General features: G+C 32.5%; 2 protein-coding genes across 2 annotated transcripts; one reads left to right on the top strand and one right to left on the bottom strand.

Moving 5' to 3' along the window:
• The first annotated feature begins 23,286 nt into the window (after nt 1–23,286).
• Nucleotides 23,287–33,170, top strand: LOC129231066 (uncharacterized). The gene is made up of 3 exons (XM_054865313.1): nt 23,287–23,343; nt 24,773–24,788; nt 31,951–33,170. The coding sequence occupies exons 1-3, from the start codon at nt 23,287–23,289 to the stop codon at nt 33,168–33,170; spliced, it is 1,293 nt and encodes a 430-aa protein (XP_054721288.1).
• A 17,162-nt stretch (nt 33,171–50,332) lies between these two features.
• On the bottom strand, nt 50,333–185,786 carry LOC129231828 (uncharacterized protein CG43867-like). The gene is made up of 30 exons (XM_054866208.1): nt 185,693–185,786; nt 117,291–117,353; nt 95,784–95,939; nt 94,382–94,465; nt 93,513–93,656; nt 91,215–91,769; nt 87,951–88,361; nt 78,697–78,769; nt 78,173–78,273; nt 76,481–76,760; nt 75,425–75,585; nt 75,222–75,332; nt 74,927–75,013; nt 73,535–73,604; nt 70,690–70,778; nt 69,172–69,252; nt 68,459–68,629; nt 67,459–67,564; nt 67,104–67,216; nt 66,443–66,616; nt 63,854–64,095; nt 62,709–62,886; nt 60,448–60,603; nt 58,560–58,657; nt 57,995–58,136; nt 57,529–57,653; nt 55,845–55,974; nt 55,158–55,235; nt 54,445–54,594; nt 50,333–51,312 (listed from the first exon to the last, which is right to left on the bottom strand). Exons 2-30 carry the CDS (start codon nt 117,351–117,353, stop codon nt 51,058–51,060), a joined length of 4,584 nt encoding a protein of 1,527 aa, XP_054722183.1. The 5' UTR covers nt 185,693–185,786; the 3' UTR covers nt 50,333–51,057.
• Between the last annotated feature and the right edge of the window lie 102,572 nt (nt 185,787–288,358).

The raw sequence follows: 288,358 nt of genomic DNA, 5'->3' as shown, positions 1-288,358 counted from the left end.
AATCGGTCCATCCGTTTAGGCGCTAGAGTGTCACAGACAGACACACAGATACACAGACACGTGAAATTTATAACCTCCTTCCTTTGTGTGTGGGGGGTTAAAAATTAAGAGGTGATGAGTTCAAATAATTACTCTGATTGGATAATGTTAACACTGGTACTCTCTCATAGTTCACACATTTGCTACAAAAATGGATCATATTTATTGCATTTTTTACAGAATATTATAATTTTTAGTAGGATTAGATAACTTCAGATCTTTGGGTATTTTATGACGTAAAATCTAAGTTTCATTGCAAGGCCGTGGGCTGTCGCCAGCTTCGCCCACGCCTAGCTGTGATATTTGTTGCAAATCAGAAATGATTTTCGGTATGATAAAAGGATAAAGTTCATGTTATTATCATGTATTAAAGTTCATTTCCGAAAAAATGTTTTGACCAATTCAGATGAACGAAATTCCTGTGAGTTGGTTCACCACAGAAGAAAATCTATAATGAGGAACATTAATACAAATGAAATAAAGGTTGTAATTAATGAGGCAAAAAATGAATTCGTAAAAAATTTCAAGCAGTTACAAAGCAGACAACCAGGAACAGAAGATAAATAAATACCTTTGTGCCGAACAGTAAAGTAAGACAAAACAACGTTAGAAGAAGCACAAATTTGTAAATTACAGCAGACGTCCATAAGCAAAAAATAATGAGCTTATGGATGAAGAGACATCCGACAAAAGCCATCCATAAGCTCATTATTTTTTTGCATTGAAAAAGGCGTTCCCTATAACGCCGAAACACGTGTCTGCTGTAATTTACAAATTTGTGCTTCTTCTAACGTTGTTTTGTCTTACTTTAACCAGGAACATGTTAAAAACAAAACATTTGAACAAATGAATTAAAATATTTCAGCAGTCACAAGAAACAATCACTCGGTTAAAAAATTAGTAATTTGCGGAATAGGAGGTTTTTTTTACCTGCTTGTAAAAGCTGCGGTTAAAACCGGGGATAAAACAACCAACTGACAAAAACTTGGAAACCCTGTTCTTTCATTCTTTGCATATAAGTATAATGCATTTAATGTACATGTTTATGCCCTCGAAATGCTTATTTTTATGAATGATATCCTCATATAAATAATAGCCGATGATAAAGTAACCCGCGTGTTTTCAACAAATGAACTTTTCATAATATGTTTTGGTAATGTTTAGGAAATGCTTTATCGTGACAAGGCTGAACACGATCCGGTGACTTAACTGTTTTTTTTTGGTAAGACTGCCAGTTTATGAGAATAAAGAAACGTAAAAAATGGTCAACAATGACCGCTATCTATATTGGAGTCAATGTTTAATACACTGGAGTAAGGATTAAACTGCCAAATTTAATTTACACTACCAAAATATCACCAAACAGGCAATCGCTGGGTTCAAATGTACATAGAAGCAAATTTTCACCCGTCATACCATGATGGATGACTTTCTAGTTTACAATAATTGGGAAAATATAATTTAATTTTATCAAAATTACCATTGATGATAGTGGATAGATATTGGCTATTATATTCATGGTCTCTGTGAATCTGATTATGTAACATAAGTGCTGCGCAAAAAAACACTGAAAAACACCACTTCTAATACATAAACTAGGAGGCTCCTCCCAATGCTCGCTTCGCGCAAACTTAATATTTTTTTGATCCTGGATTTCCTGCCTCTTAAGGGTTCAGACTGTCTAGAAAACTGAAACGCGAGCAAGAAATTCCAGCGTATTATTTTCCCTTACCGTTTTTTTTCCAATTATTTTTTTGTGTCAATTTATATGCGGTTTATTAAAGTAAAACGCATTCTGATTACTGCTTTTTAATATATTGAGCTAATTATATAGACACGTTATTGCGGTACTTTTTTTTTTGAATTTACCTCTTTTTTTTTCTAGTTCTTCTATAGGTTTAATAAAGAAATGATATTTTTACTGTGCTGATTTTTTTTTTCTTTTATCGCATGATATCGACCCCACGTCCAAAAAAATTTCTACGTTGCAAAAATTAAAAAAAAAAAAAAAAAAACTTCACGTATTCTTTACTAATAATAAAGCAGAAAGTCTCTCTGTCCGGAGGATGTCTAGATGTCTGGATGTCTGTAGGATGTCTGTAGGATATCTGTAGGATGTCTGTGACGCGCATAGCGCCTAAACCGTTCGGCCCGATTTTCATGAAATTTGGCACAAAGTTAGTATGTAGCATGGGGGTGTGCAATTCGAAGCGATTTTTCGAAAATTCGATGTGGTTCTTTTTTTATTCCAATTTTAAGAAAAAAAACTATCATAAATTACGAAATTATCATAACGTGGAACCGTAACATGGGCACAAGCCAATTGGCGAGATACGAAATTATCATAACGTGGAACTGTAACGTCGGTACAAGCCAATTGGCGAGAAAATTCACCATACATTATTTGTAAATATACAGGCGAACCAAAAGACCTTTAATTTTTCTATTACGGGCGAAGCCGTGCGGGTGCCACTAGTATGTAATATTTTTCAAATCCTCCCCCTATTCAAACATAAGATTTCATTTATTTGTTCAAAATAATAAAATGTTTCATAAGGATGAGTTCCACTAAAACTCCCAGTTAGACGTTTAATCAAAGATTTCTTTTTTACACATCACTTATATTATTTTACTGCTTTCAACTACATATTAACAATATCCTCATATAAATAATAGCCGATGATCAAGTAACGCGCGTGTTTCAACAATCAAACTCGCTCAACGGAATGATAATTTGATAATTGGTTTTGGTAATGGTTAACATGCATAGAAAGGCTTTATTGTGAGAAGGCTGAACTCGATCCGGTAACTTAACTGTTTTACTGAAGACTGTAAACAATCTGCGAACAAATAAGACTTTTAAAATAATGATCGACTAGTTTCTTAATTCATTTGAAAGATAATTAACTGTCGCTGACGACGTCGTTCGCGTTATTCAAGTACTGTTACACGCGGCGTATTTAAATACACCGCGCGCAACATAAACAAACATCTCAATACTATTCTTTAAATACGTCTGCAAATCTTACATCACTGGAATCGTTACTAAATTAAGGTTTTAAAATTATTTTTAAAAACCTTTTTGTGTACAGAAATATTTACGAAAAAGTTGGAACCTAGACTGAATGTGTTTTTTAAATTTTTTTCTTTTTTGTTTCTGATGACTAATTAAAAATAAAACTTGCCATACACAGTGCGATTCTTTTTCTTGTAAATTATTCATTCTATTCCCTGCCAAACCACTTGATTTCCAATACAAAATACAGGGACTTGGGAAATATCAAGTAAGAATGTGCCCCCCCCCCCCCCAATCAAAAAAGAAAACTAAGGAAATGTGGAGATTTTTCTAAACCCTCCCTCCTCCTCGGGACCCTTACACAACTAATGAGCTTACCTTTTTTCTGGTTATACCCCTGCCCCCAACTATGAAATGTTACCATGAAACAATCTCCTGTAGAATAACGACTCAAATGCATTAAAATTTAAAAATACAAACCCCCCCCCCCCAAGTTGTAATATATACACGTCTCCCGCTACACAACCTTAACTATGAAATGTTACCACGAACTATCTTCCGTGGAATGAAGACTCAAATGCCCCATTAAAATTTAAAAATACAACCCCCCCCCCCCAGTTGTAATATATACACGTCTCCCGCTACACAACCTTAACTATAAAATGTCACCACGGAACAATCTTCCGTGGAATGATGACTCAAATGCATTAAAATTAAAAAATACAATCCTCACCGCCCAAAATTTCAATTTCTACACGTCTTCCCCCCCCCCCCCCAACCTCAATTATGCAATGTTCCGCGAAACAATCTTCCGTGATATATAATGACTGAAAGGCCCCATTAAAATTTAAAGATACAACCCCCGCCCAAAGTTTTAACATGTACACGCCCCCCACCCCCACACAATCTATCCCTTTCTAACGTTTAAGGTAGAAGATAATAAGGTTTAAAGGGGGGGGAGTACCCCCCTTTCTTTGAAACACCCTACCCTCAATTATGAAATATTACCACGAAACAATCCCCCAAAAATACATCAAATATATTTTTAAAAAACAAAACAAAGAAACCCATAACATGACTTTAAACGCGTTAATCCCCCCCCCCTGTGGCCGTGGCAGAAAAACAGTTAAAATGTTGCAACGATACAATCTTCCAACAATGCATTAAATATAATTGAAGAAAAGCACAAAATTACACACATCCATCTCCCCCCCCCCTCCGTAACCCCCCAGTGGTGGAGGCAGAAAAACAGTTTGGGGATATACGCTTCCGTGGATACACCACTGCCTCTATTTTAAAGGCTTTAAATTAATTTAAAAAATTTACTTTTTAATTTAAATGCATAGACGGCCCTCAGAAAAAAGCGTCCGAATGGGGGGAGGGGAGGGGACTAGGAGCAACTGAGCAACAACGCGAACCCCCTAACATCACTCTCGATCGGTATCTATACCTTAACCGATCACATCATATACACGAACCCCAATAACATTAAACTTAAATGAACAACGCTGCATTTAATTTGGATACCGACCCTGATTACGTATCCTATTCTAAGACTTGCGCGATTACCACAATTGGCTGCATGCCAATCTTTGGCATCGTTAAACAATTCATGAAACTGAAGAGAGTTCTGAATCGCCAAGCGGGACCCGATTCCATCGCCAACGGGAATTGCGGGACCAGAGCGGGACCTGTATGGAACCGTATCCAATAATTTGGTTGTTAAATATTTTATGCGATATGTACACAAAATGGGTCGTAATAATATAGTGTTTAAGTAATTGTGTGAGCAATCTTGATTAAATTAAGATTATAATTCACATTAAATAACTTAGAAAATAAATAATTGGTAACAAATATGTTCAATTATATAGTTACTGATTTTTCTACACATTAAAATGTTTGTGCATCACTTTTATTGTTTGTAATTTGCTTTTAGTGTTTTAAATTTTATATATATAAATGTAAATAAGATAACTCATTTATTTATTTCTATTGTTTCAACATTGGAAGCTCCCTTCAAGAATACTGTCTCAATTAGTGGACACCTCTAATTTGCAGACATTTCTTCAAGTCCCAGACCCTGAATATAGGTCATTCCATGTTTTTCCCCTTGAATATCAGACACTCCAAATAACAGCCAGTTATTTAAGTTTTAAAAAATCTAAGGCAAAATTTTCCTCAAGCTAGCCTTACACAGTGTGTTTCCATACTTCAGTTGCTGGCTAAATGTAGCCAGGTGTACGGTTTTCTAAAAATATATTGAGTTAGTTTCATGAGATGGTATGCATTTAAATGGCATCTAAAAGGATTGATATTAGAACGGCAGATTTTTCGGGAAGTTAATAGAAAGAAAAGCTTTGTATAAGCTGTTTGCCCAAGGCTTGGTAAATTCTTATAATTTTTTAGGTACAAATGATAAGACTGTACTTTACAGTTGAATGTTTCAAGTTTTATTTCCCAAAGCACAACCAAACAATTTACTCTCGGCAGAGAAGTTCTTGTGAATAGAAATAATATATGAGAAAAGTAAGAAACATTCATAACTACAAGCAATGAAGAGCTAAGAAAGGTTTTTACAAACATTTCAGGAGAAATGCAGCAGCAAACAAATTAAGTACTTGTATTCAGAGACAGATTTACAAAACCTAACTCAAATTATTTTAAATGAGTACTTTATTTAACGAATTAGATTCCTACTTAATACGTAGCTACTTTATAATTATTTAATGCATGACAAAATAATATAGTAACTCATTTAAAATGTAATACAGTAAATGTAGTTGAAGTCTAATTATATTTATTCTCACAGAGCACGATAATATATTAACTTCAATCAGTATTGTAGTTTTATTTAATGAATTTTTATTAACCCAAAGAGAAAAATTACTAAACATAATTCTCCCTTTTAGGAAACAAAACTTTCGATTCCATGACTGTCCGTTTTCGAAAGAACACCTGTATATGTTATAAGGTTTTTATTAGAAAATAGTTATGGAAACCGTAGTTATTATTTTTATTTTGTGAACTGTATTTGTTTAAATTATATTTCGTTCTTTCACAGTACAGTGAAAATTATTGGTACATTAGTCGTAATTTATGTTCCACTTTTGTTGCCCAGTGAAAAATCCTAAAAGAATGATCTGCGGTAATCACACAAAATAAACCCATACTTTTGGTTGTGCTTATGAAGCACGCACGGCAACCTATCATGCAGTTAGGTCTATTTTAGTAGCGCTAATTTCAGAATAATTCTTATTATGAATGCAGCAACATATTTAATGGAACTTGAACTATCCCAGCCTTGTCTCCATTCATACAACTGAGTTTTCTACTGTTTAAATAGTTAAAGATAGAACGAGGACTGCTTGTGGACTGGGCTAGGATTACTTTATTATGTGCTACATTGCTTAAAATGCTGTACAGAGACTGCTACGTTATTTACCTAAATGCCACAACTATTACAGTTACAACAAAATCACACTTGTATGAATATATATTTCTCCCCTATATATATATTAAGTATTTATTTAGTTTAATAATTTATCACTCAAAATTAAGCTTGGTATTTTGTCTTTAGTAGGTGCTATTTTAATTTAGTTTGGAAGCTGTGAATGACAAGTTCTAGTATGTCTGCAGTTTTAAGAACTACAAACAAACAGAATCCTTCCTCGAAGTTTCAATTTGAAGCCGTTAATAATGAAAACAGTCAGCAAAAAGCAGGTAAAAACATCTTTTCTTTTAGTAATGAGAAAAAACATTTAAGTGACTTTTAAAATTATATAATATCACAAAAAAATATTGCATCTGCTTTTGATTCAAGAGAACATTGAAATGTATCTTTTTTTAATAACATAAAATGAATTTTTATAAAATATTAATATTTATTAAAAACAATGTATAATTGAGTGTGTTGCAAAATATTTTTATATGTATAAATCAAAATTCAAAGGAATGTATATCAAGTTTTACTTTTGTTAACTCAATCTTTAACATAAAAGATATTCCCTTACAAATACAAGTACAAATGTGATGATGCCGATGATGTGATGGGCCAGCAACAGGCACTGGGCCTAGCTAGGCTGGTCCTGGTCAATTTATTAGTCTCCAATGAAGATCAATGACCCTCTTACCCCCTTGCTCATTACAGTCTCTTTCCATAAACTGTTCCAAGTGCCCACAACCCTACAAAAGGAGTAATTTTTCCTAATTTTCAGGTTAGCTTGAGATTTAAAAAGTTTAACTCAATGATCCCCTATCCTGCTCTTCGTGCAAAAATTTAACCCCTCACCATCTTTTCTTTTGATAAATTCAAGCAACTGAGTCATGTCCCTTCTAATTTTCTTTTGCTCCAGGCTATACATATTCAGGGCCATTCATCAATTACGTGAGGGTTCGGAGGGGGAGCAGGAGGGGGTTGGAAAAATCTCTACATCCCTTACTTTAGGGGGGGGGGACGGATCAAATCCATGCTTACGTAATATTTTCCAAGTTGATATTTTGTAATAGAAATCGCACGGCCAAGTGGTTTGGCAGGGATCATATTTCATTTGCATTTGGAAGGTAAAAAACGTATTAGGATGATCTATTTTTTACTTGTTTTACAAAGAATGAATAGTGTTAAATATAAGAAAGAAATTGCACTAAGTATGGCATGTTTTATTTTTAATTAGTATTGCATCATATACAAAAAAATGTTGAAAAAACATACGTTCAGTCCAGATTACAACTTTTTAGTAAATACTTTTTTCCACAAAAAGGTTTTTAAAAGTAATTTAATAATAGGTAATTTAGTATCCATTCCAGTTAACATTGATATACATTAGACAAAAAACTGTATTGAGATGTTTGTTTATGCTACATGCAATGAAATAACAGTTATTTATAATAGTTGGCAGCACTAAAATAATATAACTTATCTGTTGAAAAATAAAAACTTTGAAACTTGTTTTAGTGTAACTGATCCTATCCTAACAACATTTTATTATTTTGAAAAACGAAATGGAATCTTTCGCAAGAATAGGGGGGGAGGGGTTTGAAAAATTCTTACGTACCTTTACATGCAGTACCCATGGAGGGGCTAAGGAGCTTAAGCTCCTACCAGAGATCAGATGAAATTCAGAAATGGCCATAACCTCCTTGACCAGTCCAAAAAGACGGCCTAAAATTGTGTCGTTTGGCCTTTAGTTTTGGGAATTTTTCAAAATATTTGAAAATTACTCTTCTCAAAATACGGCTGCTGTAAAACTCTTTTCCTAACAATTGACTTTTCTCTCCACAGAGGAGTCAGCCTCTTTCTTTAAAAAGAAAATATTTGTTGCAGCTTTCTTTATTCACAGCTTTTTTCTTAATTTGAGCATAATTTAGTTGGTTTGTGTCTTTTATGATTTACAAATTAAAACTGATTTTGTGGCTCGATAGATAGAGAGAATGCACTGAGAACCAGTAGCATTCAATTGTATTCTTCCCTGAAATTTTATAAAGTTGGTACATGATTTAATAAAAACTGTAATAAAATTTCATTGCTGTGAAATTAAAAAAAAAAATCTATATAAATCTGGGAATGGTTGAGAAAACACTGATTTTGCCTCTCTATTCACATATCAGAGTTCCTTAAAAAATTTCGAGCTCCTCCCAGGAAAAAATCCTGAGTTCACCATTACTTACATGGGGGTAGGGGGGGTCAAAAATTGCTAAAATCATCCTTACGTAATTAATGAATGACCCCGTAAGACTATTAAATCAGGTATTATAATCTGAATCTGAAAGTCCACTTACTAGCCTAGTAGCCCTTCTTTGAACTCCTTCCAATAAAGAAATATCTTTCTTGAGATGAGACCAAAACTGAACAGCATAACCCAAATAAGGTCCTACTAAACTTCTATACAGGGTGTTCCGTTTTAACCTGCAAAACCTCTATTTTCACAACCATTAGTTTTAGATGCATACTTCCAATTAAAAAAATGTTCAAAATCAGATGCAGAGTTAAGATATTGAAAGTTTGAAGTAAAAATAAAAATGAGTCAAAAAATACAAAATTTAACTTTTTATACGGGCCCTAGGTCCTCTAAATTTTATTTAGGGAAGTAACCTCCATTGAAAGATATTACTAACACAAAAAAATTGACTTCTGTGCGACTAAAACTCAAGGAGATATTAGAGTTCAAAAATTTAAGGGACCATTTTGAAGATGAGATTGGAACTTATTGCCCTTTCAGAAGAATGACAGGTTGCCAAAGTAAAAAAAAACAAACAAAATATTCATATTTTTCATTGCAATTGAAAAATAATTGCCAATGTTTTGCTATTATTCTCAAAAACTACACTCTATGTACACATATAATTTCAATACTTGTTAACTGCTATATTTCCCCCCAAAAGGTGTTATTGACGGTGAGTGTAAAGTGGTGTAAGTCATAAAACGCTTCGTTTCATATCATGGTGAAGATTGGACGTACTAATGTCAAACTTTTTGTGTTGAATTATTTTTCAGTGGAGGTTATTTCCCTGAATATAAGTTACAGAACCTAGGGCTTGTGTATAGAAAGTTATATTTTGTATTTTTTGACTCATTTTTATTTTTGCTTCAAACTTTCAATATCTTAACCCTTCATCTGATTTTGAACATTTTTGCAATTGGAAGTATGCATCTAGGACTAACGGTTGCGAAAATAGAGGTTTTTGCAGTTTGAAACGGAGCACCCTGTATAAAGGGAAAAGAACTTCTTACATTTTTTTTGAAATTAGTAATTGATAATTGACTTATTTCCGCAACCTAAATACTTGACATTTCCCAACACTAACTGCCATACCCCACTCATCTTCCCAGCTAGTAATATGATGTAAAACCTTTTGCAGCTGTTTTACTTGTTCTTCATTTTCTATAATCTCCATAACTTTGACATCATGTCATCATCAGGAAAACAATTTATGTTTAAAAAATATTTTCATGAATATTATTCATAAAAGTAATAAACAAAAGCAGCCTTAAAAACTGATCCTCAAGACTGACCCTTCTGAATTCTCAATATACTCCATTTAGAATGACTTCCTCTTTACAATTACTGTTTCTTTCTTTCCAGTCAGCCAATTTCTTATCTATATTAAAATTTTCCCTCCTATTTCTTTATCAGCTATTTGCTGAGTAGAGCAACATGTGTGGTACCTTATCAAAAGCTTTTTGAAAATCAATATAACACTTTTTGTTATTTAAAGCCATGGTAATCTTCTTCTAGAAATACAATAAATTAGTAGCACTCAAAACTATATTTTAAATAAAAAAATTCTATAAAGATTTTATTTATTTTTTTCTTTATTTCAAAATGTATTTTCTACTTACTAACGTAATACTTATTTCTTCACCTTACTTCTTGACCACATTTGTTAGCTAATAGGTAATAATACTGGTAGTATGAATCCTCTCTGATTCCAGAAAGAGTGTATACATATGCATGATTCTGTATTTAAAACTTGTGTGCTCTATGTCCTGCAGTATTTCTTCAATTGTCATCAATAAACCGATGAAACATGTTTGGAAAACTTTGTAGCTGATTTATTATTAAATTAGTAGTACTTAAATAGCTTGAAATATATATTTCTCGGTAAAAAATGTATATTGATTTTACATATTGTTATTTTATTGTCCCCTCTATTGTTTGTCTGTGTATATATGAGGCAGTGAGAAGCAAAGGGATGTAAGTGGACATTTTCTCAAGTTTTGAGTAAAATGCATATAAAGATAATGTCCTAGGTGGGCATTCATTGAAATTTTTTTTCTAAATCTTACTATACAGCAGCACCTACCAGGGCTACTAGTACTATCTGTTGCTCCAAGACAGAGGAGAGGTTCACCTACCATTCGTGCAAATTATCTCCTAATTTTTAATTTTGCCACTTACATCCCTTTGCTTCTCACTGCCTCATATATATTTAAACTTTAGCTTGTTTACTTCTTTCTTCTACAGAATAATGGTTTACTCAAGCAGAAATAATGAAATGGGAAAGATTTCTTCTTTTTCCTGGGTTTGTTTTATTTATTTATATTTTGTTTTTGATTAAGTTTTGAATTGAATAAAGATCTTTTTTTTAATCATCTTTGTTTTAGTTTCTTGAATTTATGACACATTTGAATTATGTTTTTATTATTTTATTTTAATTTTAAAATTTGTTTTGTCTTTAAATTTTGTTTGACCATTACTTTTAGCTCATTCACTTTTGTTTGAAAATTTTCAGTTTACAAGTTTGACACATAACAATTCACAGAATATTTCCCTCAATTCTTCATGCCTTAATTTCAACTTATTTGTCACAATTATGACTAGAATATGTTACTAATATTACTTATTGTTGAAACGTGCTGTAGGGTTTTCCAAAAGAGGGCTTTCTTCAATTTAAAATATTTACTGAGGAAACAGATCAGTATCATACTTCAAATTGAAATATGGAATAGTATTTATGCTTCAGATGCTAAAATATGGAGCTACTCCGAAACTCTTACCAATGCCAGAGCAAATGTGTCCCACATAGCCCAGTGATTAGTGCCACTGTCTTTCACTTGGACAACCTGGACTTGATCCTCAGCATGGGTCATGAGAATAAACATGGAAAAAACAAAATTAGCATCCAACCTTTTTCTATATGAGGGCTACATCTCATATTAACATGTTTCTTATTGGTCAGACAACAGATGAAATTTTAAAATGTTACTTTTTTTCTAGATAAGAGGAAAAAAATTGAAACAAATAGAAAATAACAAAACAAGAATTTTTGTTGTCAATACTTGATGCTTATTTTAATAATGTGAAAATACATAAGTTTTACAGAAACCATTTACTGAATGTTTAGCTCCTGATTTCTAACATTGTTACTTATCATGGTTTTATGTTTGTAACATTAAAGAAAACGAGCCACACTAGTTAGCGTCACACATCTGTACCACAGGCCGTAGGTTGAACATCACTGCTACACAGCAATCCTAAGGCTTCATAATAAAAGTTAGAGAGTTATATGCAATATACCAACAACCTGATTATGGCATCCAGAGACTGCAGTTTCATCCTTGTTATGGACTCATCAATCTGGAATAGTCAATAAAAGAGCTGAAGGCAGATGTCATCTCATTGAGTGCCATCAACCTGATAGCTAAAATAAATTTAGCACACCAGCAATTCTGCTGCAATGGAGTGGGTCAACTCGTCAATTGAAAGCAAAGGTTGAATATTAAGAAGCAAGTTACTGTCCTTAAGCCAGGGCTAAGGCAGAACTGCTTGCTATGTACTGACAGCCAGATTATGATATCAGAGACTGCAGTTTCATCCTTGTTACGGACTCATCGGTCTGGAATAGTTGATAAACGAGCAGACAGCAGGTGTCATCTTATTGATGAGAGTGCCAACAAACTAAAAGCTAAAATAAGTTTAGCTTTGCCTTCAATTGACAAGTTGAACCATATCATTGCTTCATACTCTTACTGGTGTGTTAAATTAATTTTGTTTGCACACACATTAATTTCAATCCTGAAAGGATTTGTTTTATGATATCAATTTGGCTATGTGAGCGTGAACGAAATCAAAATGAATAGATTATATGCCTTGAAGCAGGATATTTAATTTGGATAGAGAAGCTAATACAGTAAAACCTGTAAAGTTGACCACCTTTGTAAGTTGACCACCTGTCTATGTTGACCGCTTTTGTCTGTAACGGAATTAGTCCTATCTTATATAATGAAGGAAAACCTCTGTAACTTGACCACCTCTCTATCTTGACCACCTGTCTATCTTGACCACTAATGAACACCAAATTTGGTTTGGAGTATTGTAAAAAACCCTTTGTAAGTTGACCACTTGGTTTATTTTTTAAAATTTTATTTAGCAAATTTTTTTTTACTATTTTTTTTATAGCTTTCCAAGAATATTTTTGATGTCAGACCAGCATTTTACCAACTAAATGAAACAGCAGCATAACTAAACCTCCTTTTGAGTTTGAGTAGATCATCATGGGGTTATAAATGTATATGAGAAAAAAATAAAGCGAAAAATTTGTAATTTTTGATTAGCTATGAATTTTTAGGAACTATTAATATCAAAGGAGTAACTTTTCATAAACAATAAGACTTTTTTTTTTTTGATCAATTTACTGAAATTTTAAATTTGCATGACACATTATATGTCATTCTGGGAAAATAATCTCTAAAAATATTTAAATAACATTTTAAATTATTGTTTCAAAGTAATGCTAAACAATGAAAGTGAGTTGAACAGAAAGAATAAGTGTCAATTAGTCAAAAAATGAATACATGGTGCAAGAAATGGCAAAAAAAAAAAAAAAATCATTACCCCCTTTATAAGTTGACCACCTGTCTAAGTTGACCACCAAAGTACTGCACCGCAAGTGGTCAACTTACACAGGTTTCACTGTACTAGGAAATATTTTTAATTATTTTAATTTTACATTTAAATTCATTTACATACATACACTATATGACCAAAAGTATTGGGACAGTTTCAAAAATTAACATTTTTATGGATTACTAGAAATAAAAGACCATTTGCTCTTTTTTTTCGCATAAAAAGTATACTCTAGCTGTCATTTTCCAATAACAAATAAGTCTTCTATTCATTTAGGGGACCAGCAACAAGTTGAGGAAACAAAAAATGGTTTTTGATCATTTTTCATTGTAAATAGCTGGGAATAAGATATAAATTTCAGAAATAAGTTAAAAACCTATCTAGAATTTGTTTATATTTTTGTTAAAGTATCTCTTATACCCACGGAGATATAAGCATTTCTTCCAAAAATGCCTTTTTTTTTGAAGGTTTTCGGCTCATATCACGCAGAATTTTCCGTCAAGCGTTACTAAACTTTCAGAATATTTGACAACATATTAGAGAAACATAATAGTAAAACTTAAAGTTAAAATATTGAAAATTTAATGAAATATGAACGTTTAAAGCAATTAATTTTTCACTGCGAATGAAAGATAGCAATTTATAACTTTTATAATCGGAAGCCCAGATATATCCTACATTTTATAAAAAAATTCCACCTTGATATCTTTAAAATCTAAAAAGTTATCAGCGATCTAATGAGCCCGAATTTTAATAATTCTTGGTTAGACGACAAATCGCGAGGGATCGTTTGCAAATAATCAGTTCTTATGATGAATCACTCGGCAACGATAGCAGGAAAGTGTTGCCAGTTTGCGAACGACCTCTTACCATTCGTCGCCTATCCAAGAATTATAGAAATTCGGCTCATTAGATCGCTGATAAGTTTTTAGATTTTAAAGATATCAAGGTGGAATTTTTTTTAATAAGATATAGGACATATCTGGGCTTTCGATTATGAAGGTTATAAATTGCTATCTTTCGCGCATGCGTAGTGAAAAATTAAGTGCTTTAAACGTTCATATTTCATTAAATTTTCAATACTTTAACTTTAAATTTTATTATTATGTTTCTCTAATATAGTGTCAAATATTCTGAAAGTTTAGTAACGTTTGACGGAAAACTCTACGTGATATAAGATGAAAACCTTAAAACAAAATTAGCATTTTTGAAAGAAATGCCTATATCTCCGTGGGTACAAGAGATACTTTCACGAAAATATAAAATAAATTCTAGATAGGTTTTTAACTTATTTCTGAAATTTATAGCTAATTCCCAGCTATTTACAATGAAAAAGGATCAAAAACCTTTTTTCGTTTCCTCAATTTGTTGCTGGTCCCCTAAATGAATAGAAGACTTTAATTGTTATTGGAAAATGACAGCTAGATTATACTTTTTATGCGAAAAAAAATACAGAGCAATTAGTCTTATTTCTCGAGAAATTCGTAAAAATGTGAATTTTTGAAAGTGTCCCAATACTTTTGGTCATATAAGTGTATTTTTTTTACCCTGGAAACTCACCTTAACATTCATAAAATTGTAAATTGCAAATGTTAATCTTAATATATATATATTTCTTCCGTGCGGACGTTTGTAACCATATGGCTTTTAAACGGCTGTACCGATTGTGATCAAATTTTTTGTGTGTAATTAAGTTGTGGCGAGAATGGTTTATAGAGTCGCGATGAATCGAATCAGAAACGTTTTTGTTAATTAATTTATTTAAACATTGGATGGTTATAACACCTAGATGATTAATATTTATTTTAAACTATTGTTGAGCGAGAATTAAAATAAATATTTAACCCGTTGCCAAAGGACAATAAGAAAGCCAACTCTGCTTTTTGTAATGAATTTTCCTACTGTGATATGTCAATTGAAAATAGATAAAACGTAGAGAGATTGAGAGTGAAGCCTTTTTTTTTTTTTTCATTTCTTGAAAGCAACCCGTCCCGTGATATATTTTAAAGTAAAGTACTGGCAGAAATCGGGTTTCTTTCACTTGGTTCACGCAGAACGTGTCTTCTGTCGTCGTAGTTGAACCATATGACGGAATCAGTGCCTCAGGTTTCCTTAACCAAATGATCAGAAAATATCGTACCAACATTTGTTCCTCGGCTCAAACCCATCTGAGTTTTGGCACAAATGGCAAGAATACTTTAATGACTATCAAACTAATCAGTACATTATTAAAGGAAAAGATGGTGGAATTTAAAGACGAAACAAATTTTATTTTTGTCCGGATAAATTACAACAGGGTAGTTCTGTACACAAAAGATCAGTGCAGTGGAAGATTTTTATCTTTGGTGGAAAGAACAAATTTGGAAATATATGAAGATCATTCAAGTACGTAAGGAAAGATAGTAAGTGAGACAAATGCTCAGCGAGAGAGCGGGATTTAAAAGTTTTCGTTCAAAAGATGGACAGCTAATCGGTCGGAGTTCGCTTTGCTCACTGATCGGCTGGATTACTGTAACGTGGTGGATTGGCGACTTTGGCCATAAGCAGTAGAGTTTCGGGATTATTGTTTTACATTTTAAAGGAACTGATAATGTAATTTATTGTATTTTTTTGTTTATTTGGCGAAATATTTTAAATTGCAAAGAATTGTTTTTGCTTTTTAAATAGTTTAGTCATTTTAGTTTAAGAATGTTTATTTTACATAGGGAGGCTGGGGGGGGGGGAGTGATTTTCGCATGTTCCGGGAACTGTTTTTGTCTTTATCACTTTTTTAAACGATATCCTTCCGATTGTTTTATTTATTTATTTTTTTTCATATGGGGGACGTTGCAGCGGGATTACCCGTTTGTACTAGATAGGTAGTTAGCTTTTTACACTTAATATCTGAGGACGATTTTTATCCTTTGAGTATGGCTGAAGTAACACATCATACAATCTATGAAGTTCTTTCAAGTACGCGATAAAAAGAATAGTTAATAAAACAACTGCTCAGTGGGCTTCAGATAAATCAAGTTGTAATAAATATACGCATTCTGACACCAAGCAGCTTAAAACATTTTCTTTTTACTTATGTTTTTCAACAAAACGGTTCAAACACTTGATAGTTTATTGATTTTTTTCAATTTATAAAGCTTGAACAGAAGAACGTCTGTCGGGTCCTCTAGTTAAACTATAAATTCATTCATTAAACAGCATCAATCTAACTTTTGAAGCCGGCACAAAAAATTTACAAAACTATGTGTAACCACAAATTAATTTGCAAGTACAAATCTCAAAAAATGAGCCAGACTTTGTATTTTGTTAAAAGTGCATTGCAGGGTCAGCAACAGAAGACAAGTTAAAAGAGCTTCTTGTAAGATAAATTGTCTTAGAAACTAGTTGGAGAAAATCAATAAGTTCCTCTGCAGTATCGGAATTATCATTCCAGGGAGGCCACAGACGTAAAAAACAGGGAAAACCTGCAAAAATCGGGGATTTAGAAGATTCTAGAAAAATTAGAGAATTTGGGAAAGAATTAGGAAAAATAAAACCTAAGCCGTTTTCAAACATTGGTGGGCAACTGTTACTGTTCTTTATTGACCTGTTCCTGTTAAATATGACACAGAACTTGATGAATCAGTAAACTGTAAAATATTTCAATTAAAGACTTTGTGGAACGAGGGAGGTGGTCGGAGGAGGAAGGAAGCGAGATAAGTTTTGTTTCATTTTGCGTAAAAAGACTGCTCTCAGATAGAGCGTGAATACGCGATTTGCCGATACTGAGGTGTTAAAAACGATTTTTTCTTTGGTAATCTAAAGGTAGATATCCAGGGGGAGAGGGGCACTTTCTCGAAAAAATTTCGAATGCGATGAGAATCTTTCTCAAACGAAGTTGGAAAAACGCAATTGAGGGCAAATTTGGAAAATTAAGGGGGAGGCTTCAGAATTTCTCTGATAGATTGTTTTTAAAAGAAGCTGAAGTCTCAAAAAAGTTTAGTCCGTCTTTAATGACGTAAAAGTAGGAGGGAGGGGGGTCTTTTTTCAAAAAAAAAAAAAAAATTGCGAAGCTGTAGTCTTGAAAACGCAAATTTAGGCAGTATTAGGTGAGCTGAAGATAAGTTCTTCTACTGTTCTAACCAGGGGCTGACTGGCCCGCCGGACCATCGGTCTGCTGGCAGATGGGCCCTCCCGCCTGTGCGCCTTCAAACCTTTGCACTTTTGTTTACACACACACACACACACACACACACACATATATATATATATATATATATATATATATATATATATATATATATATATATATATATATATATATATATATATATATATATTTATTTTTTGCGCCTCTTAAACCTGTGTGCCTTTTTATTTTTTGTTTCTTACATTTTCGAACCTGTGCACCTTTTTTTTTTTTTTTTGCTCCCTCCTGTCTCGAAGTTTTTTTCTTCACTTTATTTTAATTGCGCCCTTAAACGTGCGTGCTTTCGTTTTTTTTGAGCAATCACGATTGCTTATTGTTCTCACCTGACAGTTTTGAATTCCTATGATTTTATTTTCCCGCCCCCTCCCTCTGCAGCACCACCTTCGACCGGCCTCACGATGCTGCTCCTCTAGCGAAAACCGTCTCCAGGTTGCGTTCATATTCTACACACACACGCATGCACCTACACACACGCATACATACACACACACACATGCACCTACACACACATACACGCACGCATACATACAGACACCTACACATACACAAACACATTCACACAACTACCCACGTATACACATACCCCCCCACACACACACAAACACACATGCCTACATACACATACCTCCAACACACACAAACATACCCTCCACACACAAACATACTCCCCCACACGCACACAAACACACACGCTTACATACACACACTCGTGATTGCGAAAAACATAATTTGAATTCAAGATGCCAAAGTTCAAATTATTTTTTTTTTTTTTGCACCCTCGAACCTGTTGAACCTCGGACTCTTTCTCGAAGAATTTTCGAAACTGAATTATTAAGAACTCTGCTTTAAGCTATCTTTGTGTGATTCTCGGGAGGGGAAATTTAAATGCTCTCGCCAGAAAAAATTTTGAAATTGAAGTCTTAAAAGTTTTAGGTTGTCTTTGGCGATGTCAAAATAGGAGAAGGGGGGGATTAGAACTTCATAAGATTCAGAAAATCTTCTTAAACTGGAGTCTTAAAAGCGCAAATTTACTATATTTTTAGGGAAAGTAGGGGAAGGTGTTCTGAGATTCTCCCCCTCTAGAAACGTTTCGAAATTGATGATTTAAAAACTCCATTTTAAGCTGTTATCTCTTGTAAAGTTTTAATTTGTGCTTTCGTCGCCTGAAAATAATAATTTCAATATAAAAAAATATGACAAAAAAAAATTATTTACAACAAAATATTACAACATGAGTATCAATTTGTAATAATTGCTTGTATTAATATGCTTTGATCTAACTTTTTTCCTGGCTGGAATAGACTACTTGAACTTCAAACTTGATAACTTTAGTCATTGGTGAAAACAATTTTAGCCATAGACTAAAGTAATTTTAGCCACTTAGGGGCCTCTAAATATCGGGGACTCTAGGCCACGGCCTAGTTGGCCTATTTAGTAATCAGGCCCTGGCTGAGCGTAATATAAGTTACACGCCCGAAAAGGAAAAGAAATATAAAAAAAATTGCAGAGTGCCAAAAATAATGTATCTCGTGAAACACACTATTGACTGATTTTGTTACTTCAAACCAGCATCTGAAACCAGGAAATCATACGTTTTGAAAAAATAATTCAATGAATTTATAATTATTAAAAGATCGTAGCGTAACATGTTTTTTTTTTTTTTTTTGACTCATTCAATAACTCATTTCAAAACTCATTTGTCCTCATTTACCCGGCACGCCACGAAAGATCTCATGACTCAAGAAACCAAAAAATAATTAAAAATACCTGCACTTGAATTGTAAAAGTTGAAAATATTTTAGTAAAAATTAAAAAATAAATAAACATAAAACACATGTTACTAAAGATCATCAGCAAAACTTAACTAAGACAGAACAGGTAGTCTGAAATTTGAAAGGTTTGAACATGTGCTTTAAAGGTTGTCTGATTTTTTTTTTTTTTTTTATTTGCTCCTTGATTTTCATCTTTTACTCTCTCATCTCCACAGTCTGTGTTGAGTGCTGAAAAAAGCTCAATGCACCATCCGAAAGAGCTCATTAAACTCATTTTTGTTTTTATTTTCGAACATAATTTTGGGCGGTTTTAAAGTTCGAATTAACTTTTTAATTCGTTAATAATAACTTTTAAAGTTCGAATAAAAATTATGATATGTTACGTTTCTGACAATTTTTAACAAATCCTATTACCTTCATCACCCCCCCAAAAAAAAAAAAGGAAGGGAAAAAAACTGTAAAGAATCTCTGAATTGTGATTTACCTTTTTTGTTTAGGCAAGTGCAAAGATTATATAGTCGAATCAACTCCCCCCCATAAATTAGAACAACAATCTAAAAATACTTTATTATTTTAAGAAATGAAATAAAAATAATTAGAGACAATACTAAATTACTAAAAAAATTCAAGCAGTTAAAAAACAGGCAACAATCAAGAAAATGTAAAAAAAAAAAAAAACCACAAGCAGGAAAAATATGTGCCAAGTTGTAAGAAATGTGGAATGAAAGCTGAATCATTAGCCGAAACAAAATTCAGCCGATTCCACAGAATTTAGAAACCTTTTCAAAACCCAGATCTACAAACAGTCTTGGATTATTATAATTATTTTTATTTTGTAACTTGGTTTGAAATTAAAAGTTTAATTAAAAATTTTTAAAAAATGTAAAGTTATGGGAAACTTATTTAGTTGCTCATATAACGATTAAATGAAATAAGTTTCCAAAAACCAGTATTAAAAAAACAACATAACAACCCAGAAGGGCGTAGAAAAGTAAGTTTAAAACCTCCAAGTAATAAAATAAATAAATTCCAGGTGTACAAATATGAAATGTGGATTTCAGACAACAGATGCTGTGCCAATGCAGTTTGTGCTATAAGCTTGACTAGGAAGAAATGGCGGATGAACTGGAAGAGGAGACGGACCGCTTCATTTTGTAACAGGATAAGGGAAATCTTGCTTGCATATAACTTGCAAGCAGTAAAGGTTTTTCTGCTTGCGCGATCTCGCACATCTTACCTATTACAAAATGAAGTGATCCGTTTCAACCTCCAGTTCATCCGCCACTTCTTCGTGGTCAAGTTATATAAAGATTTCACACTGCGCCATTCATTTGTGTGATCAACAAGTATTAGATGCTCTCGAATAATAAATTGGAAGAGTGTGTGAAAAGTTTTGTATTGTTGCTTTCAATGTGTCGAAGTTTATACCGAAGTAAGAGCATTCGCGGACAGCAATAATTTATTTGCATTCACTTAAAGAAACTACTGCCGAATCATACCGGTTACTTCAAAAAGTTTATGATGAAATGAACATGCTCCGTTGCAAAATACGTGTGAACGTTGGTTCCGGCGTCTCAATAGGGAAGTTGCAACCTATTAAATGTTCATATTTTGGCTATTGGATATTGTTAATTGACCCTCAAAATTAAAAAATTCACCATCGCCGAATTTTAAAACACCGTGATTGATTTTTAATGAATTTTTAAAAATCCATGCGCAAAAGTGCGCTCTTCTGAAACGTCACGAGCTTACGTCTCAGGACACTAATGGGCAGCCCTCCGCCGTAGATCCCTTGTTTTCGCTAGGGACATTTTGAGCGCGCTGATATTTTTGTTTTTTAGAAATTCAATAATCCTTTTGAACACACTATGGAAGCCGGATTCGTTAAAGCACAATCTAAATAATCTTCCTCAAGTAATATCAATGATGATATTCGAATATTTCCGAGAAGATGAGAGGTTTAATATTCCAGAAACGCGAGGAGTTAAATGCGAGGAGATAAGCCTTTTACGTTTCTTCTTCGAAGTCGAATGCACGTCCTTCGGTTTCTCCCATAGACATGGGAACCGGTTCGCTAGCGTTTCTCCCCTATCGGAAGAGCGCATGACGTCACTTCCTATGCCATTTGACGTCACAAGCGCTTGAACTTTAAAAATTAATTTAAAAAAAAACTACTTATCGTATCGCAAAAATTTTTTCACCTATGATGTTCATACATGTTACTCTATCATATAAAAGTAAAATTGAAAAATCGAAAACTTCCAGGACGACGCTCAGTGTTTGGTGGGACCAGAAGGGCGTAGTTTGTTATGAGCTGTTAAAAATGGGAGAATCGGTTAATATTAAAAACGTTACCAACGACAATAGATCAATTTGAAGCACTGCATGAAAAAAGGGCCAGAATACCGAAAGAGGCTGCACAAAGGCATTATTCTCCGTGCTCAATAGTCCATCACATGCGACGAAACGTGGCAGCGCACGTTGGCAGCGCTCAGCTTAGAAGTTCTACCCCATGCGGCTTATTCACCAGACTTAGCATTTTCCGATTACCACTTGTTTACATCAATGGGTCAACGCACTTGATGGACGAGGCTTCGATTCGTACGAAGATGTGGAAACACAGCTTAATGAACGGTTCGTTGCAAAAGAGGAAGATTTTTACTAGCGCAGCATTCACAAATTTGCCCGAAAGATGAAGGAAATCTGTAACAAGCCATACAGCAGAAATTTTGAATAAAGCATTTTTTTTCCTTCTTCTGACTTTAACATGTTTTTATAGAGAAAATATTCCCCATTTTATGCTTCTACACCTTGTAAATAATAACATTAAAGCAAATGAATTCATAATTTGTGTAGAAATATTGCAGCAGTTAAAAAAAATAATAATAATAATAAACTCATTTAAAATTGGGGGAGCTCGGAGGGGGGGATCCTTTGGGTGGTTAGGGGCCCTGTTGATTTTTTGCTGGTGCAGGGGGGGGGGGCAAAATGTACAGATCCGGGTCTGAGCTCAGTTCAAAATGAAATTTTATTTACGTACATGAAAATGAATTAACCGTAACAAATGTCAAGTTGAATAATTTAATGTAGTTGAATTTCGCTGCAAAACTAGTTTCACGGGATTTTTAGCCACACCGGTATAATGTATTTTCTCGATAAGGAATCGGTAAATATAAGACAAAATAGGAGAAAAGTAGCCTTTGATGTCTAAATCTTGAGATTTTTCCTACTTAGAATTACAAACTAATAATAATAATTTCATAACAACAGGATCTTTTTTTTTTTTTTTTTTTTGCTGTGTTTGTATCCATTATAATGAACCTCTTGTGTAAGATTTTTTTTATTTAAAAAATAAATTAACTGTAACATCTTATATATCATTGGAAATCGCACGAACAAGAAAAATGTATCCGTTTTTTAAGAATGGTGTTTTCGTTAACCCAATAAAGTTAACAAATCGTTACAATTAATTCAAAATACAGCAAAAAAAAAAAAAAAACTCAGTGATTTAACCTTCAATTAACTAATATAATTTTAAATTTGGGTGTTTGGTCACATAGAACTCGCTTACAATACCACAGTCAACTTACTGATATTAAAATTAAAAAAACTGAGTTAAATCCAGTTGTTACTTTTGATAATCAAATCTTACTTTTAGACAAATACGTTTCTTTCCTTCACATTGTAAATTGTGATCTTTCTAAATTAGGTACTATTGTCAAACAATTTGAAACATATGTTAATGTCATGTTCTGATATTGTATCGCTTCTCTCTATAACAGGTGATGGGGCTTATGAATGAGAGTTATTAAACCGTGACGCTCCACTTACCCTTACTGCCTAGTCACCTTGTTTATCTTTTTTTTATTTATTTAAACGTGCCGTTGCTGGTATACATTAGCTCTTCCTGCTTGTAAACCGTTCATCGATATGGCTCTCCACTCCACAAAATCGGGCATTGATCTGATATGTAAACGTCGGTCTTCCGTAGTGTGTGATTCAGGAATGGTCCAGTAGGTCTTTAGTGTTGACCGCTAAAACTCGTGTTTCAGTTGACATTCAAGCATATCATCTAGATTTTGGAAGGTCAGCCCTAGAATTCAGTCTCATGTTTATATTGATGGTATCGTAGAGGTGCTCTTTATGTTCAAGTTGTGTAATTAATGTTCTCAAAATTAAATTATCTCTATCCCATGTCGTTTTTCAGAGGTAAGTTACTTTTATCAGTTTGCTCGTTCAGCTGTCAAAGTTCGGTATTGATCTTATACAATTTAGATTGAGGATTAATATCAATAATAGACAAGGCTAATAATATAGACAAGACTAAGAAAATAAGGTCTACGAGATGGGGGGAGGGGAGGAGGGAGTTCCGCCTTTGTTAAAATGTTAGTCTGCTGGTCTCTCGATTTATGTTGGCCCAAAAAACACGGTATGCGAGATTGGAAGGCTTTAAAGATTTAAAGAAAAACTAATTTAAAGGATAAAGATTTTTTTTTAAATCGACCCAAAGTCCGTTCTGTAATCATTTTAAAATCTAATTAATTTTACAACTCATTTATTTATTCGTACTGCTATTGTAAAGAATTAAAACATTCAAATCTAAATGATAAATTGCACATCACATAACTGAATTGCGACCTAAAGTTTTGCTGTGGAACTTAGTTGTCTGAAAATCATGTGCAAATTATTTTTCCATTTCTCTTAAATAGCAAAGACAAAACCAGTCCTCTGTTCATTTTGTGACGCCCATTGGAGTTAAGAAATGATAGTAATTTCCACTGACAAATGCTCCACTTTAAGGAACTCAACTCGAAATGGACTGAAAAGAAACTTCAATATTAGATTCGTCGATTACAGACTAAATGTGATTTATTTCATTTTTCTTGGCCGATAGTGGTGAAAAAATTCTTTAAAAATGAAACCCAGATTGTGAAATTTGAAGTATTTAGACATTTTTTGGCGCGCGCACACACACACAAAAGGAAAACCTTCAATAAAAATGAATATGAAACTGCTATTTGCCATGCTAAAATTAATGGTATTTTTTCTGGTTTTAATGCAATAACATAACTGTGGTTCTGAATCCTGCAATACGTTGGGGTCAGTGCTGAATTTATAGAATATGAATGAATATGAAAGTAGCAGAAAGATTTTACAAAATGATATTTTCATCACCAGATGGTGTGATGAATCGTACTTTCGTGTGTTTAGGTGAACCACGTTTTTATTCTCTCCATTTCCTTGACATGCCCTCTTGTGAAAATTAATTTGAAGAGTAATTACGAATGTGTTTGTGCAAGGAACAATTTATTCCAACCATCAACTTCAGCAATTCTTTATGACATTTCATGAAAAATATTTGTCTCAACTGTAGTGAGTTTTGAAAAAAAGTTTTTCTTGTTGGTGCAATGAAAAGTATTTTGTTGTCGCCGGCATTGTATTGCTGTTCTGCTCGCTATTCAACTTTATACCCTGAAAGATAATATTTGTAATGTCTTGAACATTTGCAAAGATGTAAAGCATAATCAGTTGGAACATATTTTTAGATGTTAACATAATTGTAAAATAATTTCGAAAAGAAAACGAAAAAAAAAAAGAACTAACAAGATCACATCATCGCAAATTTCAAAATCGGTATCACCGGCCTGCGTTATTATTTTTAGCTACTGGAAATGTTTTCACTAAAATGAGTTTCTGGCTTAGTGACAATTATGTTTCTTACTATTATTGATTTTTTATTATGTTATCTGTTCCTCAATTTTATACTTGTTCGCAATAAGTAAATAATGCACTTTTTACACAAAATAATAAAGTATGGCAACGAAACATTGTTTTTGTATGTTTTTTAGGGGTATTAATACCGGTATTCCGGTATCTCGTTAAAAGAATACCGAATACCAGTGTTGCATTTTTGGTCCGATATTGCAATCCCTACTTGTAGTGTTTAAGTTTAGCGTCTTATTTTTACGTATTTATCGGTGATGATTTGAATTTTATGATTAATGTAATGTCGGTTCATGTAGCAGACTAATTTTTTTTTTTTAAACCTACATCGCAGACTGCGCAAAGAAATTCTGCTGTTAGGATCACATGTAAAACTATTTTGTTCTATATTTTTCCATGAAAGCATCATTTTTAAGTATTCCGAGGGCTGATCAAAAAGTCTTTGCGCCTATTTTTTATTTGCCAAAAAAAAAGATACATACAGGTATTTACAAATATACGTAGTAAACTATTATGTCACTTACAGCATTTCTCCACATAGTCACACACCGATTCAGACATTTCTCCCATCGCAGCACTAAATTAGAGATCCCCCTGAATCAGAATTCTTCCGGCTGCCTGTGGAACCACCGTCGGACCGAACGCACATTGTTATGCAACTCTTCACGACCTTTGCCATGCAACTCTTCACGACCTTTTTGAAACTCACGACACCACCATTCAATGCTTCTCAAAGTGAGACACTTTTCTCCGTACGTGGGGTGCATTTCCCTGTGAATTGCTATGGGCGTTTGTCCCTTGCTCCATAGAAAACGAATAACACTTCGCTGTTCATAAGCAATGGACGTTTGAAGAACAACCGCGATCTTAAATGACTTATAGTAGCTCTGCTCATTGGAAAAAAAGGCAGATACGGCTGGTACGGTTCAAGGAACTGTCACTGCTGGGAATGTATATGTTTGCTTTGTATTCACAGTCATATTTTGGCTAAAAAAAAATAGGCGCAAAGACTTTTTGATTTGCCCTCGTACAACAATATGAACAGTTCTTTAATTTGAAAATTAAAATTTCGCTTCCATTTACATCGTTCAAACAGTGAAATATCGAAGAGTTATTCTGAAAATTTTGTCTGCAATATCAGAAAAAAATAAAACATAGATCGTGGGTATTGCCTTCTCTCAACGGCGGGGGGGGGGGGGCTAACTATGGCGATGAGGCAAGCGATGACCCTCGACTGTGACCTCCTCATTTGTTACATAATTCTCGATGTCGGTTTAGAACACTTCAAAATTATCGACGTAAAATGGTAAATAATTTTCTGCCTACAGTGAAACCCCGATTTTACGTTTCTCTAAGGACTGGATTAAAAAACGTAAAATACGGGAGAACGTAAGATACGGGAAACACATAGGAAGCAAAAACTAAGTAGAAAAAAACTTAAGGTTGTGAAGATGACTCTTTCAAAAGATATAATATCTATAATTTACGAAAACAACGTAATGATAGATATCACTTTAGATCATTTTAACCCATCTAGTTGCGAATCCGGGCGTTTAAGTTGAAAACATTTTATAATAGTGGATTGCTCTTTAGTCATTGAGTTCAAAGCAGGACCGGATTTGGAAATGTGGAGGCCCCGGGGCAATGAAGAGGTGGAGGCCCCTAATCAGGGTTCGAAAAGATCACTATATTTTCGAAAATATCCGATACTTTGATATATATCCGAATATTTTGATATATATGTATATATCCGATATTTTCGACCCGTGAAAGTTAGGATATTTTGTAAAAATTTTACTGTGGGGGCCCCTTTGTTGTGCAGGCCCCGGGGCAGTAGCCCCGCCTGCCCTTCCTTAAATCCGGCCCTGGTTCAAAGTAAATGCAGCATCTTCCAGGATTGAAATACTTTGCAAAAAAATTTTCCTAGTCTTTACGAGAAAGAAAAGTATCACACTATTTGTGAGTTCTTCAATGCAATATTTAAAGAGAGGGACGGGTTGTGGTTCCGGATCTTTTTCCGGGTCTTCATTGGCGGACGGAAAGTCCTGTAGCAGTTATTTTCATAGATTAACTTTCAACTACGTAATTATCTTTAAAACACACAAAGGAAACATATTGCTTATTTTAGAATATTTTTTTCTTTCTTTTTTTTTAACTTCCCAAGGAAAACGTAAAATACGGGAAATTCCTAAATAACATAACGGGTTAAATTAACATTATTAGTACACGGAAAAAGTGAGGCCTGATGAAAAAAACGTTAAATGCGGGAAAAAATTAGATTCGTGGGGATGTAAAATCGGGGTATTCTTTCTTTTTTGAATGTGACGAGCTATTATTTCGCTCTTGAGAAATTCCAAGGGTAAAAATCATTTTTTGCATACACTTCACTTGCAGGTCAGTTTGAAACAGCTCTTTATACGAGTCATAACTATTCATTAATTTATTCTATTTATCTTAAAATCTATGTTTTAACAACGCGCTGAACGAAGTGCTCCCTCAAGTTTTATACTAACTACATGCAATTTACAGATATGTTAGGATTTGAACTTTATAATAAATTGGTTAAAACGAAAAGCTTTTCATTTTATCATTACAAAAAATTAAAGTGGAATTTTCTTGAAGCAATATTCCTGGGGTTAGGCTTTGAAAACTTTAATAGATTATGCCTTACGCCATCCCCCCGCCCTTTTTTTTAAACCATGATTCAGATCCTGATGTTTACCAAAACACAGATATGCAAATCGTGTCCCAGCGAAAAATAAATGTAAACGTCCATCACGAAGAACATTCTATACAAAAATGGCTATGTGCGGGTGTGTTTATGTTCCTAATACAAAACCAGTTTACGTCGTATCTTTGTCAAATTTAACATAGAGTTTCTTCGATGCTCTGGAATTCACTTAGGAGGTTTTTCGCCAAAAAATTCGTGGAATGGAATTTTTACACCCATTAATGACAGTGATTGAATTTTTGGAATTTTAAAAGGATCCGAAGAGGTCAAAACATAAATTTTGAGACTTAAAATTGCTCTTTTCTGCACGTTGAAGGGGGGTATTTACACTATTGGTTTTCTTTTACTTAAACCTGCTTGTAGAACAAACGTCACTTGGCAGAAACTTTAAATTTCGAGGAAAACCGTATAACAGCGGACAATGCAGCTAGTGTGAGATAAAAATAACATAAGGGTCATTCCATAGATATGTCAACCTGAACCTCAGAATTTTTTTTCCCACAAAGCCTTAATTGTGACCTATCATTTCGTTCAGCATACTTTCTAGTACATAAATCCAGTAACAGTTTGCAAAAATTGCATTCGGTGTTTTGCTTCTGGCTCTAAATGTGCGAGGTTGTAGAAAAGGTTTAGCTTGTGCAAAAAACATGCGTTTACGTTTTATTGTGTAATGTAAACAATTTTGCAAATTTTTAAAAGAACTTTGTTTATTCTAAATGATTAGATGTTGGCCCAATAAAATTGACTGTTCTTTTTGCATACATTATAAGATAAGTATTTTAATGAGTTTGATTATTTCACTGAAAATATTTACGTTACGTTAGTCACGAAAATGTACTATTTTCTGCTTAAAAACTAAACCAGATGATTGAACCAAACAACACTTTTTATTTTCTTACATCTGTGTCATATCTACTTAAAAAGTGCAAAATATTTATTTTAGTATCAGTAGATATAAAATAATTAGTGTGACTAACGTAACATTTGAGCTGTGACTAACGTAACAGTTTGCATGTGACTAACGCAACATTTTGAAAATGACTGCTAATATTTGAAACTTATTTCATTTAATGTAAATTTTCTTGAACAATTTTGAATATGTAGGCATTCTATATTGATTAAAAATATAAAGAGTGAAAAATACCAGTAATATTACATTGTAGACCTTCTGTTTACTTAGAAAAATACTTTTTTTAAAGGTCTTTATAAAGATACTTCCAATTTAAAGAATTATTAAAAAAGAAAAAAGGTGAGTAAATCAAAATGAGTACTCTGCTGAATATGCATTCAAAACACGAATCCAAGCTTAAGAATTAAGATAATAGAAATACAGTCTTAACAAAGAAGAACGTCATTTTATTTTTTTTAGAAAATACTCTCTGTATTATTAAAATGAAGTAATGGCTGCTCGTTGAAAAACATTTGAAGATGTTACATGATATAGTGACAATAAGCGCTGCTGCCTTAAATTTCAGAAAATGCAAGAATGGTCATTTAGAAATTCAAACATCTGGAAATAAAATGCATTCTGCAAAAACATTCGAATATATTTTTTTTTCTTCAATATTACATTTTAATTCAAAAGGATGCAGAACACTATTCGTTGGATGAATCAGTAAATCTTAAAATATAATATGCCATTGAAAAGTACTACGGAGTTTCTTATGACGATACCTAATATATCGGCAGAATACTAGAATTCGGTGAAACTATCAACTTGCACAAAGTTACTTTATTAAAAGAGAGATATTTAGGATTTAAATAACCCAAGAATGATGTTATTCAGTTTGTAAAAGCAGTTTTTTCATTTGTTCATTTTTTTTTTCGCACGTTCATATTGAGATTATTGAACTGAATCCTTCCATTCAATTTCTTACACTAATATAGAAAAAAAGTAAAGAAAGAACCATAATGCAACACAAAGAAGGTTCCTAAAAAGTGTAAAAGTAATATAAGAGCAAGAAATTAATTATAAAAAGTTTTTTATATGCATTCGTTGCTTGTTATTCGATGGTTACGTTAGTCACGTTACGTTAGTCACACACAGTTTTTAGTAAAAGTACCATTAAGGGCCAAAAAAGATTCATCTGTAACAAATCTGTAGTACATTTTTAAAAATAGATTGTTTACCTCTTACAAATATATTGGCCAATTTTAAATGCCTGCGTAAGTTTCAGAAAAATTTGTCTCGTAACATAAGCATTGTTTCTCAGGGTTGCAAAAATGTTACGTTAGTCACGATGCCTTTTTTGGTGAAAAAACACCTGCCAGCGCTTATTTTGCTTCAAATTCTTGGTAGAAATGAAAAATAGTCACCTTGTACATTTTAAATCTGCATATTAAACCAAAGCACATTTATTTTTACTCCCGGTGTAAGTAAAAAGAGTTTAGAAATCAGCTGCGAATGTTACGTTAGTCACTATGGAATGACCCATAAAACGAAAAAAACTTCGGATAGTGAAATAGTAATCCATGCTCGCTCTTAAAAATATTTAACATTTTAAAAAGAAACAATGAAGTGATGTTGTCAGATGTGTAACGTCTCCTTAAACCCAGTCATTTCGAAAATTTCTAGGGGGGGGGGGGCAATGGGTATACATTCAGTGCATTTTATTGTAAAAAAAACATCAAAATACATGCAAATGCATAATTATATTGTTTCCAATATCCAGGGGGGGGGGTCAATCGACCCCCCCCCCTTGATTGCCCAAATGACGGACCTACTTAAGCCGTTTTTGCGTTGAACGTTATGGTTGATGCCTATTATTAAATAAAAAAATGTGATGCCTTGTCCGCTATTACCACTCAAGCAATAGATTATTATTGGATCTCACCCCCCCCTGGATGTGTTTCTTAGCAACTATTGCACTAAACTGCATATAGGAATCTTTAAAGTCTCTAAGAGAAAGAATGCACTCTTAATTTAGTAACTTATGTTTTTTTTTTTTTTTTGAAAAAAAGTGCAGTTTTTCAGCTGTAAGATTGCGTTAAGTATCCGAGCATTGGACTTTAAAGTAGATTGAGTAGACTCTTAAGAAAACTTCAACTTGTATAACATAATTTACGTTCAAAATATGTATTATGCATTACCTGACTAGTGATGTGGGGAGGAAAATTTTACGAAATGTAACTGTAGCAATTTCTAGAAGCATTTCCACGTCATAATAAGACCAAAGTTTAGAAAAAAAATTGTGTGACGTAGGAAAATTTTCATGTTTTAAACTTTAATCACTTGTTTTGAAATTTAAATTTTGTACATTATTTTCTGCTTTTCAGTAAATAACAATTTGGAGGGGGGAAGCTTAAGCGCCTTGTTCTCGGGTTCGAACCCCGGCTAGGGTTTGGATGTCATTGATCGCTACAGCGTTTATATCTTAGTGGCTCGGTGTCTATTTTAGTCCATTAGCGTGAAGCGTCAGTTTTTTTTCCTTTCTAATGGGGCTGCGGTAGAGGCATTGCCTTTTGCAGACTTTGTGCGGTCCTCCGGCATAGCATCTACTCTTTCACGAAGCAACACTAGCGGTGGGATGCTATTGCTACAAGAGTTTTGACGCCCAGCTTCCCCAATAGATGGAGGCAACAGGGCTCTGTTCGATGCGAAACTACACTAGGAATTTAATTTTGCCAAGAGATACTCCATGCCAAAAGAGTATTTGAGGGATCTTTTACATGCCGCATAATCACACTACACGGGCGCTGTCGATTTTATTCATCTTGAAAATCCACCGTCGGGAGCCAGGTTTGATCCTGCGCCTTTAGGTGTGAGAGGCTAGCGTTTGTAGGCCAATTCTACTTCACACCGAAATAAATTACTTTGCAATGTATACATTACAGCTCTCCCCGAGGACAAATGTCATCAAAATCACTTTTGACTCATTTATTACTCGTGATTTACCTACGAAACAAGAACGCTTTTAAAGAATTTTACTGAATTGTACGATTCAAATTCAGTTGAGTGTTAAAATTTAGAAGGAGTGCTGACTATGATTTGGATGTATTATATGGATGTATTATATAATTACATAACGAGAACAAACCGTAATATTTGTAATTGAGCATGAATTTAGATTAAAATACTTTGATATGTTATAAAATATGATTAATATATTTGAAATTTTAAGTGTTTGCGTTTCTTTTAGCTAACAGACGAAGTGCTGTTGAACGCCTTGAAGAAACAAAAGCTAATTATGTTAAAACGGAAAGAGTTTTGGACTGTAAGCAAAATTTTGAACATAGTTCAAATCTGCATGTTAGTACTGGACCTCAGATCGATACACTGTTTAAAGGAAACTTGAAAGGTATATACAATTGCCAAAACATTATGAAATATGTTCATGGTATTAATCTTACTGATAACAAAAATAGCGTACAACCAATCGTAAGTGAATTCGAACCGATTTCATGCAGCACTGCGATTACCAAATGCTCAGAACAGGAAAATTGTTTTATGCAAAAAAAGCAGTTATTTCAACGAGATTCTTATGATGAATCAGAGCGGCCACAAACAAATCCACAAAAGGCTCAAATGCATGTAAAATCAAACGGTGGAAGACATGTTCTGTCCCATGTCATGAAATTTGAATCTCCAGGCATTAATGAAAATGTTCAAGCAGCACGAATGTCGTTTTCAACAATCAATCCAGTTGATCGTTTTCCACAATCAAGCCAAATGGTCCCAGAAACTGATAAAAACTTTCCACATTTTGATTCAGCTGAAGACAAAACTGAGCATTCAGATTACGAGCAAATTTCAATTGGCGCTTCTGATGATTCATCATCTGTGGATGAAGGTCTAATAGAATTTGAAGATAAAAAACAAAGTTCTAAAACTTCCGACTATGTCAGTAGAAGTTCATCTTTCAAATGTTCTTTGTCATCAGATCGAGTCAAAAATCTAGTGAGAAGCTTTGAATCTCGTATAAACAAAAGCAGTCCATCGCCAACTGCAAATTTAACTGTAGCTGAATGTAAAAAGAAATCAACCAGTCGTTCAAAGTCTGACTGTACATCGCGTTTTGCAAAGCATTTGTCTTCAGCTCCTGAGCCAACAGTCTCAACTGATGCTGAGTTAGAAAGGTTCTTCAACAGTATGGGACTCGAAAATTACACGTCTCAAAATGCAACAGGGCTAACTGAAAGCCCTGTTCATTTCTTTGAAAGTATCAGCTCCCAGAACAGTGAAGATCATCTATCTAGTGCAGCTAGTGAAGAATCGGCTTTTGAAGCGCCAAAGGAAGGCTTGACGAATAGTGATCTAAAGAAACATGCTCCAACAGAGACTTCCATAGTAGAGAAGAATGCAAGAATTGTAAAATGGTTGTATAACTGTCGCAATGCAGTGAAAAAGAATCCGCCTTAAAAAATTGGTAAGTGTATTTTCAGATGCGTTCTTTCTCACTTTGGTGTAATAGTTTTACGTACAAACCATGGGGTCATATTTAGGAGTTGATTATTTTTAATGTTAAATGGATGTCATAAGAGAAGTTTTGAGGAAGTTACACATCATTTTGAAGTTTCAATATTCTTGATGTGTAGGAAGTTATAGTTCTGCTGATAAAAGCATGGCTGTGCAAAAATAGTTTGTTCTAAAAACAGTAAAAGCAGAAGAAAAAAAAAATCGTTCGTGCTAGAACAAGAAAAATATTTTACTTTTCAATCAAAAAGACAGAACTTGATCTAAAATGTTCTTTATGTAAACATTGTACATTGCAAGTGAATATTTTACGTGCTGTTTATACATTTAGAGAATATACGAAGTATTATAAGAGCTTTCACAACAGTATTTCATGGCATATTTATATGTATCTTATAAAGTATTATGTGATTTGTTTGGATTCAGTGTAATAATGCATTTCTTGCTTAACATGTTTCGTGATTGTGCCAAAATGTTTATCTTTTAAACTACTGTCGAAGAGTTTTATTGAACCGTATCGCATGAAAGTGTTTTTAACTGAGTAATTGACTAAAAGTTCATATTTAAGCTACTTGTAAAAGAATGAATTTGTCATATTGCTGTATTCCTTTGAACAAAATGAAGAGAGATGACGAACTTCGTTAAAAGGATAAAGAAAAGCTGTTTTAGTTTGTAAGAAAATAAATTATTGAGGTTAGTGTACAGTGGTGGCGTTAGATAATGGAAATAAAAGAGCCGTGTGTTGTTTCTGTTCAGGTGAGACGGTCACACCTTTTTTTCCTCTGTCAAAAAATACATTTAACTGTAATTGAGATATTTTATCAGTTTTTATTACAATACGATTTGATTATTTTTATGAAGAATAACTTATAAAAACGTTATAAAAAAAAACAAAGTTAAATTTTATAAGCACATTTAAAGAACTTATAAAGTTTGTTCATCAGTCTAGCAAATATGCGATTAATTTACTGTCAAATGATGAAGAATCATACATTTTGTTAATGTTTTTAAAGTAAGTGTTGAAAAATTTATTTTACTAGTCAAACGACTGGCTATATATTACAAGAAATTATAATAGAACTTTTATCGAACTTTAAAAATACAACAGTTAAAATATGCAATTAATTTATTACAAAAAAAATTAATTTTGCAAAATAACTAAGCTTTTTTGGTAACAAAGTTCAGGAGCTTCCTTCTCACACCTTGGTTGAGCCCTACGGAATTATTTCATGATTTACTTCCAAGTTTATGAATTTTCATTTATTTTTTTAGTTCAGTATTTCGTTTTAAATACCAACCAGTTCATTTTGGGGGAAAATAAAGCAAAAAAGAAACTTTTATTCGTATTTTTTTAGTCGAGAGGGATCGGATAAAAATAATCTATATTATGTGCATTTTACTTCAAATTAAAATTTTGCGCTTATGTTTTCAACAATATCGATGTTTACTAGTGCCAACTTATGTTTTTCTCGAGAAAGAAAGAGAAGGGGGGTGAGGGGGGGAAAGGTGTCAGTCAACCTATAGAGGGGGTGATGGGCCCAAAAAGGACGGGAACCACTGATGCAAACCTAATGCCACCACTGATATTCACATATGGCTTTGGTCATTGCTAAATTTTTGCTAGCTTCTTTCTTTTAGAGACAGAAACTAGTATTATACTGTTTTTGTTTTCGAAAGCTTATTTTGAAATTTTAAGTTCCAATTGAGAGCGGAATTTCTAACCTTGATCATTAAAATGCTCTGTATCAATTGCCATAAATGACTGGTCTCTTTGAAATTCAAACTTTTTTCGACTATCTAGAAAACTACTTGTAGGTTTATGCTGAAACTAGGGATTTAAAGGACATTTAAATGTATTTCATCTGTGGTTTCATTCGGGAAATGAATCGGAAACCAGCAACAAATTGAAAAAAAAAGAGTATTGTTTGAGATTACCCTGAAAAAAGTTTTGCCTGAAATGCATTTTAACTGTAGCATATGCTTACGATACTTCTTTTAGTTTTCTATGTTCATTTGTATAAAAATTACATGAATATTCACTGAGCCATAAAGGTTTTGCTAAAAAATTAAAAATATTTTACCATTTTTTTGTTTATAATATGCAGGGCAACTCAGTGCAATGCAATTTGCAAGAAACTCGACAAACTGCAATAAAGACAAAGCATAAATATATTGAAAGTAATACGATCATTTTTACTAATTAATGTTCGTGCATGCGCGCGAACGTTAACAACATTTTTCTTAATCAAATGTACAGAGCTAAATATACGGAATGATGAATATTTGATGCAATAGTTGTACTAAATGTTTAACTGCGCATACGCAAGTGCTAGCAGAACTTCTTTTGCATACTGTTTCAACCAAATGGAGCTACTTCTAGCTATGTAAATGTAGAGAATATTCAGAAAAATATTGTCATCAGAACGAGTTGAATTTTAGTTGCTTTCAAAGAGACACCACACAATGAGAGATTTTCTTGATAATGTTGCTGTTTTCTAATAACTTGTAATATACATCACCTTTCACCAGCGGCGTACTTTTTCAGAAACGCTTATATGCATTTTGGGTATACCCCCCCCCCCGAGTAGCGATGGAACCCTGTTCGATAGATTTAATGTAATTAAAAATCTTGGGGATATTTTTCAGTACTGAAGTATCTATATTTTTCATTAACTGTTAAATCCACTTTAGTATCAGCCCCTTTTAAGAGGGTTTCTTCCAGCGTCCCCCCATTCCCCGGGCGTGGTGATGCAACTGCATTTGATTAAGCATATATAATTTCAAACATTGTGGGAAATTTTCTGAAGGGAAGTATTTATATTTTTCAAAACCTTGCAATTCCACTTTGGGTGTCAGCTCTAAACGGAGGACACCCGGGGAGTACTACGCCCCCCCCCCTCCCCCGCAGCGCCGCCACTGCTTTCACAACAAGCAACAATATCGAGAAAATCTTTCATTGTGTAGTATCTTTTTGAAAGCATCTGATATTCAACTCATTTTACTGACGATAATTTTCTGAGTATTCTAATATTTACATTGGTGGAAGTAACTCAGTAGCTCCATAAATTTGGTTAAAACAGTATACAAAAGAAGTATTGTTTTCTCAGCGTTTGAGCGGTTACATATTTATCAAAACTGCTCATGCTGCTTCAAATATTTAATGTTTTTATATCTTCATACATAATGTTTTTACTGTATTTTGTCAGTTTTCTGAAAATATTATTGCATTGGCTTTAAAACTCAGCATATAATAAATAAAAATCTTATGAAACGTTTAAATTTTTTTTAAAGATTACTTTGTGTCCATTAATATACCTGTGCTATTCTCATAAAAATGAATGCCGACAGCTGAGAGAAGTTCATTGCTTGATGTTACAGTTAACGCATTTAATCATGACACTTTTTCCAATTTCCTTGTTTCAAACATTCATTTCTTAATATAGTTAATAGTGATCCCAATTTTTTTTCAACAATTTGTTGCTGGTCCCTATTCGCTTTACAGAAAGAACCTTAGTAGGAGGAGGGGGGCTTAGTTAAGGGATGTTCTCAATACCGCTCAAGTTTCAGGGTAAACCGTAAGTGAAGGTCAATATAAGGATTAAAAGCATCATTAAAATAAGATTTGTGAACATTTGCTTATACTTGTTTTAGACTTACAAAAAAAAAAACTTTTTCAATGTAGAAGAAGGAAACTTATAAGCAGTAAGTTGTAGCCGCTAAGCTAGGTCAGAACTACATGCAATGTACCACACAGATCGGATATGACATCCTGAGGCTGCAGTTTCGTTCTTATTAAAACTCCTTCAGTCAGGAACTGAGTTCTAATAAGAACGAACCTGCAGTCTCAAGATGTGATAACCGGGCTGTCTGGTACATTGCAAGAAGGGAACTTATGCTTTCTTTTTATATTCGAAAAAAGCTTCTAAAATCTGTATCAACTGATCATTTGTGACAATAATTACAACTTATAAAATAAAAACTTAAACAACTAAAAAATGAGCTTAAGAATGAAGGCTTGTTTTCCATCCAAAAATTTCCATCTTCTACATTGAAAAAGGTTTTTTGTAACCCTAAAACACGTGTCAACAGATATTTGCAAATCATGTTTAATTATCTTCTTTTTATCACTTATAGTGGCCTTCTTTTAGTGAGCAACCCGTCAGATTATTTTTTTTTTCTGAAATCATTTCGTAACATCAAATTCGATCTTCTAATTTATTTATTTATTTAATATTTTACTATCGAATTTTTGCACAAATCCATTCTTACTTCTTAAACCTAGTTACAAAAATACATTAATAGTGTTCCAGTATTGGTTTTACGAAATTGAGAAAAAAAAAAGAGCTGTAGTACTGTATTCCTAGAGTGAAAAAACAGTGCATTGTATTCAATCTCCATTTATGATATTTGAGAAAGAAATATTCATCTGATTCTTACAATAATGCCTTTTTCCTCTTATTTATAAAAATTTAGTTTCTTCCTCATTTCGAAAGAAATCGCGCATAATTATGTGCTCATAAAATAACATATTTTCTTTTATAATTTGATGTTAGTTTATCTTTTTACATAACTGATGCTAAAGCTGAAATCTGAATATCAATGTTTTTGTATGCTTATCCTAAGCACTAAAAGATTCGGTTGCATCGATATTGTAAATATATATTGCCTGTCGAACGACTCAGCTGCTCGATCGTTTGTTCATATAGGAATTAATTTCTCGCTTTTACCAAGTGTAAGTCCATTCTTCAATAAGGTTTCTCCTTCTTTACCTAGGCTTGCCAGACGTCCCGGTTTCAGACAAAATCAACTATTTATTATTTGTATTAGTTTTTTTAAGTAAAAAGTCGGGTGTCAGAACAAATGTCACATAAGAATGCTGCTGAAGTTCAAACACTGAATTATTTGGAACTCAAACTTAGACGCAAAAATGCTAAAGATATCGGTGAAATTTTTGTGTTTAAATGATTTACAATACGAGGGAGAAGATTTTTGATGGTGTTCCGTGATCCAAGCTCCCCGTTCAACTGTCGGTGTTCCTCATACTTTTAAGCTGGTCCTGAGTCCTGACTACAGCGAAAAGTAGCTCTTATTAATCCAGTATCCAGTTTATATTATACACTGTAGGTACAATTAGTAATTGATCTTCAAAATGCTGATAATTTTTTTTCGCATTTTGTTCGCTAAAGTTGAACTAAACCTGTTGACACATCCTTTCCGGCATTGTTTTTGCTCTTGCGTAATAGCGTTTCCTAGTTGGAATAAAAAATGCTGGTCGAGTTCCGAAGCAAAGAGCTTTCGAAATCCTACTATTTCCAATTCTTTTGAAATAATAATCTAACGTATAAGAGGGAAATGTGATAACAAATGCAGAGCTTTATCCAATCCGTTAAATCTACTTATTGCAGTGTGGTCATTGCCCTTCATATCGGATTAAATTCCAACCATGCATTTTGAAACAGAGTTGTTCCTGTTGACATTTCTGCTAGTACTTTTAAGGTATTCGGTAACCAAAAACCCCCAAAACGTTCCTCAAAGGTGATCTGTCCTGACTGTTAAAAGCTACCATTTTCAGGTGCATTACTGTATAGTACGTTCTCAGTAGCATTCCAAAATATGCAATACAAGACTAAATAGTCTTGTATTGCATATTTTAGTCGTAGGAAAATGGATTTGATTATAGCAAAAGGAAGCTATAGGTTCAATATTTTAAATCACTTAAACAATTTTTAAAAGCATCGAATATATTCTCTACTACAATTAGAGCAGCAAAAAAAAAAAAAACCAGAGCTTTGACGTAAATTTATCGACTACTGGAAAGGGCCGTATAAATTCTGTTTACTAGCCGCGACGCAACGGCCTCAATGTCCGTAATTTGCTTTAGCAAAAAAAAAAAACACACACACACACACACACAAGCACGATCTTGAATTGCAAAATTGAGGTTATGTTTTATGGTCGACATTTGGAATTAAAAGCAAATAGCAATCAAAGCAATAGAAATTATACATTATTTCTCAAAGGTGGTGTATTTTTCTATTTTTTTCTTCTTTTTTTTTTTTTTTTGGTGGGAACGCCATAACTTCCTTGATATTTTATCAAACTTCAAAGCTGAGGCATCGTTTTAGATGTTTTTAGCCCTTCTCGGTGAAAAATAAACAGACAATTCATATTTTGGCTGTTTAATTGAATGAACAGATTATTTCACTTTTTATGACGCATTGCTTCAATTTATAGCATCCTGAAATAGAGGCACACTGGTGCAGTTGGTTTGATCGTCGTGCTGAGAATGCGAAGGTCGTTTGTGTTTCCCTATGAACCAAAAAAATGTCGTTTTAATGATTTATTTTTTCCGCTGAATTCTGGTTCAAATTCCCATAAAATACATTACCCATTGTGGGATTTGGTTATAAGGACAACCAGTGTTTTGCCCTGAAAAACCATAGTAATCAATAATATCCCCACTTTTTTCAATCACCTTTATCATCCTCGATGACATGGAAGTTCAAGAACGTTCTTGGAAACTTCTATCTTGACTTTTTCGATGGAGAAAATGAGTTCTTGCTTTTTTTCGATATTGAATACCACATTTTCATACTTCGGGTGCCAGAATGCCTCACTAAGTTTCCATTAGACTTAGATCGAACTTTTCGTCCGGCCAGTACAGTAATTTCACGAAGCAAACATCAAGCAATGATTTTGAGGTTTCAGAAACATCTAATTAGGCATTAGTGCGCTTTAACAAATAGTTTAAACTTGTAATCAACGGTGATTTTTGTTTAAAAAAATGTTTCTCAGTACATCATCATTACTCTCAGAGTTCATTCTACCCTGCACAAAAAATATTGGTATGTTTCTGTCCGTTGCGAAACTTTCTCAGACCATTACTGAGCCGCGTCCAAATGTACACTTTGAGATTATTTTTCCTTCACAGAGATCGTACCAGAAGTAGTAAAAACCATCGAGTCCATCCTAATTAAACTTTTTCTCATCGAAAACATTACATTGTCCCACTTTTTACCCATATCAACGCATTTTTAGCACGCCCAACCCTTGGTTTTCCTTTATGAACTGTTTTAAGAGTTCGTCATGAGCAGAGATGTAAAATTTCCAGAAATTTTGAAGTGATGGAAAAAAACCGTTTTTTTTCGGGGAAAATTGGAAAAAATGGAAAAATTGATTTTTTTATGAATAAAAATAGAATTTCTTAATAGCTCTGTGTTTCTTGGAACATATAAAGGGTTAAGCATTAAAAAATTATATGCAATCCATTCATCTTCTTTTTCTGCTTCACAGAAATCAAGTCGTTGTTCAACCAATTACATTTTCTATTTTAGATTACCTTTAAAACTTGAAAAAATAATTACAATTTTTTATTTTCTAACATGATTGATATTGTTTGAAAGAAAATTAAGTATGATTTCCCTTCCTTACAATATAACTTTAATCTCTGAAAATGAAAGCTATTGAGTTTTAATTTTTTCTAATACAGAAGTCTAACTCCAAATCAAAACTAAATTTCTTTTTCTTTTCAACAAAAACCTTAAACTAAAACTGCGTAATGGTTTCTAAAGCTGAACCAAAACTTAAACTTGAGTTTCAGTTTATTCATACGGATACGGCTGTGCTAAGCACGGTAGTAAAAGTACTCATACCGGCACTTTTGAACAGAACTGAGTTATTATAATCAAGTTCGCTCTGTTTCGTATTTTACTTAATAAATAAAATGTTTTAGGGTCTTTTGATCAGAAACTATTTTTTTTTTAATTGTAAAAGAAAAAAAAAAACATTTGAATCAAATATATGAAAGAGCCAACTTTTAAAACACAATATCTCAGCTTGAGCTCAACTGCAGCTTCCACTTTTGTGCTTAACACGGCAGTATAAAGGGTGCGGCAAAAAAAAAAAAAAGACAAAGATTGCATCATCAAATGGAAGTAAAGTAATTTCATTTTAAATGAGTGTCTTATTTATTTTTATTTCTCACTTTATTAGAAAATATTTTAGACTATATTTCCTCGTTTATGTGTTGTTTCTTACAATTTCAAGCAAAAGACCTGCTATTTTAAAGTTGTTGAACCCAGTAGAATGACAGTTCGTTTGCTTGTTGTGCCTCGGCAAACAGTATTTGATGCGGTATGCCGCTTCAAGTGGCTTGGAAATGATAAGTCGATGTCCGGAAAGTGTACAAAAACGAACGGTGAACATTTCAGTTAATCGTCAGGTCTTCCAAAAGTGAGTTTAATGAAATCCTTGGGTTTCCACGAAAGAAGTAAGATAGGAATTTGTGACCGATAAGTGCGACTAGTGGCAAAAACAGCTCCAACAGAGAAGTTTTATGAGTTCGAAAGAGTTCAGGCATTCGTATCACTCCAAAGATGCCAGAAACGTTTGAGACGGGCCGCAAGTCCACGCTGGAGGAGATACCCTTCACTGATGCAGTGGCGGATTCTAGAGGGGGGGGGGTCTAAGGGGGTTATAGCCCCCCGCGCTTGAGGTCCGAGCTTACACTAGATAAAATCGAAATGTCAGAGACTTTTAATACTGCAATACATTTGCGAATTTAAATATGCATTACTTTTATATATAACTACTGAATAGTGGCATATTTAGAGAAATAGGGGGGGGGGGGCTAGGAGACTGTAGCCCCTCCCATTCTCCCATTTGTCAAAACTTAAAACAGATCAAAATGTGATCTGCAAAGAAATGGAAATGCTTGGAGGAAATAGTTTCGTTCTGCAATCGTTTTTAATATAAATCTGAAAGTTATAACTTTCAAACTAAACCAGCCATATATATTTAACTTCGTCCCCAGGTTAACGGGGCTATAGCCCCCTCCCCCTCCATAAAGTCAGAAATAACTCTAAATAAAACCGAAATTTCAAAAATTTCAAATACCTCAGTACTTTTCCGAATTTAAATATGCATTATATTTAAATAAATATATACACTGTAGCGTATTAATGGTGAGTTTTTTTTGGAAGAGGGGGGGGGGGTAAAGGAACTGTAGCTCCTTCTCTCCTTCGGTCAAAACGCACAATAGATTACAATGTGATTTGCAATAGCATGGGAAGGCTTGGAGGAAATAGCTTCGTCCTGATGCTATCAAGGTTTTTTAATTTGAAGTTATCAGTTTCAAATTCGCAGTTATATATTTTACTTCGTTGTCAGGCTAACGGGGCTATACCCCTCCCCCCCCTTACTCCCAATTAGGTCAGAACTTGCACTGGATAAAACCGAATTTTCGGAGATTTTAAATACTGCAGTACTTTTACAAAGAGAGCCTAAAACTGCTTTTAGGCCTCTAATTTCGGAAAATTTTGCTGGGTGTGCCCCCCGCTTTCCCCTAATGTCGTCAAAGATTATTTAAAATTGCATTTTTAATACACTATTTTCAAATATTTCTGGAAAAAATTTTCTAGGTTTTTTTTTTTTTTCAATTTACATATTATTCACTCTTTTTTTTTGTACAAACATAGAATGAAATTTATTTTGGTGTCTCAATTTCAAATTACTTCAGGTGTGAAACTGATTTTATGCATATTTATCGTCACTTAAGTGAGCTTTAAAATATGTTTTTAGGACGGAGAATGCTCGCGAATCTCCTTCCCCTAACAATACCATAAAAAAAGTTTAATATTGTTTTTCTACCTTTAATGTAGAAATTTTGTAAGGACAGCCCTCAAACACTGTGACTAAAAAAGATTTCATTTTTAGGCCTTCAATCTTGAAACATTTCCTCTGGAGACAACCCATTCCATCGAAATGTAAATTAAAATTGTGTTTTCAGAACTTCAATATCAATCAGAAGACAGCCCCCGAACCCCCAACGCGTCTTCTAGTATCGCCCAAGAGAGCCTGAAATGCATTTTAAAGACTTCGATTTCCAAAAAGTTCTGGAAATCTCCGAACACTCTTTTCCTAAGATTACTATAAAATATAGAATAAATTGTGTGTTTGAAACTTCAATTTCTAAATTTAGCGGAAGAAGATAACTAAATTCTTCTCTACACGCAACGTCTTTAAACAGAGCCAAAAATTGCTCTTCTGACTTCAACTTTTATAAACTACCGGAGGGTCCCCTCGAGCCCCTCCTCCCTAGTATCAGTACAGATAGCTTAAAATTTCGTTTAAGAAAATTCCTCGGGAGAATCCTCGAACCATTTTTTCCTCACAAGAAACCTAAAAATGACTTTTTGAAAGAGATTTCGGGTGGGAAGGAGGCCGATAGTCAAGAGGAGGGTTTTTCCTCTATCTTTCCCAAACCTAAAACTTAAGTCACATCTTTAGGACCTCAATTTTGAAAAAAATTCGGAATAAAGACATCGGAAACATCACTCTTGTGACATAGGAGATCCCTCTAACGTTGACGGAGAAGGCGAACAGTTGAGTTTTTTTCGACCTTCGGGGTCAAAAAACTTCCTGAGACAGCCCGTGAACTTTTTCCATTTCCTAAACGAAACGCCACCAAGGACAGCCTTTTGAAGACTTAGTTGTTAAAATATTTTCATAGAGAGCCTCCAAAAATTCCCATTTTCTAAATTTAACCAATCATCGACTAAAATTGTGTCTTTCAGACTTCACTGACGAAACTTTTCCAGAGAGGGTCTCCGAACCCTCTTCATTTTCTAAACGTCACCAGTTATAGCTTAAATTGGAGTGTTCAACGTCAAAAGACTTCCAGAGGAGAGCTGCCTAGCAACGTAAATTCACCAGAAGTTGTGTAAAACTCCTTCTTAAAGATTCCAATTTTGAAAATTTTTCAAAGTAAATCAACAAAGAATTCCTCTCCTATCGTTCTCGAAGATAGTCTATAATCTTGATTTCTCGAGTTCTACAGGGGAAAACTTTATGAGAGACCCCCTGGACCAGGCCCGGGTCTACAAATTTTGGGCCCCCCTGCAAAAAAATCTCTAGGGTCCCTCCCCAGGCCAGCAGTGAATATTTGTAATGTTAATAAGTCTTAATGCTAGTTTTTTTTTTTTTTTTTCAATTTTTTTCATTCAATTTCTTAGGCCGTTGGGCCCCTTAAGGACGTGCCCCCACCATTCCGCATCACGGGATCTGCGGTTACGTAGATCCGGGCCTGCCCTGGACCATCGCAGATAGTATAAATTTGCGTTTTTAACCTTTCATTTGTGCTAATTTCTGGAAAGAGCATTCGATTCTCTATATCGCTAAAGCAAGCTTGAAATTGACTGTAGTAAGGGAAAATACTCGGGAAGGAACCTCAACCCCATCTCACCTAACTTTACGCCAAAACGTTCCGAAAATTGCGTTTTCGAAATCATAAAGCTAGAACGCAGCTGCAATCTCTTGATGTTGTAATTGACATTTTCGGTGTTTGCTTGCAATTCCATCTTAGCTTTGGCCATGGGGTGGTAACTTGTAGCTTTATATCCAACTGAGGTGCATATAGTGTTTTCAGACCTTTAAAATGTTCACGAAAACTTTTATATTATTCAGTATACTATATAAGTTTATTTCAAGTAAAAAACCGTATTTAAAGTCCGAAATATTTCGGGAGAGGGACCACTTGTAGAGAAAATTTCATATTATTTAAACAAGGGTGTATGTCCCTCTAAAAGTGATGCCCCCCCACCGAGATTGAGAGTATCCGCAAAAACGACGAAATAGACCCTCTAAAACGGTGACTCCTCACTTGGATCGAAGTTAGCCCGGACCGCCGCGAATCTTAGAGAGAAGGAGAATCTCTCTAAGATTCGCGGCGGTCCCGAGTTAGCCCCCCTCCCCTTGCTCGAGTTCTAGATCCGCCACTGCACTGATGTACCTTTCAACCAGCTCATAACCCCTAGAACAATAGGATTTGTTCTATACACACTCCAAGCACCTTAGAAAATGTTAAACATGGCCAAAATCCGAAGGGCTTTCTCTGTCATGGAATCAGAACAAGCGACAAAAAATCTCTGGTTTTCTTGTGGATGAGAGCCATAAACTGAATCAAAAAGTACTAAAAGGACATTTTAGAAGCTGCTGTACTTCTGTGAACCTAAAAGCACTTCAGCACAGCAATGTCGACTGGACATTTCAATTTGACTCCACAGCAGTTCATACAGCCAAAAAGACAAGAGTGGTGCATGTACTCGTTATGGCCTGTTTTAGAGTCAAAGGTCTACCCGAAACTACGCATAAGTTAGTGCTCTCTAAACCTATTTCTTTATAGGGAATAGGATTGATTAAAGGACTTGCGGCCCTTGAATGAAAATTTAAATGAGCAGTTGCACCTCTGTATTACTTCAAAAGGCTTTTAGTTTGGAACTAATTAATTTATTGATTGCTAAAGGTATTCTCATATTATTATTTTTTGTGTTCTGTTAATTTATTTATTTTTACTAAAGTTGAATGGAAACTTGCTTGCCCCGTTTTTTTTTTTTTTTTTCTTTTCTTTTTTTGCCACACCCTGTACATTTGGTTCGCACAGTCAGCAGAAACACAGTTCTGTGATTAAAGTTATGCTTGTTTGTTTTATGAAGAAGGAAAATATATAAATTCTTCACTAAGGATATTTGTTTATTTTTTTTTCAAAAAGTATTAAATGTTTTTTGATCTATATGCAAATTATATATAATCATACACCTTGCATTATCAAAGTTAAACAGCATTTTAACATACAAGGTGGGAGTGGGGGGAGAAAATTGCATCAGAATTTAAGTATGAGAAATTTCTAACCACTTTTTGCTGAAAATTTCAATTAAAGCTTCCTGAAAAGTTGAAAAATTTAATTTTTTCAATTTTTCCAAAGTGGAAATAAACCCCTTCGGAAAAAAACGTTTTTTTTTTTGTAAAATTTCCGGTTTTTTTCATCTCTAGTCATGACATAAGTTTTACATCATGAAACGTTTTCTTTTTTTTTTTGTAAAAGATGTTGAACAGTTCTAGCATTGTATCGTAACTTTAACTCCCATCGAAAATCTCTTGATGTTTGTTTTCTGGAGCAGGCTCATTTATCATCATTAGTTTCACACACATGGACACATGTGATTTCCTTCCTTTTCATCTTTCTCCACCTTATTTGACAGAATTTATAAGAAAGCTCTAAATGACCAATCTATCTATTCAAATTTGTTGCGATTTGACGTACAGTACGTCGTGAAAATTTTCAAGCAACCACATTCCTTTTCTCAAATTCTTCAAGTTTTGTACCTAGCGGGACGACGGTGAAAATAGAATGTGACTTCCCCAATCGCGTACTGAGCATTTACATCGTTATGTAGTGCAGTTCACATAACGAGAAACAAGCAAATTTTGCTTTTTAGAACCCATAAATCTAATTGCCCTTATAATTTTGTACATATCACACGGATGTCTAAACTCAAACTTCGTTCTACGAATAAGAAATTCCTTTGTATTTCCAATAAAAGTTATACAAAAAAGTTTCATTTACTATTAGTTACTAGTCATAAAATTTGCATAACTTTCCAACCAAATGCAGCGAAGATTTGGTGGTTTTTCCTTTTGTCCTTATAATTTTGACCACCACTTAAAATCAAATTATCATACTAACAAACATAAGAATGGCTAAAAATTCAGCTTGGCCATCAGACCAAATTAAAATCGTCAGAGTCGCTCATTATCACATAACTTTTTCTTAACAAGTCACAAGAACAGTAAGTAAAAATTAAGCAATGGTTAACTATTTGCATTTATGATATTTAACACAATTAAAATGTATTATGATACCTTTACGAATGCTAAGAACGATATTTAAGCAGTGAGAATGGATTTTTGAGGTAATTTTGAAATACTTAATAGTACAGTTAGCTATTTATTAGTTTTCATTATTGTAGCTTCAAACATGCATACAAAAAATTGATATGTTTTCACTTTCTGTTTATAAAACGTTCAAATTTTTTCTAAAATTATTCATTTCAATTTATGGTGTTGGTGGTCAAGTTATGGTTAAAAAATTTCTCAAAGTAAATAAAAATTTCGGTGCTTATAAGCTTCTACAGTTAAAGTGAATGTACTTTTTTGTGTATGAATTACATAGCTTATTGTAAGCTGATTAAGCATTAAGCTGATATTTCTGCAGTATTAATGAATGATTAGAATGTGATATTTTAATGCAAATGTGTAGCTTGTTAATTTGTGTCATACATATATTCTGAAACGAACTTCAGAATTAAAAATAAATGGTTCTAGTTTCAGTTTACATTCCTTTCTTGTGTACTCACATCCCCTTTTTTTTACGGTTTTAGTTTTCAGTCCAATTTTTAAAAATGATCTGCCATGTTTTCAAATCTTTCACTTTTCCAAAATATCAATGAAACGTTTTTACACTGAGCTTCACTGGTAAGTAGAACACAAACTTAGATTATATTCTCTTTTAATCTCTAACACAATATAATAAAAAATCTCATAGCCTGATGTTTCATTGAAGTATGGACCCCAATCGTCCTTTCTATGTAAATGAAAGAAGCAATGTTGCAAACATCTCATTTCTGAAAGCATGTTTAAAAAAAATTAAAAGCAATTTTGTAATTTAGATCAAGTAATTTTGATAGAAACGTCTTCATAAAGATAACTCACAGAGTATCACAAAACAACAAGTTACATAAACAATGTTTTATTAAAAGTGATTTATGTAAAATAACTACACACACAAAAATACGCTGTTTTTTGGACAAGGTTCTTGAGCACTTGGACACACATTCATTAATGTCTTTAACATTCATTAGTTGCTCTTAAAATTATGGATTTTAAATATATTTATAGTTTTCTTCTAGAGAATTTATACATTTTGTACGAAAATTACAATTGTATACATATTTTTCAGTATCAACAGTGCAAAAATAAAGATGCCTCAAGTACCTTCTAGTTCAAGGGAAAAAAAATTCTACTGTAATAGAACAAATTATTATAAAATAGGAATAGATTTTTGGTTCTTACAATAACTAGTGTACAGCAAGTTGCAAGAAGCAGCATTATAATGCTGCTGAACATACACTATATGACCGAAAGTATTGGGACACTTTTCAAAAATTGACATTTTCATGGATTTCTTGAGAAATAAAAGACCAATTACTCTGTAATTTTTTTCACATAAAAGGTATACTTCAGTTGTCATTTTCCAATGAAAAAAGTCTACTATTCATTTAGGGAACCAGCAACAAATTGAGGATACAAAAAAAAAAGGTTTTTGATCATTTCTCATTGAAAATAGCTGGGAATAAGCTATAAATTTCAGAAATAAGTTAAAAAACTATCAAGAATTTATTTTTCTATTTTTGTTAAAGTATTTCTTATACTCACGAAGATATTAGCATTTCTTTGAAAAATGCAAATTTTATTTTGAAGGCTTTCAGCTCAGATCACGCAGAGTTTTCCCGTGAAACGTTACTAAACTTTCAGAATGTTTGACAGCGTATTAGAGAAACCTAATAATAAAATAAGAAGTTAAAATATTGAAATTTTAGTGAAATATGAATGTTTAAAGCAATTAATTGTTCACTGCGCATGGGCGAAAGATAGCAATTTATAACTTTCATAATTCAAAGCTCGGATATACCCTACAACTCATTTAAAAAAAAATGCCACCTCAATATCTTTAAAATTTAAAAAGTTATCAGCGATCTAATGAGCCGAATTTCTATAATTCTTGGATACGCGACGAATGGTAAGGGATCGTTCGCAAACCGGCAACACTTTCCTGTTATCGTTGCAGAGTGATTCTTGATAAGAACGGATTATTTGCGAACGATCCCTCTCAATTCGTCGTCTAGCCAAGAACTATTAAAATTCGGCTCATTAAATCGCTGATAACTTTTTACATTTTAAAAATATCAAGGTGGAATTTTTGTATGAGTTGTAGGATATATCTGGGCTTCCGGTTATGAAAGTTAAAAATTGCTACCTTTCACTCATGCGCAGTAAAAAAATTACTTTAAACGTTCATATTTCACTAAATTTTCAATATTTTAACCTCAAATTTTATTATTAGGTTTCTCAAATATGCTGTCAAATATTCTGAAAGTTTAGTAACGTTTGATGGGAAACTCTGCGTGAATGAGCCAAAAACTTTCAAAAAAAATTTTGCATTTTTTAAGAAATGCTTATATTTCCATGAGTAAAAGAGATCCTTTCACTAAAATAAAAATCTATCAAGAATTTATTTTTATAACTTATTTCCGAAATTTATAGCTTATTCCCAGCTATTTACAATGAAAAATGATCAAAAACCTTTTGTTTCCTCAATTTGTTGCTCGTTCCCTAAATGAATAGTAGACTTAATTTTTGTTGGAAAATGGCAGCTGGAGTTATTATACCTTTTATGTGAAAAAAAATTACAGAGCAATTGTTTTTTTCCCTTGAGAAATCTGTAAAAATGTGAATTTTTGAAAGTGTCCCAATACTTTTGGTCATATAGTGCAGGACATTTGTAAGTAGCATGCGCTTAGTTTTATTTAAGATAAAAAGAGAGCCACAAACGAAATTCAGACAACATTTGAAATTAAAATAATAAGTTACAATATTTTTGCTATTGAATTCAAACTTTTTTCTTAAAAGAGGAAAACAGCTACTCCAGAAAATTAGACAGATAGATACTGTATTGAATTAGTAATTCCAATAAACTGCAAAAATGAGCAATTTAAGCATGATATATAGATATCTTTTTTATATTAAAATAGTAGAACTCTTTCTTCTGTACAAAATGAATTTTCTCTTGTCCTGAATACAGTTTTGAACAATTTCAACAGAGATGAACCATCACGAATCATTATGCAGCTAAAATACTTTTACCACATGAAATTTATAACCCTATCTACTAATACATTTTTAACTCAACTGAAAAGCAAAGGACTAGACTATAAATTCAATTTTGCAAATTTTCAGTTGTAAATTTAAAATCTTGTTTCAAGATCATAAAATGGAATTTTATTCATTAATATAAAGAATACTAAAATTTAAAAAAGGTAAGTAATCTGAGCTATTTCATTTTGCTCCACATTTCCTTTCTTCAAAACCATGAAAGAACATTTTTATGCTAGCAGATTTTTTTTTAATAAAAATTCACTTCATTATATAACTGCTTTCAGTGCCTTTAACATGGAGCTGCAATGTAAGATTTAAAAAAAGTATTTTGTTTTCAATGCATTGGCAAAGCTTGTGTTCAGGGAGGAAAGGGACAACTTTTTAAAACTTTTAAAGCTAAACTAAAAAAGGAATGAAAACATATTCGGTGTATAAAGTCAGCATAAATATATTGGACACATGGTCATTTATGAAAAAGGATTTTTCTTTGTTCAACGTAATAGTATGAGCATGTTGTAATAAAATCTTATTTTGATTGTGAAGTGTCAAAATGGTGCTTGGTACATCCATCCAATATAGCAGTTTGAAAACAAAAGGATACAAAAAATAATTTACAATATTTACAGAGTTGATTTTTTACATTGTACAAATCTCTTCATGAAGTCTCATGTCAAGCCGCCTCATTGTATACGTAATATGGCAGATACACATGCACTCAACATTTTAAATATGGATTTGGATCATTAATGTGCCATAAATTAACAAACGATTTAAAAACACATAACAAAAATAGCAGTTTTTAAGTTGTATAGTGTACATTTTGTGAAATACTTTTCACAAAAGAAATACAACATAACTACATAAAGCAGCACCATGGGTTTTATTTAAATATGGTTTAGTTCCTAATATCTAAAAAAAAGAAAAAAATAAATATGAGTGCTATAGGTTCAACTTAAAAATACTCCTTTTGTTGGCCCCTATATAAAAGTATATGCAAATTTATACTGCTCTATTTTAAGGATTCTCACGTTGGACATGATTAAATTCTTAGCGGTAATAATGACTAGGACAAGGTCAACTTTGTAGGATCTTGAGAAGATGATGACTCAAGTTGTATGCTTCCAAAAGTTGTATTACTGCTTTGAGATACAGAATTGTTGGCACGGATTTTAGACTTTATTTTTTCTAGATGTCCCGTCGTAGAGGTGGATCCCCTTGAAGTCAGTGGCATGGTACTATTTGTACTTCGTTTAGAATGCCCATCATTTTGTGAGATAGCATTCATATAATCTGCAATTAGTAGAGTTAATTCTAATATCTGAAATGAAAAGAAGTTGTAAACGTTATTAAATGAAAAAAAAGTCTATGAAAACAAAAGGCAGTTATTAAAAGAATACATGGGATTAAGACTAGTAAAATTTAAAATCTTTGTGTACTTTCCAGTTGAATTGAATGCTTCAAATATTGCTTATGGGAAAGAATGTCTTTCAGCATTGATTAATTTCTGAGTAACAGACATGACTAATTTTTTTTATTTTACACCAAACTATTTAATGGAATTATGGCATGCTTCTCAACTGTCCTCACTATTTATGCCCAGATTATATGGTTTAACTCATGCCTTACTGTTTCCCATAAGAAAAAAAAATAATGTAAGGACTGGGAAGTGTGCAGTAAGTTTAACTCTTCACCAGTGTTTTATTGACTGGCAGGTGTATTCAGAATGATGTCGTTGTAATGGAATTTCGCACTGTATGTGTGTGTACACAGGGTGTTTCAGAAAGAACTCCCATACTTTGTAATGACAGAACAGCAAAACCCTGTGAGATAGAAAGATGAAACAAGTGGTATGTTGCACCAGCCGGTTTGGAATTTTTTTATACACCAGTTTTCAAAAATAGTTCGAAAATTAGACTTCAATTCGAGAGGGCTGTAGTCAAATGTTTTTTTATTGGGGCATGAAAGTGTTTATTGAACAGTGGTCAAATCTCATTTCTCAAATCGAACCCATTGGTTCGATATGGCTGTCTTTAACATCTGTAACATTGTGCAATCAAGTGGTCATATTACTGCTGTGAAAGGTGGCAATGAGATTATATCTCTGTTCAATAAGAACTTTTAAACTACAGGGCTGTCTGAATTTTTGAACTATTTTTGAAAACCCTTGTAAAAATAATTCCAGAGCACTGGTGCATTTAAAGCCTCTTAGTCGAAAACGAGAAAAATACGATTATCATATCAGATGAAAAGAGATCACAGTTTTCAAATTGAAGACATCAAGAGTAAAAATGCAAATAAAATAATTTATTTAAGAAAAAAGAATTATTTTTTAACAGGGCTACACGATGAATATTATTAAAGAATTATCAATATAATCGCCGAAAATTTGGAGTAAGGAAAAAAACCCAGATGTGGGGAGATAAAAGCATAAAAAAAATAATGGATTGCTTTTCTTTATGCGTTTTTTCAAAGATGAAACTACCTAAAATCCCGTAAAATACCGGAACACAATCACCCTTACATATTTTAACCCTTTGAGCAAAAGTGGCTTCATTTGAGTCCACCTGATCTTGCCTCAACAAATTTTATGTTCTGTTCCTCACCACATCTCTGAGAGAAAAGGGTGGTTTTCTTTCATTAGTAAGTTATACTACTTGAATGGCAGGGACTTGAAATGATCAAGCATTTCACCAAGTACTTTTCTCTAGTAAGAGTAGCTTTAAAACAGCAAGGTTGAAAAAAATCTATGGCAGTTTCAAATTGCATATACTTTTTTCAGTGTTGTCTGTATAAGCAACTGTGTGTTGTAAATATGCCGCTGGCTTTAAAAAGCCCATCTTCTACAAAAAGGCTTTGACATCTCTCTGTCACGAGAGAACAACTACAGCCTAAACTCAAAATCACTGTTCAAAAAACAATACCATTTTTTTAAATTGTGTATGTATTCATACATTTTACTTTATTTATATATATATTTTTTGTAATTTAGTGAAATCTAAGCACTTACACTACTCTTAATAGTTCAGATTTGAATGTTTATGCCAGTGTTAAAAATAATTTAGAAAACACAAGGAGGCTTTTTTTGCATTAAAAGCTTTTAAACAATTGCCTTTTTCTTTGAAGAATATTTGATATTAATGAATCATAATAAATGCTCTACTGCAGGGCTGTCCAACTGCAAAGATCCCACAGGCCAGAATTCCTGTCACTGATCATCTGGTGGGCCGCAGTTTGAAAAAGTTGAACAATAACCTCTTATACAATAACAATTAATAGTTGAATTATTAATTATAAAACAATGAAACAGGATTACAAAACAATTTGCTTACATTTTACTGGGAAAACTGAGGCCGATCCACCTTCTTTACAAGGGCAGGATTGTCAACATCGATATCATCAACGGATAAGAGTGGAGAGTTGATGAGAGCAAGCTCTCAATTTCTTTTTCGAAATCAACAAAAGCTGTAGAGTCAGCGACGGGGGGTCTTTATTTTTAACCAATTGCATGCAGGTTTTGCTTATCTGAAATTTTTCTCTCTTCCCTCCCTCTCCCATCGCCAACGCGAGGCAATATTATTTCTATGAATTCCTTTGAACACCAATGTGCAGGGTAGGACTGCTTGACCTTGACCTGTAGATGTTCTGTACGTTTTTCTCCCAATACAATTGAAAGGAGTAAAAGAGTGATCAAGAGGAAATTTTGGGGACCCCGGCTCGACCAAGAATGGTAGTCTCGGATGCTTCTTGATACCATAAAATGTCAGAAAAAGAAATATACTGAATAAGAAGTTGGCGGGCCACGCAAAATAAGCGTTGGCGGACCGCATACTGCCCACGGGCCGAGTTGGACAGCCCTGCTCTATTGTTTAGAATGATTTCGAGTTAAACTTTTGTTTTTCAAAAATCCAGTTTTCTATACACACTCAAATCTGTTTTAGTGTAGTGGATAGGGACTGCATAAAAAAAAGTTTTTTGTTTTAAAAATAACTTCGTCTATTTAAAAAGTAACTCCCCCCCCCCCGTCCATTTTATAAATAATTTCGTCAATTGAGTCCCAATCCAATTGAAATTTTCATATCCCACACAAAAAAAGTTCGCAAAAAAACTGCACAAAAACAGGTTTCAGTGTATATGCTTAGTTAGCTTAAAAATATAGTATTCTAATTATTATGTTTTATTCAATTAAACAAATTGAGAAAGATTTTTTTAAAGATAAAATGAGCCCTGGAGGAAAGCTTGGCTACAATAGCAAAGAACATATATTTTTCTCTTACAGACAGCTTACAGTTACATAAAACAATTTCAAACACTGATAATTGGACTTAAAAAAAGAAAAGAAAAAATTCTAAAATAACATAAGTTTCACTGTATCAATGTTTCCATTTTATAACAAAATGAAGATTGCTACAACAAAATTTTAAGATGACAAATAATGAAAGGGAAAAATTACCTTCGGCTTAGCCATAGAAAAAAGTAGACGCTCAGTTGAATTCCCTTCTCCATCTGACGATGAACTTCGAGAACAGACAACAAGCATGAAATCATCCCGACAACCACCAAATGTCATTACAGAGCAATAAGGATACTTTAATATGCATTCCTAGAAATGTGTTTAAATTATGACACAAGTTTCGCATGAATAAATTATTAAATGTGTTTAAATTATGATACAAGTTTCGCCATAAATAAATTATTAAACAAAAAACTGCTTACATTTTTAGTTGACAATGCATCTTGTTAAAAATGCAAAAAGTTTAAAAGCAGAAGTCTTCTTTTAACGTTCATATCCTAATATGCCAGCTAATAGAAATTATAGCAACCAGAAAATACATTTTTTGAATTATGCTATGCACAATTTGTAAAATAGAATGTAAAAAGCATGGAGTATATGTGTGACACTCCATACGTGGTACAAGGTTACACAGAAGAATCTTCCATCATAAGAATACAAGATAAGAGTATGTGTATGGTTTAAAGAGATTCTTAAATAATTTCAACTTATTTTGTGTACTTAAAGGAAAATTGTTTACATGTCACTTGAAGTTCAGAAAATAGCGAAAATTATATATGTGCTTAAAGTAATGTTAGACTATTACAAGAACTACTCTATTATTATGACAAGAACAAAGTGCAAACAGCACTTAAACTAAAAAAAATAATTACCATTGAAGTAGTATCTAAAACTGCAATACAGTTTTCAGCTACTGTCAACCAGACATTCTGCTGCTCTCCAGATTTAAACTATAGAAACATAAATTAACAATTATGCAAAATTTAATTTTAAAACTGAAAAATTAATAAATCTTAAAAAGAAGGCATTTTTAAATCACTAAGCCATTTTAAAATCCAACTTTACACATTTTGTCTTAATTATAAAAACAAAACAATGTTTCAATCTTTTTCTCAGAAAAATTTCTATATCAATCCAAAAGTCTTGTTTAAAAAATATCTTATCTATTTATGAAAAGAGACATTAAAAATAGCTGAAATTTTTTAATTATAATTTCAGGTCATTTTTGGTTATAATTCTTCTGTTATACAGGAGAAATTGAGCGCTGGAGGAGTTAAATTATATGTCCACTTAATAATTTTGTCTTTTAAAACTTATATAAACACATTGCTAGATTTTTGTTGAAAGCCTACTATCGAGAACATCTTTTTTTCCTTAGGGTCTTAGATGGCAAGTTTATTTTAATTAAATATAGATAGGTCCTCGTTATTTCGACACATTATTCTATCTTTTCAAGTAAAGTATAAAATAGAAAATACCAAAATGTAATTTTAAAACACAATGTAGCAAGTTTGTGCAACAAATTAAGTGGCATAACAGAGTAAATTAAATAACATTACCTTAGCAGGAAAGAGTTTTTCACCACAAAATGACCATTTTCTAGCACAATTCAGATAAATACGAATACAGTCTAAATTGCTGCGTCCTCTCAGGGCCATCCATTTTTCCTTTATTTTTTCGTGTATTTTTCTTTTTCAAAAAAAAAAAAAAAATCAAACATATACAAATACTAATTTTCATTATAGTATATATTCAATTCATTTTAGTTTTAAAAGGGATCACAATTTGAAATATCAAAAAACTTTAACAAGTTATATTGAAATCTTTTGCTAGGAACCACTTTAGAGAATATTATAATTTGTAATTTTGACAAAAAGTATTTACTATCCATCCCTTAAAGTGCAGACAAAAAATACAGTGGCCTCTCACTTATGCACAGTTCAGGGAAGATAAATAAATTTGCACATAATTGAGAGCCGCGCACAACTGAAATTTCTCCTGGACTACTTCATTTTGCTTACTGTATGTACTAGAGGTATTTTAAGATGTAAAAATGGGAGATAAGTTCCACCTTGAAGCAAAATCTCGACTCTTTTTTAATTTTAGAATTTAATCCCACTTTTCAGAATGAAATAAAAATGCATTAGTATACTTCTTTTGATGCTACAAGAAAAAAAAAAAACTAATATGCTTACACTTGAAAGGAAGTTATTTCTCTTGAGAAAAATCACCAATGCTTGCTTGTTTCAACTTGGGACGAATTTCCGCAATGACTTTCTCGAATTCATTGAAATGTGTTACTGCTTTTGAAATTATACCAGAATTCGGAATGTAACATCTTACAGTATCTATAGCTCCTAAAGCTGATGCATAAGATGGGACAGGTCAAGTGCATTCTCATTTTTTGAAGAATCTCCCCTCCTCCCTCATCTTCTTCAGCTATTATATTTTCAAAAACAGTTTCAATGTCCAACTCAGTTGATGCTACACTGTTGTCAACAAAATCTTATAAAGTTTCTGATGCATTGTTTTTCTTATAATTTTCTGAATTGAATAGTACAAAAACAGTTGAAAGAAAAATCAAAGCTATTGTTTTCATCTCCTTTTTCTTTGCCCCCCCCCCCTCTCTGATTTTTTTTTTAAATGCAAATAGATACTTGTAGTTCTAGTTGAAAATTATTGTTGGAGAATATTTTTTATATCTTTTTGTTGAATGTTCCATTTTTTCATTCCTATTTGGCATTTTTTTTACAATTTAGGTTACACATTTTTCATCGTAATAGTGCTTCATAAATATTTGGAGGAATATACATATTTGGAAGTATACATAGGATAATTAAGTGTGGATTTTTACATAATGCATTTTAGATGTGTAAATTGCAGTTCTAAAAACACTCCTTACATTTTTAGATCAGTCAATAAAAATTATTAAGGGAGTGAAATTACTTTTTAAAAATAACTCTTTAGATATACCATGACGCAGTATTATTCAAAGATCGAACCAGTGGAGTAGACCAGGAAAATAATTGCGGGGATGCTTACGCATATGAGCTTAAGTTGACGGAATAAAGTAAGTGGAAGAACACTAGTGAAAATTTTAAAATGATGGGAGAGGCTGGTGTAAAAATTCAGTAGAGAAAAGTCTACCTCTACATCCTCCTCGACTACACCACTGGGCTAATCCATTTTAAACATGAAATACAAACATTTGAAAAATATATTTTAACTAATAATTATACATACTTATCATTGGTGGCATTGAGAAATTTACTAGGAAAAAATTTCTCAACAGCTTGGACTATTTGAAGGTGATTTTTGGAGTTCAGTTCTCCTCGATTTGCTTCACTACAGTAATCACCAAATTCTATCTGGAATTTCAAATAAAATTGAATTTTACTGTAGTAAATCAGGTTTTCAAAGTTTAAATAGAATTACAATTGAAGGTTATACTAAATCTTAGAAAGAACAGTCGTTAAAGAGTTAATAAGAAAATAAGTTGTAACATTTTTAATGGATTTTAAAATGTTAAGCATTTTGAAGAATGCTCATAGAAATACAATAATCAGATGTTCCTCCTGACTTGACAGTTAAAATACATATTGCTTTCTTTATAAAGAATGTTAGAAATTTTGTTGAAAAATTACATGAAATCTCTTTTTTTTTATTAAACTTTGAAACCAAGAAAGAGTATAAATCTAGAAAATCATACTTGGGCTAATAGAGCTGCTAATTCTAATGCCAATTCCTTAGTGAGAGGAAATTCTCCATCCATGATATCTTTATTGATTTGATACACTAAGAGGAGTCGTTCTTTATCAGTTTCTGCTTTCATATTCTGTCTCAAAATAAGCCTGTAAAATTAAAAGTTTAATTAGAAAAAAATGATACGTAGTGTATGGCCACTTAAGGTCCTTTATATCAGCATACAAAAGACAACGGAAGTTAATAGTTTAAAAATACATTTAAGAACCAACTAAAATTTTCAAATAATTGCTATAACTTATTTTTTTAAAAAGATTTTAAAAAAAAACACAATATGCGGATTTTATCAAATAATACACAGAATAATGCCAGAAAAACAAGAATTGTTAGAAACGTAGAAAACACAACTGAATGTATTAGAATTACTACACAATGTTGAAGCATTATATTTAATAACAATAATAAAACATCAAAATAAATATTAACTTTTGAGTTTTTAAAACATTTTGACGCCTGAATGAATAACACATTCAACAGCATAATGTATTTTAAAAAAAGTTTAAAAAGATGACCTGTTTTTGTAGGTTAGCTTCAGAACTTTAGTATTTTCAAATTTTCCTAAATGTTTCTCTCTCAGAGCCGTCTCCCATTGTGAAATGACATCGCAGAGCTAAATGAAATCAAGGTAATATAGTTATTCAGTAAAATTAAACATTAAAAAAAAAAAAATCTTAAAAGTAATGTAATGCAACACTTTTAACAGCTATTTCTAAAACTGATACAATTAGAATACAATACACAGTTTTAAAAAAAAGGATGAAAAGCCATAGTAATGAACAAAACAATAAAACTAAGTTTGCTTAAGAGAGCAATGTTTATAAATACATTTGAGAGTAATATTTATAAATAATACATACAATATTTGTATTGTAAAAATACTAAGAATTATACAGTAGAATACCTTTATAACGCCGACCTGTGTAACGCAATTCTCTATAAACCGCACAACTTTTCAGAAGTAAACAATAGGTTTTTAAGTTTAAAAAATCTCTTTGTTTTGCCTTGCTAACATAAAAATTGTTAGGCAAATTAAATTTTGAAACAGTTTTTCATCTTTCCAGCTTAATTCAAAGCTTTTAAATGAAAATTAGTATTCGCAATAAAATATACCAGGTGGCTCTTGAAAATGCAGCTGTTTTGCAAACTATGAAGCTGGCAGAAGTGCAGGATAATTCAGTTTCTTTTAATTGTGAAGCATATTTATTTGAATGATTAGTTGTATATTAGTGTTTGATTACTCATTATAGTTAAACTCAGTTTGAGGTGCTAATATATAGATATGTTCTGAATATTAGTTCCAAAACTTGTGAAATGACCTATATAATGCCAAAACCTGTATAACGCAAAAGCTCTGGTCCCAAGGTGTGCGTTATAATGGTCTTCTACTGTATGTTTGCTTTTACGAGGTGTGACTGTTAAATAAAGAGACTGATGCTGCTACAGAAGAACCATGCATGCGCCAAATTCAAGCGACCAACAGCTTGCAGCATAAAGCCTTCTCTTCCAATTGCAGCCTTTCCCGTGTTTGTAGAGAAATTAGTCTAGCCGCAACCATCATTTATGTAAGAGGAGTTTCTTTCCTTTTCCTGGAAAACATGATAAGCGTAATAGTAAAACAATGAATTATCATAAAATTTCACATGAAAGTTGATAAAACCAATACTAAAACTTATCGCTTATTAAATAAAGTTTATTGCCATGAATGTTGATCACGTGCGCGAGTTTTTGAGTGGTTCAAGCGTTTCCCAAGATGGCAGAGAAGACGTTGCAGATGATGACCCCCTGGGTCATCCATCCATGTCCAAAATGGACGAAAATATCGAATCCTAATATCGAATTGACCAACCTTACTACCGTGAGGTGTTTGCTCAACTCCATGAAAGAGTAATGAAAAATGAAATGAGTTGTGAATGAACAAGTCGTGGGTTGTTCATCAAGACAACAAGCCAGCACATTCCGTATTGTCTGTCAAGACGTTTCTAGCCAAATACCAAATCTCAGTTAAACACCATGTGCCTTATTCGCCTAACCTCACACCATGTGACTTTTATCTATTCCCCAAGGTCATATCTGCATTTAAAGGAACTAGATTTCAGTCCGTTGGAGCTTTGAAAGAAAAAGCGGCACGCGTTATACAAGAGCTCACAGAACAAGACTTCTAGCTCTGTTTCAAGGAATTGAAAATTCACATGGAGGGCTGTAAGGATACAGGAGGGGTGTATATTGAAGGTGATAAAAACTAAATATGTATGCATTTGAAATAAAACGTTTTACAGCAGTAGTCTTGTTATTTAATAGCCACACCTCGTGTATTACATAAAAAAATAAAACATTATTTCACAAGAAAAATATTTCCTTAATCAAATTAAATTTGAACTGGCAAAGCACTAAAAAGCTTACTTTAGCATCTTTAAACAAGCAATGCTCCAAGTTCTTTTCAATGGGATCATCACTAAATAGAGCAAAACCAGAATATTCACAGTCCCTGATGCCTACTTCACGATTTACAGTCTGAGTAAATTCTACAACTGTTGTTGAACCATCAAATCCAAATACCTAGTTTAAGGCAAAGAAAATTTCTTAAAGAAAATATCTTTAATACATTTTATGAGCTCTTTTATAATAGAATAATTATTAATAGGCTGTGATTTTTAATGAAATTTAGACCCAATTAATTTCTCTTTGCAGTCTTAAAAAGCTAAATGTCAGTTAACTAAATTTACATTCAATGTTTTTGAAATTATTGAGTTTTTAATATACAATCAAGTCATGAGCAAATTTTTTTTGCTTCAATAAATATCTAAAATACAATTAAGTATAAAATAACTGAACTATTTGTATGAGAACAGATATACATGTTTAAAAAATCTAAAATACCTTTTATTTCTTCCAAACACTTATAATTCTCTTATTTATTATGCATATTCTGAAATTGTCTGTTGCAGCTTATAAGTTTTTATTGTTTTGGTACAACAGTTAAATGTTTGATCGAATCATTAAATCCAGTTTTACACGAGAGCCTCTGGCACTTATAAGTAAAAACAAAACTTGAATAAACATTTCTCTGAAACACAAAAGTACTCACCAAGAAACCATACTATAGTATGATAATAAAAAACATTTAATGAGTAGCAATCAGAAGAACATTGTAAAGCATGTTTCTGTATGCATAAATTATTTGCCCCATGTCCCCCTTTATCGAAATATAAAGTCTCAAATTCTGCCGAAATTTTAAGAAAATTCGCCAAATTTTGTGAGTTTCAGTGAGTAATGAAAGACATCTTTCACATGATTTGTATATGGATGCAGACGGTGAAATTGTGTAACCAATTTCTTGCCAAGTCTTTAAATTTGGCGATTTTTAAAAAAAATTCAGCAGACTTAAAGACCTTATATCTCGATAACGGACAGACAAGGACAAATAATTTTTGTGTCAAAAACAAGTTTCAAGATGATCTTTCAATTGCTAACTATTTAAACTCTTTTCGTTATTACACTATTTGTGTGGTTCTGTGTTAAGGACAGCAGGGATAAAGAATGTAACCACTACCCATATTTTTTCATGTCCTTAATAGACACTAATTCATCACTTGGATCAGCATTTTGCTCAATTCCTATGCCTGCAATCTTTAATCGCTGACATAATAGCACACTATATGAAACATGTGGCAGACATTAACCAATCACTCTTTAAAAGAGATTACTCACGTTGTCTAACTAAATTCAAATTCAATGTATCAGAATAACTTATATCAACTACATTGTCCAATGTAGATATATTTTCATTTTCTAAATCTAAAATTCTTCATGAACAGCAGTGATATTCATCCCTTTTTATAACATTTTGAATAATCCACTAGCAAAATTGGGGGAGGGACAAAGAAAGGGAGCATCTTTTTGTTGAGCAAAAGAGAAGCAGTATCATCAATATTTTTTAAGATATACAGTATAACCCCAATTTAGCGATTGTCAAGGGAATGAAAAAAGTCATTGTTAAATCTAGGATTTCGTTACATCGAGCAGCATAGATATTCAATGCAGTCAAATCCGAACCAATGAAATATATCATTAAATTGAGGGAATTGTTAAATCGGGTATCGTTAAAACAAAGTTATACTGTACGTTGTAGTTGGGCGGGGGGGGGGGCATCAATGAATCTTTTATTTAGATAGTTAATTATTTATCGAAAAAACACTCTTAGGAAAATGTTTCAGTCTCTTGAGAAAACGAAATTTATTAGACAGAAATAAGCTGTTTATTTTTAGAAGAACTTTTTGTCATTGTAATGATAATTTAAAGAAGAACATAACAATTGAGGCAGTGAGAAGCAAAGGGATATAAGTGGCAAAATTAAAAATTTGGAGCAAACCAGTATAAATGGTAGGTTTACCTCTCCTGTCTTGGGGCAAGAGATAGTACTAGTAGCTTTAGTAGGTGCTGCTGTACAGCATGATTTAGAAAATATTTTCAATGAAAGCACCTAGGATCTGAACTTTAACTCAATTTACTCGAAAATTTAAATAGTCCACTAACATCCCTTGGCTTCTCACTGCCTCAATAGTTAGTTTTAAATAAAAATTAAAAGTTGTGATCAGATCAAAAAAAAAAAAAAAATGAAAAAGAGAAAATTTTGTTGAAATAAATGGACTATTTAATTTTACCTGATAAGTTCCATTTACAAAATGTACTGGTATGCTATGAGGTAATGAATGGTGATATGGGTTCTTCAGCAAAATACTAAGAACTTCCATTCGAGATGGTTTGCATTCACGACCACCATTAGATAACGCACGCTCTAAAGCTCTTTGGCAAAATATAGCTAATTTTCCAGCTTCCAATCTAAGAAAAAAATAAATATAATTAATTAAAAATGATTCTTTCCAGAAAATGATACAGATTTGTAAAAATAATTCAATGCATAGAAGATAAAAAAGCACATTTATTTTTATTGAAATTATGAAGTTCTTTGTTAGCAAACCTACAAAAATGTACATACACAGAGACTACATAAATATATGTTTGCAAATACAGGAATTTATGAGAACTGGCATTAAAGTCTTCAGAATTTGTCTTTATAAATATTGTTAGTTAAACAAACAACAACAAAAAAAAAAGATACATTCTTTTTGCAGCAAGTAAGTTTTATTGACTCCCAATTTTATGGGAAATTTAGAGATAAATATTTTATTAGTTCAGAAAAAAAATCATTCAAAACACTCAAGCCTTTAGAAATTTTTTACTAAAGAATTGATAACACTTAATAAAATGAAACAAAGGCAAAAAAGGTATTGTATGAACTTCATCAAGATTTAAAGCTTTTCATTTCATTACATAAAAAAATATATTGGTATCAGTAGTTTTTTAGATAAATAAGCAATTAGATTAAATAAGCAAATACTTTTATTTTAGCACATTTGGATGGGAATGAATTACTTATTTCATCTTCCTTAAGAAGTAAAATTTCACTTCGTGCCCATTCATTTACTGCAGTACTTTAAACTAACAAATTATACAAGAGAAGTAAGGTTTTCTTATATATATATATATATATATATATATATATATATATATATATATATATATATATATATATATATATATATATATATATATATAAGCATGGTTACAGCATAAAGGTCCCAAAATAGATACAAAACTGAACATAAAGAAATGTTTATGTAAGAAAAAAGGGGCCCCAGAAATGCATTGCAACATGCCCACGACGAATCAGGACTGAAAATTTATTTCACTCAAACGAGATTTAATTGCATATGTAAGTATTTGTACATAGAAGAGTTAAAATTACTTTGAATTGGCATTCCTTTGTAGATGTTTTCTTAGATACCAAAGTGTTCTATTCTTTGGGATGAATAATGAGACAGCTATAGCCAAAAGTTGCCATGCTTGAATGAAAACAAATGGAGCAGGATTGAGCTTGCTTTCAGTCGGAAGAGGTTTCTCTGCACCTCCCGTGGAAGTAGGTGAGGCCTTCTCTGAAGATGAAGTATCACAAAGGAAAAGAGATTGTGTGGCACATATGAGAAGCTGCTAATTGTAGAAAATTTATTGTAATTATATTTTCTAGCACAATAATATACAATAAATTCATACAGCACACACCATAATTAAAGTTACAAAAGTATACATTTACTATTTTATCATTTGGTTCTGTGAATTCAATGAAAGCATTCTCCAACTTTTCTGAAGACAATTGTTTGAAAACTTTTGATGCTTTCAGAGCGGCCTTTAATAAAACTTAAATGTTTAAAACGAGCAAAAAATACAGGAAAAAATATTTCATCTCCTATGTACTGCCTCATATTTTTTTAAGAAAAAAACCCTTCATGTTAAAAGAGCAAACAAGAAAGAAATAAAAGGCTTAACCTGAAAGGTAGATAAATATGTGAGTCATCTTTTACGTTAAAACAAGTACATACATTGTTATTAAAATATAAAAATTGTTTCTTTTTTAGAAAAAGGAGATATATATGTAAGTTGACATTCTTAGAGTCAATGTTTAGTTCTGTGCTGCATTGTGCATATAAAATACAAGACATCAGGAGCATAAATAAAAACTTATTTTAGGAGGCGACCAAGCCAAATATGAAAGCTTCCTAAGTTTGAAAACATTAAAATCCTTATTCACAATGCAAAGCTTGGAATTTGTATCGGGAGGAACTTTGTCATTTTTGGTTCTGCCCTTAAATATGTCCTTGCGGAACACATATATAGATACACACAAAAGCAAGGCATTTGATTAATCATCTTGATCAGAATTCCAGAAACGGAAAATCAGTTTGAGTCAAAATAAAACTTTTCCACAAAAAATTTTACTTTAAATTTATTGTCATAAAACGCCTTTTATTCACTTCTCAAAACAATTACAGATGCATAGTTGTTATCACTTTCCTTATAAATCACTTCTTTATATAGCTGAGAGTTTCAAACATCAATCAGACAAGTGATAAACTTCTTCATATTTACCTCCGAAAGTTTAACTAATGTAAAAATCCTCAACAATAGTTCATCATTACATACAGCAAGCTAAAAATAAAAGCATAAATATTGACAAAAACAATGCACATACTTGCTTGAATGCGTGCATTGGTGAGCACACGAATACACATGAAAGAAGTCAACCAAATAGTACTTGGGGATTCCACTCCCAAAATCAAAGACATAGGACATAGTTTGCAAATTAATCCAGGGAGATTGAGAGCATAAACTGCTAGATCTCTCAAGAAAATATTTGTAAGCTTAAACATTGATGAAAAAATTTAATTGACCTAAATTAAACTATTAGTCTCTGAAGAAGAGAAGAAAAAACCTACATTATTCATGCCCTAGAAGTTGTCAAAATTGTTGTCAGAAGTTTACTCATGAAGTCCATATAGTAACACTAAGTAATGATTACAAAAATGAAAATGAAACTCATGTTGGAAAAGTGACGGATCAATTCCCAACACAACATAGGTTTAAAAAAGCGTAAGACACTGAAGTCAAACAAAGAGGATAGACATGATCTGTGAATATGGCATTTATGCAATTCCTCCACTGGCTTTGATTCAGAAGTTCTTTTTAAATGTGGGATAAAGATGCTCATCCTGAAACCTTGGGTTTCAAATGTAGTTAGCATTGTACAATGGTTTTATGGAACCTTTTTAGTAGTTCCCCAAAACCTGAGCACTACATAGGAGAAAAAAAAAAAAAAAAAAAAAAAAAAAAAAACAAGGTTTCTTTTTCTCCAAGGTTTCTTTTGTATAAGAAAATGGAGGGATCGAAAAAGTTTTTGAATTGTTACAGCCAGTAAAAATTTCCTCTTTTAATTTGGTTTCTGACAGTTTTAAGAACTTAAAATGGAGGTAAGATCATCAAAGAAATGGAAATTTGGCATCAAGGAACACTACAATGAAGGCTCATAATTATTGAATGTAAAGATACGTTTCATAGGGACATAATAATCCAAAGCAGAGCCATGAGTGATTCAAAGAATCTTCAAAAATTGAACCATTTTTCAGAAGTTTTGGGTGTCACAAGTAGCAAGATTTTATTAGGACATCAAAGAAATGTGAAAGGGATATCAAAGAAAAGTGACTACTGTGATAGTGGCTGAATGTTACTTGATGTTGAATTGAATACAGAATGTGTTGAGGGGGGGGGGGAGGACATAAATTTTTAAGCAGTTTTGACTGAGAAACGGAAAATAATACGTTTGTACAGAACTAACTTATGGTTCAAATACACTGCTTGACAGCAATATAACACATAACATTGCTAACATAGGATGTAGTTTAAAATGTGGGAAAAAATAAGGATTCAAAATTGTGTCAAAATTCAGTTTTGTTAATTTACAAGTAAACCTTTCGAATAAAGTATCAAACAAAATTGTTCTTACTTGAACTCCAATTTTTTGATGACAGTGACGTGATGTCTGCTTAATTAACTGGCAAAACAGCTCATTTTGAAGATCAGGGTTAAGGAGGCACTGATATAAGGCATTTTGGGCTAAAGCTACATGATATTCAATTCCTGATGTGTCAAGTGGTACAGATATAAAGAGTTGAAGAGACTGAAATTTGAGATTCAAAATTATTAAAAAATGATTTTTGCACATAAAAAATCATATACATACAATTCTTCAAATACAGTAGTACAGTAGGAATATAAAACTTTTCATCAGTGCCTTTTTCCCCCATTAAAATGTTTTTAAATAATTTTGAAAAAGAGCGATTATAAAATTATATGACAAAGATCAATGAGAATTAGAGCAAATTAATCCCTAAATTTTCACATAAACGTATGTCTAATGATTTCGATTTTTAAATTTGTTTTATTAATTTGCAGTAAGGTTTTATAAAGTGTAATGTGTTTTCTTATGGTTGAATACCAATATCCTTCTGCAAAACTTCTGAATGTTTAAGGTTTTTTTTTTCCAAAACTATTTGAGCAATTGCAATCCAATTAATATTTTTTTACTAAAAAAGTAAATTTATTATAGTTCTGAAAATAATGATTAACAATCCTAGCAATTCAAGATTATAAAATAGTTTACTCACTTTAAATAGTTTTATTGCTTCTGACTGAAGTTGCTCGGACGGAAGAGTTGTTAGTGGTTGTGCAATAGGATCCTTTGAATACAGCAGCAATGGATGCCTCCATACTACACATGCTAATAAAGAAACAAAAAGCAATATTCTGAGTAAAATAATATTTCTAATGACTGTAAGTTACCATCTGAAGACAGGGCTAACGGAGAACTATAAACAAATACCACTCGACTCGCCTACGAGAATCAGTTCCAGCTCATTTATTGCTATTCTAGACTGAAGATTGCAATTATGAATGAAACTGTGATACTGGATGCTGCAGGCGAGCTGATTGGCACTTCCTTGTATTTAATGTATTCATTACCTTCGTCCGCGTCTACCTCCATTAGTTTGGCAATTAACTGCTCATACTGTGTTCCAACCAAATTATCACCTGAAGAAACAACTGTTAAATGATACAGCCAAGAATCCTATAAGAGAGAGAGGGAAAAAAAAGGAAAAAACTTTGAATTGATTTTGTGTTAAAAATTGCAAAGAAGACACAAAGTAAACTGCTCAAAAAAATCAAATCACAGCACATTCAAGGAGCTTAACAGGGCTTGATTTGCGGGGCCTTCAGCCAAAACTGTTTTGGAGCCCTCTGTAGTCAAACCTAATCAACACAAACATTCATATATTCAAACCTTATCAATGCTAACATTAGGAAAATTTACTGCTTTATGGCGGTTGTGGGCAGTTGGAACAGTTTGTCAGAAAAGGCTGTAATGAGCAAGGGGGTCGATAGCTTTAAAAGGGCCATTGATCTTCATTAGGGAATAATTAATTGACTAGGATCAGGCTAACTGAGACCAGAGCCAGCTGCTGGCTGTCACGTTTGTATTTGTATGTATTTGTATGAGAGTCAAATATGCTACAAAAAATAGAAATTTCTACAATTTCAAGACAAAAATGTAGAAAATTCTATTATAGACCTATCTAAATAGGTACTTTTGCAAACTGAATGAAAAAACACTTTAAAAAGCTCTCAAAGTTTGTCACAACAGTTAATTTTTGGTTACATCATCATCCATATGCACCCTTCCCCCATTAAAAATTTTTAATTGGAAGAATAAATATTACATGCAAAAGTATTGAAAACAGTCCTCAAATGAGCTATGGTTAATACTACTTTCTGATAGTGCAAACAGGACCGACAAGAGGCCATGTAAGCCTAGTCAGAAACTAGGGGCCTGGCCCTTGGGAGGGCCCTGCTTGGAGTAGTATGTAAATTAATAAGTTTCACGGGAAGGGAGTCACCTTGGCTCTTGAAGGCCCCGAGTGCAAAACAAAAAGTAAACTAAAATGAAATAAAAAGGGACAAATACCATTTCCTGCTTATTGTCCAGCAATAAGTAAGTTGGTCCTTGGTGATTAGGAAATATTCCAATAGTATAATCAGATTTTGTTATCTTGTCAAGATCTTCATCGTCACTGTCAGAAACATGGGAAACTTCTTCAACCCTTGCATCACGCATATTTATTTGTCCTAAAAGTGTCTGGATATAGAGTTAAAAGTGATAAATTAATCATTACATCTTTAGTCAAAAAAAAAAGTATATATAAAACAATAAGATAATACCGAATAAAGGCTAAGATTTTAGGAAATTTTATTAATTTTTTGAAATTTGATACATCATATAAATGAAAATTAAGAATTTCAATGTGAAAAAGAAATTTTCAAATTTTTTACATAAAGATCTCCAGAGCCTAAAAAAATTCAAAGATGAAACACATTGAAAATTACATAATTATAATTTTCCTTTTGCATTATTTTATATTCTGATGTTTCATCAGTCATTTAGTTCATTTTAAGGTTTTAAAGTTCATCAAAATAGAACATTATAGTCACAGGAGCATCAGAAGAGGATGATAAGTACAAAAATCACTGGTATTTTTTAGACAGACATTTTCTAGACTCTATTACTAATAGTAATCATTGAATATTTTATGCCTAGTTTAGTCCCTAATTATTATTTTTTTCATATATAAAATTGACAATAAAGTAAATAAGAGTAATTTAGAAAAATTTTCAACTTACTGACTCATTTGGAGTTTTGAAATATAAAAACATCCTTCCTATCAATACACACCAACAACGACGTGAATGGCCATGCTTTACCTGAAAAGAAAATTGATTATTACTGTTAAGAAAATGTATTAATGAACTCGAATGCTAAAATATTAATTCATTAATTCTGATCTGATTGTCTAAATCATCAGCTACACTTTACTAAGTAACATATTAAGAGGAAGACTTAGTGACTCCTCAAAATCGTCACATCATACAACTCCGTAGTCATTGACTTGAGATGAACGTTTTTAAATAACTTTACAGCTGTATCATTTTGATGCTTTTTTTTCCTTTTTGGTACCTATTTTTGCTAAAAGAATACTGAAAATTGCTTCTCTATTAAAATGGAGTAAATTGTTTTAAACTGCAAGATGAATATAGACAAGTTAATTTTGTTAATACAAATAATGACTTGAAAAAACAAAACCCTATTATCTAATAGAGTAATCTGCCATTTGTATCAATCAAGTTTGTTCTAAACACTTTTGATTCAGTAAAACGGCTGATTCAATAAAGAAAAAAATTAGTTAATTCTTTTTCTTTTTATCTAAATGTGGAATTCCATATACAACTTAAGATACAAGATGAAATATCATTAGAAGTATCCCTTCATTCAAAATACTCATTCTTTCATCATTAAAAAATATTGTAAAGCAGCATGAAAAAGTAATTACAAAATTAAAATTTTAACTCATTTGTGCTTTGAAAAAAAAAACTATTTTTGATTGCTTAGAAGGGGCTGTAATTTAATTTAAACATTCTTTCTTCAGTGCTATAAAAAAATCTTACAGCCCTCAGAATTCGGACCTCCGTAACACTTCCCGTGATAAATTTTAGAGCACAGAAGCCCCATAAAAACCCTGCCTCTCTCCATCTCACCTTTTTTTGTTTGAATTTTTACGAACAAACACACTAAAGTGTATGACACCCTGCTGTCCCCTCCTTTCACTGAATTAAAAAAAATTCTCATTTAATGAAAGGATGGTAAAGAAAAGATAAAGACTTCAATGATGCACCAAGTGCTTGTGGGAAAGCTTAATTATGTCCCTGCTGTCCCCTCCTTTCACTGAATTAAAAAAAATTCTCATTTAATGAAAGGATCGCAAAGAAAAGATAAAGACTTCAATGATGCACCAAGTGCTTGTGGGAAAGCTTAATTATGTTCATTTGATTTACTTAGGCAGAGTTTGTATGGTTATCTGAGTTTTGTTCTGTTTTTGAGAATTTGATTCATTAAAACGGCTAATTCAATTAACCACTGATGCAATTACCGAACACTCACTGCATCGTTAAGTACAAATATACAATGTAAATTGCATACACTTATTTTGGAGTGGGAAATTGAGCCATGTTTAATAGATCTCATATGTAGTGGGTGCAAAAGAAATCTTTGACAGTAAAAAATACCATTACCAATGCCATAAGAAATTTTTTAAGTATATCTAGTATCAGTAAAACTAAATTGCAAAGGGAAGAACAACTTACTTTAGTTAACCAACCTTCAGTTGTAGGTTTCTGGTCTTCTTTTGAAAGCAAAAGACGAGTAGCATTACGCCGAAGAACATTTTGTAAAACTAAAGAAGTCAAATGATGGAATAATGCAATTACATATATAGAAAGTCAAATTAAAATGATGCTTTTACATCAGCATATATATACGTAAAATATGAAATAATGTTAGTTTCGAAAGCAAAGTAGTAATTATTGCAACCTTAAAATACAGTACAAACTGTAAGAATAAAAAATTCAATACTTTTTAATTTAAAACATGTATTTTTAGTTTTAAAAAAATATTTTAAAAAAATATAACTTTGATTTAACAATATTCCATTTAACAATTTCCTCAATTTAATGATACATTTTACTGGTCTGAATTTGACTACATTAAACGTATAAGCTTCTTGATTTAAGGATATCCTTGATTTAATGGTAACTTTTTCCAGTCCTTTGACAATCGTTAAATCAGGGTTGTACTATACATATATTGAAAAATTAAAAAAAAAAAAACACACACACACACACGATTTCAGATTTCAGACATTTAAACAAACAATAATTTTCAAAATATAGGGTAAGAGCTCCAGTAATCAGCCATTTAAGACAGCGATTGCTGTTTTTTGTTAACCTATAAATTTCAGCAATCAATACAGTAACAAAAACATTGTAAGGCTTTAGTCTATACCTTTCCGATAATGATTCACTAAATTGTTTCAGAAATAAAACTATTTTTATTTAAAAAACTAACCTATTAACTTTTTCAATTTGCAACCAATTTCGATATGCATCACTTGCAATAAAGTTTTTAGTATTTATCTTCTACATCACTTACTTAAGTAATATCATATACTGCGAAAATAGAAATTAAAGAACGGAAAAGACCCGAATTTATGGGAAGGAATTTTGAAAACATGAGAACGTAGATTCTCCCCCCCCCCCTGGCGCAAAAAGATTTAACTGTATATGCTAAGATAAGGACTGAATAAAAGTTGATAAAATTCCTTATCAAAAAAGAGTGAATTAATGATTAATATGATTGATACTTGACTGGTCCATGTTCCTTAGAACAAAACTTCAACATACGGAACACAAAATTAAAACTGTAGTTTTGGAAATAATTTTATTTCAAAACAAAGCAAGTAAATCCATTCAAAAAGCACTTAAAAGATTGGCAATCGTAGGCACATCTAAAACAAAATGTATCATAAAAAAGGTACTTTTCTTGTGACAGAACTCAGTAAGACAAATTATGTTGGTAGGTCCATATTTTCAAAGTTTTTCTCGGGGAGGGGGGGTTGGTCAAAGGGTATGAATACAGAGCATTTTCCCCCTTCTACCTACTGCTCAGATGACAGGCCTGTATGTGGGTAAATGGAAATTGAGAAATGGGGGATATCATGAAGATAATTTTACAGCTTTCATCAAGAACATTAGTAAATAATGAATAAAGTAAAATGTAATTGGGTAGCAACGTAATCAGGGCCGGATTTAGGGGAGGGCAGGCGGGGCAACTGCCCCGGGGCCTCCACAACAAAGGGGCCCCCACAATAAAATGTTACAAAATATTCTAACTTTCACGGGTCAAAAATATCGGATATATACATATATATATCAAAATATTTGGATATATATCAATGTATCGGATGTTTTCAAAAATATGATGATCTTTTCAAACCCTGCCTCCACTCCTTCGTTGCCCCAGGGCCCCCACACTTCCAAATCCGGCCTTGAACGTAATGCAACTTTGAAACCATGTAATTTTAAAACAAATTCGGCATACTATTAAACAATAAGTAAATTTGGATTTCCTTGTGAAAAAACCCCATTAAGTTAATATTTGGTTAGAAGCAGTAATAAGAAGTGGTAGCAACAGTTGGAATAATTATTCTAGATAGAATATAGGTTTCTTGTACCACTGGTAAAGCAAATGGCTTAGCAAAATGAGCAATAGAAAGAGTAATCACAGGTTTAACGCTCATTGAAACAATTTGAGCTAACGTAACTATTGAAGTATTACCTCTTAATTTCTTACAATGGGAATATTTATTTATTGCTGATTAAATACTAATTGCAGTCTGATTATTTGTTTTATCACTTTCATCAACATATCATGATTTGATAAAAATAAAAAAAAAAATAAAAATAAAAAAAATGATACATTACCATTTGGTAATGACAAGTTGAGCATTAGAACTTATATTCTAAACGCAACAACAGACTGAATTTACAACCTGTTTTTAAGAAGTCTTCACTAAAACCAACATTAGAAGCAGTAAAATGATGAAGCGACTCTATTTGTCAGAAAAAGTTAAGGCACAAAATTTGCACATTTTCTTTTCAAGAAATAACGTTAGGAAAGGAATTTTTACTCAAAACAGCTAAACTGCCACTGCGTTAACACTTTATTTTATGTGCTATTTGATGAACATGAGAAATTCCATATGAAGTATGTAGTTGACTACTGGGTACATCAAATAAACAATATAGAACCAGTGGTTAATCTGCCATGGCTGACTATTGGAAATGCATAAGAATTCAGCACCCATCGTAACCTATGATGATGGGCACACCACTTAAAATAAAATGACTCCTTACTACTTAATAAAAAGTACCCACAATTTCACTGATATTGGATGATAATTGGGGACAACTAAAGGAATGTGGGAATGCATCATATCCGATTTTGAGTTATATATCTTCTATTTATAAGCAGTTTTATGTCCCTGTGGCCGACTACTGGAGACTGGCTGACTACTGGAGCACTTACCCTACATGTGAAGGAAAGATTTTGCAATTGGAAATAAAATTAAATAATAAAACCAAATACTAGTACCTTTGATCCATTCTTCCATAACAATAATAGAATCTGCTGTTAGGTAATATATTCTTTTACCAGTAGATATCTAAAAGATATAAGTAGTGTAAGAAACAGGTTAAATTTTTTTTTCTCAACACTAAGTATAAAGTTTTTGATAAGAAATTTTAAAAGGACACACCTAAATAATGAAATTTGATAAAATAAATTCTATATCATTGCCAAATTGAACTATGAAATTAACAGTGAAAGGTGTGGTCATCAGTCTGAAAAGTAGCTTTTGCAACGATATTCACCCAAAGTCATTATATTCATTAGTCATACAAGGTGTGCACTTTTATCTGTAGGGCAATCTTCATTAGAGTGATTGCAGTGGTTAACGTTATAGTAAATTTTTAAATGTTTCTTTTTCATTCATTTACATAGAAATAACCTTTTACATCCATAAAATTTGGCGAAAAAAATCCACACGTTTAAAAAACTCTTCTATTTTCTAATTACTTTTACGGACATTTTCATCATACCTATAAGTAATAGACTACCCAGCAAAATGTTTCGATATGTACCATATTGTCTCTTTTAAATCACCAGAACTGAATAGAATTCAGGAACTAAAACAAGTTAAAATCTGCATATGAAAGTAGTAATAAGTTACAAAAATAAAGTTTAACAGATAACAAGTCGAGCCTCGGCAGTCATTTTGACTGCTCTGCATTTGTGAAATAAAATAATATTACAACTATCAACATATTGTTGAATTATGCCTTTTTCTTCTGATGACTTTTCATATTTCATGTAAGTTGCTATAGCTTGCAACTAGGCCTAAGGTATGACGTCACCCAGGATGAATGTTTTCTAGCGACCCTCTCCCCCCCACCCATAAAATAGTGGGTATATAATAGAAAAGTACACCACATTTTTACATTAATTATTACATAATTGAAGATGTAATCAGATATCTATATGTATCATAAACACTGGAATTAGATATATTGTGTTAGGATGTTAAAAACTATTTTAAGGAGGAATAATATGTATATAAAAAAAGTGCAATGCAGCAAAAGCTTAGTTTGTTGTGCGGTCTCATATCTTGGTGCCCAGAGCAATCATACTGCTGGCCCTCCTCGCAACAGTAGTTTAAGGCTTATGAATACCCAGAAACAATTCTTGCCTGTGGTTCTTGTCAAAATGAAGAATTGATTGCTTCTTCAATATTATGTTGTAGATTATAAAAAATTTTTAGGAAGATACAAATGCATGATCAATAAAAAATATTACATTATGACATTACTTTTTACTTCTTATAGTCAGTTACGATATACCATGGTTGCAATCAGTCAGGAATGCAGATAAAATATTGTACATACATGCGCTTAAATATTAGTCATAAAAATGCAATTCTTCACTTACTTCAAAAGTTGCTGCACCTTCAACTCTATTAACTCTGCAAACATTATCCAAAACAACCTGCCCTTGAGGTTTTCGATTGATATCAGTCTGAATAAAGAATGTTTGAAATGACTATTGCTTTACAAAATCTAACATACAACAATTTATTTTATAAGTTTGTGCATAAAATACGAGAGAGCGTACATAAAACTTTTAAGCCTATAAAATTTTAAAACCCCATAAATATTTATAATCTTAATTTTGAAAAATATAACTAAAGGTGATTCAAATGACTAAAAAATATGTAAATTCTTACTTGAGATTTGTAATAACTAAGTACTCCATTTCTTAACACAAACCATCTTCGTCTCCATGTCTTAAATTTTCCTCCAAGTTTCGTAAGATATCCACACTTTTCTAAAGTTTCCTACAGCAATAAGGTAATTAAGATTATTTAAAATAAGAAACTAAAATCAAAATTAATAGTCAGAATAGTAAAGGAGATTAGAAACAAAGTACCTTTTTGAGAGAATCATCTGTATTCAAAGCTTTACGATAAAATGTGGGGGTATTTGTAACACTTGTTTGATAATCTGTTGAGTTTGTACTGATGCAATCTAGTGAAACAGCATCTGGAGGGACAGCATAATCATCAGATAATACGGATTCAGTAGACATTTCTAAATATATAAAAATGAAGATATTTTACCATTTATTCCAATAATCTTTATTTACATTAGTATGTAGAATAATTTACTTTGATTTCATATATTTTAAGTGACCCTGTTTCCATTATATATATATATATATATATATATATATATATATATATATATATATATATATATATATATATATATATATATATATATATATATATATACAGGTAGTTATCAAAATAATGGAAACACCTGAGAATAAAAGTGACATTTTTGAATGTGCTTTGTAAGTAATAAAGAATAAAATTAGATATGTTTTTTTTTTTAAATAAATAGCAATGTACATATTTTGGTACTATTTGATGGTTTGATGAAAGTTCTGGAAATCTTGGATCTTTTTCAAGCACGTGTAATGTCAGACCTCTCAAATTTTTAAAGAGGCCAAATTGTTGGAGCGTGTCTAGCTGAAGCAAGTATAACTGAAACATTTCAACTTTCTGGCACATCTAAAAGTACAGTATCTAAAGTCATGACAGGATACACACATTGCGGTAAGACAAGCTCGGTAAAGCAAAATAGTGGGCAGAAAGAGAAGCTCAGTGAAATAAACCAACGAGAATTGAAGTGGATTGTAATGTCTAAAAAGCGAACAACAGCAGCAAAAGTGACCACAGAACTCAATCACCATATAGAGTCACCAGTGTGAGCAATTAAAGTTAGAAGGGCACCTTTATAAACAGAACACTTACGGCAGAGTAACGATTTCCAAAAATTCTTTTTCCAAGTGTTTCCATTATTTTGATAACTACCTGTATATGTATATATATATATAGCAAAGTTAAAAAATGTTTAAATAAAAAATATATGAAAAATTAAAAACAAAGATTGAAATACACACACACACACACATTCATACCTCGATGCGTCGATTTTAAAGGTGATGCTGTGGAACCATGACATCTTGACAACAATGGGGTGGCATGAGGTGGTGGTGTAGGAACTGATGACATTTTATTAGTTACAGACTTTTTCTCAACAGGACTATCCCCAGTACCTCCACTTACTGAAGCTGATGATTCTGTATCCCCACTATTCGTCTGAGATGATGTTGTAGCCATAGTAACCCTAGAGTCTTCATTATCAGATGAATCTGAGGAATCTCCAGTAAAAGGAACTGATCTAATTTGTGATGCACGCTTAGATAGAAAAAATGAAAAAAAGAAAAGCATGACTAACAGTTTATTGACAATTTAAAAGCAATGTACTATTGAAAACCATCTAAACAGAGCAAATAAAAACATTTCATATAAATACATTGGTTTAGTCAATGTAGAACACGAGGAAAAGTTTACAGATGTGAACATAAGTTGTTAAAAATAAAAAAGATATTGAAATAAAAATGCAAGGAGATCCTTGAATCAAAATAAAGTAGTATGGGGATGCTGTTCCCTAATAGAATACACCGCTGAATGGATACTAAATAACAAAAAGACTTACTTGAAGTTAATATTGTTATGCAATCAAACCAGTAGTGTTTGGTATCCCCAACTGAAATTGTGCCAACATTCACAATATCAGAACAAAGAAATTTTGTTACAACAATATGTTTTTGCTGGTCCCCTGGGATTCATTACAATGGAATTTGACTGTATTAGCACATATATAATTCCACACTAAATATCTTACTTCAACAATTCTATTATAATACAGTGATAAAAAATAATAAATTAAAACCAACTAATGTTTCTATGTTATAAAAGCTTAATTTTTTTTCTAAAGGGATGACTTTTCAATGAATCTTTCAACAAATTTATAAAATATTTGCATTTTAAAAATATATTAGTGATATGTCAACTGTGAGTTGCTTAAAAATGAACATATAATGATCAAGTTAATTGATTATCCCTTACATCATTACAAAATTTACAGAAGAAAAAAGCCCTATGCATACACATGCACTTGTTTTTTATAGTTATTTAACCTGATAACACTATTTTCCTCCGTTCTTTTGGAAAATGAATTTTAAAGCACCATTTGCAGTTATTCTCTAAGTATGAAAACAAATATTTCTACAAAACTGGGTTTGAAGTACTGTCATCATCTTAAATGCTTTCATTAAAAAGCAGTCTATTCTTCTTCTTTTTTGTATGTGTGTGTGTTTATAAACTCAACTATACCTTGAACATAATGATTTTGGATTTCAATACAACTAAAGTAAAAGGTTTTGGACGTAAAAACATACTACTCCAACGAAAACCTATTATCATTCTAGCATACATTGAATTTAGAAGCAAGATGTATATTTAATTGGGATTTGAACGATCAAGTAAAAATGCAATTCAGCTTAAAGTTAATTGAACTATTTACATGCACATAGAAGTACCTAACTAAAAACTGACTATGGGTGAATCCTGCATCAAAGAGATTCCAATTCTTACCAAGTGATTAATTTGAATAACATGGTTTGGACAGCTCTGTTGGAGTGGGAGTCCCTAGGCAAAAATCATGCTCGGATTCTGAGCTTGGGTCGCAAATAATATAACAGACACATCTAGCAACTTTGATTGCATACATTCTGAAATATTAGATGATAAAAAATATTAGTTACCCCTTTTACTGTTGCATATACAGGAATATTTAGGTCAGTAAATGCAGTGTGATTGCAGCAAGCTTCCTGTTCTTGTTTGTTTTGATTGTTATAAGAAGACTCTAAACAGAAAAGAAAACTTAATGCATAACAATAAATTAAAGCCAAACAAAACAATATGATTTTTTTATGCAATGCTTCTTTTGATCATTATTTTTGGAGAGAAAAAAATCACATTAACTCAGGAAATGGTAGAATATCATCTTACATTTAGATGTTTTTTGTGTACATAAATGAGTAAATAAAAACAATTAACTTTGTTAAAAAAAAAAGAAAGTCTTTCAGTAAAGTTTCTAAAAATAACTTTATTTTAGTAACTTCAACAAGAACTATAAAACTAAAACAGTCTAACAAAGAGCCAGGTTCAGATTATTATTTTCTAATATTAATTAAATCATAAACAGCAGAAAATTTCTAACCAATGTGTTAAAATATTGAATATGATGACACGAAAAGGTAGAAGGGAAAAAAAAATAGATTCATACCAAAATCTGAGTCTTTTGTACCTTCTGATGAAACATTTATACCATTTATTGCAACTTGATATATTCTTGACTCCTATATTTTTAGGAATAAAAAGTATTTTAGTTTTTTGTAGTCAATAAAGAAATCAAATTGAAAAAGAGATTACACATAATTTAACATTAATGATTAAATTAATAGCAAAATGATATAATTTAACAACTAAATTTTGTCAATGCTTTCATTAAAACCAAGCTATTTTAAGATCCACTGAGGATTCATCTGGCAAGAATAACTCAATTGATTATTTCAGAAAAGGCGTACGCTCTTTCTGGAACAATCGATTTAAATATATTAAGCAACCGAGTGGTTTCTATTCTATTCAGCACACCTAAGGTGATTTCTTTTTCAGCTACCCAAAAGTGGAATTTCTTAGCAGTAACAGAACACAAAACACAAAAAACAGTTAGCAAGGTAAACCAGCATTAGATTTTCCATAAAACTTATAACAAATCAGCACTAAGTAATGCATAAAAAGTCAAACGCTATACTTAAAAATTACACAAAAACTTCAGAACAACAGGTTTCCTCTCACTTATTCTTTGTTTCACTGTGAATTGAATCCCCCCCCCCCCGCCCCAATAAATTTGACTAGGCTGAAACATGGACCAACGCACATTTCGGGCTCTAATAAATCTGTTAATCTATGGATAATCTATGGACTCGATTCACGTGGCGGCCGTATGCATTATTGAAGATCTTGTAGCAGACAGAATTCTGACTCTGGCGCCCATCAACCAAGAATTTTCGCGATTTTTAAACTCTTCTTTCTGTTTACTATAAAAGATGTGTTTTGAAAGTTTTTATCTCAGAATTGTCACAGAAAAATGAATCATTTTTGGATTTTAAGCGTTAACAAACGAGCTGATGTATGCATCACATGACTTCCTTTTACACCAATTTAATGCTATTTCCCTATTATTGCAATTTTAATGGGATTCTCTCTCTAACTCTTTAAATATCACTAGCAATGGCCACATTGAAAGCAGATTTAAAAAAAAAAAAAAAAAAAAATCGCCAAATTTTTCGCCAAGTTGGCGACAAAACTTGGCAACCAAAAGACTGGCGATATATCGCCAAGTGACCGCCAAATTATAACACCACTTGAGTTTGCATCGAAATTAACAATGATTTCCCCCCAAAAAGGTGCAAAAGACCCCTTTAGAAACACCCGAATGCAACCAAAATAGGAGGTGCACAACTAGACCCCACTACGAGTCTATGTACCAAATTTCAACTTTCTAGGACATACCATTTTTGAGTTATGCGAGATACATACGCACATACGCACATACGCACATACATACAGACGTCACGAGAAAAGTCGTTGTAATTACCTCGGTGATGGTCAAAATGGATATTTCGCGTGTCTATACATTCTTAGGCACTTTTCCGCATGTGGTCGAATCGAAAAAAAAACTCAACATTCATTTGGGGGTGAGCAAAATGGAAATTAAGGGCGATTTTTGAGTGAAAATTTTTTCGCGAATACAATACTTCCTTTTTTTGTAAAAGGAAGTAAAAATGAGTAAACTACTCCCATTTTCTTTCCATTTATCACTTTTCTCTGCCCCCTGCACACAATCTAAGTTTATATAAACTCTACACATATTTAGAATGTATATATGGACTCACCCAGAATCAAAACACATGCAGACGAAAAATTAAATCGACTGTTGCCACCTCCGTAACTAATATCCATTAAAAAAAGGTGACATTTTTAAAGTGCGTATTATACTTGCCGCTTGCGCCTTATACGAGTTTTTTTTTTTTTTTTTTTATTAGCGAGTAGAGTTAATTTAAAACACTGATTCTTCAATGACATCGATCGAAGACATCGTTGATGCTTCAAATACTTGTTTTTATGAAGGGAAAAATTATTAATAATGATTCACACTTCTGAATAGAAGACGGAGGGGTAACATTTTATTCACAATGGCGAAAAACGCTACCTTTTCATCCAAACGAGTAAATATTTACTTCAATTGAATAAAACGTTGTTAATTTTAATCCTTTACCATTAAAATGGACTCTATTCACCCTCCTAAACCGTCGGCGCTGTAATACATCCACTTGTGTTCAAACGATTAATGAATAAAATGTGAACGATTACAAGCAAACATTTGAAATAGTACTTCTTTTCATTGTTTGTGAAATAAATTAGTAACGTAATTCTGGTATATTATTCCCAGTGGCGGATCCACAGGAGGGGCAGGGGCGATTGGGGCGATCGCCCTCCCCCAAAAGGGTTTGTAAGTTCGAAAAACTTCCCAGAGAAGACCAACAACCCCCTCTCCCCCCCCAAACACATCACAAAAATCGCCTCTGACGACTATATTTTTACGAATTCAATTCCAAAAATTTTCAAAGGGAGAGTCCCTGAACCCCCCCTCTCTCCAATGTCATTGAAGATCGTCAAAAATTTTGAATTTTCGGAGCTTCAATTTCGAAAAAATCGCCGGGAATGATTCTTTGAACCCCATTCCTTTACCTTATGTTATCAAAGTCACCTCACAGTTACATTTTTAAGACTCCAGTTTCAATAAACTTGCACGGGCAGACTAAAACCTTACCTTTTCCTATCACCAAAAAAAAAAAAAAAAAAAATTATATATATATATATATATATATATATATATATATTTTTGGAACTTTAATATCAACAAATTTTCGGAGGAATGTTTTGAACCTCATGCCATTGCCTAATGTCTTTAAAGAGGCGTTTCAATTGCGTTTTTAGGACTTCAATTTCAAAAAAAAAATCCGGGGTAGAGTCCCCGAGCCCAAACCCTTCCCCTAATATCAATGAAGATCCTCTAATATTGCCTTTTTGAAGCTTCAATATCCAAAAATTAAAGGACAGCTCTTGACCCCATCCTTTCACTTAATGCTACCAAAGAAGGCCAACAATCGCATTTTCAATACTCCAAATTTCGAAAAATTTCCGGTGCAAAGTTCCGAACGCCATTTCTATTCCCAGTAATATAAACGATGGCCTACAACTGCGATTTCAGGACTTCGCCTTCGAAAATTTTCCGGAGAGAAGCCTCCAAGTTCTTCTTCCTTTATCTTTCAAGATCATCTAAAGATCGACTAAAACTGCGTTTTTGGAATTGCTACATCGAAACATTCCTGATAAAAAATTCTTAACTCCATGTCTTCCGCTACGTCATCAAAGGTAGCGAACAATTGCGTTTTTAGGACTTCAATTCCGACCATTTTTCCCGAAGAAAGCCCCTGAACCCTCTCGTTCTTAGCATCATTAAACATCTCTGAAATCACGTTTTTGGAGCTCATCAAAAAACAACTATGGAGAATTCCTGAATCTCATCCTTTTCCTTCAAGCCACCAAAGATGGCAAGCAGTTGTATTTTTGAAAATATACCCTCAAATTTCAAAAATTTTCCGGAGAGGGTCCTTCAAACCACTCTTCCTCCTATTAAGCACCAAAGAGCGTACAAAAATGTTCCTAACAAAAATTTTCAGAGGAGAGCCCGCAAACACTCCTATTTATACGCGAATATTAAACAGCTCAGTCAACAAAGAAATCCATAAGTATCTTTCAAAAAAAAAAAAAAAAAAAAATCATGCTTCAGTTCTGAAATTTCTTTAAATTTTGTTTTCATTAGTCTCCCCCTCCCCAGCCCATATAATGAATTAGACAATCGCCCCTTCCAAAAGGATCGTCTGGATCCGTCACTGTTTTTCCTGGTTGATTTAGTGCTTTTTATTGTCACTCAAGCAGTTTCAGAAATAATTATTCGCACTCAAAACCGTAGATTCGTTCATGGGGAGGAACAGTGGGCGAGGGGCAGGGGGTCAATCCTCAGCAGGAGCCTCCCCCCCCCCAAAATGGTTGTTTGTATCCGCCCCTGTATTCATATGACGTCAATGCGAGTGTTAGATGTCACAGAAGGTGGGTTCTATAGGAGACAAATTTCGATTCTACGGAGTCTATTAACAAATGTATTTTAACGACTTAAAAACTCTTCTTTCTACTTATATTTGTGAAAATTGCAACACCAAGAAGGAATTATGTAAATGAACTGAAATTCACAGGAAACGTATTGCAGCATCTGCAAATGATTACAATTACAGAGACATCGCGCATGCGTGTATCGAGTTATGCCCTCTGAACTGCGGCGTAGACGCTGTATATAAAAAGCTGTAAATTTGTTTTGGAATCATTGTATGATTATCTGCCGATGGTATTTGTTTCTCTAGTACTCAATATGCCTCGTCCAAAACGCAAAGCGTCGTAAGAACGAATAACGGAGTTAGAATGGGGCCACATGATCTGCATGGATTAAGCTGAACTTACGTATAGAGAAATCAGGGCCCGCACGTGGCGTAATGCCTCAACTGTGATGCGTATTTGTAAAAGATGGACAGAGGACGATGAAATTAGCTGAAGGAATCGCACCAGCCCTCGCAACTGAAACCACGCCACTAGATCATCAACACTTTACCTGCTTAGCTGTGGTGGGTCGTATAGCGTCCTCTAGTACGCTAGCACAATGTTGAAGTATGGCTACAGGTGTCACATTTGCTGCGACCACAGTTCGTCGACGTCTGCTGCGCCATCTTCTGCATGCAAGGATTCCCCCATAGAGGAAGACTCCTTTCACCCTCAAACATCGTTGCTTCCGGCTTCAATGGGCCCACCAGCAAGCTCAATGGCGTGTGGACTAGCAACAGATCGTCTTTGCGGATGAGTCCAGAATTAATCTGCACTATAAAGATGGACGTGTACGCGTCAGACGTTACACATGAAAACGTCACCTCCCACAGTGGCGGTTCTGACCGGCGACATTATACCGGCATAACTCCAGGCGTCATGATCTGGAGTGCTATTGAATATCAAGGGCAATCCCATCTACTCCGAATTACGGGTAACCTCATTCTCGAGCGCTAATTCAGGCACGCTGTGGCGCCGGAGGTACTACCTTTTCTTCAGAGCATTCCTGGTGCAGTGTTTCAGCAAGAAAATGTACGTTCACATGCCGCACGTAACGTACAAGTGTTCTTCGGTGCACGAAAGGTTACGCTACTTCCTTGGTCTGCCCGTCCTCCGGATATGACGCCCATTGAGTATGTCTCAGATTGCGTTGGTCGTAGACTCGCCCATTTGTCTCGTCCAGCAGTGGGTACGGATGGATTTTGGCTTCAAATAGAAGCCATATGGGATACTATTCCCAATCGTGACATTCAGCACCTCTATGATTCGATGCCAAAACGTGTGCAGGCTCTCACACCTGCGCGGGGTAGCTACATTCGATATTAATTTACATCTGCTATTTTCATTTGATTGATCTGTAATTTTGATCGTTTATTTGTAGCACTATGAGTAATATGTGTAATAAATTTTATTCTCTTCCTTCATGCTGTTGCAATTTTCACAAACATGAGTGTATTTAAAAAAGGTGTCATTTGAAAGTTTTCAACTCAGAGCTCATGTAAATGAAAGATAAACCACTCATTTGGACGAAATTCTTTCTTTTTAAATGTATTTCCTTGATTTTAAGCTTCTTGAGTCCTCATCAAAAATCTGTGAAAACTAGCGTTTTCTTCTTATTTATCGCTTTTCTCAGCCTTTTTTTTTTAGAATTTAAAGTCTGCATAAACCCAGCACGTTCATTAGGTATACAAAGTCCAGTGATTACTAAATAAAACGAAACTCAATCAGTAACACTGAATACTGAATAAAAATACCCGTTTAAAGGTGTGCACTACCTGGGTAGGTTTTTGACTTTTTTTTTCCCCTCTCACGAGATATGCGGGAAAAAATTTCAGAAATTTTGCCTAACTTTTAACCTTGCTTTTTATACTAAATTGCTTGTACAGGGCGTTCATAAAGTCTTTCACTGACAAATATATTTCGTTTATATATATATATATATATATATATATATATATATATATATATATATATATATATATATATATATATATATATATATATATATACTAGCCGCCTGCGGCGACCAGCTGGTTCGCCTTCTTACGCCATTCACCTTTCTATGCAAGCAGCCACCTGCGGCGGCTGTTTGGCTAACTTGTCATTTACCATTTTAATTCAAGTTTGCCGCCTTTGGCGGCTGTTTAAATAAATTTGGCAGCAGTATTAATCAATCCATCTCTATCTTTTTTTTTTTTTTGCCATTCACATTTTTACGCCAAGATTGACGCCTTCGGCGGCTATCTACTTTACGATCTATCTCTAAAATTTCTTATCCATCTCTATTTATTTTAACCTCCCAGCTAATTTCCTAATAAAAACAAAGATCACTCAAAAAAAACGCTTTTTTATTTAAGTAGAGCAAAAAAAAAAAGTTATCTCCAAAATTCCCCGTAGTGTGCCAAAAGTAACAAAGTAAAGTAAGTGACAAAGAAAAAAAAAATCTCGCTGTTTTTAGTGACTTAAATGCGCACAACTATGAAATGTAACGTAATATAGATACAACAAAACGTCCAGATTGGGGGGGGGGGGGGGGAGAATGAAAAAAGAAATAAATGCAATCCCTAAATGAACCAAAAAAAAAGGAAAAAAAAAAAAAGCAAGTGCTGCCGGAAAAAAACGTGGTCATCACGTCATAAAATTAGAAGTAAGCTATATAGTAAAAAAAAGAAGATTAACATTGTTTGCGATTAAGATTACGTCGTAAATATCGAATCGAAATCCAAGTAGTGACGTCAGAGCCATAGAAGATTGAAGAACGCTTTTTTCGACTGATGCGTGGAAAGACATGATGTGTTCAGCATTAAAAAAATTGTAAAAAAAAATATTGCGTATTTTTAAGAACTTTTTTCTTCTGAAGAGGGCGAAATGTTTTTACTATTACCAACTTGAATTTTAGAAATGAGGCGTTGATACTTCTCGCAAAATGATATTAGAAAAATATAAAACCCAGAAAAAAAATGCAAAATAAAGGTTTTTTTTCAAAAACTTATAAAAAATACAAAAATTGCTCCATTTAAAAAATTTTTTTGTTCATCATATTTAAAACTAAATTTCCGGCCCTATAGTATAAAAAATATTTGTCTGACGCGATTGGTTCGGCGTATGTGAGGTTAAAAGTACTAAAAAGTGCTGAAAATCACATAAAACATTAAATAACTTTTTTCTAATTAAAATATCAAAAATCGAAGCCCGAGGTGCACAACTTCAGCAAAAACTACACCTGTATGCCAAATTTCATTTTTCTAGGCCTTACCGTTTTCCCGGGATGTGCGCCACACACACACACACAAACATCTTATTTTATTATATGTATAGATATATACAGTGGCGCAGCCACGGGAGGGGTTTTGGGGTTAAAACCCCTCCCAGAACACAAGCACATTCGTAAAATAATTTCCTCCATTAAGATCAAGGGAAAAAGCAGAGTACTTGAGCTTTTCCAAGCGGAATAGGTTTCAACAAAATATCTTACTTCTTTAATGATCGAGAAGCAGTCAGAAATTACTTTTCAATTCTTACATATAAAAGTTGTATATCATGATGAGCAACCCACGTCCCCCCTGGTATAAGATAGCTAAAATGGTGTCAATAAAGCTCTACAGAGTATCATGGTCCCTCAGCACTTCCATCACTGCACAATTCCTTTTTAGGGACATCTAGAGCAAGGAAGCCTACCGCACCCGATTTTCTGAGGCTCTTAACCAATTCTCATCGAAAGATCAAAACCGTTATTAGATAGCATTTGACATTCAAAGATACATGAATGTATTTTAGGAGGAGCTTTTAAGTGATCTCGCGAAAAACACACAAAAAATGAATATAAGATTAAAGTAAAACTAATAATAAATATTCTGTGCTTTTCCCACTTTCTTCGTTTCATAGTGACATCAATACGAATTATTAATTGTTTTTAAGAAGTTACTTAGAATGAATAATTAATAATCTGTAGAAATTCTTTGATATTGAATAATTACGCACAAGGGCGCCCATATGCAAAATTTTAAGGGGGGTTCAAAAATTTTCCCCATGGTTTAGCAGAATATTGTCCCCATGGAAACCGATTTCAGTACAGATTAAAGATGTTAAAATTTGACATTTTTTATAACTCATTCATTATTGGCTCATATTATTCATTAATGGCTGGAAAATAAATTTTCATACATTTTTGCAAAGAAAAAAGCACTAAAAGCAAGAAAGTTCTCATTTCTAAGGGGGCTTGAGCCCTCCCCATCGCCCCCCTATATGGGCGCCCTTGATTACGCATTGTAAATGAACGGGAAAGAAAGCAACAATTTTTGATTTTGAAAACCCCTCCCAGAAAAATTTTCTGGCTGCGCCACTGTATATATATATATATATATATTAAAGATTTAGTAATAACTTTGTTTATAATTTTGATCTTTATCTCATCAAGTATTTTTCCCATTTGGTACAACATTAGCTATAAAGGAATGTAGGTAGGCGCTAACACATACTGCCAATTCTAATATGACAGTTTATAAGTTTATATTCATATAAGAACTGTTATGACCAAACTTCATTCTGGATGCGCTATAGTGCCTGATATCAAGTTAAAAATCGTCCAAATCTTTTCAAAACTACAAAAGTGCGCAAGTACAAATGTATTAACGTTGTAGGAAAAATAAGTTTTTTAGATAAAGATTAAAATTAAAAAAAAATGTTTAAATCTGAGGTAGTTTTTTTTAAATGAATTTTCTTTATCAGTGCAAGATGAAAAAATCCTGCATTATTCCTATTTTATTTTTCAATTCATCAATTTGACCGCCCTTTATTTTCACAGGGGTCAGTTTTGCATTTTTTATATTACTACATAATGTCATAAATAATCGTTTTTTAAGTGATCTATTAACTCCAGAGCACTCTAAATAAAATATACTCCAGTCTCACTAATTCCTGCTTTTTGAATGTAATATGAAGCTAAAATTGAATGCTTCAAGTTATTATTGCCATAGCTGGGTCCGAAGCCTAAGTTGGCAGTTGCCTCTTTTGCATTTGCATTTTTAACTAAACTAAAAGGGATAAATGGAAATAATGCAGTCATTTTTACATGCTGAACACAAATTTGTTTTTGTAATTATGAAAAAAGTAACATCAAAATACAGTAACAAAAAAAAAGTCACTTTTAAGCTGGAAATTATTTTAGAGTAACAATCATTGAAACTCTTTCGAAGAAGAAATGAACACTGAGACGGAAGAACATAAAATGCAGATCTATACTGTATAAAGTATAATTACCCAAGAAGGAAACCGATGTAAGGGTGGTGTTGGAGGTTTTCCAGAATTTGTTACAACATCCTCGGAATGAATCAATTCACATCTTTCCATCTCTGGATATAAATCTGGACATTCTTTGTTTGGTGTATAAATTTCAGCATAATCATGAAGTTCATCGTCATAGAAAACATTGTCTTTGTAAGCATTTAAGGTACATGCCAAGTCCTCCAAAGCCAAAAGTGTTTTATCTGGCACATTTTTGTGATTAACACATTCAAAATGTCCCACTTCATCTACACCAGAAGCAAGAGAATTTGGAGCGGTCAAAGGTCGGTTGCCATGCACATTTCCACTTCTAGGCAAAACACCTTGGCTTTGGACATCGCATCCCTCTTCTGTACATAATGCTTGTAAATTTGGACAGATATGACTCTGAAAAAATGAAGTAAGAAGCAGTTGTAAAATTATAATACAACTTTATATTTGCTAATAACTTGAAAAAAGAACTATAAAAAATATAAAGTTTTGCAAACAGTAGAATGCTTGCAAAAATGTTTTAAAAAGGTAATATTTATCACTGAGAAAACCAGCTTTATTATAGAACAATTTTTAAAATTATTACAGTGCCTTGGCTTGGATTACTTACATCCTAAGTTAACTACTTAATGCATTAATCAAAAGGTTCCTCATAACCCTAAAACAGAGTCTGCAACATTTTTGCAATTTGTGCTGCAATAACGTTCGGTTATATTCATCAACGAACTTTTGTTTGATTTCTTGACTCTTTTTTTGTGCCAAGTACAGCAATCAAGTTCTAATGATGTAAACGTTCGATGATCCCACCTCTTTGAAGCGATTCACTCCAAAAATATTCTACACCATATTTCATTCGGATAACAAAACGTTTGTTTGAAGGTATTTTGTTTTTCTTTTCAATGGGGCAGCTGAAGATGCCTTAGTCTTGGGCAGACCTTCATGTGGCATGCAATTATTTTTCATATGCCACCATTAAGGTGCAGATATCAATGGAACAAACAATTCTGACGCAGTTTCCCGCCAGATGTTTGGGTACCTGTCTTTCGCGACGCGAAATTGCACTGGGTGTTTGATTTGGCCGCAAGTGCCTGAGCAAAATAAGCACTCAAGGTATTTTTAACATGCTGTATACCATGCAATATGGAGGCTGTCGATTATCTGCATCTGGAAAATCTACCAACTTCCCACTTAATCCGTCGATCTAGAGCCCGCAATCAAATGTATACGAGGCCAACGCCTACACTGTAAAAAAAAACTGTAAATTTTGAAGAAGTTATCCGTATTTTTTACAGAAAAAAACTGTTCGTAATAAAATACAGGATTTCTCTGTTTTTTTGAATCTGTAACCGGTTATACTTTGTTTTTCTTCGAATCTTCGAAATTTCGCCCGCGTGTTTGGATTTTCGTTCTCGTGCTCGAGTTTTTGATCTTATATTTATTTAAAGCGAGTAAGTCTTAAATCGTTTGCAACTTCCGTTTCATTGCATTCTAATCAATATTTTACTATTATGTTTTTTTGTCATCTGTTACAGAGGCATATTCGGAAATTTACCTTTGTATACATGTATTTCGTAGTAGTATAGTAAATATTGAAATGGATATAGAAAGTATAGTTTCATTTTTTAATCTTCATAAAATAATAAATCAGCTTGAATAAATAATAAAAATACGGAAGATTTCTGTAAAATAAACGGAAGAAAACTGGCGTCCTGGCTGACAGTTTTTTTCTGTAAATTTTACGGATTTTTTTTACAGTGTAACCACTACGCTTCCAGCCGACTGACTGAAGATATTGATGGATAAAGATCGAATTTACACCAGTTCCTATGAGTCTGGTTTGTGAACCAACTTTCGTTTTACTCCTTGCATAACTTCTTGATATAAAACAGACATGTTTTGTGCTAATCTAGCAGAAGTTTTAATGTCTCACCACCTTGAAGGATTGATGCCAAAAACTAATCAGCTGCAGCTCCTATCGGCGGTCATCTGGATATCAACTTATATTTTTAACAATCCAAGGTGTGCTAAATAAATCCGTACAATTTCAAACTTAAAAAAAAAAGAAGAAAAGAAACGGGTCTACAACAAGAGTTTTTACACACATCTGCATAGAAAAGTAAGAACCATTTTGATGATTGACAATTATCGTAAATTTGCGATACCTCAAAAATTCTTGAACAAGATGAGTTTATGTATCTCAGGGTTTGTTTAGGGTTGCTATTTCAGTCATCAGTAAGAAACAGGTTTTTGTCAGACTATCACATGGCATTCCGTCGCGCCGCCGAATTTCAACAGAGCTTTAGAATGCTATTTATGCCCTTTTCTTGGGATAAATGTTTTGTCTAACTCAGGTCGACATATATAACTATGATCGCCTAGGAACTATCGCATCAAGGGTAATCGCGAAACTCTGTCAGACACAAGACGAACAAAAAAAAAAAAAGACTTGTCTTCACGGAACTTTTCTTGCGATTCCGAAAGAGATTTATACTGCCGTGGAGCAGTATCTGCAGGAATGAATTTTTGAGATATTTGAAGAAACGCGCTTTGAATTTCATACAAACAATAGGGAAATATTGGAACTTAGAGCCTTCTTTCGTGCTGTATTTTCAGCGGAAATCAAATAAGCAAGCTGGTACAACAACGCTAAAGTAAAATAGATAAAAAAAAAAAAAGGAAAAAAAAAAGAAAAAGAAAATTTTGCAGATACTGTACTTTACCTTCCCACTGCATTACAGGTTTCTATGAGAATACTTCCTCTGAGGTTACTTCATACTAGTTCGATAATTTTGTTGCGCGAATAATGAATTTTGTCTCAATGAAGAACACGATAAATTGCGCTTTCTGCTCGGGAGGCGCTATTTTCAATAAATCATTGCTTATATGTTCGCGATCTAACTAAATAGAGAATATAGAAAGCCTATTTTGAATTGCTCTACTAATGTTTGTCAAATTTTTGTTTTTAATTTTATTCTTTTTTTTTTTTTTTGGGAAAAAAGTTTAAGTTGTACACAGATCTTTCAGGGAAACCCTATGAATCTTTAGTGATAAAATCTATTTTCAAAATACGCACAGAATTTTCAGAAGTAACGATTCAAAAAGCTTTTAACTACTACGAATTAAACCCTGAATTATAAAAATTTATTTTAAGATCATAGTTTTAATGTAGACTGAAGAAAAAAGGCAAAAATGCAACTATAATTTGAATTCAAACTTATCAGCTAAATTTGAACAAACACATTTAATTACCTCAGCGATTGCATGCGGCAAAGATTGTCTTTGGTTCATTATATCAATTCTGCTTTCCACATCATTAGCAACGTCAATCGAATACCCAGCAACTGGAGAATCAGGACTTTGGAAACTATTTGGAGTGTCAATGTCGGCAGAGCCAGAATCAACTCTTGACGAACCTCTATTCCAAGATGGGCAGTCCACTTCAGAGTATCTGTGTTCGGAGGTTGTGCTGATTGTGGATGGCGTTAAGCATACATCACCAGTATATTTTTTTCTTTCTAGCTTAATCCTTGGTGGCACAGTTCGAGTTTGACAAGTGTGAGGCTGACGTTTCTTGGAGGAATAATCAACAGATGCGTAGAGGGAATTGGGAGATGAAGCACGTTGATCTGTATCTTGAGGAAGCGGGGAGGAACAGTGAAAGCAATGGTCATCATTGCCACACAATGAGTTATCTAGATATTTCTGCCTCATAGCAACTGGTGGTGCTGAGTATTCAAGAACTTCAGGAGGAGGTAAGCTGTCGTCCGATTCTCCATGGTCCTCGAAACTACCACGCGAAGAATCCTGAAAATTGAAAAATTACGGGATAAAGCCCTTAAAAAGCGAGAATAAAAAATCCTTGGAATATTTACATCATTTGAAAAAACAGTACAATAACTTATGTTGCATTATAACGTAAATAACGAGCTGATGTGTGCATCACATGACTTCCTTTTAATCCAATTTGATGTCATTTCCCCGTTACTGGCAATTTTAATGTGATTCAATAGTTTACTCTTTAAATATCATCAACAGTGGCCAATTTAAATTTTAAAAAAATCGCCAAATTTGTCGCCAAGTTGGTGACAAAAACTTGGCGACCAAAATGGCGATATATCGCCAAGTGTCCGACAAATTATATCACCACTTGAGTTTACATCGAAATTAACAACGATTTCCCCCCAAAAAGGGGCAAAAGACCCCCTTAAGAACATTCGAATGCAACCAAAAGAGAAGGTGCACAACTAGACCGCACTAGGAGTCTACGTACCAAATTTCAACTTTCTAGGACATACCGTTTTTGAGTTATGCGAGATATACACACATACATACGTACATACGGACGTCACGAGAAAATTCGCTGTAATTAACTCGGGAATCATCAATATGGATATTTCGCGTGTCTATACGTTCTTAGGCACTTATCCACGTGTGGTCGAGTCGAAAAAAAAAACTCAATATTCATTCGAGGGTGAGTAAAATGGGAATTAAGGTCGATTTTTGAGTGAAATTTTTTTCGCGAATACAATACTTCCTTTTTTGTAAAAGGAAATAAAAATAGTTTTAATCGGGGAAATGTATTGGCGGATTTACCATGTTGCAATTGTTTGGGGCCCCCTTGACACAGGAGCCCTTAAAGGGTATTCAAATCACAACAATAATGTAATGTTTCTTGTTTAAGAAAGACATGTATTATAATCTTCATTCGAGTTGATAGGCTTTTTTTTTTTTTTTTTTTTCTTTGAAATTTTGAGATAAAGCGGGCAGTACCAGACATTAAAGTTGTGTTAATTTTACACATGCACAGTTTTGTTCAAGTTTTTAGAACCATTTTTTTACTTAGTGTCATTTTAACTTAGAATCAGAAAGGAAAGTCATGAAACATGGACTACATTTTCTAACACATACTAGGACCTGAATCACTCTAAAAATGAAAATAAAGAATAGTACATCAGTGAAGCTTTGAAGTAAATAGGAGACACAAATAAATACTGTAAAAGACAGAAATCAATGCGTAACCAAGAGGAGGACATTTTAAAACCAATTTCTTTACATTCTTTACATTTCATTTATGAAGAGAGTATTATGAAAATGAGACAAAAAATAGCAAAGGTTATTTTTGGTTATTATAAACTTATTTTTGGCATAAGTTAATATTTGATCCAAAGAAAAAAATTAAATTATTGCGAACTTTTAAACTGTAGTTCAGTTTTAGTTAAATTAATAAATTACGCATTTATTTAAGATGCATTTATAGTTAAAACTCATACAAGTAGTCAGCGAAATCATAGGAACATTTATTTCTCTAAACGAATTGTTAATATTTAGTAATATTAAATATTGTATACAATGTCGCTAAGGTTTTTGAAACAGAGATTTATTTCTAATTAGAAATAAATCTGATATGAATAAATCAATCAGTTTAGAAGCAAGTACATAAAAATGTAATGAAAAAACAATAACGCGATATTAGTAATGCCCACCAGTAGTGGAAATGTGAAATACAACTATTAAGCAGGAAAAAATGAGTAGTTAAATATATCTTACTTCAGTACTTCCCCTGTCCCTTATTTGCTTTTGACAAGTCTTTGTATTCATTTGAGATAGCTGATTCAAATGACCTTTCAACAATTCTAGCTGTACATTACATTTCTGATTCTGCTCCCGCAAAAGTTGGTTTTGTTCTTCAAGCTAAAATGCATACATGTAATTGTGAAGACAAAATTATAGTGCAAACTACGATATGAGTCATATTTTATAGTTTAAACAGAATTAATCATTATTTCACATTAAGTACATCACGGCAGAAAACATGCACTAATCAAAACGCTGTTAAGTTATCTCCCTCTAGCCGAGGCTAAGGTTATAACATTCAGAGATTGCAGTTTCATCCTTATTATGGAGTAATCATTCAGGAAGAATCAAAAACCGAACTGGCGGCAGGTATCCTCTTATCGAAGCTGAGATTACCTTCAAACTGGTAGCTTAAACAAAAAAAAAAGAATCATTTTAAGAGCTGAGTCGCACCATTAACTGCGGACGCTCGCTGGTGTGTCCTTTCAGGCGTGTCACAAATAATTTTAGCAGCCAGTTTGAAGGCACTCTAAGCATCAGTTAGAGGATATCTACCCCAGCTTGGTTAATGACAATTTCAAACTGAGGAGTCCATAACAAGGACCGAACTGCAGCCTCTGGATTTCGTAACTGTACTGTCAGTTTTTGCTTGTAATTCATAGCTAGTTGAAAAATAAATTATGATAAATTTTAGAAACTTGAAAGAGAAAAAAAAAAAAAAAAAAATATATATATATATATATATATATATATATATATATATATATATATATATATATATATATAAGGTAAAAATTTTAAATCTTTAAAATCTTTTTTTTTAAGAAAATAAAACAACTAACCTCTTTTAACTTGTTTGTTACCCACTCTTTAATTTTGCAAGCTTTATCTTCTACCTGTTTGGCATCAAAAACCCGCAACCTTTTCTAAAAAGACAAAAACAAGAGAAAAAAATTGTAATACTTATAATGAAGTAATTGTTGTAATAATGAAGTAATCGCTAGCTACATTGGCCTTTCAATTAATATTGCGCTACTTCTGTGCTTCAAAACAATTAAAAGCAAAAAACCAACAACAATCTAATTTCACCGCAGAAATGTTTTCCAATTCCTTTTTTTTTTTTTTCATTGTCAGCATAAAAAGTCGTCCTAAATATGAGAATAAACTTAATATTTTTAAAGGTAAGATGCAAGTATGAAAAAGTTTGGAATCAAAATTTTCATTTTAAGTCCCTTAAGTTAAACAAAAATTCACTCTTATTGTATCGCTTTATATATCCTTAAGAAAAAGTTACAAGCGATTGAATTAAGTGCTCATCATACGTTTTACGGATTACATGCATCCAAAAGTTTATCTTATTTGCAAGGTTGCAAGCATGGATGATAGTAATTGAGTTATCATAAAGAAACTTGCATCCATGTGCTAGTACCACTTTTAATGCACAAAATAAAAATGCAACTACGTATAAAGTTACGCTTAAAAGTCATAGCAATCATTTGCTAGGTTTTATCAAGTTTAAAGCAGGGGAAATCGGAAATATATTTCATTTCCTCATCAAAAAACTAAACCTAAATTTCTCCCACTGGGAGAAAACTTTGGAATGTGGATAAAATTGCTTAAATTTTTACTTTTTTTCACACTTCATAAAAAACGAATCAAACTTTTTTCAGAAACATCTGGACAAGTAAAGTTGCGATTCATAAATGTTAACAATCCTCGTCTACGCTAACCTAGCTATACATATTATAATTAAAGGTATGATTTGACTCTAAATTAGGTAATGGGCCATTTCACAGTATTTTGTCCAAATGTAGAGTCCTGAACATGGCACTTTTTTGCCATAGCTATTTAATTTACTGTTTGGTTGGCACATTATTTTGAGTTTGCCCTACACAAATTCAAAATAAAATGACATGCTAATCAAACAGTAAATTAAATAGATACAGGAAAAATGCGTCATGTTGCGGATTCTGCATTTGGATAAAATACTGTGAAATAAACCTTTTACCAAAATATTTTACAACTAGAAGGTCATTTGCGTAATTTTAGTTAACACACGCTTACATGTAGCATTTCCTACACTTTGTTAAAGCATTGTCGTAATTTAATGACGTAAAAATAAAGAATGTATCAGTAAACCTGGTTTCATTTTCAGAATTCTAATAGCAATAAATAATTATATTTTGAAAAAAGTAAATCTTTTAATCATAACAGTTAGAAAATGAAACATGCATAAGGACTTACCTGTTCTTCTACTTGTTGCTCTAAAGTTGATATTAAGCAGTTTTTACGGTTGCACTCTTGACTGTGCTGGATATTGAAAGTCTTGTTACAACAAGGGATTACTGTTCCTGAACCTTCACTTTTGAGTTCGGCAAGCTTCTGCTCCATCACCTGTGCCTAAAGAAGAAACAAAATAACTTAAAACGGTTTAAAGAAAAAGATAAGATGATGTTAGAAAAACCTTACTTAAGAATTACCTTACAAATATACAAGATGTCTGAAAAGTCCTTGACGCATTTCAAAAATACACAGAAAAGCAACAAATTGTCGAAAATGTGGTTTGTGCCATAATACTTCAGAGGTAAGACGTTCAAGAATTTTTAATGAACCCTACTTTGATATAACACTAATTTAATGTACCTTTAAATTCAGAAACCAGTAATTATTTTATGGGGGGGGGGGATTAATTTCAGCAAATTCAGTTTAAAGATATCGATTTGAGGTTATTTTTGAAATTAGACGTTTGATAAAGCTTTAAACACACACAACAGAAAATATAATAAACATCTATGCAATGTTTCAACCAATGATTGAAAAAACTATATTAAAAATTGCAAAAGAATCGCCATTTTTGTTTTTGGATGCAAAATGGCCACTAGGGGGAGGGGATTTTGGAATGTCTCCCCTTCCTAAAATGTTTGTTTATACAATGTCTACTAACGTGCCAAATTTCATAATTTTTTCACAAAATGCAGTTTTTTCCCCCGTAGCCCCTTGACTATTTGTAGCGTCAACCTCCATTGAACGCGGGAAGATTTTTTGAATATCGAAAGTAAACGGGCAAAATTACATTAAAGAAAGACATCCGGAGCTCGGCGGTTGAAATTTGCAGTTGTTTGTTTTGAAAATTTTACAGTAAGCATTTTCTTATCTGACTTTCACTCAGGATTTTCTTTTTTTAATAGTTTTTCCAGATGCTTGCTCGTTTACTGGGTGATTTCGTTTGCCCATGGAACCGGTTTCTCATTGTGCAGCTTGTTAATACTACATCTATGAATAAAAATGATTAATTCAATAAAAAACTTCATAAGGACAGAATGGAATGGACATTGAAGGGAAAGTTGAACACTATTTTGAATTTTTATATTTAGAAATGTTGACAAATAATTTTAAAGGATTAAATAAAATTATATGCGAAATATTTTTTGCAAATTCAACTCCTTCTTTCGACCCCTTTTCCCTGATGCTAAATTTTTATTCAAAGCAAAAAGCGTGAAAATATTTTTGACAAAACTTTTGAGGAGTATTTCCGATTTCCAAGCAGCTTTAGACACGTAAAAAAAAACTCTAGCAACATATATGGGCAATTCCATGAAACTAGATACATCACAGTAAAAAAAAACTTCATTGTATCAGTAATTTTTTTCTTTCATATGAGGAGAAAAAGACTGCATTTTTATAAACCTATGAAAAAAAAAGTTATAAATACATTTTTTTTGTAAGTTTTATAGGCAAATTTGAACAACACTACTCAATGCCCATGTGTCGTTGTATGAACGGCTCTAAACGTTAATCCTTTTTTTCACTTATGAAATTAATTGGTATGTCTACAATCTTATTTTTTATTGAAATTTTGTTTACACACAAAGAGATTAGACTAACAAAAAAACTTTAAACTGTTATAATTGTCTCTTAACATTTCTTTTAAAACTAGACCTCATACTCTAATGTAACATCAGTCACAAAATTGTATAAAAGTTTGCATTGCTTAAACAAAAACAAACCCAAGTTAATAAAAAGTCATATTCTTTCCATTTATGATGATATCCTTTAATATCAATCCCTTAAATATTTGGAAATAGTTGAATTTAATTATTTAAAACTTATTTAAAATATGTAACATCAGTCACAGTAACATCAGTCACATTTCCCTTTTCGGTAATAAACCTCAAACAAATTGCACAAATGCATTGCTGCAGAAAGGCAAAAAAGGAGGCGGGATAATTAAGGAAAAAAATAAAACATGAAAAATACAAAAAGTAAAACAAAGTAGAAGCTAAAAAGAGCGGACGATAAAAAATAAATAAAATAATTTTAAAAAACCTAGCATAATTATCAAAGTTAGTTCAAAATGGAACTAAAAAGAGAAATTAGATGATGAAGTAGAACAAGAGTAGAACAAATTTAAATATCGAAGTCTTAGGTTTAAATTATAAGCTGCATTACCCCTCTTTAAAATAATGAAACCTTGGTAAAATCTGTTAATTATTAACATTGCTCTTTGTTATACCTTCACAAAAGAAAAACTGCAGTCGTAAAAAAATTTTCCAACATGAAATTTGACAAACAGATACAATTTATTCTGAATGTAATACATTTGAAAAAAAAAAGTGCTATATCATCGATACAGAAATATTTGTAAATGTCACAGCTTCATGCAAATTTCAGAGCTATCACCATCCGACTTGCAGCCATGTTATAAAGAGTTACATTTGAGTAATACTTTTTTTTTTTAATTTATAAGCTGCAGCAGGTGTTTAGCAACAATACTTTTTTTGCAGTAAAGGAGGGAATCACTTCCAGCAGAACATGTTCCAAAATTGTTGACTGCAACTGGAGAACGAATTCTTGAAGAATATCACTAATATACTTGTATCACGAGAAGTTAGATGCATTGAAATTAAAAACTAAGGGTATTTAGTGACTGTCAAGATTCAAGCAGAAAGACATTGGAAATAGCACCTAGTTGTTACGTCGCATGACTAGTATAATGATCTTTACCAAATGGATCATTGTTAGCGGCAGAATTTTATTCTGTCATAAGAATAGTCTTTTTGGTTGTTCATATCGACAAATTAAACGAGTACAAGAGTAAGTTTCAGACTGAGTAAGTGTTTGCAATTCTTTATTATTTTAAAGTGATTAAGTTCTTACAACCACGTTAAACCTATTTTCACTTATATTATTTTTTGTTATTAACTCATAAGATTCAAAATATATTTTAAATTACATACACACATATTTTAAGTGCAAGTGTGTCTGATTTTATTCTTTTCAAAATAAGTGTCATTGTGTTTGCTGTTTTTATGTGTCAATCCCTGTTTAGCATTAGTAATTTATTAAAGTATATTTAATTGAACATTTCTGCATCAAAAACTGTGAACTAAATGTTTTAATAGGCAAATTCTCAGATTTGTTAGCTCATCTTTAAAGTTGAGTATGTTCATTCTCTTGTAAACTGTGTAAATAGATTTTTTGTTCAAAAAAAAAAAAAGCGTGTTTTTTCTGTAAAGAACTGTGTTATGACTGCTTAACGAACAATCCCATTTTCGGAAATTAACTTTCCTGCACCCCAAACGAAATTAGGAACATTTACATATTTCGTCATGAGAAACCTAGCGTTTCCGTCTTTTTTAAATGCTGTTATCTCTAAAAATATTGACATTAGCAATAACTTCCCGCGATTTAAATTAGTTAAATTTGTATGAATTTCTGTTATAAATTGATTCATGGAAGCCTTATTAATGCAACTTATTTGAGTTGCAGTGTACCTGTTTTATCCCATGGTTTGATAATCCATAGTACCAAATATTTTTGTTCAATCATTTAATTGAACAAAAATATTTGGTATGTCCCAATCATCAATTAAAAATTTTCTATTCCACGAAACTTGATTGGAAGCTAAGTGAAATTACACCTTTGAATGAAACCTAAGAACATTTAATTTTTTGTAAACTCAAATTTTACTCAATTATCACTTCAAATTTAATGAATTAGAGACAAGCTACGGTCAAATGATTTTAAAGTTGTCTGTAGACATGGTAATGCTAATATGCAAAGTTTCCTTTCTTTTGATTTTTTTTTTGTAACACTTTTTTACGAATTTAATTTCAATAAATTGAAAGTTGGCATTTGTTAATCACGCTGTCATTAGAATTTCAATAGCTACCCGTTGTGAATTATATGAATGCTTATTGAATGAAGCTTAATTGGTAATGATTAATATATTATTTTTAATTGGTTCTTCAAGTATTAAATAATGAAAATGATTTGGCATTCGAAAATCAAAACTGTACAGGATGTTTCCAAGATAACTGCATAAAATAAATTAATATATAATTAAAAAATAAAACAGAGTGATTTCATGATCACATGTTTCACAGCTTTGTTGCTGTTAGATTTGAAAGAAACAATTAAAATTGTCATTGGTTAAGATATTAAAAAAAAAAAAAAAAAAACAGAAAAAGGATTCCGAAATATTCGAAGATGTTTTTGAAAAATACGGAGAGGATTCCGTTTTACTCGGAAACATTTTTGAAAATCTCACGAACCACATCTGCACAATCTGTTCAGAAACGTTTTAGAAAATTGCAGAAAGAATACTCAGAAACGTTTCTGGAAATAATAGAAAGAGGATTCCAAAATACTCAGAAACGTTGCTGGAAATTGCAGAAAGAGAATTCTGAAATACTCAGAAACATTTCTGAAAATGTCATGAACCGCAGCTGCCCGATATACTCAGAAACGTTTCCGGATTTTTTTTTACAGTGTGAAAAAGAGAGGAAACACCAGATTTTCTTGAAAAAAACCTTATGCGTAAGAAAAAGTTCAATCAGTGACTTGAAATATAGTTTTGCTATATGATAGCTTAATTTTAATTTTTAAAACCGCTCTCCGGAAAAATCGCGTTTTTTTAGATATGATGTTCTTGAAAGAAGTAAGCGATATGTTTTCTTCTGACACATTCGATGGCCGCATACACTATATTACTTATACTATATTGCGTGTGGGGTGCGGTCGAAAGCAAGATTGATAATCCAACTCGTAACAATAAAGCTGAATTAAAGGAGATTGTCTGCCCAAGCATTTAAAAATTTATTTTCTGAGATATTCTGGCCTCTATTTTAATGTCGTCTGGAAATAGCGGTAGATGTTTCAGGAGGTTTCTTTTAATATATTTAATATTAAGTAGGGCTTGGTGGGGTAAAGTGGTCATAAAATCCAAGTTTTTCAACTTAGATGGATAATAAATACCAGAATTTCTTTAAAAACTCCTCTTTTTTGTTGTTGTTATTTTACACTAGATTAATCAAGAACACGTTGCACTGAATTTTAGGAATAAAATAACCAATTTAAATTGTTAACAATCAAATGAAAATAGTATGTTCTGAAAAAAAAAAAAAAAAACATGCAAGTGCATCGGGAAGTTTCCCTGCTTTTAATTATATCTAGAAAACCTAATTTTTGTAGTTTACGCATTTTCGAAAAGAAAAATGTCGCTGTTTACAGTTATTTTTGCTTTTGATTTGATAACCCTAGATAAGTAGACTGTAGTCCGATTAGATCATTACAGGCATTCTTAGAACTTAGGTCTCCTTGTTAAGATACCGAAAGATCGGGTGGAGGAGATGACTTTGTACTGCATATGCTGCACATACGTGCACGAATTGTGCGCATGAGTGACTAAAAACGGAAAATAACGACTTATCGGTGCCCCGAATGTCAGGATTGATCTTTCCCCTTTCCAGTTAGCAAATATGGAATTTTCGATAACGTTTTCGAGTTTTTCAAATATGGTGAATATGTTTGACGATAAAGGATTTTTTAATTTATTTTTTGTTTAGATAGTACTTTTAAGCATCTTTTTTCAAAGTTGGACTTATTAGAGACATGTGTTCCTAGTAAGACCAATCAACTTTCTTTGTTAAAACTGCTAATTAATATGATTGAAACTTAAATTTTCACATGGATATTCTTTTCTTATCTTTTATGAGTCATGTGATAAAAGTGAAAAATTTGGAGCTAATTGAATCATTAAAGAGCGAGATACTAGGCCATGAATCTTAGGTTGGCCTTATTTGGCGCACTTACCCTATGCAGCGTCCTTTGTCAAATTATACCGATACTTGAATTTAAGCATAAAAATATGATGATTGGGAAAACGAAATAAACAATATAAATAAATAAAAGACTAAAAATAAGTGATTCAACATACTTTATTTTAAAAACCGATCAGAGGCAAAATAACATTAGAAATATAAAGAAAAATACGAACTAAAATAAATAAATAAATAAATAAATAAATTTAAAAATAATAATAAATAATAGCTCTTCGCGCAAGTTTGCTTCTCAGAAATTATACCATTTGGTTTCACTTAACATTTTTAAATCCAATATTCAAATTCTAATTTCAAAAGGTGAGGAAGAAACGCAAAGATCAGCTAGTTGCAGTCGAGCGCTATTCGGTACTGTAAAACAAATTCCTTTGTGTGACTGCCCGCGTAGAGGGAAAACCAACATTAGAGTGCATTTGATGACTTCGCACTACGGTAGCACCTCATTTATCTGGACTAATGAGGGATGCAGGTCGTCCGAATCAATGACAGTAAAGAAAAAACAAAACATTTTATAAATTGAGCCAATGTACATAAACAAACACACGGTAAAAATTGTATTTTGAATTTAAGAGAATGAAATATAAAACTGTATAAGAGATAAATTAGAAAAAAATACATTACAAAAATACAAAATGCGACTCCCATAAATGAACCTGTTGCGCTAACTCGCATTTTATTTATACAACATGTAAATCTAAATGGCTGACCGGATTATGCAAAGTCCGGTTTAATAGGGTCCGGATGAAAGAGGGTTTACTGCAATAAAAATGAAATCGTAATTTTATTATTTTTCTTTTTCTTTTCTTTTTCATTTCAGTACATTTGAGTGGTTCGAAAAGAAATATTTCTGATAAAAAATCGGACATAAATTTGGAAAAGGACAACTTACAATTTCAGGAAAACTTTTGCTCAAGAATTTTTCAGCTTTTATACGTATATCTGTATCTGGCAGGTAAAAGGCACTAAGTCACAAAAACAAAATCAGCCACATGAGTTTAATTTTTTTCTTTTGTGACGATTTGCACTATTGTACTGTCTTTTACGGGCTCATAAGATAAACTTTTTTTTACCAAAATCTCAGAGCTTTTATTCCTCAGAGTCAATAATAATGGAAGTTTGGAAGTTTATTTGCGTGTGTGTGTTCCTGTTACAATTCCGCAGTTTACGTCGGATTTCTGCCAAATTTGGCACAAAGGTTCTTTGATGCTCAAGAATTCACATAGGATAGTTTTCATCACGCTATGAGGGCATCCCCTCCCCTCATAGGGAGATTTTCCTTATACAAATCCAGACAGTTTATCGGATCTTTACCAAATCTGGCGCAGGTTTTTTGATGCTCAGGAATTGTCATAGGGTTTATTTTCCCACTCGCGGGGGGGGGGGGGGGGGAGAGGCAAAATCACTCCACGGGAGGGGGGTCCTTATACAAACCCACTGTTTATGTCCGATATTTTCCACGTTTAAAAAGGTCCTTTGATGCTCGAGAATTAAAATTTAGATTTAAAAAAAAAAAATCCCATGTATCTGATTTAAGGTCCAGGTATGAATTTTTAGTCATGAAATCGCTCTTTTCTACACCTTAAAGGGGAATTAATTAATTTATTTTTTATTTCAACCTGATTGTTGAACATGCGTCACTTGTCGGAACTTTTGTTTTCGAGGTAGACCGTGCAACGCCGGGCAATGCAGCTAGTAAAGTATAAACAACTGAGTGACATTGTGCTTAAATATCGATTTCGAGGGGGGGGGGAATAATGCCCTGCCCTTTACTTCCCGCGTATAGACATGCTTGGTGTTTGAGGAGTTCTTAAAAAAATAAAAAAATAATTAAAAAAAAAAAACAATGAGTTTTTCGTGCAAGTCCTCTTCCCAGAAAAGAAAGGATCAGCTAGTTATATTTGGGCTCCATTCTTTACAGTGAAACAAACACTTTTGTGCAACTGTCCGTTCTAAGGGGAAAACTAAAAAACATTAAAGTGTACTTCTTAACTTTGCACTCTTACTAATGACAATGGTTTCGATTTAAAAAATGTTATTTTTCTTTCAGTATTTGAATTATTCAACGGAAATATTTATGATTAAAAAAAAATCTGACATAAATCTTGGGGGGAGGGGGACAGCTTACAATTTTGACGAAAATTATCACGGAAGAAAATTTTCCACTTTCATCCATAATTTGAGCATAAAATTTCAGTTTGCGGTTATCTTTAAAAACAATAACTGTTCACCGCGGTAATCATCATCTCAGAAATTACACCACGGGTTTAACTAAAATTTTTCAAATTCAATTTGCAAGAGATCAGCTAGTTGTATTCGAGCATCATTCCGTACTGTATCGCTAATTTATTTCTGGGACAACCGGCTAAGTGGCAATAAGGAAATTTGAGTTAACTTGAGAACTTCACACTAATATTAATAATAATGAACTCAATTTTTAAAACCATTTTCCCATTTCAGTAATAGAATCATTCAAAAGATATGTTTATGATAAAAATTCTTAAAATAAATTTTGAAAAGGGCAAGTCACAATTTCAGGAAAATATTCGCACAAGAAATTTTTCTGCTTATATATATTTGGAGTAAAAAATTTGAGTTTGTGGTAATCTTAAAAAAGGAAAAGTTTTTTACCCAAGTCTGTTTCTCATAAGTTACACCAATTAATTTTACTAACATTTTAAAATCCAAGTTTGAAATTCATATTTCAAAAGAAAAGACCAGCTAGTTGTTGTCAAGCTCCATTCTTTACTTGTAAAACAAGTTCCGTTGTGCGACTGCCTGCCTGGCGGGAAAGCCAAAGTTAGGATACACTTGATAAGTTCGCTATCCAAATGATAGCAATGAATCCGATTTTTTCATTTTCTTTTTATTTCAGTGCTTCGGTAATTGAAAAAAAAAATGTTTCTGATAAAAAATTACAAATAATTTTTAAAAAGGAAGAAGAGGTAACGAAATGATTACGTAAAAGTTAATGAATTTTTATCTTCTAAAAATGCTCTTTTCTTGCTGTCAATAAAGACATTTTAGCTTTTATAATGATAACGTTAATTTTTCTCCCTAGAATAAATACTGGGCATATTGAGAAGGACATAGGTTGCTATCCATAGGATTTCGTTTAAAAACAGTCGCACTAAGTGAGCGGATTAGACGTTCAAAAACACGAGCAATTATGAATGAACCGTTACACAGATGAAGAAATATTAAAATAAAATAAATCAAGGAAAATTAATAATAATAATTAAAAAAAATTAATAATAATAATAATAATGATGATGATAATAATAATGTGGATCAGAAAATGGCCTAAGTTGCAGTGAAACCTGTGTCAGGTGACCACTTGCAGCACAGTACTTTAATGATCAACTTAGATAGGTGGCTATCTAGTGGAGGTTGATATGTATGATAAAGGACTAATTCTGCACCTGATAAAATCGGTCAACTTAGACAGGTGGTCAACTTTACAATACACAACTTAACTGTAACAACCAAAAAATAGCGGGATGTTAGAAAGACAATGCATTTGGAATGAATAAAACTGCCAAGTTCAATATTAAATGGAGACACCTAGTACGAATCTTGTGTTTGCTTTGGGTATCGTTTTTCGCTTAGCAAATGGTAAGATGTACTGCGAACGGATTGAATGAACGAGCGAGCGACTTCGCGTTGCTTTCATTTCATGTTATTACGAGAATTTTAGGTGATGTTAATGCAAAATCAATGGTTTTCATAGAGAAAAAATCAATGTTAACGATTGGGGAAAAGGAAAATAAAAGAAAATAAGATATTTCAATGTTAAAGTAGATAAACATTATTATTTACAGTAAAGAAAAAGATTGAAGTTATAGCTTTATTTGTCCCTAACTACGATATTTTGATTTGGATAATAAGCAAAAATTATAGTTAAAATAGTAAATTATTTAACAGTCAAATTAGTATTGTGAAATAACTTCTGTCCTTGTCATTTAACATTCGCGTGGCTAGTGAAAACAATGAAAAAACAATAAACAGTCGGATCTCGATAACTCGAAGCTTAAAACTCAAATATTACTCTATCTCGTAGTTTTCATTGAGTCCCAAGCTCTTGAGACTGTTGTGGAAACTTCCCATAACTCGAACGTTTTAGCCGGTTCCTTGGGTTTTGAGTTATGGAAAGTTACTGTGTGTGTGTGTATATATATATATATATATATATATATATATATATATATATATATATATATAAATAATCAAATAAATAAATGAATTAATTTATTAAAATAAATAAATAACATATTTTCCAATTCATAACAAGTATATGCATATTTTTTTTCCAAATGAAAATTTTGCATTTGCAAAACTCGTTATCGAAGCCTCTCATTACCACAGTTCTTCTCCGACTACTAGGAACGCTCGGGATTTCACTCGCAATCAATAGTTCTCCTCGTTAACTGCCGAAAGGGCTTTCTCCCACAGATGATGTCATCGAATTACCCCCTGACTGAGCGGTCGATTGCTACCGACGCCAGGTTAGGTTGTTTACATACACGCTTCTATCCAAAAACGTTGTACGCAATCAGAAAAAAAAAAAAAACTAATGAAAGCAATCAAATTTTCTCCTTAGTTATGATTGAGTGTTAAGTATGAGAAATCAATAGAAATAGTGAGGAATGTATTAAATATATTTGCTAGCTTTTAATAAATTTGATTGCAAGTTGTAAACAAAAAATCGGACGTTTCACATTCAACAAGAATCTCTCTCTTTTTTTTTTCTTTTTATTCTTTTCTAATTTTTAAACTTGAGACAATCCGTGTTCAATTTAAATACTTATTAAATGACTGTCATTGGCGATTTGTTTCAAATATTTCATACTTTGGTATTACAAATTGAGATTTTCCGGACAAAATAAAACACCTACTATCTTTTGTTAAAATCTTGGGTTATTACTCAACATAGTAAAAATTAATCAGCCATTCGCACTCCTCGGCTTTCATTCATACGTTAGCTGACAAATTGCAGTTAAGTATTTCATGCATTAAAAAAAAACTGAGTATACCTGGGACCTATTTACCGTATCAGATGTTTAATGTTTATCAGTGTTCATTACTCTTGATGTGAAAAAAGTTCTCAGGGATAATGAATGATATTATGAGAAAAACTACACACTGATCCTTAATAACCATATTATTTTTATAAGAAACCCAAAATGCTGCGCATTTAGGAGAAAAAAGTAAGCCTTATATTTTTATAAAGTCAATAACTTATTGGATCGGGATCCCCTAAAGAAACTTACAATAAACAAATGACAGTGAGTTAGAACAAGGGTGGCTTTCATTGTTTAAATATAATTTACAAAACACAATGATTATCTAATATTTTTTACGTTGCATACATTTTAGAATTAGGGAATGTTTTTAGTTTAGTCCTGGAAAAGTTTTTAGCTCAGCTGCAGGAGGTTTGTACTACTGTATTAGTTGAATCCTGTTGTTAAACATCTAGACAACTTTTTATTTCTAGTAGATATAAAGAGCGTTATTTTTAATGAAATTGCAATGTTATGCATACGCAATGATTTTTATTTAGCTTTTCTTACACATTTACAAACGATTACTAAAATGATCCCAGGAGAAGAATTTCGCTTGCTTTTGTAAAAAAAAAAAAGATACAAAAGCAAGAGGGTTATGTTTTGCGAAAACGGCTACGGCTCACTAATTTTTGTACACATACTGTTATGTACTACGCAATAAAAATAAGCAAAACAAGCATGATGAAAGAAGGAAAGTGACATGATACTTATAAAGAAAGTATAATGGGAGTGATGCATTAATTAACAAGCACATTAATAAGAAGAATTTTACAGATTTTTTTTCTTACAGAAGTTAAAAGCAAACTATTGCGTTGAAACTTAAAACTAGAAACATGCATAGATTCTAGAAGGTTCTTACTAATGTATTAGTTGAATCTCGTAGTTAAATATCTTGACAACTTTTCATTTCTAGTGGATATAAAGAGCGTTATTTTAAATGAAATTGCATTGCCAAAAACACGCACACCGATTTTTATTTAGAACAGAACATATCCATCCTGATTTGATTATTAAAGTTTAGCATTTTATTATTTCTCAGTTGATATGAGTCCTTCTTGCATTAAAAATATATTTATCAATATTACATTCTGTTAAAAATAAGGAGTTGACATTTTTACATAAATCAATAAGTAAATGTTTAGAAAAGCGTTCAAGCAAGAAGTAAGAAAAAAATATTTTTACAAATTAACTGATACAAATGCTTGGTTATTTAGTTTAAAATTTTAAAATATTTATTTATTCTGTTAAAACGTAATAAGTCAACATTGCTACGTTAACCTATAAATACATTCATGTGCAGAAAAATAAAAAGTACGAGGAAAGTTTTCAAGGCGTCTTTAAACGAAGCTTTGAAAATACGTACTCTGAAAAACTGACAATAATTAATAGCAATAACTAAATAAACTTATATGATAACAAAGAAAACATCCACACTAAACTGAAATCGTCAAACATAAAACCCAAAAAGTGGAAAAAATTAACTTAATCACAAAATGAAGTGGTAGATGCTCCACTGTAAACAAAGAAATTTTCTAAACAAAGGAAAAATATTTATTTTTATCCTGATCTGTGCAAAATCAGGAAAGCGGCACTTACCTAAAAAGCATCATATTGTTTCGTTCATAAAAGCTTTCATTTAGTGGAGAGATATTTTTTTTTTTATCCTGGAGCAGAGAATGATTTTAGCAGAAGCAACAGAACACAAAGAGCAACAAAAAGAACGCGACTCATAAATCCTATGGAGTCCTGTAGGGTTTCCCCGCTGCTAATCCAAGCACAACTGCGTCCAACCATCACGGTTCAGACTGGAAGAGGGGAGGGGGGTTGCCAGAACAACAGCAACAGCGCGCCAAACGAGAAAAAGGCTTGGAGTTCTGTAAATGAGCGTACAGAGTATAATACTCTGCCCATTAAAAATATTTTATCATACTGAAATCAAATAATGTAGTTGTTTCATTGGCAATAAATAGATCGGATTTGATAAAAGAAAAATTCTAGAAAATATAAAAAATTCTCTATCGTTTTTTGTAAAATTTCGCCGACGGTAAGGAAATGTAGCACGTATTATTTAAGGTTGGGGGGCGGGGGGGGACCCCAAAACAAAAGATGAAAATACAATCAGTAACCCTTACTTTTACGTAATACACAGTTGTGTCATTCTACAGAAAATGTAACTTTTGAAAGCAAATATTTTTCAATTTCGAAACCTTTTACTTTCTTTTTTATTCATTCTTACATGTAAGTGTTTCCTACTGTAAGTAACCATAAATAATGGCCCAGCTAAGTTCCAATTATTTTACTGATAAATAAAAAATTGAAAAATGCCTTGTTAACGGAATTAAAAAGAAAACAAAAAAGCTTTTAATGTTTAAAAATCGAGCCCAATTCAATACTAAAGTAGAAAATTTGTTAATTGCGCAAACAATGAGCTATTTTAATGAATTAGCAGGAATCTAATTCTAAGCGCTCTTAATTAAAGTACGGCTTAATTAGTAGTTATCCTTTTAGTTCAAATGTGTGTTAAAAATAGTATTTAGTAAATTTGAGAATATACTGGCAATTTATTATTTTGGTAGAATGCCTAAAATTGATATATTTCCCCTCCGTCAGTTATTTTCACCTCCGAAATAATGACACTGATAAAGTATGTCATGGAGGTGAGATTCACGGAGGTGAGGAATTTTCCAATAAATATAGGCCTAATGAATACATTTTTCAAGGAGATATTTTTTTTTATTGCTACAATCTGCACATGTTAAGCATATGAAAACATGTTCACTTTTTTTACATTCATTTACATCCCTGAAATTCAAGTTCACAGAGGTGAGAAGTCACAATAATCACACTTAGTTTTTAAAGCAAAATCTATCTTCGTGTTTTTCGACAAAAATCTCACAACTTCTTTATGGCTGAAAATAAAACAAGGGTGTATTATGGAAAATAAAATTGATTTCATTACTGCCACGAGTTAATGATGAATGGCATTTTGTGTTTAGGTGACGGAGGTGAGAATTTATTGTGTGACATGACTCCTTATCATACTAAAACGAACTAGAAACACAATATTAAAAAAAATAAATATACTTAAACAATTAGTATTTGAGACATCTATGAAAGGAATAATAAATAAATAAATATGTACTATTAATTAAACAAGTTATTAAGCAACATAAACAGTCACACCAGGTGTGTGACATGCCACGAAGGTGAGAACTCACATGTTGTGAACCAAAAATATACTGAAAAAAAAAAAACTATTGTTAAAAAGTTGTTGGCTGGTTTAAATAGATATATTTTTGATAAAATTCAAAAGCATTGTTGAATGAATTGTTCCTTAAAGATTTTACTGTAAAAGGCTTGCGACAGAAAAGTTATACTTTTTGAAGAATGACCCAGAAACGAAATTACTCAGCACAAAAAAAAAAAAAAAAAAAAAAAAAAAGTGGGGGGGGGGGATATTTTGAAGTTAGATTATTTAAAACATGAGACAAGGTTATTTGCGACATTATGGTGGGAGAAATTGTAATTTATAAAAGATTTTTATGATTCTAAAAATACGTACAACTTTTTTCCAACATTTTGTTGTTAAAAGAGGGAAAATATTTGGTATGGCTTTTTTTTCGTTATAAATTAGGTCCGTATACTCCAATATTCATTCAGATAAACGATAAATACTGCAGTTGGCTTTTTATTAAAAAATTTCTCTACCAATAATATAACACAGCTTACTTTATTAAAATATTTTACTTTTATTCGAGCAAAAATGAAACTGCAATAAATGTCTTCACACTTATGCTTTGGTACAGTGATTTTAAAAAAAAAGTAAGTGTTTCCTGTCGTAATTGCAGCAAAACACTTTTGGGTTAGACACTAAACATCATTAATTAAATTGAAACATGAGGTTTAAATCAACTTAAGTTTTAATATAATAGGCTTATTAGACATAAAAACCAGCGAAAAAATTAAACCCATGCAAATTTTATGTTTTGAGGGCAACCTTTTCATCGGCAGTTTTCGATGCACAAGAGTACTTTATAAAATGTAAGTTGATAAAATGATTATACGATGCCCCATTTTTGTTAAATATATCTTACTAACACCAAAAAGTATTACTTTATGGCTGCATCTAGCAAGAAAAAAAAATCCTTCGGAATTGAAAACCATGCAAACATACACACACACAAAAAAAAAAAAGTACTTTAAAGTTTTGCTTTAGGTCACTTATTGTGAGTGATATAAAGTCACTCATAATTGTTTAAATAATCGAGCTACATCTCGGGCAAAAGTTTTTTTTTTCCGAATGTTGGAAAAATTTTCGAGTTTTAAAAAAGCAATAAAAAATTTAAATGTTTGGTCAGTTTTTAATGTAATGTCAACCTTAACTTTCCTTGGTTGTCATTACGGACATTCTGTCGTGAACAAAATTACACGTAATAACAAAAATACAAACTTAATACAGAAAAAAATAACCAAAACAAAGATTTTTTTCAGCGGAAAAGAGAGAGAGATTTATTTTCTCCAACTTTAAAACTACTCGTTTTTCTGTCATATAAAACTTTGTTTTCTTATTACTTAAATATTATTAAAGTATATAGGAGAAAACCTTTTTCTTTTCTTTTCTTTCTTTCTTTTTTTTTTTTGTGCTCCGGAGCACATAAAGACTACCTACATTTTAGTGATAACTTACTTAAATGAAATTCCTTTAACAATGATTTTTAATTTCATCAAAAATATATCTATTTAAACGCGTCAACAATTTTTTTAATAATAATTTTTATTTTAGTATATCTTTGGTTCATAACATGTGAATTCCCACCTCCGTGACATGTCACACACCTTGTGCGACTGTTTATGTTGTTTAATAACTTGTTTAACTTAAACACTTATTTATTTATTATTCCTTTCACAAGTGTCTCAAATACTAATTGTTTCAGTGTATTAAATTTTTTAATATTATGTTTTAGTTCGTTTTCGTTACACAAGGAGTCATGTCACACAATAAATTCTCACCTCCGTTATCTAAACACAAAATGCCATTCTTCATTAACACGTGGCAATAATGACATCAAATTTTATTTTCCACGATACAAGGGAGCCCTCGTTTATTTTCAGCCATAGTTGAAGTTGTGAGATTTTTGTCAAAGAACAATAAGATAGATTTTGCTTTAAAAACTTAGTTGGGTTATTCTGGTTTCTCATCTCTGTGAACTTGAATTTCAGGGCTGTAAATTAATGTAAAAAAAGAAGTGAACATGTTTTCATTCGCTTAACATGTGCAGATTTTAGCAAAGAAGGAAAAAAAATTCCCTGAAAAATGTATCTATTAGGCCTATATTAATGGAAAATTCCTCACCTCCGTGACAGACCTTATCAATGTCATTATTTCTCAGGTGAAAATAAATGATGGAGGGGAAATACATCAATAATAGGCATTCTACCAAAATTATAAATTGCCAGTACATCCTCCAATTTACTAAATACTATTTTTCAACATTACATTTGAAATTACTAACTAAGCCGAACTTTAATTAAAAGAGCTTAATATTATATTCCCAATAATCATTAAAATAGCTGATTGCACAATCAACAAAATTACTACTTTGATATTCAATTGGCCTCGATTTTTAAATATTAAAAGTGTTTTTCTTTTTTTTTTACATTTCCATGAACAAGGGATTTTTTTATATATATTTTTATTAGTAAAATAATTGGAACTTAGCAGTTCCATTGTTTATGGTTACTTCTAGTAGGTAACACTTTCATTTAAGAACGAAAAAAAAAAAAGAAAACAAAAGGTTTCGAAATTGAAAAATATTTGCGTTCAAAAGTTACGTTTTCTGGAGAATGACCCATTTCATGTATTCCCAATATTGTCTTCCGTTGACATGGACGACTTGAAAACCTGAAGGATTCTTGGGAGTCCATATGGACTACTTCGAGAGCTACTTGTGGTAAACTGGTAAATAGAGAAACATTTGAGGACTTTTTTCGCAATAAGGGAACAGTCGCAAATTAGAAGGTCGTTGAAAAGAGCGTGGCTTTGCTGCGGGAACAGTTCCAAGATGTTTAACAATTCACTTTAACCAATCACATATATATATTTTTAAAAATCTAACATTAAACAAAAATATTAGTGAATGTAAAAAGTGGTCTCAGATTGTAATAATAATCAATTTCTCGAGGATTATTGCAATCTCAGGTCCAGGTTCAGTATTGTTTGTTGAATTGAGAACGAAAAAACAAAAAAGTAAACAAGAAACATTAGTTATATCGGAAATGGATGATACGTCGATTCAAACAATATTAATGTTTCATGAATTTCCTAGGCAAGTACGGAAGTAAGCGGCGAAGCCATCTGAAGAGCATATAAAACGGAAATTTCGTCCGGTATTGATTGTGTAAGTAATTTTTCATAATAACATTTTTTCTTGAATTCAAAAGACAGTACCTGGCTAACAGCGGACCTTTAAGAAATGAATAGGTTTATTTAAATCAAAATATCAATAAATGAAATTAGCTTCGTGTGAATAAGAAAAAACACTTTTACAGTGATAGGAATTGTATGAAGTTATTTAAGACCAGACTCTAAAAACAACAATTTCAAAAATGACGAAAAAGTACTCAAATTTGAACATATCGCAGAGTAAAAATGGCTCTGACTATGTGGTATTCAAATTTCAATTATTATAATACTGAAATCAACATGTGCTCATTTTTGAACATGTAATGATTTCAAAATTGAGTATTAACCGAGTTATGTACTCATTTTTGAGTATGAAATAATTCAGCACTTTATTTGAAAACATGAATGTACTCATTTTTGGGAACTTCATTTTTCTCAGCGCATAAGCTATAAAGTAGAATATTCGCGGCGTTTAAAAAGAAACAGTATATTTTTAAACAATAAATTTATTTTGCTGATATTAATATTATGATGCCTAAATAACGTGGGAAAAATGAAAATAAATTATTTGCATTCGATAATTTATAAAGTAGGTGCGCCAAATGAGGCTACGTAGACCAATAAAGCCACCCCCACCCCTGATCTTTTCCTATGTAAGATAGCTAAAATTTACTAGACCGTGATTTTTTCGTCAACAGGAAGTTTAACTAATGATAAAACGTTATCAACAAACAGGTTGTTATCAACAGTCGAAAGTGTATCAATAACTATTGCAAAAAAGACTTGTCAAAATTACCTGATCTTATTTTACACAGTAAATTTTGGTACTTCATGGTTCACTGGTACTTAGCTCCAGAAACTGAGACCCTACGCTTATTTGATGGCAATGTTCCAACCAGGTTGAAAACAAACGTCAAGCAAATTGTGTTCAAAGTAGACAAAGGGAAGAACAGGGAGAAGAAAAATATCAACTAAAGAAGTGCATTCTGTACAAAACTGAATTGTCTTAAACTGTTGTTGAACTTGGCAGCAAGCAACTGCTACAAACACTTATTTTTATAATTTTGTGATTTCAGTAAAAAAAAAAACCTTTTTCACAAAATTTTCCAACACCACGGATTACTGAGCCTCGAAAAATACCCTTCAACACGGAAGGATGATTCTGGTTTCAAAAGTGGAAATTGAAAAACTTGACAGAAAAGAGCAACTTTAACTCATGAATACAATAATTTTTTTAATAAAGTAATGAGGAGTGATTTATTTTACAACTCGTTGCCAAAGACCGTAAAAATTCCCAACTGCTACTAAATTTTGTCTTAGGGAAAAAAATAAAGCTCAGTTTAATTTTGTTCACATTATGGTTTCATTTTGTGGAAATTGCTGCTTCAAATAAAAATGTTCACATGTATTATATTGCAGCATTAAAAAATTATAATAGGCTACATTGATGGTAAATGTTAACTTTTGTCGACAGCTCAATATTCATTGGGATAGAAGATATACTAAATGACCCGGGATTAAAGTAGGAAAAAGAATGATCAAGTAGTGTACAATACTTTCTCTAAAAAGGAAAAGATAAAGATCAGCGATGCCGAAATTAACATTATCCAGATTTCTTTTGCTAAAGACATTTTTCTAAACTTCGGTGGCAACAATGTACGTTGTAACTTGTTATTATACAGATACCCACCGAAAATACTTGTTAAAATGTCTTCAACAGTGATGTAATTAGAAATTCTACTCCTAGAAAACTTTCTAGAAAGAAATTTGTTTTTACATCAATGAGGTTGGCATGATCAATTATTTCATATTAACTCGAGAGTCTGAAAAGAAGATGTCACGGATCATTATCAGTAGGTATGGTAGATAACGAATAAATACCTTTGTGCTTGAAAATTAAATGAATTAATTAAACAACTTTTTGATGCACAAACATTGCAAATTACTGCGGTTTCTTTCCTCGAATGACTTTTCATCCAAAAGCTCACACTTCTTTGCACTGAAAAAAATGTTCCTTGTCACACCGAAACACGTGTCTGCAGTAATTCGCAAGTTTTGTGCATCAAAACGTTGGCTAATTGATTCATTTAAGGTATAGTACAGCTAAATCTCGGTAACCATAGTTAGGTAATAATTTCTCTAGGTAATAATAATACTAAGAAAGTTCCCGAGAAGGATATTTTCTGTATCTCGATAAGAGTGCAAGTACCAAGTAATAAATTCGCATTATCCAGAAAATGGCTGTTGGGGTGCAAACTATGAACGGTATTCTTGGGGGTGGAATAAGCACCTCCGCACAGACATGACAATAAAAAGTAAACAAATAAAAGGAAAAGCTGGTACGTGCTTTTGTCAGGCCGCACTGCACGGGAAAGCTCCACGCGACCCTTCCCAGCGTGCAGCGCACGTGAAAAGAATCAAATATGGCATTGTACACGAAACAGCTGCCAATGACAGTTAAACGTTGGCCCCCTAACGAAAAAACCTTTATCCCTCCCCCCTAACAGAGGAGCCGATTTCCTGACCAAGCAATGACAATGAAGCATAGAGAGAGATTGAATTGAAAAGGTTTATTGGGAAAATAAATTATATTTTAAGAGAGGGTAGGTTAGAATATTCATGTACTATATAGAGCTCGAGTTTTATCATTAAAATAATAAGATCATCCCTTTTTCAGATGCCCACATAGAGCAGATGCTGAAGTGACAACAATAAACTCCAATCAAAGATTTAGTTACACATACAGTCGAAATCGCTTATAACGAGCCCTGATTTAACGAATAAATCAGAAATTTAATGAGAGTTTGTGATTTTTTTAAAATAAAAAACTGGATATTTTTTATTTAAATCAGATTTTTAAATTAAATTATTCTTTTTTAAAATCTTCAAAAGCTTCTAGATATTAATTACTTTACATTTATAAACATAACTTATTTCTTACAATAGATGGAAAAGCAACTTTTTAGCTATTTTCATAACATGGAAGTAGCGAATGTTTTAATAATAGGTATATTAGATCAGTTTTTCACGTAACACGCTTTTAGCGTAAAATAATATGGTAAACAATTACTTTTTTTTATATTAGTCGTGGTGTTCATGAAAAACTGCAAATTTTTATTTTGTTCTGAATTAATTTTGGAGTACATTGCAAGAGTGAAAATCTGTTACACACACAGAAAGAAGAATCTAAGAATCTATGTAGTTTTGCCAGTTGAAGTTAAGATAGTATAATGCAGTGTAGTTAAAGTGATAGCTACACATTCTAAAAATGCAAAATTAATTTATAAAAATAAAATTAACTAATTATAATCAATGATACTGTCAGTAAAAATCACTTTGTTTAAATCAATTGATTTAAATCTTTTTTTTAATTACTTGATTTAAATCAATGAACCCTGCTTTTTTTTAACGAGCAAACTCTGCTTAAAGCGAGCAAAATTTTATGATTCATAAAATTTATATTTCTTCTTCAAGCTCAGCTTATCTTTTCAAGAAAAAAATCTTTGAACAGTCGGAAATCAACTGAAATTTGCTGATGAGTAGTAGATCCTAAACTAAAAATAAGTGATGGCGGCTCTTCAAAAAAAAAAAGTTGTAGGGTGGAGAACCATTTGATGATTATGTTTTAGTTTTAGTGCTATGAGATAAAAACAGACAGTTCAAAAGCAAATCTACCAATTTGTCTGGTACTTTAGTACTGAACAATAATAAGAAAAAGAAAGTGTATATGAATTTTTGTGCTTTTTTTTTCACGAGCCCGCTTTTTACGAACACTCGGTTATAACGAGCAAAAATCGCGGTTCCTTCACGCTCGTTATAAGTATGACTGAGTACATCACAACACATCATTTCGTAGACTTTTAGAAATTTGTTCCAGCAGTCAGATAAATAATATCTCCTTGTTTTTCTCTTTTTTTTTAAACATTTTCGTGCCCCAGTGGTCAATTATTAGAGTGAGATTACCCAACAGAGAAAAATGATGTGCGGGTATTAGGGAATAACGATGCTTAAACTACTTCTAAATCCATCTGAAATAATCTGCAATCAGTTTCGAGCACTTACTTTAAATAAATCAGTCTTCGACTTTTAGGTAATTTGTTGTGGTGAGTTTTCAAACTTACATTAAGTTTTAAATGCAATTGGAAATTGTATATGAGTAAGACCTTACTTTTTTTTCGGCTTCCTCGGCTTTCTTTTCGGCATACCACACCTGCTCCTCCAATTCTTCCATCTGAAAACAGAACGAGAAATACTGATTACAGTTCGGTATGCTACAAAAATATTTTTAATGGTTATCAAGTCCAGCAGAAACAGGAAGATAATATTTGCAAGGAAATACGTCAATGTTTATATCGGGGCAGTTCCACGGTGACAGATGTATCAATTGTTTAACACAACACCTTACACAATCTCAAAATATGTTAGATTCTTGATGCATTTTATGATTTTTATGCAGATCATTGACTTGTCTTCCATATAATGCAATTCAATTTCGAAGATTTCAATAAACAATTTGCACAGTTAGACATATCTCAGAAGATACGTCCGCCCAGGGGCGCCCAGGGTCACGGAAGATCACTGCGACCTCCCAAAAAATTCTTTTTTCGCAAATTTTGTCTGACGATTCGGGAAATTTAGATTTACGTAATTACTTAATTGCAATATTTAAAAAATTATATATAATGATTTTTTTATTATTGTTATTCATACAGAAGCTAAACAGTTTCACATACAATTAGGAATACGTACAAATTGCCTTGCCTCTGGGTACACACGGGAAAGATTTGCAACACACAAGAGAAGGAAATAACACCCCAGGGCACCGGTGGGAATCGAACTCACGACCTCCGGCATAGAAGGTGAAGTTTCTACCACAGAGCCACGGAGAACCCTATAATGATGACTTATACTTTATCATTTGGTAAACTTCGGACTTTCATTCGACAAATTGAAAGTTCCCCCTCCCAAAATATTGGTAAGGGGCGTCCCTAGCTAAGCCAAACAATATTATTTAATTAATGTTTCTGGAAACCTTCAAACTTTAATTGCATTTTATAGAAGTAAAGTCTATGTTCTTCATAAAGTTCATTCAATGAAACAAGAATCGTTTGGACTCTTAGTAAGACGTTTAGTACAACAAATGAAAACTCTATTAAAATGGAATTTCTCCAGCCCCGATCTATAAATTTTGGGCCCCTCTGGGACAAAATCTGAAGGGCTCCTTCCCAGAGGCCAGTAATGTATATTTGCAACGTTAATAGGTCTTAGTGCTAGTTTTCTTTTTCATTGGTCTGCGGGTGCGTAGATCCGGGCCTGAATGGCCCATCTGCAAATGTCAGACACTCTGGATACAAGAACAAATAATTGAAATGACATGCGCTGCTCCTCACGTTAATATTACCAAGTAGATTTTGAAGTTGACATAAAAGTAGCACTATATTTGGGGCAAACCTAACCTGACAGCGTTGTAAAGCGGTGATTAGGATCTGTGTAGCCTTCACAATGCTGTCACGTTAAGCTTGTTCCAACTATATAATTCGTCTCACTATTGTTGACACTCAGCAAGTCAAAAATCAATTATTTTACATAAATGCCTCTCGCAAAATTATAAGCAAACAACGATGCTCTGCGATGAAAACTTGTTCGACAATGCTTGATTTTAACAGCACTGACTTATCTTTCTTTCAATCGGTTTTGAAGTAAACTGGCTCGAAGTAGACGAATGCCAGCAACCGTGAGGTGGACTCTATATCATAAGACATAATTCGAGAAGCTGTAAGCATGGACAAGGCTTGGAGGTCGGTCATTTCATACCGTATCGATAATTTTACTAACAGTCTCTTAAAGTGAGCTTTTTATCTCAATTTGGTTTAAAGTTATTGATAATCAAAAAGTAAATGAGCCATCGGATGAATCATCATATTAAAAACACTTTAGAAAAACACACAAAAGAAACTTTAGTAGGATCAGTTGGGGTACTTAGAAAATGGGGTGAATGGAAAAAAAAAATGCATTATCACACTTGCGATGATTTTGAAAACTGAACTGTTGGTGAGTCATGACTTGGCAAAATAAAGAAGAGACTGAAAAAGATTCGCGTGTCTCTGAACGAAGGCCTCGCTCTGAACAGCTTTGAAGACGTCACCACTGATGAAAAAGTTCTTTAGCAAAGTTTAGTGATCTAAAATTTTCCTCTTTAGCAGATCTACAAATGCAAATTCAATGGCTTCAATGTTTTCTTTTGGTACCAATGCAGGAACACCACTAAAAACATTTAGTGATGAATTTCATCTCACTTGGTATGATTATTTCTTAAGACATTTATAATTTTATTAGAAATGTCTCCAACTATCCCTTACATATTGTATCCTGATGTATCCCGGGGAAATTGGAAGCATTTAAGTTCGTCTGATTTTCTATCTCTTCAGAAGAAAATAAAGATTTGATTTTGATGAGAATTATAATTTTTCGTGCGTCTTTAACGCATACGTAGCTCTTTGAAAGATTTTTTTAAATAAAAGATCTTAGGATATACAATTAGATGACTTTTGGCTCTAACTATTCTAGCTTAAGTGACAGCAAGCATTCCTATTTTATCCAACCTTAAATAATAATAACAATAAAAATTATCATTATTATTATTATTATATTCAATGATGTCCGTGATATTAATAGATGCATAAAGATGCCTTAATTGCTCCAAGTTAAAATTAACTAGACATGTTAATTTCAATAATTAAAATTTTTATTTTTAATTAAATGATAATTATTATTATCACCGAGTAAGGATGCATAGAAATAGAACGTCTCAAATTAATGATATGGTTGCAATACTGTAGAAAACTAGACCAAAAAAAAAAAAACAGCTACCTTAAACTCAGCCTATAATGCAATTGGCCGGAGGGAATGAAACGAAAGACCATAACCAAAAACATCAAAATGAACTATTAGTTTTTGCTGAAACATAGCTTTGCTATTAAATTACTTTAATTTTTATATTCGCTTTACTGTTTAATTAATCTTATTTAGATATTGTAACACTTCACTTTTTATTTTCCTTCACTGCGTGCTTTTAAACTGTTTTTAATGGCGACATTTTCGGAGGAATTCCACAAAAAAAATCCGAAGTTATTCGCCTTTCAATAAGATCATGCATCAAGTTCATTATAACAATTGGCACACTTTTCACATTTAATTTCTTCTCCCCCTCCCCCCACTTATACTACCATTTTATTTAATCCCAGCCACGTGCCAAAACACTTACTTGCAAGGCGAAGAATTATCTCCCCTATCACTGAATCGTCTGGCATGCATGTCAACAAATCATTTTTAAAACTCAATCAAGTTGTCAGCGCGCCTATTTGCCAGTCTGGAGTAGCAATATTATTGGTTCTTGCATTCTGATTAATGCAAGAACCACTAATCGGAGGAAATTATATAAATGGATGTTACCCATGCTTTAAGACCAATTCCGCATTCATTTTTCATGAATCTGACTACTTGAAGAAGCTGTAGAGTCGTTTTTTTTTAAGCTTGTCTAGGAAATCATTTGGCAAGTGTGAAAATGGCTAGTGGTGAAGTCTTTTTGGCAATAATAAGTTTGCGGAAAACAGAATTGGAGTAAATAAACTTCTTGAAAGTGAAGAATAACAGCCAAACTAGAACAGTGTATTAGACTTGTTTTCAGAAACACTACTTTCTTAATCATTTTAAAATTGAACCGTTCAAGATATTTTTAGTTTTTAACTACATCTTGCGAATTGAAATAATGGTAGTGATACGGATAAATCCAGATTAAATTTGAAACACATTCATTTGCGTTTATATATGCCCCAGGCTTGACCACATGTTTCATTCAATAGAGGCACATATGAAAATTTAAAGACATTTAAAAAATATACTATAAACTGGGGATACGCCGATCAAACGATCATAATGGGCCACTTTACCGATTATTCATAATCAGCCAAACTTTGCCGGTTAATCGGAGGAGAAAATATTTTCCAAAATATTTTTTTTTTAAAGTATGCATTCAATAAAAACTATGACGAATGCATTTATTAATAATAAATAAATACATTTCTGCAAAAAAGTCCCTTACATGCAGTTTGAAAGCATAGAGTAAAGACCAAATAAATATGGCAGAAAGTGCGTAAAACTAAATGAACTATTAAAAAAGAATAACTGTCACAGCAGATATTCATATTAGAGAATGCACAAATTAATGGGCAGCACTGATTAATCGGTCACAATCGGGCCACTTGGCTGATTATTTATAATCGGACAAATTTTATTGATTAATCGACGGCGAATAAAAATTCCGATTTTTCTTTTTTTTTAATATACCTTCAACAAGAAATAATGATTAACTATAAACAAATGTAATTTTTTGCAAACATTATTATAAATTGTAGCATGAAAGTGTACGGAGTAAAAACAAAACATACTATAGAAAGAACATACAGTGAAGTCCCGTTACAACGAATACCAATACAACGAAATTTCCGTTTCAACGAAGTAAAATTTCAGTCCCGATTAAGTTTTTATTTCATAGATTTAATTCCATTATAACGAAATTCCCGATACAACGAAGAAAATCTGCGGTCCCTTGAAGTTCGTTGTAACGGGATTTCACTGTAAATCAAAATGAAATGTGAAAAATACCCTCACAGCTGACAGTCACATGACACTATTATGAATAACTAAATTCCAAGACTTTTAAATTACATATTGCGAAAAACGTGACTAAGAAAATCCCCCCTCCCCTATCACATATTTGCAATGAATAAAAATAACTTTCAATCTATTTCCATATCAAGTTATTGTTTATCCAATCCTATGCTACCCCCACCTACTCTTTCAACATCACCTGCCTTGCAGCTACTTTTTATTTTTATGTTCTTTAATGTTATTTCTATTCATCTTTTGAAGAACAGAAAGGTAACAGAAATAAGCAAATGTGCATATGATCCCACTGCAACTTCCCCTTAATTCTCTCCAACGAAAAAAAAAAAAAAAGCTTCGGAATGCTTTGTTCTGTTTCTTCAGCTCTTGCTGAGCAACATTTTTTCTTTCCTCCAGGTATTTTGTTCCTTCTAACTATACATATGATTACACAACATACATTTTACAACTTACTCTTTAAATTATTAATTTTTGTTTCAACAAAATAAATAAATAGATAAATAAATAAAGTATTTGATTAATATATATATATATATATATATATATATATATATATATATATATATATATATATATATATATATATATATATATATATATATATATAGATATATTTAAACTGATGGTTGAAGAATTATTATTTTTATACATATTTTTTCTATTTTGAATAAATATACATATGTATACAATGATGCAACATTTTTTAAACGTCGATACGTTTCTTCTTTAGCGTAATGAACCTTATAATTTTTATGGAGATGAAAGTCTTAAATTAAATGGCAACTAATAGTTAAAAAAGAAATTTAAAGTTTGGCTCAACTAGCTTGCTGACCACGGGCCTTATATTTATAAACTTTCATGTCTAGTTAAAATAATATAATTTTATTAACAATAATATAAAACATTCTCAAAGAAATTGGATGGAATTTTGAAATCATTTGGGGAAGTTAAGAATGTGGAGAAAAATAAATCGTCTCTCAGAAATAAACTATTACAGTTTCTAAAGTCGAAATTATATAAGAAGAAAAAATGATGGAATTGGTAGCATCAAAAATAGTCACTGTGAGCATTGATCGTCTCAGCCGATTATTCGGTAATCTGCCAATTTACTAATCGGCCCATCCCTACTATAAAGTAACGAAATAATTTTTAAGAAAATTTCAAAACATTTCATGACGTTTAGAAAATACCACTCAATCATGGGAATATTTTTACGAGGAGAAATTAATAATATTTTTTGAAAAAAAAAAAAAAAAATGAAATGAAAAAAAAAATGTTCATATGTGCCCCTTTTCCCTATGTATGAAAAACTGTTTTCGTTAATATAATCGATAATCGAATTTCTTAAAATAAAAATAAAAGTAAAATCAGCAAATAAATGTTCTGTTTTTTGAAGTTGAAACTGTCTATGAATTGTTCAATGCAAAGAAAAAGTATAGCTTACAACTATTGACACAAATTGCATACACCGGTTACATGCTTGATTTGAAATGTATTTAATCTAAGTAATTGAAATATTTGATATTAATGAAAAAAATGTTGCAAATGAAATTTTGTGACTTCGAAACATTTTTATCGACACATTTGCAACTCTCATCCTGTATAGGTTTTCCCCACTTGTACGAATGTTCAGAGCTCCAATGTTCATCTTGAGAAACGATTGGAAAGGAAACTTAAAAGCTTTTAGTGCAACACTTCTACACGTACTCATCCTAACTCTAATCATACGATAACGATACATTTTCTCAACCAGAAGAGTAATAAGTAAAAATAGTTTATGATATTTCAATTTAAGAATGTATTGAAATAAATATAATCTACTAAGCGTTTTAAATATGAAAGGAAAAAACTACGCTAATACCGCAAATATTTTACTTTACTTTTTAAAATTTTTTTTAAAGAAAGTTGAAAGAGTGAGGAAAAAATACGTTTACAAAAAGGCGAAAGAAGCTCAACAGATGGCAGCATTTTCATAAATCTAATCAAAAAATGCAGAATACATTTCAAGGCTGCAACAGTAACAACATTTTCTGTTTTTGTTACTATGCCATTAAAATTTTACCTTTTATTATTATGTTTTTAGTTTAGGGTTTTAAGAAAAATTTGTAAATGGGAGCAAAGAGTTATCAATCAATCGGAATGATTATTTCTCTTTTTATTGTAAAGGAATTTTTTTTTTTATCCTACTGGAATGTTAGAGAAAACAAAAATATTTTTTGGTCCCTTACTGTGGTGGACCATACATTTTGGATTTCCAAATCTTGGTTTACATGCTGATTATCACTGAAAAGTTTTAACTTGATTTTAAGACCTTAAAATGCTGGTTTGTTTTACAAATCTCATATTCATCAGCAGATTTCTCGCAAAGTGAATCAAAAACTTAAATTATTTTTTAATCAAAATAGTAAGAAATTTTAAGAAAATACTACTATCAAAAAATAATTTCGAAATTACGAAGCAATATTTAAGTATTACTGTCGCCTTGCTCTTTTGATTTAGTCGCCAAAATTTTCATAAGCGTAATTTTTTAATAATACAAACAGCTTAAGCAGAACTACTAAATGCTAAATAAAACGAAAATAATTAAGTACATCAAAACATCACAGCTTTACTAAGTGAACTTTTGAAACACAACGACCTGAAGATGAATAAGGTAAACTGCTGTACAAACTTGGAAACTGGATACCATCCAGAATTCTAACAATCCAGAACTCTAAAAAAATCTATATTATAAAAATCTCCATGGATAAATGTTGTGATAGCCGTTGTCAAAAACCATAGTCCAACATTTTTGATTGCAAAATCAATATAAATATAAACATAATAGATAAAGTTAGAAGTAAAAAATGACGACTGTGTGTAAAATTATGGACGTCAACTAGTATTTTCATAAAAAGCTGAGCGTCAAAACTGACGACGGGACGCAAAATCACGGCAGTCAAAATGAAATCTTATGGTGCAAAATATACGACAAACGACCACATATTTTGAGCCTAAAAAAGGAAAGAAACATCTAGCGAGAAGGAGGGAAGAGTGGTGAATTTTGAAAAATAACTTTCTTTTTCAAAAAAAAAAAAAAATAATAATAATTGCACATTAAAACGATTTTTTGTTAAGAAATGAGCAATAATATAAATACTGTACAAATAATAAGTGTATAATATAAGTGTGTAAAAATACAAAATTTCAGTAAGAAACTTCGAAAAAAAAAAAACGTTTTTGTTGCCCATGATAAAATAATATTCATCACTAAATTTTTCAATTAAAATTGAGTGAAACAAGACAGATAATTTATTGACTAAAGAAATAAAAGTTTATTACACCCCTCCCCCCACCTACAAAAAAAAATTGAAGGGGGGGGGGAGGTCACAAGTTTCAAAAAGGAAAAAGTACAGTCAAAATGATACAAATGTGAAGTAACAAGGTAAAAAAGTTTCCTTCTTTCAAGGTTCTTCTTTCAAAGTACCGGTAAAAAATTTAATAAAAAAAATAAAATAAACAATATTAGAAAAAGATTTATGCTGTAAATCAGAAAAAAAGCACACCCATACGTAATATCTCACTAATTTAGATTAGTGACATGAAAACGGTTTTAACCCTTTTGATCTAACTTAATCTTACAAGTTGACTTCTTTCATCATTGACAGTAATGTCTTACTGATCTGGATAAATTAGACCAGGAACGATCCTGATTATCAAAAATCTGATTAAAGAAGGGGAAAAAGATGTCTTTAAAAACATTGTCTAGTTTACTTAAAGAGAAATTCTACTAGCAGTTAATATGTACAGGTTGCCTGTTGCCTTATTAAAAATTTTAACATAATATTAATGTAAAAAATAAAAGTACATTAAATGTACTCTTATTAGGGGAGCAATGTCTAACTACTGTTAGTTAAAGAAGCTGATAGTGTCGACAGCTTTTAATTAAACTATGAAACGTGAATTTCTTAATATGCAATTAATGTAATACGCAATAAATATGTTTTCAATTAAAAAAAGAGGGTGCGTACACTCATATGCTCAAGTGCGCTCGTAAAAAGTTACGCTACCATACTTTACAGGGTTTTTTTTTTTTATGAATTTTCAACTTGGATGAATTTTTAATTAAGATTGAAAGAACTTTTAAGCAGGCAACGGAAGGATTGTGTATGATACTATTAATTTAGGAATTTTACATTGAACCCTCGAATAAAATCTTACTTTTACAACTAAATTAATTGATATTGCATTCCTAAGGATTTTAAACAAGAATCGCTAGTGTTAAACAAGTGCTCATGATGTAGTGATTAGAAATGTCGCAGAAAATAGCCCAGATGGAAATTTCAAAGTCTAGCTCTGTTGCTCAAGAGCTATATATCTATATATATAAAAATCTCGTGTCACGATGTTTGTTCGGGGTAAACTCCGAAACTACTTAACCGATTTTTCTCAAATTTCTTATCTATGTGTCATTTGGTCCAACTTAAAAGATAGGATAGTTTTTATAATTTTTTATTGCCAATTTCATATTAATTATGCAATAATAGTGTGAATTAATTGTTTAGTTCTAAAAATTCTTAATAGGTGGCGGTGTAAGTTAATTAATCAATATAACTCGAACATCGTATGACTTACTGCTAAAAACACCATGATAAAAAAACTCAGAAATGTTGCTTAGAATTTCCATATAACGTTTCAGGATATTACAGGTTACTTTTCACTTCCTGAGAAAATCAACTATATTTTTCAAAACGTTTCCTTGAATTGCTACAAATTGCAGATTTCATACCGTTGTGAAAAATATTTTTCTCCACCAGTATCAAGATTAAGTAAACGTATTTAATAGGTGTATCGGTTTCAAAGAGATTACGGTTCGTCCGGATTGACTCAACACCCAATAAGTGCAAAAAGATATCTGGATCACGAATCTTTGCAAGCAGTTGCAGAGGAGTTACGTTCGAGCTGCTTGCTTGAGAGTGTTTCATCGCGTTGGCAATGCGTGCATTAATGCTTTGAGAGCTTTCTTAGAAAAGCAGGAAGGTTTCAGGCTGTTATATTAAACCTGCGTTAGGCTTCTCTGAAGGTGCCAGAATCATAACTGCCTTTAACCAAGAAGACTACTGAATTCTTCAAAAATATTCCATGTTAATTTCAGGAAGTTTAATGAATTTAAGCGGAAAACAATTATTTTCTTTATTTTGTTCCCCAAGAGATTTTTAATATCATTAATTCTTGCAAAGATACGTTCGCAACAGAAAATTGCAGTGACAATTGCATCGTCAGGCATTGCTGCTACTTTTTTCAGATGGTAGACGAACAGCACATTCAACTTTAAAGTTGCCTACTAGATATTCATAACAAACAAAACGCAATGTGAAACATTAAAGAAAAAATAAAAAGCGCAGAATGGCTGTAGTGTTGCAAGAGAGTGAAATTATAATTTTCGATAAGTGTACTAAGGCTCATGAGTAAAAGCATTCATTCGAAGCACATCATAGGATTGTGCAAGATTTGAACGGCAACGATAAATTTTTAGGCGAAATTGTCTGAATACTCCTGGGGATTTCCTGCAGACATTACCACTTATTCCGATGAAATCAACGCATGATTAAAACAATCCTTTTTATAGCTTAATGTCGAGATAATGCGATTGACCATGAACATGCGAGCATAAACGCAAAATAATCTAATCCCACAAGTATTTTCTAAGCAATTACTGGGTACTGGAAATGGTGAAATTGAACTGTATCAAAATATACAGTACAACAAATAGCCAGACAATTTCCACACTGCCGTTGAGACGAAAAGTGAACTAATTGAGAGTCTATTCCCAGATAAATTTATTTTTTTTAAAATCATAATTGCCTCTTTAATCGCGCTGGTTTTGTAGCAGTTTTGCAAGTTCTGGCTAAGCTTTGGCTATGTTTGCATTACTGCTTATAGAAGTTCCTTAATAAATCAGAAAGGTGCTAAGCTTTTTTTTTAAATCCCTTCCTAAGTTTACACTAAAGTTCCAGAAACACGACTAGCTTCAAACAGAAAGATCTTTGAATTTTTCAAGAGGCTTCCGAGATAATTTCAGGAAGGTTATTAACTTTTATCGGAAAACTTTCCGGGTTTTGGCATGACATGTTACTGGCAGAAATTGGCCACATCAGCTGCCCATAATTTTCCAGGAACATTTATGAATCGTTTTTACATTGAATCACGCCCATTATCAATCTCATATGTTTTAAAATCGGCTATACTATTTTAAGCTCTATTAAAAATATTTATTTGATTCTATCAAAATAATGAGTTCAAGTTTATTTTAATCCAACTTCTTTGCCACAGCAACGCGTGGCTGGGTCAGCTAGTATATATATATATATATATATATATATATATATATATATATATATATATATTAGGGTGGTCTTATTTTTGAAGTTGCAGATATTTTACGCGACGCCCCCTCAATTTGTTCCATTGTACAAATAAATGATCCTTGCAAAATTTTAAGTCAATCCATGAATATTAACACGTGCCCCTAGGGCCCCCTTTTTTGAGTTTCGAAGAAAAAATTGCGGATTTTCTCATTTTTATGTAAAAATATTCTAACGTTTTATATTTAAAGTAATTTTGAACCTCAATAGGTGCTGCTACTTCCAGACCGACCATTCTCTCACTTTCATTCTGTAAAATGTAACATGTTACAGAGAATAAAATGTACACCAATGGCCTTGGGTCAAGCGTACCGCTCTTCTGCGCTAGTTCCAACCAAGCGGCAGGGGAACGTTTCTCAACATCAAGATGGACACAAGGGATTCTATAGGCCATTAATGATTGGCCTAGGTCATTAATGAACGATCTTTGACAACAACAAATTGCCTCCTCCAGGCTTTGGGGGTGTTGATTTACAAAATTCCCTGTGTATGTAATAGGTGTGTCAAACCGAGTCGCAAGGTTTCAATGCTATAAATAAAAGTATTTGCAATTATATTTTAATTCGCTGTTCTTTAGTTATAAACATACCTAAATGCTTATGCAATTTTTTAAAATATAAATTTCGAAAAATCCTCGATTACTCCTAACATAAAAATATACTGCATTTTCCATAGTTAAAATATAAATTAAAACAAAATACCCAGATCGGAACAATGTAGAAATATATACTTTAATTTTCTTCTATTTCAGTACATAGTCCTTTATTATCATCAAATTCTTGCGGTTCACAAGATTTAGAAACCGAAATGGTTATCTACCCTAACATGTTGAACTTTTGTTTTCTACAGCTGGTCTACCACAATGCAAAAAATCTTGACAACTATTGATATCTGCTCGCCTTTCATCACTGTTAGACAAATGCCATATTAGGGATAAAGATGTTGTTCATTTATTTACAGCCTATGTAGATGCAGTAAATTGAAATCCAAATGACCTAGTGATCAATCGTACATTCCTTAAGAGAGCAAAAGAAAATCTTCGAGAGGTAAAATTAAATTTCATGAATTTAAATTTAGATTTTGTAGTTATTCACTGGGATACAAAGATACATCCAGATGTAACTGGAAAAAGAACGCCGGCAGGATTACCGTGATAGCTTCAGGTCCTAATATTGAACAGCTACTCGGAATTCCTTAGATATTTCTTCAGTTGTATATGATATCTTAGATGATAGCTCTTTATTGCTAACTGTTCTAGCTGTAGTGTTTGATACAACGACTTGCAATACCAACCGTATAAATTGTGCATGCAATTTGTTAGAGCAAAAACTGAACGGTGATATTTTACATTTGGATTGTCATCATCATGCACTTGAAATCGTACTGCAGAGTGTGTCCTTAAAGAAGTTCTTGCCTTTCTTAGTTCTAGATCAGATATTCAATTATTTTAGCGCTTCAAAATTTTGTAGAAAGATCTCCATCATTCAGAACTTATAACATTTCAATGAAGTACACATACCACTTAAATTCTAAAAGACGAAGTTGATGACATATTATTGCTCGTAAAAAGCGGAATTGAGAAAGATTACAGAGAATTCTCATTAGTAATAATATTTCCAGGGGAATTTCCTCCTACAGGGATTTTTTTCAGCAACTTGGAGCTTTTCCTTGAGCCACATGGGTGGCAAAAGAAATTTTTGTTTGAAAATTTTTATATTTAGGAAACAATTTAAATTGACCTTACATGAAAAGAAAGCCCTTCAATGCTGTTTTACAAAGCTGTTTTACAATTAAATGCTGAATGAAAATACGGTTTTTCGCAGCAGCCCAATCGAGGCTCCTTTGAATAATGGGTCTAAAAAACTAGCAGCGTACAAAATGACGACAATGCAGCAGAAGCAGTGATTGGAAAATTTATAAATCATTTATGGTATTTAGGGGATAAACTAGTAGCTTTGTCCGTATTGGATGAAGGAATTAATTTTGAAGATAGGAAAAGACTAGTCCAAAAAATGCTTGTGATGAGGAAGACGTTTCTGATGACTGTTTAACAAATTTAAGCTAACAGTAGATGATTTGGAATACTTTCTTAGTAAAGATCTTCCTCTTTATAGAATCAGTTACGAGTCAATAAAACTATTTGATAAGTTACAAATACTAAAAGATTTTTTCCTATTTGATCCTGATTCCCGGCAAAATAAAGGAAGTTATTTAAAACGAACAGAGTTAGTTAAAATACTGAAAATAGTGAATGTTACAACTAAAAGAAGAGCACAATTAATCGAAGAATTTCACAACTAATTTACCAAATATGAGTCACAAAGCAATTTATTTTACAGACCGTCCAAGACTATCGGAAAAAATACACACTATCGAGATACATTGAGAAAAGCGTACGATTAAAGAACGTTTCTAAAGCATTATTTCATTCTTATTCAACGTAAAATCTTTAGATGATATAAAGTAATTAAAAAGATTAATTTTAGTGCTACCTCATTGTAAAAATATTTTGTAAACCTAGGAGAAACGATGTACTGGGTCTGAAGCAAAAACTCGGAAGATTTGTGAGAAAATTATGAAAAGTGTTAAAGTTCAATGGCCTAGGGGCACGTGTTATTATTTACCTATCGAGTTCAAATTTTGCACACGTTACTTTTTCTTCTATTGTCACAAAAGTAGGGGGAGTCACTTGTTGAATTCCGAAAAAAATGTTACCCCAAATAAATAAGAACCACCCTAATATATATATATATATATATATATATATATATATATATATATATATATATATATAATTTTATCTTAAATAAACGGATTGTAAGGAATTTCCGATATTCGAGATTCATACTGCATTAGTAGTAATGGAATTAGTGACTGTGTGTGTGTGTGGGCAATACCGGTATACAGGCTCGAAATACCGAAAATCGGTATTTCGAGCAATTTTGCAATTTCTTAATACCGACATTTTCGGCATTAGCTGAAAATAATATATAGTTTCAATTAAAGAATTTTCAATGTAACTTATTAAATATCTACTTATTTTTTAAATGTATATTTCATTTTTCATGATACAGAACCAAAATCAATCCATTGTTGTAAAAATTTGGCTTGAAAAGCCGAATGAAAATACTATCAGCGCTTGATGTCTAACAAAAGAAATACAGGAGCCATACAATCCTCAAATCTTATTTTCGCACTAAAATAGGCCGAATTTCAATAAATACTCTGTTAAAATCAACACAAAATTGAAAAGAATTGCAGGAGCACTGCTCCTGTGAGCTCCCGTGCAAATTACGCCCCGAATAACATTCAAAAAATCAGTAAATGAAGTATCTCGGTTTAAATGAATTCTCTCCCATCGAATATCGAAATTCGCAAATGTGTGGAAATCACACTTCGCTCGCAGTCATTAAAATAAGGATATTTCGGTTGACTTTGCCTTGGACAGCATGAGGGCTAATTTCTGACTAAACAACCGGATTTTCACGGGTAGTAGCGATTTTAATGATCAGCGTTAATATGCTGCTAGTTCTTGAAATTCAACTGTTAATGAATGCGACATCTGCTTCTCCACAGCAGTCTTGACTAACTAAGAATTAGGGTTTAGTTAGTTTTGTAGTTAGTTAACTTGTAGGATTTCCAACTTCAAAATCTAGGTCGTTTCAACGGAGTTTTGCAAGAGTATTTGGTGAGACAAACAATTAGTTAGTTATTCTGGTTAACTTTAATAGCCGTAATTTTTTCATTTCAAACTGCCCCACTCATTATTTAATATAAATTATTAGCCTGGTTCATTTGTTAGTCATTTTGGGTAATTTTGGATAAACCATGGCAGTAATTCTTATTCCTTTAGATGTAATGCACTTTCCCAAAAAGTTAGTTGCTGCTTTTGTTGCAATTGATACCTTGTGTATAAATAATTTAGTTTTCATAACGCTGACAGTTGAACGATTTTTCTGCTGTGGGCAGGTCAACGGTAGTATGTAGTAGAAATGAGTTTTCGAGATATTTAAAGAAATGCGTGTTGGATTCAATACTAATAGGGAAATGTTGTAATTAGACCAAAATTTTTTCAGCGGAAACCAAATAAGCAAGCTTGCATGAAGGGCTTAAAAATATTTCGTTTTGGAATAAGAAAACGAATTTTGGGTGTCCCAGCTTCAAATCAGGAAGAGCTAAAATGTGATTTACATTCGTAATTAAATGCGATGACATAGGAAAAAAAACCAACTTAATTTTTTTTGTCCTAACCTTTATTATGGTTAAGATTATCCGTTCTGTAACAGCCATTTCAAAAACAAAATAAACAGTTACATTCAATCCTGCAATAGTATTTTAAAGGAGGATCATTCCGTATTAAATCAACAAATGGGCCGCGTCGCACCGTTTTCGATTTTGATGAAATTTGGTAAGTAATATGTACCAACATTCTCCACCCCCAAACTGCTATATTTTTCTCTTGGAAAAAATTTTATTCCTGAGATATAGCTATTTTTTTGCTCCGCGGATGAGTAAAATTTGGCATTTTTGATCCTTTTTCAAAAAGCTCTAGTAAATTTACTTAAAGTAGTAAGAAGATCAAACACGTCTTGTTTTAAAGGTGAAAAAATTAACTTTTATTTGTGCATAAAAAGAAAAGATTAAAGTTAAGCCTAATTAGAAATTTCCAGTTGTCAAATTATGGTTGAAAAAGTGTCGTTTTCGTCATTTTTAGCCTAGAAAAGTCGACGAGAGACTTTTAGTAGGAAGCTATTTTTTTTTCCTGTTGCAGTTAGTTATGCAAACTAGAAGGACAAAAAAAAAGTAGGTTGATGCTAGTAGTCCTTCATGACGAAAAAATTGCTAAGAAAAAATGAAAAATGGGCAATTTCACTCTCCAAAAACGGGATATTTGTTAGGTGATAAAAATTTGAAAATGCTAGAGTAAGAAGTTCTTAACATTGCCCTTTAAAACGAAACAAAAACTGTTTTGTTTTTTTAAGGGGTGTAGAAGAGATATAAACCTTTAAATAAAACATTTATTTTTGGTAACAAATTATTTTTTTAAAAAAAAGTTAATAAAAATTGAAAGCTATTTGCTGTTTAAAATTACATTTTGCAAATGTATTTCAATGAAACGTGGTTAGGTGGTATTTTTAAAGGTATTTATCCAGTCTACTTGGCCTCTTTTAAGTAATGTGCAAAAGTTTGTTATTGTATTACTTTAAAGGATTCTCATCTGCGCCTTAGAGACAAGACAGTTTTTGTTTTGTTTTAAAGGTAATTAAATGTAACGCTTATTACTCTAGTATTTTCAATTTTTCATCATCTACCACACAGGTCACTTTTGTGGAGTGAAAAAACCCATTTTTTCAGTTTTTCTTAAGCTTAAGCAATTTTTTCATAATAAAGGACTGACAGTATCAGCTTATTTTTTTTCTGTACTTCTAGTATGCACAATCAACTGAAACAGGAAAAAAAAAATCAGTTTCCTGCAGTAAGTCCATCATCGATTTTCTTAGGCTCGAAATGACAAAACGGCACTTTTTCAACCACGATTTGACAACGGAAAATTTATAATTAGGCCGACAAATTGAGAATTTCTTTCTTCCAAAAATTTAAGTTCGGAGCGCCCCTGGTAATAGGTATAAACCTTGTGTCTTATCTTTAATTAATAAGTCATTATTAAATACAGGTTAATCCCATGCTGTTTAAATAATTAAGGAATTCATTATAAAATAAATTCGGAAAATCACTAATTCATGTGGTAGCTACAATTTATTGTGATTCAATAGCAACAGGAAACTTTTGTAAACGATCAACTTCATCGCTAACTTTTATAGCAATCATGCAAATTATTTCTGAAACTCCTCAAAGTTTCTTTTTCTACATCATAATATATTTATCATAAACAGATAAAACTAACCAGTCATCCGTTTGGGCGTATACACAACAATTCTGGTCACAGTGTGAAACAAAGAAATATATTTCCTGAACAGTGACATGATGAGCTTGTGGTTGACAGTAATAGATTATGAATTCATAACTACATCTTCAATCTCCATTATAATTTGCATCTCAAAATTTGCTCAGGAGGTCATAGCCTTTATTTCCGTCATATTTAACACTGCTGTACTGATAAGTTTTAATTATTGAATTTCAGATCATACATTTACTATTCATAAACTATACGCTTACTTAACATTTTGAAACTCGAAAAAATGTGCTCGTAAAGCTTGCACATTTGAAAATTAAAAAATAACGAAGCTTTGAATGTATTGGTTCATGTATATACAAAGTACTCAGCAATGAAATGGTTTGCGTATACTGCATAAAATAATAAACAGTTTACAAATAACAATTCAAGCGCAATAATAATAATTGTTAATCATCACAACTTTTCCTTTGTAAAAGCACCAACAGTGATAAAATTATAATTCTATCTAAGGGTCATTCCATTAAAAAGCCGCCATTTCCCCCAGCACGTGACAGCTCATATATTTCATCAAAAAATAATAACTTTGAAAGGTAATGAACAAAATTTTATTCATTAACCTTTTACATTAGTATTTTCAGTGAAATATATGAGCTGCAACGTGGGGGACAAAATCTCCCTTTTTTGTGGAAAGGTCCGTAATCATTTTCTCATTTTCAAAACTGATAGCGTCAGTCTGTTGTTACTGAACATTTTCTCCCTTAATAGCTCGATATGTTTGTTCCCATGCATCAAATTATAATTACTCAAAATATTTTTTTCCTTCAACGCAGATAAATAAAGAAAAACGAGCTGATGTGTGCATCATGTGACTTCCGATCCCTCCCCATGCTTAACGAAGAAGCAATATTCCCAACAAAAACAAAATTACACATGCCAAAACTTGACGACTATCCCAATTCCTGATTTATCTCAAAAGCAAAGCAAAGAATGAAAATTATTTTAAAAGCCTTGCTTAAAATAATTAAAAACATGTTTTTGTTATCAAACACAAGATGGCAACAGTTTAAAATTTTAAATCATTGAGATAATCTTTCCGATCATTTCCATGCAATTAAAATCACGAGATAAACGCAGACGACATTCTATTACGAATTATTTTTCTTATTGTTGCAATTATAAAGCTATTTTTATTCACACAAATACCCCCCCTCCCCCCATGGAGCGATTGGCGCCAAAATTGAACCAACGCCTGTTTACATATGGATTCATATTTATTCCAAATTTCATCCAGAACGTAGCATTATTTCTTGAGATATGGCACTCACAATGGAAAAAAAAGAACGTTCGATTGCGCCACCCCCTTTTCAGCTTTTGACGCCAAAATAGAATAATTTCTTATACCCTCTACGGGCTACTTGTCGATAAATTTTTGTTCGATTACGTTCATTATTTCTTGAGCTACAGCATTCACAATTGACGACAAAAAACGTTCTATCACTGTTAAAGATTCAGGAAGATTTTCTGGTAATTGTTACTGTAAAATGGCGGAGTAACGCATAGCTGATTTTTACGGTAATTTATACCGGAGAAATAAGCGATCCCAGCGCCAATTGGTTGCTGTGGCCTACCGAGGATACCGCAAAATTTTACAGTAACATTTGATTTTTACGGTAATAGTTACTGGCAACATGGATGCCAGTAACAATTACCGTAAATTTTCCGGAAAATTTTTAACAGGGTAGCTCAACCCCCGTTTGAGCTATTGACACCAAAATTGAATCAGGACCTGTACCTGTTAGGGGCAATATATGGATCAAATTTTGTTTGATTCCGCCAGTTACTTCCTGGGGAATAGCAGTCACGCAAAACTCAAAAAACGTCCTATTGCTCCACCCCCCTTGGAGGAATTCGCGCCAAAAACCAATGGGCACAAGTTCATGGCACATACGTGTACCAAATTTCGTTCGATTTCATGCGGTAGTTTTTGCTGTAGAGCAGCCACAAAAAACTGGTCACACACAGACGTGACACACACATACACGGACACACACATACACACACACAGACAGACAGACATTTTCCAAAAATGGTCGAAATGGACTCAGCACACCTCAAAACGTTCAAATCCATCAAAATTCGAAATTCAAAAATTTGCACGAATCCAATACTTTTTTCTATATATTAGATATAGAAGAAAGTAAAAACGTTTTATACAGATTAATTTTCCCAATATTGGACATTTTAATGGGATTCAATGGTTAACGCTCTAAATATCGCCAATAGTGGCCAAAATGAAACCAAATTTAAAAAAAAGAAAAAAAATCCGCCAAATTTGTCGCTAACAAGGAGAGGTTACGGTCTCGGAAATTCAGATCGGGATGAGATTTGGCATATTAGTAGTATCCCTTAAGGGTACTCTCAGGGTAAAGTAATAAAGCGCACTAGCCATAAAATTCCGAGAAAACAGCCTTTAAAGATTTACGCGCAACTTATTAACTAGTAGAGATAGTTCGTAAACAAGCGCCCGGTGGTCATGTGGGCAGCGCGCTGGGGTTCCATGCGGTCAATCCGGGTTCAAATCCACTGCGAGTTTTTTCATTTTTGTTCATTTATAAAGTGACTATTACCGCTTTTTGCAGTTTGCAAAACTCTATTTACTATTCTCACAAACAAGTGATTACACATTTTTAGATATTATAAACTTTGACGAAGTAAATGATTTTTGCAATAAAAACATAATCAGTTTCTTTGTGGATGAGTAAGAATGTTGTTTTATTGCATATAAGCAGGTAGTCAAATTTTAAAAAAACCTAACCGTACTTATCGAGCAATGGTTTTGCTCCTTGATTCTGTTATTTGTAAATTTATCGTCTGCTGTATTTTTCATTGAATATTCAACTCTTTATTTTCCATCTATTATTGTTTGCAATGTTCATATTTGTTTTCATCATTAAATTTATTTATCGTCTGTACTGTATATTAGACTGGAACATTCTATACCGTGAAAAAGGATTTCAGTTTTTAAAATATTTTGAATCGAAATGGTCGGTTATTGAAGTAATCCTGAAACAAATAAAATCTGTTGGCAAAATGGATCAAAATTCATTGCACAAGGAATTGTTGAAGCAGAGATTAAAAGATGCGGTCGTTTATTACGATAGCTTGCTTACTGAAAACCATTTGATTGCAGTCATCAAGTTCAATTTCTCATGAAGCAGTGTTAATGGGCGAAGAAATTTATGAACGTACTATGGATATGCTGGTTAAAAAAATATTTGTAACTGATAACGAACTTGCTCATGAAAATGAAAACTGTGAGGAGGAACCTTTTGAGCAAGTCGAAATTCAAAGCTCATCAGCTGAATACGAACCAAAAGAGAAAAAAAGAAGAGAGGTAGAGCATCTTCCTTTGGATTACAAAATTAAAGTTGTGAACATAGCAACGGCTCACCCCTCATGGAATCTACAAACCTTACAAAAAAAAGGTTAAAAAAAATTAATATTTATCGCAATGGGGGAAAGAAATAAAAAAATGGAGGAAATCTATTAGATCAATACGATGTAATCAATTCTTGGACATATGATCGTTTTCTAGAAGCTCGAGAGAATTATCAACAAGTTACTACTCGGAACTTGCAACAGTGGGCTTTAGCAGCAGCACGACAGTTTACAGATTTTGAATTTAAAACATCTGACAGTTGGGTAAAAAAATTTCAAAAGGAAGCATGCCATTCGTCAGCGAAAAGTCACAAAATTTGTTTCAAAAAGAGAAACTGCGACGATCGAAGAAACTTTGGCTTCTGCAGACACTTTTGTAATCCAGACGTTAAAGTTGATACCGAATTTCAAAAACGATTATGTTATCAATGCTGACCAAACTGGTAAGTAATTAAAAACTTATTTTACAATCTTCAGACCAAGGGCGGATCCAGCTTCTGGTTTAGGAGGAGGTCATTTTCGGAAAGGGAGGGGTAAAAGGGTAATTTTTGTGCGAAATGGGAATTTTTTTTTCAAAATATGTCCCAAAAATGCAATTTTATTCTATATTTGTTCATTTAAAAGATGGGTCATGACCCCCCCCCCCCCACACAACCCTCTCTCTGGATCCGCGCCTGATTTTGACAAAATATTTTAATTCCCATTTCCTTTTTCCAGGATGTCAGTATCAGTCGGCGTACAACAGGACTTTGGCTCGAAAGGGAAGTAAAACTATTTTCGTCAAAAGGCACGACATGAATAGAGTAATGCATTCATATACAGCTCAATATTCTTTTACCCTGTCTGGAAAAGTTCTGCCCTTTGTATTTGTTTTTTTACAAAAAGCAACTGGTATTTTTGGCCCCCGAATTCAAAAAACAATTGATAAATACTAACAAAAATATAAAAATGTCATAATAACATCTTCGAAATCAGGAAAGGTAACGACAAGACTATACATCGAATTTTTAAACCGTTTGCTTGAAGTTTTATGTGGGAAAGGAAGAATTTCTATTGATTATCGACTCTTCGGGAGGACAAACAAAACCTGAACTATACGACCAAATTTTCCAGGATGATGAAAAATCTCCAACTTTTCAGTTAAAGGGATTCCATCAAAATGTACTCCACTTGTTCAACCTTGCGACGTCTATTTTTATAGACAGGTAAAGAATTTAGTAAAAAATATACATAATTGCGCGTTTCTCGTTGAAAATAATAGAGAAATAAATGCCCGTGAAGACTGCATAAAAATACAATCAATTGTCCATCAACTGTCATCGCCAATTTTTGATAAAATGATTCGATATACCTGGTATACTTCTAAACATTCTGACAAAAGAGAAATTTTCCTGAATGTAAATGAAGTATGTTTTCCAACGACTCTTTCACAAAAAAGTTGATCCTGTAAGCAATCTTCCTTTATAAATTGTGCGAGATATCAAAACAGTTTTTGTTTTCCATGTTTTTGTGATAAATATCATTCTGGTGTATGTATATAAATAACAACTATATTGTTAAAAATCATCTATAAATTAAGCTCCACAGTAATTTTGTAGCCGTTGTAATTCAAATTTTAACTTGTATCGATTTAATTTATCTCCATTTTCTCTATTCAAGTGCTTTACGTGTTTAAAAATTTCGCATTATCTTCAATTCAAATTGTACAAAGCTGTAACAGTTACTTTATAAATGAACAAAAAAAAAAAAAAAAAAACACTCGCAGTGGATTTGAACCCGGATCGACAGCATGGAAGCCCAGCGCGCTGCCCACATGACCGCCGGGCGCTTGGTTACGGACAATCTCTACTAGTTAATAAGTTGCGCGTAAATCTTTAAAGGCTGTTTTCTCGGAATTTTATGGCTAGTGCGCTTTATTACTTTACCCTGAGAGTACCCTTAAGGGATACTACTAATCTGCCAAATCTCATCCCGATCTGAATTTCCGAGACCGTAACCTCTCCTTGTAAGTTGGGAAAAAAACTTGGCGACCAAAAACTCGTTGTAATTTTTTCGGGGACCGTCAAAATGGATATTTTGGATGTTTATACGTTCTTATGCATATATCCACATGTGGTCGGGTTGAAAAAAAAAATCAATATTCACTCGGAGGCGAGCAAAATGGAAAGTAAGGCCAATTTTTGGGTGAATTTTTTTTTCGAGAATACAATATTTCCTTTACTTCGTAAAAGGAAGCAAAAAACGATGTTATTCTGAGACTTTAAGCACCTTACATTGCATTTATTTATAAAATTTTAGTTGTCATTAATTTTCCAAGTTTGCAGACTTATCGAATACTCGGGAGACTTTCATCCCTAACGCGAGATTTAAAAATTTAGTTTCAACATGTGCTTGAAAATGAACTATTGCTCAATCCATTTCCACTGGTGTGACATTTTTACGCATGTATTTGAACTTCATTCCCGCAAATTTGAACTTGTGTTTTAATTGTGATATATTTAAACATAAGTGTTCCGTGTTTAGTGATACATCACTGGAAAGAAAACACAATTCACTTCAAGAACTTCTTTACAGACAATTGAAATCCATTCCGATAGCCAAGTGTAATTACCCAGGAAAATCATTCTTAGAAGAAAATAAACAGACTCATGGAAAATAGATAATTGCGATTAACTTTCACTTGACAAGACCATGATTATTAACGATGATTGTCTTCGAAGACGAAAATACAAATATAAGAGTTAAATCTTCCTGGGAATAAATTGCAAAGAGCAGCAAGAAAAAGAAATCAATCCTGGAAAATGATGGCATTTTACTTTAAAAATAAATATCCTATTATCTTGAAACAAAAAGGAATTTTATCACAATGAATAATGGGAAATTTGCAAAGAGAGTTTGTCTTGGTAATAAGTTGATTCATTCAATCAGCGTGAACAAAAATCCACAAAACAATTAAATAAATCCTCTCAAGCTGAATCAACCTATTCTTGAGAAGGTTTCGAAGACTTTTTTTTATTTTTAACTATTCTTTATTATCATCTGCATTTCTCCACTTCTAAGGGATTATTTTTTGCTACTCCTCTTTCAAAAATGACTTGAATTCAAATTTAAAAGTTCTAAACACGACCTTTTTGGCTTCTGTGCGAATTTTAATTCGTCGCTGCTGCAAAAGCTCAACGTTCTTGATAGAATATAAGCCAACAAGTCGCCAAGCTGCAACCAGTTGTTAAATGAATTTGTTTTGAGAACGAACAAAGCGGCTAAGAAATACAAGCCGAAATGAGCTTTTCATATAATGATAGAAATTAGGCATGCATTTGGTTATTTTCAATAGCCAATCAAAATTTTTTGTTGGCTATCAAAATGAATAAAACACCTGGACCTAGAGCAGAAAACAATCTGTGATCTATTCCAAAAATTAAATAAAACTATTTTGCTAGAAAATTAAGCTAAGAGAAAAAGAGTAAAAAAAAGTTGAACATGCGAGGTTATACAGGATTCTCACATGCAATAAAGCATGCTTTTCGAATGTATTTCTTAGAATAACCAAGAACTTGATGACATCTGCGTTACACTATGGAGCGATAAAACAGGATTCTACATTAAACCAAATTTTCAAATAAACAAAATAACTTGAGTTAAGAGCAGAGTGCGATCAGAAGGCCACGTAGAAATGTTAAAAATATTTCACTGCGAAAAACGATATTTTTTAATTGGAAATTACAAAGTATAAAGTTAATTTGTTTTCAAGTTCAAAGTAAAGGAACATGGGTCAAAGCAAAACAGTTAAGAAAACTTAAGTTTTACAAAATGAACAAATTGGGAATTTGTTGTGAAAATTACAGTACACGAAGAAAAAACAATGCATTTTATAATAAAACTTGATTTGAAACATAATCTCTCATTTTTGGCAATAAATTTGCACCTCAAAATTTAGTGAAAAATTTTATTTGTTTCATGAGGGCAAAGTAAAAAATAAAAAATTTTTCTAGTGAAATATATTTTTTTTTGATCAAATTGATATGTAAATAACAGAATGAAAGAGTAAATAAATAATGAAACAATAAGCGAATTAATAAATCAATACATGAGAAAAAATAAATGATTGAATTAATAAGAAAATAAGTGAATGGGTGGATAAATAGGTGAATTAATATGAAGGAACGCAAATGATTGAATACATTAGTGATTTAATAAATGGACGAATAGGTAAACGAAATGAACTATTTCGCTTTCTCTCGTTCATTTTGCCCCTCGTATACCAGACTAATAGTATTCAAGATTACAATCCAAAACATGCCTAATGTATTAACTAAAAGAAGAATGCACTGGACATTAGTAGATCTCAATGAATACTTAAAATCTTAATTTAAAAAAACCTTGATCAAAAATTATTTTTGAAAAAAAAAAAACCAAAATATTACAAAATCGGCAAAAAAATTTTGAAAATCACTTTATTATTACATACCTTGATCTTAGAAGATATTTTTTTTACTGGATTCAACTATTTGTTTATGAACACCGATAAGTATTGCTAGTTAGGTAGCGCCGCAAACTTTGAAAAATATTTTAACATTTCACTTTACACCACATTCACCTACCTCTCAATTGAAAGCGTAATAAATATAGTCATATCTGTGACGTATCAAAGAAGAAACGATGTTGGTGTCCGATTTCAATTTTAAACTTAAACTACTCAGGTGATTTGTTTGTGTGTGTGTAATACCCAACATTACATTTCTTGTACACTTCACAAAATTTAGAAAAATTGAAAAAGTAAAATTTCCAGCAATTTTTTACTTTTATAAATAAACCGAAACAGTATCGTAATTTACATTACATTTTAAGCCACATTTTTAAGAATTAAAAAACGTATTAAAATCTCAATTCTTTTGGGGTGTAAGACAACTCACCGCACCAGTTAAGGTTAGAAATACCTATTATTTCTTAAATATATTAGGTGTAGCGTTTAAGGAGATACAAGAAAAACAAGTCTTACTCTTAGTCTTATTACGCCAAACAGAAAGAAATTAAAGGAATAGAAGAAAAGAAAAGAGAATAAAGAAAATTTTTCGAATCATATAATACTAAACAAGCTAATACGGCACATTAACTCTCAGAGAAATAAATCACCAAACATAAAATGCCCAAAAATAAAACTAATAAATTTCTCAAAAAGATTTCACGATTAACACGAAAAAAACCCCACTATACATTTGATTTTCAAAAGAAATGTTGCCAAGTAGTTTTTCTAGGAGGAGCATGGATTACAACGACTCTCTTTGCAACTCAGTGCAGAACAAGGAGTTATTCAGAACATCATGGTCAACTAAGCACAGTTGAGCATAAAACGTGCTTTCACAAAACCCGGACTAACAATTCTTCAAGCAAATTAAAAACAAAACAGGAAAAAAAAAAAAACGAACTTGGTCACTGAACAGATATTAAGAGTAGATTTCATCTGGCTGATGGACTGATTGCCTTGACATCATTAATTCAGACACAGATGAATTATTTTTGCCTTATGCACCAGTTGTTTTTTTAGTAGTAATTGATAGTTTCATTTCTCCAAATGATATTTACCAGATTTAAATGTATCAAGATCATTCATCATAATAATACAAATATCATACTATATCAAGCCTCAAATTCTATTGAAATGGATCAAATATCTATCAATATGCAGGCACCTACAAAAATTGTAAAAACTTAGAATCCAGGAAAAGGTTTCAAACTCCAAACTAATACTCAGAGTTTATAGGGAAATTTAGCGTAAGATGCATTCTGAAAGACTTATTCTGAAAGAATTAATCACCAAGGTATGTCTTTTAGCCACCCGGGCCCGAGATTTGTCGGACCCTGATCATATGAATTTATCGTGAATTTAAGGAATTTTTACATATTCAAGTAAATAGCTATACTATATCATATTGTATATGTATTAATTTTTATAACACTTGACTAATGTATGTTGAGGACGGGGGACAGTAATGACATTTCAACTACATTTTATTTTTAAAAATGGAATTTAAACCCAAAATATAGCTGATACACATTGTTAATATTCTTTGTGAACATTACAAATAAAATATGGCATCGCCTCACAGCAACACTAAGACATCTAATCCCAGGAATAACACTAAGATATCCTACTGTTGCTCTGAGGCGACGATGTCATTAAATAATGAAAATAAATATTTTTTGAAAGATACAGCAATAGGACGCGCACGTTAACGAATTGAAGAAATAACCCATATATATACATATATAATTAGATTGAAATATTTTGCGAGGCTTAAGTTTTCACGAACACGACGAGCTCGCGAAAATAAGTGCTTTAGTGGTTGAAATGTACAAATGTACACATACGTATACATTTATAGCATAGGCTTCGGTAATGAATCTCACAAAAGTTTGCTGCTCAAATCAATGCCACACATTTTACGTCATAATAATGAAATATGCAATTGCAAATGTACATCATGAATTTGTATATAATTCAAGATATTGTTACAAATTCTGTAAATAGTAAATATTGTAGTAACGTAACCTGTAAATAGTTTCCCGTAATGAATATACAGCCCCTATACATTCGGCTGAAGTATACGATTCACTATTTTTCATTGATAAAATTTGCGAAGGAAGAGAAATAAAATAACGGTCTACGATTTTCGAGAAGCATTTGGAATCTTGTGGAATACTAGAGAGCTCTCTTTTCGGTGTGTATAAAAGCCGTTACGCAGGATAAAAAGTTAGTTTCGATTGAGAATTTGTACTGAGAGTGTATTAGCTCTGTTTATTGCGAGGCATTTCGCTGTGTTGTTTTTCGTATTTGGAAGATAAATACGTGTGTAACCGTTGAGTTTACGGTGTTGTGTGATATTTGCTTAATTGCTGATGATTAATTTAGCAGTTGTTGACGATCTTTCATGTACATAATGTAAATAAATTTCCTGTGTTTTTAATCAAGAACTGTGTCGTCCTCTCAAGAAAGTTGGAAGTCGCACCGGATCCGTTACAATATACTCAAAAAGCCACTTTCAAAACAAAATACTGCACAGAATAAACCAACACACGTTTATACGCATATATCAACGGTTTTGCCTCTCTAATTAGAAACAATGGAAAGACGATGCATGAGGAAATCCTTGGGAAAAGTTAATCACTCGGTAAACTGATATTACACAGTTTAAAGAATGGCTAGAGAGGGAAAAAAAAAGAAAACTTCCCGCGAACCATGCTATTAGATGCGCTTCACTTTCAAGAAAATGATAAAGCGCAGCAATTATCAGAGTTTTCGTGCCTCAAAACCGAGATCCCATTCAATTAATATTCATTTAGCAACTAAGTAAAAAAGGGATATCCTTTTCCTTATATTCCTTCCGATAAAGTTTGAAGAAAAAGAAACATTTGCTTTTGCGCCATATTTATGTATGAACGATTTTATTATTTAAGATTCTTAATGTAGTAGCCTTTTTTAATTTTTTTTTTTATTGAACGTGAGAAATGAGTAATTCTTCCTCATTAAATACTATTTTTCACGCGTGAAAAGTTGATTTTTTTAAACATAATTGAAACTAAACAAATATTCATTATTTAGTTTAAATTTACGGTTGTTTGAATCGTTTGACAAATAAATGCAATAAAGGTGTGAAGGAGGATATCCAAATATCGAAAATAAAAGATAAAAATATACAGAACTCCCGATTATCCGTGAGCGGATTATCCGCGGGGCGGGTTATCCGCGAGTCAATCAACAATCAGAAACAGTTATTTTCGCTGCAAAAAGCAAATATCAATGGCTGTTTTTTTCGAAAATTTGTAAATTTAAACTCTGTTGTTGTTTTTTTTATTCATTTATTTATTTTTTGTGCTTTCTTCATCGTATATATATTAGTTCTTTATTGATGTTAAATTCTGTAGTGCAAAAATACAAATATTTTTACTATATTTTATACAGTAAACTACTGAAAAAAAGTATTATGCATCAATACAGCTAAGATTTTAAAGAAGGACAATTTTTACCTTATTTGTACCTCATTTTTAGTCTTATACGATTTATCCACGGATTATTCGCGGCACTTGGGCCACCCAATTCCGCGGATAATCAGGAATTTACTGTATTTCTTTCTCTACAGACTTCAGAAAATTCGCTCTTTTGACATGTTCATTATCGTATTCGGCATGATGTATTAAGGGGAATGGAAAGTAATGTCGTTTTTTTTTCAAATAAATTTTTTGCAATCAACGATATAATTACCTTCAGTATTGACATCCTTATGCCGCGTAGCGCACAAATTTTCAATCCAGAATAGATAGAAATTAATCGTTTTTCGAGCAAAATATCTGGAGATGGCATTTTTGATATATTACATATTACCAAATTTTTTTTGTCCCCTATATATCGAAATAAAGGGAAATCAGATGGTGCAATGTCAGGTGAGTAAATGGTGGGTAATGAAACAGCCCACCGCCAGCTCATTAATTTTTTAAGGGTTCACATAAAGGAGTGTGGTTTTGCATTATCATGTTTCAGGATCATTCCTTTTCTGTTGATAATAGGGAAACTATTTTCGTTACAAATTGCACCTTCTGGTTTCCGTTTCTTCCGAAAGCTAAAACATTTTTTTATGAGCCAAAAATTTGAAAATTTGGCTCAACAAAAATGCAACAATTGTCAGATATTTTCTCCAAAAATCGATTTTTATCAATCCGGGATTGAAAATTTGCATACTAGATGGCAAAAGCCCGTTGATAACGTGAGTAATTACATCGTTGACTAAAAATTATTTTTAAAAATTTATTTCTTTGAAAAAAACATTACTTTGCTGTTCCTTTAATAATAATAAATCTTATGATAAAATTTTAAGTCTCGAAAAATTGTTTTCATTTTATACGCAAGCTTTCAATCTTTTGCTATTTTTTTTTCAGGAAATCAGTTCACTTCATCAAATTTTTATTCTCAAGAATAATTTTTGATACTACAGTAACTTTTAAAACGTTTCTTTAGTTACACTTAAGCAGGGCATTATAACGACGCGCGCCGCTTAAAATTGATCAGCAGCCCTCCAATGGATCGTGACTCTGGGAAGCTTTTATCTAACTGAACTATCATAGGATTTAAATCATTTTTTAGGGTAAAAATTACGAACGTTTTAACACTATTATAAAAGGGAAAAAAAGAGAAATAATTAATACTCACAAAAAAACCCGGCAGATAAATTTTAAAAAATTAAAATGATAACGATTAAAAAAGGCATAATTTTTGAAGCATCTGAGCGTTAAAATAAATGTTAAGTATATTCCAGTTTGTGCTTAGTAAAAAATATAGCAAAAATGTTTTAACCATTATAGACAAAAAAATAAATAAAGAAAGAAAAAATAAACGAGCAGTAAATCCAAGAGGTATAATATCAATTTATTTCTAACACATTTCTAATACTCTCTCCTGAATAAACAGGAATATATACCGAGCACAAACGACATGTCACAGATATATATTCTATTCTGAATTTGTAAGGAATTTTCTTGAATTATAAATAAGATATTTTAAGGTAGTTTTCCATTCTTGAAGTTTAAGAAAATGAAACAAGCTTTGAGGGAAAAAGATAACGTTTGAAGGAACAAAATAAATTTATCAATGAAGAAATGTATTTCTAAATATATATATTTTGGAGCCGCCCCAGGGAAGAAAAACAGAATAATTCATTTCGATTTCAGACATGGAGAAAACATATCCCTTTAGCACAGCATCAAGAATATTTAAGCCACTTTAAAAACATGTTTTTAAAAATCTGAAAACATTTTCCTAAAGATTGAAAATACTTTGAGGATTTATTACTGGTTAGTCGCTAGAAATAATTTATAAAAAGAGCTTAGTGATTCATTCTTTACTGTAATTTATTCAATTGCTGTTTAAGAAAATATGTTTTTCGATTCTAAGTGATTTGCATGGGACAACTAGAGTGTACATTGCAAGGCTTAATTTCTAAGGAAGTAAGTAAGAAAGCCTTATAGTCTTAAGAACTAATTTTATTGCTTAAATTACCTGAAATTGGTCTAATATGTGAAAATTCTCATAAAATTGAAAATAAGTGCAAGAGATGGGTTACCGAGTACAAAGTATTTTTCTATAGTATAGTGCGAAAACATATTAATAATCCATTGAAAATTAACAACTATGAGACTTGCAAGCTATTATTTATTTTTTTCTACTTCACCGGAAGAGTTTACAACCTTTTTTTATGCATTATTTGTATGCGTTTGCTCTCAAAACTAGTTAAATCCATGAATTTTCAAAAGTGTTTTTATTTGATACTTTTAGGTGGGTACTATCACGCTACGAAGTAAGGGTGAGCCCCCCCCCCCCACACCAGGACCAAGAGCGCGCCCCCTCAAATTCAGCGAAGACCTTCAAATAGAGAGTCCATCCCGCTCAAAAAAGAGAAATACCTCTTAAAACATCCCTCCCCTTAAAAATTTCAATGGCACAGTCTGCGCCATCCTAGGTGGGCCTGCTACGAAGAGACATGGTATTAAGATAAATAAATACCTTTGTGCTGAATAGTAAAGTCAGAACAAACAACGTAAGTAGAAGCACAAATTTGTAAATTACCGCAGACACGTGTTTCGGCGTTACAGGGAAAGCCTTTTTCAATGCAAAAAATAATGAGCTTATGGATGAAAAGACATCGGATGTCTTTTCATCCATAAGCTCATTATTTTTTGCATTGAAAAAGGCGTTCCCTGTAACGCCGAAACACGTGTCTGCGGTAATTTACAAATTTGTGCTTCTACTTAAGACATGGTATACATCTAACTGGATTAGATCAAACACTGATGCCCTAAAAAAAAAAATCGCTTTCCTTTGAAAATACAGCTCAATCCGTGAATGTTTTTTGTCTGTCCTGCAAACATTTAAAAATTGAATTGAGCTAATTTTCATACTAAACGATCCAAGTATTCTTTTCAAATGAGTGTATGAGACTTGCATTATCCTAAAAATAATTGTCATATATCAAGCAGAATGTTTCTACCAGGTGAATCAAAATTTTTTCGTTGAAAAGCGAAGTGAAAACATCCATCAAGAAAATGAGAAACCGTTCATTTCGCTTTCAACACAACTAACTGAAGACGCAACGCACACAGCCCTAATTACCACCTACCAGAAACCAGCAAGATCCCATGACACCAGTTTAAACCGAAAAACAACTGTAGTCCTCCTACATATTTCAAGGCTACAACCGCTGTATGTAAATGCAGCCTATTAAGGGAAAACAAAAAGAGAAGGTTAACGACTAAAAAGTGCTGAAGAGCCAAGAGGGCCATTATTGAAATTGCAGCGGAGGAGGATTTCTTTTCGCCAAGAATCAAATAGAGAAGTAGGCACCGAGTCGATTAAGAGCACATGGTGTTCTTGGTTTTCTTCTCAGAAAATTCGCCTGAAGCAAGTTCACTTGACATCATATTGAATGCGATTACTCTCTACCGCCGCTTAAGCAGATCAACTATTCCTAGATTTGTAATGATCCGACATTCGGAATGGGGAAATAAGGAGGAGTTGACGACAAGATCTTAAGTGGGAATCAGATGCCACGAGCAATGGGGTTATTTGGAACGCACAGATCGATCTAAGAGGGTGTTTTACGATAACGGATGAGGACGGAGATCAAACAGGAAATGAAAGGAAAGAGTTAGCGGTGAAATTCGAAATCTTGATCTCAAGCCTATGTGGAGTATTGCTGTGGTTATGTTTTAAGTTCTTTAGATCTTTAGATGTAACGGATATGCAAGTCTTTATAGGATGAAAGATGAGTTACAAAATTATTCAAATAAGATCAACGCAAGATTTTATCTGGCTTTTATACGGAATACACTACTTGAGCTTTCACAACTTCAAGAAAATCTTGCATAGTGATTTAGGAACCACAGAATTTCTAAATAAAGCTGTATAGCAGCCTCTACCAGGGTATATACTGTCGTGGGCAGGTAAACGGCAGTATCTGTAGAAATGAGTTTTCGAGATAGTTGAAGAAACGTGCTTTGGAGTCAACACTAACAATAGGGAAATGTTTGAATCAGACGTTTTTTTCGCTCTTCTTTTTCAGTGGAAACCAAATAAACAAGCTTGTACAATAAAGTTAACGTACAACAGATGCCAAAAATGCAAAAAAAAAAAAAAAAAAAAAAAAAAAAAAAAAAAAAAGAAAACTGTGCAGTTTATCTGCCTTCTGCAGTCTATGTGCCTTTATCTGCCCACGGCAGTATAGGCCAGGGTAATAGTATGTCTGGCCCCAAACCAGAGGAGAGTTTCCCCTACAGTTTGTACTACTTAACTCCATTTTTTATGTTGCCACTTACACTCTTTTGCTTCATATATGTAAAACAAATAAAGAAAGATAGCGAATGTTTTTTAAAAGAAAAATTCTGTCACAGCTATTCTTTCATTATCTTATGAGATGAAAAGTATTTCATTAGTTTCTCATTTGGCCTTAATATCGGTTTAACCTTTTACAAGACCATTGTCATCGATTTAAAAGGCCATGGTAGCCTGATCGGGAAGACGTCGGACTCGTAACTGGAGGGTCCCAGGTCCAATGCCAGCCTGTCGAAGATCCTCCATGTTCACGTGTTTTCACCGTGGGCACGTTGAAATTGTTGTAGTCACAAAGTCTTCCACGGTCGAACTCTAAATTAATACTTCTGGGGGTGCTGGATCAGGGATTGCTCGACTCCTAGTCTGGATCAAAAAAAAAAAAAAAGAGCTGCCTGGCTCCATTCAAAATGCTACACTATGTATAATGGTAGGTACGGAGAACCATGGATTGCAATATATTAACGTCATTGAATAAGTGGAACAATAAAAAAGGAAAAAAAAAAAGAGGATCACACTAGTTTACCAAATAATAAATCTTTTTGACTCGTCTAGTACGTTAAAAATTTTCGCCTCTCCGGGATACTCATTCTGCCTAATTTCTTAATTGGGGTTAGTCCTCTTTAACAATTGACTCTAGAGTTGTGATGGAGTTGGGAAACAGCGAGTATAAATCATAAATTGCTCGAGTTGATGCATGGGAAATGGACGAAAATTTGCAATGTATTTTAAACATATCCGTCTTTGTAGAAAAACAACGTTGCGAGTTATGAGCAAAAAGTGAAAAACTTTCAAGAAACTGAAAATATTTATAAAAAAAAATAATAAGAAAGAAAGAATAAAGAACAAAAAAGAAGAGACTTTTTCAGAACATTTTTCCAAATTACTTTTTATGCAAAGAAGCGTAGAACGTAAAAACTGCTACTCATGATTGTATAGTATTAAGTGCCTGGAACATGGCGGCCAAAAGAAAACAGAGATATTATCAGCATTTATTTCACTAAAGATATTATTCCTAGGAGGCAATTTACTACATTTACACAGGTCTTTAACCCTATTTTAAAAGAATAACGCTTCTTCCCGTAATAAGAGTTTCTATCGGTTCCGCGTAAAATCCTAACGCAAATAATTTCTGTTTCATATTTTCTCTAATGTTACCTTTGGAAAGAGCGCGTGAAATACCACTTATTAAAGTTAAACGGTTTTATTTGAAGAGAAACAGTAGGAACAGAGGTTACTCTGTTAGTCAAAGATAGTTATTTTAGCACTTCGCAAAACTGATTAAATAAAGTTTCTAAAACATTTCATAACGCGAAAGTTAATTTTAAACCGGAAACCAAGCAGGAAATGAAAGAAAACGATCGTCTATTTGCTCTGCGAAGTCTAAGATGCTAAAACAGCGTAGTTTGAGATAAACCTCAGAAGAAAAAAAAAGACGTTTACGGTTAGCATTTGGAGAAATGTATAAGATAATATTTTCGTAGGAAAAATCTCTTTAGTTTGTTTTCTTTAATAACTATTTCCTATTGGCGAATAAAACAGTAAATCAATTAACAAAAAAAAAAAAAAAAAAAAAAACATTTTCAAATTATAATCAAGCCTGGGTATGTAATCTATTTTAGCAAATAGTGAAAAATATACATTTTAACTAGTATCTCTCTCATATTTCATGTGTGAAAAAGAATATAACAATAAAAGTATTCTATGCAACCAAAACTACTGGGACACTTTCAAAAGTTTTTGCGCATATCCCGAGAAGTAAGGGACTAATTGTTCTGTAAGTTTTGTCACACAAAAAGCATGCTTTAGTTGAGATTTTCCAATAAAAACTAATTACGCATGCATTAAGGTATCAGCAACAAATTAAAGAAACAAAAACGTTGATTGATCATCCTTCATCGTTAATAGTTGAGAATAAGATAGAAGTGAAGAGATTTGTTTACTTATTACGTAAAACAATTATTTTACAGAGTTTCGTGAAAATACCACTTATATTCACGAATATATAAGCATTTCTTTCAAAAATACCCATTTCATTCTTAGGCTTTTGTCTCATAACATGCAGAATTTTCCGTCAAACCTTACCAAACGTTCTGAAAACTAGAGAAAAATATTGAACAAATTTTTAAATAAAAATATTGAAAATTAGATCAAATATGAACAATTAAAGCAATTATTTTTTCGTCGCGCATATGCGATATAAAATAATTCACAAATTTCAGAATTTCGCAAAAACGTCAAAAAAAAAAAAAATCCAGTTACATATCTTAACAATTTAGAAAGATATCGGCGATCTAATGAGATGTATTTCAATGTTTCTTGGAAACGCGATGAATCGTAAGGGGTTGTCCACAAATAATCTATTTTTATCCCGAATCACACTGAAGAACTGCAATGAAAATGTTGCAAATTTGCGAACAATCCCTGACGCCAATTCGTCGCCTATCCTATAATCATTGAAACTCGACTCATTACATAGCCTAACATCCTTTTTAGTTAGTGTGACATTCAACATGAGTTTTCGTAAGTTACCATAAGTTACCACATCTAATACTTATGTACGAGATTTTGAAAGTTATAAACTGCTAACTTTTTTTTTTCGCGCACACACGGTGAGAAATTACTTGCTTTAAATGTTCATGTTTCATCAAATTTTTAATACTTTTGTTTTAAATTTCAGAATGATATTTCTCTTGTATGCACATGCTAGAGTAGAGTATACACTCTCTATAGTACACATAAGAGACAAATTTTATAAGCCTCTAGAATACATAGTTTGTAAATAAAAAAGGTTGCTTTTTTATGCTAGTACATTCCACATGAAATATATACGTATATTTTTAATCTAAAATCATTGCAATCCACTGTCCAAATTTTGAAAATTCTGAAGCAATATGCATTAAATAGCATTGATTTAAAAAAAATCTGATGTGTTTCAGCATTTTGAGTTTTTAATTAGTTAGGTTCTTTTCTTTTTGCTAGAAATTGAAGGGGAAAAAAACCAGAACAAAAACCTTTTTTACTCTTACCCCACCATTAATGATAAAAAGAAACTGCTACACAGTCTCCCTTCTGTCAATTAAGTTTGTTTGCATAGGAGGCAAGATGGCGTGATTTCAAGAAAACAATTCCGAAAACCCTTGCCAAGAAACAGTCATTATGTCAAAACAATCAGTTGGATGTAAAAATTTCTCTTAAATTTTCAGACGTAGTTTTTACAAATTATTACTTACTTAAGAGTCTCCGATATGTCTGATTAAGAAAGACATACTAAAACAATCAAGCTATTTGTCAACGTTTATCCTTTTTAAAATAATGTACGGCTACTTTGGGATACAAAAGATGAACTTTAAGTATGCCTAAGTATCAGAAACGATTGCCAAAAAATGCGTAAGTGTTTGTAAATTGTGGTACTTTACATTTTATCTTTGACTCATACCAAGTAAATTCAGGATTGAAAAACCACTGATGCAGTTAATTTGACATCTTCATTATTCAGTATTTTTTCTAAAAATAGCTCTTTACATTCGTTTGCTACATGTGATTAAAAACGTTATCATACTCAGATATATGAATTCTGAAAACTCTGAATTTGAAACAAAATAAATGCTAAATTTTATGGTGACCATATCGAACATCCAGTTTCCATATCGAAAACAGACAATGCTACAATATTTTTCTGGTGAGGGAAATACATTAGGTGATCAAAAAAAAATAAATGAATAAATAAATAAATAAATAATGAGACTAAGGAAGTTACTTTTTTCACTTATACTTTTCAAAAAAATATTATCTAAATCAATTCAACAGAATATTTATTGATATTCCCTAAAATGTATCGTTTGTATTGCAGAAAGTCTGCCTGGCAGACATTATCTCAAAAGTATTGTTCACAATATATTTTTTTCCCAACAGAATTTACAGAAACAAATCGAAAAAAAAAAAACGTATACCTTCCAAGCCTAGAAATTATGCTTTCGCCATCTACAATCTTTTAATCAAACATCATCATATACAGTATAACCCCGATTTAACGATTGTCAAGGGACTGGAAAAAGTTATCGTTAAGTCAAGGCTATCGTTAAATCGAGTAGCATAGACATTCATTGCAGTCAAATCTGGGCTAGTGAAATTTATCATTAACTGAGGAAATCGTTAAATCGGGATCATTAAATCGAAGTTATACTGTACAGTAATACTGTGAAAACTATAAAAGAAAGATTAACGTTAAGCAACTTTTGAGTTTTTTCCCACTTGAGAATGTTATTCTGTATTATGTTAGGTTTATTTTAAAGTACTGAACAAGGAGAGTTTTTTTTTTTTTTTTTTTTTTTTTTTTTAGCAGAAGCGTTATAGTCTTCAGAAATTCTACTCACTAAGAAATTCAGTCTTCATAAAATATCACTAGAAAAAAAAAAAAAGCTGTGCAGTAGTTTAAGCACGGGTTGCATGATATATATTCTTATTTCAAGCTATTTTAACCAGTGGCGTGTCGAGACGGAATGGGCGGAGGAGGCAGTTCGTTCGGAGCCCCAGTTTGACAAATACCTCGACAGTTCCAAATGTTTTATCACCAGATCTCTGATTCGTCATGGTCTGTTGGTTTGAATAAAAAAGCCTATTTACGTCATTAATTTTATCAACGAAGAATAGAATTTTGAAATAAAATAATAAACATATTATTAACAACCATGTTTAAAAGTACACTAGGCAAAGCCGGATTTACTCATAATCATAATAAGCAGTTTCTTAGGTACTCAAGAAAATAATTCAAAGGGCAGAAAATATTTTATGTGTTTTAAGTCATTGTTTTCATCCTCTCATGTGTCTTTCTGCATGTTATACACAAAAAGGATAATTTTTGGTGATACAACCCTGCACGGGGTGTTTTCAAAGTCACCAATTATTACCATTTGAGAACACTGTTTAATACTGCGAAGGCTCATCAGTAGAGTGGTTCAAAAATACATGTAAACAAAAAAGGTTCTCCTAGATAACAGGACACCCCTCAATGTTTTTAGACGTGTGGATAGTAATATACTGGAAGAATTTTAGCTTCCTATTTCAACTCGAAGAGGGTGCTCAACCCTTTCCCCCAAATTTCATAAGTATGGGGAGGGGGATTAAAAAAATACATTGAACTGAAAAAACAATGCTACATATTATAATATATACTAGTAATATGCATATACATTGCTATAAAATAATTACTTACAAAAAAAAAAAACAGCTGGAGAAATTAAATGTTTCTAAATTTGTATCATTTTCTATGCTACGATTAAGGGGTCATTGAGCACCCTCTGAAAATTTGAGTGGGAAGCTAAACTTTTTACAGCATAATACTATTAGTAAGTCTTAAAAAAAATAGGGGTGTCCTGGACTCTAGCTGAAAAAAAGTTTTCTTGAACTACCCTACTCTACAGGGCTGCCAAAGCTTGGTATCTTTTAACGACAAAATAATAATTTATTAATATAAACCAATAATATTTCATTAAAATATATTTTTTGCTTAAGCAATCTAAAATGGAGGTTTCTTTCATGTATATGACGTAAGTATGAAGAGACTACGTTGTGGAGAAAGAAAAATAGAAGAAATTTTCCCCGCTGTAACCCTGGATGTAACTTCTCTCTTTATGTCGTAAGCCTTTCTCGACTGTCTTTTTTGTACGAACAGCATAATTGTATGAACACATGAATCCTTTTTTTTTTTTTTCGCTGCTGACGATTTTTACGCCATTTTGTAAGAAGAAATTCTTCCGTAGAAATAATTATTGAGACATAAATTTTAGTATTCATTATCATATTTTTTAAAAAATATTTAATCGTTTTTAAGACTAATAAATGACTAACTACGACAGTAGCAATTACAAAAAAGTGAATAAATTTTGAAATTTGTGAATTAAGTGATCTTGGGTTTTGAGAAAACTTCCACTGGAAGCCCTGGGCCCCTCCCCATATTGAACAGCGTCCCTGGTTTCCATCACTGGTGGTACATCAATGATTTTAACAGTGCCATTCGTAGTTTTCACCCAAAATAGTATCTTAATAAAAATACAACAGTATGTTTAAAGCCAATCACAGAACAATGTTTGCTTTTTCGCCGCAATTCCACCACAGTAATTGTTAATAATATCAGGCTAACCTTCAGGTATCTTAATTTAAGTAGACACACTATAAGAAACTTAGTTTACTGATAAATATAAATACAGTCACACCCAATAAAAATCACTAACACAGAGAACATGGTGTTAACAATGTTACAAATACATAATGAAAGCATTAATAAAATAAGAAAATCAAGGTAATAAACGCACAAATAGCAATAAAATTGCAGCAAGAAAGCCTTTTATTAACCACTTAACTTTGCCTGAACACCGTTCGGATGTCACGAAAGGGTGTTTCTTTGATTTGCCCGAATGCCACTAGGGCTACATATTTTTCTTCGCTATTCCGTTGATTTGCCCATGGTTATTTATTCTTTTGGTTTATCGTGTTTTCAGTCAATGGCTGCAGTTTTTCAATAAATATAAAGCACTGATCGAAAAACTACTGAAACGAATTTCACGGTTAGATAAGCGAGGTTGAGGTTAGTAACAATGCTGTAATTAAAGGTTAATATAAATTAATAAATACAATGCTTGAAATATTTTCGACTAGATTTGAATTTATGTAATTCGTTTGAACACAAATTAATGTAAAAATACGTAGTTTGAGCACAATACGCCTAGAAAACGAAACAGTCAAGTGATTTACGAATAGATCCTTAACAATTTTCTGATATCTTTCGCTTCCAAGTTCACAGCGTTTTGCATTGATAAAGCGGTTTAAAGCGGTTTCTTGCTAACCTCCAAGCAAATGTCTGCAATTTTATTACTATTTGTGCATTTTTTGCATTGATCGTCTTATTTATTACTTTTGCACAAAAGTAAACGTCTGACTTCTTACTGAAAATGTTACTGGTACAGAAATAAATAAATAAAAAAAATAATAAAATTAAAAAAAAAAAAAGACAATACAAGTGCTACTATGTTCTTCTCTTTCAACCATAACGCCTACAATGAAAACGCCATATATTTTGCACATAGAAACATTGTAAACCGAAAAATTCAAAAAGTTGCCAAGTTCTCGTGAATCAAATTTTTGTGTACGCATACCAAAATAAATCCTCTTCCCGTCCGTCCATAACACATGCATCGTCGCTTTCTACAAAAGAAATCATGAATAATGTACGCAAGAAGTCAGGGATTTTTAAAATCCTCCGCTCTTTTAGTAAGAAATAAAGCCGGGGACTGGAGCTGAGATGCTAGAAGGAGGATCTCCTACACGCAACTATGAAAAGTTACAGCTGCACGTTTTAAAGTGGCGCATAACGTTTTCTTCTCGGTTTTAAGAACAATTTTATACACTTCATTTGCATATTTTCAGAGTTTAAGACTTTTTCTGTAACACAATCACAGTATTGCAGAGCACAAAACATAAGAATATAATTGTGTGATACGCTACTAAGAAAAATACGACTTACGTTGGAAAAGAACTAATTTTTTTTTACACACAAAATTAACTATATGTCACATGTCAAGTTCGTTTTCATTTTTGAGAAATTAATGTTTTTTATGATTAATCTTTTATGTTACGTTAATTTTAGGAATAGCTCTGGTGAATTTATTTGTCCAATTCCTACTTTAAATTGACACTCTCCTTATATATATTTATATAACTTATTCAAATTTTCAATCTTCCATTAATACTTTTTATTCATTTATTCAAGTTCAAATACATTTTTTTTAACTTGTAGTAGTAGTGGATGACACTTGATGTTAATACAATTTTTTTCAAATATGAATTCATTAAATGAAATTTAATTTCTATTTTGCTACTAAATATTATGATTCTGTCGTATGTATATACATATTTATATTTACTTGTAATTATTGAATAAAAAGTAATAAAAATAAAATTTTTCTCACAAATTAGGAACTGACTTTATTTATTTATTTTTATTACTTGTTTTTCATTTTATGTTACTTTAGGAATTAAAATTTACGTAAAAGGAAAAATTACAAAATTACAATGCAATATAAAATACATGTAACACAAAACATTATATCAAAAAAAAAAAATATATTTACTTCTCAAAAAGCAAAAAGAATTGATTCATTATGGCAGAATATAATTTTAAGCAAACATAATACCTTACACCAAAAAAATCTCCATTAAAAAAAGTTCTTATTAAAAAGAAAGTAGTAATGAACTTCAGCAACTAAAATAAAGCTGGAATGCAATTATGTTTCTAGAATGCAGTAGGGATGAAGCTGAATAATTTAAGAAGAGAAGTTGATAAAATTTGGTAGGTCGTTCGCCAACGATGTCACGCTTTGAGGGGGAGGGGGGGGGGAATTTCGTGAAAAGGAGACAGTTAGCTACAAGAGGGAAGAGAGAGTTACAATATAAGTGGGAAATCATACATTTTGGTTGAAATAAAAATCTTCCTTTTTAAAATAGGTTTATGTAAAATAGCATGATACGTAACAAGGGGAGTGGGTAAGGTGAAGTTTGACACTTTTTCACAAAAGGGTCAAATATATTGAAAAAAAGGGGGGGGCATCATTTATGGACATATTCTTGCGAAGAAGAAGTTGAGATAAAAAAAAGTTTTCTGTGCAGGCGCAGACACAAAATTTAGTTACTGAGATAATAGTACCGTAAGGTTACACAACTTTGTGCCAGTGAGAAAAAAAAAAAATGTGCCACGCTAGATTTTCAACGCATTCGCTACCTAGTGGGCTGTATTAGCTTTTATGCTACTTTTAAATAACGTCATGAGACGGCGCTAGTATACAGAGAGCACTCCGCGTGGCACTCTCCCCCCCCCCCCCCCAATTGGTACAAAGTTGTGGAAACTTATGGTAACGTTCTTATATAATTTGGGAAGATTTTTACATACTATAAAGCTCAAATCTTCAGGATGAGAAATTCAAAAAAAAAGTGAAATGTTTAATAACTGTGGCTAAAAATGCAATTTATTTCGAATCTTTCGATATTAATTTGAAGCAACACAGAAAAAAGAAAGGTCTTGTCGTAAATTGACTAAAACGCTATTAAAAAACGAGAAGAAAAATATTGTTCAGTATAAATAACTCCTTTACAACTGAAAAATTTAGTGGATGAAGAATAATGTGACGAAGAAGTGAATTTGAGGAAATCAGTTTAAAGCTTTCAGCTTGTTCTTTTTACCGATTTTCACATAATCAGTGTTTTTTTCTTCTAAGATTTTATTGGATTGAAGAAAGGAAATTGGGTCAAACTTTTGAATCTTTTTCTGCTGTCATTTCGCAATGAAATATTTGTGATGATTTTCAACTTCTTGAACTTTTAGATCGGTTTCATCGACCATTGAATCTTCCTGAATTTCAAAGGATTGTGAACTAGACAATACTTCAATGCCTAAAGAAGATAATAATACAGGGTGTCCGAAAAGTCCTTGACACATTAAAAAAAATCATAGAAAAGCAATAAATTGTCTTATGAATTTGCAGTTTGCCCCATAATACTTTACAAGTTCAAGAGATTTTTTTATGACATCATAAAAAATGTAATAATAAATATTTAGTTATAAATATTTAATAATAAAAACTACTGCCGTTTAGATATTTTTCATATTTCTTTATTTTTGCTCTTCATACATTGCTATATAGCAATGTATGAAGAAAACTTTCAACAACCTCAAAAATAGCTTACAAACAGTAACTTCAGAATTATTAAATGCTTAACTATGCACAACAATGTCAACCTTTTTTGTGTAAAATACAAAGTACGAAACGTATTACGTTACCTTACCGGGAGAGTGCAGCACTAGGTCTTTTATTATTACAATTTTTTTATGGTGTTATAAAAAAAAAAAAAAACTCTTGAACTTGCAAAGTATTATGGGGCAAACTGCATATTCATACGACAATTTATTACTTTTCTATGATTTTTTTAAAATGTGTCAAGGACTTTTCGGACACCCTATATATTAATCCATGTGAAATTTTTGTTTTTCAAAATTGTTACTTAACATGTTCACATATCCGTAATCTTACAGAAATTTACCCGGGTCTTATTGCAATAGTGAAAATATTGGTGTGAAATATTCTATTCATGTAATAGAAAACAAAAATACGTACAGACAAACTATCCTTTTCTCTTTCAAAATTCTCACTTAAACATTTTTTTAAACATCTGTATCCATGAAATTATACAAAATGTTCACTTCAACTTCTATTGAAAATTTACGTATTTGAAAGGTTAGCAAAAAAGAAATATTCTATCTCAGAAATCAACACTGACAATAAGTTCATTAATATTAAAATTTTATTTTCTTCAAAATTGTCCTACATGTTCACCTACGAAGTTCTCTCTCTCTCTCTCTCTCTCTCACCCACATAACAGGAAAATACAACTTAACTTGTACACCCAGGAAGTTCTTAAAGAAGACAAAAAAAAAAAAAAAAAAAAAACACAGCCTATTAGATAAACGTTTTTTTTTATCGGAAGGAAAACTCTTATTTTGGAATGAACAAAATGAGAAAATAAAAGTAAAACCACTAGAAATCTGCATTATATTGAATGAAGTAGATCATGAATTTTTTTTTAATCATCAAATCATTCGAATTCTTGTTTTAAACTCTTATTTTCCTTAAAATTGTGTCGCATCATGTTTCCCCACGAAGTTCTATGAAAACACACAACATCTTCAACATAACTTGTTCACCAAGAAAGTTCTTTAAAAAATAAAAAATTAAAAAATCCAGAGTTAATTAGCTAAGCCTTTTTATCAGAGAAAAAACTTTTGTTTTGGAATGAGCAAAATGAGACAATAAAAATAAAACCACTAAAGTCTTGTACTTAAAGATGAATTCACTCTTTTTCATAAATAATACAGCATATCAGGAAAATTTTCAGTCATCAGGTCATTCGAATTCTCGTTTAAAACTCTTTTATTTTCTTCAAAATTGTCTCATATATCACCCACGAAGCTCTACGAAAACACAACTTCTTCGACATAACTTGTTCACCAAGAAAGCTCTTAAAAAATATAATAATAAAATAATTCATTCGATAAGCCATTTTATCAGAGGAAAAACTCTTATTTTAAATTGAGAAAAATGAGGCAATAAAAATAAAACCACTAAAGTCTTGTAATTGAAGATGAATTACCTTTTTGCATAATATAGAAATATAGCAGATCAAGAACATTTTTCAATCATCAGGTATTCAAATTCCTGTTTTAAACTTTGAAAATATTCGAACCTTCTAACCCCATGAGGATATTCGAAAGTCGCATCGTTATGAAAACTTCGAAGAAAATAGAAAGTGATCCCAATGATTAATGAGGGAAACTAGAAAGATGGGAAAAGAAAAAAGAAAAGGGGAGTTAATTGAGAGAGATGAGCTTCATAGCAAATAAAATTACTTCTAATTATTCATTTAAAACCCGTTTTGGGGCGAAAAAAAAAAGAAACCTTGTGGGTTTTCATTAACGTTTCTAGCGGGGAAAAAACTGCAGAGTCAGAAATTGTTTCGATTAGAGTTTCCAAACTTCGGTACTGAATAGGAAATTAAGTTTTACTTTGCATTAGCATTTCTTAGATGTATCTTATAATAATGACTTCTTAGTCGACTTTTCAAAAGAAAATATATTACGATATTTACACTTTCTGTAACTAAATTTAAGATATATGAATAAGAAACGAATTAATGCATCGGCATAAAGTCGATAACAATTTATCAGTTATGCAGCTACCTGAAAGTTATTTCATGCAGCCAGGGAATCCCACGTGAAGTTTTTAGGGGGTGTTTTGAGGGGTATTTTTCTATTTTTTAGGGCTCTTGTCTTTGGAGGGAGGTCTTCGAGGATTCGAAGGGGGGCGCCCTGGCTCTGGGGGGGTCCGGCACCCCTGCATGTAACCAGTAGCGTACCAAGGGGTGGCAGAAGTGGCTCTCACCAGGGGCGCAGCAGCCAGGGGGAGGCATTTCGGCTGATGTTTTTTTTTTTTTTTTTTTTTTTTTTTTAAGGAAGGTATTTGGTTTTTTTTTATTGATCATATAAGTAGAAAAATACTTTTATAAATAAAAATTTAAAAAAAACTTTGCAAGAAAAAGAGCTAGAGGAAAAAATAAAACAATCCTCACTTCTCAAAAAAAAAAAAAAGAGAAGGGAATATTACTTATGGCGTCTATTCCGATTCATTGAGTTTTAGCTAAAGACTCTGCACACAATTTGTATACCAAGGAGCGGTGATGGAGGACGTTCTATTTCCTTTTTTTTTCCGAGGAGGGGGCGACATTTTGTCGCGTATAGTTTGAAGTGTATATAGTTTTTCTTAGACTGTATATAGTTTTTCTTAGACTAAGTATCTATTCTTATTATAATAAATAATGTAAGCATAAAAAGTTTTATTTGAACAAAATATTGGGAGGCCTTAATTATCGAATATATAGTACTTTTATTTTACCTGTATGTAAATGGTCGCGTTTTTCAGTCAATTTCAGATTAGCAATGCTTTTTGTATTTTTTCGCTTTATTAATTACAATAGAATTTTTTAAATGCTTTGATTTTTATTTAAAAACATTTAAGGTTTGTTTCTTTCTTTAGTAAATGCGTAAATTATGTATATTGTACGTTTTCCTAGTGTTTTGAAACAAATAATATTAAAAGTTAAAGCTGTTTTGAAACAAATAATAAATACATTGCCATAAACGGAACTGAAAAATGTAAAAATGTTTATTTTCATTTGATTCAAGAGCGTATATTATTTATATTTATTAACGAATTGCAAATATTTTTGGTTTTGTTGAATTTACGTAAAATGGTGAGGGGCGAGGGGAGGGGAAGAGAACTAAAATTTTTTGGGAAGGGGAAAATTCTCAATTTACCGAATGAAATCCAAAGTTTACCGAATAATAAAATTCGAAAATTCGAGCATGCACACATAGGCATACATAACATCTACTGCGAAGGTACATTGGGGTCATTGAAACAATTTAAAAAAAAGAAAATCTGAATATTAAAGCTGCAATACTATTTCCTCATTTGTCGAATCAATGAATCAAATGTCCCCCCCCCCCTCCCCAAATGGGAGGCCACAGTGACCTCCGGTGACTTCCCATGGGGCGACCCTGTGGGGGGGGCGCAATTTCCAAACTTCGCCAGGGGTGCCAGACCCCATAGGTACGCTATTGCATGTTACTCAGGTATGAAAAGGAAAACAGTAAACGTGGATTTCGTAGACGCCTTCAGAGAGGTTTTTCCTACAGCCTAAATTAGAACGTGTGAATGCATTTCAAGAATTTTTAAAAAGTACACAACATTGCAAAAAAAAAAAAAAGACAAATTATTCTCTCATTCACCTGTCTTACGAATTACTATGCAGAAAGCAAGCGTCCGCTTATTAAAAAATAATAATAATTGTGTTTGGTGCCGGAAAGCTGAAAGGGTGCCGCTTTTTTGTATTCCAAATGTGTCTCACGCAGCAAATTCCGCGAGGAATCGGATATGAGTATTTCTTGCACAGAAACTGCAGATACGTAGTTAATAAGGAAACAGACTGCCCCTACTCTACTTTCAACTATTCATAGGATAAGATTAAATTTGATAAAACAAAGATTTTAAAAACATCATAAGACATAACAGATTTTTAATAGTGCGGAGAGACTTTTTTCTGAAGAGAAGACTAACTTTTTTCTTTGGAATCATGCATGCCATACGTGTTCTAGATTCTGCAAATAAATAGACGCTGAAATTCTGTTCGCGTCATTATATCGAAAACATAAGTTGTTGTAATCAACGAGAAGTTTGTCCAGAAATGTCTTTTAGTCTTTGTTTTTTCTTGTTAACACGTTAAACGCCACGGATTTGACAGGTCTGAACGGAAAGTCCAGACTAGAGACCGGTATGGCGTTTTAACGTGTTAATTACAATGAACAACAACAACAACAAAAAAACTTTTTAAATGCCTCTGACATATAATATTCTTGCTGATTCTTAAGTAAAATGACGCTTTGGATCCAACTCTGATCATCATTTTCCACTATCACTTACCACTTTTTGGAGATAGCACCCCCATAATTTTTCAGTTTACGACAATTTCATAGCAATTATTTTGATTTGGAGAGAACGGGAGCTTAAAATAAGCCATATTGACAATCAAAGGGGCAATATAACTAAAAAGTTCAAAAACATGGACAAGTATAGTGAGGAGGAATACTTAGTCGATATTTCCTCTCTAAAAGATTTGAAAATTATCAAAATCGTTTACTTTTTCAAAAGTGATTATTTTAAACGTTAAATTTAAAAATAAAATTATAAAGTGTTATAATAATGTAAAATATAACATATTATATGCAGAGGCGCCCCGATGGGAGGTCACGGGAGGACACTGGTGATCAACCAAAAATGTCCCTACTCGGCAAATTTTGTCTGACGATTCGGCAAATTTGAGAGATCGTTGCGAAATTGACATTTTTAAATCCTTTGAAAAAAAAAAAGTTGTTTAATGTCTTTTATTATTAGGGCGTGCATGCTCGTATTTTATCGTTCGGTAAAATTCAGAGTTTCATTCGGCGAATTGAAAATTCCCCCCTCCAAAAAATGTAAATTCGGGAGCTCCTGATTTTAGGCAATTTCGTACTTTTGTCGGATTTTTGCTTTCCTCTCGTCCTCTGAAAATGTTGTCACTGCAGATCAGCGATGCGGCTCATATACGATGTGCAGCGCTACCAAGATTTTTAGTTTATATTTTTTTTACAACGTGAACAAATTTTCGGATGTGGGACCGATACGAGTGAAGCCTAGACTCTGGTTTTAAGCAGAAAAACCACTGAAAAAGTTGCCGGAAAACAGGAAAAAAGATTATTTTTAATTATAAAATTATTTTGATGGGAATACCTCCAAGTCTCCTTTTCGGTTACATATGCTCATGTTTTGAACTTCTGACCTCTCTAGCCCTTTAGAAGAATGTTAGCGGATAATATGATGCTCTCTTCCCCTCCAAATAAAAATAATATTTATGAAACTATCGAAAATTCAAAAAAATAAAGGGGAGCTATTTCCAAAAAGTGGTGGATTATGGGGGGAAACTGTAGTCATATTTGGTTTTTGCAGATCATTTTACATAAGAGACAGCAGAAATAATGTCCGAAGCATTTTCCATGCTGTGTAGTGATGTTAGTGTGAAAGCTTGATTAGCTTTGTTACACTGATTTGAGTAAGAAAACTGATTGCGGAAATTCTCTCCTTCAATCTCTCTCTCTCTCTTTTGAAAAAAAAGGGGGAACTATAGCCGAAATATTCATTTGGTGTAAGAGAAGTATTTTAAAACCATACAATAAAGCGATAGGGGGCAGTTCAGAGGGTTTTTTTTTTTTTTTTTTTGCAAGTGAAAGCAAACAATTTTGCGAATAGGCAGTTTTCGCAATCGCGATTTTTGTGAAGGTTCCCTTTTTGTAAATTTTGTGAAAGTTTCGTTTATCGATTCGTTTTGATTTTTTCCCCCAAGGCATTAAATTGACTCCTGAACACACAAATATGTTTTTTAACATTTTCAAGAAACAAAATTACTTTCTGAATACACAGGAAACACGGAGTTTCTACGACTAAATTCAAACATTACTTTCTTAAAACACAGAACATGCAAGGCTTTTGCAACTAAATCCCAACAAAATTCCAAAAAGATAAAAACTCCAAAGCTTTTGCTGTGAATTTCAAATAATATTTAATTAAAAGACAGCAAATACGAAATTTCCCTGACAAATGCATTCCCATTTTAATATAAATAATAATGAACTTCCAATTAAAATCTCAACAACAGTCATTTTGGTACAAGAAAATTGAAAAACGAGTTTGATTCGCGCTGCAGAAACAAACGAAGTACAAAAATGAGACAATTTGAAAACCGAGTTTCCGTCCGAAAAAACCTCTCTGGTAGAAAAGAGCCTGGGGAGGTCAAGGCCAAATTCCATTGCCTTTTTGGATTTTCTTTTCCCACGCAATCCAAGCTCGGAAATAGCAAATCATAAAGACGGCATTAGATGAAAGGCCTGCGATGAAGGTAAGTCTCGAAAATTATAAGCCACTCTTCAAAGGAAACCGAACCTTTCTTTTGCGGAAAGTCCTCAATGTTTTTCCCTGCAGGTAAGGGGTGGAGATTAGAACCTTGAAGTTCTCTCACAATACATGAAATTTTACTCTTTATTTTTCGAAACTATGTCTTATCTTACATTTCTAATCACATTTCTCTCTCCGTCCCGAAACGGTTACTGCATTTAGGTCGAAAACTTTGTCCCAAATCAGCTTTTACATTTGAATACTTTTGCACTAAATATTGAAACGGATGAGTTAAAAACAATTTTCAGCGACTTCAGGATGCTATCCAATGAATCAGCAACATTTACTAACCCCCTTCCCTCCTTAAATTAGCACTAAATCTGGCAGCTGAAAACAGTTTTAACTATCATCATCCTGTTTTGTTTTGGAATCGGGTGCTTAAATTGAAAAATGTAACACTCATCCAGCACTTTGCACGACTCTAACTAAATGACCAGTTTGAACCATTGGTCCATAGTAAAATTATGATATAAAACCCTCGAAAGTTATTTACACTCGAAGATCTATACAAATCTATCGTCGCATTAACTCCGTCCGTCCCGAATCAGTCACTACATTTTGGTCAAAATTTTGTCCCAAATTAGCACTTACATTTGGACACTTTTGCACTAAATCTTGAAACGGGTGAGTTTATGACAATTTTCAGAGATTTCAGGGTGCTATGCAACAAATCAGAAAACTTTACATCCCCCTTCCCTCCTTAAATCAGCACTAAATTAGTTTCAAAAAGTTCTAGGGTTCTTCTACTTTCAAGCCATCCCGCAATGTGTAGGGACACTTTCACCAGCAATCGCCTGAAACTAGCTAATGAACTGTGATTTTATTTGTAAAAAATGATTTTCATTATTTTTAATGAGGCCACGTGTTGGCATTCCACCGTTTGCAGACCCACTGCAATCCATGAGAGCTGGTATGCATTCTCTCCATGTGGCACCTCTATTGACGGATGCCATTACCACAGAATTTGGACACCCAGTTTCGCCACCAGATGGAGACAATTGGGCTCTCTTCGATGCGAAACTGCACTGAGAATTTTATTTTGCCAAAAATATTCAAAGCGAGATCAGGTTGGCTCTGAGTATAAATAAAATTTAATTATACATTTATTTAATTATAATTCACCCGGGTTAATAAATAAATGAATACATTTTTTCCCACAATTTTATTAATTGTAAGTTAAACACGTATAGAGTAGAAGCCGTTGCTAAGAAAAAAAAAACAGCACTGAGCCGCATTAACAGACGTTCGAACAGAGGCTTGTTAAACATTGTGACCTAGTGAATCTATTTCTTTGTTAGTTATATGCGACGATAGCTTTGTTTAGAGAAAATCATTGCGTGTAAATAACTTTCGAGAGTTTTATACCATAATTTTAGTATTGATCAACGGATAAAAACTGGTGAGAAAATTTTCGTGTGTAAATAACTTTCGAGAGCTTTATATCATAATTTTACTGCGGATCAATGGTTAAAACTGGTGATTTAATTAGAGTCGAGCTAAGTGCTACATTTTTCAACTGAAACATCCGATTTCAAAACAAAACAGGATGATAATATTCAAAACTGTTTGGAGCTACCATCTCAACTGAATAAAATCAAAAGATAAAAAGGCTGAAGTTGGTACATAAACGAAAAAATATCAGAGTGTTTACTTAAAAATGAGTTTTTATTTTACTGTGAAAGTGTGAAAATAATCTAAATGGCTTTGTGTAGTCTGCAACGAAGTTTTAGTGAACAGCACATTAAAACCATCACTACTTCGCAGACACTAGGGGAAAAAGAAAAAAAAAAGAACGACGCAAAAGGATAAATTCAACCAGTTTCTTAAAAGATAATAGGCAAATTAAAAGGGGGGTAATCAGGAGTGCACCGATGGGGAAACACCGGCGCACCGTTCCGGTATACTGCTTTTCTGAGAAAATAAATTTCCCTTTCACATTAAATTTGTTAAAATTTAATTTTTGCCGGATTTCTCCGTTTTAACATTCACTACTCATTTTTTAACCTTCTTTAAAACTATTTGTCCAGCGATACTAAGCAAGAACGGAGCGAGAGCAATACTGCCATGGGCAGGTAAATCACAGTATGTAGTATGTACAAAAATAAGTTTCACAGTTATTTAAAGAATGATTTTAATTCCCACAAAACCAGTAAAAGGAATTTGAAGTTCTTTTCTCGTTTTATTTTCAACATAAACCAAATAAGCATGTTTGTACAATAAAGCTGAAGTAAAAAAGAGGACAAAACTGCAAAAAAGTGAAGAACGAAAAATTTGCAGATACTGCGTTTTACCTGCCTCTGAAGAAATTAACTGCATTCTTGCAGTCTACTGTGACACAAAATCAATCACACTGACTGTTAAATTTACGAGTATCACCTTCTATAAAAAGAGTAGTTCTCTTTTTTCCTGTCAGCTTCAAACAAAGATGGCAAATGACCCTTAAGACAAAACTTCGATTAAGTTACTGAATTGCAAGATTAAGGTCAGTACACACAATGGCAAAAAGTTTTAATTCTGTACCTGAAAGGTAAAAGATACAATGTCTATTTTTAAAAATCGGGATCTAAGTAATACAATTTTTGCTCAACTTTTCAGTCTTTTCGGAGATACAAAGGAGATATATTTCGAAGATATACTAAGTCCAAATCCTATAATACACAAGGTAGAAAATGAAAAACAGCATTTACTAGCATATTTCGTATGCTATTTTTCAAGTTAAAGGACGTTTAGCCTAGAAACTTTTGCTTTTGCGATATAGTGCCCTTACCTCTTGGTACAGAATTGGATCATGCGATACAGATATCGCAAAGTGTATTGCTTCGTGAAAAGTGCGGAGAGAAAATCAACAGGATTCCTTTACAAAACATTGGAAAAAGTAAAATTATGGAATGAATGCGATTATACGCAAAACCGTAAAAACACTTATTTCTGTGAAGCTTTAATTTTCGCTAGCCCGTCGTAATCGCGCAACTTTTATTTAGATACCGTTGGGATTTTGCATCTTTCGGTTCTGATCATGCACAATTCGTGAAATTTGTGGAGTGCACAGACACGATGTCTTCATTTTCGAGAAAATTACGGCTCGCGAGAACAAGTGCTTTTGCACAGGGCCCGATTAAAAAATTGGGAGGCGCAAGGTCAAACGCTTTCTCGGGTTCTCCTTGTAGTCAAAACTTACTATTTTAGTCATTGGCTGAAACAATTTTAGCCATTTTGGGACCCCTAAACAGTGGGGTTTTAGGGCACTGCCTAGTTGACCTATTCCCTATTCAGTAATCAGACTCTGCGTTTTAAAGTAACTCAAATGTCTCCCTATTCCGTGCCCTAAAATTTGCCTAATATTAATTGTGTTCCACCCGAATCACCTATTTAACAAATATTTCTAATCAAGATAAGTTTTAAGCGAGCCAATATTTTGCAGCCAATATTAGTGGTGATCATCCCCCCCCCCCCAAATGAAATCAAAGCCCCTCTCAACTTAAATCTCCTAAAACGTTCATTGGAGCAGCCTGTGCCATGGACCCGCCACTCGTGGGTATCCCTGTATAATAAGATTCGAAGAAGCTATTGTCACCAAATAGCGCCACTAATTTCACCACACTCAGAAAGCTATAATAACACCTGCAGAAATAAGACTTCGAGATATTTGAAGATGTGTGGTGGATTCAATAGGGGATATGTTGGAATTAAACGCTTTTTTTTAATAGCGGAAACCGAGAAAGCAAGCTTGTACAATAAAGTCAAAGTACAACAGGTGAAAAAAATGCAAAAAAAATGAAAAATTAAAAATTTGGAGTTATTGCCCTTTACCAGCCCACGGCTGAATATTGGAGCACTAACAGTTGCATTTGTGCATTACAATGCAATTTTGTACTAAAAATATTTCACGAGAGCATCATTTCCGCTAATCCAATTTTTACCATCGGAAATACAAATAACGAAGCAACGGAAGAGGCGTATCAGGAAGTATAACCATTTATCACAAAACAATATTAACAACCTTTCTTTCCAAGAGCCGTGAACGCAGCACGCGTAACGCTTATTAATAGCCCCGTTTTGTTAATCTCAGAAGTTCTTTAAAAAGACGTCAAGATATAGTTCAAGTGCCGAACCCGATGACTGAAACAAAAAAAAAAAAAGAAAACAAATGGAGAAATGACACGAATTGTGATTCGTTAAACGGTTGCTGGAAAAATCACTATCTTTTGTAACAGGAAGCTGGGACTTAAATATATAAATCTGTTCTTGGAATTGCGAAGGATTCGGTTCTACTTAGATGTAAAGAATTGAATATCGATAAGATTTAAGTAATTTCTGTCTCAGCAAATTAAAACAAAAATCGATAACGGTTTTCGGTATTTTTCCAACTGGTTTTAGCGCAGCGTCAAATTTTATTCCAAAATCAATAATGACAGTCTTGCGAAAAGAACTAACTTATTTTACAACTCTTCTGTGTACTTTTCTCTTCTATTTCCACTCAAATGGAAAAGGATTATTAACAGTTGAACTTCGATACAGTCAATTTATGATGTAAAATTGAAGCATGGTCATTCGATAACTTTTTTTAACTAAATAGTTTAGTTCCGTTAAAAAATCAATTGGTTTATGTTGGGGAATGTGGGGCAAAGTGAAATAGTTAAGATGACTGAGCTTTTTCAAATGAACAAAGCGGAAATTTGTTTTGAAAATTACAGTACATGAAGAAAGAACATAGTATTTTTTAAAAAAACTTGCATTGAAACTTTATTATTATTTATTCATTTATTTATTTATTTATTTATTTATTTTGGCAGTAAAATTATGCCTTTAAAAAAAGTGGAAAATGTTGTCTTTTTTTTCATGGTGTAAAGTGAAAAATATTTTTGAACAAATTAATGAGCAAATAAAAAGGTAACTGAATAAATAAAAAGGTAATGAAACAATAAACTAATAAATGAATAAATTATTAATTAATATATGAGAAAAAATAAATGAGTGAATAAAATAGTGAATTAATAAGAAAATAAGTGAATGAATTAATTAATAAGTGAATTATTAAATGAATTAATGTATATAAGATAGTTAATAAATAAATACGAAATTTATTTAATAAATGATTGAATAAGTAAACGAAAATGAACTAATTCACTTTGCCCTGCATGCACTTGACTAACTGTGAAAAGTGTTAAAAATACAAAAAATAATAAGCTAAAAATTAACTAAACAAATACTGCACCGAATATTAGAAGGTTCCAATTAAAATTTAAAATGTTAATAACAAGAACTTAATCATTTGATAACACAAATAATTTTTGACTTACAACAAAATATTGCAATTTGAGTATCAATTTTTGAAAATTGCTTGTATTATCATGTGCTTTAATTTTCAGAGGTATTTTTTTCTTGACTAGAATAGACTGCATATGTCACTACATTGTTAAAATATTACTAGGTAAGTGGCGCTAAAAAAAGGAGTAAACATTTCACCATTTCACTTTGCCGCGCTATTTTGCTTTGCCCCACATGTTTACGTGAATCCATTGTGTGTGTTTTTTTTTTAATGAATTTTGTTTCTGCTGTCATATGAAAGAATTAATAACATTTTCAATTTCAACATCAAATATATATCACTGATTGATTGATTTATATATACCACTGATTGATTTATTGATGATAATATATACTGCAACTTTATTTATTAGATTTATAATATACCATTGATATTATAATATATCACGTTTGATTTTTAAAATACAATTACGTGCTCATTCTGTTAAAAAGTAACAAGCTGGATTTCAGTTTAAAATCAATTGGTAAATATTCATTTTTTTAGGACAAGATTTTTTTCATAAAATTTAAAATGAAATTAACTATGCTGTGTAAATAAAAAAATTTTAGAGACCATCAGAAATGACGGTCAGTTGCTCAATTTGAGCATAAAAAGTTCAGTACATGAAGTCACCTTGTATGCTGAGTAAATAAGAAGAATTAAGATATATCTTGTACAGGGGCTGATACAGACTACCATTTTATGGGGGGTCATGATAAAAAATGAAAAAGCAAATCTACGGGTTTGAGCGCGAAAAAGTTCTTAAAATACTTGGGTGTCAATAAAAAGCAAGAAATCGGTCGGGAATAGGGCTCTTAATAGGCATAAACGCTTCAATTAATTTCATAAGCAATGAAAGGAGACATTTCAAAAATAATGAATGAATTGGAAAGACAACGAAAATCGCTTATATTTTACTTACATAGTCTCTGAACACAATGTGGACGGATGCTAATTGTCGACGATTTAGGGGGGTCATGACCCCCTTCACCCTTCCCTTGCATCCGCCACTGATTTTGTAAGACTGGAAAGTTTCGTTTAAACAACGTCAATAAATAAAATCAATCACTATAAAGTAAGACTAATAATTTCATGCATTACGTATGTTCGCTTATTATGTTTAAACATATACAGAGACTGATAAATTGCAGAATCTTATACACTAGGAAAATCTTTTAGACAAATTATTTCTCATACTAGACAAATTATTTCTCAGGATTTATAAAAATAATTAGTATAACATCGTTCCTGAAAGATTCCTGTTTTAAAAGAAGTAGTCGCAAGAGAGAATTATTTGTCTCCCGAGATTTGACGGACCATGAACATATACATCACAGTAAATGATTACTATACCTTGATAACGAGTATCCAACGATTTTAACAGCGGGTCGATTGGAAGTAGAATTGGCATTTACAGCAATTTGTCTGCCTGAGGTTTCGGCGAAAAGTGTACCTCCTTTTTCTTTGGAGAAAATTCCAGACAGAACTTTGAGCGAGTGGGCTTAAAATTAGCTATCTTGCCACTGGTTTGTTTTTGATGGATAAGTGCCATTACTTTGCTTATTGTTAAGAGTCTTCTTCGAACTTGTGGGAAAAAACGCTTTAAACGCCTTTAGAACCCTTTCGTGGCAAAGATCACATATATTTACAATAAATTTTGTGTGTTGTCAGCGAACAGGATGTTTTAGAACAAAGGCTTATTTTTGGAATAACATGAGTTTTTGAAAGAGAAAAATATATAAATTAATTGAATATATATATATATATATATATATATATATATATATATATATATATATATATATATATAATACGCACTACATATGACACAAAGAGAAAGTTGGTAATATGACTGTGACTGATAAATAACTATCAACTTTAATATCTTGAATTTCAGGCTATCCGATGGGCAAGTGGAGGATTTATCAATTCTTTGCAGTTGGGGCTTAAAATGTATGGATCCGATCAAGATACAGTACTTGAAGTTTGTCACGACATTAAAGTAAACTGAGATAAGGACTTTTAAAAATGCAGCAACCATGACCAACTATCACGTCATCTGCGTGAAGATGAGTCGGACCGGCTGTTGATTTGCGGGGCTGCACATCCTTTGCCAAATTTAACTTTCCTCTAGGGGCCCCAAAGGAAGCTCCTACGCCTTGTAACGCGACACGACCCTCAACTCACGTGGCGAGAGCTCACTCAATCTTAGAGTTCACCCCATGGCACAGAAACGAATGCGACAACTAAGGAAGCCAAAGTTATTAAACAAGAACCGCGAAGCAATTATTTTCAAACTCCTAGCTTTGCACAGAAATCTGATCTTTGGCTGTCATGACTTTTAAGTAGCAGTTGAGAGATTTTGTTGATTGAGCTCTCCATCCCTTTCGGAGAATGGATAATGTATTTGAATACACTATATCAAGAATGGGCCGCGATCCATTGGTGAGTCGTGAGTCAGTGTCTGGTGGTTCATAATATTTCAAAGATCTATTTAGTTTTACCTGTGCAGAAATATTTCGTTTTCACTTCAATTTCCAAAAATAATTTTCAAAAGTCAAATATGAAATTGAACTAAGTTTCAAATTTCCGTTTTCACTTTCAGGAAATTTCGGTTTGCATGTAAAATGAAGGCAAGGGAAAAAAAATCATGACATTTTAAAATTTATACGGAAATATCTGATGATCAATACGCTTTATCTTTTCAAAAAAAAAAAAAAAAAAAATCTTGCTGACTTGTAAAATTTTCAGGATTACGTGCTGGTAATTGGAATAACGTTTTCAGTATGTGATATCAAAATGAACGTGAAGTCAAAAATAAATAAATGAATAAATAAATTAATAACACAATAAAAAGCCCAATGAGCTTATTTTTTTACTTCTTTTTTTTACTTCCTTTCTTTTTTTTCCCTTGCTTTCTATCATCCCTCCCCTCCCGAACACAAGTAATTGAAAAATAAATAAATAAATGCACCGGAAATGAAGTGATCTGCTAAACTAGTGGGCTTCTAAATAGTAGACGGCAATATTTGAAAAATTGGGAACGCTTGCAAGGGATGTTCGTCTATTGTATTTGAAGCGGAACATTATTTTTCATAGGCAATTAATATAAGCAAAATATTGGAGCATGTGGCCCTCCACTAGTGCGCTTGTAGTGTGAGTGGCCATTCACTGAAAAACGTTGTGCACTCCTATATTAAATTAACTTTAACTTGATCATGTCTTTTAAGTATCCATTGTATTTAAAATTGCTTCGAATTTACTGTAATATCACAAAACATGAAACCTCTAAACTAAAGTATACGAGATAATATAAAATAAATGAAACATAATTTTGAAATAAGAATATGAATCACATATTCTGTTGAGGAAAGAGTTATGTATGGTGTTAAAATCTATCAAAAACAAAGGAGTAAACTATTCAATAATATACTTATAAAAACGTAAATAAATGTACCTTTCAAAGCATTTTAAACGAAACAAATATTTTAAGAGAAAAAAAGAAATTTTCAGTTCAAATCATTACTTATATAGCCAACTTTTAGTATATTTTTCACTTACTCAGAACTGAAATTTTTCTGTAAACAAACATTCTCTTTGCAAAAAAAAAAAAAAAAAATTTGATTAAGGTGTTCTGAATAATTAAAATTAATTAGAAGTTAAAGCGAAATTAGTTTACGTTTTCCCACTATATATATTTCAAGGAAATCGTAGTTCCAAAATATTCACTTTTTTTTCAGTAAATAACAGTCATTTATAAAAAAAAACACTTCTGTGTTTTCTTTATTAAATACAAAAAATCACATGAATTGGAACTTGTTGGTTTCATTCAAAAACAAAGTATATTACATTTTTTCATATCCAAATATCAAAATTTATTTAAAATTAATATGGTTTCTGTCAAAAATTACGTGATTTTCTAAAGAGCCACAAATAATATTTTTCTTTGCGCCTTATTACGTTGTTTCACACCATGTAACATTTTCCTGTTTCGTGCGTGACAATTTTTTACGACTGTAGTAAAGATGGTCTGGGATTATTTCACTTCCGCATGAGAGGGAGTACTTCCTACACAATTCGCACATGAAAGTAAAATACAGACATAGTTTTTACGAACCACTGGAAGTGGAAGCATAATAAGTCACCTTTGCTTTAAAGCATTTTTCCAGAGTAAAATGGAAAAAAAAAAAATGAACGAAAATGAAATGCACACATAGTAGTTTAATTTGCTAGTGGCAAGTTTAAAATAATTACGACCTTTTCAGTTAACGCTCCTAAAGTTGTTAAAGCGATAAATCGTCGAAGAAATATAGCACACATTCTTTAATTGATTTTCCAATTTTTCACGGCACTTAAAAGTCAAAATACCGATTTCTCACGAAAAAATTTAAAATTTTGCTACCTTTAAATCACGTTAAAATTAAAATAATGATAATGTTAATCGACGTTGTTAACTTCAGAAACTTACAAACTAATAAAATCATTTTGATTTTTTGATTTTAGATGATCCAGTAGATAGTAATGATGAGCAGTGCGGTGAAACTTCTCCACCCCCCCCCCCCCCCGCGTATTTAGACGTCCGCAGAGAGTAGCTGTCGATGCGTCATTCCTTCATAAAAATTAATTTAAATTTCAAAGATTATTCTTCAAATGTTGCTTTCAGAATTCATTATAGAAATGAATATTTTAATAACTATATGTGTCATTATAATATCTATGCAGCTTACACCCCAAAGATTACAATTTTACGCATTGATAAAAGGTTCACTGTAACCCCGAAACATGTGTATGCACCATGTTCTGTCCCTTCTTTTTTTTTTTTTTTTTTTGAGTCACAGCGCTGTTTTTCCTATCCTCACAAATGTTATACTTTACGTTTATAGAAATTTTTATTCTATAAAATCAAACTGTTCTCAAATAAAAATGGCATTTCGCTATTGAATATAGTACATTACTCATATAAACCTTACTAACCCGAGTTTTTTGTTAATTTAGAACCCGTGAAAAATTTCAAACAGCCACAATTGTTTTTGCTCCTGCACTTTCAAAGTACGACACAACATTTATTGGCGAGCAAGCCAGGATGTCTGTTTTTCCTATCCTCACAAATGTTACACTTTACGTTTATAGAAATTTTTATTCTATAAAATCGAACTTTGGTCTCAAATAAAAATGGCATTCCGCTATTGAATATGGTACATTACTCCTATAAACCTTATTAACCCGAGTTTTTTTTTTTTTTTTTTTTTTGTTAATTTAGAACCCGTGAAAAAAGTCTAAGCAAACAGCGAAAGCTTTAACAAAAAAAAAAAAGTTATCGATAAGCAACTATCTCTGACTTAATCATGGTCTGAAAAAAAAAAAAAAAAATCCGTTAAGAAAATTAAAGTGACAGAAATTCTTAGCGTAAGAATATAACTGAAGCTGGTTAAAAAAAAAAACGATTAGGAGGAATTCAAACATCGTCATATACTTCACTTAACAAGAATAGAGAATCCCCTAGCTAAAGATAAATTCTTTCTCCACGAATAATTCAATTCCAAGAGACAGACAAAAAATTTAGAGAACACTTCATAAATTAGCCTCAAGCGGCCCACACAAGCAAACACTTTCTCGATTCTTTTCCTTACGGGGTAAAAGTCAGAAACACAAGTCTTTCGACAGCTGTTGTAGCCAAGCAAAAGGTACATAATTCATGGTTGTGTTTGTATCTCAAAGCTTTAGCCTTAAAGAAAAAAGGACAAGTTTTGCAAAATTTTCAGAAACGATAAATAATTTCATAAACATGGGATTTATTCTTGAAAGACACAGGCCTTCCTTTCAGAAGTTATTTTTCTCTTCTTCAGGAGAGGGAACAAGTAAAGGCACAAAAAGAACCTTTAATATTAAATCAGTTTTCCTTTTCTCAAAGTTCAAATTTGTAAATTATTCATTTGTTTTTCTTGAGAAATAGATATTGAAAAAATTATTCAACATGCACCAGGTAACCAATTTTGTTAATTACCAAAAATAACCTTTTGAAATCTCAATTCATTTCGCACCAAGCAAATTGTCTCTCAAAATAAAACGTATCAAGGTTTCATTTCAAGAAACTCCCATTTGTCTGAATTAGAAATTCAAATTGGAAGTACAATATTGTGCCATGCACATTTCAAGTCGCAATCAATTGCAGGAAATTTCAATTTTACAATTTCACGAAATCTTCAATATCTAATTACGTAAGAGAAAACGCACCTCATTTCCCATTGAAGATCGAAAAGGAAATTTGTTCAAATTTCAATATAAATTGCAACTTAAACTCACAAAATAGTTTTCCGACTGTTTCCAATGAAGCACCCTTTTCTAATTAAGGAAAAAATACCTTAAAATTGTGTTTCTTATCCGAATTCCAAGTGTATACAGTTATTTATCTTAAATTGTTGCAACTTCCAATCAAAGATATTTTTAACGCTCTTATAACTGTATTTCATGCATTGAAAATAAAAATTTGGCCCAAGGAAAACGGAGGAAAAGCAACTGCAAATTTAAAATTATTACACTTGAATATTTTTTAATTTTTTTTAAATTCGAAATATCTAACGTTCTTCAGGTTGAAAATAAAATGATGCACATCTTCTTTTCCTCCTAATTTCCACTTCATACTCAGAAAGTTAGTTTTTCCATAGAATTGATCACTATTCAGTCGTGTACAGGTAAAGGGCAGTAACTGCAAATTTTTCATTTTTTTTTATTTACATTTTTGTCATCTATTATACGTTAGCTTTATTGTACAAGCTTGCTCATTTGGTTTCTGCTGGAAAAAAAGCGCGAAAAAAGCGTCTAATTCCAAGATTTCCCTGTGGTTAATATTGATTCCGACACACATTTCTTCATTCCAAAAACTCATTTCTGAAGATACTGCCGCTTACCTGCACACGGCAGTATTGGTCTTCAAACTTTTCGTACATTTCGCTTCTCCAAAACGAACCTCACTCCTCTAAAAATGCTAAAGAGCATTTTCACATCTTGAACCCCCCCCCCCCAAAAAAAAAAAAAAAAACACTAGCTATACATATTGCCTAACTCAACAGAACTATTTCAAACTTCGATATTAAAACAAAATGCAAGGAAAATCAAATAAGAGGCATCCAATGGGTCACGCATAGTATTAAATATGCATTTTTATGCTAAAAATACATTTCTTAATTTCCAAAACTGAAATCGTAATGTAGTTTAAACTTTTACAATTAAATAAACACCAAGAATCAAGATCATAATGATTGCTTGGATATATAGAAATTTCAAACGTAATCTCATCTGGTTCATAGGAACAAGATTGCTTTTATCGATCAAGTCAACACACACACACACACGCACAACAGGAATCAGTCTCCTGTTATATTCAGATAATTTCGACCTAACCTTTTATATACTTTCTATTCCAAAGGTGATTCAATTAACCCTAATAACCGCATCAAATTCCAATAAAAATATTTCGACAAGTAAAATTTTTCCGACCAGCACGTATTGGACTTTGTGGTTTGAACAAGCCAATGTAACAGTAAAGGGGGAAAAGGAAAAAATAATCCCCGCAAATTAAATTTTGTAAAAAGTTGGCAAAAGGTCGTAAAAGTATCTAGCAATGAACAAGAATCGAATATCAAATCTCAGCTAAAAGATATAAATATTTCAAAGCGACTAATATAAAATCAATTCTGGTGATATCGTATTTTTTCCCCCTGGAAAACCAGGAGATACGTTCAGCAATTTATCAACGGTGTCAAACTAAAATAGATATTTCGCTTTTATTCCCTTTCTTTCTTTTTTTTTTTTTTCTTCTGATAATTTTTACGTCTCCAATAATGACAGCGTGAGATTTTAACGACCATTTTTTTTTATCTAGCAATAGTTAGAACTAGGTAGAAAAATCACAAAAGATTTTTTTTTCTCTTGTTATATGAGCATTAAATTTAAGGTGACAAATAAGCTTTGGCAAAGTCTTATATCCTGAAACACAGCTTTTAGTCATTCTTTAATTGCTCTAAACTAGGTAGTAATTATTTCTTCGATTAGATACCAAAATTCTCAAACTGTTCAAAAACAAATGAGCCAGATTACTCTTAACCAGTTCATTCCATCTAAAAAATCTTACAGGTTCTTAATCTTGCTTAGAAAAACAATTTGATAATTTTTAACCTTTATAACCTGACATAATGTTTTTTATTTAGGTTTCATTTTTTTAATATTTTAATATTTAAATTGAAAGTTTAATAAACAAAAATATTCCCCAAAAATAGCTAATACAAATGTAATCTTTTAAATAACGATGTTTTTATTATTTCTGCCATTTTCCCACGGCATTTCATACTTTTTGACTTTCAAAAAGCATATTTCAAAAAAAAAAAAAAAATCACTAGATCAAGAGTATTACATTTTCAAATGAAAATATTAAAATAACATTTTTACGTTAAAAAATTAATATTTTGGATTATTGATAACATTAAAGCTGCCAACAATGTAATTTTTAAAAAAACGGTAATAAAAAAAAGAAAAACAAAACTAAATTGTTAACCACATGAAATACATTTTACAATGAAAATATTGTTACACAATTTTTATGTAAAAAAACTAAATATTTAGATAATTGACAATATCAAAGTTACCAACAACGCAATAAAAAAAAAATCCAAGATCAGGAAAACAAAGCTCTTTAAACGAATTATTAGAGAGAAAAAAAGGAATTCGCCCGAACGCTCGCTCAAAACCTTAGTGGGCTGCCTCTGTTGAAAAATGCAACAAAAAAACATTTGAATGGTTTTAAAGAAAAATATCTGTAAGATTAAAAACCACTAACTCGCGATTCGTAGGATTTTTTTGTATTTTTATCTTTTTCGCATTAAATATAACCTTGAAATCTTGAGAGAGACATTGGTTCCATGTCTCCTTTCATTAATACATGCTCTATTTTTTTTTTTTCTTTTTGATCTTTCTGAGTGACTCATGAAAGTCATTCAACGTTAAAGAAGAGAAGCGGGTTTCCAGATTCAAGTATTTCTCATGTTTCCTTTTTTTTACTTGTACTGTTAAGTTCATGAAATTTGGAAGGAAATTCATTTTGTGTTACATGTGTTTATGTTATGACTGATTTTTTCCTCTAATTTACATCTCTTTAAACACTTTCAACTATTTATAGTTAGGCTTGAAAATAACTCATTACTTCTTTCCAACTCAAACACACACTGGATGTGTGATATTGTGATGTAAAAAAATTTCAAACAGTTCACATTTAATAGCTTTAGCGTTTTTCCTGGAAAATAGCATTTGTAAATGTAATAACAGGAGGAAATCTTCGTCGCTGATGGAGTACGAAATTATTGTTGTTTACCACCGTTCTATTTTTCTCTTGCAGTTAGAAGAAAATAGATGTAACTGGATTTTATGATTAACGCTTTCTAAGTTCAAACCACAGGAAGGTTTTCATTGAAATTGTTTTGTTAAATCCTGCTGTGTAGAAAAACCAGTCACGAGGTATTCAGTAAATAGGTTGGTTCTCGTAAAAAAAGATCTTAACTTTTCGCGTAAAATTTCTAGAATTTAAGTTTTTAGGATCCCTACAGGTCTGGCAATCCAAAATTCCAGAAAAGTTCCAATATTTCCAGTATGACATTTAAAAACTTTTCAGCACCATATCCAAAGAAAAAAAAAGTTTTCGCAACTTCAAGTCAAAATAAAAAGATAAAGTAACACACTAAATTCAATTAGTGATGATTTTTTTTTTTTCACCTTTAAAGGTGTTTTACAATTTCTTAAAGGGTTTAGAAAGCTTATTAAAGCAAACATATTACCAATACAGCAACAACGTTGACTTTACTGAAAAATAACTCTACAAGTTTTGTTTCTAAAATGTTCAATATGCGAACGTTTCGTGAGGCGACAGGTATCAAGTTTGAAGTCTTATATGTTGCTTCACTCTTCGTAAGATGTCAAGATCAATGGTAGCAAATGCGATCATAATTTTGTAAATCACGAAACACAGGTGACACGAACATATGATTTTTGGTGCAAACCCAAAAAAAATCACAAGGAGTTAGGCCCGGAGAGCCCGGTGACTACAAAAGATGGCAGTTGTCGTCCTCAGACCCTCGTCCAATTCAAGGAGCAAGAAGCTCGTTGTTGAGGAAAAGGGTGAATCTCGTTGTCTGTCAAATAATGGGGAGGTGTTCCATCTTGTTAGAAAATGAACAATTATTGATCGTGACATGTTCCAGCGAGTGAAACAAGAATTAGACTTTAAACTTGATAGCTGCCTCCTCAGGAAACAGTCACAGATCAAAATTTGTGAAATAAAACTAGCAAAGTTGTTTTTTTCTCCAGTAAGGTCAACGTTGTTGCTGGATTGGTAATTTGTTTGTTTTAATAGGCTTTCCAAACCCTAGGGAGAATTGTGACACGTATATGTACTTTTAGTTTAACTATTACATTAAATATCATAAAATGAGCTTTATTCGTTTGTTCGGTACCTACATTTTCATTGAAAAACAGAGCAGCCTCCCCCCCCCCCCTCACCTCTCACAACACTCTAATTAGTTTAACGTTTTCTTTTATTTTTGTATGGAAAATAAAGGAAAAAATTTAAAACAGTTACTGCAGATGTTTTCTTTAGTAACACTTAGTATTTCAGAATTTCGATCCAAATAATTCTTAACATGATTTAATTTTGCCAATTTAAGCTACAAGAAGTGGGAAAGCCATTTAAGAAATTCAAATTGAATTAAAACACCAAAATATTTTACATTTGCTAGCATTGATAGATAACATCGGGAGGATACGTAAATAATTAAATACAATATAAGTTTAAAATATCTCCATTTAAAAAGGAAAAAAAAAAGCCATGCTCATCTCATTCTAGGTTAGTATGCACAACAGTTTTTTTTTCTTTTTGCCCCTATGTTCAAATCAATAGTACATATTTTTCAATAAAAATTCGAATATAATTTCAGTATTTCCAGTATGTAAAAAAATCTAGTAAATTTTCATTGTTTCCAGTATCAGTAGACTCGTAGTTTTTCAAACAAACAAATTCAGAATTCTTTTATGGTTAATCACTTAGCAAATAGTTATTTTGAAAATATAATTTTAAGAGACGCAGTGAGTTGGACTTTAAAGAGTACCGTCTCCTCTGTAAATAAATAAATAAATAAAACAACCTAAGCAGGAAGTGTAGCTACCAGTATCGGGTGATACTATTGTGACACAGGCGATACCACAAAGTCAGTTTTGCAATCGCAAGCAAACTTTAAACATTGAAAATCGAATACTTTGCGTTATTTTACTCAGAGCACTAATTAACATTGATAAATTAATTTGAAAGAGGAATAGCTTGCATTGCATGCTCAATAAAAATGATTTTACAGGGAAGATTAGCTAGCACTTCTAAAAATTAGTTATAGAACGTCAAAATGCTTGTCTGTACTGAAAACCAGTTTTTTTTCTTTCTTTAACAATATTGAAACATAATTTTCTCTGCATCTGATTCCTAACTCACTTGTGAGTCATTTGACACGAATCTATCCCCCCCCCCCCCCCCGCTGCCCGCTCGACTATTTTTTGTTTCAATTGCTAATGTCAAAAGAGCTGAACAGATCAACAAATATGTGAAAATTAATGCTTACCGGTTCTTCTTGTAATGTACGTAGATCTACCAAACTAATCGTATTATTTTTTAAGTGAGTAAACAAAAACCGAGTTATTAATGTTTTTTCTCGTCTTACTCTTATTTAACAATTCATCTCATGGCAAAATGTGAATGCATATCGTCGCCTCCGAGCAACACTAAGACATCTAATCCCAGAAATAACACTAAGATATCTTACTGTTGCACTGGGGCGACGATATTTACCTTTTTAACATAATTTTTAAGTTTTATGTTTCAACTACAATTTCAATGACTTTCTTTTATGTAATTTTAAATTTCATAACTCATTAACTTCTTCTTTTATGTCGTTTCACATTGTAGAAACTCATATAATTTCTAAGATTTTTCAAAATGTCCATGAAACTTCATGAGCAGGGGCACAATCATGGAGGCATTGGGGAGGGAAGTAAGAATTATAATGAATCACACTCCTTCCAATTGAAAACCGCGTTAGAACAATGTGAAGAAAACGGAAATCTTACCTTCTTTTTCAGAATATCCCGGACTTCAACCATAGTTTTTCCATTAAGTATATTCATTAAAACTAAAAATCCTTTAAAAATCTACTAAGCAAATCTTATTTTCGTTTAAAGCGAATAGACAAAAACTATATAATTGAAAAACTAATATATAATACTACTCAAATTCAAAATAATAGAATACATCCCACTTTTCGGAAACAAGTTTATTATAACCAAATATAAGTGCAATTAGGTATTTAAATGAACGTGTCACATTTCTTAGACTTTAAAGTGTGCATTTCATTTCAAATATACTCAATTAAAAATAAACTTAGAGGGAATAATCCAAAAGTTTATAGTGATGAAGATTTACATTGAGTCAAAAAATTAATATTCATATTAAAGGGGGAGCAAACACTTTAAAAAGAAACAATATCAATGCTAGAATGCGTCATTTTTTGCTGGATTCAATGCTTTAATCCTTTCTCACACGGATTCTACCACCTGTTTACATTAATCGTTTCTGACACTGTTTCCATAGCCTCTTCAATGCGGCAACGAGCTCAATTTTGTTGGCGGGCACCAGGTCTTGAACCGTTTTCTTTAAATTTGACTGCACCACAAATTCTTGATCGCATCGATATTGGTAGAGTTTCTTGATCAGTTTAATACAAAAATTCCTCTTTCTGTTTAAATCTATGAGTCTATTTAGAGGTGTAACACGGAGTAGAATCTTACTGAAAGATAAAATGTGTCACTAAATGTGTAACTGCAGTGCCTCAGATAAAGTATCATCAGTATTATTGATAAACAGCGGAAGTCAAGCATTGTTTTATTTTAAGATATATATAACTTCCCGATTCCAGCAGCCCTCATGCACCCACAAACCAAGAAGGGTGTGTCAAAGTGGACAGAACGTCTTACACAAGATTTCACATACACTTTTCTTTATAAACGTCCAACTCGAACACCTTTTTTTGTTTACAGATATTTCAAAAGATGATTCATGACTAAATATAATGCTTTTCCAACCTTGTTGCCCCTGTTTCAGCTTCTCTTTGCTTCAGGAGATTCGAGCACGTTTCTGCTTCATGTTTAGCTTTGGTCTTACTTCATAGATCCGCAATTAAAACTGCAGTTTATGCAGCCGTCCAAGTGTAGTTGGTGTGAACAAGATAACTATACATTCTTTCCAACACTTATGGACGTAAGAAGCATTTTTCAACGATTATTTTGGAAAATTTACTTTAATTTGGGTTCATCTCTGCCAGGTGTTACAATTTTTCTACCTTGTTTACTTCGGTTACTTTTTAGTTGGTCAGTCCTTCTATATTCCTTTAAAACCTTACATACCATAGATTGTAAAACGTTCATTTGAATTGAGCTGGACAGATTTTTTCTAACTTTAAGAAATGATACAATATTTAACTTCGTTTTTTTCCTATTTATCACCTTGGCGACCCATTTTGAGCAATAAAAGGCGTTTAAAAGAGCGTCAAACTATCCAGGCGCAAAGCTCCATACTTGTGACAAACTATAGGGTAACAGGTATGCAAATATTATACTTTTTAAAATTCACATTGAATGAAAAGATTATTCTAATATTTTGGCCCATATAAAAAATCTATTTTTCCAATCTGTTAATGATCCATAAATTGTTAAAATAATAGCAGAAAAATTGTTTAAATTGATTTACCCATTCATGAATAACGAGTTTTAGTCTTTTTAATTTGCATGCGTTCATCTTTCCCGACTCAGGGACAAGTTTAGTTTAAACAGTTCTGATATTTTATTATTTTGAATTTGGGTAATATAACTCCCAATTTCTTCTTGTTTTACATTTCACGACCTGGCAAAATTTGAATGTTTCTTCTTTCAACGGCCATTCACAAACTATCATCTTTTAAAAATAATATTTTATTTCATGACTTAATAACTAAAACAACTTTAGCTTTTACAGTGTTCAACATTGCAGAAACTCTTGTGATACAAGAAGTTCCAAAGTATCTATAAAACCTCCGCTATGAACATGAGCACAACCGGGGGAGCATTTGAGGGTAAGAGGTGGAGGGGGGATTAAAATGAACCCAACTCCTTACTGAAGAAAATTATGGCTGCGCTATTATGGTTATGAGCAATTAAAAAAAAAAAAAGATTCTTACCTTCTTTTTCAGGATGTCCCGGATTTTCGTAGCTTGAAGCCGGAATTTATCAAGAGAACTTTCCAGTTCTATATACCGTTCCTTCCAGTTTATGTCCTCCTCTCGGCAATCCGGAAGAGGACCCAGATTCCAGGCCTCCTCACCACCACCTTCTTCACCATCACCGATGAGAGATGGCAGCGAAGCCAAACTCAGACGGTCAGACGGAGCAAAGGGAGATAATTCAGCAGGGTCAGCCATTTCCAGAAGGAAAAAAAAGAGCCTGCTGAAAGATAAGAAGTTTTTGTTGAGAAGAACATAGGATTGAAGCATTTATGTCAAGAACATTTATGTCAATACACGACACAATCCAAAAAATATATGATGTACAGTTAAACGTCTAACATCCGAAAGGCAAGAGAATTCGAGCATCAAAAATCCGAAAGGTCAAAAATCCGAACGATTATCCATGGAGTGTTATTAAACTGCTCCACAATTGTTGAGGAACAGATACATTTCGTTAAATAAATAATTGCATACAGTAATCACTAATTTTCTTAGACTGCGATTTTCTTTCAATGTTCTAAGTTTAATTACCGAACACTTTGTAAGTTCCTTTTAAAGTGCATACAGTACTGTAATTGTTTTTCAGTTTTCCTTTATGTTTAGTTAACAATAAGAGCTAATTTTCGTTAAAATTTGTTAAAATTAGTTATATATTGTAGCGTTATCTACTGTACATACATCTTCTCTAACCATTTTAATTTAATAAATGCCATACTATTTTCCTAAACGGTATTTTCTTGGGTGTTTTCGAAAATCCAAACTACCAATGGTACCAATTAATTCAGATTTTTGACGTTCTACTGTATATAAACTAGTGAACTGTCGTAATTACGAAATGTTAGAGTTGTTACACAAAAATTTGGAGCACAAAATATTAAAGTCACGATCACTGGCGATTCACTGAAAATATTCGGTCTGTCACCGATGTCTTTGGTGAGTGAATGTTGATACTCACTGGCCAATGTCGATATTTACCAGATTTCAGAGTTTCACAGTAACATATACACAGATTAGAATATGAATTGAATTGTTTCGTGTTACCAGTATAGCAGCAAATACAATGAAAATCATTGATAAACTTTCAAAAATAGTTTCAGAAAAAAAAAATGCATTAAACTATCCTGAAAGGGGAAAAAAAGAAAAATACCAATAAAAACATTATTTGTCGAAGTAAAAACAATAAGTTAGTTTCCACAAGAAGCAAACTTACGCACAAGAACTTTCACGTGCATTTCATAAAACACATGTTTAACAATCTTCCTAATATGACTTCCAGAATTAACGATACCTTTCACTTTACGATAGTATTTAATGATCACTTAACATTCATAAAATCGGGGTTAGATTGTGTAACGAAACTAAAACAGGAAATTAACATCAACCAGTTTCATTATAAGACTTTATATTTCCGCTTTGACACAGCTCTTAGTCTACAGTTTATGTCATGTTTAAACAGCCACGACATTCTTGAAAGGTAATTTAAATACTTAACTCCCTCCTGCTTCACAGTTTTAAATAATATTTGCGTCCGTGCGTCAAGGGCCGGAAGAAAATTAACCCATTTGTGTCTCTAGCCTTAAGAGTTTCTTACTTCGACCATTTTTCTCGTCTCTTACACAAAACCGACAGGTCAGAGTCTAAAATTCCCATTAGACAATAAAAGTCCAAATCCCATCCTCCTCCAGACCTTATTTTTGTGTGCGTGTGTTTATATATTTATCACAAAATTTCTAGAGTGCTATGAGGCTGTGCACAAATTGCTCACTCATTTCAAAAACGTCATAACTCAAAAATTAGCAATTTTGAGAGTTATGCTTTTTTTTGAACTGCTATGAATGAGTAGCATATCTCTGTAAGACCTGAATTTCTATAATTTAATATTTCGTCGTTAGAGGGCAAAAGTGTCGTAATTGCATTTTCAAGCATTTTCGGAATGTTCGTTTCAAGAATGAGACATCTTTGATTGTGCTTGATCCATTAGGCATGAAACATCTGTGTCGTTTAGTGAAAGATGGTACTATTTATTACGAAAACAGAATTGCACACACAAAAACAGCATTTTTCCTTCATTTTTTTAATGAAGAACTCACTATTTGCATTTATGTCGGTATTATCAAAAGAACAATAAGTAACAATAATGACATATTTTGAGATTTTTCAAATAGTATCTTTTAAATTTAGAGCAAGAACGTCATAAATAAAACGCAACTTTTTAAAACGGACAGTTTTTACACTTTTCTTCATGAAACAGAGAAGAAACAGTAGATTTTCTTGAAAAAGACCTTATGCTTAAGAAAAAGTTCAATCAGCAGCTTGAAATACAGTTTTACTACATGATATCTTACTTTTTGAAATCACTCTCCTAAAAAATCACGTTTTTTGAGGCCTGGCGTTGTTGAAAGGAGTGAGCGAAATTACGTCCCACTATTTTTTCAGAACATTTGACCCCTTACCCCATCTCCTCGTCACATGTCACGCTGCATTTCACAAGCATATAGTTATAGTAAATTATTTTTATGTAATATAAATGATTATTATTTTATGTATCATTTATAGTGGCAAGTGCAATAGTTTATGAAATATAAATTTTTAAAACCAATGTGTTCTATTATGCTAACCCTGTATATTGAATATATGCTGTTTGTATTCAATATAAAGGGTACAACATGCAGGTATATGTTGTATACATAAAAATTTAAAGCATTAATTTAATATCAAGCCATCAGATTCCAATTAAGCTTTAGTTAAAATCCTTAAAAACAATCTTTTTTGTTCAACTCTGTTTCACTTAAAGAAATCCAAACAATCTTAATTTAACGTGTTCTTTTAACGATACAAACTGTATTGCAAAAATCGAAACAGGAAGGAAAAAGAGATTTATTACAATTCGAAAACTCACCCATGTGACGGAAAAAAGTCCAACAAAATAAACATAATTAGTCGCACATCCTAAATGTACCCAAATATGAGGCCGGTGAATAATAAACTTACACTTCAATCAATAAACATTACTAAAGAAACATTTTTCATATGCTGAAAAGAGTTAAGAACGTTGAATGTGAAAAAATAAGAAAGGACAGACGATAAATATCCGAATAGAGCAACCAATTTTAAACTAATTAAAAATTAAATTCTAGATGGAAACGTTGTTTTAAGATTTGGACAGCAGACAAAAAAATCTCTTTTGACACAATTATTAGAATTTTATTTGCTCACTCATATGCAAAATGGCAACAGGAAAGAAATAAAAATTCCTGAATAGCGTTATGTTAATTAACTTTTTAATTAATATCTCCGCTAATTAAAGTCGTACAATTATGAGATTGGTCCTATTGTTTTCTTTGGAAAATTTCGAATTGATCGGTATCTCGTTTGACTCCCGATTCGCAGTGGTTCTCGAGAAGATCGATCTTCAGACAGACAGACAGACGGACGCGAACAGATTTTAATATTATAGTGGATAGCTGCTTCACTATTTTTTTTTTATAACGTTTCCATCTATGATAACACCTCTCTTCCTGGTTTCTTAAGTTCACAATACAAGAGCAGCTTCCATTTTCATAATTTTTGCATTTCCCATAGATATTACTCCGTGAACTTTTACGGAGTTCCTTTTCTTGACTTTTAATTGCACATATGGAAGATTCACTCAAACCTAATTGTCGTACTACCTTCAACGCATTTTATAGTTCTTCATGCATATAACCTTTAGCTTTTCTTTAATTGTCAGAAACTTTCTTTTTCTTTCATCTTCACAAATTTTAGATGAAACGGCGCTCTTAGATGTCATTATATTTCACCAATATTCACATTTAGAATGAAAAAAATAAATGGAAAAAGCGATGTTCTTACTAGTACGATGTGAGAACTTCCGCTCTCAGTGATGCTAAAGGGATGAAGGTCCTATTTTTAGCAGCCAATAACAAAGCCGATGCTTACAAACCGCAATTCCCTTCCGAAAATTTTCGTGTTGCGGGCGAGGAATCCGCGTTAAATCTAAAATTCTTTATTGGGGGGAAAAATCGCGTTATAGCCATTTCGCGTAAGTCGGATCGCGTTGTAGCGGGAGTCGACTGTATTATTTGAGGAAAGAAAGATCTAACTTTTAAAAACAATGTTGAATTTGACAATAAGTATTCGGTGGAAAGAAATCCTTTTGACTTTAATGGTATTCAATTTTTTAAATGATCATTTGATGCACAAAATACAAAACTAGCAGAGCAAATCCATGTACTTCCTAATTAAAACTATGTTTTTGAAAATTTTCGAAATCGTAACTGTTGCACTTTAACTGATTTGACTTCTTTAAATGCAAAAAAAAGTAAAAAATTTAATGTGATAAATTTTGTACGTATTCAATACTTATGCGAAAAAAATATTAAGACCTTCTTTTTTGGAACTGCAATTTAAACGAAATGCGAGTTTAAAAACTATTTCACACAATTGGCACTTAAGATGTTGAGCAGCTTAGTACATGAACATGCTAGATGACATTCGTTAAAAAAAATAGATTTTTGTGAGGAAAAATATATTCTTTAAACATAGAATTCTCCTCCTTTTCGTAAATTCTTCAAATGATACTCTTTTCAGTGGAGCAACCGATACGACAACAGTTCTCTAAGTTAAAGCTGAATTGAAATGGACTTCACCGACACAGGACCGAAATAAAACAGAAATTTTCAAAGCATACAACTTTTCTCCATCAACTCCCCAACATCATGCATGAAAAAAGTCGATTGCTTGGAGCAGAGCAAATGTGTAAGCTGACGTTTTGAAGCTGTTCTTCAAATTCACTTACATGTCACAAAAATTTTAACCGACTATGACAGATTTCAGACAGCATTTTCGACTAGCAATAAAAGTGTCACCTGAAATTGGGAAAGAGGCAGCTATAGCTTGCTTTGCATCGTTTCAGATACGCAGCGTTGGTTTAACCACTAAGAACCCTTGGTGTTAGGCCATATTGACGATTCTAGTAAGATAATATGTATGAGCCATTAAGAGCAAAAGAAGTGTAAGTCAATAAATATTTTGAGTAATTGAATGGTTAGCACTTTTGCAAAAAATACTGCTGCTGCACTTACGATTACTATCTATAGACAAATCGTATGAAGTAGAGTACAGTTAAAACTAATTTCTGATGACGTAAAAACAAATTATAAAAATATTGACTTACACTACCTTTGCTCAAAGCCGCTCATATATACAGGATGAGCACAAGTTATGGACCGGATTTTAGAAAATGATATTTTCAAAACTACAGCACATATTAGAATAAGTGATAATTCAGTGAGTAATTGAATGGTTAGTACTAATGCACAAAACACTACTGCTGCACTTACGCTTACTCTCTATCGGCAAATCGTATGAAGTAGAGCGCGGTGAAAACAAACATCTGATGGTGTAAATAGAAATTACAAAAAAAAAAAAAAAAAAACTTACACCACTTTTGCTCCAACTACTCATTAAGCAATATTGGTGAACCAGATTTTAAAAAATCAGATTTTCGAACAATTGCACATATTACAAGAAGTAATATATGAATTTAAAGACAAATATACTAAGTTTTGCTTCCAACAGCACAAATGTGCAATGTGTGAGCACATTGTGCAAAATGTACCGCTTTAAATGCTCAATTCCTTTTGTTACACGACAACATCCAATCTGTTCGTTCCACACATTTCAAAGTATTTCCCTGTCAATGTTTCTAAATGCTGCACAAATACATTTTTAAAAATGTTGCAGTGTTCTCGGCATCAGGCGCTTATAAACAGTGTCATTGACGAAACCTATTAAAAAAAATTACAAGTCGTGAGGATCGAAATGTACAACAGATTACACGCTTGTCGTGTAACAGAAAGTTTACACATCAAACATTTGTAACTCAAAAAAAAAAAAACTTAGCATATGTCTCCACATTCATGTATAATGTATTTCGATATGAGCAACAGTTTCAAAAATATGGATTTTTAATATCGTGTCCGTAATTTGTGCTCACTCTGTAGGCTACCGAGAAAGGCCAAAAATTGCAGAAGGTCGAATTTCACCGGTGATTCACCGGAATTGTTCGGTCTTTCATTGATGTCTGTGGTATGTGAATGTTGATGTTCACAGGCTAATGTAGTTATTTACCAGATTTCGGATTTTTACAGTAACATCAGACAGACAGACACACACATACATACAGATATTTCTTCCGCTTTCACAAGCGTACTTCACGCATTGAAAACCAGAAATACGCCTCAAAATTTTAGTCAAGGTATTTTCAAGTTTTGGATTTCAAATAAAATTTTCGTCTCGAGAAAAATGGGAAAAAAAGTAATTGGAATTTTTGAAACATTACATTTAAAATCTTTGCTTAAATGACGGACCTGGTTTCCTTAAATGCAGCATTCATTTTTGAGCTTTACGCAAATAAATACGTAACCTGTTTTTTTTTTTTAAGTCAATTGAGAAGTTATGACTTTTTTTCCCGGTAGCAACTCTATGACTAACATTGTGTGAGCGATAAAGGTTGCTGTATCGATCAGGATTAATTTCGCAGTTTCTTACTATTGATAAAACACATATCTAGCTTCCGTCAATATTTACTTTTTCAGAGTTAAAAACAAGGAAAAGTATATAAATAACATTTACACCTCACATTGCGCAAAATTCCGCTAGTTTCAAAGCTCGTGACATTATCAAAATAATAACGAACACTATTTCAATAATTCGGCGGTGAAAATGATTGAAAAGCAACAATTTATCATTCTTAAACATCATCATCAACACTGGTAAAAGCATTATCCTCCGCAACATGTCATATCTAATGGATTGGAATGATTAATGGACGCAAAATATCCTTCTTCGTTTGCGTTGTACCGCTGAATCTCTGTGGGAAGAGAGATACATGACATTTAGTGACTAACGATACTTGGATATCTTTGCATATTATTTTAATGGTAGTTAATTGAGATTATCATGATACACCTTCCTAATTGTATCAGCGTGATGTAGGCAAATAAAATAGCTTGCTTTTCAAATTAAAGCTGCTTTGAATAATCTCAACTTGGGAAAGAGCGCGCCGAACTTAAATTTTTGGGAGGGCGGAAATTCTCCGTTTCCTGAATGGAAATCCAAATTTCACCGAATGATGATAATTTTGCCGAATACAGTGAAATCCCGTTACGACGAATTTCAAGGGAGTGCAAACTTTCTTCGCTCTAACGAGAATTTCTAGAAATTTCGTTGTGGTATTCGCTGTAAAGAGATTTCACTTTATAGCTCCAAATTTTTCCGAATGATGATAATTCTGCCGAATATAACTCCAAATTTCGCCAAATGATGATAATGTTGCCAAATCGTCAGAGAAAATTTCCCGGGCAAGAAAATTTTGGGAGGTCACAGAGACCTCCAATAACCTCCCATCGGAGTGCCCATGGACTTGGGTGCACAAGAGGTTTTTTTCCTTTTCTCCTACTAAATGTTGATGCTCGAACGCACAATAATAAAAGAAAGGCATGGGAACCGTTTGTTGAAACAATTATTCCCGCTTCTCCTTAATTGTTATAAAATTTTCCAGTTTTAAAATTTTGACTGAATAAAAGGAAATCTGCAGAATTGAGGTCCCTTTTAATCCTATACCCAGCTCAATCCCGACGTCACCTGTGGGAGACGCTAAACAACACTAACAAAGATGCCACCAAAGAAAACAAAATTATTCAATGCTGTACAGTTAATTTTCGTTTTTGTAGATGACAGTACTAAAAAAAGGGTATTTCACTGACAGATTTTTATTTATGGCTTGTTTACAGTCAAATGAAAATCGCATTTGCTGTAAAGAAAGAATATTACATACATACGTATATCGGGAAGTATCCCTGTTTTTAATTGTTTTTCTAGTTTAAAATTACTAAACATGCTGCTGAATTCCTATTGTGCTTTTTCATGCGAGATTATCAATTTCGTACTCAAATTTTCCGTCTTCTCATTTTGAACACTATTATTTAGCATCGCTCCACCAATAAGAAACGTAAGTCTAGAAAGAAGGTGGAAATTTACGTGGCACAATTTCTATGAATTTCCCCAGAAAGTGAGAAAATGATCACTTCCATAGTGCTACTTTGGCAAGACAGAAGACAAGTGTTAATAAGGCGAACCATGGCCCTATTGTACTACAATCTACTTTTCTAGGTTATCAAATCTCGGGAAAAAAAATGACGGCACACAACGACATTTTTCTTTTTGAATTTGTCAACTACATAATTTAGGGTCCAAGATCAGTATGCAATTTTTTTAAATTCTTTTTAAACTTCTGGGAACCATGCAGAAGCAAAATTTACCGTACTTGGTTTTGATATCACTCTTCTGCAACAACTTTTGCTACACTGTTGCCTGGTAGTTAAAAATGGCTTGTTGTTAATGCTTTATCATCCGTTAGGCTTTTTGATGACGATGAAAGAGAATCTAGTGAATTTTGGTTATACTATATCAAAAAATGGTGGATTTCCTTACTGGTCAACCGCGTATTATTTAGCGCATTCACCTTCCATATATATTGATACTACCGACACCTCGCGGCACCCCTCACTTCTTCCTACGGCATCCAGTTTGAAAACTCCTGTACTAAAGCTTTTTTTATTATCAATATAGCATTCAGAAAACAAATCAGCTTTCCTAGCGAACTATATTTTTGCAAAATATGCTGATTCAGGATTGAGAAACATACCAACTATGATAATTAAACAATATTATTTCATATGCATACTAACAATAGTTAAAACGTAAATGAATAAGGAATATTAAACTAATTTCCTTAAAGCAAGCAAAAAAAAAATTTTTTTTACCAAAAAACTAATATAATAGAATTTAATTTCAGACATAAAAGATCAGGAAATGCATAGCATGTTTACAACTGCTGCTTGCATATCTAAATTTGGAATTAAAAACCGTGCACATCATGTTTATTGGATAAGTTCGTCTAACTGAAAATGAGAAGTTCTTCGGCAAAACTTTTCTTCAAATGATTGAAATTTTCACACATCCGACAACTCTACAATGGTTCATTATTATATCTAATCGCTTTTCAAGTACCTTTTCTTCTCGAGAGAAGTACTTGAAGCATTTAAGGTACGGATTTCACTGATAAATTCTCAAATTTACCGTTAGCGATAAGATCACAAACCTGTTCAAATCACGTTCTTTCGTAAGAGTGGGATTTGCATTGATCTATGCCTCTTGGGGGGGGGGGGACTACCGCCTACATAACATCTTGGAACTCAAACGTTGAGAATAGCTATATTTTGTACGAGAAATTATTAAAATAACTTTTAACTAGGCACCAGACATATTTATTTATTTATTTATTTGGATTAAAACACGGTCATGAATTAAATAGCAAAATTAAATTTATGTGGCGCACAGACGCTTAAACACAAACCTATATAAATAACGCTCTACCTCATGACAATCCGAATCGCATGAGCATTTCAAAAAAGATTCGAAACATAGCCCTTAAATGACAGCATCGATAATAGCTACATTTCAAATTGTGATATGTTTAGTTTCACTGGTATAATCATGTCATAATTGCATTAGCATGAGCATTAAATATTGTGAGCATCGCAAAAAATAAATAAATAAATAAATAATAAAAAATAATAATAATAACTATAAAATATTCGTAATATACTAGTAGCCCTACTAGTATACTAGAAGCATTAATATTAGCTATATTTCGAATTAAAAATATTACAAAGCAGGGGTTTCCAAACCTTTTCGATTCACAGCACTTTTCGAAGAATTAGAATATTTTCACGGCACCCTATCCTATCTCTATTATATAAGCAATATTGATAGCATGGACGTTTCGCGGCACCCTAGGGCGCCGCGACACCCAGCTTGAGAACCCCTGCTATTTTGGGTAAATGATTAGTTATGGGCATCTAACCAGTAATGGACAGGTATGTCTTGAACTGTCAACATCTAGTCTGTAATCGATATTCCAGGAACACCATCAGTGGATTCTCGAAAGAACATCTTTCAAGAACACTCTACCACATTTTTTCTAAACAAGTTTTATATATGTTCGGAAAATTGTTCAAAAATAAAAACATGTAACCTAGGGTGCCGCGACACCCAGCTTGAGAACCCCTGCTATTTTGGGTAAATGATTAGTTATGGGCATCTAACCAGTAATGGACAGGTATGTCTTGTACTGTCAACATTTAGTCTGTAATCGATATTCCAGGAACACCATCAGTGGATTCTCGAAATAACATCTTTCAAGAACACTCTACTACATTTTTTCGAAACAAGTTTTATATATGTTCGGAAAATTGTTCAAAAATAAAAACATGTAATTTTCTTTGCATTTAAATTCTTGAAGGGTTTCTGTCTTAAGGGCCTGACATGGCTGTTTCTTAACAGATCGCTGTTTTGTTGGTACGTCCTCGTTCATTACGTTTCTTTCTTTCAGATAGAAAAAATTTTGCCACCAGTTAAGAAACTTAAGATCCTTCCAAGCTGATATGTCCATAACTAGTCAAGTAAATATATGAGTTTCAGTTATGGGCACACACATAACCGTAATTGATTTTTTGACCAATCTTACACAAAATTATTATTTACAACTGATAATAAAACATAAACTAAAATTGGCAGACGATAAATAAAAAATGCAGCAGTAGAAGAGCATTATTTTATTACATTTATGTATTAATTTTTGTCGTTGTTGTTCAGATGAAACTTTCTAAAGCAATTTGTCAGTTACCTATTCTTTAATTTTGAAGTTGTTCGAATTGGAAACGACTATTAGGGATCTTCCAATTCACACAGGGAGGGTTGGTTACAAATACGAAATAAAAGGCACTTCAGTCAATTATTTCAAAAATCAAGCTGAAAGGCGAAGTAATTTGCAGAATCATTAAGATGCAGATTGTATGGGAATACATTTAACGAATTATTTGAAATTGCATAAATTCGACACATGAGCTGAAGACCTTTCAAGGTAAAAATTAAATATCATGAAAATAAAAATATTTCATACACTAATATGCATTTTAATGTTGATTTTCTTAAACATATAATAAAAATTTATTGAAGCAGTACCAAAATCATTAATATGCTTGAGAAGAAAATCATTATTCAAGTGAAAAGCGAGGGAGACTAAAAAATGTTCTCTAAAACTGTCCCTGATAAATGTAATATATTATTTACTAAACTATCATTTAAAAAAAAAAAGTTTTAAAATGACGTAACTTATTTTTCTTAGTCATTTTATAGAAGAAAAAAATCAGAAATAAGATTACTTATACTGCCGTGATAAGTTAAAAAGTCGAACCTGGTGCTGAGCTCAAAATGAGAAATTGCTTTTTAAAGTTTTACGCCTCCACAGATACTTGATACAGAGGAAACCTTTCAGATTTTTTTTCTTTTAATATTTTCCATTCGGGAACGAGCATAGCCTCCAGACCAGATTTTGAATTGTTTCAGTCCATAATGCTATTTTTTTCCCTTACTTTTATTGAAGAAAAGTAACGGCCCCACAACAGAATGAGAATCCCTTGTTGATATATTTATTCCTGTTTCTTTGTTATAAAATTTTTCAGTTTTTAAAATTTGGACTGAACAAAGAGAAATACTGCAGAAATGATGCCGAATTGAGGACCCTTGCAATCATATTAACTATTCATGTCACCCAGTTGAAAAAACACATAAGCCCTCTACCCAAAATCTTTTACCCAACAACTTTTGAAGGACGGTTGTGGCGATTGTTTCTATTTTTCAACATTTCAATTAGTGGCATATATTGTTCAACTTCTCTCTCATGGATTGAAATACTAGACGATTTCAAGAACTGAAGTTCCGTTTATCGCTAATCAGGACACACGTGTTTATAGCAGATATTTTGTTAATTTTTTGTAATTTTTAAAGATAAGAAACATACAGAAAGCTTTCTTTTTTCATGAATGTAAGATAAAATTCTTAGTGTCAAAGTACTTTTCTTGTGAAAAATATAAAAACTAACAGTTTTATAACTGTTACAACAATAAATTTTACTTCAATAGATAATCGAATTAAAGCTGTATTTTTTAAAACTATTTTTACGGGATTAGATTCTAATGTATAACTATTTTTTCAAATTGGATTTGTTGATGTATAAAAGATTAAGGCTGTAATACTAAAATTATACATTTTTCTATAACATTCCAAAAAAAAAAGAGCAATATTTCAAGCGAACTGTATTTTTTGCAAAACATACAGAATCAGGATTTGTTGAGGATTTCCAAAAAGTAATGTTTCCTCACGAAATGAACGTAAACAATATACTAATAACTATTTGCCACAATCTTCACAATAAAAAAAAGAACATAACATACGCAAACCGTTTAAAACTAGGAGCATAAAAAGAAAAACAAACATTTCTCGTAAGTTCATCGATTGCTTTCGGCTGATTACTAATAGATTCGACTTTTTGCCTTCATCCTTAATTATTTTTCAATGCAATATTAAAATATACTGATTCAATTATCCAATTAAAAATACATCAAACCCCCCCCCCCCCAATTCCTCCTTTTTTCTACATTTTTGTTTTAAAAGTACATTTTTTAAAAAAAGCCAAACTGAACAATTACCTGGTTCGATAAAAGTTAAATTAACTGAAAACTAAGTTACGAAGCTAAAGGCTAAATTTTTCCAGGAAACGCCACCTTGTCTTTTTTTTCTAAATTCACATTTTGTTTTAAAATAAAATGCCATTATATTTGATTAGTTATTAACAATTTGAGCAGGGCTCAGGGTCACCAACCTTTTTGTATCACAGAGCACATTCTGGACTACCGGTCGGACGGTGGGCGCTACTTTTTCAAGATGAATTAAAAATTAGACAATATAACGTAACATGTAAAAAATTTTATTCTTGTGTAAAATAAATTACTAAATGCATACAAAATCGAGGATTAATAAAAAAAAAATTACAAAAATTATTATTTATCTCAAAAGTTAATAAGATTTTAATCATTATGTATATATATATATATTTACCATTGATTTGTAATAAGGAGGCATGATGATATCTCTGTTATTAATCAGCCGTCAATGTGAGTATCTGTGAGTCGCGATCTCTATAATTTGGGGCACGCTTAACCTGTCAACATTGTTGAAGGCTACGCAGATTTTAATCACATTATTACTATACTGGCAGGTTAGCCTTGCTTCAACTGTAGTAAACATTTATATTATTCACTGTCGAAAACAGTTATTCACACAAGTATGAGGAACATAAACACGATTTTATTTTATTTGCTGCTCTTTTCAAGAAATGAAATTTATATTCTAGATTAGAACTTCTTTCTCTCTTGCTTGAAAAAAAAAAGAAGAGATTGGACGCATTTCGATTCGTGTTTTTATCCGTGTTCGACGCCATTTTTATGTACAGCTAAACTAATTAACTAGTAATATAAAACAAAAATTAAATAAATTCCTACTTAGGACAACAAAGAAAATTTTATTTTGGTTACTTTTGAAATAAATAACACCTAGACTAGAATTAGTTTGTTATTAGTTAGTAAAAATGGTTAGGTCTCATAAAACTAAAATTAGTTGATTCAATTTAATTAATGCATTAATATTTGAAAAATTGTTTATTATCAAGTGTCATTCACAAGTTTAAAAAAAAAATGTGTTTGAACTTGAGGGGATGGATTTTTTTTTTTTATTAACGATTGAAAATTTGAACAAGATACATAAATATGTATAGCGAGAATGTAAACTAATAGTAGGAATGGAAAAATGAGATCTTATAGATAGCTTTTTTTGTTTTAAACATATACATTGTTTCGTGATCATATAGCGGCGGGTGCGCCTAAAACAATCGGCAGGAGGAATGGTGCCCGCGGGCATACGGTTGGGGACCCCTTCTTTTGAGGCACAGAACACAAAAATACTTTTGTTTTTTGTTGTTGAACTGAGAGCAGATGGATTCAGTTGAAGCTACCCTGACAGTTGGCTCAAAAAATAAATAAATAATCAAATAAGTGGCTAGTGGGCTCAAATGAAGCCAATATGCCTCAAAGGGTTAGGATGACGTGAAGTTTTAAAAGGTAGTAAAATTTATTTTAATCACATCCAAAAAAAATCGGAGTTTTCCACAAATGCAAAACTATTTCCAGGCTTATCTAAAGAGTTATTTAATGATTCAAAAGCAATTTTCAATCTCATTGTACTAAACTCCAACAAAAGAGTGAACATCCAGACATATTTAAAGCAATTGTACAGCGAACGTCTTAATTAAAATTAGATGTTCGTAGACGAGCGTAGGCGAGTAACGCTGTGCTTGTAGAGTTTTGAAATTTGAGCTTTACGAAGGAAATGTCAAAATATTTGTAAAAATCCACCCAACTGTCAAATTAAAGCGATGATATATGGAAAGCTTTTATTGCGTTTCCGTCCGTTGAACCTAAAGGCAATAAAATTCTGTTGAGAAAACAAACAGCTGACGTTGTTTAGAACATAAAAATCCCCCAGGAAAATATTTAAAATTGCTTCCTTCCGAAAAATGTGGGGAAAAACTTGGGTTTCATAAGCTTCAACCTAAATTTAAAACTGCTTCACAACACAAGGAAGGTTTCTTAAAACTTCTTCTTTCTTCTTCGTGCTTCACAATAATCGTTTGCAGATATCTGACTCGATTGTTATGAAGCAGATTATAGTTTTTTCACCAATCAAACGATAGAATAGTGAGATTAATTTCAAAAGAATGATCGAGTATTGAATAATCCAACTGATTTTAAACAAGGTCATTGAACATTTTTTTTCGAATGATTGTATAATCGAAATAAATTCAGGTTTTGTAAACATTAATGTAAATTTAAAACTGTTTCGCAACAAGGAAGATTCTTGAAACTTTTTCTTTCTTTTTTCTGCTGCACAATAACTAACTGTAGATGTCAGATTCGTTTATAGTGAAGCAGATTATGCTAGCAAAAGGTATAATCGAGATTTTTTTTCACAATAGAATGGTGGAATGTATTGATTATTTTAAAGGAATGATTAGCTACCAAATGATTCATTCAACTGGTTTCATACACAAGTCATTGAGTATTTGTTTCGAATGGTTGTACAATCGAAAGATCGCGTTTCAGGTAATTATTATGGCCTATCTAAAAAAAGAGCATTGCATGGAGTAATACAGTGAAACCCCGATTTTACGTTTTTCAAGGGACTAGGTTAACAAAACGTAAAATACGGTAAATACACAGCAACAAAACTAATAATGGGACCCTATGAAAAAACGTTGAATGCGGGGAAAACGTAGATTCGGGAGACGTAAAATCGGGGTTTCACTGTATACTATCGTTAGACAGGTAAATAGTAGCACCCAGAAAAATTAGTTTGAGAGTTATTTCAAGAAATGCATTTTTGATTTCCCACGAACATCAGAAAAATATTAGAATTTCAAGTTATTTTTAGGCTTTATTTTCAGTGGACACCAAACAAACAAGTTTGCACAGTGAAACAGAAGTAGAATAAAAGATAAAAATGCAGAAAAATGAAAAACGAAAAATTTGTAGATGCTGCCGTATACCTGCCCAAGGTAGTATAGTTCAGTGATGGACACGCTGATTGAAAAGAATGAAAATATTAAATCCAAAGATCCACTAAGCTAATAAAAGCTTTGGTACTGAAATTATAGCAGCGAAAGCACCTGGGCTATTTTATCATTTTAACACCATTCACAAAATTGTATGGTAAGCTAAAACTCAAAAAGAACAAATAAAACTGTGCAATCAATATTTCAATGCTAGACAATAAGTGAAATATTTTCTCGCATTTAAAAGCAAAGCTGGTGATAAATATTTCTTTAAAAAAAACCCCACCATTAACTATTTTACGATAATGGAAGTTCCTGCAATATTATTTCTGTAATGAAATAATTACATGCTGTAATATTCATAAATTTCTTACTTCTTAACCCAAGGCCAGGTTTTTCCAAATATCGAAACTCATTATGGAAATGACGCAAATAGCAATATAACAACTCCTTACTTAATTCAAAAAACAGATGCAATTCGAGAGATCAAAAATACATAAATCATAATTTAATACGACATTAAGATACAAAAAAAGATTATTTCCACTTAGAAGAGAAATCAGGGAACGCTAATTAAATACAGATCAAAAGAGCAGCCCTAACATTAAAAGAATTTTGTTTCTAAAGCGTGATCCCATTAAACAATGACTCACGGAATAAAATGAAAATTTAAAAAAGTTCTCTAATATGAACAAAAGAACAGATATTACCTTCAAACACAAAATTTGCTGCCCTTAAAATTATAAATAGAGAGGGAAAATTTTATAATCCGATTGAGTTTTTGATTTCGAAACGGTGAAAAGTTGTACTAAAATTAATTTTTTAGAGCATTAAGTATGGAAGTAGGATATGTATAATATACGTAGGTCAGTCAAAAAGGTTGTTGCACTGGTTTTTTTGGTCAAAGGCTACTTTGATGATACTGTCTAACAACACTCGGCATTTATCTTGGCAGGCATTTATCTTCATCGTGCGGCAGAGCGGCTTTCACGACGCACTTTTAGTTTTTCTGGTAATCAGTCGAAAATATGTCTCGACAATTGAATCGTCAGGTTTAAGAAGGTGTCTCAAAAAAAAAAAAAAAAAAAAAAAATGAAAAATGAACTATAATTTGTATTAGTGGTAGAATTTGCATTCAATGATCATCAAATTTTTACTGGGAAATTAGAAATCCGTTTAGAGCACAGAACACTAATTGAAAACAATTTATGTCTATCGAAAATGAATGTAGAGTTGAATAAAAGAGTTGGATTTATTTTTTCTTAAAACTCAAGAAGTTTCAACAGAGTAAAAATAGTAAATTACTTTCGAATTCAAAATTATATATATTTTCATTTTGATCATAGTCTAAATTAATGAGAAAGGTAAAAATACTTAAGACAAAACTATAAAATTGAATGAATGCAATGAAAATGTAAAGACAATCATACACTGATTGATCTTTAGCATGGTAAGAAGTAGTAGCATATTCATAGTAGAATTAGGAAACCATTCTACTAGTTATGTACCATTAGCTAGTAGAATGGTTTTTTGTTGTCCGGAATGTATTTGATTAGTTTTTTGAGGTCCTCCAACTTTTTGCTATTGATTGGCAGTTTGGCTGGGTTAGCATGGTCTGTGGAGAATGTCAAAAAACCTCTTGGTTTTTAACTTGGTACCTGGTCCTAAAAGTCATTTGTGAAGGGCCCCAAAATTTCTTTACACACCATTGCCTCGATATTTATAAGAACCATAATGTTTGAAAAAAAAAAAAACTTCTGGAAAAACAAGCCCGCACCGTCTCTTTGTGAGTTCCAGCACCAACGTGAGGAAGGTGTGTATACTCTCCCCCTTTCACCCCCCATACACACCTTATATATCCGAGAAACCTCAAACTACAAAAGAAACGGCACCTAATATTAAGGGCGACTTTTTTTCCGGTCTTCGCCACCGAGGGTTTCCGTTTCAAAGTCGTGCCATTCCTTCTCTGACTGGGCCATCGAATCAGAAGGAAATGAAAGGGAAAAAATAAACAAAGAAAAGGGACGGCTTTTTCAAGGTCTCTCTACATTTTTATTCTTTCTTGCTCTCGAAAGGTTGTGCTCGCAAAACCGGCACGCTTAGGGTACGCGAGGAAAGAAATAGCCTACATTTCCAACAGATTTGGCGCTTTGAAGTCGGCGTGTTCCTTTCATATCAAACAGCAGTCAGTATTACAGGGTTGGTTAAACATGGGTCTATGACAAAAGAAGTTTGAGATTCGAATAGATTTCATAACGTATTTTACTACATAAATGGTTTAAATCCAGCCTAGTAAGAGAAAATTCACTTAAAATCGAGAAGGGTCAGTTGGGTTGGGGTGAAAGTAAACATTAGGTGGTAAGTGAAGACTGAGATTTTGAGAGTACCACGTCGGACGTGTTTCCAAACAAATGTGTAGGCGTCATCATTGTTTGAACAGGACACTGAAAAGGGATTTTATTTATTTATTTTTTCAAGATTAGTGATCTCATGCTTTTATCTCAGGTCGGTCTACAGATGCGAAATAATTGGTTTCAATTCGTTTTAGGTTACTAAAAACATTTATTCATGAATTTTACCTTCCCAGCTATTTTTGAGGTGCAACTTGGATGTTTCTATTCTCCCCATAAATACTGTACTCTGGAGTAAATGGAAAAAGCTTCATTTTTCATTCTTCCTATTTTTTTAGAACACTAAATTTTTTTTAGGAAATTACACTTTTGTGTTTATTTTACACAAATTCAGGGTATAATTTAATTATCTGAAGGGCTGTGGAGTCGGAGGGAAAACGACCGACTCCCACACCGGAAATTTTAGAGCCTTCGACTCCGACTCCTTTATCTCAAAATCTGTCCGGCTCCGACTCCGTAAGCACTGGCAGAGTTACGGACTTTGAGTGAAAATGACAGACTCCGACTCTTGATGGAACTTGAAACCTTCGACTCCCGATTCAGATCCCCACTCCTCCCCCCCCCCCAAATCAGTCCGACTCCGACTCTGCAGCCCTGATTTTCTGTATGATTTTTCTCTTTGATTGGGGAAAGAGGAGGCTGAAATGATTTCAGCCTCCTGGCAAAGTTGCAGAATTTCTTAAGCTTCTAAATCGATTGTATGAATGCGCTTATCAGACTACATCAACCTCATGGGAAAAATAAAATGGTATTTCCATTTATCGCCTTTTCTCTGGGATAAAAGGAAAAATTGTTTCATTCGCTAACAGTTATAAATGCAAATGTTTCATACTAATAGTTACTCTCCGAGAGTGTAGTCATTGAAACAATGCACAAAATTTTATCTCTCAATTTATCCAAAAGAAAGGGAAGGATCTAAAGGTAAAACACTGAAATTCTGTTTCCCTTTACCCCAACTGACCTTAAGGAGCTGAGTTCCATTGCAAATTAAGCCAAGAGGTTAAAACAAAACCAGAATAAATAGAGATGTCATGTTTTTCTGTGTGGCAAAATGCCTGAATGAACTATGTATGTGGCAAAACGGCCGAAGTCTGAATAATTCTGCAAAAGATTCTTCCAATATTTTTGAGACTCATAAATGTTACGAATAAAGGAATACTAATTTTAAATATTTGCAGCTGAAAAGCTCGAATTGAATGCAATCTTGTTAAACTTCAAGTACACTTTAGTGGACAGCAACGACACAATCGAACCGACTTCAACGTTTAGAGATATGTGTATGTTTTGCGGCTACATGAAATCCCTTTTTCAGTATGTAGAAATGAGGATATGTGAAAAACAAAATAAGTAAAACAGCAAAAGAGACTGATCTTTTTACATTACTCTAACTCGACTCACGTGATGAAAGGATTAGGAAAAAAGTGTCGCCTATGTAGAGAAGGTTATTGGGCAGGGCTCGTGCGTACTCTCGTTTGACGCGTAAATCGACTTTCTTAGGGGGAAAAAAAAAATTCCTTTTTTGTTTGAAATGAGGAGTCACACTTTCACTCCCAAAATTTTTACAAAAAAAAAAAGTTAGTGCTGTTTCGGCCCCGCTTTTTCCCTCCCATATGCCAATTAACTAATTTATTTTTCGATCTGTAATTAAATAGTATTACAGTCTTCAATGATGCTTTAAATCCCACGATGATCCACACAGCCACATTATACGAGGATAATACATTGTCTTAATATTGTACTTTATACGATGATTGATTCAATCGAGAAAAAAAAATCATTTATATTTTTTTAAAAAAATAGCTTTGTATTTTTGACCAACATGCTCCGTGTTGTGCATTAAAGAAAAAAATAATAAGAAATATCGTAAACCAGAAACAGATGATAAAAGATTGCTGCACAATTATAGCAAAACGCCGATATCCCGCAGGACACATATGAGGCTTTGAGAATCAAAGGGATGTAAGTGGCCAAATTAAAAATTTGGAGATAACCAGTACACATTTTAGTTGAACCTCTCCTCTGTCTTGGGGCAAGAGATGGTACTAGTAGCCCTGGTAGTTGCTGCTATACAGCATGATTTAGAAAAATATTTCAATGAAAGCCTACCTAGGATGTTATCTTTATACGCGTTTTACTCAAAACTTGAAAATGTCCACTTACATCCCTTTGCTTCTCACTGCCTCATATGGAATCGAAAAAACACCTGAAATAGACCCTAGTCAATATACAGGCTTTATTATACGTGGGAGAAATCTGATCGAAATGAAGCAGCATGAAAGTAAGGGATTTTCGCGAGGTCAAAGGGGCCTATGCTAAATCATGTCAACTGCGTAGGCCAGAACTATTCTACCAGAAATATTATCACACAAACTGAATAATAAACTATGATTTTTGAAGAAATAGTTCGTGTCTAGAGTTAAATCAACGAAAAATATGAAAAACAAAAATGCATTTTCGATTCCAAAAGTGGGTTTGCAGAATCTAAAGATTCTGTTACAATAGAAGATTCATTCAACGAAATCATCAGCGAAATGTTGTTGCACGTCAAGAATGTCATATTGTATACTAACGAATATAATTATTTATGTATTATCTTGACTTCTTTTGACTTTTTTCCCTTTAAAGCCGTTTTCAGAAAATTTCGTAAAATACAACAAAAATATAATCTTCAGGCATATTATCCTATAAGTTTTAAGAACTTTCGGAAAAATCGCGTTATGAACTGCGGTTTTTAAAACTTCAACAACACAAAGCCCTTTCATCCAGTTAATTTTCTTCCTCTTTCACGAAAATGTAATTTTTCTAAACTACGAGTCTGGTCTTGACTGTTTTTAAAATGGATTAACTTTCTCTCGACCAAGTTTCTCGTCCAATGTCCTTTGCCAGGAATAAGTTTTGCTTAGATTTATTCCAGGAAAATAGCGCCAGGAGAAAGTTGCATTTCAACATAGTATACGTTTATATCTAACGACACAGACGTTCAATACCGAAATACTTAGGCGGATTGTTGTTGAGTGTTTCAAAAGAATTTCAACGAACTAGGAGGTGATTACGCTTACCAAGATAAACAATATTTAAAACGGAACGTGGGGTCACATTACCCTTAAACGTCGAACGTTTCAATTTGACAAAATTTGAAAAACATAAATTCCTTCGTATAAGAAATCAAGTTATTGTCTAGTTATGAAGCTTTCCATAATTTCTTCAAGGACATAAATGTCGAAATGAGTATTTAATAATGTAGTGCATTGAGGCTTTCCTGGGATGTCATATTTTATAAATATGTTTTAACTAGGAAACCCGTGTGAATGGGCCCCCTGATGTAAAAGTACAATTCAAAAATACCATACATAAAAATTAACATATTCACGAGATGGAAAATTACCGGACTCAATTACTCACAAACTAATTAAAAAACTGACTGAAATGCATGATCTTTCTCAGTTCTGTGACCATAATAGGTATTTGAAGTTTAAAGAAGTTATCTGCAGTTCATAAATATTTCGTTTTCGTTAGTCAACTTCACTTAATCAACTTCACAACTGCTATTACTAGAATTTTGCTTTTCTAATTCTTCTAAAAGTTTTCGTTTTTTGTGAGTTTTTTAAAAGTGGACTAACGTACCTCGCGTTCTTGATCAGAAGAAATGCAGTCATAATAGTGTTCTGTATGACAAAAAAAAATTTTGAAAAAAAAAATAGAACCGACTTCAAAATTGCTCTAAAAAGTGAAAAATAATTTTATTCTTTAAACACCAACGATAATACTTTTAAACATAATTTTTGAAGTTGGCGCAAAAACGATCGATAAAATCATTCACAGCCATAACTCAACTACAAGTATAAATTTTACCAGGTCCAGTTTCTTCACTACTACATGAATTACGCATTGATGACAGCATATTTGAGTAACGATATAAATGTTTCGTTCCTAACTTTGGATGATTTTTTTTTTTTTTTGATAAAAATATGAACGAAGCATGGTTACAATGGATTTTACTTTTTGTTTTTGCGCCAACTTCAAAAATTATGTTTAAAAGTATTATCGTTGGTGTTTAAAGAATAAAATTATTTTTCACTTTTTAGAGCAATTTTGAAGTCGGTTCTATTTTTTTTCAAAATTTTTTTATTTCATTCTTTTTAGTGTAAATGTAGATATTTCAGTTAAAGTAAGAAGTTACCTAGTAAAAAGTTCGGCTCTATATCACTGTATTGCTTTAGAAAAGCCTTTATTCAAAATTATCATTACAATTACTATTAATGTTACTGTTATATGGCACCAAACTTTTATAACAATGAGTTTCATATTGTCGCGTAGATGAAGATAGCGAAGACAATGTGAAAGCCAAATGAAGCGTATACTTGTTAGTCTCAACTCGAGATCTTTATTCAGAACCACGAATGAACGTTACATCTCCTTATATGCAACTTGAGAAAGTGCTGGAACATTCCAGACTTGGAAAGATACAGAAATTAATAGAACATTCGAGAACATACGGGAAACAGTAGAAACGAAATTTTAGTAAAATTCACTTTGTCCTAGTCGGGATTTGAACCCGGGTCGCTCGTGTGGGAGGCGAGAATTCTACCACTGAGCCACCGTTATCCACGGATGAAGAGTGCGAACTTCGCTACAATATCATTTTAATTGCATAAAATTTACCGTTTTTTGCCCTTAACTTTTTTTCTAAAGAACAAATATGGTCAAAGAAAGTAATGGGATCTAAGTTGAGCCATCCCCTATCCATTAAAAAAAGAATCATCAAAATCGGTTCACTGGGTGAGACGCTATGAGTGGACAAACAAACAAAAAAAAAACATACATACGGTATGAACTGATAACCGCCTCCTTTTTGAAGTCGGTTAAAAAATAAAAAGAAACTACAATTAATTATGAACTAAAAGAACTTATTCAGTAAGTTACCGCCCTATAACCAGGGTTAAGGCAGAAATACATGAAATACACCGCCAGCCCAGTGAATTCCAGCCCAGGACTGCAGTTTCGTGATTATTAGCACTCATCAGCTCGGCATAGGAAGTGACTGAACTGGAAGATTGAAGGCAAGGCAATGCCTTGCCTTCAATCTTCGAGTTGAACCGAACCATTGCTTCGGTCACTCGACTGGTCAGAGCTAATTTTATATTAGCTACCAGTTTGTTTAGCACTTTAGTCACTTCCTATGCCGAGCTAATGAGTGCTAATAAGCACGAAACTGCAATCCTCGACTGGAATTGACTGGCCTGGCGGTTGTATTTCATGTAAAAGAATATACTTTAGGAGAATATTTCAATTTATTACCCCATTCTTCATTAAAACGATTTAAAAAACTGAAGTTGCAGACTTACGTAAATTACTCAGCACTGAAATAGCAATAAAAATTGTTTTTGAAATAAAATCTGTTCAATATAATTGTACAACTAAGTGATTTTGTAATAGGATTTGTAAGACTATAAGGGTTATTTGTTGGTCATATATTGAAATAAAAAATATTAATAGTACTAAAATTGTTAGACAAATCCAACGTGCCCCACGTTCCAATGATCTCCATCTCACCCTACAAGTGTTTATTTCAAATGTAATCGCAAATTTCTCTGTTAATCATACGGGAAATTTAAATTTTCCCAATTTTTATTTTAGTAATAATGAACTTTGTAACACGGGTAAAAAAAACATGGACAGACATTTTGGAGTGTGAATTTCAAAAATAAAACAGTTTTGATATACTTAAGCCAAAGTTGACCTCTCTGTTTATATGAATATGTAGTCCTGTTCTGCTAAGAGTTAAATAAATATGAAAGCACTATTTAGTGGAGAGAGAAAGAAAGGCAAAAAAATCTTTCATACCATTGAATGATAACGACAATTACCTCTAAGAACAATTTTAATGGACGAAAAGGAATGAAATTTCTTTTGCATACGCGTAAATTTCCTAATTGTTGTTTTCGCATTTGAAGGTTTTCAATAAACCTTACAAAAAAAGCCGTTTTAATGACATTTACAATTTTTAATTTTTTTTAATGTTGAAAATGAATGTCTTTTTCCACACTTAAACTAACACAGCACGAAAAGGAATGTAGGAATTAGCACTTTTAGCGAAGGATATGAAATTGCCCATTTATCTGAAAATGACCCATACAAAGACAGAATTTCAGTTTCATCTGGAATGAGGGTGATTTGAATATTAAGAAAAAGAACGATTCTATTTTCCACAACTTCCGGTAGCGTTCGAAAGAACATCGTGTCAGTGACCTGCGTACTACCGTGGAAAATCGCTTAGCACTCACACAAGTCCCGACTGTCTTCTGCGAAAAACAAGTTAAAATGTCGATTTTTTCCCTTCTTTGAAAATAACTTCCGCAGAAGCTCATAATCGTGAATTTGACAAGAAAAGTCACACGAGGTAAGAACTGTCAAAATATGGAGATTCAGCTGGAAGCAAATCAGGAGTAGAATTTCAATTTTGATTTTAGAAACTCATCATCAGTGACGCCTCGAACTTAAATGTTAGGTAGAGCGGGAGTTCTCAATTTCGCCGAATGGAATTCCAAATTTTGCCGAATTATGATAATTCTGCCGAATAGTGCTTCAAATTTTTGCCGAATCGTCAGAAAAACATTTCCGAATAAAGAAATATTTGGGAGGTCACCGTGACCTCCCATCGGGGCACCCCTGGTCATCATTAACTCGTGAATGCAGATTAGTAGTTGATGTTTGATAATTCCATTCTGATTGATTTTCGTCTACTTCATAAAGTTTTTTTTTTATTTATTTTTTTGTCCTTCCAAACGTGTAAATCGACTTGACGAGAAAAGTCACTCGATAATAACTTAAAATATGAGAAAAGTTTTAAGAAACTCTGGAGTCAAATTGAAATTTGACACCAAAATAAATTGAGAGGAACGATGCAATATTTAGTAAACAAGTGATTATTAACTTGTGAATGTATACTGAAGTGGATTGAAATTCGATAAATCTATTGCAAATATTTTTCGTCTACTTTATAAAGAAGTTTTTTGTGAACTTTCAGATGTGCCTAAGTATAAATAAACTTCAAACATATGATAACCCTTGAACCTATGTTCCAGTAAATTAGTTCAATATGAAAATAAGTGTGCTAATGTAGTATCAAAATTGCATGTCAGCTGGGAAAAATTGGATAAACTTTTTTATAGGATCATCTTCGTGCAATGATGATGCGTACACACAGGGGCGCTAAGATGGGAGGTTACTTTCCAAAAATGTCCTTATTCTGCAAATTTTGTCTGTCGATTCGGGAGAATAATCATTATTCGACAAAAATTTGGAGTTCCATTCCGCAAAATTATTATCATACGGCGAAATATGGAGTTCCATTTAGCAAATTGGGGAATTTCTGCCCTCCCAAAAATTTAAGTTTCGGTTTCCCCTGCCTACACAATTGTTTGAAAACATGCGAAACTTTCAGATTGTCTTCTTTATATTGCCGTCTTCACTCACCAATAATCATTTAAAAAATCAACATGTGTATGCCAATAGAGTTTGTTTCCATTTACTCCAACGGAAAACTCTACCAGTTTCATTTAACATGTTTTTAGTTTATTTACTCAAGTATTTGTTTCGTAAATTAACTTCCCTGTTGATTTTATTTATTTATTTATTTATTTTTCAATTTTATGACGTTCGTCATATGGATTTTCTCACTACTTCGAGATTGGCAAGGCAATACTTGAACATTAATTCGGGAAATATAGTTAAATTTTAAAAAGTTATTGTTAACTTGACAATGCCTTTGACAAAGGAAAAACAATGCAGAAAAATAGTTGATTAAATTGCTGATGTACTAAAATGCTCCATGCTCTATCCGTAAATTGAAATTATACAGTGTCCATAATTCTCATATTTTCCCATATAAAAATATAAACCAATTTTTATTTTATTTACTTATATTTTTCTGTACTTTAAATAAAAGACATCAACAAAATGCTTGCCACTGTATATAGTAACTTTATAGATATTATAATGTTACATATATTATAGTGCTATAATACTGTTATAGTGTCATAATATTATAGTGTCATTGTCAATACATGACATAAGTGTACCTTGGAAGACCAACAGTTTCATGAAGTCCATAAAGTTTTAAGTATTGGAGATAGAGAATACAATTTTCAGCTTAAAACACAAAAATATTTCAATGAAATAATTTTCAGCCCAAAAGTTTTTCTCGAAAAGTGTGTGAGGTAGCAAAAAGGCAAAAAAAAAGTTGGCGACAGTTGCGCTTGGCTATCAACAGAGAAAGCACCACACTGCATGCTCGATAGACTCTCTACGCTAGTTTTCTACACTCGGACCCGCACGGAGGAGTATGTTTCAAGAAATATTTGATTTTTTATTGAAAAAATAATGCAAATTTAATGTAAATTGGTTAGACGCCAAATCTTAAAAAATGTCTACCTTATAATTAAAGGCTGATTAAGTAGCGAAAACTAACCTTTTTTAGCCAACCAAAAATCAATCAGTCATGGCATCTACAACAACAACAGCAAAAAAAGGCAAGCTTCTCGAAAGATTTCTTCCATCTCAGAATTATACATAAATAAAAAATTTCGGTTATGAAAACGCGTACAATACACAATTCCTTCCTATTTTTAGCTAGGACATATTGATTATGAAAGCTGCTTTCTGGCAACATCAAGAACTTTCATAAAACAGTTTTCATAAAAGTTCATACATAAATCTAGACCCGCAAGGAGCTTTTAAAAACCTAATAAACATTGCGAAAAAATGGTTCACCATAAGAGTCTTCACAATTAGCAGCTGGGAGATGCTTTCTCGAGCAAGAAAAAAACATACACAAACACATATCGCTCTTTCATGAATGAATTTTTACAAACCAAGAAAGGTAGGAACTACTTTAACGCGTCACCCAACAACCGCTACCGTGTTTTTTTAGACAGTTGGCAGTGCAGAAAACTTCTCGAGTGCCAGAACAACTGGCAAACTGCCGAAAAGCAGCACACTTTTAAAATAATTGACTTGCATTTAAGGAACAGCAATGTAGTGTCTAATTATCTAGCTTCTTAAGAAGTAGCAATTGTTAAAATCAGTTAGTGACGCAAAATGTTTGCAAAACTAATCTGGGCAGAATGTTATTAGTGTTAGCATTGTCATTTCTAATAATTCACTTTAAGGAGAGTCAATTTAAATACTTGCTGAGAAGGCTATTTAGAATGGAGCATAAGAGAAAATTAAGCAAGTGCTCTAGAAATTAATATTTAATATTTGAAATATTTTTTTCGAAGAACTATGCAATCCAAAAATTTCGTAAGTCAATTAGAAGATAACTCATTCCGAAAAGATATATATGGGCATCGGTTGGGGGAAGCAAGAACCCTCGTCTTTTAAGAATAAATAAAAGTAATGAAAAAATGGGGAATTTGTGTTTGAAAACAACACAATACATCGAAAAAAATACTACAACTTTATGTTTATGATATGATTTCTTAATTTAATGTTAATCCAATTTAAATTTATAGTTTATTGAAAATATTATTTGAACAATAGCTGCATTCTACTTGATTGTGGTAGAAGCTACCAAATGGTCATTACTAATTTGTGAACTACTGGAACGTATCAGATCGTGCTGTCTAGGGGTGAAGACGTAATGTTTTCAGTACCGGATCCGGAGTGCAAATGAGACTGAATCCTGAGTCGTGAAAAATTTTATGTGAAATGGATATTTGTTTTACCAGAAAAGCAGGGGTAACAAATCACAGACCCTGAAGTGGTTTTTTGAGGGGAAAAAGTAGGAAATAAGGAATCAAAAATTTAAAAAGTAGGAAAAGTAGGAAAAAAATCACTTAAAAAAGTAGGAAAAATAGGAAGAGATAGGACTACACACACGTCAAGACGACTGACAATCATTAGTATGAAAAATAAACAGGTGGAAACAAAGATATTAATTACAAAAACATGAAAATAAAATCCAAACAAAGAAACACCTTTCAATAATACAGAAATAAAAAAATTTAAATGTGAAAGAATAAAATGCAATATAGCGATCGCAAAAAAAAAGAAAGAAAGAAAGAAACTCCTTTTTTGGTGCAATAAAACCATATTTGTTAAAGATTTGTTTTGTCAAAAACGAAAACATTCCTTCGAGAGCATCCATTTATCATTTAAAAATACTAACACTTTCAGCTCCTGTTATCATTAACTATGATACAAAAGCAAAACAAATATTAACTTAGTGAATAAAATATGACAACGTATATAAAGTACAAATTCAAAATGAAAAAAGGTTAAAAAACCAGCAAACAGCAGTTTCGGCAACCCTTTTTTAACCTTTTTTCATTTTGAATTTGTACTTTATATACGTTGTCATATTTTATTCACTATGCAGTACAAAGTTTTCGACTACTTTTTATGTAAATATTAACTTAGTTTTAGTTAAAAATAATCAGCAGCTGACATGCATTCTTGCATAAACAGAGGCAGATGTTTGAATTTGAAAAAAAAGGAAACCAACTGAAAATGCAGAACTAAAATAAATGTGTTCTTAAATGTGGGACATAAAATTTATAATAAAATAATTAAACTAAACAAATAACGAAATAAGTCAACTAAAGGTTATGTATTTTTAGCATTCAACACACATTTTTGTTTCAGACACGTCATTTATGGGGGTCAATTTCTCCCCTCCCTGGTTTTGGAAAATTAATGCTTAGCTACACAAGTTTGTGCGGTTTTTGTTGTTTTCAGATAAAATTTGCATTCAGTATTATACATCCTTCACTAGTCACCTCCGGGGGGGGGGGGGGGCTCCAAGTGACGGGCCAGTTCTAATTTTCATCATGCAATAAAAATGAATATTGTTTTAATGGTTTGATGATTTTTACTCCTTCTTGTTCCAAAATTTTTGCAAAAAAAAAAAAGGAAACATCCATGCATGGCAAACATAACATTTTTATCAAAGACAAAGAGTAGTTACTAATGTTTCTTTATGCATAAAAGGGAAGGCATGTAGTTTCTCTCAATCCTCACCATACAGCAAAAATATTCATTCGGAAATTTTTCACGAAATTGAGAGTGAGGGGGGAGCACATGGCATCAAATACCTGCATATATCTCTTTCTCCTCTCTCCCTTTGATCAGGCGCACTCAGTACAATAACTTACAGTAGATACGCCGCATCGGTATTAATGCCGCACCCCAAAAAGTGTAACAGTCTCAAAAAAATTTTAAATGTTCAGAAATGTCACATTGTCATAAACACAGCATGTAAAAATGATGAGCAACTCATCGATATTGATGATATATCAGATTAGAAAATATCCATTAAAAAGAAAAAAAATTCATATTTGTTTGTGGCTCTGTCCCCCAACTTTAAAAAATGTGAAGAAATAAAAACGAAATATCGCATTTAAATTGATTTCTGATTTTTCTCCAAAAATTGGGAGCGTTTTACCCATCCAGGTTTTGAGGCTTTTTTTTTTTTTTGCAAATACACTCTTAGCAAGGAAAGAAAATGAAATTTTATACATTTTATAACCATGTTTACGATTTGGAATGAACAATAATCATAATTATGTACGAAAAAAAAATAGTTTCTGCGATTATTTTTGAAGTTATTCGTTTTTGCGAATTTCTGTTGTATGTCGCTTTTATGTTGTAGTAGTGGTACCCGCACGGCTTTGCTTGTAGTTGAAAATTAAAAGGTCATTCGGTTCGCCTTGTATATTTACAAATAATGGATGACGAATTTCTCGCCAATTGGCTATGTTCATTCGCTCTCCCACTCCACGTCATGATAATTTCGTGATTTACTTGTCCATCTTATGATAATTTTGTTCCGGAAAGTGTTCTTAAAATTGAAATAGAAAGAGAACAAAATCGAATTTTCGAAAAATCGCTTGGAGGTGCTTCATGCTACAAACTAACTTTGTGCCAAATTTCATAAAAATCGGCCAAAGGGTATAGGCGCTATGCGCGTCACAGACATCCAGACACAGAAACTTTGAGCTTTAGTATTAGTAAAGAATAACACCAATGAAATATGTACAGTGTACAAGTTTTTCATTTTTTGCTTCCTTATGTTCCTTTTAAGGTTTTACATTTCCTTTCTGTTTAAATAGGGCTCCATTTCACTTGTAATCATACAAAAAATTGGGAATAGAAAATTCGGTTTTTCCCGCATTTTTTGAACAATTGCCGTTTACTTTTAATTAAAGCTTCTAATTGACGGGTAAATAATATATAATTGCATCAGAATGCGCCAGTATCTATTTTTTTTTTTTTTTTAGTTTTTAATACAGTAGGACTGAAGTCGGAGCAATAAAAAGAAAAGTCGATCATAAACGCCGCAACGGCAAAAAAAGTCACGAAAATTTAACTTTTATACACGCAAACGCCGCCGCCGCGACGTTCGTTTCAGAAATTAATGTAGTCAGTCAATGAAAAGCTCAGGATCTGCTTGCTTCTTTTGCTTTTCAAAATTGAAACATGAAGAAAATTATCGGTGCGGCATTGTAAAAATAAGAATCAATGCACAATTAGAAGTGCTATACAAAAGAAAGAAAAAGTAGGGGAAAAAAAAGGAAAAGTAGGAAAATAAGGAGAGAGCTCTAAAAAGTAGGAAAAATAGGAACTCTTCGGGGTCTGAAATCACCCCTGATGTACATGCAAGCACTAATATTGCATGTTCATATGAATGCCTCAATTGCCAAATCAATTAACACCACTTTAAAAAAAAATCCTCGTTTCTGCTTTAATTGTGCTTTATCAATGCTTTGTATGTGAATTTATATTAAAGTTTTGGTTCAGTACATTTCTGACTATAAGACAGCAGAAAAAGTCACACGAGGACCTATTTACTCCTATGGATAACACCATCTTCTTCATAACTATTCTCTACTTTTTTTTTTTTTTTTTTGGAGTTAGTCAATTTGGCAAGTGAGGTATCCATATGCGAAATGAGCTGGAGTTTTAAAACATGGTTCAAACTGGCCACCAGTGGTGTGCGCTCCGGTATCTATTCACTCCTGGTACTGTCAAACGCAAAATTACAAAGTATAGTAATCTGAGAAATAAAACCTATAAATTAAGAAGTGTTAACAGAGATGAAAATACATCTCAGTATAATACATTTATATACAGGGTGTTCCGTTTTAACCTGCAAGACCTTTATTTTCGCAACCGTTATTCCTAGATGTATACTTCCAATTGCAAAAATGCTCAAAATAAGATGCAGAGTTAAGATATTGAAAGTTTGGAGCAGAAATAAAAATGAGTCAAAAAATACAAAATTTAACTTTTTATACGAGCCCCAGGTCCTCTAAATACTATTTAGAGAATTAATTTCCATTGAAAAGTAATTCCAACACAAAAAGTTTGAAATTAGTACGACCAATATTCACCGAGATATGAAACGCAGCGTTTTGTGACTTACACCACTTTTCACTCGCTGTCAATAACACCTTTTGGGGGGAAATATAACTGTTAACAAGTGTTTAAAATTATATGTGTGCATAGAGTGTGGTTTTTCAAACTGTTCGAGGTTTTGTAGTGTATTTTTGCGTATCACAGCATAACATTTGCATTTATTTTCGAATAGCAATGAAAAATATAAATAGTACCTTGTTTTTCTTACTTTGAGGACCTGTCATTCTTCTGAAAGGGCGAGAAGTTCCAATCTCGTCTTCTGTATGGTCCCTTAAAACATTGAAATGGAACATCTCCTAGGGTTTTGGTCGCACAAATGTCAAGTTTTTGTGTCAGTAATAGTTTTAATGGAGATTATTTCTCTCAATATAAGTTGAGGGACCTAGGGCCCGTATAAAAAGTTAAATTTTGTATTTTTGACTCATTTTTATTTTTACTTCAAACTTGAGCTATCTTAACTCTGCATCTGATTTTGAACATTTTTGCAATTGAAAGTATACATATAGGACTAACGGTTGCGAAAATAAAGGTCTTGCAGGTTAAAAAGGAACACCCTGTATATAGTTGGAGCGCGACTTTACGAACCTCTATTTTACGAACACTCACATTGGTTCAAACAGCCCACAAGACAAGAAAAAATTTTACTGAAACAATGCTATTAGAGTTCACCAAATCTAGATTTTATGAACCTTTTGCCGTGATTCCTGAGAGTTCGTATAATCGAGCGTCAACTGTACAACAATTATACATTGTACACAGCGGGAGAGCTCGCAGAAAAATTTTAAATTGTGATGTACATGAGGGTGCACCTCGCTGCATACGATTCTGATGCGCCCTTTTACTGTACATATCCGTTACCCAAAATTGTATCTTCAAAACAGTGAATATTAACACGAGGTGTTTTTATTATCAATATTTAAAATACCTTCATAATGCACGTTCACAAGATTTGTACCTCGAAAAAGTGTTAAAACTGAGGAGAAGTTTTAATATGCTTATCTCGAGATTTTACAACAACTAAATAGACATCTACTATAATCTTGATGTTCATGAAATGATCGAAATGGCGAGTGTTCACAGCAGTTTTCAGGTAGAAAACTAAGACGAACAGCCAAATCTTGTCAAAACGAACTCAAAGGAACCTGTAAAATCAATTCGTCTTAACCACATAGTTCGTCGTGTCTGAAAAACAGTAAACAAAAAACAGTATGGGACGGGGATTGCAAATGAAATTCGTCTTAGTAGTAATTCGTTTTAAACGTGTTCGAATTAAGGAGGTTCGACTGTATAGGACTGATAGTCGGAGCATTGTGCTAATATAGCACATTGTACTAACCTCATTAGCGCAATGCATTTTTAATCTAGCAAATGAAATATGCTTAAAAAAAGGGTAGGCAGAAAAGTCGCTTCACAACTTCATGTGTAGTTTTACTAAGAAAGTTTTTTGCTTTGACACAAATAATTGTGTGGATTTTTTTAAAGCAGTTTGTCTTATTTGTACAGAATAGTACATATTACGTAAAGAAAAAACAACGAAAATTTTGAAAATTCAAAAGTCGTGTTATTAAACACGTCCAATGCAAAACTTTGATAAAAACGTAGTAAAGTATTAAATGTAAAATTAATTCAATTTCAGAATTTCTTTCCAAAGGATACTGAACCAATCACCATCAAAAAGCACAAATTTGGAAACGGTGTGCAAACTTCGGAAATAAATTAACAGAACCAAATTCTTCCCCTTATCTCCTGAGTATAAAGACCCAGAGCCATTAAAAATATTTCCGCTTTTTAAATAAAATATCTGGATGTAACGTAGAAAGCTTTCGCGTTTCCTTTTCAACAACGGATGCACAATGTAACCGTTGATTATTCCCACAGCTCTATCTAATTAACTCCTTGAGAGTGCAGCAGAAGGGATAGTGGGAAATATTTGATAACTAAAGCATCCTATAATGCTTCAAAAGTCAGCAGCGAATGGTTCTTAATTAGTGACGTCACACTGCGTTAATCCAACCACAATAGAGATATCCCCGCCAATTAACGGCCTCTCTGACAAGCGAGAACTTAATGAAGAAATTCAAGTCATCGTCACTAACAATGCATGGGGATACGGAGACAATTAAGCTAAAGTCTCTGCCTTTTATTAAGTATTTAAGTTTGCTTGCTTCCTTGCTTGTTGGGAGTCTTCAGTGTTGCAGCATTACTGAAATTACTGGACGCTGTTATTCATTAAGTAAATGCGTTAGTACAATAGAGACTAGATTTTCCTATGCTCAATGGTATCAAACTTCTGAAAATAAGTCAGTTGAGAAGTACAAAATAATATGCATGACTTCTCAGTCCCTGGTCCTTAAATTAAGACCAGGGGCACCTCGATGGGAGGAGTCAAGGAAGGTCCTGGGACCTTCCAAAAACTTCATTATTAGGCAAAATTTTTCTGACGACTCATCAAAATTATCATCATTCGGTGAAATTTGGAGTTCTATTCGGTAAAATTTGGAGTTCTATTCGGCGAGTTAAGAATTTAAGTCTTCTCAAAAATTTAAGTTCGGGGCGCCCCTGATTAAGACATATAGTAGTCAGAAACGAAACAGTGATATTTGAAGATCGGCGATTCATAAAAATACATATAATGAGATATTACGCTTGATATATAAGAATTTTTAAAACAGACAACCCTTTTAACAAAACACCAATATATCAGATACCATTAGCGTCATTCACGTGGGGGGGGGGGAGCCGACCCGAATGAAAGACCGGGGGTGGGATTTGGGTGGGAGGTGACACCCAAAGTGAATTTAAGAGTTTCAAAAAATATAAATACTTTAATTCTGAAAGTTTTCTGCACTACATTTCAAATTAAGTTTAACACATTTGAACGAAAATAGAGCATAATTGTGTCTATGGCAAATCTTACGTAAAACGCATTTGTAATTCGTACTTATCTTTTAATTTTACCTTTCGGAACAGCACAAAAATACTAAAAATCTATATGAACAGTTGTACGAACTTCATGATTACATGATACATTAATTTTTTTTTGGGGGGGGGAGGGGTCTGTCTGACACCACAAATTATTGCCTCGGGGGACACCCGTGTTAGGACGTGACCTTCGAAAGTCACGGTTAGGAACGCCTCTGCAGATACATCATAAAAGTTTTCATGTGGGATACTGAACATAAAAAAAAATTTCAAACAAAAAAAGCATTGGAACGTAAATGCTGTAAATTTCTGCATACATTATTTTGATTTAAAAATATAATATTAACATTTTCCACTTTTCCCGAGTGGAAGTTAACCTCTCCGGAAAAAAACCGTTTTTTTCCCCACATTTTGTTTTTGACCGTTCCCTCCTCTTTTGGAAACCTAACCTTAAGCAACAAGTACCGAAATTGCACAATGAATAATGGGTGTCGAAATATTAAAAAACACCAAGATCCCCTAAAAGATTTTTTATAATTATAAAGAGAAAAGTTTTCTGTGTCTGTTAGCAAACAACAGCAGAACTGTAGAATAAGTAATCAGTATGAACAATACATTCTCAGACATCAAGAAGTGTCTTCACAAATTCCTTTAAATATTTCAAATTTAAATAAACAACTAAATCAATAAGTGAATATTTATGTATAATTTATAAGCAAAATATGGTAGCGATAGTAGAAACAATTTAGCACTAAAATTACCAAATTTCCAAACTGGTAGCAAACACAGAAACAGTTTCAGACCCCATAAACCTTCATACCTTTACTGAAAAAAAGTTTTAGGATAATTGCCAGAAATCGTGCAGCGATGATGTTGAAACCGATGTGAAAACTGCTAAACGAATACTCGCTTGCAAAATACATTCTCAGACATCAGGACCATTCATAAACTATTTGCCTTTTCACACTTTTTAGCTTTTCTTAAAAAACTTTCATTGAAATGTTTTTATTTTAAACAAAAATTCAAAATTAGTGACACTAAACTTCAGATAACAGTTCGTAAAAGTGTTTAAAAAACCGCAGTATTTCTAGAGAGTAAATAAATAGCGGCAATGATACGAAAATTTCGAGGCAATTAAAAGTTCATATATTTTGGACTTGGCAACTTACCCATGGCATATTTCAACCTAGCAAACAAGCCATGAAAAAAAAAAAAGATTTTTAGCACATCTTGAGTAACAGTAAAAACTAAAGTATTTGCCTTTTAATTCTTCAAATTTCTTATGTTTATGCCCGAGAATATGTCTATCGTCGTTGCGCCACCAAAGCCCGTTACACGTAATAAATCCCAGTTTTTTTCTTTTTCACTGATTCAGGAACACAGCGGATTGGTGTTAAAAACTCGCTATGTGCATACAGTCAAATCCCGTTTTAGTTAAGTCCGTTACAGGGAAAATTTTGTTTCAGCGAAGACTTTATCTCTAAATCAATTTAATCAGGAACAATGTCAACATTCGTAATATCGGTATAGAGAAATTTCGTCACAGCGAAATGATTTCTCAGGTCCTTTGGACTTCGTTTAAACCGGATTCGACCGCATGTTGATTATGTGACTAAAAAATTCAATAAAATTCAAAATTCTAAGTGTGCGTCTAAACCACTATGTGAAACTAAATGTGTGAAATGTTAAAAAGATAAATGTGTGACTTAATATTGTAAAAAAAAATGTGTAAAATATTTTGTATTTTAAAAATAAATGTGTGAAATATTTAATATTTTAAAAATGAATGAGTGAAATTTTAATATTCTAAAAACTACTGCGTGAAATATTCTGAGAAATATTTACAAAAATAAATGCGAGAAATACTTTTGCCCCTCGTATAACAAGGTACATTCACAACACAGTTTCGCTATTACACGGTACGGGGGGGGGGGGGGATTTTCGACTAGGTATGTCTGCCTCCGACTCGAAAGTTTGTTTCGCCCGCGTGTAACACTAACTTATAACTTTCAAAAAAATATATTTTTCTCATCAGTGTTTAAAAGCAAGAAGATGAAAGTTATTTTGTTTCCAATACATTGTAAGAAAATAACATTAGGATTGAACATAAGCTATATAATTTGGCAAACGATAAATAAAAGAATGCAGTCGAAACACAATATGAAAAAAAAATAAATAAATAAATAGAATAATTCTACTTCATTTTATATTTCCTTTTGTTATGGTTGCTCAGACGAAATTTATTGCTACAGAAAAGCTCAATTTTTTTTCTATAATATGCGTTTCGTTCTTAGTTTAGAAAGTCCTTGTTTTGCATAATAGTTTAAATTTGAGGTATGTAAAAGATTTAAGTTGCATCATTTGTAGCAAATCTAATTTTGGATCTGTGAGGTCGTTTTACGGTTTAGTTCCCAGATTTCATGTGTATGTTTTGATGAACCGATTCATCAAAACATACAGCGATTATAAATCTTGCACCTAAAGACTTGATTTCGATATAACACGGTACACATTCCTTGATTTGCATTATTTCAATGTCTCATATAGCACGGTTTCGATATAACACGAAACAAGTTTCGATACAACACGATACATATTGACCTGATTTATGTTGTGTACGTGATGGTTTGAAGAAAAAAAAAGAAAAAATGATTTATAAAAAAAAAAGTCTCTTACAACACGGATTCGATACTACACGTTACAAAATAGCCGTGTTATACGCCTGAATTGTGAGGAAAAACTACAAAAATAAATGTCAAAGCTGATTCTAACATTAAACACCATGAAATTGAACCCAAAGTTTCAAATTGAAAAATTACCATGCAGTAATGTTTTTTCTTCGTCCTAAACAATTTATACAAATGCACTTAAGCGGATTTTGGAGGCGTAACGACGATAAGTGCATTATACATGCAGCACTCTTCATTTCTGGTGGAGGGGGGAATCTGACCCTCCCCCCTCCCCCAACCTTGCTCTTTAAAAAATAAATACTCAAACATTAAAATTATTACTTTTGAGGATATCGTAGGGAAATATATAAAAACGCGCAAATTCGTAATTTTCGGTATACATTTTCTTGTTTGTTTTAGTTGAGTTAAGGTAATTTTAATGTTACATTAGTCCTCTCACTTTCACCATTGTCTCTTTCTCTGGTATACCTTAATTGACATTGAAGTTTAAGAATTGTTTTTATTTCCAACTTTTTGCAGATAATGTTCAACCCAATCAATTTCACATAACGGTTTTTTTTTTTTTTTTTGAGCTTCTTGACATTCTCTTTTTAAGAGAGCACCAAGAATAGAAAAATGAATAAATACAAATTTAGACAAAAAAAAAGTTTTTAAACTTCACTTGAAATAACAATAAGCATTTCTCAGTTTAGTTATCCATTGCAAACTGTAAACATATATTTCCTCTTTATTTAATCATTAGTTCTATCCCTGAAGTATACAAAAAAGGAGAATGATTTTCCAACTTTTAAATACACAGAACGAGAAACAAATTGTATTTATGGGTCCAAAAACCAGACATCTCCTTTGGTGAAACTCAGGAGATGACTGAGTTTCGGGCTCACCAATTCTATTAAAAGAAACGGTGAAAATTACGTCATTATATGAATTAAAGAATTCGAAAATTCTTATTTCATTGCACTTCTCTCCAGCTGAAGAAAACAATTGTTCAGTCTAGGCACAATGGTTGCCGGGGAAGATAAACATATTTTTGTGTGGCTAATTTCAACATTGTGCAATGTGAATTAGTCCACCGCTCTTAGTTCTTCTTAGCAACTTTCGGTTGTTCAAGATAATCTAAAATTTCCTTCTCAATGATTGATACTTCTTGCTGAAAAGTGGGCTGTGGTTGTTTATCAGTTTTAATCGAATTATTCCATTTTGAAATCCCTGATAGATTTTCTTTAGCAATTTTGCATGTTCGATGTTTCTTATTCACGTTCAGCTTTTGCTGGATGCTATGATTGAGTATTGATTCCATTTCCATGATATCCTTTGGATTCGAATACTGTTTCAGTAATGTGCAAATTGAGAGCATTTGTACTTCTGTAAAAGTACCTACCTTTGTTTGAATCTCGGATCCAGAAACGATGCCAGCGTGAAGTTTTCTTTGACAGAGGCAGTTTCAAACTAACGTTCTAAATCTTCAAAAAGCATTAGTTTTCACACGTTCTTATTTCATAAAACCTTTAACTTTTTTTTTTTTTTTTTTTGAGCACACTACTTATAGATATTGCCCTTCTGGGACACTTTCTGTTGTTGAAAATAGTCTTCGATTTTCCTTTTCAATAATTGACACTTCTAGTTGAAATGTAGGCTGCAGTTGTCTATCACTGATCACTGATCGAAGTACTCTGTACCTTCAAGTCATAGATGGATTTTGTTTGGCGCTTTTGTATGTGCGTAGTTTCTTCTGCGTGTTCAGTTTCTGCTGGAACAGTTTTACGGAACTTTCCAAAAGCATGTTTTATCGTTCCTTTCCTACTTAACAATTCCAAGAACCTTCTTGGAATTTTCAATGTGGAACACACTTTTTCGTCTGTATGATCAGTTTTAATTTGCTTGACAATTAAAACTATTTATGACCTTTTCTCCGATTCAAAATCAAAGAAATATTTCGTAAAACTAATGAGGGATTCAGTTTTAGTTTTATTGGTTCAAATGTCCGGGGTGAAACTTGGATACTTTGCCGTATTTAAAATTTCCTCAACTTTTGTTATTTATTTTTAGTCTTTTTCTTTTTGGCACACAACAACGAACAAAGCACGTGCACAAGACAGCGTCTAAAAAAACATCAAAGAAATACAAGAACTCTGCTTAAGGAAATAGAAGGGAAAAATCCAGGAAGGGAGCCCTAGGCAATTTTTTTCCGGCTGCTTTTTCTTCATTATGTAAAGGAGTAAGTTTAAGGCAGCGGCATCGCAGAAGGCGAAATCAAGTCTTCGAGGTCCCGCCATGGGGGCCCATAGGCCATGACCAGACCTTGGAAAAGCTTCACCAGGCCGAAACTCTTGCCAATGTTGGCCGTTCCCAGTGTATAGCTGGGATGAGTACAGCTCACGTGCTGGTTACTTCGTATGTGAAACGCAGCTTTTCTCTGTACAATGTGTCCGATTTTACTTAGTCTAGAGGATTCAAAAATTCTAATGCAGGCGAAAATTATTCTTCACCGACAATAGTCAACAGATGTTTTCCAATGGCAATCATTTCAATAATTCTCCTTTTCTGTTACTTCTTTTGAGAATTGTTAGGAAGCCATTTTTGTTTTTTTCTCCATCAAGTCAATAAAATTGCAGGTTGATTAATATTAGCCGCAGGCATATGGCTTGTGTGCTCCTAGTCCTTTAGAAAGTAGCAACTGAAAAAATTCCCTTCTATTTTATACATTCTCTATAAAGCAATGGATGGCTGTGTACTTTTAGATGATTTGAAGTAATGGTTGCTTTATCTTTTCACTGCCTGTGAAATACAAAAGTTTGAATTTTATTATAATAACCATATTTACATGCAGGGGTCACTGGAAAAACGACCAAAGTTTTAATTTCGAACTAAACACGAAAATTTAAGTTTACTTACTAATAAAACAAAAATTTCAAAGAGAAAAAATTTAAAAAAAAACTTTTTTTGATATTATAGGTTAATTACAAATACTAAATAAGTTAAAGTTCACATTTATGTTATGAAATGAAGGAATAAAACGAAAAATGAATGAAGCACATAAAAGTGGACTCGGTCATTTTTTTAGTACACCCTTCATTTATATTTAAAACGCGTATGCTTTCGGAAAAAGAGCTTTTATTTCTTTTTCACTACTGGTATATTTAGCAATTGGCATTGGCTTATTTAACAACAAGAAAATATAGTACCAATTTATATGAAATTCTCAATATGTAAAGCCGACAAATGCGTAATGAGAAATAGAAGTTGATTTCGCTTTTGCCGGATGACAATGATTTATTTGTGTTCTAACCAAAACAATTAAGCTTCTCTCAAGCATTAACTATTTGGCATGTTTGTGAAGGATTATTTGGATGCGAACATTTATCACCATCACAACGCACGGATGAAAGTACATTACGAAAATGAAGCCTTATTCAAATATTATTAGTAGTCAGTAGTCTATAGTATAGTTGATAAACTATTTAAAAATAGTCGATATGATTTTTCAGGGAACAAATGAGTGGATGATTACAGCAATGATTAGTTAATTATACCCATCAAAAGTTTTTAAAAGTAACTTGAGATATGTTAAAGGACGTATATCGTGGATAAGCCATCGATTAGACAATGATAGCAGATGCAATATACCGACAGCCCGGTTATGACATACAGAGATTGCAGTTTCGTCTTTGTTATATACTCAGTCTGGTTCCCGAACAAGGACGAAATTCAGCAGTCTCTGGATGCCATAACCGGGCACTCGGTGTATTGCATGTAGTTCTGCCTTTTACTGCTTAATACTCAAGCTTTGCTATCAGTTGATGAGTTAATGCGCCAATGCTACGGACTCTCGCTGGTGTGCTAAACTTACTTTAGCTACCAGTTTGTTGGCAACCTCAGCTTCAATGAGATGACATCTGACTCCAGCTCGATCATTGACTATTAAAGACTGATGAGGCCATAGCAAGTACGGAACTGCAGTCTTCGGGTGTCATAACTCGGATGTCGGATATTACTTCTGTTTCTGCCTCAGCCCTGGCTTAAGGGCGATAATTTACTGCTTGATGATAGCAGAGTTTAAAAAAAATTTAATTAGAAACCGATGTATTGTTAAATATTGAAAAATAACAAACTTAAAATGGTTGGAGAAGATTCTAAACCAGGGATGCTGCCCTACCTTTTTGTTTTTACCCGAAGGCCGCACCTCATATCAAGATTATTCTTACGACCAGGGATACACAATATAAGTTACATAATGTTTAATTTTTTCTAGATAGCAGGGGAAAGACCGAAAAAGGAAAGAAAGTCACAAACCATGAACTGTTATCATTACCACATGTCTACATGTTCATTTTATTAATACTAAGTTTCCATTTGCTTTTTAGAAATCAATTCCTCATTATGGGGCTTTGAATTTGCAACTACTATCATTATTACAGGATGAAGATGATCGGTCATTTTGGAAGGTACAAGAACAGAGCTTTTGATTCGTAACGTTAAACACAAAAATAGTCCCACATGGATCAGCTTCACGGGCTCAGTTTGGGGCATCATGTTTGGCCCATGTCTGAGCATCAGTGTTGCGAACGATTTAATATTAAAAATCTGTACAGCAAAGACAAACAGCGAGCTGTGATGAAACAGTGAAGGTCCACAACGTGGTCCGCAAAGCTTATGGAAAGTTTTCTGCTGACAAAACTAAAGCGGGAAAAATCAGGAAAACATCAAACAAAAATATCCAAACCACAGAAGTAGTAGATCACAACAACCAATCTTCACCTGAAAATGCACCAAACGCAAGGTGGAAAGGAAAAAAAAAAAAAAAAAACACCGAAGCTGACATTAAAAGCAACTAAAAGGCAAGCTTAACTCTTTGCTGTAGACTAATCAAATCACAAACGATGAGTCATAACTTCCAGGCATCAATGACATTGGGTCTCTAGCTGCTGGCAATGGCAGTATCACCCAAACCTGCTGGTCACATGAAGAAATAGATTCTCCAGACACTTGACGTCACTAGCAAGTATCTTCAAATAAAATGATCGCTACCTAAGGGTGTTTATGACGGGAGGCACGTGTCTCAACGTCATTCATAAAGCGTTCGAAGGCAAAGCCCTTCTTTAAGCAAACTGATCTATAGCAGCCATTTTGGCGTCCAAAATGCTAAACTTAAGAGATTTCATTTTTAATATTACAAAAACAGCCAAACAAATTAAAAACTTTTTTTCTTTTCAAATTGCTGAAAAATATAATAATCAGTTTGTTTGTTTTTAAGCTTAAAATCTTTGAGAGTAAACCAAAGTAACCAAATAATAAGCAAAATGAAGAATTGATAAACTTCTTGATTTTACTACTAGATTTTAAATGGCGATAAAATGAACTAAAAAAAAAATCACCGCAATGCACGAGCGCAAAAAAATGTTTTTTTTTTTTTTTTCCACAGTATGAGATACCAATTTTTTTTTTTAAACCCCTGATTTGTTAAGTTTTGAAATTTTATTAAAATTGCTGACGTGTTCGCCAGTTACTTGTTGAAAACACAGTAGGGGAATGTGGGGCATAGTGTAATAGTTAAGATGACTGACCTTTTCCAAAATGAACAAATCGGAAATATGTTTTGAAAATTACAGTATATAAAAAAGAACATTTTATTTTATTATGAAACTTGCATAGAAATATTTTTTATTGTTGGCAGAAAAATTGTGCTTCCAAAAAAGGTGGGAATTTTTTACTTTTTTCTTTCTTTCATGGGGCAAAGTGAAAAATTAAATATGTTTTGAATGAAATATCTTCTATTCGTTTGTGAAAAATATTTTTGAACAAAATAATAAGCAAATAAAAGGATAATTTGATAAATGAGAAACTAATGAAACAAACTAATAAATATATTTATTAATTAATGCATGAGGAAAAATAAATGAATGAATAAAATAGTGAATAAGTGAATGAATGATTAAATAAGTGAAAGAATGAATTAATAAGTGAATTATTAAATGAAGGAATGTGAATAGATTAGTTGATAAATGAATACGTAAGTGATTTAGTAAATGGTTGAATGAATAAACGAAAAGAACTATTTCACTTTGCCCCGCATGCATTTGACTAATTGTGAAAAATATTAAAAATACAAATAAGCTAAATATTAACTAAATAAATACTGCACCGAATATTAGAAGGTTCCAATTAATATTTAATATGTTAATAACAAGAACTTTATCATTTGATGATATCAAACAAATTTTTGATTTGCAACCAAATATTACAATATGAGTATCAATTTTTGAAAATTACTTGCATTATCCTATGCCTTGATTTTCAGGGGTAATTTTTCCTTGGATAGAATAGGCTACACATGTTACTACATAGTTAAAATATTACTAGGTAAGTGGCACTAAAAGTAGAGTAAATATTTCAACATTTCACTTTGCCCCACATTCCCCCAACTTTCAGTTCAGCTTTTTTTTTTTTTTTTAAGTTTTTTCGAAGCACGTGTTATGCGGAAATAATCGTTTTGCTGTACTGTGCAGCGATTTTTCAATATCCACTTTCGGTTAACGATAATTTTATTTTCTTCTCATAAGTATGCAATACAAAGCCTATTGAACAAAAATACAAAATTATTTTTAATAAAAATATCATTTATTTATTGTACAAATCGGCTGCATTGATTTTGTTGGATAAAAATATGAGTTGTTAATTCACTGGTTAGCAAGGTTGATATTTTGTCCACTTTTTTGTAAAAAGTCCAGGACGCCAGAAGAAATTGGATAAAATGAAAATCCACTGGTTTTCAATATGTTTAATACATAAAATTGTTACAGTGATGCAATAGTGGTTTTCATGATTCAGTTTTATTGCACTATTTATTAATTGTAAAATATATTCTAATTAATCTTACAATGAAAATAAAAAGGTTAGTATATTAATCATAACCTAATAAATGTACCAAGAAAGTTTTAATTTCCCTTCGGTACGACTAATTTTCTGTTGTAGAAGTAATCAAACTCAACAATATGAAGTCGTTGAACTTAGTTGCATTACAATATTATTGCATGTTATATTAGAAAAAGAAAAAAAAAAGGTTTGATTTCACATGTCAAATATTTGAAAATAAATAAACATTAAAAAATATATTAATATTAAAAAGATCTCTCATTAGTTTTTATGACTTATACTACAATCAAATGAGAAAATAATCAGGGGTGCCCGCCTTGGGAGGGTAGGGGGTCATGGCGCAGACGGAGTCATTGAAATTTTGGGGGGTTTGTTTTGAGGGATATTTTTCACTTTTTTAGGGGGGCTCTTGCTTTTGGGGGAAGGGTGCTTCGCGATATTTAGGGGGTGCGCCCTTGCTCTAAGGGGGGTGGGCACCCCTGAAATAATGCCTCTACACTGGTCATCTCCAAAATTTTAATTTTGGCACTTACATCCTTCATCCTTTTGACTGCCTCAATTTAACTCAACTCATAAACAAATATTCATGCTGAGCCAAAAATTACATAAACACCGAAATTACATTGCGAAGTTAGTAAGTATCCGGACAAAAATGGCGGAAATGCCGCATATATTTCCCAAAAACTTTTTTCAGAGGTCGCTTCTGGAGCGTGAAGCTGTGCGAGGCAACCAACCAAAAACCTCTTTGAAAAAGAAGACGCTTTAACCGTCAGCCTTGGCCTGCTACTCAGAGCAAAACGTCGATTTAAAAAAGCTAACTTCGAATTGTAATTCGATAATGCTTCTAAACTGAAGACCATTTTTCATGATATTTGCAGCAATCGAACCACGACTTTTGGCATGGAAAGCGACTTTCGATAATAAAAATGGGATTTTCCTACATTTTTGTTTTCATGCATTTACTGCGAGCGTTTTTCATTAGATATATCGAAGAGTATCTAAAGTGTGGCAAAAATATTCTCAAAAAGGAGGTCTCAAACTTAAAAAAGTGAGTTGGGAGCACAAATAAAATCAGAGAAATAGTTTCCTATTTTTCTTTTTTAAGATCATGTCTGCATTAAGAAATTTGATGGTGCTATTCTTTTACCCTAAAGAAAATATTTCGTTAGTGAACACTGGACACGGAAGCTTTTCTTCTTATTGGTGAGAAAAATTGAATAGTTTATTTCAGAAATATGTAAAGTGTAGTTTTACAAACCGTTTAGTATATATATATATATATATATATATATATATATATATATATATATATATATATATATATATATATATATATATATATATATATATATATATATATATAAGAAGACATTTTTTGACGTACAATATTTTAGTGTAAGTTAAAAGGTTCTAGAAGGGGAAACGACGAGTAACTAATTTATAATAACTACTGCTTAATTTCAAAACTGTAATCATACAAGTTTCTTCAAAAAAAAAAAAAAAAACCTAGTTTCTTTATTGATAAAACTTAGTTTTTAAATATAATTGACTAACTTTAATATTGTACGCTCTTTTAAAAAGAAAAGCGCTATGTACGTGCTATTCGTCTAGACGTGAAAATAAAATGAAGCGCCAAAACATCGTTTTTTACAATTACTCATACAGAATACGAAATTTTACCATTGATTTGCTACAATTAGCTCAGAGTAACCATAAAATCGATGTCCCAAAGAAAACACCGGGATTATGAATACTGCAATGTTTTAACAAAACGTCAAATCATAAAAAGATGTGACCACATCGAAGAGTAAAAGAGAGCCTTTAAAAACAATTTAGCAGAAATCTCAGTTTTTTTATTTGTACAAACCTTTCCATTCTAAAAAATCATCGTCATTATTAAAAAAAAAAAAAGAAAAGAAAAAGAAAAGAAAAGTGCACCGATTAACCACTAAGTACAACAAAAAAAAAAAGGAGGGAAAGGAACAAAAGCGAAGGAATATCGCTAACTCCTTTCAACACCGTCTTACCTTAAATTGTGTTGTTTTTCAGGAAAGCGATTTTAAAAATTAAAAGTAAAATGTCATGTAATAAAAGTATATTTCAAGCCACTCATTGAACTTTTTCTTGCACATGAGATCTTTTGCAAGAAAATCTGGTGTGTTTTCTGTTTTATGAAGTGTAAAAACTAAAAAGTGTAAGTTTTAAACAGTTGTTTTATTTAGGATGTTCTTGCGCTATATTTCAAAGATACTATTTGAAATATCTCAAAATATGCCATTTCTGTTATTAATTGTTTTACTTACAATACCGACATAAATGCAAATAGTTCGTTCTTCGTTCAAAAATAAGAATGAAAAATACACTTTTTTTGGGGGGGGGGGGGCTGCAATACGGTTTTCGACATAAATAATACCATCTTTCACTAAAAGACATTGATATTTTATGCCTAATGGATCAAGCACAACCCAAGATGTGACAACCTTGAAAAGGACATTCCGAAAATACTTGAAAATGCAAATATGACACTTGAGCTTTCTAACGGCGAAGTATTAAGTTATAGCAATGCAGGTCTTGCTGAGATATGCTACTCATTCATGGCAGTTCAAAAAAAAAAAAAAAAAAAAAAAAACCATAACTCAAAACCGCTAATTTTTGAGATATAACGTTTTTGAAAGGAGTAAGCGATATGTATTAATATATGAAGCTCATTAAGTATTCTTTTCGTTCATGAACTTCTATTCTTTGTATTTCTTACCAATTGGATACTCAATTACGGTAATTGATTTCTTTAAAAGCCATGAACTTGTTTTATTGTAAAAACTAAGATAATCTTTTCAGTTGACAGTTACATTGAATTCCTTTGTAAAGCGTAGGAAAAGCTTGTGTCAAAGGAAAGATTAGCATCTAGATAGGAATGATAAATCGTCATTGAAAATGCTGAATACAATAACAAGGAAGAGGAAATGATCACAAGTCTGTTGCAGCGCTGAGACACAATAATATGTCTGAGATGATATGATATCGGTTAAATATTCACAGACTCGGTATTAGTTAAAATTATTATATTACCTAACAAAATGAAGGTTAAGCAATGTTTCATTCTTAAAAAATTTTGCCATTTGATCTGCGATGAGCTGTTTACTCACGTTAAATGAAACATTTAACCCTTAAAATAAGCTGTTTGTGGGCGGTTTTAAGCGCCCCCCCCCCCCCCGTTTTAGAATATTAAATTAATTTCATCAAAAATGAGTTTTGATAGTGATAGTACAAGCATTTATGTCACATCACATTTTTGACTAATTCAGAAGAACGAAACGAAAGGACCCAGCGAGAGGGGGTGGGGGGGTCAACCCCCCCGGAACCCTTGACTTAAAACACACATCGCCAATCTCAATATGGTATTTTATTCACATGTAATAACTGTTATGACCCAGGGTGACAATGATTTAAATCAGTAATTTGAGTCACGAAACAACTTTCCTTCTTTATTTTTAAATTCATCCCTAGCATTTTACTCACTTGAACTCTTATTCATTTAAAATTAAGAATCCTAACGGAACTTGAAACTTCAAGTTTTAGTTAGTAGTTAGTGGCCAGTACTTTCTTTCTTCCTTTTGTTTCGATGAAAATTATCAGACAATCTGAAGGCACCGTGATAAAAGGTGTGTTGGAAGAAAAGCAATGAGATTGCTACGTTACATGCATCTTTTATTGATATCAAACTTCAATTATTATCATACTTCAAAAGTTAATCAATACTTTGAGAAAAATGAAGTATTTACTTTCATTGTTTCAAATTATACTTCATACCTATCTGCCCGAAAAGATTATTGATCTAGAGTCCTGAAGACAACGTGAATAATAGCTGCATTTAAGACACACCAGATAAAAATATTACCCAAATTCTTTACCTTTCTTTTAAGTAACTACTACCTGAAATGTTTAAACATGCCCCGCTCGCTTCTATATAATAACGAGTACGCTGCAGTGGGCAGAAAAAGGGTCATAAAAAAGGGGACAGAAAAAAAGGGGGCTATAAAAATTTCATTATCTTTTTTTTTTAAAAGCTTGCTATTTGCTTTTCGGTAAAAAAAAGCACGAGGAAAAAAAAACATCAAATTCCAATATTTCTTCACTGTTAGCACAAAATCCAAAACGTGTTATTCAAATTTCTAGAAAATTCATTTCTGCAGACACTGCCGTTTACTTGCCCACGGCAGCATGAGCCTCTGCATCCCTACTTTTACATTAAGTACATCTCCTTGAACATGAGTCTAGGCACACTAGATTTTCTCATCTTTCAAGGCAGAGTAGTAGTTTATTGATTGGTATAGGCATTGCTTTTCCGACAATGCATAGTTACTACTGATAATTTTATTGAATATAAAGCAAGTTTCAAAACTGGCGTAACAAAGAGCTTCGAAACACCAGAGATCGCCAGCTGTGTATATGTATTTTGTTGCAATAGATAAAAGGCTTTTCATACAACGCCAAAAACATGCCCACATATTCAAGAATCGGGTTATTCAGCTCTCAATGCAGTTACTATAGTAACAATATCATTACTTTCAGCTTCAAGATCTCATCAAGAAAATGTTGCATAAAGGTACAAAAGAGACTGTAGTACAATATATCAGATTAATCATTAAAGAAATACGAAGCAGAAAAAAAAATATATTGTTTATCAGAAAAAAACGGTAATAAATAGAAGTCACCTGAAGTAAAATAACGAATAAATTTTTTTTAAACAAACGTTTTGTTTGCGCTGGCTTCTTGAATTTTAGCATGAAATTTTCTCAGATTCCGATTTTTTTATAAAAAGAGGTAAAGCTAGAATGCAAATAACAGTAATATTAAAAATAATAATCTAATAAAAAATAACAATTTAATAACAATAATAATAATTTAATAATACTAATTAAAAAACAATTTAATGATAATAAATTAATAATACTAATTAAAAAACAATTTAATGATAATAAATTAATAATACTAATTAAAAAACAATTTAATAATAATAAATTAATAATACTAATTAAAAATAATTTAATAATAATAATGAATTAATAACACTAATTAAAAATAATTTAACAACAAAAATTTAATAATAATAATAAATAATAATAATGAGAATTCAATGATAATAAATAAAAATAAAAAGCATTCGAAACTTCCTTCGTTTTGCTTTATATTCAGAGCATGAACATATGATTCAGTTTTTATCATATTTCAAAGAATTTTGTTTCATACAAGTATGTAACAAATTGAAAATTTTCAATTTTTTTTTAGTAATTGAAAGGTCTTTTAAAAAACGTTAAATAAGCCTTTTTTGTTCAATGACAGAAATCCGTAAACAGAATACATACAACTGCATCATTCTTTTATAGAGTCTTTGAAATATGTGATGCTTTAACTACGAACTTTTATAAGGACTATACAAGAGTAATCACATGTTTTTTGAACATCATAAGTGGTACGTAAAGAAAAATAAAATTATCTTGAGGCTACACACAATATATGACATAAATTTGAGTTCCTTTCAAAAACTTATATTCCTATTAAAAATACCTCTAGAAGTATAATTACCATTTCAGATTTATATTCTGTCATGAACACCATTCACATGTCAAAATTTTCTCATCAATAAGGTAAATCAAAGAAAGTATTTTGCATGGGCAGTCAAAATTCTTGAGCAAAACTTTAAGGGTTGTTAGAGAGGACAATAAGAAGCAAGAATAAAAAAGGAACGTATGCTCACAAACGCAATTCTGAAGCACTACATGCACACAAAGCTGATGGATGCAAAACAAGTCACAAATTTATTACATCAAGACGATTTTACACAACATTTTAGTTTTTAAGAAAGGTTTAGAGCAGTTGTTAAAAGTAACGGCCTGCAATAGCTCTAATGCTCGCGCTTAAGATACTCCCCTTAAGATAAAAAAAAATGCAAAAGTTAAGCAGAACAATAAATATTGATCACTAATTTCTTGCTCTCTAAATTAAACTAGCATAAAATTCTAGGCTCATGTCAAATCTAACAATGAATCATTTTTGTTTTTATGATAGACATTTTAAAACCTTACAGTAAAATTTCCATTTTTTATTTTATTTTTTATGAAATTATTATTATTATTATTTGGTAGTTTATATGCAGTAAAAACACTTATTTTTGCGAGGCCTTGATTTTCCCATTCCCGTCCTAATCGTGAAAAATTAAGCCTTGCAAAATATTGTTCGCGGCGAATTTTTCAACTTTTGGTTGCTTCCTGTTCATATAAAATTCATTTTATTTCCCAGTTCGCAAAATCACCGATACTTTCATTTTCGCGAAAATTACTTATCGTGAAAATAATAGCTTTTAGAGTATTTGGGCATTGATTTTTGCAATCCCCCCCAAAAAAATCCCTGCACTTTCTAGGTTTTTAAGGAAATTTTCAAAATACCAGGATTTTCCATGTTTTTTGGCTGATTTTTGAGTTTCTTGAATTTTTCTTATTTCTTCAAGATTCCCTGTAGCGTGCCAACCCAGAATAAGAAGTGAAGTCACCGGATAAAAAAGGGTGAGGAACCACAGCAAGATTTTTTTCGAAACTGAGTAAATCAGGGTTCATTTACTATTTGTGTTGAAAGAAGGTAAATTATTATGGTATAACACCAATAATCCTTATCACAACGCGAACCAGCATTCCTCACCCCTATTTTAACAAATGAAATCGAACTGCCCCATCAATTTTTAAAACAAATTATCAGAACCTGACAATAGAATTATGAACGAGTAAAATTTAATTTAACGGAATATAATTTTCCACAAAACCTAACGATAAACTTGCCTTCTTTTCAACAGCCTCTTCACTGAGTTCTCTATTAAAGTAACCATATAGTCTTCAAACCAAAAACCTATCAAATAAAAATTGTCATACTTGGTTGTCACTCATACACAATTTCGATGATCACAAAGGTTAGGCCTTATTGTTAGCTTTCCATTTAAACAAAGCTCCTGATTTGTCATCACAGCTTATTGGCATTGTGTAATTCAATGACAGTTATTGAAAACTAAGGTTTTATAAAACCGAAGTGATCTATTTAAAGATGTTTATTGCGTCACCTCTTTTGGAAATAGATTTGCAAGACTTTCACGAAGAGAGTACTTCATAAGGCTTATAGTAATCAACCGAAAACGGTTTGATGCACGAGCTAATTAGATTTGTCAGATAATAAGAAAAGGAAATTGAATAGTCACTAAGATGTTGTACCGGCTGATTGGAAATGGTCTAATCCGCGCGCGTATATATATATATATATATATATATATATATATATATATATATATATAGTGGCTGATATTTCATTCACTTCCGTAACACTTATGTTTTCAATTTTATTTCAACTAGGAGGTGCTAATTACATATACAGTCCTTTTTCTGAAACCGGTTATACTGCAATCGTTCTGTAAGTGGACGTTTTTGCTACTCAAATAATAAATTCTCTCACAGCTAACGCCCAAAAGTCAAACTATTAGTCACGGTAAATGCAGAGGTTGGCTGAAATATTCAAACTTTTTCACCCAAATTGCAAATAATACACCAACTAAATAGCTCCACGTTAGACTGAGAAAGCCAGGACGGTTTTTTATTTCTATAGCGAAGGTAAATTGCCCTTGCTTCCTCTTCTCTGCCAAAACAAGCTTAATTTACATTAACACTAAGTCCTACACTCAATCTCCTGCTTTTTTCACGATTCAAAACAACGTTCCGACTACTCAAATGCTAGCGAATACGTGCCAAAATCAGTTCCTGCTCCTTTAGTAAACATTTTTCTGGCGACAAATTGCTCCCGTCAGAACCTGAACCGTTTTCGTCAACTTTCGAAAGTTATTTAAACAATTTATTCACAGATTCAGAGATTTTAAAACGAAAACAATCCCCTTACTTTAATTAGAGGATACAGCTTCCAGGGGAAAAAAGAAAAAAAGCTTTGTAAATATTAAGTTATTAAGTAGTATTGTTAAGTAATTATTCGACGAACAATAAACATTCAAGGACTTAGAGCTGGAATTGCAGGATGTGATATCAAGCAACAAGTAGTATCACAACAACAAGCAATAATAAGTAGGGGAAAAAACAACATGGTCACAACCAGGGCTGCGGAGTCGTACTGATTTGAGGGTAAAGGATTCGGAGTCAGGGAGTCGCTTAAAATTTCAAGGGTCCAAGTCGGTTATATCAACGAAATATCGCTGGTTATATTCCCTAAAAGTCCGCAAGTCTACCAGTACTGGCGAAGTCAGAGTTGGACTGATTTTGGAGTAAAGGAGTTGGAGCCTTGTCATTTTTCCTCCGACTCCGCAGCCCTAGTCACAACCTTTCTGTTCAATACCATAAAGGCGATGAAGAAAATTATAGCACGAAGCCTAAGGATCAGGGTTGGGGTTTTGGACGGAACAGGTGGTTTTTACCGTCCAAAAGTGTCGAAAACTGTCCAAAAGTAAGCTAAAGGGATCTAATCTAATCAATTCATATTTACTGCAATATTTGTAATGCATATGTAAATATAAATAAGATTTAATTAATTAGTATTTCATAATATTTTCCTCTGAAATACTCATATAAAAATATTTTATGAAAAGTTACATTTATAACTCAAAGGAGTGCTATTAAGTGTGTAATATTTAGGTGAAAAAAAATTTTTCATTGGATCTGCATATAGTATCTTTTACACAATAATTAACTAAAATTCCTTTTTAAATCATAGATTAAAGAAAGAACAATAAATTGATGATTAAATGTAAGTATTTCATGTTTTAAAACTTGTGCAGTTCTTTTTTTATTTATTTCATATTTTTAATATTGTAATACATTATACTACTACATTAAACCAAAACTAAAGTAGCTTGATGGTTTTTAGAAACAAATTATTGGCATTTCCTAAAGTAAATTGGGGGTAATTTAGTTTTAGATCATGAAATGGCACCATAGTCTAGAAAATAAAATCTACACAATGGTGTAAAAGAGTCTCAAACATATATTTAGTTTTTCTTCAGTTGAAAATTGTCCTTTATTGCATTTGAGTCGATTATTGCACTATAGTTTTAACACTTTCATTTGCACACATGCATAAATATAGGAAAATTTGGTTATAATAACCAAAAAAATTAAACTCATGCATACAAATTGAAAATTTAAATCAAGAATTCAACTTCTATGTAACTAGATAAAAATCAGCTGCGAAAATAAGTTGAATGTTCACATTGAATAAATATTCAATATAAAACATTGCTTTGATGCATTTTATTCTGTTTTCGATATTTTCTCACAAAATACAATTTCTCTTAAAATATAGTTTCGGACACTTTCGGACAGTTTTGGGCACAAGGGATCTGGACAGGACTGTAAAAATCCATGTTTTTTACCGTAGTGTCTAAAACCTTGCCAACCCTGCTAAGGAGAGTAAAATTGCTGAGTTGCAGCATGGCGCAAGGTTAGTGGTCAATTCTGCATCTCAGTTCTGCAGATTGATCCCAGAGACTTCAAAAATACTTCTCTCCAACAACTATGAGAAATTACATTATTTGGGGGGGGGGCATATCATTAAAAATATCCAAATTTGAAGGCTATTATTAAAATTTGAGGACGCATGGTGATCTATGGAATCTAACCAGAATCGTGCTCTTAGAGATGTCCCTGTACGCTCGTGCTCCTTTAATTAATTTTATTGCTGTCTCAAAATTTTATAATGTTAGCTTTACTGCAGATCAGACACAATTTGCATACATCTATATATAACTTCCGAAAGAAAACCTCTTGTTTCTTCAAAAAGAAGGAGATTTTTTTAAAAGTTATTTGCATATTTTCGACACCGTAGATATTTTTCTAACAGCATCAAGATTATTACCAAATCCGAATTACAATAGCTTCACTATATTAAAAAGAAACACGCCAAGAAAGTGAGCGAGAAGGGTTTCCAATCTCATCAATTCACATAGAAAATACCGTAACGAACAATCGTGAAGAGATGAGATTAGAGTCACCAAAATTTTTTTAGAATATCCATACATAAGTTAAACTGAAAAAAAAAAATAATATCCGGGATTTATTAAAAATGTTATAAATTCCAAGAGAAATAAACTCTCGCTAAAATCGAGAGACGTGGAAACTCTTGGTTTCGTTTTTGATTTCAAAAATCTATCAGGTTCTTTCTTCTATTCAGTCAATACAATTCGCAACATCATTTAATTATTTATCTTCAAACATTACACAGGTTGTTTTTCACACTTGAAAAATCAGAGTGTTTTGCGTTTTTATACATACAAAACAAAAATCAAGCAAATCTAAGCACCTTTAAGTAAAATTAAGTACCTTTAAGAGCCCTTAAATAAAACAAAGACTAAAATTAAGCACTTTTAAGCATCTTACGAAAATTGTCTGAAGTATGATCGAGACAGAAAATATTACAATCGGAACAGATGTTTAAAAACAAAATCCCAACAAGTTTGTAAAAAATATGAAACATAAATTGAAACTCTTTCTCGTCTTACGATGTACACAAGAACAATTCCAAAAGAAGAAAAAAACCAATTGAACCGCCAAGTTCTTCTACGAGGCAAAAAGAAATGAACAAAAAAGAACTTGCAAAAAAACAAAGCATGCCTTTGTTGTATTTGTGTATGACGCCCGTTCCCACAAAACTTTTCATTCTCTTCTCCTGTACTGAATTCGTCACGTAAACTAAGTGTTGTGAATTCCTCAAAGAAAACAGAATACAAGCATCACAAAGCAAAAAAAGCTGACATCAGCACTTTTAGGGATACGAAGTTTTGCAGGCAAGGAACAGATGTTAAATGCAAGTGAATATTATTTGCGCTTATGATTTACTTGGGGAAAGTAAAGGTGGGAACGGAACGAAGGCCTCGAACGGAACAGTTTCTAGGCGTTTTTACCAAGGGTATTTATAAATGTCAAAGCGTGTTTTCCTACTGCTTATTGCTTTCCGTGAAGTACGAAAGCTTCAAATAATCATACACATTAATAATTAACATTATTCAGGGGTGCCCACCTAGGGGGGGGGGGGGTTACGGCGCAGATGGCGCCATTGAAATTTTTAAGGAGGGAGCTGAGAGGAATGTTGTCATTTTAGGGGGGTCTTATGTTGGGGGGTTTGCCGCAATTTGGGGGGGGTGCACCCTTGCCCGAGGTGAGGAACCTGCCTTATTAAATGTATCCAGAGAACGACAAAATTTGTAAAATCTTAGCACCAGGAAAAAATTTAAACCACGGGACAAATTATTTCCTTGGAGTTTCCTTGGAGTTTATAAGAAAATTCAATGTAACACGGCTTCTGAAAGATTCTTGTTCTGAATAACTAGTCGCCAAGGTAATTTTTAAGTCGCCCGGGTGACTTGACTATTTCACATTATAACTATCAATCAATGTAATTTCCAAAACTATGCCTGTGGTAGGTACTGCAACACAAGTACTTAATTATTTCAAAAAAAAAAAACAAATATTTTTAAATGAAAGGAAAAAAATTTGGGCGCCTGACAAATTATGTATTGTTCAAAGTTTATAGGAAAAATTTCATTAAAACATGACTTCCGGAAAATTCTTGTTCTTAAAGAACTAGTCTTCAAAGGTTTCTTTTTTTTTGGGGGGGGGGGGGGGTCGCCTAGGATTTTTTCAGAGACCGACCAAAATTGTGAGGAAGAAGGAAAGGAAAACGTTTTACGCGTCAGAGAAATTATTTCTTACGAGATTATAGGAAAATTCAGCGTAACATGGTCTCGTAAAGATACTCTTTCTTAAGGAAACAGTCACCAATGTATAATAACCAGAATAGTTAGTCACCAAAGTCGCTGTTTTTGAGTCTCCCGGGTGCCCTGCTGCACCGGATTTATCGGATTCTAATTATTGTTCAATTTGTAATGCTTGTATGATGAGATCAACAAAGTTTCATAAACACAACCTATATTTTTTTAAGGGAGAACGGCGAGGGAAGGGTAACATCCTCCCAAAACCGATACTTTTTCATCTCAGTACAGTACTGAATATTTAAATTAAGAATTGTGTGAATCAATCTCCGAATACTTGGGGAAAAAATTGTATAGCTGTATCACTGGAAGCAGAAACACACCACTTTGTTCTGTAATAGGTAGGATCAGCAAGAACGCGCAAGCAGCCAAGTGTTTACTGCTCGCGATGTTTCGCTGATCCTACCTACTAAAAATTGAAGTGCTCTATTCCCGCTACTAGTTCATCCGCTATCTCTCCGTGACCCCCCACAAAAAAAAATAAAAAAAAATAGTGTCTCCTAAAAAGTTCATTTTTTAATTTAACAAGAACGAGTATTTTACGCATATTTTTGTGCTGCAAATTTTAAATAAATCGGAATGTCTGTTAAAAAAATTCTTCCAGCATTCCCTAAAGATTACAATAAACTTCATCTTTTTTTTAAAAAATAGGTTAATAAATAATTTTTACTGTGACTAATGCTTTCCTTATGGCTTCAAATTTTCCTAACACCCAGTCGTACTTAATATTAATGATTAAACTTCAATATGCATCATTGACAAAAGCTTCAAAAGAAATTAAACAACGAACATAAAACACATTTCTAAAACTAAGAATGAAGAAAGAAAGAATAATCATAATGTTTTGAATTCGAGCGAAACAATTCTAAGATTGCTAGATATTTTTCAACCTACAAAATGAAATAGAATTAATTACTTGGGCAATTAATTACTCGATCATGATATTTGAAGTATGAAATTTTCACTTCCTCGCATGCAATTTGTATTGCTACGTTCTGGATAATTACATTTCTCATTTCGCCTGATCTCTTCAGCACTAAAACCTTCCAGAGACTGGTAATGAGTTTTTAATATTAGTCTGGTTTTATGTGGATGTCTGAAATTACATCGAAACATCGGAGAAAATTTCACCGTGAGGAAGTTATGTTCCTTAATCAGCTTAAGGTTTTAGTTATCAAAACACAGAGCTCGCATAAAGGATTCCTTGGATTTCTAAACACTTTTAATTTAGAAGCATGATGTTGGCTACAGCTAAGAAAATTCGAGCTCTCAGATTCTGCGTCTAAGCTGTGGACACGATGAAATGTCCAAAGCAGTGCGCAACCGCATAAGTTGAGTTACGAAAATTTTGTCGCTACATTGCTTTGGTCAGAAGACTTAATATCTTTAATTTTATGCGAATGTGAATAGCTGTGTCAAGGTCACTGCAGCATCTTTTTGACAATTGGTGCAAAATGTACGTCAATTTTCACTTTATTCATTTTTAGCAGGGTCTACGCTACGCATTCGCCACCGTGGCATACGCGATAAAACCGTAAATTCGTTGAAAGGAACTCCGATTACGCAAACGGAAAATCCTCTTAAATTTTAACAAAAAACTGGAAAAAGGTTTTCCTCTTCATCTTCAAAACTACTATTAAAAATAATACAACGAAAAAAAACACCAAACCGGGAACTCAATATGTTATGCATTGTTAATAAATGCTTACTAACCTTAAGTGTGTGTTGCATATTTAAAATATAAGCACTTGCACTGTATATTTTATAAAATTATTGCTTTGTGTTCTTGTTGTAATTTTCTATTTAAAAAAATTACAATTAAAATTAATTAAATTTTAGTCTTTGGTTGTTTTTTGGAATTTAATTAAGACTTTCAAAATTTGACCAATTTGTTGTCTAGCAATTTGAAATCCCTAGAGCGGGCCCTGTTTTAGCACAAAGTATTTTTGATAATTTTTCACTTAATAATAATAAGTTTTTTATACTGCGTTCACGAAAAAGATAAGACAGATGTAAATAAATACCTCATTTGGCGGAGTCAACCCTGCGTTTTGCGTGAAAAATAACAAATCAATGCAGAGCAGACGGCGAGTATTGGTTACTCTTTTATAGCAGAGAAAACCCCTAAAAATGGCAATCATTCTGGCGATCCATTTGTTTACTTTCGGTCTATTTTTTTGGCAGAAGAGATTAGTTACACCTACGCAGCTATTTCGTTCTACTGTTCATAATGCAAGTGATGAAGTTATCATTTTCACCTAATAGAAAACGAGATAGAAGAAGAGTAACAAGGTAAGCACGATCATTTAGATTTTCGTCTTTCGTCTTATCCGTTTCAAGCTTCATCGAGTAAAGCCAGCAAGGATATCTAAAGATTTCATACACAAACTTGGGCAACCAGACAATGATTCGCCCCCCCCCTATATTTTTTCTCTGGAAATATATATAATAAAAAAATAAATCTACTCATAGAAAAAAAAATCTTTTTTTATTTTATTTTATTATTACTTTTCTCGCTGAGTCAAAAGCTTTGACCTTGCACGTTTTCAAAAAATCCAGGCCTCCTCCCCCTTTCCCCCTCAACTATAAGACATCTTCTAAACTATGAGGAATGTTAGGGGCAAAGTTTAAAATTTCCACCTTTTTAAAAAGGAACACATTTTCTGCTTACAAGATACACTATTCTTTCTTTATCTACTGTATTTTTTAAAACAAATTTAAAATTTGTTCGTGATAAGTTAACGTAACTGTTTCAACTTTTGCTCCACATTCCCCAACTCTATTTTACATGAAGTAGATGCAATTAACATTTCTATATCAGACAGTATTCGTGCATTTCATAGCACAAAATAACGAATGATAGTTAATCGTACAAGATTTTTTCACGATTCACCTGTTCTTTAAATGAATGTTAATCCAGATTAAAAGCTGAAAAACATTCAAAACTTATATTAAAAGTTAATTTTTCATCGTCAATCAAAGTCTTTCAACTGCATACATGTCAGTAGAAAAAAAAATAAAAGAACTTATTAACAGAGTGATTATTCATAATCAGCTTCCAATCTCCTTGATTTTTCTATGCCGACAACTTAAAGTTTCCCGGTACCGAACTGTTAATATGATTTTTTTAAATATCATTAAAAAGAAACAAAATACAAAAACAAATTATACGTAACACACTTCATTGATTTGTACTAATCTTTTTAAATTCGTTCAAATTCATCAAATTATATTTTTACATTTATATTAATGTGTTTCACTTTTTAAATTTCATTTTTTCATGCTTCTATTATTTACAATAGTCAGCAAAAAATAAAAGTGTTGCATAAAAAGTATAGAAATCCCAATGTTAGGAACTAAGCACAATAATAATAATGCAATCATTGAAAGCATATAACTTAATAGAGAGATAAAAGAAAAAAAAAAACTTTCAATTTAAAAATAAATATTTATATCTGCATATATCTTCTTTAAAATAAAATGTACACATAAACACGCACTTATATGTTTTGCATTTAAAAAAAAGCTTCAGTACCCGATTTGGAAAAAGTTTTGGGATATAAAAATGTAAAATTGAAAAAAGCACTTCATATCCTTTACCAAAAACCGGGATGTTAAAAAGTACTCCCGTTTTTTTTAAGTAAAGATAAAGCATTAAATATGTTTAATTTTTAAACAGAAAAAATAATATACTTTACTCAGGAATTCAAATATCCTCAAAAATTAAAAATTTCCTTGCCTTTTCTATCTTATAAATGTATGTAGAAGTCTTGTTGTAAAAAAACTAAGGAAAATATTTAAATTTGAGTCATAATATCAATACACAACAGTGGCGCACACGGGAATTTCTCAAAGGGGAGGGGGGGGGCCCAGGATTGAAGGTCCACCATTCTCATATCATACTCCAACCCGCATCCAAACACATCTTGATTTTTTCGATTGTCGGGAAAAAAAGAAAAAAAAAAAGCATTTAAAAAAATGTTTGAGTAATTACTAAGCATTAGTTAATAAAATAAATTTATGAAAAACAAATTCTTAATTAAAATACCGGAAAGTACAACAATGAATGTATTTACTTTTCTCATAATTAAAAGCAAAAACAATGAAGCAAGACCATCATTATAGTATAGAACAATTTATACTTATATACTGGTCGATTTTGTAGGGGAAGAAAGAGAGAAAATATATGTATATTTTTTAATCTGAAATTGTGGTTACTTTTGATTGGAATTGTTTTATATACTGCATAGGTTCATAGGCTTGTAGTCAATCAATAAAATTCAAGAGGGAAGGGAGGGGTCCGGACCCTCTGGACCCTCCCCTTGTGTGCGCCACTGATGCACAACAGTCCCACTTCAGAAAAGAAAAAGAGAAAGAAATATCACAGGATTTGGAAACCGAAAAAAATTTAAAGCAAAACTTGATCCCAATATGCAATCAGTCATCAATAAGCATCTCCTAGACAAAAACGCGCAGACAGAAGCTTTTCCGAAAAAAGCATTTGCCTTAAAATAAGCCATTTGGAAAACGCATTTCAGTTTTGAGTTCGTTGAAATTCCAGACAGATCCCCATGATTTCCAGAAGACAGCTGAACAAGCAGTTGGATACATGGGACATTCCCTTTCGTTCCTTTTTCGTGCTCAAATTTCACACACACTGGAGGGAAACACAATAAATCATCACCAGGGAGAGTTTGGTAAGAAGAAATCGGTTTTTTGTTTAAAAATAGCTACTGTTATCATGCATATTACTCAACAAAGAATGAAGATCCACAGCATCGAAATCATGATTTATTGCTTTTATAACTCAAGAAGAAATGATAAATGAATGAAGAGGAAGAGTAAAATAAAAGGTTCGAGTTACCTTTTCAGTTAGTTTCAAGGAATCAACTTTTGGGATTTTTTGGTATTCAAAGAGCCGTTCTATCTGCCAAGACCTTAGAAAATTTAAAGCTATAGCAATAACTCTTACAAATGAAATTAACAGCTATTGATTTTCCCACCAGAAACAATCACTTTTTAAGGGGTATACATCGATAAAAAATATATTCCATCTGTCCCAAAGTAGTAGCTATATTGAATACTTTTGAAAGAAATATTGAAACTGATAATTTTATCATTATATTCAAATCTTTTCAGAGATTTCAAGGTGCTATGCAATCAGTCAACAGCATTTACTTACCAGGAATTCCCTCTTTTCCTCCTGAAATCAGTACCAAATTAGTTTCAAAATTCCAGATATCATACTCTTAAGCCACTCTCCATTTTTTTAAGAACACCTCCACTAATAATTGCATAAAGCTAATTCTAGCGTAATTTCGTTAGAAAGGAGCCAGGTAGCAGAAACAGCGTGACACTGCGACTTACTTCGCAGACTCTGGAAAAAGTTTCAAGATTATTTCTTAGTTGAGGCGAAATAAAGACTAAAACTTATTTTTAAAAATAAATCTTAAAATTTCAATGAGCGAACATTTGTACTGTGTTTTCTGATAGAACCCACAGGTAGCATGCACTTGTAGATTTAAGTTTAGCATCCTTTTTTTAAGTAATTTTCGTTGCTGATTTAGATTTAACTACTTATCTTATTACAGACTACTTTTAGGTTTTTTGACTGCTTGACAGACTGCTGAAAAAAAAAATCAGCTACTGGTGAAAGCAGATCGATCTTTCTGATATAGTGGTAGCAGAATCCTTATAAAATACTACGTGGCTTAAAAGTGTGCGAACTCTGGATGCTAAAACTAATTTGGTAAATTTTTAAGAAGGGAGGGAAGGAGTACAAGCTTTGTTAGCAAATACTGGTAACGAAAATCACAGTATCTTGAAATATATGAAAAATGCTGAAACAAAATCACGAAATCACTAGTATCAATAATAATCTGTATAAAAGCATTCAAATGCAGCAACTAATTTGAGATAGAGGAATCTATATTTTTCTTTCAGAGACAGTGAAGTTATACTTTACTGAATATATACTTCTGTACAGTATATTTTGGTTCTTACGCATACTCGGAAAGTTCTTTTGGTAATAATTATTCTGACCCATTAAATTACGTGTGTTTTCCCGCATATCGCACACCTAGTGCAACACTGCCACATCCGCAAAAACAACTTTTCGAGAAAAATAAATTAAACTATAATGCGCCTTAGATTAAATTCTTCTAGTAACACACTGACATACCTCAAAAATAAGGTTTAAAAAAAATTTTAGTTAGTGGCCGTCTTGCATTTTAATAGAGCTAATAAAAATGCACCAGAACATGTATATAACTCAAAATCGACAATTTTTGACTTGTGGCGGTGTTGTATTAGGTGTGAGATACATTCTATTCAATATTAATAATCAACATTGAAACAAATTCGATCATTCCAAAAAACTGAATTTTTCTTCCCGGCTATTATAAACAAAGCAAAAAGTCATTGTTTTCCCAAAAATATAAGCTTTACGAATCAGACGTACTTTAATCAATCAGTGCCTGAGTGCCCTTGCCTACTATACAGGGTCTGTTCAATAAGTAACGGAACTGGTTCCAAAAATCAAACTTTATAGCAGGTATCATTACAATTACGTAATAATCTTCAAAATACATTCCTCCTGCATTGATACATCTAGTTCGGTGCGTCTGCCACTCGTCAAAAGCCCGCTGGAAATCAGTTTCCGGAATGCTGTTTAGAACCTTCGTCGTCACCTGTTGAACCGCCTCGATGGAGTCGAACCGATGTCCTTTGAGCTCCCTTTTCTTTCGCATAAACAAGAATAAGTCTGGTGAAGCCAGGTCTGGGTTGTAGAGCCCAGGTCTGGGCTGTCCGAAATTTCTTGCGAAATTTCCACCGCGAAAGTTTTGTTCCTCGCTCAAGAGAGAGATTTTCGGCTTACTTTCCTCATCGCAAGATCCTTTGTTATAATTGGTGCAGACGGATCCGATTGAAAAGCCGGTCTCTTCACTAACAACTGCGATGGTTAAACGCCTGTCAGAGTCCAAAACTGTTTTCACTTCGGCCATCTTTAGCGGTTTGAGCAGTCGTCGCGGCGATCGTCTTCGACGTGCTCCCAGCCTTCCTTAAACATTTTGTGCCACTTAAAAACTCTTGTGCGGCTTAAGGAATCATGCACATATGCCTGTTTAATGCAGCTCAAAGGTATTGGACGCGGCACTGAATTAAAGTGTGCCTGAGGGGTGGAGGACCCCTCTACCGAAGCCAACTGGTTGGAGCGTCCTCCGCCTCTCCGTTGAGGATACAACGAACCAGTCCCGATCCTTTTTGAACAGACCCTGTATACCTTTTCACTCTATTTGTGACTATTTGTGGTTTAACCAGTTGGACGGGACCATGAAGACAGCTCTGATTTTTTGATCCAGACCAGAAACTGAGCAATCCCTGGTCTAGCACCCCCAGAGGTATCGTTTCACTTGGAGGACTTTGTGACCACGAGAATATTTTAGAATCCCTTGGTCACCATTAATGAAGACGGTTCTTCGACCGGCTAGGATCGAACCCGCAACCCTCCGGTCACAAATCCAATACCTTACCGATCAGGCCACCACGACCCCCGTAGTGTTCACACTTATCATAGTTCTATCATCAATTTTTAAGTCATTAAAGACAGGCACATCTTTCCAATAAAAAATAAAATTACGGACAAAGAATTTAAAAAAAATATATTTAAGTCTGCAGATATACTTCCATAAAAGTAATATAATCTAAAATTTTTACACAGTCAAATAGTTCAATCAATGATTGACATCCTAACATTTTTTTTTTTTTTTTTTTTTTTGTTCACTTTATGAGTAAAATTCACTACATAATATCTGTTCAAAATAAACAGAAGCCAGTAGTTAAAAAGTTGTTATATGCCTGTAAGTTACAGGAAAAATACAAAGTCGTCAATGTTTTAGAAAATAATTAAAAATAGCAGAAATCCAGTTTATCTTTTCATGCAAATGTATTAAAATAAATTCAGCAAGTATGAAATAAATAAGGGCAAAGAAATTGGATCTTGGGAAAAACCTCTCAAATTCTACGACAAAAACAAAAGAAAAAAAATCAAGAAGAATGAAAAAACGATCAGCAAAATCGAATTGCATTCAGAAATGAGGTCGAAAATTTGTTTAGAATTTCAAAAGCTGCTTGAATTCTGACGGTAACATCATCAAGAAAGAAATTTTTTAAGTTTTTTTCCCCTTCTTTTATCTTTATACATAAGTAGTGAAAAAGAGAAACGTGACCTAAATGATAAATCCTGTCATTTAACATGAACATAACTAGGAGAAAACGTATAAAAACTGATATAAATGTGGCAATAGAAACATCACTGAAATCATTTACGTAATAAATACGTGATGTGATAAAGGTAATGCTTCCTCATCTTTTAAACAAATAAATAAATAAAAGAAATGTGTGTTAATGTTAGTTAAACCTGATAAATGTATTTGCTTATGAGCATTTAAATATTGAAAGTATTATGAAAGCAATATTTACATTCATGCAACAAAGAATAACTCAGAATATTTTTCTTGCTTTTAACCATAGTTTCTTGTCGTCTTCCTTTTGTTTTGTCTTTTGCCTTGATGACGGGATAAAATCACATAAGTGTAAGTATTAATGAGTAATTTATTTATCAATCTCTTTAAAACAATGTTACAAACAGTGACTATTATATATAACATCAGGGACGTCCAAAGGGGGGGGGGCGAGCGGGGCAATCGCCCGGGGCGTCACGAAATGAGCGGGTGCCGCAAGGCGCCCCCTCATTTCGTGTATCATAGATGCACAGTCATGACACACAAAATACAGAATCATTGCAATGATAATCTATTTTTTCCTCGTATGCGAAAACATTCCTCTCTCTCAGTCTCCAAAACATTCGTTTCCTTTGTATCACTAAAGCAGAAACAAATTCTGAGATTATTATAACTGTCTAGAATCAAACAAATGGCAATTCTAATTTGTCTAGTTCCCATCAGAGTTCTTGAAATTCTGCCACTGCGTGCAGCGAAGTAAACAGAAAAAAGTTTTTTTTAGGGGGAGGGGGTGTACATTGAAAAAACAAAAAAGAAAAAAAAATCATCTGATAAGAAAGGGAGGTCTGGTTAAAATTGTGCAACTTCTAGTTTTAAAAACGAAATTTTAGACTTTCTTTGCAGATGCTGCGGGATAAAAGGTATAGGGGTCTCAGAGGAAATTTCTAGAAATTGAAGCCTAAAAACGCAATTTTGGCAATGTTTATTGACGTTAGGGTAAGGGACGGAGCTCATGGTCTGTCCCCGATCTATTTTAAAAAATAAAAAAATAGATTGGAACCAATTCCTCCTCCTCCCTGCACATTTTCGAAATTAAAGTTTCAAAAATGCTAAATTTTTGACAAACTTTGAAGATTTTATGGGAATTAGAATCTGGAGCCCTTCTCTGGAAAACAGTTTCACAATTATAGCCCAAAAAACTTAGCTGTGTCTTTTATATAGGGGCTATTCTACCTATTTTTTTTTTTTTTGTAAGTGACGCTTAAAAAACGTTTTTTTTTATCTTGTGGGGTAACATTTTACAAGATTATTATTTGAATTGTTAACATATTCATTTTTCAAAAACTTTTTGGGTTATTAATATATAATAAATATTAGAAACTGATCCATTACTTGTGTTTTAATTTGTATTATACATGGCCCTCTGAATGTTTTATTCATTAATATTTAAAAATGCAAGTATGAAGCGTTTACAAGTATGATGCACTGATGTTATTATAACTAACTTGATTTTTCTGTGTGTATAGGGGGGGGGGTTACACCAGGGAACTTTGGCCCTGGGCGCCGTCAGTTCTTCGGATATATACATTATGTATAACATTGTATTAAAAGAGTGTGTTATATCTAGGTGCCTTTATTTCTCTCTCTTTGATGTTGCTTTAACTCTCGAAATTTTAGGTTTTTTGAATTCCTTTTCATGTAGGTTTTTCCTCTGATTACGACTCCTATGCATATCTTTATTTATTATTTTTATGTTTTACAGATGTGAACCTAATATTGATTTTCCCATCTATATTCGGGAGAATACTGCATTCACAGCTTGAATGATAATTTTCCACAAGATCTGTCAATTATTATAGTGCGCCGTACAAGTAGAGGAGACTAGTGCTGGTTGTGACAGAAATTGGTTGTTATAGTGGCAACACCAAATTCGAAAATAGACAAATGGTCATACCACTGTGTCATGGCAATAGAGTAATCACAAAATTATCGTTTTACATTCACGTAAAGCAACTAAACTCACTTACAAATGTCTAAGTTTTGAAACAACAAAATTCATTCTACGAAAAGATTTTCTAAGGAATATCTGTTCCGTTAAATGTCATTGATAAAATCCGATAGTTTAACAAGACAGCACAGGTAAATGTTGAACTTTGCAAGCCTATACAATAGTAACGGCAGATAAGACATGGAATATAAATATTTCGAAACATACGATTTGACAGTAGATAACTGAACATAAATGATAACACTAAATGGAATGTTTCAACGAACTGAAAGCTGATATTTCGGTATTTATTTTTAAGTCAAATTGGACAAAGGAACTGAAAGGTCATGGTGCTAATATTAATCTAATATTAATTAATGCTAATATTAATTAAATTTAATCATGGCGGTTAGGATTAAATAGCATTAAATAAAGTGCAAGAATTTCATTTTATGTGTTTTGCATTCATTGTATATAATTGGTGAGCTGAAAAGTTTGCATCTGAAGTTATTTACAATTTATCTGGTTAAACGCTGAACGAAAATCGAAAAGAAAATCATGGTTTCAATTTGTGCAAACGCAATAACAAAAAGCAATAACATCATCATGAAGTATAAGTATTCGGAGAATGAGAACTCAGAAAATAAAACTGTTCAAAAAAAAGTGTTCTACAATTAGTACGTTAGGAGGGGAAAAACTAACCATTTTAACTCAAAATTTCAAACTGATTCAGGGCCACATAGTTTAATCGCCAAGCCCCCATCTAACCCCAAAACATACAATAATGCTACTCCAATTCCGAGGCAGGCCCCTAGTTTCCGACTTAGGCTGACATGGTCTCTCGTTGGCCCTGATCTGATTCAGGGTTAATTTGCGGCATCAAACTTAAAAGGCCAGATAGTCCATTTTCAGATCAAATTTTAGGCCCTGTCTGAACTTGAATTAACTAAACCTAATTGTACGAATATTTTTCACGGGATATTTTTTTCCATGAGTTATGTCACCGTCTTTAACGAATGGCTAATATTTTTAATGGCACTTTGCATATTTAATGGAAAGATAATCGGTTTCTTTTTAAGAATGTAGGCAATAATTGGAAATATGCGTTTAATGTTTCTTGCAACAGTGTTTGGAAAAAATATTTTTTAAATCAATATTTATTTAATTTTTAAAAAACACCGATTTCAAAAAAAAAAAAAAAAATTCTCTTCTTTTTTTTACTGTTCATCAGTATCAATGAGTATTACAATTTCTGAAAAGGAGAGCTTCCGCTTTTGAGTCGAACAGGTTTAAGAGGCATTTGAAAAAAAAAAAGGGGGGGGGGGTTCCGGAACTCTATATGTAAAGTTTTTGACTTGAAAATTCAAAATTTTATTTAATAGCAAGTGGCCAGTACACTTCTAATTCAGTTTCTCGCTACGGTTTAATTTTTAGTTCCCGCTTCATCCAGGAATTTTATTTTTTATCAAAACAAGCACGCAGTTTTTAACCGATTTGCCGGTCGAAACGAATCAATACGAAAGCTTTCAGTTTAGTGCCTTCTTGTTTTCAAAAAAAAAAAAAAAAAAATCTTCTATACATATAATAAAATAAGATGTGTGTGTGTGTGTGTGTGTGGCGCGCTTTCCGGGAACACGGTAAGGCCTAGAAAGATGAAATTTGGTATACAGTTGCAGTTTTTGCCGAAGATGTGCACCTCGGGCTTCGATTTTTGAAGTTTTAATTAGAAAAAAGTTATTTAATGTTTTATGTGTTTTTTTTTTTTTTTTTTTTTTTGCACTTTTTAGTACGTTTTACCTCACAGACCCCGAACCAATCGCACTACATAAATATTTTTTGTACTATAGTGTAGGAAATTTAATTTTAAATATGATGAATGAAAAAATTTTGAAGATAGAGCAGTTTTTATATTTTTTATGAATTTTTGAAAAAACCTTTAATTTGCATTTTTTCCTGTGTTTTATTTTTTTCTAATATCATCCTGCGAGAAGTATCAAAGCCTCATTTCTAAAATTTAAGTTGGTAATAGTAAAAACATTTCGCCCTCTTCAGAAGAAAAAAGTTCTTAAAAATACGCAATAGTTTTTTTTTTTTTTTACAATTTTTTTAATGCTGAACACATCATGTCTTTCCACGCATCGGTAGAAAAAAAGCGTTCTTCAATCTCTTATGTCTCTGACGTCACTATTTGGATTTCGATTCGATATTTAGGATGGAATCTTAATCGCAAACAAATGTTAATTTTTTTTTTTTTTACCTATATAGCTTACTTTAGGTTACATTGCATAGTTGTGCGCATTTATTTCAATAAAAACAGCGAGATTTTTTTTCTTTGTCAAACAACTTTTTGCACACAACGGGGAATTTCGGAGATAACTTTTTTTTGCCTTACTTAAATAAAAAAAAGCGGTTTTTTGATTGATCTTTGTTTTTATAAGGAAATGGGCGGGAAGGTTCAAATAAATGGAGATGGATAAGAAAATTTAGAGATAGATCGTAAAGGTAGATAGCCGCCGAAGGCGGCAATCTTTGCGTAAAAATGTGAATGGCACAAAAAAAGATAGAGATGGATTGATTAATACTGCTGCCAAATTTATTTAAACAGCTGCCGAAGGCGGCAAATTTGAAGTAAAAAGGTAAATAACAAGTTAGCCAAACAACCGCCGTAGGTGGCTGCCTGCATAGAATGGCGAATGGCGTTAGAAGGCGAACCAGCTGGTCGCCGCAGGCGGCTATGATGAAATAAGATGTTTGTGTGTGTGTGGCGCGCTTACCGGAAAAACAGTAAGGTCTAGAAATTATTCTATTCAAATTAATAATAGTATAGATATAGATTGATTGATTGATACCGCTACGAAATTTATTTAAGCAGCCGCCGAAGGCGGCAACCTTGGCGTAAAAAGACGGACCGGCTGGTCGCCGCAGGCGGCTAGTAATAAATAAATAAATAAAATAAATAAAGATCCTGTATTTCGTGACAACTAAGATTGAATTATTGGTGACTAAGCTAAAAGTGTTTTTGGCCAAATTTTCAAGTTAATATATTAAATGCATATTTCCAAATGGTGCATATCGTCTTAAAGAGAAAATGATTATCTTTCAAATAAAAGAAAAACCGCAACAAAATATCGTGCTCTTTTTCGGAGATAAAGCAGTTTAAAATTTTTTTCAAAAATTGCAAGTCAGAAATGGCGCCCAGGTTTCCATCTTTTGCGGACCGAGCCCTGAATTGTTTGGGGAAAAAAACAAAAATATGCCTGTAATTTACTTTATTCTGTATTTTAACATATGTTAAATTCAAAAACATCCGAGAACATGAAGGTAACTCCCCTGCCTGAACTGACATAGACTATACCAAAATATTTTTTTAAAATAATGCTAAATCGACTGCAGATTTTATTTTTTTTACTTTTTACTTGCGCAGATTTTATGTTGGAAACAGATTGGAATAGATTTTTCATAGGTTGTGAATAAATATAATTACGTGTTCAAATTTCTGAAAGTTGTTTTGGAGCTGACTGCTATTCACAGCGAATAAATATATGTTCCAATTTGAAGAAATACAAAATACCAGAGTTCGTGATTTTTTTTTTTTATCAAAAAAGTCGGATTTTTTTTATTTAAATTAGATTTTTTTTAATGTTCAAAAATTTGTAAACATGAATTACATACAATAGATGAATCTACTCAGCTTACTTTTAAAATTTATTGAATAGTTAGAAAACTTAAGATTTATAAATACTTTATAATGCTTAGATAAGATGTGATTTTGTTTTATGCTTTGCTAAAAAATAAGGTTTCCATCATCGTGTAGCTTTTTAGTGTAAAATAATATGTTGAAAAATTACTTTTCTTAACTATGTTAGTTATGGTGCATAAGAAAAACTGCAAATTTGTATTTTGTTATAAACTGTAATTTTGGAGTAAAAGCAATATTGCAAGAGTGAAAATCTGTTGTTACACACACAGAAAGATTGATCTATGTAGTTTTGCTTGTTGAAGTTAAGATAGTATAATGCAGTGTAGTTAAATTTAGAGCAATACATTATAAAAATGCAAAATTAATTCATAAAAATAAAATCAACGGATTTTAATTGTAATGATTTGTTTAAAAAAAAATCACCTGATTCAACTCAATTGATTTAAATCAATGATTTTTTTTTTAAATCACTTGATTAAAATCATGATGTAAATCAAGCTGATTTAATCAACGAACCCTGCATAATACTACTGAAAGTATTTCATAAACAAAGGATGCCATGAATAATTCTATCATCCATTCAACACCAGTTCTATGAAACGTGATGGAAAAGATAGACAAGATCTACTATTTGGACTAGAAAAAAAAATAATACGGTTAACTTTTACATTAATTAAATGCTTAATTTTCGACATTTCTCAGTCAATTATTGACACCATGCAACTTTTAATAGAGTTTTATAACAAGCAAGATGCCTTCATTGTTCAGTTAATGATGAAAATAACAAAACATGTTATTTGTTAGTTGCAAAAAGGGTGTAAGTAAATAGAAAAGGTTTTTTTCTTACGCCAAAACTATTCATTAACGTTGCCTAACATTTTATATTGAAATTAAACTTAAATATAGGATTCAAACATTAAAAAAAACCCAATGAAAAAGCTCTAGAGTTTTGTATATGATTTGACAAGTGCACGCGTTTAAAAAAAATTATTTCATTATTGAAACACGGTGGCTTCGTGTGAGGCATCAACGAAGAAATTCAGAATGTTTCACATTTTAAATTTAAAAAAAACTAAAAAATATTCAAAAGCAATGTTTTTTTAGTTCCAATTGCTCCCCCCCCCCCATCTGCAACGATGCTATATTTAATTTAAAATACAAAATATGAAAATACGCTCGACTACATTTTTGATGCGAGTTTTCGATTTTCAACGCGTAAAAATGCTTCTTTAGAGGCGTTAAAAATAACTCTGGTGGTAAAAAAGCTACTATTCGTTAAATCAAAATAAAAAATTTCACATTCCTTAAAAAATGCAAAAAAGAAAAAAACTTATAGCAAACACAGGAAAGATTTAGTAAAAAAAAAATTGCAAATAGTAGCGTGGAAAACATAACCACTCTCAGAACATACCATGAAAAGGATGCAATTAAAGTTAGAAAGCTAGAGAAAAAGGAAAGAAAAAATTAAAATATGAAAATATCAAATGTACGTTAAAGAGTTGATGTTTATTTACAATTCTCTTATTCAAAAAAAATAATAAATAAATAAATAAATACATAATGCTTCTTAAGAAAACATGATTATCAATGGGTGAAAAAAGATGAGAATTTAAAATAAACTGTTCGATAACAGAAGACAGATAACACACACTGAAGGCAGAAAAAAATATGGCTCAACGCGGCTTTCGACACAAAGCTGAAAAGACAAATTGCAAGGTGGTGTAATGAGAGACGTAATGGGATATTCTAGAACTTGGGAACAGATTAAAATGCAGTTTTGTTTTTAAAAAAAATATATTAAAAGGATCAAGAGATACATAAGACAGCTTTTTTTCCCCTTCTTTTTTAGTATTTGCTCGCGATATTCATTTCGCAGTCTGGCAAGTAGTTTTAGCTGCGGGAAAATAGTCAATTTTTTGCTTACAGTAATTCAGATATACATAAGGATTGGTGAACACGTCACAAGAATGTGATGAAACGAATAGGTGGTGACTTCCACTGCCAGCTCAAGTTTTTCTGAATTAGAAAAACTTCCACCGCCAGCGCAAGTTTTTCTGAATTAGAAAAAGGGTTTCTTGTAACCCCGAAACACGTCATACTATTACGCTGTTCGATTAATTAGTTCAAAATTCTATGGGGTCATTCCGCAGAAAAACAAACTTTGTCCCGCACGTGAAAGCTAATATATTTCGTTAAAAATAATAATTAAAAAGAGAAATGAACAATTTTATTTTTGCTTAAGAAATTTAAAACGTATGAGTGATTTCTTAAGTAAAAAATGTTGGTAATTACCTTTTCCAATTATTGTTTTTTAATGAAATATATGAGCTGTCTCGTGCAGGATAAAATGCAGGTTTTTCCATGGAATGGCCCTATTCATAAGCAAATTTTGCTTCAAGCAAAGCGGTCGCCATTTAAAAATGCAGGTTTTCGTGAAAATTGCTTGTTTTGATTTTACGATATATTTTGTGAATATGCTGATATTATTATTTTTGTGTAGCGTACCGAGTCTGCCGACACGATTTTGGGGAGGTAGAAATACTCGGTAGTAAAGTCAGCCTGATGTACTGGGCCCTGGTTTACCTAACGCTAAAAATAAAGTAAAAAATAGACTTGGGCGTATAAAAGTGGAAAAAGAATCAACATGCGTAACTTTTAGGCATAGTGAGTAGAAATTGAAGGTATGAATATGTGTTAGTGAAAAGGCTTCTTTTAACGTGTGAGAACTCGAAAAAATAAATGAAATATTCAAAATTAGCACAAAATGAGCGATTTTCCGAACAACTGAACAATCTAATCAAAATTCGCACATTTTAGGGGAGAAGGGGGCTAGTGTGGACAAATTTTGCATTTTTGGAAAAAAATATACTAAATGCTGTTTGTGATACATCTGATTTTATTTTACAATAATTTGCACTCTTTTGCACTTATTTATTTGATACATTAAAACATTTGGCCGAACAGTTATTTAATAAACAATTTTTCAAAAAAGGTTTTTTTTGTAAACACTAGCCCCATGTCATGGGGCTCATGTGGACAAGCTAGAATACTAATTAAGTAATGTAAACAGTGGATTTAAAAACAAAAAATAAATAAGTTTTAACCTTAATAGCAAATTCTTTAGCCAATGTTAACCTTAACAAAGTATATTTTAACTCATAATAAAAGTTTAAGATACTAATTAGTAAATATGAATTGTCTAAAAATAAAGAAACTATTTAAAAGACAAATTAAAATGCTTGAAAGCTATTCACTTTTATTTATATTTAAAAAAGCTATTTTAACGCAGAAGAGAATTTTTTTTTTCTACTTTACACTACTATTAAAGATATCAACATTAAATTTTAAGTGAGTTGCCGAGTAGATCATGCACTGTAAAAACGATTCAGATACGTTCCTGGAAATCGATGAGCAACTCCCCCATGTGCCCAATTTCTGCCAATAACATCACTTGCAAAGACCAGGAACGTTTCCCACTAAAACTCAGTACCCTTCGTGAAATTATCCTTTTATTCTTTCTGAAGAATACGGAGATCTCTCATTCAGATATATTCGTGAAAATTAAAGCAATTCAGAAAAAGTTTGTTTTTTCAAAGATACTTGATTTTACGGAGAAATAGGTGAAAACCCGTGAAATTCGCAGCGTTCTTCGGAAATAATCAGTAACGTTTCGGATTTTTTTTTTACAGTGTGATACTAACAACATCTGGCAATGGCAGTTTCCCTACAATTTCATTTCACGATATTTGGGACACATCTTTTCCACCGTGAAAAAAGAACAATTTTCTGTGCCTCAAAGAACTATTTTGTTCACCATTTTTCCAGAAGAAATGCGAAATGAAATCAGTTGATTTTCATACGACCTCCACTCGTCCAACGTAGTGCAAAATGTTATTTTTTTTTCATAAACTTGACCAACACAAATGCCTATGTCATTGGTAGTTTGAATGTAAAAAAATAACAATAATAAATGTATGAAAATGACAGAGAATTCCTTGGTAAATTGGATTATCACTTTTCAATAAGCAAACTCATTTAGTAAAAAAAGGCTTAAAAAATTTGCAAAAATCCTTTCCTAAATGTAATCATTTTATCATTTTCAATAAATCATTTTATGAAGCAATTGGTAAAGAATAAAATCCCAAAATTTAATAAATAAAATCATTTGAAAAAGAACTCATCACTTTACTAGAATCAATCTTGTTTTGTAAATGAAACCTCAAATATAAACAAACGGGACATAAAATCCTTTGTAATTGAATGCATATTTGTAAAAATTAATCTACTCAGGCTAATAACATAAAATATATTATACTTAACTCCTTACTTTTTCTCTCTCAAAGCTGCAAGTTATTAGCGTGGGCATGAGTCCACAGAAGCCTCGTTACCATGTGTCCACAGTAGTCCCATCACCGTGTGTCCACTCTAACCCCATGGCGCATTTTTTTTCTTTTAAACCTTTTAATTACTAATTAAACCTATTCATAGCAGAACTGAATATCAAAATATATATTTAGTACATTTATTTATGATATATTATCTCCTTTTACTTGAAATAATAAATTTAAATAGTATAAAAAATCTAATAACTAAGAAAATCAAAAATTTATTTTTCTACTATGAAAACCTTTTGTAATTTGCTACTGGACTATCAAGTGTGTTGTCATGAAAATACACATGGAAGTGCATGTTGGTGTTGTCCTTGTGCATAAATTAACAGAAATTTTGAAAAAACAAAAACAAGAATTATTCCAGCCCCCCTGTCCACATTACCCCCTTCTCCCCAAATGAAGAATTGTGCAACTATGCAGCTCTGCATTAAATTAAACAGATATTCTTACATAAATTTCTTTGTAATCGTAGGAATAAAAATGCTTTAAAAAGGTTTCTGAATTATTTTTATTAATTTCTTATCACAGTGTTTATTCCTTATATGTTTGCAGATTGCGAGAGTGCGAGAAGCCTCACATGCTCATATTCAATGAAATGAGAGCATTCAAGTCTGTACTTTCAATTAATTTCATTTGAATATCTATGAACTGACAAAGGAATTGTCAGATCCGAGTTTGTGACAGAACCTGGCAGCTAGTGACGATCAAAAGGGATATCCAAACGCATCGAATTAATTTGGGAGTTAGTGGTACTTTTGAAATTACACTTAAATTAAAGGGTTACTTTATAACAAAACAAGTGCACCAGTCATTATTTTCATGCGTAAATGGCCTAAATTCCGTTCAATATGTAAAACTGTACATAAACTAGTTTCGTTCATTACTAATTCATATAAATACAACTGGAACAGTACCGTAAGTGCACTTGAATATAAGTATAAAGCCATGTACTATGCAAGTATTACAAAATGTTTGAATCTAAATAAATGTCCTATTCTTCCCCACCTCACCAGTAAATGTCTAAAACGAAATTGTTTTTGGCTACCTTAAAATGATACCTGGACCGAACATCAGTAGCAGATCTAGAACAAGTCGGGGCCCTTGCCCCGGCCGACAACTTCTAAGGGGCGGAAAATGCACCCTATTTCTGTGGGGGGAGGGATTGTTGTAAATTTGATGTAAAAACTTGACGGAAGATAGGTAAAGGCAACAGTTTCAAGTAATGCCACGGCTCGGAAAAATCGACGATCCAGCATCGCCGAAGATATATAGTAACTGACAGCTCTAACTGGAGACGGTCCGCAATAAGCGAAAACATTTTTTTTTTAATTTCAAATTCAAACATTTTAAGACAGCTCATAAACTATATATGATAACAGTCTGCTCACATAAAAATCATTGCGTGAGTTTTTTATTTTTGAAATTGGGCGGCTAACTTATTCCTCTATGACCCCACTTCATTTCACCAAGAGCATTTTTTTTTTGCAGTAAAACAATGGTATAGATTTCTTTTGTTTCTCAAACTCTTGACTTACTTTTTTGAATAAACTTTCTCCTGATTACAACTGATGAAGAGCACCCGTGGTCTATTACACAAATATAAATAATACGATAAAGATCCGACGGTTAGCATCTTTTGTGCTTTTTATTAATAGACAAGAATTGGAAATAAACTATCTTACATCTTTGCTCCTATAATTTCACTAAAATCTGAAATTAATATGCCAGATGCTGTTGAAACTAAAAAGCAGTGAAGGGTTAATAACAGAGTTTAACAAATACCGTGCCTAAATCGTTGAATTCTATAAAGATTTTTTAACTAATTGATTTTCAATCAAATTACCAACAGAATAACATTTCCGACAAGAAAAACATATGCGACTCTACAACAGGGGTCCACCCTTTTTGAGAGCAAGGGCGCTCCTCCCTCCCCCTCAAATCTCACGAAGAAAAAAAAAGGAAATAATACTCCTCAAACCCCCACCCTAAAAATTTCAATGGCGCAATCTGCGCCGTGACCTCCCCCTCCCCCTCCAGGTGGGTACCCCTGCCCACAAAGTACAAAAATTTTGTTAAATAATCAGAAGTCTTTATAATTTGAGAAACTGCATTTCTGAGAGAGTGAAACACTAAAATATGCAATAAATTTCATACCTAAATTATACTTCAACATATGGCTCCATATTTTTCGTATTTATGGCTTATTTTGTTTAAAATAACATAGTAAATCTTAATGATTTACAAGTCTAGAAAATACCATTATGTGCGCGTTTGTGCTGGTTGTTTTCTCACGTCTCGACAGTATTTGACTTTCGTAAAAGAGATTAGATAACATCACGGTCGTGAATTTATCGTGGAAGGACAACATAGCGAAACGATCAGAATTATTTACAAATTCTAGTGAAATACGTTTCAAAACAATGTTAATACCTTGTTACAAAGTCAATCTCATATTTGTCATAGACAGAGACTGATTACTATAAAGGGAAATGGTTTGGCAATAGTGTTAAGCGTAAGCGCTCATATGGGGATCAAGTGGGGACTCAAGCCCCCCCCCCCCCTAGGAATTAGAACTTCCTTTGCTTTTAGTTTTTTTTTTTTTTTTTTTGCAAAAATGTAAAAACATTTCTTCTCCAGCCATGAATAAGTTATTAAAAATGTCAAATTTTAATAAACCTAATCTGTACTAAAATCGGTTTCTATGGGGAAAATATCTGAGCCCCTCGCCCTTAAAATTTTCCATATGGGCACTATTTGTCCATGGTGTTAAAACTCAGGATTCGGGGGGGAGGGTGACCCCCCCCCCTTCATTGTGGCCTTGATCCTTGATCAAAATGAGCGTCCATATGTGTAATTTTAGAGGGGGGATAAGGAAATTGATGTGTCTCAAAGAATAATTCAAAGAAAAAAACTTTTGCTTTATTCTTCTTCTGTTTACGAAGTAATAAAAAAAAAGTTTCGCAAAAATTTCTTATTTTAAAAATTCGACGGACTTTTAACCATTTTTAGAAAATTCATATTTTTGTTTTCTTCAGAAGACAGGTGGAACTTTGTTATCTAAGATACATTGCAATGATTCAAAATGCAAAAGCCAATGCAAATTAAAATTAGAAAAATTATGGAAGTAAGAAAGGTTTTAATGACGGTCATTCATGTCTGGCTTATTTTGAACTTTTTGAAAGATCTTCAAACTTCATTTAAAAAAAAAAAAAAGAAGACAGCTCGAGCCCTTTTTATCCTCCCTCCCTTAGAGGCACCCATGTTGATAAATACTATCGTTATAACTATGATCATGAATAAAATATCATTTATATTAGGAGTCTGGAATCTAAATAATTGGTATACGTAATAGTTTGAGTACTTTGAGGAACCCTGTTAATTGGCGATTAAAAGGATCCCCCCGAATGCCCTGATTATAATCAAACTCCTGTAAGCAAGAGCAGTTAATATTAAATGAATTCGAGTAAAAAACAGGCATAGGCATCGGCTTTTTGGACTTGAGAGAGCTCAAGATCAAGGTTGGTGAATTGAGTCAAAACCAGGATGGATCCACCAAGAAAAACTCGCTGAATTTTGTGAAAAGTGGGTTTTTGTATAAAACTTCAATGTGAATAGATTTAAATGGCTGTATCCGATAAATTATCCTCCAAAATTATAAAATAAAATAATGTTATGTAAGCACTCAACATATCGCATGGTGAAACCTACAAGTAGGTAACTACAATTCAGAATTTTTCCCCCTACTGCTTTGAGGAAAACCATAATCCAATGTTTTTTCCCCGATTCTGTGGGAATGTGAAGACTTGATTTAAATGTTATTTAACGACCATTTCCAATTTTTATATAATTAGAAGTATTTCTGTTTTCTTTCGAACAAAATTTTCAACGAAAGTGAAACATTCTATTTTTTTCAAAATTTGCAGTTACCTAAACGATATATCTAATGAACAAAATACAGTAAACTCCCGATAATCGGCGATCGGATAATCCGCGGTTTGGAGTATCCACGGTTCTTGTCACATTTCTTTTTTAAACTTTTATTATTGTGTTTTTGTTCGCTTTTACATTTTACATATTTTTTTATATTCAATTTTAGTAAATGCAATGTAGAAATGTTTTTAGTTATAGTTTAAATGCTTGTGTGAGTGTTTTAAATATGTTTTAGCTATTGCATACCCTAATATCGTTTTTTAACTATTATTCTACTGTAATCAAAAGTTCCTATTTCATAATATACAAGATATGGTTACATTTTCAATCATTTTTTGCCTTGTTTTTAAATTTTGACGCCCATGCGAGATCTGAAGATATAAAAATTTATTTATTTAATTATTTTTCCCATATTTAGGATGCCAATCTAATACACAACTTTTTTTTAACTATCAGAAGTTGCTTAGCGAAAATATACTTTTTTTCGGCTCACCCTAGCATACATTCTACCTCAACGTCAATCCAGAAAGACCATCTCAGACAACGTACTGTTTGTTACTCAAAATAAAACTGAGACTGGAAACAAAAGTTGAAGTAAATTGTACAAAATACGTCTAATCCTTGAGCCTTGTTTCGAGATTTATCTTACAAAGTGTAATTTCTAACTTACTCGTAATTTGCATAAATATATACTACTAGTACATATATTTTTACATTTATTTTTTTTGTTTTAAAAACATGCATAGGACCGCTTAACAAATATTTTAGAGCACAATATCCCTGATAAATTCAATTGACATACTCAATATGTCTTAGGTGTAAGTAGTATACCAATAAGCAAGGGTGCACTTCAATGGCAAATTAGTAATATATCTCTTCTCAATGGGCGCACCTCCTTCTAATGCTACGGAGCACAGCCATGAATGAGGCCCCCAAATGTAATCGAACTCTTCTAAAGCCACCCTCCTAACAATTTTAATGTCACAGTCCCCTGCGACATGACTCCCCTCTCCCTCCTCTCCTTGTGCCTTTTTCAGTACTTGCTTTGACGTCGACGCCCAACTGCTGTAACTTTCTCTTTCTTTCTTTATTTTTTTTTTCCAAAAGTTAATAATTTTCTTGACGTGAGTTAATTTACAATGTATCATCATTAATTGCATGCAATGCAATTGCAAATATTAATCTTTAATTTCTGGAACGAATCTATTTAGTATCGGGTCAAATCATCCTGTAGTAAATACATATATTTTCCAATTCAACGCAAGTTTTATTGTATCTAATAGAAGAAACGAGGGGAGGGGGAGGGCGAGAGCGTCAGTTTGAGCAGGTGCCTCGGAAAGTTCTATTTTTACCCTTCAGTTGTAGATCGTTCGAGTTATTCCCAGAGTAGGGAGCTACAGAACCACGAAAATGTTCTTCCGTTAGTACTTTCAGTTACAATTACGAATTCTCATTCAATTAAATTCTAAACTAGGTACTGCGATCCCTTTTTATCTCAAATTTTGAAACAGCGCCTCTTTATTTACTAAAGGAATGCATGCAACAGGAAATAAATTTAAGAAGCTTCTTCACAATACGTCACTCGCTTTAAACATTTATAAAACATACGACGCCTTATATGAAGTAATTGTCATTGAGTGCGTAAGATATTACTTTTATTGTATATTAATATTATATCCGTTAAAGAACATTTTATAAGAATGTTAAATACATATCTCTAAAGATTTGCAAAGAATGAGAACATGTTATCTGACAAATAATAAGTAAACTTGGACTTTTTTATTTTTGCTCTCGCAATCCGAAGCTTTTTTTTTTAATTGATCGTTTAAGAAAGTTGTCAGCGGCAGGCACAGCTCCAGACTTAATTTGGAGGGGGCGACGTGACGATCACACATTTGTTGCTATTTGATAGATAAGAACAAGGCTAAATCAGGTGAAATGTATCCAATTCGTCTATCCTGGGCCGTGGTAGCCTGATCGGTAAGGCATTGGACTCGGGGCCGGAGGGACTCGGGTTCGATCCTCGCTGGTCGAAGACCCACCGTCGTCATTAAAGGGGACTGGGCGACGTTAAATATGCTCGTGGTCTCAATGTCCTCCAAGTGAAACGATACCTCTGGGGGTGCTAGCACCAGGTAGCTATTAGCTCTTGGACTAGTTCTAAATTTTCATTAACTGTTCGATCCGGTGATGGTGCTGCCATCTATCGGTATATAAAATAATGGAGGCAAGGCACTTAGTATGCAGTCCTCGACATAAATACAGTTGTAGTCAGTTGTGACTCTTGAATAGAATAGAATAGAATTCGTCTATCCTCAATAACCACTGAAACATTCAAGCAGCATATAAATGCAAAAACTACAGGAGAAAAATATAACGCGTAACTTTAGATATATAAAAATAAAAAAAAATGTGCATCTTAGAATTTCAACTACGCAGCAACAAGTACTTGCTAAGGAATATAATGCTAAGCTTTGGTAAGAAGAAAAGAAATAAATTCCGTATAAAATATAAAAAGTTCATCTAAAACGTAAAAATGATGATGAAAGATTTAAGCTGTCTTACAAACACAAACAATTTCAGAGAAACCAATTAAATAAATTTATATTTTAAAAAAGGTTCATACTTCAAAATTTCAAAGTTATAAAAATGAATCGCAGAAGGAATACATCAAATCCCAATTAATCTGAATCTGAATTAAAATACAGAGAATGAATTTAACATCCTTCTCCCACTTTTTCTTTCGCAATTTAACTCCTTTTTCAATTTTAAAAGTTAGTAAATCCTAAGTTTCCAAAACGAAGTTCTGCTTCCGTGAAACACATTGGGTTTTGAAGGTTGGGGGGGGGGAGGAGCAAGAAAGTGAGATAATCCACTCGAATGGTAATAAACACATCATGATAAACGTTTTTTTAATGAATGAGTAAAAGAATAAAAAGCTTGAAACGGGAAGATATCTCTTGTAGGGCTGTCCCCCCAATGCAAGGGCAACCCCCCTCCCCCCCCAAATACCTGTGTAAGTTGACCGCTTGCGGTGCACTACTTTAGTGATCAACTTAAACAGGTAGTCAACTTATAGAGGTTGAATTATGTGATAAGATGAATTCTGTGCCTGAAAACTTACAAGGGTAGTCAAATTTACAGGTTTTACTGTACCACAAAGATTCTCCCCCCCCCCCCCTCCCACCCCAAAAAAAGAGGAAAATACCCCTTACAACTTACAACAACCTCCTCAACAAATTAAATGGCAGTCTGCTCCCCTGTCTTTCGTTGAGTTCGCTAGCGGAGGGGTAGGTATTGGATTGCTGCTAGGCCCAACACACGACTATGTGCAGAAAAAAAAATGAGATCGCTTCCTGCTCTAGTCGTGGGTGTCATTTCTGACTTCTGTGCTATTTATTCATTTTTCTCTCCTCAAAACGGGACATCTAATTTTTTGGTTACGAGGTAAAAATTATAAATAACTTTTGTTTCTTAATAATTTTTATTTATTAATGAAAAGGCCAAGGGAAAAAAATGATCAAATGAAGGAATTTATCTGGTCCTATATTTTTCTGAAGAGGAAATTTGCTTTGGTATACTTCGTGCTCATTTCAAATGAAAACGAATTTCTTGAATTTATTCTGGGCCAGATGAGTATAAAATGTATTCCGTCACAGTATACAACCTTGTTAAGTTCGCATGATTCAAATTATAGCCAGAAATCGGGAGTCAGGCCCGTCATTTGGGAGGGTCCGGGAGAGATCAATTGCCCCTCCCCCTCCCCCCGGCTTTTAAAATACTAATCATTTTGTTATGAACTTATCCACGTTATTCACTTTCAGAAAAGACATTTCGGAGTTACGAATTCGGGGTTCGGGGTCAACGAGACGAGCTACCTAAAAAAGGGAATGTCCCGTTCAAAATAGGAAGTATAGTCACTGTACATCGAACATACAAGTCTGAATACAAATATGGCAATTATAAATTTAAATAAAGAATATCTTACAAAAGGTAGGTTAGAAAAAACTAACCATAGAATATAAAAGTAGGAAAATATAATTCCCCCCCCCCCCCCTGCATTCGTTCCCTTCTTCAAATTGCCTATTGATATTATTGACAAATTTCGACCGTATGCACTTCGGTTTTTAGTGAGAAAAGAAGCAAATAAAATTTTTATACAGAAGAAAATTAAATTTTCTTACAACTACATTTTCAAAGTTATAATTTTCAAGTGAGATACAGTAAACAAAACAAAAAAAAAAAAAGCATTTTATTCTGCGGGCATAATTTAAAGGTAGAAACTTTATAGTTATCCATTTTTCTGAGTGGAAAGATCCTTGTAGAACAAAAACACGGGGACCCTCCCCTCCCCCCCCCCTTTTTTTTTTTTTTTTTGAACAATTCCCAACTCTTACTTCTTCAGAGCTGAGAGTAATGTGTTAAGTAACGAAACACCAAGAAATGACTAATTATACTAACAAACTAAAAATTCTAGTATCAACACGTTTTCATAAAATTGAACACAACAAGTACCCCTAGACCCCCCTTCATTTCATTTTTCCAGAGGAGGTAAAAGTGAGTATACTCATTGCATATTAACACAAAGAAAGGGAGGAAAAAACAACACACGCCCACATGTATGGAAATACGTTTATTTCGCAGAGCCAGGCTGCGAGGGGGGGTCAATTGCCCCCTCACCCTGTCTCTCCTAATGACGGGCCTACCTCAGGTTGATGTTAATGTAAGACTAAGATTTTTTCCACTCATTGGGATGCGGTAAGATATAAAACGAATCAGTAACGAATGAATCGCCTATTTTATTTAAAAGTAAACATGGCTAAGAGCATCCTTCAAAACGTTCAATATAGAATGTAAACACTTGTGATACCAACTCGTAAACAAAAACTTAAAAGACAACGAGGGTTTATGAATTAATGATGTGAACAATAGTTATGGAACAAATGAACATTAAAACATTTTTCGTCAAAAGAATAATTTACATAAAAATACAAATGTAACAAGGTTAACCATTTAATAACATAGAAAAAAAAATTATACATTAAGATAATACTTAAATGTTTACTCACCAAACTTGAATTTTAATATTCCAAACAGAAGCTGAACTATTCAGACAGAAATATTTGTAAGTATCATATGTCTATCGACACTTTTGGAATGTCATCCAAGAAATGTTAACTAGCTTAAAATATTAGATAATCAAATCAATAAAATGCTACTGCAGTTCATTTCAACGTGATGAGAACTTTGAAGCAGCATTTTTAAAGCAATCTTCAATTTAAATGACTTTTAGAGAAAACAAATCCAACAAACATTGTCACACAAACCTTCATGATATGCCGTCAAACAGAAGTGAAAATTGATGACAAATGCAGATTTTCTTTTCAAGACTATGCGTAAAAACAGATGTTTGTCAAATTATTTCGTACGATACACCAGGAGCTAAAGTTTATACGCAACGTTCATATGTTTAGGTGGTTTAGACGTTAAAAATATGCGCACATATTACTCCTGTTTTTACAGCGACTTGGAGCTTATTTCATACAAAGCTTGATTGTCATTTAGTCACTATTCAATGTCATATTCCAACGCTCTAAGTACAATCCCGTTCGTCAACTACGATGAGAAACAAAACAGCAAATCTTACCATAAAAAGAATGCTAGTTCAAACGATTCGGTAACCAACTCAATGCTTGAAAGATACATTGAATCCATATAAGCAACTTCTTGACTTATGTTCTTCCCATTTTTCAAAAAGAATAAGCACGTGGGATATCCATAACAATAAACACGGGACACTCGGTCGCCAAGAACGGCGAATTCCGAGCGACGGTTAGCTCAAATTTCAATAGTCAGCTGTCTTTACCACCACAATCACTTCGTGTCATAGTCATAGTTTTCTCTCAGCGATCGAAAACTATCAAAACATGAAAAGCCAGAAATAATCACACGACTTGCCAGCAGAGCCACGGCACTGCGCTACACTGCTAACGACTTCACCGCACCAGCCGTTGCATTTGCATCACTCTGCTGAAGATAAACACCAGAAGCTGAAGAACCCACTGCGTCACGACCGACTGCAGCGCCCCTTTGAAAGTGTCATCAAATACAAGCCCACGCACCAACGCCATTTTTGTATTCTTTTCAAAACCCTCCTTTTTTACCTGGTTACCGCACAATGGGATTGGGTAAGGATCTGATTGACCCTGTATTACGCGACGGTCACTGCGTTTTGAGAACCATGGCCCTGCCTCTACGTTTATTGCGGGGCCCCCTTACCATCAGGGGTGCTCCGAACTTAAATTTTTGGATGGGCGAAAATTCTAATTTGATGAATGGAACTCCAAATTTCACTGAATGATGATAATTTTGCCGAAGGGAACTCCATATTCTGCCGAAAAAACTCCAAACGTTGCAGAATATGACTTCAAATCTCTCCGAGTAATGATACTTTTGCCAAGTGATGATAATTTTGACTAATCGTCAGACAAAATTTTCTGAATAAGGAAATTTTTGGAAAGTTAGTGACTTCCCGCGACCTCCCATCGTGGTGCCCCTGCATACCATATCATGCAACGGGCCCCTTCCTTTTTGGTCAAGATTAGAATTACAGAATAAGTTTAATCATTACCTTTTTCATTCCGGGTTCTTTTTCGGCCCAAACCCCAGGAGTGCGAATTCGGAGTCTTGGAGTACGAGTCGAACTGATTAAGGTGTAAAGGAGTCGGAATTGGGAGTCAAAAGTTTAAAACTCAACTCAAACAAACTTTAAAACTCAAACAAAAAGAGTCGGACACTTTTGCTCAAAGTACGCAACTCTGCCAATACTTGCGGAGTCGGTGTCAGACTGATTTTGGGGAAAAGGAATCAGAGTTGATTCGGTCCGTCCGATTCCGTAGCATATATATTAGAAAAATAACTACGCAAATTTTGAGCTTTATCAACACGTTGTTTATTTATTATTTTTCATTTATTAAAAATAGTAAACAAAATCAAGCTATGTTTAAAGCTACTATTTTTTTTTTAGTTCGAGATGATTGACAAATTATGTATTTTTCTAGCGCCAGTCGGGAAAAATATTTTTGATTCGTTGAAAAAACGATTCTTGGGTCGGAAACAGAAAAAAAAATGTTTTTTTCGGGAAGTATGGCGAATATTTTTTGACCGACCAAAAGAAATTATTTAATTATATTAAAAAAAAAAACTATTTTCTTTACAGAACAGTTCCTACACTATCAGAACACGAGATAGTTACTTCAAAAAAATTATTAGGATGAGATTGAAAAATGAGCAACACCTACCCAACCCGGTCATTGTCCCCGTTTTAGACAACTTTCCCCTATAATGCTTTCCGGGGTTCGACTATTATATTGCCCGATATGGACCAACACGGACAGAATTTGCCTTCAGGCGGTTATAAGTAATAACCGTTTTCTATTATAAGAAAAGTTTCTAGGCTGAACTCGATCGACAGATGATATTCTTTATGTAGGGGAATGTGGGGCAAAGTGAAATTGTTAAGATGACTGAGCTTTTTTTGAAATGAACACATCGAAAATTTGTTCTGAAAATTACAATACATGAAGAAAGAACATTATTTTATGATAAAACTTGCATTGAAACAGTATTTTTAATTTTTGGCAGTAAATTTGCGCCTTCAAAAAGAAATGGACATTTTTCACTTTTATTTTTCATAGGGCAATGTAAAAATTAAAATATTTTTCTAGTGAAATATTTTCTAATTGATTTTTTTAAAAAATAATTTTTTTATTAAAATAATTTGATCAAGTAAATCAGAAAATAAAAGGTTCAATGAGTAACTGAAAAGATAATGGAACAATGTATGAATAATTAAATAAATAAATAACGTTTTATATGAAGAAAAAAGAAGACCTAGTAAACGAATGAAAGAATGAGAAAATAAGTGAATTACTAAATGAAGGAATGTAAATGAATGTATAATAAATGAAAACGTTTGTTATTTAGTAAATGATTAAGTAAATAAACGAAATGAACTATTCCACTTTGCCCCATCTTCTTCGCCCAGCATGTACTTGACTGATTGTACAAATTATTTTAAATTCAAATAAGCATAGTATTAACTAAATTAGTAGGATCTGGTGGGGTAAAGTGGTCATAAAATCACAGGTTTTCAACTTAGGTGAATAATAAATATAATAAATTCTTTAAACACTTAAACTTTTTTTGTTTTTATTTTACATTGCATTATTAAAGAACACGGTACATTGAGTTTTAGGAAAATGAATATTGATTTAAGTAGTTTTATAACACTTTCTTTTCCCTTTGTATTTATGACCTCTTTACCCCATGGGGTGGGGGAAAGTGGTCATAGCATGAGGTAAAGTGGTCATAGTTAAAAATAGATGCAAAACCATTATAAAACAACCCTAATATTGGTATATTTCGGTTATTTTTATAGTTACAAGTATATGCACAACGCACAAGCATATGTGTGTATACACGAGTATATACGTCTCGTAAAAACGTTAGTAAACACGTTCATATATGAGTAGATACATGTATACATCAGATACATGCATGTACGTGCCTACTGAAATATATACGATATACGTGTATACACTATATAAACATGTATACGTGATTACGTACAGGAGTGTATACGTGTCTACACGAGTACATACGTGTCACGTGTATGTACGGGTATATACGCGTGTAAACAAGCATCATATGTGTGTATGCACATGTATCTCGAGTATATACGTGCATACCCGAGTATATACGTGTACAGTAGACACGCATATATAAGTGTACATACACAGATACACACACATACGAGTATACACGAGTTAATTCGTGGATACATCCAGTGCGTGTTTGTACGTGTCTACTCACACATACACACCCACCCACACACACATATATATATATATATATATATATATATATATATATATATATATATATATATATATATATATATATATACAGGGGCGGACTGGCCAGGTCGGCTAGTCGGGGATCCCCGACTGGGCCAACGGCCGAGTGGGCCACTTTAAGCAATTTTTTATTGAATTTAATACATTTAATTCACATCTAACATTTTTTTAAACGTAATAATAGAAGAAAAAATGAAATTTGTTCACTCTATGGGAAAAAAGTGCTTGGAAGCAGGTTAATTTTTCTCCCATCCTTAGCCCCCCTCCCCCCCAGGGGCCAAAGTAAATAGCCGAAGTCCACAGGTGCGAATGCTTTCCTCTCTTTGTCAACGTTCTCTCTAGTTTTCAGAGTTTTCAGAGCTCTGGGGTCCATGGCTCCCACATTGAGGAAACGGGAGGGGGCCAGAGAAATTAGGGTCCGACGTGGCCTGAAAAATGGCCCGGGACAAAAAAAGAGTTTTCAAAATCTTATATTAGTACGTCTACTAACAACAATCGGCCTGCACCACTAGACAAAGCGGCCCCGGCCTGATATTCACTGGTTGCGGCAGTTTCAACTAAATGCTGTCAATTGACAATCGATTTCATTAGTCTAAAGTAATTTATCGCTATACGAGTATTTTCATCTTAGAATCGCATCGGGAAAGCAAGTCTTTACTACGATAAACTGAATCTGAAACAGGACAAAATTTCAACTTAGAAGGGCGAGTTCCTGAACATAGGTGGATTTAGGCCTGAGTTCCTGGGGAGGGGGGGGGGGGCAAGATTTTTTTTTCTTTATTTAATTTATTTATTTATTTATTTATTTTTTGAGCAACATTAGTTGTAATCAGGGCCAGGCTTAGACTTAACGGGGTCTCAGGGATGCCAACCTTGGAGAAACTATTTGAGGAGCATCTCTGCTGATTTTGAGGAGTAATTTAAAATTTTGCGGAGCAGTTTGGAATTTTGTATAAAAATCAATGAAATTAATTAAAACCACTTATCTGATTTTTTTTAGAGCTTTAATAATTATTTTAAGCACTAGTATGAAAATAATTACTTCTAAATTAATAAAACAGCTTGAGTATAAGCATCGTTTATTTCCCATATTTACATGTTTGTTATGATGAAATAGCAAAATTTAAGCTGGAAAACTTCGGCAGGGAACCGTGGAGCAAGAGAACTTCTTTGCGGAGCCGCGGAGTTTCGCCATTTTTGTTCAGCAACTCCGCAAAATGCGGAGCAGTTGGTAACCTTGGGTCCCTATGGTATTTCAGGTATGAGATCCTTTTGTAGTCCTAAAGTCACGATAGTATTAAGTCTACAATTGAGGACTTTGATGCCCAAACTTTTCCTTTTTTAAAAATTCATTTTTGCGTGCGGAGAATTGGTTGTTCCGATTGGTGCAACAACGGGTCACAAATGTAAGATTAGACCTCTGCTTTGTAGTAAATAATATGTGAAAGATTAATAACATTAGTTAGTGGCCTTTCGATTGGACACTAATGTTATTTATTGGTCTTACTAAAAATGAGTGAGTCTGGACTTACCTGGTTCTTGGTTTTTGCATCAAGGCCCAAGAAGGAAATTGTGTATTACAGATTTAAAATGGTTCGTGACACATTTTGAAAAAAAAATGGAACAATTTAGAGTTTATAAATTTTTTGCACTGATTCACCATCAGTTTGATTCGCAAAATCATAACATAAATATTTTTTAAAAATATTTAAATTTAGTTATTGTTTTCTAAAAAATGGGGTTGCTTTAAATTGCTGAAACTCAAAATATTCTTGGCCAATTTTCAATTTTTTTCAAAAAACTATGCACAAATATCTAAGTTTTAATTTTTATTCGACGATTTAAAAAATATTAATTCAATAAAAATAGAAAATATTTGAAGAAAAATTTCGAAAAATTCAAAGATACTTTTAAAAAAATAATAATATTTTTTGAAGTAATGGTTCAAATTCACCGTATAAAAATCAAAGTAAACTGTTTGAAAACGATATGCTCCAAATTTCATTACTTTATCTTTATCAGTTCTTGACTTATGAGAGTTTGAATGCGAAAAATAGGGAAAAATTGCATCATGGAGAGAAACGCGTTTGAAGTTTTAAAGTTAAATGTAATATTAGCTAAAAGAATGCAACAAAAATAATTATATCTTTCATTCTAATTAAGATATAAACAAGATTCAAACGCCCTTTTAAACAGAAAAAAGATTTTTAAATGATTAAAAAAATGCAAAATTTGACACATTTTGTTTCCCGGACCCCTTAAATATCGAAAAATTGCCGGACAAAGTCTTCGAACCTTAGGCATTCCCTTAAAGTCACTAAAGATAGCTTAGAATTTCACTTATAGAAATTTTCACGGGAGAACTTCCTTTACCCTTTTATTTGCACTATAGCCAAAAATTGATTTCAGTTTCAGAAAAAAATGCCCAGAGAGAACTAGTGTTTCCTGCAGACCAAAAAAAGGGCAGTGCGCTTTCAGATAAAAGGGATAAAAGGGTAGAGAAGTTTTGCTGAATAAAAAAGTGCTTCTTTTACTTTTTGGTATACTAGGTACATACAAAGTTCAAGTGTTTTCGATAGTAATTATTTTTAAAATATTAAAAAGCTTTTTGATGTTTAGTTTTAAAGGTAATGCAAAAAACATTCAGATATATTCTAATTAGATTCTTGTGGATAAATGATTAAAACGAAAGAATGACGTTTCAAGGACAGGGGTCAAGGTTAGCTTAAAAGTGGAAGGGCACGGTTCCCTTCTAAAAAATCTTGGGGGAAACCTTTATCTTTTCCTTTCAATGTTTCCAAACATATTATAAGATTATATTTTTAAAATTTCAATGTCGGGAAAATTTTTAATTACAGTCGCCAGATTCCCTATAGTAACGAAATGTAGTTTAAAATTTGGTCAAAGTATACTTCAGTTTTTAAATACTTCCAAATGAGATCACGGACCCTCCTATTCTCTCAAACGTGACCAAAGTTAGTTTTGCGTTTTTTAATAGTTCAAACTCTAAACGTTTTTGTAGAGAGCTCCCTATGCTGTTCCATTAGTTTTACTAAAGGTAGCCTGAAATTGCATTTCTAAACCTTCCCATTTCGGAGAATTTCATGGAAGAGCCCCCGACATTCTATTGTAAACAAAGATAGAATAAAATGGATTTCAATTTAAAAAAAAAAAGAAAAAAAAGTTAAGAAAACAAAATTGTGGGGGAACCTCTTATTTTCCCTCTCTTTTAATGCTATCGAAAATTGTAAAATTGCCTTTTTTGACATCAACTTTGAAAATATCGCTTGGAAGGGAACTAGAACCCCGTGTCCCGATTCTTTTCTTAGGCATATATAGATCAACCATATATATATATATATATATATATATATATATATATATATATATATATATATATATATCTGTGTGTGTGTGTGTGTGTGTGTGTGTGTGTGTGTGTTCCTCATCTCTTTCCTCGTGTCCTTCCTATGTTGTCAGTATCGAAGCCTAAATAACCATAATAAAGCCTTAAAAGCCTTAACCATAAAAAGCTTTATAACCATAAGTATCCTTTCAAGGCACATAAAAAATGTGTCAGTGTTAGCTATGTTTTACGTTTCACAATTTTCTACTTTAGAACTTTAAATCTTGATTTAGGAACTTAAAGAAAAATAATAACTAGTAGTAGTTTATTGTCTTTGCTCGTTTAATTTACAAAAGTGGGCCAAAATATTCTTTTGCCGACTGTGCCAAAGTCAGCCAGTCCGCCCCTGTGTGTATATATATATATATATATATACATATATATATATATATATATATATATATATATATATATATATATATATATATATATATATATATATATATATATATATATATATATATATATATATTGTGAAGCACGAGTATATACGTATATATACGTGCAAACACGATTATATGCCCGTATAGACGTATATACGTACATTTACGTGTATACACCAGTACATGTATGTATACACGAGTAGAGTCCAACCACGGATTGTATGGAATTTTCAAACATCCAGATAAGACAAATCTATCTGAATAAGGGGGAAAAGTAAAAATTTGATGCCGGTATTCTGCTCGTTTGAATGAGACTCTGCTTCTGCAAAAGGTGGCATCGCCAAAAAAATATTAGATTCGTCCAATTCTGGTTGTAAAACTGATGTCTGTCTTTCCATACAATCCGTGGTCAGACAGTATATAAGCTTGCATACATGTGTGCCAACAGAGTGAATCCAAGCTCTTGGGCAAAAATCTAAGGGGTGTGAGAGGGGAGGATAATAGCAAAGAATTATAAGAAACTTTTGTTCGCTGACGCGCTACATGCACACAAAGCAAGAAACTTATGGATGCAAAACAAATCACAAATTTGTTACACAAAGATGATTTTACCCAACATTTTAGTTTTTAAGAAATATTTAGAGCAGTTGCTAAAAGTTACGCCTGTAGTAGCTCCAATACAAGTATCGCAAAAAAAGCGCAGCGACTGATGAAAGTTTTTCAAAAGTATCGTTATTGCAACAGAGAGTGGTTTGGTGATTGCGACGCACATGTATTACAGCTGCAGGCCGCAAATTTCATCAATCACTTTAAAACTTTCTTGAGACCTAAAATATTATGTAAAATTGTCTTTGTGTAATAAATTTGTGACATGTTTTGCATCCATCAGTTTCTGGCTTTGCGTGCATGTAGCGCGTCAGCGTTGTGTTTGTAACCATATGTTCCTAATGATTCTTGTTTCTTATCCTCCCCTCTAACACCTTTTAATAATTTGCTCAGAAGTTTAAACTCACTCTGTATACTTGCATATCATATGCTTGTATGGAAGTGTCTACTCGAGTATGTACACATATATACGTGTCTACCTGAGTATATAAGTGTTTATATATATACGAGTATATACGTGTATAGTCGAATGTATAGCTGTATAGATTTAAAATACTTGTAGATACCCATATACGTATTTATTGGTGCATTTATGTGAATACGTCTATATCCGTGCCTACAATAGTATAATGCGTATGCATACGCCTATACTCGTATATTTAACCCTGTTTTATGTAAAAACAATACATATTAAGTGAAATTAATATTTAATTTATATCCTCATTATACTTAACGATTAAATGACATTAGAAGAACAATATTTGTTAAGCCTAATATTATGACCACTTTACCCCATCTTACTCAAATTGTTCTAAAAAATTGTCTAAAATAGATTCAGCTAACTGCTAATGAGTAAGAGTTCTTGAGACATGTAGGAAGCTTCCTATGCAGTCAATCTGTTCATAATTCTAACAAACAAAATTTCCCAAGGAAGTTAAAAGAGGTGTTTGGATTTTTAAACTTTTCATATTGACACAAAATATTTTTTTCCCGAAATAAAATTTTGCCAGTTGTAAAATTTTGTATTCAAAATGTAGTTTTTAACTGCCTTACTCTATAATAAAATTTTCACATTCATTCGAACATTTATTTCCAAGCTATAGCCATTTATTTGACGAATGACCACTTTACCCCATTAACCACTTTCCCCCACCAGACCCTACTGCACCGAATATTAGGAGATCTCAATTAATATGTACAATAATGATAAAAATAGCTTTTTCATTTTATAGTAACAAAAATAATTTTTTGACGTACAATAAAATATTACAATATTGGTATCAATTTTTAAACAAATATGCTGGAAAATCAAATGCTTTCATCTTCAGCGCTATTTTTTTCCTGACTGGAATAGACTACACGTGTTACTACAAAGTTAAAATATTACCAGATAGACGGCGATGAAAGCAGAATAGTAACTGTTTCACCATGTCACTTTGCCCCGCTATTTCACTTTGCCCCACATTCCCCTACATTAGAATCCCATCAGATGATTTCGCTGTTTTGATCTTTTGTTTTTTTCTTTCTCCACTCTCCCCTATGATAAATTTTAACATTTCTTTTTTAAATTTAAAGATGGTTGTCCTTATTCTAATGGTATTTTTTTCTTTCAAAATTTAGTTAGGGGTATTTTTATTTTTTTTCGAATTGTAACACGTGTTTTAATCAAATTATTTTATCCTCGAGGAAAGTATGATTATCACGCTGTTCTAATCATATCGGAAGCTTTGACGGACAGTTGTAGTTATTTTAATAGAGATTTTTTCTGACTACACAGAATGCACTTGAAGCTTAGGTTAAATTATATGTGAGTACTTTAGTTGAAGAAAATAATTCTTTTTACTTCGTGGAGAGAGGTATTTTCGTTAACTAACGGGACTTCTTGGAATATGTTTAAATCTTAAGTTAACAAACAAACAAGTTTAAAACGTGGGTGTGGGTATTTAAATTGAAGAGAATGTTTGCTTTTCTTGGGGGGGGGGGGGCAGATTTTCACTAACGCAAGGGACTTCTTTTGAATTCTATTTTTAGGACGAGAATCGTTTTGCCTCATGCGGGTGCTTCTTTCGATTCTTTCATGTTTTTTCTCTGAGTTAGATGCCGTCGAAGACTTGGAAAAGTTGACTGATGTTTTTTTTTATTGGCGTTAGTAATGTTTATTAAGTAAAAAATCATATTGCGGTTCAGTTCCATAAATATATACGTACCTACAACTGATCATATGTTGAATAAAATATGAACATCACAGATCAAACAAAATTTTTACAAATATTTACATTAACATAAGGTTTAAAAGCTTAATTAAATAGCTCGAAAAATCAATATTAAGTTAGTATTCATGGCAAAATATTGTTTAATATGTATTGTTCTGGATATTTAATGAAAATTCACCAATTACATTGCAGAAATTGCAGACTATTATTCATAGCTGTTTGATGTGCCAAAAGCTTTCGAATTCAGAAAAAAATCTCATATCCAAGAAATAACAGGTTGATAGGAGTCTAAATACAGCAGACTCCGCTTAATGTGATCACGGTCAATGTTATCAAACACTTAATGTTATATAAAAGTCACTCGGTCCCGATATTCTCTATTCATTTCTATGTTAAAATTATCGCTTTATGTGATCATTACATCGTTTAATGTCATTAGTTTTCAAATCAGGAATTACGTTTGAAACAATCAGAAACTGCTTCGCCTACTCAGATTTTAAGAAAACAGTAAACCAAAGAAATTTTAAACAGACAGAACTTCCTTCAGATATAAACTCTGAAGTCACATTGGAAAGTTCGAATCATAGATGGATCAAAACATCCCCGTATAGTTTCCACATTAAAATAATCAGTTTGTTAGATTGTCATAGTAAAACAGATGGAGGATGGAACTCATGAGTTAGATGAAGATTGTCTTGAGCAAAATCCTAAAAAATATTAAAATGATGAATGCATCGAAACTGTTGAAACATGGAGTACAGCACCGCTTCTGTGACTTAAAAAACTTTGATTACGACTTATAGCAAAATATGATGTTCTGAAAAATTGGATGCACTCTATAATTAAATTGATGATTTTTTAAAGATTGAATAATTTTTATGTTTTAATAAAGAGATACAATACAACATAAATATAAGAAGTTTTTCAGTTTTTTTTTTTTTTTTGAAACTCAGTGTGTGGAATTAATAGGTAAATTTCTCTAATTTTATGATTCGTTTATTGTTTTCAATCGGTTGTTGTTATCAAAGTTATTGTGTTTCAAAGTGATTAAGCGGCTACTACTGCTTGCTATCCAAAATCCACGATTGCACCGCTGCCCTATTCTCCGAACCGAAAACAAACTATGTATCTAATAAAGATTATGGGGGGACAATTATAGTAATTAACTTAATGTCGAACGCTGGGATTACAGCCTAAGACCGAACCAATCGATTGAAAGAAGGGAACTACTGCATAGGTGATCCGATCCAGCTATATTACGTTCATGATCATAAATTACGCATATTTGAGAGGTAACTACTTCGTGGACCAGCTGGTTCGTCGTTTAATGTCTTTAATTATTGATGCGTATTTCTATCCTTTTCCACCCACCATCTTCATCATAAATTCATAAAAACTTAAATTTAAAATGTTTAAAGGGATACATAAAAATCAGGACTCATTGCTACATAATGTAGAGCCGAGGACTAATTTTTCATTAAATAGAAAACACATTTTTTTCCTTACATATTTATTTATTTTTTGAAACGCATTGGATCAGAGGCTGATAGACTACCATTTTGGGGGAGGGGTCATGTTAAGGAAGAACTCCCTCCACCCCTTGAAAAAGAGCTTACGGTTTCGGATGCGAAAAACTTCTGAAACTGTTTGAGTGTCAATAAAATGCACCAAATCGGCCAGGGATAATGCACCTAATAGGGCAAAAACGTTACTAATTAGAAAAGTGAGGAGTAATTTAACAAAAGTGAACATATCCACTTTTTAGAAAAACTCATTTTATGACATTTTCTAAATCTTTCAGATGACCTTTATCAAAAATCACTTACTTTCAAAAAGCCCAAACGTGGAAAATCCTATTTTATTTAAGGGTAAAGTGTGGCTTTTTAATCAAAAGGGAACAAATCCGTCCTCTGCACGTTTTATTTCGAACAAAAGGGGATATATCTGTAGTACGAAGACTTAGATCCAAAGGAACACATGTCCAAAGTCCTCAAATTTTAATCCACTACTTTTAAATTCATGTACTTCCATAAGAGAATATGTGAAGGTGAAATACTAGAGTTTTGGTGAAATTGGAATTTTCAACATTCAGATTTTCGTTCAAAAGGGCACATATCCAAAATTAAGATGGCGATATCTCCTTGTTTTTTTACACAAACATTTCTTACTCTGAGCCATGATTTGCTGTGCTTTTGTGCTCAATTCTGTACCCAGAAAAGTTGATAAAGTTGTTTTGCTCTTACTCTAATTCGTTTTTCTCACCTCCTGAACATTTTTGAAAAATGGATATGTTCCCTTTTGATAAATGAGTCCTCAAGTAGTATTTCAAATGTATTTTTTTTAAATGAATTAGAAAGAAAACTGCAATCGTTTACATTTTATTCATGAATTGTTTGAACACAATATGGATGTTTTATACAGTCGACTGATTGGGGGGGGGGGTCATGAACTCCATGACCCTCCCCCTATATCCACCCCTGCAACCCTGCAATAGATAGGTATGATGTATGAAATAGCACATTGGGCAAATAAATGATCTTCACGGTTTTATGGACACATATGCAGTTTTGTCAAAATTATCCATGATCATTTTGTATATATTGCTAAAAGGCAGCCAAATATTATTTACAACAAGGATAGATGTGGGTTGAGTAGAAGAAAGTAGAAAGAAATCCAATTTAGTTAAATCACATGAAATAGGGGTTAAATCTGATCACCGATAAAATCACGTTGCTCTTTCTTGCAGGGCTTCAATTTTATTTACCCTAAACTGTTAGCTATTCAACAGTTTCTTTTCCTTATTTTTTTGGCTGCTACCCCCCCCCCTAAAGTATAATAAATATTATATTTAATTCAAATCTTCCTCAAATTTTGGGACACCCTTCATGCGTCATATATAAAACTTTTCAATTGGCGAAGAATTGACTTCCAGATCTCGAATAAGGACAATGAATAAAAATAATATCCTCAAAGCTCATATTTTTGATGGCGCTAATTTTGACTTGCCTTTCACATAACAGAGTCCGTACAATTAAAAAAGTGCTAATTATACATTTATTTTTTCTTATTTCCTTTATTGCTTCATTAAAATTTACCAAAATGCCACTCAGCTCTTCTGTATTTTTTAAAAAATAACTTCTTATATATTTAAGTGCTTAAATTTTAAAGAAAAAATATTTAATTTACTTTGTTGTCATAATATTTTTTAATTTAGGAAGATTTATCTCAAATTTCAAGATGTAAAACTAAGAAGAAAAAAAAAGGAGCTCAGAAGCAACTAAAAATCATCGTAAATTACAAAAAGCACAACTTGTTCAATAAAGCATTATTTATTTACTTCTGAACAATGTTTCACCTTCGTTAATAATTTTTAAACGTTTCTTTATAGCTAATTTAGATCTCAAAAAATTTGTAAATAATCGAACAAAAAAATCTATCCTTCAATGAGATCATAAATTATATATAAATAAACTCCATTTTCCGATAACATACGGTCTACGTCACCACAACTTAAAATGAAAAAGGCGATAGTTTTCCTTAAATAGAAAAATGATTTTTAAAGAATTTTATTTATTTTTTTTTTTAATGCAACAAAACTCTTTTAATTTTCACGCTCTAAAACGTTTTTATAATTGTAGAAATAATTTTATAAAGAAGTAGGAAATAACTGCTGAGATAAAATTCATTAAACAATAAGTGTCGTATTAAGCTAACGTTGTGAATTAGAATTAAAATGTAAATGTGTCATATTTCAACTTGCTATTTCAACCCGTTGGTTAAGCGTTAAAAGTGAAATTACACGTTTGGGAAAAGGTAAATATCTCCGGAGTGTGATTCCCGCAATACATAGAACGTAGGCAGGAAAGATCGTTTTACAGAGATTGTGAGTAGGAAATGTTGCCAATGCTTGAACATAACCTATTTTGAGTACCACGTCTGCTGTCGTCAAGCTAGCATTGAATTTTAAAATTTTCATTTTAGCACAAAATTTAACGTTATATTGCCAAGTTGTCACAAAATAGTCACCAAGTCTGGCATATATATATATATATATATATATATATATATATATATATATATATATATATATATATATATATATATATATATATATATATATATATATATATATATATATATATATATATAAACAAAAAAGAGAGAACTTTTAAAACAATGACTACCTGACGTTTGCTTCAATTTCTAAATTTACCGAAGAGTTCAGCTCTAATAATTTTGTGATTGATTTTGAAAATGTATATTTCTTCTTTGGGAGCTTACTGGAAAGGAAAAGTTATTGGTGTTTAGTTGGGTTAATACCGTAATATCGCTACGAAGGTAACGAAAGGTATTGGTATTATAGAGCAAAAAATTCTTTTTCTTGCAATAGTATGTTATTACACATGACCTCCATCCCATATACCGTGAATAAGTTTAAGTAGAACAGTGCGATGGAAAACACTATGACAACTACTACTGCAATCTGGAGGAGCATTTTAAATCCTTCATATTGTTTCTCTTATTTTTTCTGAAATTACTGTGGAAAGTAACAAATTTATGTAACGGCCAATAACTAAGGGGCAGGACCCTTCTCATCCTTCGGCGGAGCTCTGAAGTTCCTTGGAACCCACTTAGGGAATCGCTGCTCTAAGATTTAGTCTAGCATTCACAGTCCATTGTTATTTGTATCTCCTTCTACTGTGTAAAATTATTTATCTTGTGCTCAAAGCGGTATTGAAGTCGATATACGATGCTTAAGAATGGCTTAATTTATGGAGGAAATGTATTTTAATTATGTTATTTTTCACTGTATTAACAAAATGATGATAGCGAAACCAGAAAAATATTAACTTTGAAAATTGCTCAAATACTCGTAGTTGATACGTATTTATTTTCGTGAAATATTTTGATCGTCAACAGCTTTACAAAGCTAAATGAGTAACGGATTTTAAAATTCGCTATAAACAGTTTTTACTGGAATTACACGAATTTTTACGGACTTCATTTTGCATATTTTTTTTTCGAGTTTTAAAATGGTATAAAACGTTAATAAGTGAAAAAGAATTCTCTTCATCTCAAAGTTGCGAATCCATGTCACAACGTAGGGGGATAAAACGAAGTATAGAATTACAAAATTCAATTCTAGAAATGTCTAAATGATAAATGATAAAAATAAAAAATTGTGTCAATATATTTGAGAAGCTTTTTGTCTTGTTTCAATGTTTATTCGTACCAAGTTTCATGAATATCGGGGGAACGATCTTGCCCCTAGCGAAATACAGACAGACAACATGACAAACAAGCCGAAAGAAGTACTTCTTGATTTTATTGGGATTGGGAAGGAAAGTAACAGAAAAGTGCGCAAGAGTTTCACATGAAATAGAACTTGACGCATATTCTAAGAATAACTTGTACAATAGAACTCCGATAATTCGGATTAATCGGGATCCGACCCAATCCGGAATATCGAAAATCCGGACTATCCGGAGGATGGAAAAAAGAAAAGAAAACATACTTACTGAAAATCACCTTAATGAAGACGGTTAAGTAAATTAATGTAATAGAAATTTGACGATCGCTCCTCAAATTTAAAAAAAAAATCGATCTAATCTATTGATCCGGATTATCCGGAGATCCGGTCTAACGGGGTCCGAATTTGCGGGGTTCTACTGAATTTCAAACTGAAATAAGTCACCAGGTGAAACTGAAAGCACGTCGTACAGGATAGAGCAGTTGCCGGAATGCATAAAAAAAATCCGTTGCAGCGGCAGAAAGCAGTTCCAAAAAATATTTTAAAAATCAAATTAGAACAAAATGTACTCAGCTGATCTAGAGATGCAATAAATAGAACAAGATTTAGAAAGATGCAAGTTCACTTGAAGAACGCTGGGCGTGTCCTTTTAAATTTGTATTAAGAATTAAGTAGATTTCATCGAACTCCGTGACGCAGAGTGAAAAAGGAAGGGTGTAAAGATACCACTACATGAAGTCATTTTTGCGTTAATAGTTCTTTAAATTGACAAAGGTGTGTGTCTAAAACTTACGTTTCTAATGGTCTTTTTTTTTTAAACGTTCAATTTGTCCTACTAGTTTGAGTTTAGAAACAAGATTTGAAAGAATTGATCACATTTCTTGCAATTTATTTTAACCTTATTTATTTTAGAAAACATTTCAAATTATTTTTTATACTCTGCCATGCAGCACTGTTATACACTATATGACCAAAAGTATTGGGACACTTTCAAAAATTTACATTTTAAAAGATTTATCGAGAAATAAGAGACCAATTTGCTTTGTAACTTTTGTCACATAAAAGATACGTTCCCGCTGTCATTTTCCGTTGAAAGTTATATCACCCATGCATTTCGGGGATCAGCAACAAATTGATCAAAACAAAAACGTTTTTTGGTCATCGTTCATCGTAAATAGATGAGAAAAAGCTGTAAATTTCAGAAATTAGTTACCTTACTATGATGTACAATTATTTTACGTGCTTTGGCGAAAAAATCACTGATATTTGTGATTTTTCTTTAGAACTACAAATTTTATTTGGAGATTTTTGGCTCATAACACTCAAAGTTTTCCATCAAAACTTACCAAACTTTCAGTAATATTGATAGCATACAAGCGAAGTATAATACTAAAATTTGAAAGCAAAATGTTGAAAATTTGATGAAATATGAACGTTTAAAGCAATTAATTTTTCTCTGCCCATGCGCGACTGATAGCAATTTATAACTTTTATAATCTAAACTCCAACTAGATTCCCCAACACATAAAAACAATTCCAGTTCAATACCTTAGAAATTCAGAAAGTTATCAGAAATCTAATGAGCCGAATTCGAATAGCTCTTCGATAGGGTTCGAATCGTGAGGGGTCGTTCGCAAATAATATGCTTCTATCATGAATCACACACACTGAGCGATTGAAAGCAAGTGTTGAAAACTTCCGTACAGCCTGGTTTTAATGTATATGGCAAATAAAAGATCGATTGCACATTAGATTTTTGACACATATATGGTTACTCGGCTTCTCGGCTTGTGCTTAGGAGTTACATTTCAATATTGAGACGTTAAGTACAACATACGCATTCTCCAGTATGAATGCTAGTATAACGACTCTATGACTTTTGAGAACACTGGACAAGAACTTTATTTAGTAACCCCCCCCCCCACACACACACCTGCTTATAATATATAGAGAAGCAATAAAATATTTTGGCTTTGGAATTTGCGAAAAAAGTTTATAATTTGTTTACATTTAATATTCACATCTATAGCCATAGGCGTCGGAAGCGGGGGAGCTGGGGGAGCTTGAGCTCCCTCTATAATATTTCAGACCGGCTCAGCTCCCCCGGAAAAATTCTAACCGTATAGCTCTTTGCAGTACATTGTCTATCTCAAACCTGATTTCAAAAATGAGATCTACCTTTTTTAGGAATTTCCACATAATAACCAACAAAGAAAGGGGAGAGATGAAGTGGTCAGTACATTTGTGTTTCCCTCTTTTCAAACCTCTCGATTCCCGGAAGAAAAAGAAAAGTATTGAAGACAAGTTATCTACATATGGGTGTTTTCCGCCCTCTCCACTTTGAGCTTGTCTTTCGCAAGTGTATTACACATTACACTGTAGCTCAGTTTAATGTTCATGCCATTTGTATCTCACACTTCCACTAAAAAGAGATAATCGTGAGCCAGTTTTGTATTTAAATATGAAGGTGCTCCAGACACGTATCAAAAAGAAGGTTTCTAAGGTAAACAACATCTGACCTTCCGGACGCTATCTAAAGAATCTCCGGCGAATCCTTTTAAATTCGTTGATTAAAACAAACTTGCAAAATATGAAACGAAAGTTAAATTAAAATACTGAGTGGTCATATAATATTTTTGTTTATAGTAATCATCAAAAAAAAAAAAGAAAGAAAGAAAAGGAAAGAAAGGAAAAAAAAAAAACAATGCAGAGGAAGAAAAGAAAAAAAGTTCAATTTACAAACAAATTTATTTAGCATTTTTATCCATCGTTTCTTTCTCTTCTTTATTTTTTTTCATTTCTTCATAAAAAGTTCAGCCCCGATCAAAGAAAATTCTTTAGCGAGTTCTCAAAAGTTTAGCAATGTAGTTATTGAACAAAAAATAGTTCTAAACTAATTTTCGAGGGATTATGATCGTATGTTTCGGGTGTTAAATTCCACGTTTTGATCAAAAGATACGATCCCCTACCTCCTAAATTATTAAAAAGCGTTGCAATGTTCGTTTTTGGAGATCAATATCCTGAAAATTCGCGGAAGAGAGCCCATGACTGAACACCTTGCCCTCCACAATAAGATAGATTATATAATATTCCGTTCAATTTCAAAACATTGCTATGCCTCTAACTAGACACGTACCGAGTAGCACTTTGGCCGAGTACCGAGTACTCGGCCTTTCATTACTCGGCCGAGTACCGAGTTACCAAGTACTTGGCCTTTCACTACTCGGCCAAGTTACCAAGTACCAATTATGTTTTAAGAAGAACCACGGACACACATGTAATGAATTTTGAACTTATTGGAATAGTTGTATAGACCTTGTCCATATAACAGTTCTTAAAATTAAATTCCTGCTGAAATTTAATTACGCATTATTTGAAAAATTTTGTTTTTGTCAAAAATTTTACAAAAAAATTATTTTTAAAATTAAAAATAAATAAATAAAAGGTATAATTAATCAAGTTGGAATTAAAACAAAGTATACCAATCTATTATAGTTCTAGTCCGCCAAACATAAATAATTTTTAAAAGCAAATAAAACAAATGTGCAGGAACACTGCAGACACGTATTTCTGCATTACAAGGAACGTCTTTTTCAGCGCATAAAATGTGAGCTAAAGAATGTAAAGACATTCGACAGAAGAATCCGACTTTTGGCGGATGCCTTTAAATCCACGAGCTCACATTTTGTGCATTGAAAAAGGAATTCCTTGTAATGCCAAAACACGTGTCTGCACTGTGCTTTTAACATTGTTTTATTTAAATTTATTTTTTAAGCAAAGGTATTTTTATATTTCTTATAACTAATTTTTGTTTGTAGCAAAAATCCATTTTTAATATAAAAATTCCATACTTTCTACTATTACTTTTCTGCACAATCTTTAATAAATAAGTTTTATT

Source organism: Uloborus diversus, chromosome 10, assembly GCF_026930045.1.
Source record: "Uloborus diversus isolate 005 chromosome 10, Udiv.v.3.1, whole genome shotgun sequence".
Lineage (NCBI taxonomy): Eukaryota > Metazoa > Arthropoda > Arachnida > Araneae > Uloboridae > Uloborus > Uloborus diversus.
The sequence above is the reverse complement of the archived record's forward strand: the minus strand, read 5'-3'. Positions and strand labels throughout refer to the sequence as shown.

Bases quoted from the DNA above. Each gene is read 5' to 3' on its own strand.
- LOC129231066 (XM_054865313.1), top strand. From the start codon at position 23,287: ATGGCTCTCCACTCCACAAAATCGGGCATTGATCTGATATGTAAACGT.
- LOC129231828 (XM_054866208.1), bottom strand. From the start codon at position 117,353: ATGGAAGAATTGGAGGAGCAGGTGTGGTATGCCGAAAAGAAAGCCGAG. The intron at 67,565-68,458 runs GTATTTGTCCCT...TCTCTCTTATAG, and splicing joins TGGACAATAAGCAGGAAATG to GATTCTTGGCTGTATCATTT. The intron at 64,096-66,442 runs GTAAGAACAATT...TTCTACAATTAG, and splicing joins ATCAAAAAATTGGAGTTCAA to CAGCTTCTCATATGTGCCAC.